Source organism: Clarias gariepinus, chromosome 10 (assembly GCF_024256425.1).
Source record: "Clarias gariepinus isolate MV-2021 ecotype Netherlands chromosome 10, CGAR_prim_01v2, whole genome shotgun sequence".
Classification (NCBI taxonomy): domain Eukaryota; kingdom Metazoa; phylum Chordata; class Actinopteri; order Siluriformes; family Clariidae; genus Clarias; species Clarias gariepinus.
The window spans coordinates 6,646,095-6,926,338 of record NC_071109.1 but is presented as its reverse complement, the minus strand read 5'-3'; the positions used below and the strand labels follow the sequence as shown (position 1 = coordinate 6,926,338).

Here is a 280,244-nt window from a genome sequence, read left to right as displayed (position 1 = left end):
CAGAAAAATATTGCATGTACGTTAAGGATGATGCACACCTTTTAATGATGTATTTCTGCTGCTTTAAAACAAACTGAGGAATATATATTATGACCCTATAAAATTCAGTTTTAACTCTATATACGTTTAACTAATTTATTTAATGAGGAGTATATATTATTATTATTTAAATTATGCATAAACTAACCATAGGTACTATTAAAAATATAGCAGGGGTTCAGATAATGTGAGTTTCCCCCCTTTTATTAGGAGGGGGGAGGGAGGAAAAAGAGTATTTCTTCATGGAGGTATTTACTTATAATAATAATAACACACAATGACAAAATAAATGCTAAAATATGATTCTCTCTTTGTTTTCCGAATATTAGTCAGAGAAATACAGCCATGACAAAAAATTATTTTTTTTTTTACAATTTTGTTACTTCAGTGTTTTTAGATCTTTTTGTCAGATGTTACTATGGTAGAAAGTGGCATAGTGGTTAGCACTGTTGCCTTGCACCTCCGGGTTCCAAGTTTGATTCCCATCTATGTGCATGGAGTTTGCATGTTCTCCCCATGCTTGGTGGGTTTCCTTTGGGTACTCCGGTTTCCTCCCACAGTCCAAAGACTTACAGATTAGACTAACTGGTGTTTCCAAACTTATTTTTCTAGTTTTATTACTCCTGAACTTGATTTTCCAGTTCCTCATTTAAGCCAAGCAGTAAAAAATTTGGGGGTGACTTTAGACAGCATTTTAAACTTTCAGATACACATTGACTCTGTTGTCAGGGCAGGCTTTTTTCATCTTCGCCATCTCGCAAAGGTCAAACCCTTTTTTAAATTGGAGCGATCTGGAGAAAGCTATTCATGCTTTTATTAGTTCGCGGCTAGACTACTGCAACAAACTTTATGTTGGAATCACTCAAGCTCGTCTACATCGTCTGCAGCCTGTGGAAAATGCTGCGGCCCATATGCTGACCAATAACCGTAAATATGATCACATCACACCAATCCTGTATTCCCTCCACTGGCTTCCGGTACAGTTCCGGATTCAGTTTAAACTGTTTGTTTTTAATGCGATTAATGGTCTGGCACCGTCCTACTTGTGTGAGACAGTAAGCTTTTTATAAGAAAGTAGAGCCTTATGTTCTGCTAACCAAAACCTGCTAGTGGTTTCTTGGTTAAGGTGCAAACAATTGGCTGATCGCTCCTTTGCAGTGGCTGGTCCTAAACTGTGGAACACCATTCCCCCTAAGTTACGTTGGGCCTGAACACCTCCCTCTGTAACTGGATCCTGGACTTTCTGACCGGAAGGCCTCAGTCAGTACGGATCGGGAATTGCACCTCCAGTACTACCACACTCAGCACTAGGGCCCCATAGGGCTGTGTGCTCAGTCCTCTGCTGTTCACACTGCTGACTCACGACTGTGTAGCAACACAGTTCGAATCACATCATCAAGTTCGCTGATGACACGACCGTGGTGGGTCTCATTAGCAAGAACAACGAGTCAGCATATAGAGAGGGACTGCAGGCTAACCGACTCGTGTAAAGACAACAACCTGTCTCTGAATGTTGACAAGACAAAGGAGATGGTTGTTGACTTTAGGAGAACATCGGCGTCTCTCTCCACTCTATTGAAGACATCTACACCACACGCTGCATCCGCAAAGCCACCAGCAACTTCTTAATTCTTGCTGCTACGTTAAGGAACGTTTACTGTTTTCCCACTACCTCAACTCATCACCTTAACACCACAGAGTATTATGCTATGTTATGTTATGTCGTGTTTGTCGCACTGTCACTTTGTTGCTATTGTTTGCACATTTGCACGTGCACTTTATGTTGTCTGTAAAAAAAAAAAAACATGGATAGTCATCCTCTCTAAGTTAGCTAGTTAATTTTTGTTAATTTATGTTGTAATTTATGTTGTCAGGTCTTATGATCTGTCTTGTCTCTGCTAGCCAGCTAACTAGGCCTCTTAGTTAGCTAGTTTATTTTTTTCTGTTAATTTATGTTGTAAATTTAAGTTGCATGTACAGTAGCACCTTGGTCCTGAAGGAACGTTGTTTCGTTTCACTGTGTACTAACTGTATATGGTTGAAGTGACAATAAAGCCTACTTGAACTTGAACTTGAACTTACGTAACATTACGGACCCCCCTACGTTTAAAGCAAAACTAAAGACTCACTTATTTAGAATGGCTATTAATATTTTATAATTTTATGTTTTTTTTTTTAAATAATTTTATCATTTTGTTTTATTTATTATTATTATTATCATTATTATTATTTTATTTTCATTTATATTTTTCATAATTATGTTTTATTTTGTTTTTGTATTTTTTATTTCTATTTTTATTGCCACTTTATTGTCATTTTTACTGCTGTGAAGCACTTTGGTTCAACTTAGTTTGCTGTAAAGTGCTATATAAACAAATGTTGATTGATTGGTTGATTGATTGATATGAAACGTAAATATATACTGCGGTTTTGACCAGTGTACATACAAAACCATTCTTTTATTTCTAAAAAAAGAAAAGATAGCAAATATAAATCGCAGCGGTAGATGGCGCGAAAACTCTCGGTGTTAGAAATAGCCAAAGCCGAAGAAGAAGAAGGAGCCTGAAGTTGCAAGGTCAGCTGATCATTTACGTTTCCTGCGAATCAGTCTGCGACGGAGCTGTTAGCAACCGCCGAGTTGTAGTCTTCATTCAGTTCTATTCGCCTCAAGAAAGATTAATAAAACATAACAGGTATTTATAAGTGTGAATTTTTTAATATATTTGTATATTATTTAAGCAGTAGGTCTGTAAGTTATACCAAACCTCACTCCGTTTATCGTTAAGAGTGGGCTTAGATAGCTAGCCTCCTAGCACCGGTCCACTTTCTAGACGTTTCCATGACCGCACGCGAGTGAGGCGTCACAAATTCGTGGACAGACGAGTGAATTACACGGGTGTAAGCTGTCAGAATTTAGTCGTTGTTTAAAAAAAAAAAAAAGCTTTAGTTTTATAATAGAAATGTAACGACGAGAAATGACATGACTGCGGTGTTATCCCAGTGGTTTGTGGGATGAGTCTCAATCCGTGCTCGTGCCCGTGTATAAAGTGCACTACCCAGGCTGCGGAGTGTGTAAGTTCCCGGATGTACACTCAGTATTGAGGGGACAGATGGACATCAGGCTGAGATTCGGATGTCCTCATAACGGCAAATCTGTATACTTTGTCTTCCAGCTGGATGGATGATCTGTAGTCAGAAAGTGAACCTGGTCAAGCTGAAGGGCTTTTAAGCTGTTGTTTATTAATTAATTGAGGTTTCTTCCGCTCTTTTATGCTTTTTTTCTTTCTTTTCTTATTGTCTGTGTGTTTAATTGGTACACCTTCCTTTCTTCTTTCGTCCTCCCTTCCTTTTGTACTTTCTTCCACACTTCCTTGTTTTTTCTTCTTTTTCCTTGTTTGTTTACACCTTCTTTCAATTCTTCCCCTTTTTTTCCTTCCTTCATTCGAATTGAAGTTTTATTTGTTACACACACTGCCATACACATGATGATCTATGCAGCAAAACACGTTTGGCTAAAAATAGAAAAAAAATTTCACAAGTGAAAATATTGCTTTAGGAAATACTCACTCACTCATTGTCTACATCACTTTATCCTGTGTACAGGTTCGTTGGTTGGAAAGTGGACTGGAGCCATCCCAGGAGACTTATGGCTCAATCCATCATAGGGCACACACACTCACCTGCTCATTTGCACATTAAGGGCAATTTGGGAATGCCAATTAGCCTAATCTGCATGTCTTTGGACTGTGGCAAAAAAAAAAACAGTACGGGGAGAACATGCAATTTTCACGTACACAGACCTGAAGCGGCAATCGCACCCTCAACCTGGAGGTGTGAGACGACAGTGCAAACTACTACACCACCTTACTAGAAAATAAAATTGTACTAAAGACTGAATTTGCAGTAAAATAAAAAAGCTATTCTAAAATAAGATGGATTGATACTTTATTGATCCAGAAGGACATATATTTCTTATATGTTAGATTTTGTTAGCAATAAAGACAATAACGCAGAGAGGTTTTAGATGTGGTTTAGGGGCAGTGGTAGCTCTGGCTATGGCAGGGTAGGGTTATAGATTTGAGCACTGAGCTCTACCAGTTGACCATCGTTGGGCCCTTGATCATGGCCCATAACCCTATCTGCTCCATGGCTAACCCTGCGGTCTGACCCCAGTTATGCTGGGATATGCAAAGAAGTGTGCACTAATGTACAGTATGTGACAAATAAATACTTAACTTATGGCACACTGTATATCTAAAGTCAGTGCAATGCGACCTTAATGTGCAATTGTATTAATGACAAAGTAACACCAATGCAAAGAAAAAAATTAAGATATACTTAATTTAAATTACACAGGAACAAAATTTACAAAATGAAGGTGGAAAGTGTAGAAATCTAAAATTATAGAAATGTAAAACAATGGTGTGGGTTTAATAGAATCAGTACGATTTATAAAATGCAGTATGAAATGAACTTTGATGTGTGTCAGTAGCAGCCTAAAGTGCGAGATAGTCTTCACTTTTTCATTTTATTTATATATATTCTTTTTTGCTTTTTTTTTTTGCCTATACTTCCTGTTCTCTTTCTTTCTCCTTTCCTTCAGTTCCTCCATTCTAAAGTGAATTTATTGTTTGTTTCATTAGTACAACTAACACTGCCATCCTTCCTTCCTTTTTTGTTTTCTTGTGTCTTTTGTTTACCCCCTCTCCTTTCATCCTTTCGCTATTTCTCTCATTAGCAAGTAAGCACTTTATTCTGTTTAGGATTTGGCTTCTATCCCAAGGAATACACTCTGGACATGACTCCAGGCTATCACACTGCTCTGTACGCAAACAAACGCACACATTCACACTCGTTCACATCTAGGCCCATTTTACCAAAGACAGTCCACCTACAACATGGCGGGGGTGAATGTCACCATGAATATGTAGAGAATATGTGGAACTTCATGGGCATTGTTTTGTTTTTAATATTCCTTACTTCTGTTTTTTTTCCTCCACAGTGTGTGAGAAATTCCAGACTTTTTTTTCTTCTTCCTGAAACATGGCCGACACAGAGCAGCGAAATCCCCCGCCTCCTCCTCCACCTCAAACTGGGCCTGCGGTAAGTGTCCAGAGCTCAACCCCATTGAGAATTTTTGGGATGTGCTGGAGAAGACTCTAGTATTCAGCTTTGGTTCAATTTCTCTTTGTGCCAGTTGATTTGGAGAACACGGTTATTTTATTTCATTTATTGTGAGTTTAGCATCAAGAGCCATACCTAAATATGCCTAGAGACTGTAATTCCAGAATCTAATAGTCAAATTTTCTGTGTGTCTTGCAGCAATTCCTGTTGAGTAACAAAGTGGAGACGGCCATGTGGCTGTCGCGTCTCTTCACCATCTACTGTTCTATTATGTTCATCCTTCCTCTGCTTGGGTTAGTCATTTAACATTGAATCAGTTCTGTCATTATTTCTTTCCAAAGTGTAGTTTAAGAGTTCAGACATTTATTTTTTTATTTTTATTGAAGTGTCTAGACATATTAAACGCTGAGATAAAAGCATGAAGGTTGATTGCTTATAAAATTCTCTTTTAAAGATTTAATTGAGGCTTATCAGTAGAGAAGAAGAGGGTAGAATGATTGACTGTATCATTTTGGCAGTTTATATATCTGACCCCAAAATTGACTTTGTGCAGTTATTTGTTCATTTAATATGTTTGCATTTAAGTTAGTGGTATGTTGCAGTTCCTCTATAATCCTGCAGTTGAAGCACTCTAAACTATCTAAACAAATTCTGGAAAAAAAATTTATCCCGAATTGAGATATTTAAAAAACCATGATACTAACAATTAAAAAATAAATCAGCAGCTAGGTATTGTGATATTATATTTGCTGTACTCTGGTGATTCTCATCCCTACTAATCAGTGAAAAGCCTTCAGTTTGCAAGGGAACAAAAAGAATGAACTGTCGAGCATTGGAGAAAGATTATATATATGGTGAAATGAATGCAGATTTACCCTGGTTTTTCCAGAGTAAATGGTGCATCAGGAAAAATTAAGGGTGGATGAAATGATGTACCTGTCATGCCAGGCTGCCTACTGTACATGCCTGTGAGGCAGTGTCGTGATCGGAACTTGCTTCTGTTGATCAGGTCTAGGTTCAGGATTCCATCAATGCATTTATTTTCTTCACATTACCAAATGACGATGCCAGGATTCCTCAGGCTCAAATTGTAAAAGAGTGGTTCAGGGAAAATGAGACATGATTTTCACACATGGATTTGCCACCACAAAGTCCAGAACTTAACCCCATTGAGAATCTTTGTGATGTGCTGCAGAATGCTCTAGTATCATCAGTAGAAGATCTTGAAAAGAAATGATGTGACTCTGGATTGAAATAAATGTCGTGACATTGCATAGGCTTATCGAATTAAATTTTATAAATCTTGTGTAATATTCATACATGTAAGCGTTTTTTTAAGCCCTTAATAAAATGTAAAATAGGGCAGATTTGAAGCCGTCTTGTTCTAACTCGTATTCATGGACAACTAGACTCCTGGTATATGGAATGTAAATAAATATTAAGCCTCATTAACATTATGTTAAAAGTCTGTCTAGGGAAAAAATAGGTCAGGGTCAATTTACCAGCAGCTACTGTGGGGTTTCAAGGAGATAAACCTCATGATAAATTCACATGATAAATTCACATGGTAATTTCAAACTATATCTAAAAGGGCAAGAAGAAAAGTAAGAAATCAGAAATCTTCTGAAATCTTCTTATAGAATTGCGCATCATGTTCATATGCTTGTGCAGCTCATGTGCAAAAAGTGACACCCACAAAAGGTTAAGCACAAAAACAACAGTGAACGTAAAGTTTGTAGGTAGATGTGGAGGTTATATTGTATATTAAAATATACAATATTTATAATAATATGGGAGTTTTCTGTCGACTGAGGCACCTGCTTGCAGCCTGCGGCTTTGTGCACACACAGACCTCCGTTTATACTGTACACTGCCATTTCCATTCTTTTTTGTTTTAAATAATGTATTTTTTAATATATAAATGCCAAAAATAAAAAAGGCTGATTTTCAGAAGATATTCTCGGTGCCCCTTCTAGATTCTGAGTGAACTAGCATGAGGATGCTTTAGACAAAAACGCCATTAGATAAAACTTCTATTTAAACCCGTGGATAAGGGTTTCTGCTAAATGCTGTAAATGTAATATATATATATTTTTTTTATTTAAACATGATACCTCTTGGTCCCGTATATTAAATTGTAGTAATACATGCCGAGTATATGATTTAAAGATTGGTTAATTGTCTTGTGTCAAATTTTGTAAATAAATCTATATGTGTTCAGCTTAGAGACTTCTTGTCGTTGTTACTGATATGCACTGATTATTTTTTTTGTTCCCCTGATTTTTAAACCTGAGCTGGTTTATTTGACTAAATGAATGCCTCTTGTCGTCCAGGCCAATGGCAGCAGCTAACTTCTACCAGAGAGCTCTGTTGGCCAACGCTTTGACCAGCGCGCTGCGTCTGCACCAGCGGCTTCCTCACTTCCAGCTGAGCCGAGCCTTTCTTTCACAGGCGTTACAGGAGGACAGCTGTCATTACCTCCTTTACTCGCTCATCCTGGTCAACTCCTACCCCATCACCAGTATCCTCTTTTATTATATACCTGATTTCATGTGCACGCGCACAAATTTTTTTTATACTACTGTAGCACAAAAGTAAAAGTGAAGTCTCTGCTGTTTGACATTTTGATCCTTAACAGCAGTTTGCAGTGAGCATATTCCCTGTGTTCCTCTTCTCACTGCTTCATGCCACTACATACACCAAGAAGGTTCTGGATGTAAGTAAAGCTAGGAATAAAGACTGCTTTTTTAAGCAGAGATTTTATTATTTAAATGCTGCTGCTTGTTTTTCCGTCGAAGACGATGGGACCAGACAGTCTACAGTTCGTGCGGAATTTCCTGAACAAGCTCACAGCCAATCAGCAGAACATTCTTAAGTTCATCGCTTGCAATGAGATCTTCCTGATGCCAGCTACTGTCTTTATGCTTTTCAGGTAGTTTTATTTGATATTTTTTGTAAACATGGCCTTTATGCAGCAGGGACAAGCAGAGGAATTTATTTATAATATTTACGTCAGAAGTCTCAGGGAAATTTGGTATTGAGGAGCCAATGACGTGTCTTACTTCTGTAACATCAGATAATTCTAATGATAATTTTTTTTCCCCCTTTCTTTTTTTTAGTGGTCAGGGCAGCCTGCTGCAGCCTTTCATTTATTACCGTTTCCTGACTTTGCGTTACGCCTCCAGACGAAACCCTTACTGTCGGTGAGCACTCCCTTTTCCTCACTTGTACATGTTTTTATTAATATTTATGTAGCTAAAGGCTCTTGTTAACACACTGATTTGGTCGTCGGTTTTCATCAGGACCCTGTTCACGGAGTTGCGGATCCTCCTAGAGCACTTTGTAATGAAGCCAGCGTGCCCAGCGTTCTTCAGGAGAATGTGCATGAACAGCATCGCCTTCGTTAGCCGCCTGGCCCCTACAGGAGTCTAAATGCACTGTTTATCAACAAGCACTCAGACACACAAACACACACTGATAAACACACTCTTAAACATTTAAGCTCCTACAAGGTGACTAGCTGGGGAGAGTTTCCTCCACTGTAGATTTTTTTTTTGAGTACTTGCACTCGACGTCCTGCTGATCTCATCTTCTGCATGGAAAGCAGTTTGCTATTTTGGAGAAACTCCAGATGTTAAAAGCTCACAGATAAAAGAGCAGCAAACACTATATACCCTCAGTGTGTTGTAAAAACAAAAATCGCTACAGCTCTTTGGTCAGTGCTTTTGAAGGATTATTTATAAAAATGAATTCTAAGTGTGGATGCTTTTTCCAATGGGAGTGGATGAAACAAACATATTTATGCTTAATTTAGAGTAAATAATTGCTAGGTGTAAATTGTTTATTAGCATTTCCCATGCAGGGAAGGGAGATTTCAGTCTGTTGTTACATGTCTTTTTTTGTGGACTTTTGTTCCTTTTTTTATGACTATAGTTGAGATGGATTATCCAGAAATTAAAAATTTTTAAATTTAAAAAGTAGAGTAGGACAGAAAAACTTGATTTCTCATTAATTGTAATGTAATCCCTTATTAAAAAGCTGCCTTGAATGTGAACTGATGAAAGTTAAAGCATTTCCTCTCTTTTAAGGTCAAGTTAAGCAGATCTCATGTTTTTAAAATATTTATTAACTCAATCAAGGAAGTTTGTAACTGAAATTAAGATCAATAAACTTAATTGAATTTTAATTCAATCTTTAAATGCATAGCATTTTTTTACTCACTTGGGAAGGTATCAGCTGTGAATATACAGTACATACCTTTTTTGTAAAATGGTTTGTGTGATTAGTGTTAAATGGGATGTTTAAGGAAAAACTTGAAACTACATTATGGAAGTTGTTAGATAGCACCAAGTCATCACAACAAGCATTTTGTAAACACCAATTAACCCATTTTGCATGTCTTTGGACATAAATGTTTAAAATTAAAAATACCCCCTCCCACCAAGAAAAAAAATCCCATTTTTTGGATTGGGCTTAAACAAGTGCATTTCCCCACTTGTGACCTCATGAGTCCAATAACCAGAATAAAAGTGCAATATGTAACTACTACATGTACTGACTGTCTTTTAGATTCAACATTAAAACAAGAATTGGCTGTTTCAAGTGATGTCAAACTCTTATGTCCAGGTTAAGTTAACTGCAACACCAGCTCCACATTGTATAGAGATGACATCAAAACAGACCAGTTTATATTCACACTCAAGGTCCCATGTCTTCATAACTACTAAGGAGTGTGTGCACACATACACTAGCACATGCAATCTGTTAATATTAATGTAATACTATCAGAGAAAGTGATGGTCATTAAAAAATGCTCTGAGCAGCAAGTGCTGTTTTAGTCCTCTTACACAATTTCAGGAAGTGGCATTAATGTCACCATAATTCAAATTCTAGTATGCAAATCATGACAAATGGTCAATTACCAGTCATAAGCCAATATTATAGAAAAAAAGTGGTTTATTTTAGATGTTAAGGTTGAAGAAAAATCACCATCAAAATTGTAAAGAACCACTTTTCTTGCTTTCATTTTTAAAAAAGGTGTAAAAATGCTTTAAATGATCTACTGTACAAAATCTGGTTGCATAAAGCATAAAAACTGTAGTCCTTCAGGACCACACAAAATATACACGGCATGCCAATTTCACCAAGTCCTCCACGCGCGAAGGTTACGGTGTCCGTTATTGCAGTTACATGTTCATGCAACGTGGGGACTGTATACACAATTCCTGTTAGAGTCTGGAATTTGTAAAAGGGATTAAGGACAAAAAAAAAAAAAAAAAAAAAAAAAGTGTATAAGTCAGGGTCAATTCAAAATCAGCTTCTGTGGGGGTTCAATGAGAGAAACTTCATGGTATCTGAAAAAGGAGGGGAAAAAAATTAACACATTAAAAAGAGACCCAAAACATACAGGTAAAGAAAGTACAAGCCATTTTGCTTACTTTGAGCCCTTGTACTTCTCTTTGACGGACTGCTGTGCGTGCTGAGCAGCACCGAGGTAGGTCTGGTGGAGATCTTGGACACAGGGCATGAGGTCTTCCAAAGTGTAGCCAGTCGTCTCCGCCAGAGATTTAGACTGAAATATTAAAAATACTCAGTTGAGCGCAATACAGTAGTAAGTATTATGCACACAAAATGGCTTCAAGACAAATAGTGACAAACTACATACTACCTCTGTGGAATTAAATAAAACAAGGCAAAGAGTGCCATTATAGGAAAATAATCAACCTGAGTGGTCAGAATAAATTGAGCTCCATGTAAATCTTACCCATGAGGCTCCTGTGATGGTGTAGTTCGCCAAAATAAATGCGGCAGCAGCTATTTGAGATGGAAGGTACTTCAGGAACGGGTCGGCATCCACTAAACTTAGTTCTCCAAGAAACTAAAGGAAAGGGGTTCGTTTCAGAAGGACAGCCGCAAAATTCAACACAACGCCACTCATAATAGATCATTCAAAACACAAAAGGATGACTTCTCACCATGGACAAGCTCTCTACTTTGTTGCAGACTTTCTGCCTGAGGAAGTACTGCGTAAGAAACTGGACGATCGTTGGTGCTGCAAGATCAAAAGACAGGACCTTAAGTACCAGATGCTCCATTCTTAACACTTGCTTCTTTGTGTAGGTGTCGTCAGTGATGTAGACAAATTCTGCCACCTCCGGGGGGTAGATCTCTTCAAACTTCCTGTAAAAGAACAATCAGGGTTAATTTGGGGGGGAAAAAAAAAATGAAAAAAAAAAAAAAAAGCAGCAATGCATGAAGACCAACGCTGATCAGAAGTACACTCACGAAGCCAGGAGCATGGCAGCGGTGCCGACGAGTTGCAGCTTCCCCCTTAGGACAGACATGGAGGACAGGAAGCGGTCAATGTAGTTCACAGCCAGGTACAGCGTCTCGTTCTGGAGCTTGTACTCCTCTCCGACTTCCACCAACCAGTCCACCAGGATTGCACGCATACTGTTTGTGATGTCTGGCTGCTTCTTCATGTAGCCCGCTTTTGGCCTACACTTAACCTGGTTAAGAAAACAGGATTATAAAACCTAAATAAATTGAAAGGGAAAAATAAAACTTGTGACCGAGAACACAACCATGCATATACGCATACACACCTCCATCTGCCTTAAATGGGTGTGGATTTCAGCAGCGTAATCAGTAACTTCATTTACATTCACGGTCCTGTCCTCACCCTCAACTATTGACATGTCCATGGGAGAATCTAAAACAAAAACAGCAGTGTTATACAAACCCACTCAGATCAGTTATTCATTTGTTTCTTAACTAAGGCAATGACGTGACCATTTCACCCACCAAAACTGAGATCCATGGGCAGTTCAATAGTAGCTAGGGGCTGTCTGAGCCGAGTCACCGTCGGGTTTAGCGTTAAGGGGGAACAATCCACGGCGGCTTGCTTGGCTGACGCTTGTTTCTTGGAGCAGGCTCCATCGGGTTCGTCGACGTGAATCTGAAAAGCGGGTTGCTTGGCTGCTGGCCTCTCGACATTACTGCATTTGCTGTAGTCGTCCGCTTTACAGGCTGCTTGTGCTGAGTCCTGGAGGGGTAAATTTACACAGACAAGTTAGATCCTGAAATGGTGGTCAATCAGGTCACACAACACTAGTCTCTTCCTCATATTTGGGATGCATAGGACATATTAAAGACCAACCAAGGGTGCTTTTGAAACTGCATTAGACAGGCTGGTTTAATTAGAATTATTAAATAGGGCTGAAATTAACTTAAAGTTTTGATACTTGGTGTGCAAATTCTCTTGCAAAGTCACAAATCTTAAAAAGTGTTTAATATTTGAGGTGTAGAAACAGACAAAATGAAACATTCCTGTAAGACTTTTTTTTTTTTAAAGTTAATAAATGACCATTACCAATCTGATCAAAGCATGTTTACTGAGATGTAGCCAAAAATCTTTGTTACTTTGTTAAATGTTGCCACTTTTAAATAGTGCTTACTACTTTGTTTACACACAAAATATCCTGGAACATTTTTTGAAAATTTACTTTGTTGTTAAGGTTTGCAAAATCTTAGCAACGGGTTTTTTCTTGGGCAAACTCAGGGAGGATGAGAATAAAATGGCGCTTTGAGAATGGGAGGGAAAGTAAAAAAACCAAAGCAATAAAAAAAGATTTTATGCGAATAAAGTACAAGACTTTAGTGGCAGTAAAATAAATATTTTAAGCGGTTTAATTTGAATTCAAAGGGGTAAAAAATGAGGGTGGGGTAATCAAGCAGGTCAATTAATGCTCATTATTAACCACCTGGGTAACAAAGCAAAAACACCAAGACTCTACATTAAAACCAGACTTTAAACCACCAAAGCCACTATGCATTTAAAACTAAACACGCACACAGATAAAGTTAGAAGCTAACCCCAATAAACCTCCAGGTCCAATCCCAAACTGCTCCCCCCTCAGTAGAGTAGTGCACTACGCGGCGCAGGGTTCACAGCTCTACCCAGGACACTTCACGGACAGCGACGATGGCGTTTGGGACGCAGCCCACAGAGCCACGCTTAATCCCACACTGACCTGCTGTTTGGATCCCCGCAGGCCGGGCTGTCGACGTGCGTTGTTCCCCAGAGCCCCGAGCACGGTCCTAGTGCTGGGTTTGTTCACGGTTATGTTCTCCTGGTTCTCCAGCCTGCTCTTGTGTGCGCCTCGTACCCGCGCAGGAACGTTCTCCTGGTTCTCTCCTCCATCCAGCGCGCCTCCCTGGGCCGACATCTTACAAAATTATTTTAAAAAATAATAAAAAATCACCCCCACCTACAAAGAAGAAATGAGAAATTATTGTTTGAAACCATGTACAGAGTTTTGCTTCGCTTGTTTTTTTTTCTGAAATAAGTCAAACCGCCATACCGGGAGACAAAAACTCAAACAGCAGCGAGAAACAGGAAGGAAAAAAACAAACCGAAAGACGAGTTAAGCTACAAAAAGGGCGCCATCGTCCTCAAAACTATCCATCCATGAACATAAACTACAATAAACGCGTTTTCTCACACGACCTTTAGCGCGTTCACAACCCCGGCTCACAGTATTGTCGCTTTCTCAGTTCAAGTAGCCCGCGACTATTGAAACTATCCAATCAGAATGCAGCACTGCTCCTGACGTCACTGATCTACGGCGACTAAAAGCGTCCAGTATTCTTTCGCTTTGTCGATACACACACAAAAAAACGGTTAGAAGTGAAGTCCGGGTAACGTCATTGGCTCGTTGGAAATTTAAAAAACTGACGTATTGAATGAAGAACAACAGGCGGGACAAATATTAAATCATTAAATCAGTACAGTATATAATGAAGTAGAGTGTTGTGAAAAAGTATTTGCCTCTTTACTGATTATATATATATATATATATATATATATATATATATATATATATATATATATTACATAATTTTGTGTGCATATATATATATATATATGCACACAAAATTATGTACAAACATATAATATATACAATTACAGTATGTGTACAGTATATATACTGATCAACCATAACATAATGACCACCAACCTCATATTCTAAAATTGAGTAGTTGAGTACCATTCTCTTCAGTAATGTATTCTGATACCTTTCAGGCCAGCCTTCATTCCCCATGTGTATCAGTAAGCCATGGCACCCCATAACCCAGTCGCCACTCCACCAGTTTTTTATCCTTGGATCACTTTTGGTAGGTTCTGATTGCTGCAATCAGGGAGCATCCCACAAGACCTGCAGTTTTGGAGCTACCCTGACCCAGTTCTCTAGCCATCACAATATGGCCCTTCTCACAGTAGCTATATTTTCAATATCTTGCTACAATGGCGACTGGAAGTGGGTGTGATATATTAGGCAGCAAGTGAACCTTTTCCTTTAAGTTGATGCGTTGGAAGCAGAAAAAATGGGCAATCACAAGGATTTGAGTGACTTTGACGAGGGACAAATTGCGAGAGCAACTCCAAAACTGCATCTGGTGAACTGGCGTTAATGTCATGGGGAGTGAAGGCTAGCCCGTGTAGTCTGATCCAATAGAAGCGCTAGTGTAGATGAAATTGATGAAAAGGTTAATGCTGGTTGTAATTAAAAGGGAACACACAGTGCATCAGTGTTATGGTGGCAAAAAAGGGCGAGGGGAGGACATACTCAATATCAAGTCATAATGTTATGGCTGAGCAGTGCACACACATATACACACACAAATCGGGCCACACACAACACCAGTTAAACTAATCTGCATGGTTTTGGAATTTGGGAGGAAACTGAATTTGTTGTTATTAATCTTTCAGCTGCTCCTAAGCACACAATCCGCACAATAACTTGGCACTGGTTTTATGCCAGATGCCCTTCAGGAAGGGGCAAATAATTTTTCTTTGGATGGCATTTGAATGCATTTATATACATGGAATGAATTCTAGTACCTGGTTGCATCTGGACTGTATCCTGGGAACACTGAGCATAAGGCAGCCCCCTGTATTCATTCACATAAAAGGGCATTTTATACTCACTACTGTACATACTGTAGTTAAAAACCTGAACATAATATGTGTACATGCATCTTGAACATCCCATTCTGTGAAGGCTTTGAACTAGATTTTGTGAGTTGTAATCCTTTTAGCTGTGAATGCATTAATGATTTCAGGCATACGGTTCTTCCAGTCCAACCTTGGAAATCCATTTCTTCACAGATCTTGCTTTGTGTACAGAGGCAATGTAATGCTGGAACAGGTTTGAGTTTCCAGTGAAAGTAAATTGTAATTGTAAATCTACAGACATCCTATGCAATTCTGTGGTTTGAACATTATGACATAACCACATATGGCCATAATGGTCAGGTGGCCTCAAACCTTTAGCCATATGTTGTAGCTAAATCACCTTCTGGCATGTGGGAAAAAGGCAGAGGAACAGGATCAAACCAGGAACCCTGGAGCTGTAGATTAACAATGCTGTTCGCAGTCTTGCTGTTTAAGCAAGGCTCCAGATCCACATCCACCCTTATTTAGTGGTAAATATGTTACTGAATACAAATGAATGGGTGTATAATAAGCTTTCATTTGTCAACAAAATTTGCAATTTGAAAAGTAATCTGACCTACATTACTTATGTACATATATTGTGTACAACTTCTACAGTACAGTCTAAGCCTGTCCATTATTTATTTATCACACTGGCATTGCACCTGATCCACATCATCTTGCAGGTAGTGAGCTCACAAGATGGTTCCCTGTCAGTATTATGGGGTTCATTGCCTGTGGACATAAACCTTCTGGCCTGGCTCCAGGGGTCAACGTAATACCTGCCTACAAATATAATAAACCACAAACGTAATACAAGTCTGCAGCTTTTAATGTATAATAATAATAATAATAATAATAATAATGATGATATCGACTGCTATTACATTTGAGGGACATTTATTATGTTTCCGGGATTAAAATAAAAGCTGCAGATTTATATTATGTTTGTGGACTGCTTCTATTACATCAGGGGGTGTTGGATTCGTCTCACAGGAGATCCCTCTTTGTTTGACATGAGTCTCGAGATCTGTGCACCAAGTGCACCTGCTGGATGCATTAAGCTCCTAGTAACATAGCCATGAGATTCACAGGAGTGCATTAACTCCTACACCATGACAAGGTCTAAGAAAATCAGAGTATACTTTAAAATACACATTATTACAATTAAAACCAAAAGTACACTTTAGACCACACCTTATTCTTTCTTTTGTATTTCTAAATATATGCTCTGTTCTGGTTGGACATTATGTAGGTAACCCTACAAGACTGAAAAAAGTAAAGGTTTTGTAAAGCATTTTGTTTTTATTATTGTTATTTTTATAATTTTTTAAAATATCATTAGTCCAATGCTATGAGAATCAGTGTCATTTGTCTTTAAAATAGTCATGGACCCTTAAACCGTAACTCATTACTGGGCGGCCTGGTGAGTGGTTAGCACTGTGGCCGTGCACCTCCAGGGTCTGGGTTCGATTCCTGCCTCGTGGTCTGTGTGTGTGAAGCTTGCATGTTCTCCTGTGGTTGGTGGGCTTCCTCCAGGTACTCCCACAGGTTTTCTCCCACAGCCCAAAGTCAAACAGGTTAGGCTAATTGTCGTTCCCGAGCTGGGAACCCAAATCCCTTTGTCAATACAGTATTGGTGCACAAAATAAAAACTAGAAAAAATGAATTTAAACATTTATTTGAATACAAATACTAATACACATTATTATACACAGCACTATTTCATGAAGTATTAATACCTCTCTGTGAGGCCTCTGTGCTTTGGCATGTGAGATAATAGAGATACTAAAAATAAATATCGAAGAAATCGAATCACAGAGCAAACATATTACAAATAAATAATAAAAAAACTTTGTCATTGGTGTTTTTAATTAAGCATCATTGAAAAAGTCCACCAGAGAGTTCAGATCATAGTTGTCTAATATTTCAAGAAGTTGTGAAACCTTTGTCTTGACGTTTTGCCCTTTGAATTTAAACTTGTCGATGAAGAGGTCGGTAATCATGCCTATAAGAGGAATACATAGTTTACACATTTGTACATATTAGATATCAATGTTGTTTGAATAGTGTAATTAATATTTTTTTTAAATAACAAAAAGAACCCAAACACATTGCATATCAAAAAAGCCTGTTTACCGTATAATCTTTCCAGGTGAGCTGGCTGTTTTTTGTATTCCTCTAACAGGCGAGCAGACTCGTCGAGTATACTGCGATACTCTGGAATCAGGAAATCTGCATTTCCTTCATGCACTTGCAGCTCCTACAGGAGACAAAAAACATCCACATGAATAAAAGCCTGTATGTCAGGCATAAACTTCAGTTCAAGATCCTTACAAAATTCAGAGTTTACCTTTAAAGCATCGATAAGCTGAACCTTTTTGGCCAACAAGAGCTGATACTCGAGCTTAGGATGAATCATCTTCAGTGTATGGCTCACAGATTCTTCATTCACTTCTAAAAAAGAACAAAAAGAGAAAAAAATGATAAAAACATGGACATGAAACGGCAATTTAATGAATTTGAATAGATGTAAACTCACCATAAGAAATGTTTAGATTGATTTTGCGCTTGGTGGCCTCTTTAGACAGAACGTCCTTGAGGATGGATATCGTTGAAATGTTATCTGATTTAAAGTTCCCTTCTCCTTTGCTAAAAAACAGGAAAAACAAAACAGAAACAACAGATAATGCAGGCGATAATGCGAGGGCTGTACCGAAAGTAATGCAAAAGTTGGCATAACTTTTTTAATTAACTGACATAGATTGTTTAAATTGAAGATGTTACTCCAACACTTGAAACCTCTTTAAAAAAAAAGGTGGTGTACACTGTTGTATCCACTTTAATTTCAGTGGAGTTTGCAGTTAATGATCTCCCTCTGCGTGTTTGTCTACAAGTGCTTCTTTAAACTTCATCCATCTGTGCACATTGCTTGTCAATGGTGTCATCTCAGTAAACATTGTGTGGCGTAGCAGGAGACCATCAACTGATAGAGTTGGGTTCAATAACAGCTAACTTGTGATGGAGACCATGTTGAGTAGCGCCTTTGTATAGAGGAAAAGTTACTCTACCAACATGTCCAATTTAACGATTTATGTCAGTTTATAAAAAGTTATCCTCTTTTTTGCATTGCTTTCATTACAGCTTTTATATTTTCATTCTATGTCTTATAGACAACTTGCCCATGTGGAAGTCTGCCTCACCAGTAGCTCGCCTCGAGCTGCGTTCCCAGGAAAGTGTTCTGAAAATAAAAGGTGATGCTTTCTCCTGCTGGGGTTTTCTCAGGCACCTCTGGCAGGCAGAACACGACCCACGAGTGGATCTCGGCAAAGCTGAACTGCCCCGATAGCCTCAAGGTGTTCATAGGCCTGAAGACAAAAATCCAAGGAGATGAAGGTTTCCTTGAGTTTCAAAAGAGCAGCCAAAACTGAACCTTGGAACGATCAAAGAAATCGTTCATGGGATGGATTTCTCTGCTACACGGGTCTCACCTGGTGTGATCGATGCTGTGTGTCCTCTGGTGGAGCGAAAGTGGTTTGATCTGGTACTGACGCACCTGGCAGGTTTTAGGCTGCAGCCGTGGGGTTACGTAAGCTTGAAGAGTACCGTACTGACCCTCGATCGACCTCACCTTCAAAAGGGCGCAAAAGATGATGGACTGTGATTGGAGTAATATTGCAGGGTTGTTGGTTATAATAATAATAATTATTGTTGTTATTATTATTATGAATAATTATTATTTTTGGTCTCTGAGCACTACAACATTTATCACAACGGATGGTGCAATACAAAAAAAAGTCAACATCCATCATCGACAATTAACAAGAAAATTTAATATTAAATATAATAAATACTGTGTATTCTTAAATATTTAATATTAATGTTTGAAGTTAGACATCCCACCTGCTTTCAACAGTTATCTGCTGCAGTTTGTACTGCATTACCACCTTACTCTGAGTGTAAAGTCGTATTAATCATATTACGGTCAGCTCGAGTTCATAGAATAACACACAAAAAAATATTGCACACAATAATCAACTGGCTGGAAACATCACTTCTGTTCAGCAGCAAATCACCAGGTGATGTAACCTTTATGTAATCCCGTCATGAACTGATGTAATCCCATGCTTAACGCTGAAACAGTGCATTCTGCTGCTGCGATTCTGGTTCAAATCCCAGCTGTGCCCTGTGGTACCTAGGATACCACTCCTGTCCTTAGTGAGTAGAAAAATAAAGTGACACATCAAATGTCTTTTTTTTTTTTTGCTTCTTTGTTTTTTAAAAATCACACACTGGTGCTGTAGACCTTCTCCGTATACTCGCCTGCAAGCAATTACACAACCTGCGTGCGATCAGTGCGACATTACAAACGGTATGTTAGAGAAGTGTCATGAAACAATGTACCTAACAGTAGTCAAAAAACATATTTATAGCTAATTCTCAGCAGTTTATCAGCGTTAGTTTGGGGAATTACAGTATATAGTATGTAAAGGAGCAACCTTTATGGGTGTGTTTCTTATCTGGTGTGATTCAGCCTGATGAGAAGTAAATTTACAGTTTATTGTCTAATAACTGTATGTCCCAAAGTGTTTTATTCCTCTCTAACTACAGCAGTTTGCAAATACTAACAATATTTCATTTATTAAAGGCTGATACATAATTAACTTTTCAATTCAGACTGAAGAATTAGACAGTTACGCTTCATGCTGTTAATCATCCATGAGACAAGTATTTCCTGTTGTCACGTGCATTATAAATCCCCTCTGACCCGAAGAAAACTAGACCTGAATTTTAGAACACACCAACGTCGGGGACTTAAACAACTTATTTACCATATTTACAATTTAAAACTGTTTCCTTGTATAAATTGATACTATACAAGAAATTACATTATAACAAAACATTCAGACCAATGGGGAACCAAGAAACAAGATTTTCACTCTTTAGTATTAAAAACATATTTAGGCGGCTTTCACACTAGACATGATTGAGTCATACCGTGCTCCCCTATTCCCTCTCTCCCTGTTGACGGGCTTTTATACAAGTAATATTCTTTCATATCAGAGTATACTTGCACGTTTACCCTCTCCGATAGAGTAGTTATGCACCTAATTGGTATGCGACCCAACAATAAACACAAAGAGAAGAGGAGTACAAAGACCTCGATCTTTTTGCTATGCTTAATATTAATAATATTTTAGAGAAAATGTTAAAAGCAACCCTCTCACATGCCTCCCTAATTTAGTGTAGTTCAGAGTATAAGACTAGGATAAGCACACAGAGATTTCAAAAAAGACAGATGTATTGATGATGTCACATTCCAAACAGCGTTCCACTTCCATCTTTAGTTGAGGTTGGCTTTCATACTAGCTTAGAGCCAGGCTCAAGTATGCTTTGCTGTACTAAAGACCACATAATGACGTAGACTCGAGCCTGGTACGCTGATCTGCTCCCAGGTACAACATAGAGCGTTCACATTACACAAACATACCAAACTTTTAGGTCAAGCAAACTGGAATCTGTGTCCAAAATTATAGTAATGATTATATACACTGTAGTACGATCAAAAGTTTGGACACAACTTTGGATTTATTTTCTAAATTCTAGAACAGTACTGGATTTTTTCAAAACTATGAAATAACATGTAAGGCCTTATGTATTTAGGTGACAGTAACAACAGTAACAATCAGTTGTTATTTTAAGACATGAAGGTCAGTTGTTCTGGAACAGTTCTTGCAAAAACATTATTGTCAAATGCATCTGCAAATCCCATCAAGCACCATGATCAAACTGTCTCTCGTGAAGACTTTCCCAGGAAAGCAAGACCAAGATTAGAGCCGTTATGAAGGATTTACAGATCATCAGTAGCAGATACATCTCAACATCAACTGTTCAAAGGAGATTATTGCATATGTTGGACGCCTTCAGTATTATTTTACAGTGAAGAAATAAATAAAAATCAGGAAACACTATAATTGGAAGGTGTGTCCAAACTTTTGACTGGTAGAGTATACACCGAAGCGGGAAACGACCCTGGACCCTAGATGTGCAAGGCTACGATGCTACCCACTAAGCTACCACCTAATTTTATTGTAATGATTAAATTTAATGCTTTACATCAATACTTATCCTTAATTACAAATAAATATATATTTACATTTATATCCTTTTTAGATGTATGAATTATGTTTATATTCTATTATCTTTTTATATTTTATTTATATATACTAATATTTTATTAGATTTACTTTATTTTGTATTAATCTATACATAATCAATGAAATATCTTTATTAGCTAGTAAAATCAAGAATCAAACCTATGAATGATAACTGTTATTAATTACCTTTAATTCCAGCCTGGTGGTGTTAGCCTGGCATCTGTATGTGGCAAGGAGGAAATTCCCATTTGGCTATAAAAAAAAAAGACAAAAGAGCAATCTCTAGCGTAAACCTTGGTTATGATCAAGTTAATATACATGCAATGTCGTGCTTTATGCAGCGAGAATAACTGAAAACATGCTACTGCGTTACCTCTGAATCACATTCGCTGAAACTAACCACTGCTGAGTTCTTATCCACGTCCAGCAGGTCTATAGGAACATCACTCTGTACAACAAAAGATATGATTTATGAGTATTTATGAGCTAATATGAGTGTTTGTCTCCGAGTTTGTTTCAGATTTTTTGACCTAAGCTCCTTGGAGTCTGACCTGTAGCAGCAGGTTATCGATGGCGGTCTGCACCTCTAGCGTCAGGCTGTAACTGGCGTCCTCTTGGCAGAGAGTGAACCTGTCGTTGATGCTAAAAGCCGGCACGGCAGATACAGCGGTGCTGGATTGCGAGCTCTGCTGGTATTTCTCTCGTCCCTGCATCACCTTCACCTGCAGCTGCTCCAGCTCGGCCCTGCACGCGAGAACATACAGTACAGCTGAGCTAAATCACATCCTCGTTACTCTTTCCTGACACATGGGTATCCTCATGGGTAGAAGATACAACTTTAAAGTGTACTTTCAATAGGGTGTGTTATTCCAAAACACTACAAAAAGATGTTGATCAGCTCTGGACTGGTCATGATATAATAAGTTAATTATCAAGCCTTAATTAGAAAGCCCTTTGTATTAAAGTAAGAAGAATAAATAAATTTGCTAAACCATGTTACTTGTATTATTATACAAAACTTAATTTTGCTGTATAGATTTCTTTTCTTATAATCTATAAAATATGTCACTTATAAAAAAAACATATACCATATATAATTCTATTTTTATAATGTTGAATTCATAATTAAAGTCAAAATACATAATTGTATTGCACAGACTTATTCTATAACACTATCAAAACAATAAACGTTTCATGATGTCATGAAAGAAATGACAAACTGTTCACATTGAATAAAGTGAAAGTAATACAACTGCAGATGATTTTTGAGGAAGCCTTAATGAATTTTGCTGTCAAAGACGAGAAACGGCCGCATGGGTCTGATTGCACAACCAGACATTTTTATCAGTCAATCATTTGTTAAAGTGTCAAAAGGATCAAACTACAAAAGCACAATTGAGACTCGAATACTTTTTTTCTCAGTAAAGGAGGTCTGTACATAAGTTTTGGGTCAGATTAGGGTAAAAGAATCGCCCTGTGTGTGTCCCTGCAATAAACTGTGTGTCGATGCAGAAGATGGCGCTGTAGGTCCAGTGAATGTAGCGCTACCTGAGAGCAGCCACTTTGGCCTGGGTCTCCCGGCTCATCTTCACCTCGTCTCCTGGGCCCGCCTCCATCTTCTGAGGCTCTGTAGTGAGACCTGATACCCAACCTACCACATGCCACGCCAGGAATAAGTAGTAAGCTCTTAAGCAGTGTTTTAAGATTATTACTTGTTGGAACAGTGTATAAAATGATCACAAAAAAAAGTCGTTCTGTATTCGAGTACACAACAAAGATCAAGAGGTTGTAGCTCACCTGTGTATGTTGCCGTGACAACTTCATCATATGACTCCTTTCCTACACACCCTCCCTGGATCGATGTGACACTTTCTGTCAACACCTTTTAAACACAGAAACATACAGAATAAATACACCCTGGAGACGCAATGGAACTCAAGGTAAGTTCAGATTTGGACTGGTTTCCACGTACGTTCTCAAAACGCAATGTGGGTTCGTTGGAGTTGTCCAGTCCGTAGATCTCGACTGTCCCATCGTCTCTCCCAACGAGGATGTCTTTTACTCCGTCACCCAAGATGTCGAATGTATCAATGCACAGCACACCTTGAGAAAAGAATAAAACATACAAGAACTCAGACTAATGCATTGAACAGTCCTTCATTTTGCCACTGGGTGGAAATCTTATCTGAAGAAAATTTATTTTTATCACATGAAGGTATGTGTGGCGTTCAAGTCAAACTGGGACTTTGATTGTGCAGAATAACAGAACACAGTACTGACAATAAAAAATCCCTTCATTTCTCTATATAATCCCCTGACACATTAATGCACTTATTCCATGTATCACTATTGCCTCCTGCTTCATGTTTAAAACACTGGCCTACCAGGAACTCCTTTCAAGTCTGGATCTGGCTTAAAGAGAGAGAAGGATTGTAAGGGGGATGTGGCAATAACTGCCAGATGCAGATCCTGTAATGTAAAGTGGTGTTGATTGTGTGTACAGTTCCCACAGACAAATGCGTCTCTTCCGTATGTTAATAAAAAGATATTATCCGTCGATTTTCAAGGATCAGGCGTTCCACTGTCTTTATGTACTGAAGTTAAAATGAAACTGGCAGAAGAGGATGCTAATGATGCTATAACCTGAAGTTTTTCTATAGTTTCAATGTTTCTCATGACCTTCAACAATCTTTTTAATGAAAAAGATTTTTGTGCGCAACAAAGCTCATCAGTTTTTTTTCCTTTTTATAATTTACTGCCACTACCTTCTGTTTGACTTACTACAAAATCACAATCAAAGCATGAGCTTGCTATATTTTCTATGAAAACTTAAATAACATATCATTGATACTAAATATGCATGCCTAAATAACCACAAGCACAACTGCAGGCTGATTTTTCTACCTTGCCAAAACATTAGATGATGGAGCTATATCTTTTTTGCAAAATCAGACAAAATTACACTTACATAACCGAAACTATTTTGACAAAATATTTCAACAGTGGAGCTTTGTACTATAACTCACATACACTGTTCCTCACCTCCTTTTTTCTTCTCATTGTCCACCTCCCATTTAAGGACAGGAGTTGAATGGGTTAACTGCACAAGCCCCAGTTTGCCATCAGCTGTTCCGTAAAGCACTTCCTCCCCATCCTTACCTGGATACCATAAAAAAAAACACTCAAGATCGAATTCCTAAATATTACACCTTTACATTTATATCACTTTCATTAAACTCTCTCACCTCCATCCCTGTTGTGAAGCTCCAAAACAGACGGTGGGCCTGAAATCTCGAAATCATACAGCAGCTCTGAACCCTTACAAAAAGCACAATATGGAGAGAAAGGGATCCACTTTAACATAAATACAGGAAAATAATGAAAGATGACCAGGATGACCAGATAACCAGGAAAAGTTAGTCAAGTTCTTCCACACCAAACTCACTCATCCATGGACCTTGCTTTGTGCACTGGTACGCAGTCATGTTGGAACAGGAAATGGGCCGTCCCCAATCTGTTCCCACAAATGTCTTGGTATGCTGAAGTTTAAGAATTCCTTTTACTGGAAGTAAGGGGCCGAGCTCAACTCCTGAAAACCAACCCCACAACAGTTCCAGCATGACTGCACACCAGTGCACAAAGCAAGGTCCAGTGTCCAGATGTTACTCAAGGTCATATGCATGTGAAGGCAGGTGAGCGAATACTTTTAGCAATATAGTGTATGTGTGTAATATTTATATTACCTGTAATATGCGGAGTACTCTGTCTTGGCATGCTAGAACAGGCACCATACGTCCCACCGTCTCAACCGGCAAACAGACCATGTCGTTGATCTTGTCCCCTGACAGAAAGTAGTCCTGGTCTTTGCAGTCGCAGTAGTGGTTGTAAATGTAGCTGGCACAGACAAAAAGGTCAGCCCCAGAGACACGCCTGCCAACAAGTTTAAAATCTAATTATCTGAATCGAACAATTCAAAAATACATTAAATATACTGTATTTGTAATGGGATTGAAATAATAACACACATGGCGTTGATGCTCTCAGTCAGATTGGCCTCAAAAGCAAGAAACTGTTTGCCCTTTTTGGTGTAACCCCTAACCTCAGAGCCTGAGCACACAAAGATCTTCTCCTGCGGTGTTCCTAATGCACCTCCCAGCTCCAGCTTGGAGATTTTCTGTCCTGGGAGACTTTTAAACACAGGCTGGATGATATCAAAAAAGGAAGGAAACATTTTTTAACAAGTATAAAAACATGCAACTTTGAATATGTTTAGTTTTTCTATAAATTTTTACAGATAAAAGTGATCAATGTTTTTTAAATGCTGAAAATAAAAAGACATTAATCAGGGAAAAAAAAGTCAACAGAACAGAAGTGAGAATAAATCAGCATCCTAAAACAAGCCCCTAACTATCAGGTGTTCACCTTAATGCTACGAGCCAAGTGAATTAATGCATTGTGCATATTTTAAGTGCGAAAAAAATTTGACACTTCCTATCTACCTAATAAATCGAATTTAGCTGTATTGCAGTTACTTTAAATACTCACAGCCACCTCTCCCCTTTTCATCCCGAAACAATTGACCACACCTTCATGATCTGCGACAGCAACCTAAAACGATACACAATAACAATGACAGTGGAGTTTGAGTCCCTGTCTGTCACAGCTTACAGAACCGGCACACTTTCATATTCATAATATACAGTTTGAGACATGTTATAAGAAAGACGAAATGGCCTTTAAGCTTCACAAAACCTTTATTTCAGGATTTTAAATCACCTTTTGTGTTCCTTTTCGGCCCACCACAGGTAAAAGTTTCATAGTTTTCGGAGAAGTCACTCCAACCTTGGAGAGGAAAGGGGAAAAAAATTATTAAGGCAAGATGCTTCATGCATAAGCAATAGTTTTGGGATAAACAATTTAACATTCTTAAACTGTGGTGATAAAATGAACGCAAAAATAAACAGCAGTGTTATTTTTTTTACTTAAAAAGATTCCTTCCGTACTTGGACTAAACTATTTTGTTTAATTGATTCAACAATTTTGCAAATGAATCTTTTCTGTACCGTAAGTGTTCCTCTTAAGAACATCTTTGCAGTGAATTAAGCATTTTACGAGGTGTGTTTAGGTCAAACTGGGAATTGTGATGTGAATTGAATTTCTAATGAGTGAACCCATAACACAGATTAACATTTACAGAAAACTTCAAATTCAATTCAATTTTATTTAATTTGTATAGTGCTTTTAATAATAGTCATTGTAGCAAAGCAGCTTGACAGAATCATAATAAAATTATGAAAATGTGTATGAAGTGCAAACTCCACGCACAGAAAATGCATATGAATTAAAATGATCAGATTGTCCCAGTACGGTACAGGAATGAGACTCTTATCTTAGGTGTTCCCATGAACATTCAGTGAGTGGAACGCCTGATCGTTAAAAAAATCGACTGATAACTTGTCGCCAACTTATGGAAGAGACTCATCTGTCTGTGGGAACTGTGTACACACAATCATTCCCCAACACCACCTCGTACAGGCCTGACCTTGCTCCGAGCCATTTCCACATATTTGTTGCATTAAAGGAGTTCTTGGGAGGCCAGTGTTTCAGACATGAAGCAGGCAGTCTGGTCATTGTTCTGGAATTGGAAGAAAACTTTCTACCTTGATAGTATCCAAGCACTAGTAAAACACTGGGATAAGTGTAGCAGGAGATTATATAGAGAAATAAAGAGAGTCATCTCATAACTGTGTTCTGTTATAATGAACAAGCAAAAGTCCTGGTTTGACTTTGTAATTGTAATATAGCCTTATGTGCATAGGTTCTAATGAAAATATGAATAATCAACGAACACGGCAAAGACATACGTGTTTAAAAAATTAAACTCTTATGCCAAAATAAAAAAAAAATAAATAAATAATAATAATAATCAGACTCCTACCTGTAGGTAATCAACATGTTTTAAGTTAAGCTCCATCTTCTCAGATATGAAGAGATCACAGCACACAGTAGACTTTATTATTTTAACTCCACAACAGTTTGAGGATTTCTCCTGCCTTTAACATTTATAGTATCTTCACTAGAGCCTCACTAGTGAGTGGATTAACAGGATCTCATGGATTAACCCCGCGTCACGACAGTGCTAGTTTAGCTTCGTGTAATTTGCAGTTACAAAGTCACTCTTATTACTTCATTTTATCAACATAACATTCTTACACAGTACACAAAATACACTTTTACATCCCTAAAAATAACTAAACCGAGTCTAAGCTTCATAAACAGACGGGTAACTCTGTCTCTCTGAGCTAGCAAGCGCTTGATTTAACGCTGGTCCGCCATGTTGGATTTTCCCTGCCTCGACACATCCACGGTTTCCGTGGAAACCGGGCTCCATTCCAAATGGCTCACGAACACTACATAAGTGCGTCTAATCTTCTATTAAATAATGGCATTTTAACCTCTACATAGTGCACTATGTATAAAAGACGACACTTTTTGGAATTCGACCAGTAAACTAATATTTGGTTCATGAAAATTAAATTAGATGATTTATGAATGATTATGCAAAAATGAGTTTACTAGCTACTAACATATTTCATTGGCCATGTATAAATTAATACATAATACAGTTAATATTATAAAACATGTGTATATATAATTATAAAAATATAATGGAACATAAGTACCATTTATAAATATATAGATTATATAAATGTAAATATATATTTATTCATAAAAAGGGATAAGTGCTGATGATAATGTTAATCATTTAATTTAATAATTACAGTACAATTAGGTGGTAGTGTGGCTTAGTGGTTAGCATTGTGGCCTCACATAGGAAGGTTTGAGGAGTTTGCATGTTTTCCCCATGACTGTGGGTTTCCTAAGTCTCCTGGGATAGGCTCCAGGCCCCCCGCGATGAGATAGGCGATGAGATAGGCGATGAGATGATAGGACAATAAAATGATAATTCATACATTAGTTTGTGGGGGCAGTGGTTGCTTGGTGGTTAAAATGTTGGACTTTTGATCACCAGGTCCCTGGTTTGATCCCCAACGCTGCCTGGTCCTTCTCCACCATGTGCTCAGATACAATCAGACCTCAAGCTGGCAACCCAAGCTCATAAACGATGCCACAGAAACAATGTATATACTCCAGGGTGGGGAGTATCCAATGTCTGATATGCGCAGTATGGTGGCGTAGTGGTTCACACCTTCAGGGTCAAGAGTTTAATTTCCACCTCTGGAATTTCGTCTGGGTGTGCTGGATTTGCATGTTCTCCCCGTGCATGTTCTCCCCGTGCTTGGTGGGTTTCCTCCAGTCCAGTTTCCTTTAGACTTTAGACTGTGGAAGCACAGTCTAAAGACATGTAGAGATAGAGTAGGCTAATTGGCATTTCCAAATTGTCCATTGCGTGTGTGCGCGTGTGCCCTGCAATGAACTGGCACCCTATACCCAAAGTCTTCTAGGATACGCTTCAGATGTCCCATGACCGTGCACACAGAATTAATTATGTAGTTTATGTTCTCTTAAAAACTGAACTCAAATGTAATTATGAATAAAAATCTGTACTGTTAAAGATGTGTTGAAGATCACACACAAGAGCATCACGAAGATATGTTTACATACTGTACATCAAAAGGAACTACTGTAGTTCACCTTCACAATTTTGAATTTTGAACTAATGATCAAAGCCCCAAAAATGAACTAGTTTATATAATTTGATTTGTTGTGTTTTTTAACGAGCTGCTCTGAGCCATACATAGCCTTTTTTCAGTAGAACCTCCTCAAATCTCTGCATCTATCCCCAGACTACCTGCACTATACATTAATGCATTGTGTCTAGTGTACCATGCTCCATGTGCATCACAGGCACTGTGTTTTGCTTCACCAGAGGACCCTCTGACTAGTTTAACTAAAGAGATTTAGTAACATCTTTCTTCAGAAACAGAAATATACTAAATATAATATTCTAACAGAATATTAGCAGACGTCCCACCTTGCAAAAACTCATCAGTACCAGAATAACCCTGATCTCCTACCATGACATCCATGACAAATGTGGAAAAAAATGATTTGTTTACTGGGAGATACTAGTTGCAATGTCAAGTTGTGCTTAATAATAAAATAAGTAAAGTATCTCTCTTAAGAAAATCCCTCATGATCTTCTGTGTTGGAATTTGTTTTTCTGCTGAAAAGAACTGGAAAATAGTTGAGCAGCTCCCCTGTGATATTTTTTCCGCTCTCTAAAGGAAACCTTGGGTACATGCAGAAAATGTAACATGTGCACAAGAATAATCCAAAGAGAACTCAAGGGATTGGGACTAAACAGCTGTGTACCATTACGAAAACCACTTATCAGTGAGACAAATCAGAAAAGTTTTTAAAAATCAGTTTGCTAGGGATCTTTTGCTATAGTATCGTAGGAAAAAGGTTGTGATGGTTTGATGAGTCCAAATTTGTGATGTGCAGATGGAATGATGCACCCACCATGCCTAGTGCTTGCTGTACAAGCTTGTGGCAGCAGCGTTATGATCTGAGGTTTCTTCTGTTAGTCAGGTCTAGGCTCAGCAATGTCATGTGCCCAAAAAATAAGGTCAGCTGAAGACCTGAATATACTGAATGTGCAAGTTTCTTCCATCGATATATTTTTTCTTCCCTGATGGCATGAGCATTTTCCAATATGATGATGCTGATAAGGATTCAGCAGGCTCAAATTGTGAAAGAGGAGCATGTTCAGGTTTAGGGAGCATGAGACATCATTTCCACACATGGTTTGGCCACCACTGTGTCCAGGCAGTGTATTATATTATATTATATTATATTATATTATATTATATTATATTATATTACAGTAGAGTACATAATTATAAATGATTACATTGGTAATATAGAGTAGTAGCTAGCCAGGTAGTTCTAATAATATTAGTTATTAAATTCTAATCATCGAATGAGACTGTTAAACTCACATTAAAATGTCTTTTATAACCGTTAAACCCACCATGGAAAAAAAAAACATATATTAATTGGTAGTGTGAGGCTGTTAAAAGCAATGTTACAAAATTAAACAAATAATGCACAAAGCTGGTCTATAAAGCCTTCATGTTGTCTTGATGATGCCGAAAACATTTAGCCAGTCCTAACCATCACATGAAAACAGATGGACCTTCTGATTGATGTCCACAGTCTTGTAGCAGAGCAAAAGCCTGGTCAGTAATTCATTTATGCCCCATGCACCTTAAAACCTGATCTCCTTGTATTGATTGTGCATATATTTGTGTGTGTGTGTGTGTGTGTGTGTGTGTGTATGTGTGAGAGAGAGAGAGAGAAAGAGAGAGAGAGAGTGAGAGAGAGTGGTGGTGTGGGTGGGGGTTCATCTGCTGAGAAACCAGAGAGAGTGACTGTTTTCCACAGTGGGAGGAAACAGCAGAGGGAGCTTTTGGAAAAGCAGCCTGAGTCTCATTCTGCGAGCAGCACAGCAGACGCCAGACGTGTCTGTCTGAAGGATACAAAGTCAGGAAAATATTGTCAAGGAAAAAGTCAGACCACATGGACTAACACAGTACCAAATCTAAGGACGGAGAATGTCCCAGATCCAAGGACCTGGAATGTTTCATGCGTAACTACATCTAACAGGAATCCCTTAAGGACAACAGTTGCTGCTTTCAGACGTGTAAAAACTGATGCCTGCCCCGAGACGATTCCTGGTCACCTCCACCTCTATGCCACTTGCGGTGGGATGGGGATGGAATGTTTGCGTGTATCTTGGACTGCTTACTCTTCTTCTGCTGCTGATGGGACTGCTTCTGTGGATGGTTCTGAAGCAGCTGAGGAACTCAGTGGGAAACGTTGCCCTTCAGTCCGCACGCTCTTTCAGGGAGCCGCACTTTGGGAACTGCAGGACCGTCAGGTTCTGAGAATGAAAAGACTATGAAAAGGGGGAATATGGAAATTATTTTTTTTTTTACGTACATTGTTGCAAGAAGACAATGTTCAGAGGAAACCTGTTTCTGAAATCACTGCTCTCGTGGGAATGACGTAGTAGACTGAGATTTCTCTGAACTACAACAAATGAAGACAGGATTCTTAAATATATTTGAGCACTGAAAATCAAATTTGTCTAAAAGATGTCTCTAAACCAGTATGCTTACTATTTTTGTTAATGTATTTGTCTTGTTTTTTTTTATTTTTATTAAGATAAGACATGCCTTTTTCTTTTTACATATTGAATTTATGTGAAACAGATACATTTTTCATTTTGGATTATCCCTTTAACATAGACACATAAAGACTTATAAACACTTCTTAGCATCCTTAGACTAGACTTGTTCTTAAAAATGAATATTATTAATATTTATATGTTTATTCTGTTATTATGTATAAACACTTTATGTGCAGGTTCTCACTTGAATGTCTATAAGCGGTCTAGTGTTAAATACTGTATTTATATGACACTCTGTATGATCAGTATTCTTTCATCCTGCGTCTGCAATAGTCCAGATCTGACAGCCTACAGCAACAACGTCTCTAAACATGATTCATTTTCATGTCTAATTAAGTCAATGGGCCACAACGTCATTCCTGCCAAAGACAGATGTTCCTGAAAGGGGAATCTCTAAACGTCCAATTTTCAGTTATCCGTGCCTCACTGTCTCGACTGTTCACTGTGCAATGATAAACACTTTTTTATTTTTTTGCTGCTTGAAGATCCTCGTATGTTTTTTGAAAGCCTAAGGTGTGCTAAACTGCTTTGACTTTTCTTTCTGCCTCATTATAATTCCACGTCACGTCCCATAAAAGAAAACAAACAACTTCAGTCCACATGCACAAGTCAATAATAATACGTTTCATTCATTATTCATTAGAATGTATTTCCTTAAGGACTTTCTTTCACATTCTGATGAATTATGGAGGTCTGCTTTTTTATATGCCTCTGTGGAAGTCTGCGTCTAGGTATTTTAAGATCTTAGAATAAGATATGGTTTGAATGAAACCAGTGCTCTCAGGAGATCTCCGTGAAACAGACTGCTGAAACACACACACATAATTAATATGATATTATAAAACTACTAAATGTTTAAGTGCTCTTTACTGATAAGGAATAAATAGTGAGCAATTGCATAACATACAGTACAGACGCAGGGATTTAAAAAGATATATATATACTGTCATGTACAGTAATTTATCATAAGCAACATATAATATAGATCCATTCTTTAGGTGATGATGCTGTACTGGATTAAATGAAGACACTCACTCATCGTCTGTACCGCTTTATCCTGTATTTAGGGTGGCGGGGACCGGGAGCCTATCCCAGAAGGCTTAGGACATGAGGCGGGGTACACCCTGGATGGACAGGGTGCCAATCCATCGCAGGGCACACAAACATACACACACTCACACACCCATTCACTCACAACTAGCCCAACCTGCATGTCTTTGAACTGTGGGAGGAAACCGGAGTACCCGGAGGAAACCCACCAAGCACTGGGAGAACATGCAAACTCCATGCACACAGAGACGAGAATCGAGCCTGGCTGGGAATCGAACCCGGACCCTGGAGGTACAAGGCGCCAGTGCTAACCAGTGCTAGCCTCATTATGGCAGTTTTTCTTTTGTTTTTTTTGAAACACAACAATGGTAATTATAAGTGAAAGTATGTATTTCTTCTTGTTTTGAAAGAAATAAACTTAAATGTTGTTTAAAGGGACAGTCTGGGTTTGTACCGCTGAAAGTTGACAAGGCCTTTATTAACCATAACATTTATCATTTTAATTGGCATGAAATAAATCTAATTTCTTTAATCTTGTTTTTTCTTCTTCTTTTTTTTTAGGGTAGAAATTAGCTCCGTTACCATGGCGCCTTGCAACCCCAGGGTCCGGGTTCAATTCCCGCCTCGGGTCTGTGTGTGTGGAGTTTGCATGTTATCTCCATGCTTGGTGGGTTTCCTCCGGGTACTCCGGTTTTCTTCCACAGTCCAAAGATATTCAGTAAGGCTGACTGGCGTTCCTAAATTTGCCAGCAACCCTGTATACAGGATAAAGCTGATGAGTGAGTGAGAATTTAGGTCCACCTCCTGCTAGCTAAGCTCTGTTTCTTTTTTTTCCCTTTTTAGTGTAGCGATTGCAACTGTGCAACTTACTTCTCCAGTTTCTAGGAGCAAAGGTAGAAGCCAGAACATATATCCTACAGATCACTATAGGATTTGTACATACCACTTGATCGCAATTGATTTAATTTTGTTTAGCATGTTGTGTGTGATGCAGATTGTTGCAGATTAGCAAATCAAGGTAACTGTAATACCTGTGTACTGTCAGCAGGGGGCACCAGCAATCTCTGGTCCTTGCTTATCTTTAAAGCAACAAGCTTGTACAATTTCTTGTTTCTTCACTATTTTCCCCAAAGAGCCAGACACTCTTGTATTTTTAATGAAGCCTTGAAGAACTGTTATGGCTCTTATTTTTGGCAAGTTTTTGTCTCTCATTTTCAGTTCAGAAAAATGCGATTCAGACTGTTTTATACATCAATCTTAAGACATGAACCAGTGAGAAACAGGTGCAGATGATGACAGATGATCAGGCGAGGATTAGTATTGGTATTAGGTGTTAAATAAATTATTAATGCTAAAATTGTATCTTTGGGCTCTTTGCTGCCTGTCGCAGTAATGCATAATTAAAGTAAATTAAGTAATTCAATTAAATTCAAATTGACGAAATTGTATTTAATCTGAAGAAATGAGGGTAACTCAAGACTTTTGACCTTACTATACTGTATGTCTGATGAATTGTTGTATTGGAACAGAAAAGATGAAGTCCTTGTTTCTTCTATTTTTGTGCTGCAAATGGGAATTAAAAATGTAAGTGAGAAAATGAAGAAACATCAAAGAACACACACCATAGAACTGATCTGTGGAATCATTCATTGGTCAGTAGAATAGGATTTGATAAAAATCCTATTCTTAAGTTGAGTATCATTAGACAATTTGTATAGAATTAATATTTAGAATTAAGGGAAAAAATACTTTCAGCAGAGAGGCGAACTCTTTTCGGGGAACGTGGAGATGCTTTTAATGTTTCCATTGCCACTGCACGTGTAAAATGAACACGGCAAAGTATTAACCACTTTTATAGAAACTAGATACTTTCTCATGGTATCGAAAATGTTCCCACTGAAAACAATTGTACATATAATTGTAATTTGATAGAGCAGGGCAGCAGTCACGTTATTAACTTCAACATTCTGAAAACTGCAGCCAGAAAAGTGTACATAATATAAGTGGAGCATCTTAGTATTTTGAGCTTTTTGTATAAGACTAGCTAAAAATCATCAAATCATCAAAGTAAATCTCCTCACAATAAGGGATCCAACTTGACTCAGAGCGCTGTTTGAGTAATGCCTGCACTTTTCCTTTTCATTCAGGTCGTTATAATTTCATTTCATTCAGGAATATGATTTGCTCGAGTACAGTTTATTGTATCGCTAATGAGGGATCCTCATGACCTGAAAGAGCAGACTCACGAACAGCTTCTACTCAGGAATAAACACCTCGTTGATGATGATAAGCATAAAAATAATCTACCATGAGTCACACAGTTAAGCTTCCAAGGCTCTCTTCCTTACGCAAAACACTAAATATAGCATGTGCCTATTGTCTCTACGTCAATACTCCCTTTCTCGTCTGTCTGTTCGAATTATCTACAGTGTATATATTTCTTTACATTTTATTCATCACATACAAGATGTGCAATATGAATGGGCAACATTTCAATTTCTGTGCACATTATTCATACTTCTTCTCCATGTACAGAAGACTTCGAGCACAGTATGGTTATGAGAATTTTAGCAACAGTAAAACATGGGGCACCTAATCTTTATAAATCGTGGGATAGCATGTGTGTGTGCAACCTGACAGTCTTGTTGTCATACAACTAATATACAGATGAGCTCAAATGAGCTGAAGGAAGACAAGATGTGACTTTGATAAAAAGTATAAAAGTAATGTGCAAACTGCTTGATGCAGATTGTAAATTATTCAAGGCAACCGATCTTTGTATCCTCACTTAGCCAACTTTCTGAGATGACTCAGTTTCTAAACCTCCTCATTACTCCCTTTATCCACCATATAAATCAAACATTTTTGCAACTTTTTAAATAATGCAAAATAAAAAACATTGTGAGAATCAGGAGTTTTTTTGTGTGCGTGTGTGTGTGTGTGTGTGTGTTAGCAAGTACCGAGTGAATCTGACTTAACACCACACTGTGAACTGATTTAGCCAACAAAGCCAGTAATTTAAACAGTTCAGTTAACAAAGCTTTTAAAACAGTCGAGTGTCCGATAACCAAATAAAACAATAAGCCTCTGGAAATCAAAAGACACCATTCTGTAAATCTGAATAAATGTTCTTGATATGAATATTTGTAACTAAATCAAGTAACACATAATTCAACACTTTTACACAATACCTTTAATATATTTGACTGTATATTAAATAATCTCTTCACTGGACATATGAAATGTATTATTATTATTATTATTATTTTGTATTTTGTAAACAGCACTTTTAAAAAGAATTTTTTTTTATTAAGTCTAAACAAATCTCCTGAGTAAATTCAATCAATACTGCTCCTGATCAATAACTGCAAATAAATTTCAGAATCCATTTACTTGCTAATGCGCTAGAGTATAAATCTTAATAGTGACACAGCAGTTTGTCTAATTTATGTTCATCAGGAACGTTCATGAACCTTTGGTGATTCTTCTTCTCTCCCCCTCTTCTTCTTACGATGAAAAGACACGTTCAGGTCAAACCAGGACTTTTTGATTGTGCAGAATAACAGAACACAGATATAAGAGTAAAACCTCCCTTTATTTTTCTGTACAATCCCATGCTACATGAATGCATCTTTCTCAGAGTTTCTCTAGTGCTTGGATACCATCAGGGTAGAATGTTTTCTCAGTCTGCCGGAGCCATGATCGGAGCCTGATTCACACCTGAAACACTGGCCTCCCAGGAACTCCTTTAATGACCCAAACATGTGGAAATGTCTTGGAGCGAGACCAGGGGGATGTGGCAATAACTCTCAAGAGGTCTTCTTTAAAATACTTGCACCATTCAGATGATTTACTGCGGTTAAGAGGCTCATCACCGTCCTGTGATACTTAAAGTCTTCTATAAATGACACTTGATTTAATGAGTTCCTTGATGAGAAATTCCATCACAAGTCTCAGCTTGACTTGAATTCAACCTTGTATTACTGTACCACCATTCAGCTTATTTGTACCTTCACTTTAATATAAATCATCACAGAGTCAGTCAGTTTCCACATAAAGTGCTATATTGAGATATCATTATCAGGTGATCGTGTTGTACATTGTGTTGCCTTTCAAATAGTTTTCCATACTGCTTTTCCTGCTTAGCATCTCAGGGAAAAAGTTGGGGCAAACCCTGAAACTCTGCATGGTGTGGTGTTCCAGCCCATAGCGGGACATAAGCACACACACACATACACTCACATACTCATACACTATGGGCAACTTATCAGTATTATTTGGACTGTGAGAGGAAAAATCTATTTACATATAAAGTATTTATTTCTAATTGTTAAGTATTTATTTTATTATTGATTATTTTTTTAAATAAATGTCTATAAAAGGCTTATATATAAAGATTTTGATGATGTCAACAATTAACTATTTATTATGTTTAATTTCGTAATTAAAATGTTGCACATAGTCTAGGTACCTCCTGTAAATGTACAGTATTTTTAACAGAAAATGAATGTGAAAATAATAAAAAATAATTAAAATAAGAACTAAGAGATATAGTGCAGATGAAAATAATGTAGACAGCTTCCAGGTTATAGCTGGAATTTAAAGTCACCCTGGAGAATAACAATCAATTGCACTTGTCTTTTTTAGTCTTCACTTTAAAAGCACAATTAGCTGGAATTGCCAGTGTGTGAAAGATGATGTAGCATTGATTGATTGCTAGTTATTTATTATATTTTTATGTTTTTTTTTTTACTGAAACCTGTTTCTGTGTTTTTACGTCAGTAAACAAAAAAGTCCTTCCTTTAAATTATAATATTCATGACACCATTATAACTGAAATACAATTCTTCTTCATTATTGTAATACATGCAGATGATTACTGAAAATGAATGTATGAATAAATGAATATCTCTAGGAACTGAAGTGTAAATAGGATGTACAACAGATAAGGATTACATTTCAAAGTAATTTTGATCACCACCTGACGATGATCAAATAACAGTCTCACTATTCTGTGAGGTGTAAAATCATACCCTCGTTGCATCCTGTGTGTGTGTGTGTGTGTGTGTGTGTCTGTGCATGAGTGTGTAATGTTTATTGGTGAGGCTGGAGCCTCATCGGCCCGCTGCAGATCTGGGTCGAGGTTTGCGCTCAGGTAATCTGATAACAGTCTTCTCACATCACTGTCGTTCCGCCAGTAGTGCTCCAGGTAATTAGGGCTTTGTGTTTTTGCACACTGCTAATCAGAATGATGTGTGATATACCTGATACAGAAAAGCTTCAGAAAGCGGCCTCAACCAGCACTCACTCACACACACCGCTCACCCCACTGCAGGATTCACTCTGCATTACCTTCATCTCTTTAGGGCTCTTTATGAGCATGCACACTAAATTACTGTAGGAAAATCAGAGCTGTTTTATTTGGTCTAATTATATTTTGCTGTATTTGTAGCATATATTTATTATTCATTATTCATACTTTTCTATCTATCTATCTATCTATCTATCTATCTATCTATCTATCTATCTATCTATCTATCTACACCAATAGTATTTATTTCTACCTCTTAACTATTTATTTTATTATTGATTTTTTTAAACAATCTTTTTAAATAAATGTGTAAAAATATATTAAATATTCTTATTTTGATGATGATGATGATGATGACAATAATTACTTTTTTATTTTGTTTACTTTCTTTATTAAAATGTTGTACCAATTTTAGGTACAATAAGTAAATGTATTTTCAACAAAGAAAGAAATCTGTAAAAAATAATAAAAATAAATACAAGAATGTTTTATAAAAAAATTAAATAAAAAAATTAAATAAAATTAAAAGCTTACAACTTGAATTATTTTTTTTAATGTTTTATTTATATGAATTGTAGCAGGATATTAATTAACTATAAAGAAAGTATATTTCTGTCTCTAGGATGAAACATTAACGTCTAACGTCAGCAGGGGGTGTGATTTGGGCTGCAATGAAAACCAATGCAGCGTTTGGAGCTCTGCGTTCGTGCACAGGTGAGAGGGTAGAGCAACAGGTAATTTGCAACAGGTAAGTTTTCTCTTCTTCTGTGGAAGGTTAATAAACACAGGACAGCCTGAAATAATCTAGGGAACAAACAATCAATTTTACATATACCATTTGCATATTCTATTATTAAAACAAGCCATTGATGATGATGATGATGATGATGATGATGATGATGATGATCATGATTAAGACAAGCATTGTTGTTGTTCTTTGTTTGTTTGTTTAGATTTTACACATTGGACATATTTGAATCTTCGCACATGGTAAGAGCAGTCTGTGAGCAACAAGTGCATGGGCTTAAAATATTAATGTTTTTATTTTAAAATAAATGAGGCGAGGGAAAGAGAGATTATAAGTAATGCCTATAGCACTGCCTCAGGTCAGATAAAATATCTTCGCATGTTTAAGAATTTTTCTAATCATAACTTTCTCAAAGAAATAATAATAATAAGAAGAATTTTTCATATTAATTGTGATAAAATTATTACAGCCGAAAATTAACATTTTTATAGTATATATATATATAGTATGATTGACATTACTGATTAGGACTGACTAACTTTGATTAGGACTTTGACAATAATTGACTTTGATTGAGACTAAAGATAAAATAAAACAAACAAAAAAAAATTTTAATTACATTTAATTACATTTAAGTTAAATTAAATACAGATATTACTGTACAGATATTATAAAAAGCCAACATGTTAGACATTAGAACTACAGTATTATCACAAATTCTTTAAGATGTTTGCATGATATCTAACTTTATTTTTGCTACATACAGTAATTCACATATATTTAATAACAATGTACATATATAAAAAAATGCATATTTATATATGCAATAAATATAATTCTGCAATGATCCTAAAATAGTTAAATATAAAATGTGTCCAGGGTACAAAAATAGCACAGTCCTCTTTGAATAATTGGTTTCTTCAAATATTCTGTGGATAATTAATTCTTCTTATAGCTTCTAAAAGAAGCTTTTTTTTTTTTTTTACTTGGAAACTGTTCTGGGAGTCGGTCAGTCGCAGACTTTCATCTACAACCTTTCAAGGTTCCTCCAGAGAGAGAGAACTGAAGAAGCCTAAGAAGATTAAAGAGTGCTTTATCACTTTGCCCTACATCATTAATCATGCACTTACCATTTCAATTATCATGATTTTATGACTAGGTTTAGGTTCTGTCTGGGTTATGAATAATAGCCTTAATGACCTCAAAACATTGCTTTGACTCTGTAGCTTAATTGTAGCATCCGGACAGGATCTGAATAAATAAAGAGTTGAGATGAGACGGGCCACACAATGCCTCGGAGAGTCGGAGATGCTCTGAGGTTCTCGGTTGTGCCGGACAAAAGTAATCGATCTCTAGAAGGTAGAAGGATGGATAACAGCAGACTCTAATCTAATCATTTAATCTACAAAGATTCATGATTAGTGCTTGGCTTGTCACGTCACATGTTTCTTTAATTTTGCTGTTCTGAGTAGTGCTGTGTAACACTGCACCCAGCCATCACTGTAGATCTTAGAGCAATACAAATGTAATATTTCTAATAGAATATCTACTTAAGTAATGATGAATAATGAGTAAAATTGGATCTTATGGGAATCAAAATATAAACAAAATAATATTTTAATTATTATTATAATTATTTTGGCCAAATACCAATATGAAAAAAAGGTAATGGTAATTTTTTTTTCTAATTTATGTTGCTTTATTTTCTTAAAAATGGCAAGGTTTTCTGAACTAAGAGTATTTACAAAATTACATACACAGTTATATATTATATACTGTACATATATTATATACCCTAACTATATAATATAACTTATTCTTTATAATATAACTAACATAGTATGTCAATCCATTCAGTAAACTACATACTGTACATACTGTAGTTAACGTTTATTTTATTTATGACTAAAATACAGCCACAACATTAGCATATATAACTTATATATAACTATATTAATGAATAACAATGTACTACAAACTGTATATAATCAATTAAACTGATGTTACTAAATATACATTTTTATATTTACCTTTGAACTAATTTTACTATAACTATTTAATTAGCTTCTCTGATGATTTACAAATTAAGCCACTTAAAAATTGTATTTATTTCTCACATATGTTTACAGCATATACAATAATAATAATAATAATAATAATAATAATAATAATAACAATTTTTATTATTATTTGGCCTCTTTAGTTAATTACTAGTCACATTAATGTATTAATTGATATACATGCTACCTGGAAATATTACCTTATTTATAGGATAATGCAGTTTATTCATTTTGAATTATGAAGTAAATACTGTAATAACCATTAATAAATCTTAAATGAAAATGCTTTATATACTTTAAAAAAATGTTGCAATTTTAATAAATATATGATTGCACTTTTTTATCTAAACAGATTATAGACTTTAATACTTTGTCCTGGAACAAACCATACTTAGTCTTCTAGGAGGTTATATACTGTATATATAAGCGAAAAGAGATGTGTGTATGCTGTCTTATTTAAATACCTGATTTGAATAAAGTTAAATATTTTCCCAGCAGTGCTACAAAAGATGTATTCAACTTATAGTTTATTTCAAAGTCACAACAAATGGCTGGATGGTCAAATAATATTTGCAAATAGGTATTTATATAAGCATTTTGTTTAATATGACAAATCAAACTTATATTAATGTATTAAAAAAGTGTTTTCAATCTCTCAATCAAAGTTCTCACAAATATTTCTGAATATTTCTAAAAGGCAAACTTAGTCTCATGATAAGGGCTTGTTATTATAACAGTAACAGCTACTTCAAAGAAGAAAAGCATTCTTCAAAGCACTGAATACATTTTTATCAATGTAATGTCACATAGAACAGCAGCTCAAAGAAATTGCCATTACTTTATTTTCAGTATTTCTAGTTCCATAGGCCTTGAAAATCCATATGCCTTGCACAATTTGAAAACAAAAATGAACTTTTTTTATATATTATAATCATAGTGGTTAGCAGTCCTGCCTCGTGCCGCCAGGGGTAAGGGATGGATTCCAGTCTGTGTGTGGAGATATTATGTTCTAGCTGTGCTTGGTGGGTTTCCTCCACGTACCACCAGTTTCCTCCACTAGTCCAAAGACACGCAGATTAGGTTATCTGCTGTTTCCAAATTGCCTGTAGTGTGAGGGTGTACAGGGTGTACCATGCCTCATGCCCCAGGGTGTCCAAGGTGTACCATGCCTCATGCCCAAAGTCCCCTGGTACAGGAGCTTGTCTCTTATTTCATTTATACATAAACAGACAAAAGGTAAGGTAAGCCATCTTTAAACACAAACAAAAAGACAGGAAGTGTACTCTCCTACTCAAATCACATAGCTTAGACAGAACTTTGGCAGACAATCTGCCCTGTTGAGATATATTTTAATTATTTTGTCGTGAGCTAGCATATGAATCTGCTATCGATTAAAGATTTATCTCACTGAAGGCTGATTCTGAAATCATTTACATAGTAATGAGAAAGAAGGACTGGATCACAGGAAGAGTAGCTGACAGTACAAGAGATTTATATGTCTCATATCCTAACACCTGAGCTGACAACATGAAAAAAAAAAGGCATTAAGGTGGCTGGCTAGTCAAACCCCGGCTGTTGTGGAGTTTGAAATGATTTCAAGAGATGAGCAGAGATACAGTAATTTACTGTTCCCTATGTGGAGTAATCAGGCTGTGCTTTGTCCTTCAGGCTTACAGAGGCAGTGTGAGACCTTTTGTGCACTTCAACGCCAAGCAGGATGCTGATATCTTACGAAAAGCCATGAAAGGAATCGGTGAGGAACCTAGGTTTATCCTGACGGTCAAACTGAGCTGGTTCTGTAATCAAGTATTCCATTCACACCAAACCCAAAGGTCGAATTCTCGTTCTCTCAATCCGTCTCTCTGTGTTCCAGAGAGTCCCTTTCTCGTGAAAAGATGTGAAATCCGCAGCTGATTAATTCTAACTCTAGGCTGCATTCAGACAGTAACTAATGATCTCATTGTTTACTTCCCAAAATCAGACATCTGTTAAGGTGTGGTAATTACCAGACTTTGTCACATTCTGTTTGTGTGTGTTTTTGTGTGTTACAATGACTCACACTATTTGCGTGCCAACTTTCTAACAGCACAGCCTGCCATTTAATACTTTAACTCATTCTCTGGTAAATCCAAATAAAAATGTGGAAACCATAAAATGCTTTAGTGCATCACACCATCCTGTGCAATATTTTTTTATTTTATGCACAGCATGTGTATTGATGTTACAGCATATCACATCAGTTTGATATATAAAAAGTTATTAACGAATTACTGTACATGGTTCACAAAACTTTTTTTTTTATCAGTTCTGTATATAGTTAAGTGATATCACACTGGCGTCCTGGAAGTCATCATGGCTGTGATGGTATGGGTCATGCTGTCGTGCTGGTTATCAGCATGACCCATATCATCATGTTGACTTCCAGGACAACAGCATGACCTTGAGTGTGATATTGCTTTTATACTACAGTTCCACAAACAACATTTATTATCAAAGGATTATGATTAGTTTATCACTTTAACCAGTTATTTTGCTCCACCAACACATATATTTTCGTGACTTTTGGCCAAATACCAATATGAAGAAAATGTTAATAGTAAGTTATGTTGCTATATTTTCTGAAAAATGGCAAAGTTTCCATAACTAAGATTATTTAAAGAATCACATGCATAATTATATATAATAAATATATTAATGTACACAAACTAGTTATAATATAACTAACAAAGTATGTCAATCCACACAGTAAACTATATACAAGGTGACACAAAAAACGGGAACTTTTTTACAATCCAATAAAACTAGAAGTGATAAAAGAATTTTTTTTTATTGCCCGTTCCACTGATCCATGATTGCTAAAACGATGGAGTGTTTACTTGCTAAATGTCACTAACCCGCAGTGCTACCACCTGCTAATAGCTACTAATACAAGATAAAAAATAGATCATGTTTATTAGTTATGACTAAAATACGGCCACATTAACATATAGGCCTATTAACTAATAACATGCTACTGCAAACTGTATACTGTATAATCAATTGAACTAATGTTACTAACGGAACTAACTAACCGCGACTGGCGGCCAGAATTGGCAACCGACAGTTAGTGTAATTAAAAGGGGTGAAAGTTGTTTAAAAAAAAAAATAATAATTAATTCTTACTTGTACTATGTAAACAAAAGATTTACGTTATATTTCCACTTATTTTGTGTTAAAATATCAGATCAGTTACCTTTTGGGTTGGAGTTGAATCCCTAACAACGTTAAATGGAAAGCTAGTGCACTATAGGGTGTAGTAGTGCCCTTGATCAGGGATTAGAGAGGGATTTGTGATGCAGCCTGGATTTAGAAGCTATAAAAATAAAAAATATTAAAAGTAAAAAAAAAAGTTAGTAGTTTAAGATGACAACTTTTTCAGATGTGTTTTCTTGGTGTAAGTGCTTCCATGACGTGAAGTGATTCCATCCAGTCCTACTTTCACCCATGTGATGCAGACACATATATAATACATGTCTGAGTGCTGTTACTGTCCATTATCATCACTTATGATTTACCTTTCGTCTATTCAGATTACTCGGTCTGAACTAACTGTTGTATAATTACACGTGATATTAAAGTAATGAAGTGTGATCAAATTGCAAACACTTTTATCACCATTGTTGTGTTAATTAAAAGGATCTAACATCCACTCAGGATGTTTTAACATGTGGTTTGAGAAGGTTTAAACATTCATGTATCTCTGTGTGTGGGGGTTCCTGCGTAGGCACTGACGAAGAAACCATCCTCATGCTTTTACCTGCCCGGAACAATGACCAGAGGCAAGAGATCAAGGCGGCTTATAAGAAAGCACATGGCAAAGTGAGACAAGCTCATGTTCACATTCATTCCTTCATCGTTGATCTAACATGTTTTCTTTCACTCTCCAGATCTCTTAAACTTAATATTCTTAGTTATAAATCTCAGGCACTATATGGCCTCCCACTCTGTCAGAGTTTGATGATCTGTATTGCTGGATAGTATTTGCTAAAGATAGATAGAACTCGTATTGAAGTTGGCAACCTGCAGAATTCACGACTATATAAAAGCATCTGCATGTGCAGAAAAACATGATAAATAGCTTTAGAAATCTTTTTCAGACCCCCTGGCCTGTACGTGTTTGTGAAGTATGACTCTATAGAGAAGCTCTAATAACAGCGCTGTCAAGCTCAAGACCTCAATTACTTTTCAGTCAGTCATTGACTATATACAATTTTTTTTATAGCCCATCTATTTTTCTGCCCCCTTCTCTTTCTAGGATCTGGTGAAAGACCTGAGGTCAGAGCTGGGAGGGAAGTTAGAGGACTTGATCGTGGCTCTCATGTCTCCATCTCGTGTGTACGATGCAGATCAGCTCCATAAGGCTATTAAGGTCTGGTCACAATGCTCTCATCTCTGTTCTGTTTTTGGCTTTTCACTTATTTGAGACGGTAAAATCGTTTCCAGTCATATAAATGAATTGAATAAATGAACTGAATCTTGTGGTGTTAAAAATAAGAAAGAAAGCGCATAGCATCTAAACTAAAGGTTGATTATAGTATATATTAAATATTTTTTCTTAAGAATATTTATATATTATATATCTTCTGACATATACTACAGGGTGCAGGTACTGATGATAAAATCTTGATTGAGATCCTGGCCTCCAGAACACCTGAGCAGATGAAGGAGATCACCAAGATATACAAAAAAGGTAAACCTGAGAAAAAGATTGTGCTGTATACAGTAGACCAATCAGCCACAACACTAGCACTACCGCCAGGTTAATGAAATATGAGGACATCCAATAAATTTCTAGTGATGGTGATCATCATAAAGACCTGTGAGATACATCTACAGTAGATCCATGTACAGCAAGTGAAATTTTCAAGTGGACTCCAAGATCTATCTCTAAAGAAGATTTTCTACAGTATTATTCTATTGTGAGAAACCCACTGTCACGCAATAGGCATAAATATACACCAGATGTCAGTGTGAGTGTCACATAATCCAGAAACTGGAGAAGGAAAACCGCCTGGCTCCAGTAAGGTTTGATTCGTCTTTAATCATTTGTTCTTGTTCTTGTTAGAGTATGGAAGCAAGCTGGAGAAAGACATCATGGGAGATACGTCTGGACATTACCAGAGGTTGTTGGTTATGCTTTTACAGGTACATTGTGTAACTTGACATCTCTTTTCATGTTAAAAGATAAAAAAAATAATAATCAGCAAATTCAAATGCAAATGCAAACTAATGCAAGTCATTTAGTGCCTTTGATCTGCTGTGGTGTCCTTGAGCAAGTTGGTTAACCCCTTACACTCCACTTGTGACTATCACTTACTTCTGAAATTACAGACATTTCATATGTTTTCGAAACAGTTACTGAATATTTTATGGCTATTCTTGCCTAGTATTCTTTAAGTCCCAGACCTAAATAATAAATTAGGAGTTTAACGGCTCCCACATAGACCGAAAAGCATCAATTAAACACAACACCAATGGAATGAAACCAGAAGGTGCCACAAGGGCAAAAGGTCAAGCTACAGTTAGTCCAAGCATAGAGGTTAAGATGATCAAGATGAGTGATGATAAGTTGAAACCATGGAAACAGTGAGAGAGGTGATCATGATCTCACTACTATCTGATTAAAAGCGTGGTGCAAGCGTGAGGATTAAATGCACCTTGGGAGTAAACAGCTGGTAACTCAATCCCAGGAGTTGCCAGGTTGAGTAAAGCTCATCAGCTTTGTCTAATCAGGAACTGTAGGCTGATATCGGTCTTGCCTTGCGAAGCATCTTGACTTTTAATGTTCTTTGGTTCACTTTAGGGGGAAAGGGCGGAGGGAGTGGATGAGAGCCAAGTGGAGAAAGACGCCAAGGTAGACAGATCATGTTTACGTTTTCTATTGCATAAATGAAACAATCACAGAAACGAGGAAAAGATTATATAAGGTCATGTGGATTCTAACGAAGTATTAAAATATATATTACCATTTTTGATATGAACTTCTGTAAAAGATCAGAATATTCAAATAATAATGATGCCGATGGGTTCTTTGCTTCTTGATTACTAGTTTCATAGAGTAGCGGTGTGACGAGGTGCTTTAAGGGGAATTTACAGGGAAATCGATATGCAGGTTCACTTCCAAGGTGTCTCGCTGGTCATGTTTCAGGAATTGTTTACCGCCGGGGCGAAGAAGGTTGGCACAGATGAAGAAAAATTCGTCCACATCCTGGGCAACAGGAGCATCGAGCACCTGAGGCAAGGTAATTTACATAAGTTTAAAATGGTCCTTCTCTACATCTCGAAATGATTAAACTGCCTTCCTTCTGAGGAAAGTATGTCCCAGTTTAATCAGAGGCTACTTAACCCAATCGTATTATATTGTGTTATAGTAGATTAAGTGTCATGAACCATGAATATTATTATCTAATATTGAATTATTGCCTTATAAAAACCTATTGTGAAAGTCTGAGAGTTTCACAAATAAGGAATAAAACAAACAGACGTGCTGGATGCATGTCCAACAACAGTATGATTTCTACAACCAACACATGTATTGTGTAATGCATGTATAAAATGTTTTATTTTCCTCTATATACTCCAGTTTCCTCCCACAGTCCAAAGGCATATAGTGTAGGTTGATTGGAATTTCCAAATTGCCCATGGTGTATAAGTCTGTGTGTGCTTGTGCCCTTGCAATGGGTTGGCACGGGACAAGAAGCATGCACTTGGACCTCATCTTTTTTCGATAATGAACTTGCAAGTTGCCGAATGGTTTTGACTTTTTTGGGGCTTGAGCTCGTTAAAGGTCTTCCTGATCTCCTGTCTTCTTCCAGTGTTGTTCTTCTGCTCTTCTGTTCCACTCATCCTAAACGACTCATTGCAGAATTGCTGTAAACTTGCCAAATTATGTCAAACGTCTCCGTGGCAGATCTGTCCAGTTTCACACAGAATCTCAGGTTCACTGTTTGTTCTAAATTGCTGTCCATGATGAAAAAGCAGAATGGTCAGAATAGCACCAGTTGCACAGCTTTCGGTGTACACAGGATGATGTCTTTTGGCACACTGACTTATGAAGGTTGGTGTTCCTTGTGACTGTTGGTGTGTTACAAAAGTCATCCTGAAATTTTTCGATACCACCTCATATATGGAATAAGCAGTTACTACTGTACGTAACACTGCAGTGAAAGGCAGTGGTTGTGTCATAGGTTACCCTTTACTAGTACTAGATACACTCCATGACCAAAGAAAAGTCTTTAGCATCAATTGGCATGCAACGTTGTCGCCAATTCATGGGTGAAAATGATTCCTCATTCTTGCAGAACCACTCATTTACTATTTACATTTGGGCATTTGGCAGACCCCCTTATCCAGAGCAAATAACATTTTATCTCATTATACATCTGAGCAGTTGAGGGTAAGGGGCCTTGCTCAAGGGCCCAACAGGGGGAATTTGGTGGTCGTAGGGGTTTGAACCTGGGACCTTCCTAACCGTAGCCTACGGTTGATCAACTGCAGCAACCCCAGATCCTAACACTACCTCCAGACGCTTACACAGTGGCCACAATGCATGATGGGTGCATTGTACATTGAAGTACTACAAAGTAATCATATTCTAGTAAACTGTACTGAAACTATTCATGCTTCAAGTGTTCCTTCTTCTTTTCTCCAGTGTTCGCTGTATATAAACAGATAGCCGGCTGTGACATTGAAGAGAGTATTTGTGGGGAGTTTACTGGCAACCTTGAAGCATTGCTCATAGCAGTGGGTAAGAAAAAAGCAAAAGGAACATGTCTGCAATGAAACAATTTTGAAAAGCAGTCTCACTAGAATGCAAATTAATTGGCTAAACCTCTTGTTTCCCAGTGAAATGTGTGAAAAGTGTACCTGGATATTTCGCTCACGCCCTACGTGACTCTATGAGGGTAGGAATTGTTGCCATTTTAGTTTATGTACACTGGAAAAGTGTCTGTGCTTTATTTGCTGGTTTGTCTTCCCCAGCGTGCCGGCACTGATGACGAGACTCTGATCAGGATCATGGTGTCCAGGAGTGAGGAGGACATGTTGGACATCAGAGCTCAATACAAGAAAATGTATGGAGAGTCACTGTACCGTACCATACAGGCAGGTGCAATACATACATGCCTCTTTATATACACACACACACACACACACACACACACACACACACACACACACACACACACACACACACAAAAGCGAAGGTCAGTGTATTAGAGCATGGTGTGAACTGGAAATGCTGAAGTAGGGCCATTGTTGCATTGCTTTTATCTCTCTCGCAGAATAAATCCAACTGTCTTATTACTATATCTTTGTCAGATTTTGTTTTTATGATGATGTTTATTTATTTATTTATTTATTTATTTATTTATTTTCAGGAAGATACTGATGGTGATTACGGAAAGGCCCTGCTCTACCTCTGTGGTGGAGATGATTAATTCTCACTTTTATTTATAAGCATAAGATTAACTCATCTACTAATTATTAATATTCAGCTTTTCTATAATTCCTAATCGTAGGTAAGCTATGACATGTTTTATATTAGGAATATATAAACCTAATTTATTGCAATCAAATTATAAAATATACACTCATCACATCTAAACTCATGTCTTCTTCTTCTTCTTCTTCTTCTAGACTCTATTCATGATTCAGTAATTAAGTGGTTAATGTAATTATTAAAACAGTATAAAGGTACCAGTATCTCCACTACAGCAGTTAAAGGAACAAGTTTATTGATTTTAAAATAAACCCTTTTTTCACTCATTACATTTTCACTTTTATACATTTGATTTCAGATTAAAAAGCATTCCCTATTACATCACAAAGCGTTGTCTTTAGAGTGTTTTTTGTGTCTTTAGTTGCCAAGGTGTTGTGATGTTTACTTTTAACCTTGTACCTTTATTAATGCATAGGATATAATTTGATTTCTAGGGCCTAACGAGCCATGGGGATAAGACTTATTAATAAAAATGAAGCATGGATATGATTAAGTGAGGGGTAAGAACGAGATCATTAAGTTGTGGGAACAAGAAAAAATAAGTTATTACCTGACATACGAAACAAGATAATAATGCAAAAGCAGACAAATTACAGTATTTTGGGAAGATGAACAGAAATTAATAATGCACTGTGCTTGTTGTCGGCATTTGAACTTAAAAAGAGAAAATTAGATAGATAGATAGATAGATAGATAAACTTTTCATATAGAAAATCATTTTTTCTCAATTTTCAGTCATTTTCAGACATGAGAATATATAGATATCAAACTATAAAATATAGTATTGGAAAAAATGAAAGCAAAGATGGGTAACTGAAGCATTTACAGTGCAAGAAGCAGATACAGTATAATATACACTATAGTACTAGAATTGCACTATATGAACAAAATTAATTCTCATTTCAGCAAGTTTCTATTTCTTGGGCATTATCTCATTCCCTCATATTTAAAAATTTTGATCACACATTAGTTATATTAAGTAGTCACCATTGGGGCATTAAGGACATATTTATAATGTTTATGCCTTGCCCCAGTACAGCATATAACCTCTGGACATAACAGACATAATGTTATAGTAATGACATTGCTGTGCCAGTAGGTGGCAGAGTTGTATTGACAGGTCAAACCCAGTTCATCAACTTAATCAAATAAAGCTGGACACTCACCTAACCCCACAATAGTGCAAAGCATCATTGCATTACATCATACATCACGGTTTACACCAGTCAACATTCACAGGACCAGCAACAGACTTTTGCTACAGGACTGGAAGAAGACCATTGACATCTATTAATGACATCACAGTATTTTCTTTATCCTACATTACATAAATTAATCGATCAAAATCTGTAGTTTTATGAAGCTTTGTCTCCACATTTAGTTGCATCGAAGACGAAATACTGGGGTTGTTAAAGGTTGGAGAAGAAAGGACTGTTTACAGCTGCTTTAACCTTCTGAGATCTGGACTCCACTGTTGTGCATTTTTTCTCAGTGTTTCTCTTTATTAGTATCTGATACCCATGAACATATTTAATATCCTTAACCAGATTGGTCACTTCCATTTTGCATAAACTTCAGAAATTGCTTTTTTGGCAAACACATTTTCTATATCATATGTGTAACATAAAAAAATGATAAAATCAGCATCAATAACGTGTTTTGGCCAATTTTGTTTTGTTGACACATATCATATATGGAACATCATCATATATGGAAAACATTTATGATGTTGTGTTCTTTAATTAATGAAAAATGTTTGCCTGGTCAACTTGCAGTAGTATAAGTGGAATAAAACGTCTTCATAAAAAAGAAGTTTAACTTCAGGGTGGTAACAGTTTCTTCACTTGTCACTGGACACACCACATCATCCTGGCACTGATTATATACTGTTTTAAAAAAAAAACAGGAACTAGAAAGTAGATTACAGGCTTTGGTGGATTTCTTGCCTGCCATGCGGAAGGCCCGGGTTCAATTCAAACCCAATGGCCAAACACCAGCCACTGGACGCTGTCCCGGTCCCAAGCCTTAATCACAAATGGGAGAGTTGCATCAGCAAGGGCATCCGGTGTAAAAACCTGTGCCAAGTTTTGTGAGGATCGGATTTTCCACTGTGGTGAACCCTTGATGGGAGCAGCCCAAAGACTAACAACTACTAGAAAGCTGATTCATTCAGACATGCTCTAAATGAGACATTTTTCTTATGGGACATTTTGCTTTGTGTCATTAAATGGAAATATGTGCATGTAAATAAATAATGTCACAAAATATTTGCAGGCAACACAAGTAGAAATGATTTCATTAAACAGAACCAGGAGCCCATTAAGCAAATACTCAGTGGAACGCAACCATAAGAGCAGTCATAAATATTAATCAGAAAGGTGGGGACATTAATGAAATACATTTTTTTTTTCGTTTCGTATGAGCAAGAAAATATACACACACTGCAAAAACCGCAGCTCACTAAATGAGAATACCTTAAATATAAAGTTACTCAGATTTATCTTGTATTTCCTGTGATAAGATTACTGTACAATAAATCCAGAGACAAGATTAGTAATTATATACGGAGACATTTTTATTTATTTTCAGCAAAACAGTTTAATTTTTAGAACAAAATGCTTCAAATAAGCAAAAAATTGTTTGGCAAGGAAACAAGAGTACAGTACAGCAGGTCAAGCCTGGAAGATAAGACAGATAAGGCTGTGATTTATTACTTAGAGTAAATGGCTGCTTTCAAATAAGTAAAATCTTTTTAAACTAAAATAAGTTACGAGATAAAGAACTTCAGGTTGCCAGCACAACAGATAAACTATTAAAACTTCTTATTTTTATTGTAAATATTATAAAAAGAACGCATTATGAGCCAATAAATAATGTCGCACAGCTTTAAAATATAGTCTGAACTGATCAAAATTTCCAGAGGTGTTATTTGTGCAGGTGTGTGTGTACTGTACATGCTGATACGTGTGTGTGTGTGTGTGTGTGTGTGTGTGTGTGTGGTTGCCCAGCCCAAACCCTTTCAGTGCATTCATAGCCCCAAATCCTTTCTCTGCAAAAGCTGGGGTATATTTTGTTAAAAAAAAATGAGTCAATCCATCTGCCAATCAGGAAGCACAGGAGTGAGGTGTGTAATCAGGCCACTTTGGTATCAATGGAAATATTTCAAAAAGGTACCGCCTACCAGGAAGTAACAATTCCTGAGACTCGGATTAGGTTTGTGCTTAAACGTGTGTGTGTGTGTGTGTGTGTATGTGTGTGTGTAGGGGGATTAGGTTTCCTGTACACTAATTACACCAGAAAGTAAGCCTCTAAAACATTTCATAGTTCACTTCTCCGACTTGAAAAAATATTTCAAAACCCTGTATTTTGGACATATACCATAATAAAATAAATACATATAAATAAGATTATTTAACAGTTAGTTTCACTAATCTGATTGGGCGAATTGATTTTAAAGAGTAACCTTTGTGTTACATGCAGTAGTTTGAAATTATACTACTGTAGTATTCCCTGATATAACTTTTGACTTCAAAGTAAAAAATTAAAATAAAAAAGGCAGGCCAAAATACCAGAAGCATATTTAACGGGAATGTACAAATTAATGTAAGTTATCTAAAAAGATATCCGATGTGCAACAAAGTGGTTGTAGTTTCCTCAAGGGCTGTTTCTGATAGCGGAGCAGGAACAGACAAAACATTTGACCATATTGTGTCTGAAATGTCACTGACACATTTAACATCCTTTTACACACACAGATCAGCCATAACATTCAAACCCACAACATTAACCCCAATACTGTGCAGGTTGCTTGTTCAGCTTGTGCCACCAAAACAGCACTGACCCCTCGGGACGTGACCCCACAAGACCTCTAGGGGTGTGCTATGGTATCTGGCACCAGGACATTACCAGCTGAACCTTTACGTGATATAAGTTGCAGAATGAGGCTTCATGGATCAGACTTGCTTGTCCAGTGCTTGTCCCATGGATGCATGATCGGATTGAGAACTGGGGAATTTGGACAATCTTGAACTCTGAGACTTTTAAGACCTTCCAATCATACCCAGCATTAAAGTTTTTTACACAGGCTTTTCCATGGGATCGGACCGGACAGACCATCCTCTGGTCCTCAAGGCCTTAGATGAGCCTTGGGTGGTGATGTTACTGTTAGGGCAGATTGGAGTACATACCCTTGAAACATAACGTGATTTCATGTAGCACCATTTGACCCCCAAGGCACTATGCATCCTTGAAACACTGCTATCTGATTCTCTTTTTCCGTTACAATCTGAAGCTGCTTTTATTAAACAGGGAGTGTCTAAAGGTTTTTGTTAGTGTTCAATAGATAACCTATAAAATGCAACAAAGACGATTTTTCCAAAGGAAGTGGTTGAATCATGTTCATCAGGTTGAATCATGTGATGTAGGGAGCTTTGAGCTGTTTTATATTTTATGACTATGGTGCCCTTGGGAATGTTGTGTGTCATTAAAGAATGAATGATTAAACGTTTGAATAGACTCGTTCTTACGAAAAACTTACACGCATAGAGCTGATTAGAGAAAGGTGGCCAACATCATGTGGATTTAAAATGGTTCAGTTTTGGGACAGTTATATCACACCGGAGTTAATGACGTGAACCTAAAGTACTGTATATATACTGTATAACGGATGGACCAATATTGATGAGACACAGGTTGTTAAGCACCTACAGGAAAAACACCTTATGCTTATGATTTACGCTTCAAAATTAAGTCTGTACATTTGAGTCATGATGCACCAACGCTAAAGCCATTAAGCACAGAACTTCAACATGATAGCCTTAAAAAAAAAGAAAAAAAGGAAACCCTCCACCTCTTTTTAGTTCATCAAACAGAAAGCTGAAATGTTTGCTAGCAAGATAAATATCTTCAACTTTTCTTCACTGTCTCTTTCTGAAACAGATTCATTAGAAACTTCAAATAAATACTTATAAAGACCTAAATCACACCAAAAAAAGGTAAAAAAAATTTTTTCCTACATGCAAAAAAATGGTTATGTTGATTATACAGTGCGTGAAAGCTAATCTTTTATGCTTTTATCCACTAATATTAGGATTTCAAAAACAGCGACGGTCTCTTTGAAAACTATTAAAGTTCTGTTTTGACATCAGCCTTGTATAGTTAACAGATGGCTGTAGTCCACAGTTGAGTCGTGTTCCATTTAACAATCCTCAGTCTCAACCATAGCAAAGATGAAGGTACAGAATGTAGACCAGGAGCTGCTGCAATACTCTTCAGCCAGTTTTTGTCTATTATTAAGGTTTTGGCACGGCTTCTTCTTGTTCTTCCTCGCAGGTTTCGGATCACCCTTTGTCGCAGTTCTCAGAGCAAAGTGTGCAGCCCTCGGTGCTTTTCTGCACATTCTGGCCTTGAGCAGAGATTTAGAGTCGTGGCATAACTTCTTCTGCTTCTTGAGAGAGCGGCCGATCTGTTTCCAAAACGCATCAACACCAGATGTGTACTCGGGACACAACCTGGGTTTAGCAGTGTACTGACATTGGAGACCCTTTCCAGTGCCGTTTTTGCAGGTGATGCTCAAGACAAATCCACCATCGTGCTCAACACTGCTTTCCGTGGCTGCCCACGTGCACTGCATCCCATCTTTGTTTCCGATCCGACCTTTAAATAATGCTTTGTTGTCTTTTGGGAGTTTTGAGGCACTTTTCTTATGTTTATGAGTAGGTATGGTTGGTTTCGGGGGCTGCTTTTGCCTTCCTTTTCCCTTCTTCGCCTGAGCGTTCGCCTGCAGGAAGTGCTGCATAACGCAAATCATCAGGATCAGGGTGATGCCTTTTAGGTGTACCATTATCTGGGAAACAGTAAAAAAAAAAAGAATATATGTATGATTAGTAGGATTAGCAATTTATCTCTTCACCTGGAGAAAACCATTGACTTTGCTTTAACAAATTTAATATTAACTTTTATACAAATGTCAAACCAAGCCTCATACAATGAGCTTCAGTAGATTAACCTGCATTTGACCTGTTACTATAATCATCTTGAGATACAATTCACTTATTTAGAATAAGCTCTCAACGCAAAAAGTACAATTTGCGGTTTATTTTTCTATGTCTGTATACTGTAATGATTTCTGCTTCCTCTTGCCATTTCGTCTTCATGTTTTCTCAAGGACATTTTATTTTCCACTCTCGTTCCTAGCTTGCTCATTAAAGATCTAAATTGACACCCAAGTTATCTCTCAACCTGCTTTGTGGCACTGTCTATTGTTCAAAGAGCTAATATACAGTAAGCAGGAGAAAGGCCAAAAACGAGGCGCCTAAGGCTATGCTCCTATTTAAGGAATTATCTTAACTGCCAATGAATATTTTGCATTCCAACCTATGGAATGCATTTGTAATGCGCTCTTTCATCGCAAAACCTTAAACAACATTCTATTTACTCTTCTTTTATACTGCTTGACTAATCAGATTTCAGCTGAGAGAAGAAGTGAACACAACCAAAATGAAAGTGGTGGGGCGTCAACTTAAAATGAAAAAGAACAGCTCAGAGTTTGAGTCATATTGCCTCCACAACGCTTGCACATTACTGGAATTTGGCTGGGAGTTATTGCCACATCCCTGTACAGTCCTGGGAGTTCAGACATGAAGTAGGCAGTACAATCATGACTCTGATGTCCTAAGATAACTTTCTGCCTTTATGGCATCTAAGCACTAGTGAAACGCTGGAGTAAGTGCATTAGTGTAGCAGGGGATTACGTATATAGAGAAATAAAGTGTTTTGTCATTCTGGCTCAAGCAAATGTCCCGGTTTGACTCGACCGTCCCTCGTAGATCAAACACAATGAACTTCAAATTATGCTAAACAAATCATCAATAATAATAATAATAATAATAATAATAATAATATTAAACACACTCTTTAATAAACGTAATGCTAAAAATTGTACTGCATTCACACATTTTTTAACACTCTACCTGTCACCTTGGGTGTCTTCACCTCCCCACTAAACTTTCAGTTTTTTACCCTCTGTTGCTTTAAGTCATCATCTAATCACATGCTTGGATTTCCCTGGAAAACAGCACGTTTGACCTTCACTGAGTAGCAGTTTTATTTTATGAATAAGACAACATAATTTGTATCATTATACAGATATACTGAAAAGACTTGGAGTTAAAGATTTAGAGTTAAACAGAGAGAGAGAGAGAGAGAGAGAGAGAGAGACTCAGTATGACAGAACAATCAGAAGCTGTTGAAAACACTGGAGAAGGAAAGTAAGAGAGAAGGAGAGACAAAGCAAGGATAAACTACACAAAAATTTAAAAGCTCAACCATTGCTAAAATGTAAAGTGGCCTAGAATACAAAACTGCTGTCTAATAGCTCCCAACCTTCATGGTGTGCTTTTCTGTTATTTTTTTAGTATTATGTTAATTTTTGGGACTGACTGTCTCTATCTGTCTGTCTGTCTGTCTGTCTGGAAAAATAGATGAAAAAATAGGAAAAATATCTGTAAAAAACACAGTATTGGGTTGATTTTATAGCTACTTTTTAGGTAAGTTTATGCAAAATGGACGGAAACATTTCAAGTTGCTAACTTCAGCCGTTTAAGAAAGAGGATTTTATATGTGCCCCAAAAAGGCCCTTTTCAGCGTTATACTGTCTTGAATGAAAATTATTCATATTTCTTTGAGTATTTCTTTATAGTATTAATATAAAATTGGTGTAAGCTTCTACAAACATATTATCTGTTAATAGTGTTGCTTAAATTAAAGCATTATGTGCAAAATTAAGGATCCCCCCCTCAAGTTTGTGTCATTTTATGTGAAATCTAAATTGGGAAGTTTCATCTGAATGACAATTAAGATTGAAAGATTTTAATTAAAAAAAGTTATGCACACTACACCAAGGTGAGACACCAATAAACACCGATACCATGTTTTGGCCGCATTTACCCACTTACTTACTATCTATCTAATCTATTTATGTTAAAGCCACTAAGGAGATATTCACACTTCAGACATAAGCTGCCCAAATGAGATTTTCTTTCTTTCTTTTTTTTTTGCTCATATGCGGAATTGAATGTGTTGTTTTTCCATAAAAGTGTGAACGACACAAATCTGATTTTTTCACTTTACATAAAAACAAATGAATGCAAAGAAAAGATAATTTCATGCTTGGAAAGATTGAGGATAACAGCGAAGGAGAATTTCAATATTGGGATAGTCAGGTAGCAGACATTTAAAGTGATGTTGTTGGACAAGCAAAAGTAGAAACATACATCACGGTCGCTTCATGTTTAAATAGTTTGCAAAAGAAATAACTAAATTTGGCCTCACTACTGTATAAAAATGACAAAAGTTTTAATGAAGCGAAGTAGTGGCTCAATAACATTGGTTTTTCCAGCGACCTTGAATGCACCATGTGATACATGTGAAACCATGTGATACTCTATTTCTTTGTGCATGTGTCTCAGCTTATATTAATATTCATATTAGTTTTAATGATCGGGGATCATTAAAACTAATATGAAAGTACACAACCTGATGAAAAAAAAAAAGGATTTAGTCTAGTAGTTTGATCTAGTGTTCAACATTAATCTCCAAAAATAAATCTGTAAGCTAAGCTAATAAACAGAGTTTGCCCCGTTTGACTCTATACACTTACGATTTAACACAACATAAAAACTTATAGATATTAGTTTTGAAACTCTGAGAAACATACATCCCCTTACAACGTACTAATTATTTTCACGCTAGCTGCGGAACCAAGATGTGGCAGGCTTCATTATAAACGTAGCCTCAGGTTAAGGCTTCATGCCACACATCTGTCACACCTGTCAGTGAAACATACACACTGGAGTAAAGAACAAACATGGCAGCTGCTTATTTAATGTGTTCGTCAAATGAAACAAACTACATCTTAGTTCTTTTCACAAATTCTTTTTTTGTGTTGTGTGTCCTGTGATTCATATTAAAATCCACACCAGAAAATACTGTTATTGTAAAATAATCAACTTTTTTTTAATTATAATGGCATACCTTTTAGATTGTATTGCCTGTAAAACTACAAGCAAAAACCTTGTTCACTGCTTTTAAATAGGAGGTGGAACATTGTGTTGCATTTTAAACAAGAGAAATAAAAAAAATATTTGAGAAAGTGTCATTTTTTTTAATAAGCATAAGTAAAGTGGGGGAAATTACTGTTACATCTTAATATGGACATTAAAAGTTACTTAATTTATTACAGGTTATATGTTTGATTACTAAATGATACATTTAATTGTTACATATTACAATTGTGTTAAAATAATTGAGTTAAAAAAAAAATCAAATCTAAAGCCACATTTCTTCATATTTTTCTTCCAAATGGACAGACTTTCTTGTTTTTTATGTAGTCTTGCAGTTCTTCTTGTTTTTTTTTCTTCTCAGTCTTTTTCAGTCCAGTCCCTGTACCTGAGCAATTTCAAAGGGAATGCTTTTTGTCTATTAGGCTACAGTACACAGTGATCTATAAATTATTCAGGCATAAAAAACATCTAACATACTGTAAGACATGAACCAGTGAGAAACAGGTGCAGTTGATTAGTATCCTGGTAATGCTTTATGCTATAAGTGGTTGTAACAGATGAGAGCGGAAACGTGGCTGCTGCTGCTGCGGTTGTTAGATACACAACACTACCACCACCGCCAGAGGAATTCAATAACGTTGATTATCAGTTATGTACCAGTATACTGATGACTGGATCATCCAAAGCTCTTCTATGCCCATGTGGACAAAAGTCCAGCCCGTCTAGTCTGATCCAACAGAAAAGCCAATGTACAGTAGCACAGATTGCTGAAAGAAGGCAATGCTGGCTAAAGTATTAAAACACTCAATGAATCACAGCCTGCCACATACGGGGCTTAGCAGGCAAAGACTTCCAGGTTCCTGGTCTGGTTTCAAAAATCTCCAGATCTCAATCCCACCAAGCATTCATGGAATGCATTGGAAAAAGAAAAAATGATTCATGAAGGCATCCACCCCGCATCTCACAGTCCCAAAGGATCCACTGCTAACACCCCAGTACCAGACATTACAGCACATCTCCAGAGATCTTCTGGAATCATGCTCTGAAGGGCCAGAGCTGCCCTGGCAGCATAAGGAGATCCTGCGACTCAATTTTTTGTGTAAAAAACAATTATTAAATAGTATTTTTGTCCCAATGAAACATTTGTTCCCATTTACTCACTCAGATCGTCTATACTGCTTTATCCTGTATATTAGTGTGCAAGCTTTCACATTAAGTGTTAGAATAAACAGAAATCAAAAAACTTTTTTTGTGTTTCAATCCCTCTCAAATTCACTCACACACTCAATCTCTCTCTACCGCTTTATCCTGTATAAAGGGTCGCGGAGGGCCTGGAGCCTATCCTTAGTCGGGGTACACCCTAGACAGAGTGCAATCCATTCATTGCAGGGTACACACAAATATGCACATGCTCATTTACACTTACCCGCTTCTTCACCTTATGGGTTTTGAAACTTAAATTGGCCTCAAATCTGCATGTCTCTGGACTGTCGGTGGAAACCGGAGTACCCAGAGAAAACCCACCAAGCACAGGGAGGACATGCGAATTCTAGGCACACAGACCTAAGGCGGGACTCGAACCCGGACCCTGAAGGTACTGTACAAGGTGAAATTGCTAACCACTAAACCTAAGCACTAACCACTTAGCCTATGCTTTAGTGTGCCTTAGCCCTACATCATGAGATACAAACATATAAACATTACACTTTAAAACATTTTTTTTGTTATTTTTTAAATGTTGATTGCTCTATGATGAAAACCTCTGTAAGAGTAGGTAGGTGTGTCCAACATTTTGACTACTACTACACTAACAAAGTACACATTGCTGATTCTATTGTATGTTTGGAAAAAAACAACAACTTACAATTACACTTTGTAACTTCAGTATGTAAAACTCATACACACTTTAATGCATACACAGAACTACAAACAGTAGAAAAATGAAGAGTGTTAAGATAGCTAGATGACACATACAGTAGCTTTTTTCATTAAGACTGTCTTATAAATATACACTTTCCTAATCATATAACTATTATTAACTATTATCTACTGTGAGAAGCGTTACTGTTCTTTAAAAGGCTAAGTAGCTAAGCCGAGCAAAAAGCCAACTTTTTACAAGTATTAAAGGTTCAAAAACATTTTAAGATCGCTTCATTGTTTAGATGGCAAATTATTGGATTAGCCTTTTGTAAAATTGTGATTAAAATGCTAAAAAGTGTCTCTGAATATTAGTGAATAATGTTACCTACTGTGTCTCGCGTGTACAGCTGGAGTTCAGTGTCCTGATACCTGAACTCCTAGAAAGCACTTTTTATAGTGCGTGCACACACACACACACACACACACACACACACACACAGAGTGTGTTGGATAATCTCTTACAGGAATGTAAGTTTCATGGGCAAGGAACTTGATTTGGCTTGTCCTCAGTGCTGGAAAGTGACGCCTGCACACAATCTGGCGTCTCAACGCTTCAATCATTTTTTTATTAATTGCCTTCTTACAAGTTATTACTGTTTGTAATAACAAATCTTAGATTTTTAGAGAAGTGTGTGGAAAAAACTAAACCATTAATACATGGGGTATTTATAATAATTTTGCAGTGTGAGAAATGGGCCACAAGTTGTAATTAAATTGTTCCAATAAAGTCAACATTTTAATTTAAATTCATAACTTAGGATTTGTATGTAAATTAGATCAAATTGAAATTATATTATGTAGCTTGGATTAGTGGACTCGTCTCTCTCTCTCTCTCTCTCTCTCTATATATATATATATATATATATATATATATATATATATATATCATTTATCCTATATACAGGGTAATGGGGGGGGGGGGAGGGGGGGGCATCTGTGACTGTTATTAGGATGCTAGACCATATCCCAGGAAACTAAGGGCACGAGGCAGGGTACACTCTGGATAGGGACACACACCATTACAGGACCCACACGCGCACACATGCTTAAAAACACAAATCCTAATTAGCCTAATCTCCATGTTTTGGACTGTGGGAGGAAACCCACCAAGCACATGCAAGCTCCATGCACACAGACCCAAAGCGGGAATCAAACCCAAACCCTGGAGGTGCAAGGCAACTGTGCTAACCACTAAGCCACTGTTCTGCCCATATCGAGTTAAAATCCACTCTATACATGGATTTAAAAAAAAAAAGCTATCATTTCAGTAGTGTGGTATATCGATTGTGTCACAATCTAATTAAATTAAAAAATGTTTTTGTTTGCATATTTTATATCCACATATTTTATGGTCTGTAGGGAAAATGTTCCAGTGTCGAATCTGATATGATAATAATAATGTTACAACTTGCTAATATTAAGAGAACACACAGTGGCGTCCTAAAAAGTCAAAGACCATGTTGAAAATCTGGACCGATATTAATTTAAATTTTTTGTCATTTAAAATATACAGAGAATTTTAGGGATTTGAAAGATTTCTAAAACAAAAAAAAGTAATTTATCGATATCTTAAAGGTCCCCTTAAAATGTAAGCAACAGTCTGCTATTGGCCATGTTAACTGAAAGCTCTGATTTTCCTCATACCTAATCTCTTTTCCTGAAACATGTGATCAAAAGAACCTCAGAAACTAATGGAATCCAAAATCATGAGATTTCGTGACGTCCATGACGGCTGGCTAAAGTAAATGTACCAAATTCTTAGAAAGTTAGAAATTCATTAATATTTCAAAGATTCACATTTTTTCTTATGTTTGTGTCAGTAATATACATTATTAAAAAATATTTCAATAGTGGTCACCGACTTTTGTACCCACTGTATCTCATAATACTATTATATAACATTATCATATAATGATTTTACATTAAGTATTAAAACTACTGTACGATATAACACAACTCTATTAAGCCACAGGAAAATAGCATAATCATTCTCATTATTTTTCTTGGGTTTATGAATCACCAGTGCCCTCTGCTGTATTTTCCACCAATCATAGACAAATATATAAAAAAAAAGTCAACATTTTAATTCATCATGGTTTTTGACATTCATACACTGTTTGCTTATTCAGTTTACTGTGCGTCTTCCATAACAGGTTAGTAATCTGGTTAATTTGTACAGCAAAAAAAAAAATCTAATTGACAAGTCTATGGATTTGTCTAAGCCTCTGGGGAGGTGTGTACATTTTTAATTTTTTTGGAATTAATGTCTGTGTATGACGATATAGAGGCTCTCCACTACACGTCCATCCGAATCTTTTCCATTCTATTAGCGCTAACAGGACGCTTGGTTATCTTGTGCTTTCCATCCAATCTCTTCTTTCCCAACGAAACCACACCAGGCTAATGTATAAGGAAAGTTCACATCGCTCCAGCTTCATTTATCTGAGGAACAATAAGAAACAAGAAACTAATAATCATGACATGAACATATTAAGTAAAGTTTATTAAAAATAGCACAATATAAAGCAATCTTAATAGCTTACTCTATTTTGTGAACCAGCCAAAGACTTTGGTGCAGAAGTCCCTCATGCCGTGCCAGCAGTACTGCTGTGCCAGGGTCTCGGCTGACCTCGTGGGTGCTGGAGTGGTTGTAGTTGCCTTGAATGCTTGTGTAGCTGCCTTTGGTGCCAAAACTTTCTTGATCGTTGCTGGTGTTTTGGTCCCTTGTTTGGATGCCACAGGTTTCACAGGCTCTGCTTTGACTTGTTCTGCCTTGGGCTTTGCAGTTCCGGCAGCTGAAGGTCTCGTTGGTTGAGGTTTGGCAGTCTTTTGTTTTGCTGGCTTTTGTTTTGCGTTGTTTGGTTTCTTTTCTGGCTTGGCCTGATCAGAACGTGGTGCACTTGTAGGTGGTTTAGGTTTGGCTTGCTCCAGTTTGGGTTCGTCTTGCTCGCCAGCTGTGGTTTGTGGTTTTTGTTCCACAGTGGCCGAGCTACTCGTGGTGAAGACCAATTGGGATTCATCCGATGCTTTCTTACACATGGTAGGCTTGAGGTTCTGTGGGCCCTGACAGGCGTTGGTCAACTTGCGCAGCTCCCACATGATCTGTGTAAAGAAGTGCCGAGGATTGGTGTTGTAGTTGCGACAAATGTCTGGCTTGCCCTCATACTCACACCAGTAGGTCGCTTCCTGGCCCACACAAGAGATTCGCAGCCTGGTCAGATCCCCATGTCCGCTCAAGATCATAGAGCATCGGTCCTTGGTTTTTGTAACAAACTGGATAGGGTCTTCCCAGACGCTTTTACTCCTTCCAGCTCCAGCAGCATCTTCTCCAGCCTGGTTGTGGGCAACTGCTGCCCAAATGCAGCAGGACAAGACGAGTGCACAGCTCAGGATCTTCATGCTGCAAGCTGGAGACGGAGTGAGACAGCAAGATTGCAGCAGGCTATGAGCAGACTGAGAGATCTTGCTCTGGTATTTATGGTCGCCTCTCACAAAGAAGGCTTTTAGGACAGAGAAAATGTGTATGAAGAGGGCAGGTTCAACCCCCTCCCCAGACTATTATGGTCGCCTGGGGACTGTGAATGAGATCCCGCACACATATGAAACCAATTTAAAACGAAGCAAGCACGGACACAAAGCAAAAAAATAGAACAAATGCCCGAATATTGAACTTGGTTTTGTATGTTTTGCAATTGATAAGAATTTTGTGAGTTGTTTTCTAGTTGACTTCCAATAACACACAACTGTTGAAATCCCAACTTCTAATAACTGAATTAGTATCTAAAGGTTCAAAACATGTGCATCCTGCAATGCAGAACATCCATCAGTGGTTTCATTGTGTAGGAAACTTGCAAGATCATTAAAATTCAAGAACAAAATTAGCACTTCAGACATGAGCCAAACACATGGGCACTCATGAAGAGGTGAGGAAGTGAGCCTGAATAGGCTTATATTTGTGTGTGTAGTGGGGATGGATGTACGGTCTTATTTTAATTCATTCAATGCTTTAAAAAAAAGCCACAATCTAGAATATAAATACCATGGGGGCCCTTAACACCTTCCTGTCTTTGGCCCTGAACCATGTCAGGGACCAAAGATCTCTTTTTTTATGTTTCTTTTCTTGCAGTTAGAACATTAATGTTTATGGGTGACTGAGATAAAGCAGATGAAGGATAGAAGATAATGAGGTAAATAATAGATTCATATAAACACCGACTTTATTAATATACGTGTTTTGGGCAGCTGTACCACTTGGCCACATTCGGTATCCATTTTTATTTTCGTTCCACAATTTTCATTTTCAATTGGACCACAATTAGCTTTGATTATTGCACACATCCACCATGGCATGATTTCGACAACCTTGGTTTACAACATAAGCTTTATTTCCATTTGAAGTTGTGGCCATTTTGGCAGAGATCTTGAACTGATGAAGGAAAAGTCAAATGACTTTCAGAGATTGTAAGTCGATTCTGAGTGATTGGAAAGTCTTCTCCAGCACATCCCAGAGACTTTCAATAGGGTTAAGGTGAGGACTCTATAGTGTCCGGTCCATGCATGTAAATTATGCCTGCAGAATAATGAAAAATGCCCATACCACTGGGGAAGACAACCTTATAGATGTGATGACCTGGGGGCTAGGGGTAGTTAAGTGGTCAAGACATTGGACTATGGTTCGGAAGATCCCAGGTTCAAACCTCACAACCACCAAGTTGCCACTGTTGGGCCCTTGAGCAAGGCCCTTAACCCTCAACTGCTCAGATGTATAATGAGATAAAAATGTAAGTTGCTCTGGATAAGAGCGTCTGCCAAATGCCTAAATGTAAATGACCTGGTCATTCGATACATTCAGGTCATCAGCTGACTTTATTGCCACATAATGTTGCTGAGCCTAAACCAGAGCAACCCCGGATCATACCCCGGAGGCTTATACGGTGGAGACTGTGCATGATGGGTGCATCGCTTCATGTGCTTCCCTTCTTACCCTGATTCACCCATTGCTCTGGAGTAGGGTCAATCTGATCTTATCTAACTATATGACCTTTTATAATCGCTCCAAAGTCCAATCTTTTTAAAACTATTTTCTTACACTTCAAGAACACTCCAACAGAAGCATTTGTAATTGAAAACCAGCGACATTTGGCAACCACCTCATCTGATAAACAGCATGTGATGCAGTATGTTCTGGGCTGTGTACTGTAGTTTGTAGTGTGCAGGGACAAACATTAAAACCACAACCAACTTCTGGGAAACTTAAGTGGGCTGTACGAAATCAGGTAAACATTTTATTCAAGGCCTGCATAACACTGTCATATCATAAAGAAGAATTCTCACATCATGAACAGTTATGATCAAAAAATATCTAGCACCTGACATTATTATTATTATAATTATTATTATTATCACATACAGAAATATGAAGGCCTAGCAACAAACGAGCAGTGAAAGAAATTTGCTCCTGGTACCACTTGTTTAAAAAGTACACAGCCTTTTTTTTTTTTCCTTTTACAGTGACGTGTTACATTCACACTTTGATAGTTTACCAATTATGTATCATTTGAAATAGGCAAGGAAAAACTGGGTTTATTATAGTTAAGAGACCTGAGATCTACAAAAATAGGATTTGGCATCAGTTTTGTGTGTGGAGAGTTACAGAACTACATCTAAAAACTCCAGCTCATGAGCTTTTGTTAGTATTATAAGAAGGGCAGTGCTTTAAAAATGTCCATTCATAGAAACTAAATTACATCGAAAACGTCCAGGTTGTTATTTTATCTAAAAAGTCTGACATGGTATTATACATGTAAAAAATGCATCTTGAAGATTTCCAGATGCAGAAGTGACGAGGATGGTGTGTGATTTCAGGGTGACGTTAACTATACCATAAACATCAAGGCAAAAGTTCATCAGCCTCCGCGTGGCTCGAGAGCGATCCCATATTGCATCATCACGACAGTATTAGCACATATACAAGCATGTTTTTATATACATATATATATATTATATAAGGTTGTTGGCTCATAAACGGCATGGTCCCTTTAAACAGCAAATTGTGCTGCAGGTAGTTAATGCCTTAAACACACACACAAAAAAAAAATCCTCCACTCTTGTCCCTCAGACAAGCTGGAGAGGTAGGTTCAGGAAACCAAAAATGAACATAGAATGTCGAAGCATACACACACAAAAAAAAAAAACCTGACTGCACCATGACTGTAAACGAGAATTCATGTATCTACTGTGTATACTGGCTGAATGGTGTATGATTATGTCTCTGGCTCCATGATAGCTGTACCGGTCTGATGTGATGTACGCCAAGCTTAAATATCTATCCAGGTAAAGTTTATAACAATTCCAGTGTGGTTGTTGTGTCAGTGTGTCAGGGCGTCCACTTCTGATCCCATCCCCGCGTTAAACTGGGACTGCTGTTCATCAGGTGAGTCTGAAAAAGGAGAGAGATGATAATATAATACATCATAAGCTTAAAGTACTCACAAGAATGCTTAAGAATGTAAGCAGAGGTGCCAATATGTCTTAAGATAGCTAATTTGTCTTTTAGTTAAATCACAAGGCTCAATTCCCAAGTTCATCTACAACTACAGTATATTTATATACTTCATTTTAATCTTTATTTTAATCTGCGATTCATTTTAATCTACCACCCCTGTTGGCACCCCTGTATAGACAAAGGCAAGATTTAAAAAATGGCCAAAGACTCACAGTGTAGAGTTTAAATCAGATTCCAGCAGCACTACAAACAGAAAGTAAAGGGAGAGAGAGAAAGAGAGATGATGATCACAGATCTTTACGGAAGCGGATTAAAGGTTCAGTTTAAAGACCATTTCTCAGTTTCTGGTACAAATCACTACAGCTTCAAAATTATGGCTTGGCAGGGTCCTGGCATGCTTTTACGGAGCTGTTACGGTGCAACAGAGATATCTACGATATCAAGATATCCAACGGTAACCAACTAAGAACTACAGAGACCTACAATAACGATCGAAGCGCTACAGAGGCCGCAATAAAGTGTAGAAAAAAGTGTAAGAAAAACCTACGATAGCCAAAAAAAAAGCTATAGAGACCTACAATAATCAGGAAATTGCTACAGAGAGGTTTACAATAACTGATAAAGCGCTACATAGTGACCTACGATAACTGACAAAGTCCTACAGAGAGACCTATGATGCAAAATGCAACGGAGAGACCTACAGTACTTAAATTATCAAAGTGCAGAGAGATCAGAAGAAAAAACAGAGATCTACAATAATTGTTGAAGTGCTACGGAAAGATATACAATAACAAAATAATAATAATAGAGAGATGTGAGTGTCTGAGCATAACAAATAGCATTGTCCAGGGTTCCCACGCTTTTCTTTCTTTTTTTTTTTAAAATAGAAAAACACATTAAGGACACCTTACAATTTCTGCAGCCTATTCATCGGTGGTGTAAAGTGGGGGTAAGTATATATGATTCTCGGGGCCCCTGAGTGATGGGGGCCCTTAACAATGCTATAATGCAATTAAAACAGGGTTGGCTTTGTCAAAGTTGGGGGCCCAATATATTAGGTTTTATAGAGGCCTAGAATCAGTATTAATGCCCCTAAAAGAAAAATTGGGAAAGAAAGTTTGATATTAGACATTTGGACTGGACATTGTAGGACACTTTGTGGTTGCCTAGCATAACAGGTGCCGTTCTGGATTGTGGAAACCCTGAATTGTCAGATGCCATTCATGAAAAATGTGTGAGATATGTGAACTTGATACACAAATATAAAAATGTGTTTATCACTTCTAATCCAGTGTCAGTCAGTACCTTTGTTGAGTACTGAGGAAAGAAAAAAAAAAAAAAAAAAGGTTCCTCCTTGGTGTCACCAGTCGCCATGGCGAGGGGGCGCCGAGGCTCGTGGGAATCGAGTCATAGTGTCATAGGCAGGGAGGCTTAAAGAGAACAAGTGAAGAGATGATCAATGCCAGGGCATGTTTTTTTTTTCTTTTTACACAAGACTTAATCAATCCCATTCAGTGTATCAGAGGAGCAGGACGAGAGTGTTCCCATGCCACACAGCAGACCACAGAGTTCACATGTCACAGTGTACATGGACTAACTAGATTTGTGTTTTAATAAGGAATGTGATCGCTTGGCTTTTTTGTTGAACATATTGTTGGTTCTAAAATAGGAAGTTGTGTGTGTAGTGCAGTGTAAAGGTTCTTGTTTGTGGTGCTTTCACACTTTATTCCACAGCCAACCGACAATTTTAAACCTAATCATAATCCCATAAAACAGTAGGAGTCAACATTTATTTGGTTGCTTTATAAGGTGGAAAAAGTTTTCAGGACATGACTAAAAACAACTTTTTCGGCTGCCGACAAAACAAGCATGGTGGTCAAAGTGCTGGTGAAAAAAAAAAAAATCTTTTCTGAGGATGAATGTTATAGGCGTTGGTGGATCAGCTGTATTTTTCTCGTCTGGATACCGAAGTCCAGGGTTTGTTTTCCCGAAAAATGCCCAAAAACCAGCTGATGGAGGCAGGGCATGATTAGCGCTGGTCCCAAGCCTGGCTGGAATGAGAGGGTTGCATCAGGAAGGGCATCTGGTATAAAAACCTGTGCCAAGTTGTATGCAGATTGTACAGTACCCTGTGGCGGCCCCTTGAGGGGGGCAGCCGAAAGAACATCAAGTTAACGACCTTTAAAAATATTTTTGACATTCAACTAACTAACTTACTAAAAATTAAATGCATCTAGGACATTTTATTTAATATCTAGAATAAGTAAAACCCTATGGTTGCTATGGCTACAGTGTGCCGCTTTTTGCCCGCACTGTAAAAACACTGCCAAGTGTGAAAGCACCAGATACAGTTTTGTTTTAGTTTAACACACTGACCTTGCTGACCTGCACCGGAACGAGTGTAAGGTCTCTTTTTTATACCAAACACAGTATTATGTGTGTGTATAGTATGCGCATCCTGTGTGTCATGTGAGCATGGTGTCGCGTCCTGACCTCTGTTACACCACCACGTCTGAGAAAATGAGACGGCTCAAACACAGGCATGCAGTTAGTATATAAAAACAGCCCAGTGCTGGAATAACGCTCGAGTCAGAGTCACATGCAGGAACATTCTGCACACAAAGCAAAATGTTAAAATGGATTTTTAAATCATAAGATCACTCAGATTAGTTTGGGAGCGTGCGGTTATTACTGAGCGCCGACACTGGCTGTACCACCATCATTCTAACTGGAAAGGGCATGTTTGCACCCAGCACCTCCTACACTTGATTAGATTTCCTATAATCCCGTCACCAAACACCCAAAGGTGGGCGATACGACAATGCTGTTATTGTGACTAATAGCGCCACACTTCTTCGTTCATCAAGATCCTCAAGTCATGAAGAACCGATCAGCCAATAGCATCACAGAGTCAAATAATAATAATAATTATTATTATCATTATAATAAGGGTAAAATAAGCTAGGTAAAAGGGTAAAAGTTTTGTTACCAATAACATTTGTGGCCAATTTTGACCCGCACCATTATTATTTGAACAGATGAGATGCATTTATTTTGAAAGTGATTAACGCACTTCTTTGTCCAGTCATCTTTAAAGATTTTGTTTTAAAAGTCTGTTCAAACCATCTACTTTCCGCTTTACACTGCAAAAAATGTCATCTTAGCAAGTGGAATATTTCACTTTTAATCTGGTAAAATTATCTACTTTTATTTAAAATAGAATTACAAACCAAATATAAGATTACTAAGATTATTTCTAGTTACTAAAATTTAAAGCAAAATGTCTTGTTCTATTGGCAGATATGTTTGCTTCTTTCAAGAAATCAATTCCTAAAAAACTAGCAAAATTATCTGCCAAAGGAACAAAGTTTTTTGCTTAAAATTTAGTAACATGTGTCTAAAATAAAGCTTCATAAACTTTTATTTGGTTTGTTTTCAAATTTATCCAAATTCCTTAATATAAAATTAAAGCTAGCCAATTATAAGGTTATTAATCTTATTTTTAGACAAAATGTTATTTTATCATAAATTTCTTATTTGATTGGCGAATAATTTTGCATCTTTCAAGAAACAAATGCTAGAAACTAGCACAATTATGTTAGAAATAGGTGGAATAATCTTTTATAATCATTTCTTAAAATAAAAATTATTAAATAATCTTTTAAAAAGAATATTTTGTTACTTGTAAGCCTAAATCGCAAGAAAATGTAGTTTAATTAGAGTAGATTTAAGATATTTTTCCTTGCTAAGTTATCACTTTTTACAGTACTGTATAGTCTCTAATCTAATGAGCTGCCTACAGAATAAAAAAAAAACAAGTTTAATGTTTAAATGTTTATCAGCTATCAGCCTCTCTTTAGTTAGACATAAAAAATAAATCCTAGACAATGCTAGAAAAATTTTGAAAAAGATTCTTTGAAAAATGATAAAAAAATTATGCAATAATTATGAAATAAATCCAAGTGTGTAAAACTTTTTCACAGCATCGTATAATGTGTCTGTTTATGCTGCCAAGCAAAAAGCAAAGTTGGACACAATGCTTTAATTACAGCATGCACTCGTCTGGACACTGACTCTACAAAATTATGTAATCATGTTCATCTTGCTCGCAATCATTTTTTCACTATCTGAGTCCTAGAATAGGGAAGAAAAACTCATATGTAATAACCAGGTCATTCAGGACGTTAAGGTTGTCAGCTGACTTCATTTTATTGCCACATAACGTTGCTGAGTGGTCCGGAGGCTTGTATAGTGGGCGCTATGCATGATGGAATACGGTCAACAGACCACGTGACCCTTTTTTATTGCTCCAAAGCCCAATCTTTAAGTTTTTTTTTTTTATAATTAGTCTCACTAACACTAATAATACTAATAATGTTTCACAGTTCTTAATAAAATCCCAGAAATTTCAGCAATCGTTATAGCTTTTTACTTGATGCCGGCCAATAATTTGAACCTAAAAAATAGAATTGTTGCCATATTAATCACTGTAGTAATAATTCAGTTAAAGGCTCCAAAGCATTTGCTTATTTAAATACAAATGGAGATGACATTTTTTGTGACATATTTTGACATATTTTTTGTTATTTTTTTCCAGGCAGCGTATATGTTCAGTACTACTCTTAAAAAAAAAAATTTATCATCCAAACAGCAAGGATTGGGCTTCCAATTCTAAAAAAAAAACAAAAAAGAGAAAAGACCAAAAATAAATAAATAAATTTTTTCCACGGAACCATATTCCTCACCATTTTTCTTTAATGAAATGTGGCACTATTATTTTAGCCATAAGTTTTTTTTTTAATTGTTTCTTATCAGCAAAGCACAACTTTACGACACATACTTTAAGTTCTGAAATTTCGCCACAATTTGTTTGCCGTATCGCCCACCATTTCCAAAATCTCGCATGCAAATCATTACTGATCGATTGATTCAGTGCAGGGGGGTTCGGTTCTTTTTACCTTGACATTACAGGGTTTTGGATACCTTGTACATGTTCATTATAATAACCATTATTACCAATTTCCATACTGAAACGAAACATTAAATACAAACACAAAATCAACAACAAGACAAATGATGGCATGCGATTGGGCAGTTAGGCCTCGTAAATGTGCAGGTGAGCATAAAACATCACAAAGTACAAATTGTAAGAGTTTCAATGTATTAATGCAAAAAAAAAAAAAAAAAACATGTACACACTATATGTGATGTGTAATATATTTCATGATTTTAACAGCCCTTAATGGTAAACAGGGAGTTATTTAAAAAGAAGAAAGGAAAAAAATGTAACACACACACACACACACACACACACGACACAAAGACGAGCAAGACCCTTCACCGGAGAAGCATTCCAAGGCTTAAAGCTTAAGAACAGAGAGATTTTTGTACATAAAGATTTCATATTAATGAGGTTCTCAAAGACGAGAGCGGAAGGAAAATTGAAAAAGACAACAACAAACAGCTTACGTTTTCATGGGAATTGTGTCAATGCTAAAAAGATACAAGACAAGCAAAAAACATTAATCTTCCACCATAGAGGTTTATGGACTGTACACTGACATGTCTCCGGTCAAGACACTTGGTGATTCTTGTAATGTTTCAGCACTGTTTCATTACTTGTAAGAGTGTGTGAATGATCGAACAATACAATGAAAACACTGAGTTTCTACAATATCGTTTTTTTTTTTCTTCCCTTAAAGTGCAAAGTGCTGGACAGAGAGAGACAAATAATGAAGGAAGATGGAAATTGCAAGAATCGGTTATCATAATGTGAAGTGCCAAGTTCCTGAGACAGAGGAACTGAGACCGAGGAAAAAATAGGGAGGAAATAGAAGGAAAAGAAGAAGGGAAAGAAAAAGAAAGAGAAAGAGAGAGAGAACAAAAGGAGTGATGAGAAAATATATTTCCTTAAATTACTCACTATGTAAGAAGCTTTCAGAATTCTGACCACTTCCAGCTAAATAAACGATGGTTAGTTTTAAACAGCATCGCCGCTTATGTTTGGGATGTACTCACTCGTCATAGACGTCCTCCGTGTCCATTCTGCGGTAAAACTTGGCTAGCCTCACAGACAGGATGATGCTGGGCAGCAGGAAGAGAGCGGAGCAGCCCAAACCAAACCAGAACGTGTTCTGCAACAGAACGATGATCATGGTTCGCAAGCACTGGACAAAAAGTTGGAACTTTGTGGATTTCACTTTCACAAATCTGTTTGTTTTGCAGGTCTTAAGTTATGTTCTATAACATCATCACCGTCTCATGTTATAACAATGCGCTTGTTCTAAGGAATTGTTTATTTGATAACAACTAAGTCACAGGTAATTAAAAAGTATATGGTGGATGCTTCATGTAATCAAAGCCTAATAACCGTTCAGTAACTATAACTTGATAAAAGTTATGTAGTGCAGTTATGTTGCTCCGTGGTTAAGGCATTGGACTAGTGTTCAGATGGTCTAAGGTTCAAACCCCACTACCATCAAGTTGCCACTGTTGGACCCTTAAGCAAGGCCCTTAACCCTCAACTGCTCAGAAGTAGGAAGAGATAACAAAGTAAGTCCCTCTGGATAAGGGCATCTGCCAACATCTGTAATGTAAATTCCATTTCTGTTTTTGGAGAATAAACAACTTCTACACGGGAACAGTAGGTCTGCTGGGTGGGAAAAGAACACCTCCAAATGTTTTCCTGCATATTGATCAACCCTAGTATACATGTCTCATTTCATAGTAGTGCAGTGGTTAGCACTGTGGCCTTGCACCCTCCAGAGTCGAAGGTTTAATTCCCACCTCAGTCTGCGTGGATGGAGTTTATTAGACTTATTTGACTCGGTGGGCTCAACCATGACTTTCCAATCTTCAACACTCGAGCTTCAGGATCCTGTTCTTGGTTAACAAGAGAGAAACCCAGTGTATTTTTCTGCTATGGTAGCTTATTCGCGTTAAGGTTTGACTAGTTGTACATTCTGAGAAGCCGTTCTGTTCACCATGGTTGCATCGAGTTGTTATTGGTGGTAGTAATTAAGTGCACAGTGAATGTTTTAATTCACTTCTTGTTAGTGCAAATTACTTTGGACTTTGTTTGTCTTTACAGTACATGCTTCATCATTGAGAAGAAAGTGGTTAAGGCATGCTGACCTGCATAAATTTCTTGCATCTTAGGATCCTGCCTCGAGTTTCCTTTAATCTTATACAGTCTAAAAAAAAAACATGCACGCCCTTGTTAATTATCTCAACATGCTATAAATTGGTATTCGGGGGTTTTATGTGAACTGAAACCCTTTACCAAGCTCCTTGACTCCTGACCACATGGCTCCTGCAGCGGTTATGCACAATTACCTACTACCGGACTTCTGGAGTGCAAACAGCTACTGGCTAATTACTCCTGGTAGTCAACTGTTCCAAAAAGAGTGCATGAGTGTACATATTGCTGTATTTGGAATTGTTTTAATCACATGGTGATTGTGCATGCGTGTATGTGGTTATATGGAATTGAACACACAATCAATCATTTTTCTATAATGTGAAGGAAGGGGTCAAATGGTACGCCCCTGCAAAAAGAAATCCCTTCTTTCTCTCTCTCACACACACACCTACACACACACACCAGTGTAGAGCAGCCTGTTTCCCTTGTGCATTTCCTTTTCCTGTTGAGGAGGGGTGGGGTTGGGGGGATTGCTCATGTACATAGCTGGTCGGGTTTTATTCTCACAGACAAAACATAGTTCTCCTCAGCCTCATGCGCGGATGTGAATACCTGTTATTGTGAAAATTTTGGGGGGTAATAAATATTAAACCAATGAAAATGGTGTTTCTTCCGATACAATATTGGTAATATCAAAGGGAACTTTTACTTATTTCATTCAATTTCAGAGCAAATAGGAAAAGCACTCATGTAAATATCAATATCCCTAACTTATTGTAAGTGGTGTGTACAGTATATATAAAATACACACAATAAGGTCAATAAGTATTTGATCACCCTGTGATTTTGCAAGTTCTCTGACTTAGAAATCATGGAGGGGTCTACAATTTTCAGCATGGGTGCATTTCCACTGTGAGAGACAAAATCTAAAAAGAAAAATCGGGAAATCACATTGTATGATTTTTTTTAACAATTTATTTGTGAATTAATGTGTCTAATAAGTATTCGATCACTTGCATATCAGCCAGATTTCTGACCCTCAAAGACCTGTTATTTTGCTTTTAAATAGTCCATACGCTTCTTATGGAGCCACTCCTTGATTTTCCTGGCTGTGTGCTTTGGGTCATTGTCCTGTTGGGAGACCCAGCCACGACCCATCTTTAATGCTCTGACTGAGGGAAGGAGGTTTTTGCCCAATATGTCACAATACATGGCCCCGTTCATCCTCTCCTTAATACAGTGCAGTCGTCCTGTCCCCAGTGCAGAAAAACACCCCCAGAGCATGATGCTTTCAGCCCCATGCTTCACTGTAGGTATGGTATTATTGGGATGATACTCATCGTTCTTCTTTCTACAAACACAGCGAATGGAGTTTAGACCAGAATTCTACTTTAGTCTCCCATGACTTCTCTGCATCATCCAGATGGTTCCTGGCAAACTTCAGATGGGCCTGGACATGGGCTGACTTAAGCAGGGGAACCTTCCGTGCGATGCAGGATTTTAAAACATGACGTCTTAGTGTATTACTGATAGTAGCCTTGGAAACGATGGTCCCAGCTCTCTTCACGGCATTGACCAGCTCCTCCCGTGTAGTTCTGGGCTGATTCTTCACCATTCTTAGCATCATTGATACCCCATGTATCTACTTAGACTTTTAGCTGATTGTGGGGTGCACAGGTGTCTTTATGACGTCTAACGACCTCAAACAGGGGCTATTAATTTAGAATCATGTAGAGTGTAGCTGGACTATTTAAAAGCAAAATAACAGGTCTTTGAGGGTCAGAAATCTGTCTTAATCACAAAAAAATTGTTAAAAAAAACCATACAATGTGATTTCCGGATTTTTCTTTTTAGATTCTGTCTTTCACAGTGGAAATGCACCCATGCTGAAAATTGTTGACGCCTCCATGATCAAATACTTATTGACCTCACTGTAATATATATATATATATATATATATATATATATATATGTATATATATATATATATATATATATATATATACACACACACACACTTTTTTATTATTAAACAATTAAAAAAAAATATTTTTTATTTTATGTAGAAAGTTATTAAAGTCTGCAAAATTGTTTTGTTGAGATCTTTGCACATTAGTGTAAATTTAACGTGACTCTCTCAAGTGATTTTTATACATTATATTAAATTATATTATATTATATAATAAGATCTCTTACCATTGAGTCGAAGAAGAAGCCACAGGCCAGTATCTCTGCAGTGTCAACGATGTTACTAACAGGTTTGCACGCGGCCACTTCCGTCATCAACTACAAGAAATAACGAATATGAAAAAGCAATTCAATTTTCACATTATTGCCAATGCATTAAATATCTATAACTCAAAATAAAACTCTTTTTTAATACTTACTGCTGTCTTGATCCAGTCGATATACTGTTTAAAGTAGCCAATGATGGTCTGCTTGTATTTTTCACTTTCCTGTAAATGACAGGATTATTTCTCTAATTAATAGATCACGACTACTTTCTAAACAACAGTTACGAGGAAAACAACTGGCTGTATTACCTGACTGATAGTAAAGCTTGCATTATGCGTGATGAGATACTGTGCCTCTTCAATGACTTGAAGTATTTTTGTTATTTTGTCCTGAAAAAGTCGTAATGACATCATAAAAATCACAGAGTAATCAAACCTTTAAATGTAAATTAAAATCCCAAAATGAAACTCACTGGTATATCTGAGGCAGTCCTCTCTAGAAACCTGATGCTCTGGTTCATAGTGTTCTTTAAGAAAACATAGAAACTTTGTTATTTTCCGAGCACCGATCATACTGTACATGTGGGACAATATGGACGTACATTAACTTTATTATATGACCAACATAATAATACACTGATGAAAAAAAACATCATGCAGACATGTAATATCATGCAGTATGTATCAAATGTTATTTTTTTTCTCAAATTTATTATATTATTACAATCATTTAGCAATAAAATACGATAAAGCATGGTAAAGTTATAGCTTTACCCCTTGTTCCTTTAAATGCAAAATAAACATTTAATTACAAAAATCATAAAAAAGAACCTATTTAATATTAGACTGAAATTACGTGGACTTTTTATAGAAAAAGATTATGTACTAGAACATTAATGTAAATAAGCATTAATGTAAGCTGCTGCTAAAAATATTAAATCAAGCTAGATTTATGCCTTTATTGTTCAACATGTTTGAAATGATAATATGCATGTTCAAAAACACGACATGCATGACTGGAGCAACATGCATCATAGTAACAGACTGTACAGTATACAGACAATAAACATGCTCTCAAAGTCAAAGAGTTGACAAAGTCTTTAGTAATGAAACAAAGGTGAATTTTAAAGTGAAGCACACCGCCTGGCCGAAAAACCTTCACAAGAGTCAAATTATTGGCCTGGATTAAAAAAATAAATAAAACAACTAAGATGTAAAATGGCTGGAATTGGGTTAGAACTATACAACAGATAGTAAGATATTAAATCCTGGAAGGATAGTGCTAAACCCTCAACTTCAATAAAGAAATGTGGGTGGAAAAACCTTATGAATACAGATCATGTAAATGCTTGGTGAAGTTGCATTGTTAGGAAAATAATAATAATAAATCAATTGTAGAAATCACAGCGATGTTTAATCGTAAGAGCAATATTCCCGGCCGTATTCCAGAATTTCGATAGTGTAAAGGGGTTACGGGAGCAGGAGGATAAAGATACTGTAATCAAAGCTTTAGGCAGTTGAATAATAATAAGTATGTGCAAAGTTTTCTTTTTCTTTTTAGACCAGGCAGTGTATGAACATATAATCAAAAACACACATGCTTACCCTTGCGTTAACATATTTCTTGAAATATTAAATTAAAAGATGAGAAAAAGATAAAGAGGTAAGAAGTTGCAGAACTATGTAATACAGTAATATCTTTTTCATAAAAAAAGAGCAAATAAACTGAAACTTATTGTATGCACACTTGTGAACATTGATAATATGCACTTAAGCTCTATTAGATTATGTGCTGGTGGCAACACATTTACATACTAAATTTTTTTTTTGTTCTTTTCTTTTTTTCTCCTGTCTGTGGTAGGAATATCGTTCGGGTGCTTATGAGCAGGGGTTTAATATCCAGCTCTTCTTTTTTATGCTTGAAAGAATGATAGGTCACTGTGTGGCTTAACGAACAAAAAACATTTCTCTGAAACTGAAACTGAAACTGGACTGAAAATAAGAGCCAAAATTGGACAAAAAATTGGAGCCAAAAAAGTCTTGAAAGTCCAAAAGTATGTGGACACCCGATTATCTTTCCCAAACTGTCTTTGTTTAAACATTTCCTACACTTGAAATTCGAGGCTAAACCAGTTCGAGCTCTGTAAAGACATAGTGTGTTAAGGTTGGAGTGGAAGAACTTGAGTGTCGTGTTCAGATCTCTGATTGAACTCAACTCCACCAAACACCTTTGGAATGAACTGGAACTGGATCCTCCTCGACATCATAACATCAGTGTGTAACCTCGCTAATGCTCTTCCAAGCTGAATGGACACAAATCCCTTACACTCACACTTCACAATCTAGTGTTAAGCCTTCTTGGAAGGGGGAAGCTTAGTAAAACCAGAGAGTGGGAATTAAAACTGGAACGTGATATTGACTGAAGCTGCAACATTTCATGGTTCAGAAGTTTTCAGCATTGCTCTTTTCACCATCTGATACTGAACAGAACTAGACTGAGCGATAAGTACCCCATAATTTATGGAATAGATTTAGATAAGGGAGCACATGCTTACCATGGACTCTTGAAGAGGGATGACCTGACTGTTGAAGATCTTCCGAAGTGTATTAGCTTGATACTTGATAGAAATCTGTACAGGTCCTTTAGTCTGACAAACCAGACCCAAATCATAAGGTTACTAAAAGACACATAAAGCTCATACTTTTATTAAATATATAAGACAAGGATTTTTCAGCACCTCCATTGAGTGTGTACATGTAATGAATGTATCGGCTACATTACAGTTCTGCACGTTAACGCCTGGATGGTGTGTCACAATGCTTGTCTATGTGGATTGTGGGAACACACACACACAACACGCACACACAGCGCCTGTCAAGTGTAAATTACACCGCAGACTTGTCTATTCGCACATCATACCCGTCAGTGTCATGCAGAATAAATGGAAGGCTTGTGCTCACGTCTTCACGGCAAACGTAATACAGATTAAAAATACAAAAGCCTCACCTCAGCTGTGTATACTGACGCAGAACTAAGGTGTGGAACGTAACCTGAGAGCAGAACTAAACTAACAGACAGTTTACTCAAATGACCAGGGTTAGAACTTCTTTGAAAGGAAAATGGAACCCACCAGCTTGTCAGCTTGGGAATCAAGGTCGTTGGCGAATGTCTGCAAGTTGACACGAGTCACTTCTTTACTGAGCTGTAAACAGTCAAGATAAAATAGAAGGAAATCTTAGATGCAATTAAAACCGCATTATATTTGGTACAATCTTATTTTTTTTCCTTTTTACGAGAACATCACATGTATTTCATCCATAGTTTCCAAAAACAGCTAAACTGCATATTTAAGACTTTGTTTGTGCAGAATAACAGAACACGGTTAGGAGAGTAAAACCTCCTTTTATTTCTCTATATAATCCCCTGATACACTAATGCACTTAATCCGGAGTTTCACTAGTACTTGGAAACCATCAAGGTCGAAAGTTTTCTCAGCATTCCAGAGCCATAAGCGAACTGCCTGCTTCACGGCTTAAACACTGGCCTCCCAGGAACTCCAAGAATGGCCCAAACATGTAAAAATAGCATGAAGCGAGTATGGGTTTCATTTGTTTTATAGCGGCTAAGAGTCTCATCACCGTACTGTGCTTGAAGTATTCTGTAAATGTCAATCCGATTCATGCTTTCACTCACAAAATATTTCATCACAAGTCCTGGTTTGACTTGAACACCCTTCGCCAAACTTTTGACTGGTGTATAAACCATTATTTGAATAAAGTGCATCATGTGGGCCCATTCTCATACCAAACCTTTTTACATACAGATGTTTTACAATTACACGTGAAACTCTACAGTACTGTACCTCCTCCATATACGCTGCAAAGTTGATTTCGTCAATGCCAGTCTCTGTGAAGTTGATGAGGTTCTGTCTGCCCTCTGGGTTCAGCAGGACGATCGTATTCAGGTCCACCTTCAGGGCATCAAACTTCGTAGACACATCCTTAGTGTACTAGACAAAGAAAAGGAAAGAAACACAGCAGTGATTTGAGATATGGCACCTGAGTGATAGGAAACAGATGCTGGTGCTCCTGGAACAGGGCTGCTTTGTGTTCTCAGGTCTGCTTTATGGAGGAACCGAGAACAGCACAGTTAGGTTACTGTTTTCCAGACTCTCTACTCCCTCACTCGGCTCATCGGCTAATTTCCGACCTCTCGTTGATGAATGAGGCTTGTTAGAGCCGGGGGAAAGGACAACGAGACTGGGGTGTAAACTCTCTGCTGGTACATGCATCTGAAAATACGGATCAGGACATGATCTGAGCATAAAGGGATATAAAGTTTTCTTGACGCAATAAAGGTGCTGGAGAATTGAGGGTTTACAATGAACATAGCATATTTTTTCGAACTCTGGCAAGCAACATGAGCATGGTTACAAGTAAAGACTCTGAATTACAGGAAATTAATCCAAACAAGGGTTTTTTACATAAATTGTATAAATTATATAATCGTATAAATTAATTATATTGTATTATTATTATTATTTATTCAAAACAACATCTCTTACTTTTTTTTTATCCATTTTTGTTACTTTTAATGTTGTGCAATCTTAACAAAACAAGACGAAGCGCCATCCGAACCCCTTACTATTTAAATGCATATTTCACATATCTGTACTTTACTTAAATAAGTTAATTAAACGGCCCTTCTATGCGATACATAACCGCAGTAGTGTAGTATTGAAAGCAGGCCACCTGCTTACTGTCTACAGTGTATAAATAAAAGAAAGGTTTTGTCAGAACATTGGTCAAAACTCACTCTTTTACGAACTGCACGCTCATGCACCATTGGGGGTCGGCGCAACACACTCGGAGGACAGCGCTATCCGCTCCTTCCGCTTGCGCGAGCTGACAGGCTGTGGAGCCGTGATTAATGTGGGAGGTCATGTGATCTCAATGCCACGGAAGGAAGGTTGGGCCTAATTAGCATACTAAAAGTACAGGCTGCATAAAAACTATTTTTAAATATTATTTTTTTATAGATCGATGTGCCAGGCCAAGACAATAACAGTATCACTCATCATTAATATGAATATTCTTCTTGTTTATTGTGTACTTCTATAGTCTGAATCAATTTTTTACCTTTTAGCCATTTCTTCAAACTCTTTTCCCGTCAATGACAGGCACTTAAACTAGTTATGCATAGATGCGTGATTTGCCTTTCGTCTGTGAAACGTGAAACGCTTAATCATGTAGCAGGTGTTTAAAATTAAAAGCGGAGCTGGATGCAGACAGCGACGAAAACAGCATGTTCACAGTCGGGAAGAGCGCACACAGAGAGAAAGAGAGAGAGAGAGAGAGAGAGAGAGAAAGAGAGAGAGAGGGAGAGAGGCTACTGTGAGCAAATAAATTTGAAGGTTGTAGTTTTACTCAAGGAGAAATATAAGTGGAGGACTTTTACTTGACTTTAGTTTACCTAAAGTAACTCTACTTTTACTCAAGTAATATTTGTGTACTTTGCCCACGATAGACATTTCCCCGTCAACACACTCAGTCCTGGCTGACTTTACAGTATATAGTTGTAAAAGAGCTGAGAGTGCAAAAGAGTTGTCAGAGATTTTTTTGCAACTCCCGCTCCATTCTCACCCTGAAGAAGACAGACTCATTTGGTTTCTCTTCTGGTTCTTCAGAAATCTAAATCTATAACATTGTAGCTTTACAGGAATTTGTATGTAAAGTCGAATGTTAAATCAACTATACAAAATGAAATGTAATTGAAGTGACGTTTGGCACTCATCCACTGCGGTGCCAGAGACTCCCTGCTCTGCAGCAGCTCACACACCTGATCATTAATTATTCAGCTGTTTCCTGAGATGGACCAGGTCCACCATTAAACTGTGCAGGACAGTGTGTTCCCCGTACTGGAGCTGTGAAACCTCACTTTCGTGACATAAAATTGCCCTGAAAACAAGCTGTTTCCATTTAACGCAAGCGGGACATCTCCATGGATGTCTATTCTTTATAAAAGATATTATTATATTTATTAGCCTACATTATTAGAGTGTTAAAAGGACCATATGCACAAGCTGGCATTTAACAGTCTCTCAAGTGATGCCTGCTTTTAAGCAAAGAGCTCATTTGCATCGCTTTGCGCCAAGTACATCCTCATTAACGCCAGAAAACGCTGCAAGCTTGCCAACTGGCTGTGTGGGACTTAAACACATCATCAGAAACTTTAATTATGAACTTTGGGGCTCTGCGAGATTAGTAATTGATTAAAAACAGCCCACGTTTTATGACGGCAAGACAGAACTGGAAGCAAATCTTAATCAGTGATGATGATTTAGGCTTGGCCACTGGTGTGTTTGTCTTTTACATCCCCAAAGTGAGGTGTGAAAACATTCTGAATTAATCACTATACATTAAACATTCACTGTCTATGTTAAGTGTGTGTCCTTAAACAGCTGCTGTATACATCGGATACGCAAGGACAAGCAAAAACTACCTGCACTCTGGCTGTGGGATTTATTTTTAGTAGATTTCAGATAAGCCACAAGGCTTCAGTTCTTCAGTTCAGTGACTGGGGGAGACAGCAACCCTGAACAGAAACTGAAATTTTTAATATAACCAGAGTGTTGATCATTTTGGACTCACCCTGTTACATGCCATAGTTTTTGGAGAGATTCGCACGTCATAAAACGACCTACATGCTTTACATTTCGGCCTTATCCAGAGCGACTTACATTTTTATCTCATTATACATCGGTTTTAGAGTTAAGAACCTTGCTCCACTTGGTGGTCGTGGGATTTAAGACTGGGACCTTCTAAACAGGCAAAACACCTACCACTGAGCGGATGGACTTTATTATTATTTCAAACATTAGGTAATTCTAACTCATAGTAGCTCTCATAAGAGCAAGTGAGTCGACTCACCGAGCTGGTGTTGAGCAGGGCTGAGATGTTGAACAGTCTATCCAGACGCAGGGCAGAATAAATCCCACGGTTCTCCTTACAGGTACTGGGACACACAGAGAAAGAAAAGCAAAATGATTCGAATAGAATATTTAAACAACATCTGCGCATACAAAAATAGAAAACGTCAGAAAACGTCTTTAAACTGATAGAAGTAAATGCAAATGTAAGTAAATTGGTTCTTTGCCGCCCTCTGCTGTACGACAGGAGTGTGTACATGCACAAAGCTTCACTACGTTAACGTCAGAAGTGAATTAGCCCATACCATAATACTTCAGTTCTTTTCAACAGGCAGTAGTCTCTAAATGTTTTTTTTTTTTTTTTTTTTTACAGATATGATACTGTAAGTCAAATAAAATGTTAAAATACGATCAGTTCAATTCAATTCAGGTTTACTTGTACACGGCTTTTAGCTACTGACATTGCTACATAGCAGCTTTACAAAAATCGAAGTTCAGAATATAAATCCATACATCTACGAACCTCTGCTGTCCAACTGGGGACCGTGGACACCAGTGGTGATTACTATTGCATTTATTCCTATTTTACAACCTTGGTAGGACCTTCAGTTATCATTCATACACGCATTCATATTCTACTCTACGGCCAGTTAACCTAATCGGCACGTCTTTTGACTTTAGGAGGAAACCGGAGTACCCGGAGGAAACCCACCAAGCACGGGGAGAACACAAGACACACGGCTCTGTGTGCAAACTCCATGCACGCAGAGCCGAGGCAGAAATGAAACCCTGGAGGTGCAAGGTGACAGTGCTGACTACCGAACCACCATGTTCAGAATATAACTAAAGTATCATTTCTTAGATCTATCAGTTTATCCCCATTGAGCAAGCTGAAGGCAACGTAATGTCCTTTAGATGACATGACAAAGAAATCAACTGGTCTCTGGTGGAAAAGTACAAAACCACACATTTCCAATCGATCCATCCATTCATTCATTATCTATACTGCTTATCCTGCTTATGTATGGGCTTGGATCCTATCCCAGGGCACAAAAGGCGCTATATTCTGGATGGGGTATCCTGGAAGCATACTCGCACAACCAATCCTACGCTATGGGCAACCCACCAAGCATGGGGAGTAAACATGCAAACTCCACACAACACACACACACAGACTGGAAGTCATGACGTGATGTTTGATGAGTGAACCACTAACCCTTTCGATTGATTCGAAAGAAATCAACTTAACACGATTTAAGGTAACAGTGGCTCTTTAGTCAGGAAGGATGTTCAAAGGATTAGAACAGGATTTTTACAAACACTACATTTCTTTTGTTGAAAATGCACGTGACCTGGGATTCACCTGTAAATGTTTTCCACGGTGAGATCCATTTCTGGATCGTTATACAGGTAGCCAGGGATGAAGTGCTTCCATGAAGGGTTCACCAGATTCGGAGCGTCCAACACCTAAACAGCAAACACTTCAACATCAGCACGTTCGACAGGTTAAACACAGTTTCCGATGTCATCGCTGAAAACATTTTTAATATCTGTTGTTGCATTTAATTGGCTGATTATCAGCTTTTTCTCAGTCTAACCCTGATGAAGGTGTGTTAACACACACCACGTTTCTGCAAAAATGCGTAAACAAGCTTAGAAAATAGGCAGTAGATGATATCCTAATATTGCCTCAAGTCTGAAAACTAACATTTTATCTTATGTTACCCCCTCATCATCACTGTCACAACCCCTTTTTTTTAATGGTAAATTCATTAAAAAAGTCATTTGGCGCAAATTATAAATGTCAAGATGTTCAATTTTGGGAAAGTGTCTCTTTTTCAGGAACCACTTTATCATTTAATCTGAATTGCATTGCAATATACAGTGCTGTGAAAAACTATGTGCCCCCTACATGTCCCTTAATTTCTTTGGCAAATTTGTCACACTTAAATTATTGAAATCATTAAACTAATTTAAATATTACACAACGATAACCTGAGTAAATACAAAATTAAGTTTTTAAATAATGAAATGATTTCATTTATTAAAAGGAAAAAAAAAACTGTCAAAACCTTCTTGGCCCTATGTGAAAAAGTAATTGCCCCCTAAACCTAACAACTGCAATCAAGCAGTTTTCACCGAGTCTTTCGGGATTGAACAGCGATTAACCACATTTTTTGGAAAGCCGTTACATTTACATTTAGGCGTTTGGCAGACGCTCTTATCCAGAGCGACTTACATTTTTATCTCATTACACATCTGAGCAGTTGAGGGTTAAGGGCCTTGCTCAAGGGGCCCAACAGTGGCAACTTGGCGGTTGTGGGGTTTGAACCTGGGATCTTCCGAACCCTTGTCCAATGCCTTAACCACTGAGCTACCCCTGGCCTTAGAGAGTTAAATTTCTCGTCTAAAATCAAGTCGACTACAAACCCCTGGACGCCAAATGCAGTAAATTTAAATGACAGGATGATCGATTGCTTAGTATTTTCACCCACAAAATACAAACATTGCTGCAAGTCTTAGAGAAGCAGCATTATAAAGTGTCAGAATGTAGAGGTTTGTGTTTTGTTTGTGTGTGCATGCAGTCTTGCCTTGAACAGCTCTCTGGAGTGTAAAGGTTCACACACCAGCTTCTCAACGTTCCCTCCTACGACAAACGTCGCGGTCACCACTCCCATGAGCACCCAGGAGAACATGAAGCTGAAGCCCACACCACTGAGATAAAAACAGAAAGTGTATGGAAGGATGAGGGGATTTTACGCTGTAGGTAACACCACACTATGGATAAATTTGTTTTGACTATATATATATATATATATACGATCAACGACATTCTCATGGTCCAATTTAAGGTAACACATGAACTCCATCATGGATGACTGCCAGCATTCAAAGCCAATGGGGACAGATGGATTAAACATGTTCCACAATCTTACATCAAAGGGAAACTGTCCCACTCACGCCATCAGCAGGTTCCCCCCAGTGTTGGACACGCAGCCGCGGGTCGTAGGAGAGGCGTGCCGGTCAAATCCCAGAATTCCACACAGAAGACCGAGGAAGTTGAAAGCTAAGATAAGCGCCACCATGCAGCACAGTGTGATACACCCAATCCACCTGCAGACAAGAGTATTGATTATTGGTCATTGCATTTGTTTGTTTGTATTCATAATTAAATATCAAATAAAAAGTTATAAAAAAAAGAAGACTCTCTCACTCATCGTTTATATCGAGTTTAGGGACTGGAACACGGGCGCTGGGTGTGCAAGGCGACAGTGCTAACCACTACACCACCGAGCCACCTCAATCCATTATAATTAAGGTTAAAAGAAGAATTTAAAGGAAGTAGGGTGATAACCATGAGAAATTATGTCAAGTCGCAAATGGTATGGTCTTTTTATAACTTAAAAAAAAAAAAATCAATTTAAATAATTACAGAAGGGAAGCATCTTATGTGATGTTAAAGTTTTGTACTTGCACCTTAAATTGTACTTGTACTATGCACCTTAAATACCTTAAGGTTTTTGGACATTTGTTTTATTTCATTTAATTAAAATTACTTAAAGTTAAGAAATTGTTATAACTTAAATATCTTTTACCTATAAAAGTCCATTTTGTCAATCTCTGGGTAAAGATCCTCGATTTGTGAGTGTGTGTGGCTAATGAAAACGGTGACGTTGTTGACCGTAGTCTGCACCGGAAACATCTTGGAGAATCTGGTGATGTTGTTGCCAATGACGTCCAACAAACTTCGAACTCCTGAAAAAGCAGGTCAGACATGAAGGTAAGTTCCCCAATATTACTTGGTAAAAGAGACCCAAATTATCTGTGATGGCGTGGGGGTGTTTACTTATAAACCTCACCTGCAGCTACGGTACTGGTCTGGTCTGTTACCATGGTCGGGGTGTCATTGAAGGCTACAGACCCCTGGAGGATGAGAAGAACACGCTTCAGAGAAAGAGTCAGTCCTCGACCATAAAAGCCTTAAACTCTGAATAATAAACTCACAATAACGAACTTGAGATATTGAACTCTAAACAATGAACTAAAAAAAATAATTTAGATCGACAAACTTGAAATAGGAAACTTAAATAACTAAAATAAACATTTACTTGGAATAATGAACTTACTATGAACTACACTATAATGAACTACACTACTGTAATTACTAAGTAACTGCATATCACTGCATTGTACATGCACTTTGCACAATGACAATAAAAGTGTAATAAACTCAGAATAGTCAATAATAATTAATAAACTCTAAAAAATTAACTTGGAACAATAAATTAAGAACAATAATATTTAATCAATAAACTCGGAACAATGAAGTTAAACAATAGAGATGGAACAAGGAACATGGAAAAATGAGCTTGGAATTATAATCTATAAAATGAACTCTAAATAATCAATTCGGAATATTGAACTCTTTATTTAAAATTTAGAACAGTTACCTTGGAGTAATAAACTCAAAATAATAAAGTCATAATGAAAAAAAAAACTTGAACAATAATCTTGGAATAATAATCTCTAAATAATAAACTCGTAACAATTAACAATTTGGAATAATTATAAATAAAATAATATATAATATTATATATAGAATAAATAATATTCTCTTAATAATAAACTGGAAATAATGAACTCAGAACCAACTTAAAATTAACTGGGAATAACAATCTTTAAATTATAATCTCAGCAAAGTCAAGAAAATGTCCTCCTGACTCATTAAAGTCAGGAAAATGAGCAGAATAATTATCAATCATCAATCAATTATAACTCTTAATATGAACTCTAAATAATAAACAAATTTACTAAATAAATTAGGATAATGAACTTTTATATATACGATTACAAGTATATGCAATTATATACTTTAAATTATAAACTTAAGGAACTCACTAAACTTCAAACTAATCTCTTTATATGTGGTTTCATTTTACTGTAAAGCTACAATGTTCATGTTATTATGTAAGTTATTTAATTGAGGAAATACTGAAATAAAAAAAAGCTTAAATATTTTTCAAATTATACCTGCTAAAATTGTTTCCCTAGATGACCTTTTTTCTCTATTTTTACTTAATACAGTACTAGTCTACAGTAGTTTCTTTTATTATTTGTTAAAATCAGAAATAAATTCACCCAAATTTGACTTAATAACAAACTAATACGTTTAGTTTAAATAATTTAATTTAAATATCAAACTAATACACAGCTGTAACAGATTAATTTGATCCAGTGCCTATAACTAGGTGTCTATGCATTATGTTGCATTATACGACCTGCCACAGTCAGGGAATGTGAGAAACCAGAGAGAAAAATGCTATTCGAGATTTTGAAAGCTTGTAATTACTGTAATTCCAATTTTTATTTTTAACAACATGAACATAACATCAAAACTCCAATATTATGATTATACTCAGGTACCTTGAAAACTATCTGGCTGAGGTTGGTCTTTAAAACGTCTTTCACTTTGGCCAACTGCCCCCTCACACCAGGGAGCTGAAACACACAGACAGCAGTTTATAAACAATTTAGGTCTTACGTTTGTAGTCAGGTCAAGACAATTCAACCTAAATATCAAGAATAGTTGTCTAACTTTTTGCAATGTCTATAAGTATTACATTTTACATCAACATTGTTTAATATCCTAATAATTGATGATCAGATGCTCTTGCATAGTTAAACTGAGGTTAACCCTAAACTTACCGATGAGTAGTTAGCACTGATCTCCAGTTGGCTGAGCGAGCTGAGGATGTTCACGCAGATGTTAACCATGTGGGACTGCGGGTCAGCACACAGCGGGTCGTCGAGAGCGTTCATGATATCCGCTCGCACCTTCCTTAGGTTAGACTGCAGCTGTGCCGTGCCCTGCTGTAGAACCCCCAACGACTGGTTCACGTTCTCCAGAGCTACTTTAGTATCCTTTATCACTGGCACACACACAGACACACACAAACATTCTCAATGTATGAAAGAAGTCTGATGACCCTATCTCAAAGGATGTGCCTGTCACAGTTATCTTTTGTGTTTCCAAAAGTGACCAAAGACAAAACATGAATGGTTTGTTCACATGACTGATTAAGATAGCATGGAAGAAGAATGTTCTACCTTTAGCCATGTCTTGTGCTTCATCCAGGGCAGGAAGCACTATTTTTCCGAGCCCATCATGTATCTTTCCCCCCAACAACTGACCTACATCTACACACACACACACACACACACACACACAATCAATTCACAAGCAATCAAAGCATGTATTGGACAAGACACTGCCACCCACATTGTATAACTCACTTTCTAGATCAAAGAGAACATGGTCCTTGGTGGTTCCATATTGAGACACGAGGTAATCGATTTGCTGGAAAAGAGATCATATAAACAATTTTACAACCTATAATTATAATAAACACAATTAAACTGGATTTTTAGATGTGCAACATTACTGTAACACAGCTCAATCCATTCATCAGTTAATTATTCACCATTTTCTGGTATGTCTGGTCATTCATCTGTCAAAGCTTTGCCCACCTACTCATCCACCATCCATTCATCCATCTGTCTGTCTATGCATCAGCTATTCCATCCATCCATTTATCCATCCATCAATCATCCGTCCATTTATCTTTGTCTATTCACTTAGTTGTCTGTGTATCAATCCATACATCAACCAATTATTCATCAATTCACCACCCATAAGAATTATTTTTGGGTGTAAACACAACAAAATACAGTACTATTTATCTTAATATAGTACAATAAAATTATAGCTGTACTTTAAACATTACCATGGTGGGGATCAGAGGTGGTACTATGCACCATCAGTGTATACCGTTATATACAATACTTTGGTGAATACCCTGGTACATATTGAGTACCACAGTGGTTACCAAAGCACAGCAGGTATCCAATATGGTATGTTCATACGTACTCTACCATATTATATATGCTACATATCTACATATTACACGCGCTAGCTCTACTGTTGTTTTTTTAACTAGAATGCCATAAAAAAGAATTTGCTGATGAATTTTTTTATGTGCATATTAAATGATTTAGATCATCAAACTAGTTTTTTTTATATAACCCGAGTAAATACAAAACGTAGTTTTTAAATGATGATAACATGTATTAATTGCGATAATTGGCATTAAGTCTTTCACATTGCTGCGGAAGAATTTTGAACCACTCTTCTTTGCAGAATTGTTTTAATTCAGCCACATTGGAGTGTTTTCGAGCATGAACGGCCTGTTTAAGGTCATGCCACAGCGTCTCAACCGGATTTAACTCCAGACCTTTGACTAGGTCACTCTAAAGCCTTAATTAAGTTTTTTTTAAGCCATTTACAGGTGGACTCGCTGGTCTGTTTTGAATCATTGTCCTGCTGCATCAGCCAGGTGCGCTTGAGCTTACGAACATTCTCCTGCAGGATTTTATAGTAGAGCACAGAGTTCATGGTTCCATCAATTATGGCACGTTGTCCAGGTCCTAAAGCTGCCCCAGACTATCACACTACCACCCCCATGTTTACTGTTGGTATGCAATTACATAGAGCCAGACAGGTTTGGACAGCTTTTTTCACTTAAAAAAATGAAATTATTATTTAAAAAGGGTGTTGTGCATTTTGTAATATTAAATTGTGATTATCTGTATCATTTAAGTGTGACAAATATTTAAAAAAATGGTTATGACAATATTTTTAAAATGCCACAATATTTGTACTATGTGCATTGCTTGTGAGCACATCATGTACAATGGCATATAGTACAGCCATGTTATGTCCATTGGTATGTACCATTCAATGTCCAATAATTAGCACCTGTATCTCCCATGGTAGATGAAATATGGTACAGTGTATTAAGTTTTATTAAGTTTGTATTAAGTATTAAGTTTCAACATACACTATGGTATTTAATGTTGCATACATATGATGGTACCATAATGTACAGTATAAGCAATACTATTATTGTACATTAACATGTATAACATACTTTTTGACCATTCTATAGTACATAAAGTACTATGTATAGTACATGTACTACAGTATATCAGCAAATACGTACACGGCACTTTATATCATGGTACAGGTACCACCGGACTACCATGGAACCTATACCATAGTATAAGTTCTTATAAGTAGTTTGTCCAGTCATTTTTCATTCCACCCATCCATTCATCCACTATCCATTCCAACCCACATATCCATCCACCTGTCCAGCCGCTCTTCTATTTCTCCATCTATTTATCTCCTTATCCACTCATTTTATCTGTCCATGCATTTTATAGCCACCAGTTCATCCATCCCAACTCTTTATAGATCCCGTCTATCTTTTTGACCATCCGCTGATTTATGTTACAATCCATCTGCCCACTCATCCATTTACACATCCTTTCATTCCACTGCCTGTTTAACCACTTATCCATTTTTTCACCTTAAGGTCCCATTAATCACCCCTAAATATACTCATACAGTATGTGAATCAATTAATCCATCTTTCAACGCTATGTGATCCAGGACAAAGTCTTTATGTTCTTACCGCTGGTGTGTTATTGGCAAAGGTGTAAAAGTCTCTCAGGTTACTGTTAACAAGCCTCTTCATGGTCTTCAACTGAGAACTCAGGTTCTGATTGGCTGCGTATGCACACAGGACCCCGGCACTGGGAGCAAAGAAGACAGAAAATACTCTCAAAATCATTCTACATCAGTGCTCTAGATAATTCATGATAACACTGACAAAACCAACCAGTAGAGGGCAGCACTCACATAAAAAAACTAACCATCCAAAAAAAAAAAAACACCTAGTTTTCCACATGCATTACATCATTCACACTGAAATGGCAAATAATCATTACAATTCCCACTCAGATTATATATGTACTGTGTATATATATGATTATACTATATAATAAGCCACAGAACCATGGTAAAAAAACAACAACAACATAATTCAAGCTGGGAGAGAATTTTACATTTAGGCAATTTATCAGGTATTATCACTGATTCATTTCAAGCAATTTCGAACATCCCCGCAGGTAGCAGCAGGAGGTGTGGGTATGAAGGACAGCTACGTTTTCATAGCTGTGTAATTGAAAGAAAAAAAAACACTTTGTGAAAACTGTTAATGCAGGGACTGATTCATAAGCCTGACACAGTTTCTCTGCCAGCGCTATAAAAGGCTCCTTTCAAGTGAAATCGTGTAGCAAGAGCAGTGGCTCAAAAAGATTTGTTACTGTAGCAATTCCAAAATAAAAATATTATTAGGTGAAATTTGACTTTAATGTTCTCTTCTTCTCTTTGTGTTTATTGCTGGCTCGTTGCATACTGCCACCTGCTGTATTGTTGAATGTATATACGAAGTGTACCCAAGTACGGACAATTCTACTACTACTACCAATAATAATAATAATAATAATAATAATAAGGCACGGTACGACGCCCAGACATTGTACATGTGTTCAAGGTACTCAAACGTACCAAACTTTTGGATGCTCTGATCTGTACTCAGTGTGAAAGCAGTCTGGGTGTTTTTATTGTTGCATTTGTTAAACTGGATGCAGACAGGCAGCCACAGAAAGGTTAGAAGGTCGAACAATTGCATGTCGTTTCGGTGTAGTATAATTGTGTTTTCACAAAGCAGAGACATTTTCTTGGCAGTAAAGTGTAGCCATGGTGACTCCAAATCTCCCCCACCACATACTGTCATGCATACAGCTTCAATGTTAGAAGCAATTTTAAATTTTCCCTATTTAGTAACTACTGAACTAGCAAGGTGACATCTGTCTCCCCGTCCTCTCTCAGGACATCAACAGCGCTACTAGCTCAGGCGACTTGTACTGAACTCTGAACCACAAAGAGGCTTTGTTATTCTCCCTTCCTCCCCTTAACGTTTGCCCTCCTTCCCTTTTAAGTAAATATGCTGTCTGTTTGGACCAGCTGGGTCAGGAGATCGGAGTTACGCAGGGAACCAAGTGGAATTAAAGATGATGTGAGTCTCTAAGACAATTAGGTAGAGAGGGGGAAAAAAGGTTTACTCGCTTAAAGAAAAAAAAAAAAGTTTACAATTTGAGCAGGGAGAAACTCAAGATTAATTTTTAGCCTGAAGGTATTTTGAAAAAAAAACTACCACCCAGATGTGACGGTTCCAAAATGAATGTGTAAACAAGACACGACACCTTATTAAGACAATGTTGCCAGGGCAGGAAGAGAAATATTTGCTGTCATTTGCTTTTTCTTTTTTTTTTTGGAGTGGGAAGACATACGGAAAGAACTTGTGTGCAGCCTGGAGGGGGACGACATTGCAGTGTGTGTATCCAACCGTTTGAATTTCATGCTAATCGTTTTAGACTTTGCTCTCATATGCTTTTGGGTCATTTCTTGCCAGGAGACTTGATACTTCATTTGTTGTCAATTTTCTAAAATTAACTCATGTTCTCTGTCGACTTTTTAAATAATCTTTATGATTCCAGCACTGGCCAGACAATACAAACTATTCAGGCTAAAACAGCAGCACACACCTTTGCTAGCAATCTGGCCATTCACTTGGGAAATTATGATAAATAATGAATTACTAAAATATACCAAGTCTAAGTATTAAATATGTTGGTAGAACTAGTGGCGGGACAGTGTCTTAGGGGTTGTCTTGCACCTCCAGGGTGCAGGTTCGATTCCCGCCTCAAGGTCCGTGTGCATGGAGTTTTCATGTTCTCCCTGTGGTTTGGTGGGTTTCCTCCAGGTACTCCGGTTTCCTCTCACAGTCCAATGGCATACAGATTAGGCTAAGTGGTGTTCTTAAATTCCCTGAAGTGTGCGAATGCGCGTGTGTGTGCCCTGCGATGTATTGGCACCCCATCCAGGATGTACTCTGTGATCTAGGAAGTCTCCTGGGATAAGCTCCAGGCCCGGGGACCCTGTATACAGGATAAATCGGTAAGTAAGTAGTACTTGTAGGCTGCTAGACTAGCTATCCTTTCGTAAAAGCAATAGTTATCTTCTGATCAGTAACTCAGTGCCTTAACCCTTTGAGCTACCACTGCTCCTGGTAAAATTGTTCCATGTTAGTAATAATCTAAGCTAAAGTCACCTCTCCAAAACTATAAATTTTATAACACGCTAGCTATAAGTAACCTACTGTTACTATTAAAATCAATGCGTATGTCCGTTTGCTCGTATGTCCGGGAGCCGATCAAAAGTCGTTTGCGTCAGTGGGAAGCCACTCACGTTCTTACATATATTTTGTTTTGTGCAAGATTTAGTGAAGACATAGCAACATGGGTCCCAGGAATGTTAGCAAGAAGAAAAGGGAGCCGCTTTCAGTTTGTTTTTTAAAGCAGGTGGTGCCGAGAAGAATCCTATATTAAGGTTAAGTGAAGTTAATGACTATTTCATATTTTACTTTATTTACAAGTCTTTTCTAAATGTTTTTATTGTTATTACATGCAAAAAAAATGTGTGAAATTGGTAAAACTGATAATATTTTTGGGTGGCTGGAACAAATAATCTGCATTTACATTATTTACGGATTAAATTTGTATGCTGAGCTTCCACCATATTTACTTTTGGGTGAAAAGAAAGCCCTGCATACACCATATGTCATGTAAATCAGAACAGAACAAATGTTAAACTTGTTTGGTAAAGACTGGAGGGAACATTTAGGAGGGAATCGCAAGCTTGATTAATTAAATCGCACTAGTTTCAGTGTTTCATCATTTACACTTGCACGCCTCGGCTTTGTTTCTTGCCAGGATGCGACAGATGTTTCCGAAATAAAGCTATGAATGTTTCGACTTAATTAAGCTGCGTAATTTGTGTTGGTCTGCTGCACGGGAAAATGTGGCGTGCTGTTGCTGGGCATGAGGCTCGTGTTTCCGCTGCACAATGCCCTGCTGTATTCCCGCCGTGCTCCCGGTGCTCTCCTGGCTGCCTCACAGGGGGGCTGTTCGAGCTCTGGGTGGGGGTGAGAACCCCATTAAATGCCTTTCTTAACAGGGGCCGACCCACAGGGTCTGGTTTCACCCAACAACATCTCTGTTCCAGATCCACTCGCTGGCTTCTCTCTGGCCTGGGATGCGGAGATGAAATACGATCGGTGTGCTGAGGAAAAACAGGTAGGAGACTGATCCGGACAAAGGAAGTCACTGTGAGGAGATGTGGAGATGCACTAAAGGTGAAGAGTGACAGAATTATCAGGAGGCACAATCTTTTAGAAAAGCACCAAGGATCTGGTCTGAGCTCTTAGTAATTAGCAAGAGATGTCAAATTAGCCGAGGTCATTTATTTGGCCTTTACTGCAATGCAGTATTGTAGATCGGTCATTTTTTAACAATACACAGTAAGCAATAGTTTTAACCCCCCCCGCTTACTCATGCAGGGTCCTAATGGCATGTGTATGTGTGCACTGGGATGGGACGAATACAATTAAATTATAAACCTACAGCTTCAGCAGATATCAAAAACATCAATAAGCTCCTGTTTGTAATATTGTTCCTTTAAATGTTCTTCTTAATTTAAGGAGATACAACAACCTCTAGGCGGCACAGTGGCTTTGCATGTGGATGGAGTTTGCATGTTTTTCCTGTACTTGAAGGGTTTCCTCAGGGTACTCTGGTTTCCTCCCAGAGTTAACTGCCATTCCCAAATTGCCCATCGTGTGTGAAAGACAATCGGACATCAAGATGGCACCCTGACCCCTTACGTAACTGCCACACCATAGATATTTCCAGAGGGGGTGTATCCATTGCCTGATGTGCCAGAAGGCACGTGCACAGTCCAAAATACCAAAAAGTTTTAAGCTTTTAAAGCAATGTATTTTGTGTCTGAAATACACTAGCATTACCCCAGCACCCTTGCCCTTGTGTGAGGAGAGAAAGTAGGCCATGGCAGGCTGGGAACTCGAGTGAGAGACAATTGTTTCCTTTTGAGTACACCACATTCTGAGTGTACAATTATTTTCTTCCTTCTTCCAGTGTAATTTCTGTAATGCATTTTTTTTTACTTCGATAACTTCTCCCAGAGTAATAATACTGTACATGGCATATCATTGGCCAATGCTAGGATGTATGGATGTATAATGGATGTTTAATTTTACCGCCCTGAAAAATGCAGTTTCCAAAATATCAGATCACAAAGACGACTGAAATGCGACACCATGCAGAGTGTTGCTCACGGACTTCAGTTCTTATATCTGATGCCATGTCAGATTAAAAAAAGGAGCTAAAAATAAAAGCAGCCTTGCCTGAAGGCCCTGTGTGACATCTGATCACTTTATAGCGTCCCTGCTCTGGTGTGTGGCAGCATCCTTGAGAAATATTACTTCTATCTTGCAAGCAGGATGACAGTAACGAGCAGTCATGCCTGCTGCGTGCTAATTGGGTCACATCTTGATTTACTCAGCTGTATAACTGGTTCCTGATTTTTTTCTTTCCTTAAAAGAGCGGCACCAGCACCGACACTGCTGCCAATAGGATATAAAAATGAGGGCACGGCCGAGAAGAGGACATTCCACGTTACACAATAGACAGACGCTAAGAATGATGAGCATTGTTCAAAAAACTCTTTAAAAAAAAAATGTGCAGGGCAAGGGTGTCCCGAGTTTAAAAACACTGCTTTAAAGGACCTCTTTAGTCACTCGCATGTCAGCGAGTGATCTTATTCCTGGAGCTTCTTGAAGCCAAGAGGTCATCCATGACTGTCTTAATGGACTGTGCTCACAACAATGATCTTTTGTGTTTCAAAGTCATCTTGCTCGAGCATTTTCAGTCTAGCTCCCAAAAGACCAGCAGGTACTTGACATTCTTTCACTGTTGTCAAGTCTTTTTCTTTTTTTCCACTCTCGGTAATTTGGTTCACTCTGGGTTGCCGCTCTGTCCCAGTCACTGTAATAGCTTCATTAGAACCAGCATGCCGTGGTGCCTCCTGGCCCTGGGGATTTAATATGTGTGTGAGCTGACCGAGCTGTTCATCTCCAGGCAGCCGAGCCTTGCCTATGGAATCTCTAATAAAGAAGCGACCATAAACCACCTCGAGTTCGGTTTTGTTCTGTTGCCCTTATGGACTCTGTGTGTCCGGCTTTTTCATATTTTGAAAGGTAGGATCAGTAGTAATGCTTCTCCCAAAAAAGTTCAACTGCCTAAAAAAAAAAAAGTTCAAATGCTATCAGGATAGCATGGAAGTGTGCTTGTTGCTACGACAATTAACTTATGGCCGTGATAAATAAAAATGTGTCCGTTTAAAGATGGTAGTTAATATTGGAATTGAATGCCAATCCTCTTTAATATTGTTAATCTTTCAGAATTCATAGCAGTCACAAAGATAACGCATTTTAGGTCATTTAATTTCAAATAATGAAAGGTAATTACTGTACAGTATATTAAGAGCCAGCGTTCTCATCTGATAGAGTTGCTATAACTGTAAAGGCATTGCATTTAGTTTGTTAAAGGTCCCATATTTTCACTCTATTTTAGGGTCTATGTACAGTAAATGTGCTACTGCTGAGCCACACCCTTGCATAGAACAGCACTGCTGAGCAACAACCTCTTTTAGAAGAAGCGCTCCTCTTATATGAGGTCACATTAGGGGGGAAACCAAATTGGTCTATTTATTTAAATCAGATATGAAAATGGAAAAAAAAAAAAAAAAGAACAGAAAGTTTTTCTTGTCATATATTTTGTTTGTAACAGCCCACCTGAATGGCCTTTAAGGTAAGCGACATGTCATTCACACTTCAAAGGTCGTAAGCTTTTAGTAAGTTTTTCCAAGACCACCAACACAAGCAAATGCATAAGGTTTTTTTTTGGTTTTTGCTCTAAACTGACATGATGCGTCTACAGTATATACTATAAATCTGCATACACAGATCTACTCATGTAAAAAAAAAAAAGAAGGGAGATTTGTCGTTATTTAAACCTATACTATTTAAAATAACCCTTGATCTAACATAACATTTTTTTTTGTATTTTGAAATGCACTGGCAGAAAGTTTGATCTTTAAGCTTTAAATGCTGTATTTATTTGTTAAGTGATGCAATGCACATGACCAGATCATTAAGTGATCATCATCTTCATATTGTGTGACAAAGGAGCACAATGTAATGGTCACTGTACTGGTACTACTGTACATATACAGTATAAAGGTCATAAAACTGCAAAAAGCACATGGTTTGTGCTACTATTTTAGGGGGAATGTGGGAGGGTAAGTACGTAGGACGTAGTTTAGTGACTACTTTTAGTTATGTAGCTTTATTTAGTGGAAAAGTTGGGCTTAGGTGGGTGGATAGGTGTACAAAGCTGAGGCTAGGTGGGTAGGCGAATGGGTGTTTAGGTAACTGATCTCAATAGGAAAATTGCTTTGTTATAGCATCACGGTACAGAAACTGATTAAAGCAAAGTAAAAATAGTCCTGAAAGACACTACATGGTGAAAAGTAGGTTAAGCATCACACAAGGATGTGCTTCTTTTCTTCCCAAACACTTGTCAAAGTGAAAGTGCACACTTTGTTTAGAATGTCTGTATGCTGTAGCAATACAAATTTCTTTCACTGGAACTAAAAGTGAGCTCAATAAAAAGAAGGTTGGCTGGAAATAACCCAAGTGTCTTGTACAGAGCCCTGGACACCTTTGGAACAAATTTGACTGCCGACCGTGCACCAGAACTTCTCACTTGACATCGGTACCTGACCCCAAGAACGCTACTGTAGCTCAATGAACTCGCATCCCCATATAAAGTCTACTGGAATGCCTTCCCAGAAGAGTGCAGGTTAATTATACTGTAAGAATAGAAAAAGGGACCAAATCTGTGTTCAAGTGCATGGTCACGGATTTGGTCACTTTGGTGATGATTAGGTGTCCACATAGTTTTGGCCAAAGATGTACTATTGAGGACGTGACACGCTTAACTTATTGCTCTTAATGATGTAAGCGTTATTAGGAGTTTAGAGTACAGTTTGGGAGATAACCACATGTACTGTATCCACCCACACACACTTAGCACTTACGTGATGACGAAGGTGGTGGTGAGCAGGAGCGTGGTGAGCAGGCCTCTCTGACAGTCCGCGTTCTTCCTTTGTCTCTGGTGCATCTCCCCTCCGCAGTTATCGCAGCAGCGGCACATGCAGAAGAGCAATCCGACCAGCGGCACCAGCACGATGAAGAGAATCCCGATGACCGCGCACACCACAAAGCCCAGCTCATAGTAAATCACCTGCGCAACGTAACGTTTAAACTTTACCTTCCGGACATTGAGTTCGGTGCTTATGACAGTGTGTAGAATATAAACAGAAGACTGTAAGTAATCAGGAAATGTACAGTATAAAACTCTAAAGACATTCGGGACCTTTAAGAGTTGACATATGCAAAGATGGCTATGGTGACTAATTGAAAAACGTGTTCGTACAGCCATTGATCTATCACGGCAAAGATCACAGAAAGCCGATTTGTCATGCATAAGTTTGTTGTTTAATCACTTTGCCTCAGTTTTACCTTGATTCTCAGTCACAGCAGCCATCACTACAGCTGTTAAAAACTAAAAGTCCCCATTGTTAGAGCTTACACTACAAACTAATGAAGGGAACAGGACGGGAGAGTTACTCATAAATCAGGAAATGTAACACACACCAACAAGACATCTGATATCATAATGGATGTCTGTTTTAAGGCTCTGATTGTTTATTGAATTACAAAAGATCAGACTCATCTTCAGCCATCTTTAATCGTAATTTGAAAACTAGACTCGATTTAAAACACTCCCTTATTTCGAAAACTGAATAAAATATATCAGAAACGCGAAATCCCTCACCGTGTTAAATTAATTAATCAAAAGTAAATGATGAGAGCTGTCTGCTTAGCAATGCACAGTCAATGAGCTGCTGGAAGCTCTCCAGGCTCCAGATTCCAGGACTCTCAGTCTCACTGTCTGCCTGGCTTACATCTAGTTTCATATTCCCGTAAAAACGTTTGCTGCTCTCAGGCCAAGGTGAGGTTGGGAACCTGAGCATGTCTGAACAGATTTATAGCAAATGGACATTTTAAGGCCTGGCGCGGAGACAGACATACGTCACTTTAATGTAGCATGAACAAGAGCGCGTGCCTTTAATAAAAAATGTAGTCAATCCATCAAGCTTTCTGAGGACAGGGTACAGACTCAGGACATGGAGCACAAGCGATGGATTTTCAGTTCTCAAAAGAAATGACCGGGGTTGGGTCCAACGCTCTGAGGTTAACTAGCTGGGGCTTCAGAGAGACAGAGTGAGTGAAGGAACTCAATGCAATGCTATTACCTTCTGAAATTTCCTGTAACTGAATAGGTCAGGTGTTTTTTTTTTAAGGTTGGGCTATTATTAGGGCTTAGCAAAAAACACCAAACCTTTTTTTTTTTTTTTACACAAAAGGTATGCGTCTATTGCTAAAGGAACTGCCGAATTTTAGCAAATATTGGTGAACAGCAAGTTCCGTACACATGAACATTCAAGTTATGAACTTTTGCACATGTTCAATCACAAAAGTTAGATCACATGTCCTACAGACATCGTCACGTGCATGCAGCGTGTATCCGAGGATGTCCGGACGCAAGTATAAAAGCAGCGCAGATGAAGCTGGGACGGTTAAACGCCATGCCATTATGATGGAGACAAAAGTGAAAATAATTAAGAGAATATGGCAGACATCGCACATTTTTAACATGAATCGTTCAACCGTTGGCATGATTCTAAAGAATGAGGACAAGATCATGGAACATGTTAATTTTATGCTGTGTATAGCCAATAATGTTAGTATTCTAGCGTCTAGGCAATGTTTGTTGGACTTATGAACAAACCGGACTTATGAACAAGCTCTCGGAACGGAACTCGTTCATATGAAGGGAACTTGCTGTATTATACTCTTTTTTTGGGGGGGGATTTTTCCCTTTTAATCTATGGGTTGGCTCTTCAGATTATTTGATCCACAAGGTCTGGTACAGGTTTTATGTTGAATGCCATTCCTGGCACCTCCCATTTTCTAACTGGGCCAGGGACTGGCACTCAATGCAGTGGCTGGGATTTTTAAGGCATAGGGTTAGGGGTCTTTGCCAAAGTCTCAACAGTGGCAACCTGGTGGTGGCAGGATTTAAACCCTGTCCCTCCAAATTAGCAACCCAGAGCTTCAACTGTTGGGCACCCACTGCCTCTAATCTATAACATTAACGGCATTATATATATATCATTATCACCTTCCATACATGCAAGAGCTTCTTTTGGAAATTTCTAATAGCCAATAATTTATAGGCGTAAAACATGCCAATTAGATTATAACAGTGTGTGTGTGTGCGGTTTAAAATAAAGTATAAACTGGTTATGAAAACAGGAAAGGGATTCAAAGAAATGTACTTTTAGACACAGTAAGAAGTATAGAAGCTATGACCATGTTAAGGCCATGTGAAAGATAACAGCTGCAGTATTCTTAAGTAATTGGTAATAGACATGTAAGGGGTGCTGCTGAGCTGGCAATGGAGTAAGGAACCTCTCGTGCATTAGGTTACAGATCCGACAGGTCTCAACAAAAATGTCATACTTCTACGTGATTAGTCGTCGGCCATCATATAATTATGCTTGCTTGTGCGTAGTTAATTTATTCATTCATCATTAAGTGATATATTTTAGTCCAGGTCTCTGTGCTTTAAGTAGGTAATATGTTTATATGTCAGCAATTAGAACCAATTGAATTCATTAGAAAATGATGCATGCTGGTGGGTACAAAAAAAAAAAATCATAACTAAAGCAGTGGGTGAGATTAGTCACACTTCTGTAGGAGCAGAAAGGACACTCAGTGTTTCTGGGTAAGGAAGTAGGCGCTGCCAGAAAATCTGCAAGTGCAGTAGGTTTGCACACGATGATATTATGAAGGAGTGGGAAGGCACGGTCAGAGTATCTGCAGGGAAGAGAAGACATGTTTCTTTGGTAGTACAGTAGGAGGACTTGGTAAGAGTTTCTGCAAAAGCAGGCATCTGTAATCAGGGGATGTGTGGCACAGGTAAAGTTTCTTTGGGTCATACTGACATTGAAGGATTTTCAGTCAAAGTTCAGACTGCCAGGCACAATAAATATTCCCTTGAACGCAAACTTCTTGGAAACATTGTTGGCCAAGGGTGAAGAGTCCTGACCTGAACCTCACTGACGAGCTTTGGAATGAACTGGAATGCCAACTGCATTCGGTCTCCTTACATCAGGCAAAGTCATGTCATTAAATAGGCACACTCCCACACATCTACCATCCAACATCCAATGGAGAGCCCTTTCACCTTCTACTTCCATGGCCTTTCCTGATTTGATTTCTTTCTACACTGTAAAACAATGCTGAAGGCGTCCAAAGTATCCACTAATCTCTTCGAACAGTTGATATTTAGATGTTTCTGCTACTGATGATCTGTAAATCCTCCATAACGTCTCTAATCTGAGGTCCTGTTTGTTAATTGGTGATTTCTGAGGCTGGTGACTCTAAATGAACTTCTCCTCTGCAGCGGAGGTAAGTTTTTGTCTTGCTTTCCTGGGAAGATCTTCATATGAGCTAGTTTCATCATATTGCTTGATGGGTTTTGCAAATGCACTTGACTTGTGTCTCCACATGTTATTACATAGATCTGAAATCTTCAGCATTGTTATATAATGTAGAAAGTAAATGACTAAACATTAAAAAGACTAGATCTGAAATTAAATGTTTCAAAACTACATATGGACAGGTAAAATTTGGCCTTATAGTGTATGAAAGTGTGACCAGGCGTGGACGGAGTAAGAATGGTTGAGGACGGGCATGACCAGAACTTCTACAGGACATAAACTGTTAAGGTTGGAGAGTGCAGACACGATCAGTAGATCCGTCCGGTAGTGGATCCAAACATTTTATGCAACTCTAATATCTAGACATCACAACATTTGTGACACAACAAAGACATTTACAGTATATACTGTAATAACTAAACCTAAAAGAAGAAAAAGCCTTAATGGGAAAAATCAGTGAGCTACAGGAAGATGTACGGTTGAAGTGTAGATTAAGGAAGGAAAGTGCTATTTTAATATTAATGTCCAGGGTAATAAAGGACAACTGAAGGATGATAAGGGTGCTGGCTCAGTGCACACTTTACCTGCAGTGTCAGAACAATGTTCTCTGGCTGGGGATAGCCAGATGATGAGAGGCATGCAGAAAAAGCAAAAAAAGACACAAAAAGGATACAGGGGAAAAAAGAGCACAAAAGATGGTCAGAAAAAGCAACAGGTAGATAAAAGGCAAACAAAGCACTTAAGAACTAGGAACAAGGTGTAATACTGTGCTGGATTAAGTCCCAATAATTAGTATCTGATTAATTAGAATTACGGTTCAAGAGAATCAAAAATATCTGGAACTCCCCATTCTTAAGTGTGTTGAGGCAATGGGCAAAATGAGTGAACATGGTTACAGAGGAATCATTGCACCTCTTACAGCTTGTTGAGACGAAATGGGACAAAATGGAAGCGTACAGACAGGATACGCCACTTACAGTATATCAAGTGATCTCTGCTATACCCTCTACGTTCTTAAATCTCAACTTGAAAAGGGGGACTGTGGGTAATGTTTAATGAAGCTACGTGTATTAGCAATAAAACAAGTAATAGGTCCTTCTTGTGGTCATTGCCAAAAAACAAGTACTGTACCTCTTGCAGCAGAGTCTGTGTTACGGGGTAAAAGATTTTCTCTCCGGATGTCACTATCAATTAACACCCTAATGAAAAACTGACATGTCTCCTGAGCTCAACTACTGCACTTGTACAGCACACACACACAGACACACAGCTTCACGCACACACTTACCTTCTGGTACTCGGACTTGATGGCTCCGAACTTGTCCTTTGCCACTTGGATGACGAGATCTGCAGTGACAGAGGAGAACAGTTTTTGTTTTTATGCACGGAGGATTCTCATAGTGTGAGTGCTGACCAGATGGTTTGTGACCGTTTCAACACACTGAAGAACCCTTGGGAAGCTTCAGGCTACACTTGAGCTTGGAAAATGGAGGCTTAGAGTTTTGCAAGAGTTTTGTCTGAGAGTACGGAGTAGGTCAACGCCAGGTGTTGGGTGTAAAGACAACAGATCCTTTTTAACTGTAAGTACTGGCATTGGCACCCTACACGGTTTTTACTTTCACAAAGATGGAAGGAGGCCATTAGATATGAAAGGTGGTTATTTATTGTAAGTAAATGCAGTGTTTTTCACATGTCTAAACCTTACTTGTGGTGGTAGCCAACGGAGCGGGCCGGCAAAGTGATCTACTACATACAACAAACAATTAATATATATGACCTTAAACACAATATTTTGATTTATTTGACATTTCTATTAATTTCACATATCAAAAATCCAACTAACTAACCCTCTTCTTTTATTCTATAAGAATAAAAAGTTTAACACTCAAAGGTGAGCATTTGTTAGAGCATTTAGCCGGTAAAAACCAGAGCATTTTTAAATTTTTATTAGTACACCATTCTTATTCTTTTATGGCAACTGGCATCCGCTGCATGTACCGCCCCTTGGCACGCCACACTCGAGGACGCAGAATAAACAGGTACAGGTGCAGTTCTGCGAGAGGAAACTGTCTGCTACTAGTTAATCTTGTTCCCTGCTTTTACTGGACAGATTTTTTGAAAGGGTGGGCCGTCAATATACTTGGGCATATGAGAACTTCCAGCAGGCATGGATGTGATTGAGCATAGTTTTAAAGGTACTGGCACAAACATTCTGTGAAAGTGGATGGGATTAGCAAAACTTTCTCTGGGAGCCAAAAAGTTTGGTCAAACCATCAGAGGAAACAGGCAGGACTGGTTAGACTTTCGACAGGACCTTGAGCGTATGGCAAATTGGTCAAATTATTGGGTAGGGATAGATTTGATGAGTTATGTTAAATGTTATCTGGGTAGGAACTTAAGCATATGGGAGTGTATGAATTTGAATGAATGTGGATGGGATTGGTCAACCTTTATGCAGCTGAAAGTTGAATTGGGCACACGTCCTGCGAGAGTGGACAGGGTTGCTCTAACCCCCTTGAAGGAAAAGGTTGGCACAGGAGTGGATGGGATTGGTCAGAGATTTTTTAAGAGTTCCTGCCAAAACTTGTGCGTCTGGAAAACTGACACAGAGGTGGCTGGGCTAATTTTCTGTGGGAGCAGATACGATTGTTTAAATTATTGGAGGGAAGCGATCTGATTGGTAAAACTTTTTCTAGGAGTGGATTTGATCGGCCAAACTTTGGTGCAAGTGGATGGGATTAATCAAACGTTGTGTGTTTCTATTTAGACTTTATAGAAAAGCCATAAGGCACTCAAAAGATATTTAGGCATTTTGCACTGATCACTTAATTTTATGCCATACATGCAAATAAGAGATGCTGAATACTCTGTGTCAGCAAAATTCTCATCTGCTGCTATAATGATGCCTGTTCAATAGAGCATGCTTGTGCTAATTCTAAGCTTATCTGAATGACAGAAATATAAGGCATGGCCAGCTTAAAGGCAACAAATGTGTTGACAGATGCTGATTAAAGGGTTGTTCCAGGTCACCATACAAATTTATTTTTCCCCTGCACTCACTTCCATCTTAAAGCAGTTCCCGCAATCGGCACTTTTAAATCAGTGTGCGAACCACATTTCCAAGACTTCACCATGTGCAACTTGTACTACACTCATTTGTCAACAAAAGCAATAGATAGCCAGAGGTGTCCGGGTGGAAGACACTGATATTCAACTGCCTCGACTTGGTGCAATGCAGGACTTTCCAGTCTAAAAGCACACTGTCGTGCTGCAGGAGGAAAAAAATGCTAATGCGCAACGCTGCTAACAAGTGCGATTCCGACAGCCACATGGTTTTGTACTCCTACTCTTATATTCTCTTTCAGGTTTGTTCGGTTCTTTTCTCAACCTATGGGAAAACGAGGAGGAGGAGGAGGAGGAGGAGGTGGGGGAGTTTCTTAAGGCTTTGCTTGAATCCAATTAGGCATTTTATTTATCATCATAAAAATCTCTTGCTCCTTTAAGACAGAATCTATAAAAACAGACGTTGTAAAAATATTTAAAATATAATATCCACTGTAATGACTAATGACTCACTTAACTGCATGTGAAATTAAAGATGCTGCTGCACTGCCAACCTTCTTTAGTCTTTCCCAGGTGATATGAACTAAACACAAGGAAGTAACGAAACCCTGGGAACAACTGATTGCACCTACTTTACATCATTCTGAGTGAAGGACAGATGCTCTCACGCGGACGGATTGCTGAGATGCGTTCCTGATCAGTAGAGCAAACACACGACTTATTTCACCCCTCATTATCAAAAGTAATTGGACAAACCAACACAATCTTTTATATTTGTGTACATGTTCAGTTCATGTTTTTTTGTGCAGAAAATGTGCATATCTCCATATCTGACAGTGACTTGACAGGCGTGTATATGTGTGTGAGGGAATACAACAGATCTGCTAGTTGTGCCACTAAGCCCCAAGGATTGATACCAAACTTAAAGTAGCAGCATAACGCCATCTGCTCCTTTTTCATCCTTTTCTGATCAAAGAATTTCAGAACAGCGAGACGACTTTTCAATTAATCCTGAGCGGCTGCGTCGGGTTTCGAATTCTCCGCTATGTTTTAATGCTGCATCCTTGTCTATATTTCAGTCGCATTCCTTCATGCCCGCACTCATCCGTCCTTTCATCCTCCTTTTAATCCCATCATCCCAGCAGGATGTCATCGCCCACTAACGCTGCTGCGATCAGAATGCAGAGAGAGACCAAAAAATGAGGGCAAGGGACGGAAAAATGGGGAGCATGATTTGTTAAATCTTAAATCTGGCTTTTTATTGCATTAAAACTATATAATAACTTAATCACTAACAAATTAATAATTAGAAGAAGTGTAAAGATAAACCATAAACCCCTCATTATATGCGCCAATCCCAGTAAATAGGGAGGCGTGGCCTATGTGCATCAGTCTCGGTAAAGTAGGAGATGTGGCCTATATGTGTCATTCTTGGTAAAGAAGGTGGTGTGATACTCTATGTTAGGCCCGCTAAAATAAGAGGCGTGTCCTCGGTGTCTGTCTATTCTTGGGAAGAAGGTGTGGCCTCTGTGTCAGTCCCTGTTAAGAGGGAGGTGTGGCCTCTTGAGGAGGTGTGGCCTCTACTGTATGTCTGTCTGTATCTCTTAACCTCTCCAAATCACCATCAAAGCTTTACATCCGTCACAATATAATAATAAGGATATTACCAGTTATGGAGTTACACCATATAAACCCCTTCTTGCTCTTCTACAGGCCTATGTTCCCTCATTTAAATTTCTCATGAATTACCCATATGTCCCCAGTGCTCCACGTGTTTGCTCACACAAAGTTCCAGAGGGTGCCAAGTCCCCAGAACCACATGTACCTTTGCTATAATCTTGTAAACACCCAGTGGACACGGGCCTACAGTATATGTTTCCATCTCATATTCCTTAATCCAGTGTTCTCCTACTTTACAAATACACATGGTTATGATGTCTCTTTAAGTTATAGTTCACGTATCATATCTTGGAATTTATTTCGAGACAAAATGTAGCTTTATTGTCATTAAGTTAAAAAACAAGCTCTCAAAAGAAAAGAAATATCCCTGAAAGGAGATGGACAGAGGGATCGCATACTGTAGGCTGCTGAAGAACGTGAATACGAGATGAAATAGAGGGAAAGATGGGTCAAACTGTGAAGGTCAATTTTCGAATATTAAGATACAAGAATAACAAGCACTGAAGATGGTTAACATAGCTGAATAAATAGTGTAGGAGGAGGCGCGGCTTTATATCCTGAAGTTCAGCACAGACAGAAGAACGTGAATATACTCTTTCCATTGCTACGATATGGGCAACGTTCCAGTACTGGAGGATCCACTTAATCTTTATTATGTTAGAAAGAGACACGGTTAGAACCTCATTCATTCGGATTTCTAATTACACAAGATCTAAGTGGTTTTCCAGCATCAGCAAAACGGCTAAAGTGATGTGGATTATTTTTCTATACCAGCAGCCCTGACATTGCTTCCAGCTGTAACTCAAATCTCAGGTCTGTTCGAATACCTTCCTGTTTCCATAGTAACAGCTCCTTCACAGGACCTTGGATGTCAGATATTTCACATAATCCAATACAAATTTATGTTGTATAATTCAACAACAACAAAAACATGCTAATTATTGGAGAAGTTGTCTTTTAGGAGATAACTTTTCTTTTTTTTTAAAGGAGTCTCCAGTGTGAGCATTTCGTAACAGTCAGGTGAAGGTAAACTGGTAACTGATCTTTCAGGATACAGGACTTTCAACTTTGCAGGTTCTTAGTACAGTAGGTAGACTGTCAATTTGATTAGATATTTTATTTGACTCAATAGACCATTTTTTACTGACTGATTTGTTTGAAGCAAATATATTTCTTACAGGTTTTGTACAAGTATTAAAACTAACTAATCTAATAAGTAATCTTTTTATCTGCCAATCCCCTGCTCCCACACTCCAGTACAGTAGGTGGGAGTATCGCATCAATGCCATTAACTTATTTTCAGCCCATTTAACATTTCTGCATTAATTTAAAGTGCAAATTAATTCTGAATCAAAAATGACGATTTAATTAAGTAAACTGACAAACAAGCGATCAATTAAATCTCACAGTTCTAATCCCTTGTGATAACAGAAACCTATTTCACAAGAAAACAATAAATGTACTCATAATATGAAATATCTAAAATTTGACAATAATTTAAATTAGGATTTTATGGGTTATAATACCTTATAGATTTTATTACAATGTTATTACAATTATTATTATTATTTCATATGAATCAAGTCACAATAAATCTGTAACACACAGATACAGAATGCAAGTGTGGAGACTCTGTGTGTTGTTGATTAGGAAAAAAATCCAACATTTGTTTCCAATAAGGTCAGAGGGAAAAAAGTAACAAAATATAATTATAAGACAGGAAAATGGATGACGGTTCAAAACAGGAAGCACAAGATACTGTATGCATAGCTATGAAGAAAAAAAAAAACATGGCTTGGTCACAAAAGCATGTGCAGTAAACAGACAGACTATCTAAGGAGTTCATCCAAAACAGATGGATACAATCAGGAAAACAGTCCAACAATGACAGGACAGGACTAGAACATCAACAAAAACACTGGGAATAAAACTAATTAATCTTAGCAGCAAAGGGGTGTCGTGACACAAGAACTCCTGACTGTTCCAAACGTTCCGTAAGAGACAGCTTAGGAGAAATCCACTGAATTTAACCATAAAATAATGTACAAATATACACCTTAACCAAGACTGGGATTAGTAAAGCTACACCTTAAAGGTACCGAACCAGGAGAATGTGTTTCCTCAAGATAAGCAGGTTCAAGAGTAGGAGTTTTTTGTTGTTAAAGTTAACTTTACAGTATAAAGACCAAAAAGCAAGAGATATAGGGTTCAATAAGAAACAGAAAATACTGCAGAGATTTTTTTTTTGTCAATAAGATGAGCAGAGCAGAGCAACATCTGAGCAGACGTGAACAAATAACAGGATTACTCCCGCGCAGCTGTGTGCATCTGTGTAGGAGATCTGTTTCTATAGCCGAGTTTGGCACTGGCTCTTGTGTACAGTATATTTATAAATTTCCTGCTCACAGGGCCAAGCCTCAGGGATATACATAGTACTGGATAAGCGATGAAGCTGCCAGATTTCATGATCCATATTTACACCAAAGCGCCTTACAGTACAGTTGAGACTCTAATCCGTGCATACACAAAGCCGACACTGCTTAAATTGCAGTACTAACCTCATGAAAGACAACGATTTTGTCAGAAAATACTTTCAATTGTTCAGGTACTTTTTGGGGAAATCCATCCATCCATCCATTAGCTACTGTATGCACCACTTATCTTGTGTGAGACCATGGGGGTCCTGGAGCTGAACGCAGGGACTTTTGGAGTACAGTACAACCTGGAAGGGGTGCCAACCCATCATAAGCACCAATACTCATACCCCAATTATACTCCAAGGGCAATTTGGATACAACAATGATGGTACAGTACACTATTGGGGGGAGGTGTGGGGAGAACATGCAAATATTTTTATTTTAAAGTAAAATTTAAAGGTTTAAAAAGTCTATATTTAGTAATTGCCCATTCCCACCCACTAGTTTGAGCACCCAATATCTACAGCTACTTTTTTCCACCCCTATTTCCTGTTAACCTCGTGTTGCATGGTCTTCTTTTGCATACTGAAACTGGCTGACTGGCTGTAAGACAAGGGGCGTTCAGGTCAAACTGGGACTTTTGATTATAACAGTAAAAACTCCCTTCGCTTCTTTATATAATCCCCTGATACACTAATGTACTCATCCCAGTGTTTCATTAGTGCTTGAAATACCATCAGTGTAGAAAGATTTCTCATCTTCAGCCATGATCAAACTGGATCATCCCAGGAACCCCTTTAATGGCCCAAACATCTGCAAATGCATAAAATCAGGATTATATGGGGAATTTCCGCAAATCACTCACCGCTAAGTTCCTGTAATGTGCAAGTTGTGCAGTGAATAGTATGTGGTTGTGCAATGTCCTGCAAACACAGAATGCCTTTGGTGACCAGGCCTTTTTCTCATGAGGTCGTTCCACTTGCTGAATGTTAATGAGAATGACCGTAGTTTGCTCTAAGCCACCTTGGCTGGTATGGCCGTATGCAGCCTTCTTCCGGAATGTAGAGTCACATCATTGTATTGTGCTTGAAGTCTTCTGAAACCTCGAACCTCAAATCAATTTCATGCCTTCATTTACAGGTCCCAGTTTCACTTGAACGCCGCTCATATTTATGATGCAATAATACCTGTAGCATTTATCCAGTAAATAACAGTAACATTTTCTGACGCATTATGTTCGAAGAATGTGGTAAAAATGCTTGTTCATATTATTATTCGCCGTCACGACTCTCTCATCTACTGTAAAGCTTTATCTAGAAAGTTCTCATGTTTCGTACGAACAGAATTCCCGTTGTGTGTGCAGATTAGTGTTCGTGACTCATTAGCTCAGGGAGTTAAGTCTCAGCTCTAGTGGCTAGACTGAACATGCTCAAACATCAGAACATGAACAATAACAACCTGCTCAAGCGTACATGAGGCAAACCCGGCTCGCCTGTAACCATGGAACCGGTTACCAAGGTGAGGAGCATGCTCTCGGTTTTTTCTCACAAAGAAAGGAGGGAAAGAAAAGCTCAATCTTCTCTTTTACGTGAGAACTGCTAATAAAAAACGCTTTAAATGCTTGAATGAGTTTAACTCAGTGTTAGAGTCTGTCCATTCAGGAAACATGAGATTTGCTCGCACTGATTATTCTTTAGGTAAGTGTTTATATGTAGGTAATGTGTTGTAGAACAGCATTAGGTTTTTTCATTTTCCCAAAAGTTCTCAAAATCTAAGCACTATTAGAGACTCACTGTTGATCTCTTTATTGTATGTACGGTTTAGTATTGTTTGAAACAAACCATGGCGTTTTTCCTTTGATGCGATTTTTAACCAGCTGTGAACACAGCAACCATGCACACTTTGAACCTAAAGGACTGGGAAGTTCCAGCATGTCTGAGCAAGGTGTGTAGATGTGACCTCAAGTGCGGTTCTATTGAAGTGAGAAATTAAATGATTTAATTAGTACATTTTTTGAAGGTATATTTCATTTTGTGGGCTAAACAGACAACACAAGGCACAGACTGAGTCAAATGACAAAGTTTTAATTGTAACCTGCAGTTCTTGATATTTGGCTGATAAAGAAAAGGAGAACATGTACATGTCCTTTAATAAATGTTTTATTTACACCTTTAAATTATGTGCAGTTTGGAACTAAATTAAAAACTAAAACAAACTAAAGCAAATATAGCAAAAATTTCAATTTTGACCTTGTTTTAGACTAATACTGTAGGTATAAACAGGTATTAATGTCCTCCAACCACTTTAATATCCTGACTAAGGAAAAAAGCAACAGATATTTTTCTTTTTTTGAAGCAACAATAACTTATTTCTTCTTCCTTTTTTTAATTTACAGACTCCAGTATAGGCCTCTTCCAAACGGCAGAGATGTCACTTCATGGATAAAAGTATTATCACAAATTGGCCCTTATCACAGTAATTATAGTTATACAGTATTAGGCAGCAAGTGAACCTTTTGTCCCGGATGTTCCTTGGATGTTCCCGATCTGCAGTGATCATGGCCTACCAAAACTGGACCAAGGAAGGAAAACCAATGAACCGCTGACAAGCTCATGGACGGCTACGGCTTAATCATGCATCGAGGGGTGTGTGTGTGGGGGGGTCGGGGGCTTGCCCATGTAGAATGATCTAATAGAAGAGCCACTGTATAAAATGACTGAAAAGATTAATGCTAGTTCGCAAAGGAAAGCGTCAGAACACACAACAAGGGGTGGGCTACTCAAGATTAAACGGATAATCATAATGTTGTGGCTGATAAATGTGTAAATGAAACAGTCATCTAGTGGATATTTTTAAGCCTACCTGAACCGAGTGGTAGAAATGGCCCAATCAAGTTAAGTTAAACACATTTTTTATTATGATATACCAACTTAAAAAAACCTAAAAGTTGAGCAGCACGTTGAAGGGGTAAACAATAGTAAGACGAGTTCCCTGGAACGACTACAGCATATTGACAGAAGGATCTGCATCTACTGTACAGCTTTGGAAGCAGTAGAGTGTTTAATAGCATCTCATTGTGTCCTTTATATATTTCTAAAAATAAGTGTTTCATACTGTAAATGTTTTTTGGATGGTTACAGGTAATTTGTTTAACTAAAAGACCTCTACATGGAACCTTTAATGATTACCTGGAGTGGAAACCTGAAAAGACCTCAAGGGTTGAAAAATCAACCTTTCCATTTTATGAATGTTGTCTGTCTTGCTTTTGTTACTGGGCAGTTGTTGCAGCTCCGGCATCACTGTCAGCCCTGTGCTTGAGCTGGATTCTGCCTCTGAAAAAAGTATCATCTCAATGAATAAGCAATGCTTCTGCGGCAGACCAGGTTGAAGGAGCCGCTTTATCGTGGCTGTGTTCGGAATGTAAATGAAAGGAGGAAATGTGACTCAACCACTAATCTAAACTTCACAGGCATTTCAACCAAACAACATCAGCGGTCCCGAGAGGATGGTAATTATTCTAACAAGCACACACACACACACACACACACACACACCACTGTCCTTTGACTGATTAATGCAGATTTTTCAGCTTATGTGAGTGAATCCATTGATTTTTTTTTTTTTGCATACCACCTCTACAGGTCTCCCTTAGGAAATCATCTGCATAATTTTCTGTTTCTGCATTATTTTTTAATAAATATCAGCACAGGAATGTGAGTGACTGGACGGAAAGCACAAAGCACAACAAAAACACATGCACGCATGCATGAATAGTCACTGCAGGAAATACTGTGCAAGAAAAAAAACATTCTACAGTTTGCCTTAGTCCATGGATACTGAGTGATCCGTCCATGATTATATAACCCCAGCACTCGCTTTGATTGAAATGTGATTGCAGTGCCTTTGGACTGCATCTGATCAGATTTTTATCGCGTAGATGAGTAACTAATACTTTTAGGTAAATTGTTTTTATTCAATTATAAAAATAAAACAACAGCAAAATGGTACATAAAACTTTGTCTGTTTTATGCTTTATATCAGGAGTCACCACTTTGGCACATTTTGGCTCACCACTTTCCTAATATGGTCAATGCTTCCTGTCCTTGTTTACATACTGTACTGTATAGAGCTAATTACGGTCAGCTTTTCCTTATTTACCATATTTCTTTTTACTAGTTGTATGTTTGCCAATATTTATGTTCTCTGTTTTAAATTTAATTACGCTGCGTAAAGAAAACATTCAAGGACAATGCACTTTGCATTTTAACATGAGCTCTCGTATTTTAAGTCAAAAGTATCATTGCTATGCTTGATGATGATGTTACTAACAATGTGCAATAAAATCAATTTTGCAATGTAATTTTTTTGGTTGGTTCGATTCATTAAATCACAGATACAGAATAGATTTTTGTTCATTTATATTTAAATTTAAAAAAATTATATATATATATAAAAATTTATAATAAATATTAATAATAATATATAATTTTTAAAAATATATAGATTTTTCTCTCTAATTTACTCGTAGTCAATTCCCACCCATAATTAGGCCACTCCCCCATAAAGGCTACAACTACTGTACCACACAGGGAGGGCCCTATCCCATTCCCCCTCCAAGCCACGTGATGGCAGCCAATGGTGTAACGCATTTGAAGGACAGCGCTTTCCGCTTGCAGACAGCCGTGATTGACTAAGAGCCGCGATTGATGCGAGAGCGCTAGAATGATTCCCATCTGTGAGAGCTCCCTCGAGGTCCCAGTCCGCGAGAGGCTACAGCATCACCCAGGATTCGATCTCACAACACAGTGAAACGTCCCAGTGTGGCTAACCTAAATATAATTTGAAACACCTCTCAGGCAACCAAAATAGAGGACAAGAACAAAGTTGCTTGTTATTCTTCATACCGTTCTTGGGTTGTAAAAAGGTCAACCTTTTACAGCAGCAAATCATTTTCACAGCATTGCCAGCACTGCCAACATTCCATTGTTGCTTAAAAAGAAAGAAAAATGACAATGTGTCTGTTTTTGGGCAAAGTACATGAGGTACGTTGCCATTTACCAGAGTCTGGATATTCAAGTCACACACAAGCTCTCAATTTACCGGCTCCAACTCTACAGGGGGAAGAAAAAAAACTTATCATCGGCAGAGTTAAACCAATCTTAAGTTCATCTCCATTACTTCTAACAAAATCAACCTTCAAGCCAAATCAGATGTGTTCTAGCTGATTCTACTTAGCATTCAAATAGAAAGACTCATCTCGGTACACAAGGTGCTTTGACTTGTGCTTTTTGTTTGAGTGAAAAATAAACTATAAAACCCCCCTAAACCAAGGTTTTTTTTTAAAAATACAAGTCAAATCAGGACATGTGGTGAAATTTCTTATGAATCAAGGTGTAAAACTGACTGACATTTTCAGAAGACTTTAAGCACAGAACTGTGATGAGGCTTAAAACATCTGAATGGTGCAAACATTTTAAAGAAAACTGTACATCAACGAATTAAGATTTCCAGCACAGGTGGCTTACACCCCACTGCAGTCGTTCCCATGAAAATTCAGCAAGTGGAACGCCTGATCCATGAAAATCAACAGACAACTTGTCACCAACTTTAGTATAAGGTGTATCTGTCTGTGTGAAATGTACACACAATTATTCACCAACACCACATACACATTACAGGAACTCGGCTAGGAGTTATCGTCACATCCCCTGTACAGTCCTGACCTCGCTCAAAGCCATTTCCACATATTTGGGCTATTATAGGAGTTCCTGAGAGGCAAGAATTTTAGAAAACCTTCTACCTTAATTGTTTTCAAGCATTAGTGAAATGTAGCAGGATAGAGAGACAAAGCAAGTTTTTACTCTCAAAAATGTCCGTTATTCTGCACAATCAAAAGTTCTGGTTTGACTTTAACACCACGTGTAATTTAAACAGTATACGCATTTTTTTTGCTATTGAAAGTTTAGGCGGAATACTTTAATAACAAAAGGCCACCACACGTGCATGACAAGGCTAACTTCCTTTTTTTTTTTTTTAAATAAATACACTCATACACACTTTTTATTGCTAAACATATACATTTCAGCCTTTTATGGCTTAAACTCTTTAGTCTATTATGTAGACTTTACAGACTTTTAAGCTTAAACTAACTTGCACTGGATCAGTTAGTTATCATGGTTAGGAGTTTCACAAATTAGACCTAAACAATAACTAGATAAGAGTTATTTTCTTTCAGAAATACATAAATACATCTTTTCAATCGCCCCTTGAATGGACCATAAGCAAATTCGTTCATTTATTCATCATGAAGAGAAATTTTACCTCAGAAAAACACATCTGTGAATTAGCTTAGCTTGTTAGTGATGTGCTAAACACCTTAAGTTTTATTTTAGCACATTATTCAATATAAATAGTTGAGAATGTTAAGAGTGGCATAAAAATAAATGAAAAAAAAAAAAAAGATAATTACCTCACAATAACTTACAGTAGCTTACTTCTATGTACCATAGCTAGCCACTAGATTGCTAGCTGGCTACTTTTCACCTGTGTTACTTCAGCACCCACATCCATATTCACACACATTAAAATTAATTTTATGCTTTTTTTTCAACTTTTAATATCCTAAATATTATTTAAGTAACTGCAGCACACTCGCTACATTACACAGCTAGAAATGGCCTTATACCATATGTTACACAGCATGTTGCTAGTTCTCTGTTGAGTTTCTCCTAAATGAGACAAAAAACAAGATAAATAATGCAAAGCCTGACAGAGCGCAACGAACGATGCCCTACATACACACTGAATTCAAATCAAACATCTGCTTTATTTTTATTTTTAGGGCCACATTCCAGGTTAATGAAGCAGGCAGTGCTCGGTTTCTGATGGGATCATTTCGTGAATCCACAGTTTCTTTAGCACGAAGGAGAATCAGAAGGGTTCAGTATGAGGTGTGAAAAGAAAGCAGGTGTTAGAAATGAGGACAAGATTGATACTGATATTCTTGAGTATTGTATTATTCAGGATACTTTCAGGAAGTTGGATATTGAGGCTCTAATTTACTCAATGTGTGTGTGTGTGTGTGTGTGTGTTTGTGTGTGTGTGCTGGAGGGTAAAGAGAGACAAACGTGAGGAGGCCAAGTGATTCATTTTAATAACAGGAAAAACTCAAAATTCTCTCTTTGTGCCTGTCGCACTCGCTGTTCACACTCCTGTCTCTCTAGCTCTGTTTGTGTATTTGTTTTCCTTTGTCCACCGGTTTGTCACTGTCTTTCTCTTGGACCCTGTCTTCATCTTTTTTTGTCTTTCCATTTCTTTCTGCCTGTCCTGTTCTCTCTTGGTCCATCACGCTCCCTGTCTCTATTTGTCAGTGTCACTCCCGATCATTTTCTTTCCCTCTCTTTCAATAACTGTCATTCCATTTTTGTCCTGGACTGTCTATGTCTACCTTTCTTTTTCCATCTCCAGTCTCTTTTAATCTTTGTCTCGGTTTCGTTTCCCTTGCTCCCCATCTCTCTCTATCCCTCACTTTCGCCAATCTTTCCTGGTCTCTAGATGTCTTCATCTGCCGGACGCTACGTATCTTCTTTGTCTCCATCTTTCTTTCTCTTTACCTTTTTTTTTTACATTGGGTATAACTTCTTCATACCATCCTTCAGTATGATTGCCATCACTCTCCTATTCCAGCTTTCACATTTCTATTGTTTTCCTGTACTGGAGTATACTTGAATATACTTTATACTCTCCAATACAGCAGGTGGCAGTATAAATTAAAATTTTATTTGTCACATATACTGTACAGTCATACACAGTACGATATGCAGTGAAATGCTTAGACAACTGCCCGTGACCTTAAAATAAAAGACTATGAACTTAGTATGCACTTAGCAAGTTGGTGATTCACCAATAAAAAGACTATGAAGATCACACAGACCTCATCCTCTAATGCAGGGGTGTCCAAATCCAGTCCTGGAGGGCCAGTGTCCAACACAGATTGTAATTCACCAACACCTAAACACACCTACTAAACCTAGTAATTAACAGATTAGTTAAATCAGTTGTGTTTGAGAGAAAGAATCACCAAACTGTGTTGGACACTGGCCTTCCAGGACTGGATTGAATCTGCATTAGAGGATGAGGTCTTTGTGGTCTTCATAGCCTTGTTGCCATTGCTGACTGCGTAGAGCGCAAAGCTGAACGGAAATGAGATGGTCTGGTCTATAGAGGACTTCCGTCATGGTGACCAGATGTTTCAGCCCTTATCGTCATGTTAATGTAATATTTTTTAAATAAATGAAATATACAATCACAATGAATGGAGGTAAAAACTGTCTGTGGCACAGAGCAGATACGACTGCTGCTGGTTAAAGTGCTCAGGGAGCAGATTTTGCACAAATTTCACTTTTTAATATCTTTTTTACTTTTTATTTTTAATTTATATATTTTTACGTGATTAAAAAATATATATAATATATTTATTTTTAATATCATCCCCTCTGGCCCCTTTACCGGCTCGCAAAGAATTGTGGGATAGATTGGGCTGGGAAGGATCCACTGTTGCACGTTTCCTTTTCAGGAACATAAAGGCCGCATTTGTTGGCCGCATTTGAAAGAGTCTTCGAAATGGAGTACTCGCATCTGGGCCCAAGTTCCTACGGTTAAAGCTATTCTATTGTCTTTATTAAACCCCATCTCTCTCTCTTTGTCTTTTTGAACTACATCAGGGATCATAAACATCCCCTCACTGTCACCTGGTCACCTACAGTACAGTACGCAATCCTGAGAGAGAGAGAGAGATGAGGAAAGTCCAAGACTGTACTGTAACTCCACATCATCATTATCATCAGGCTTAAACATGGCTTTCTGAGTAAACACTTCACAATGGAGCTGTTTTATGTGCTGCACTTACAATACAGGGAAATCCTGGGGAAAAAAAAGACGTAATGACCACAAATGGTAAAAAAAGGAGATTTTTTTTTCTATGTGTATACTTTATTGTTGCTCCATCTGGCATTGCATTTAATGTTTGTTTTTTCCCCCTTTTCTCAGCCTGATTGAAACCAGCTGATAACCTGGCAGCCTAGTTTCACACTACAGATAAAAAGTGCAAGTCTGTCACGTTTAGAGCCATGCAATAAATAATGTTTAAAAAAACATGACTTATGTGTCGGATTAATGATGAATACAGGTCATTCGCTATTTAAAGTCTTGAGTCAGTACAAAAATGCTTTATAGTTCCCTTAAGGAACAGAAAAACATTATAAGACAAAGGACTGTTTGAAAACGAACATTAAATACAGTACACACTATTTTTTGCCCAGATATTGCGTTTATATTTAGCAGGACCGAATGGATCACATGGAAGATGACTTGAAGGCTTGTAAATGTGTAAATAAACAATGATTTTGTTTCATTCATTTGATTTATTATTTAATAAATTAGTTTGTTAAAACATGCCGTCCTCTGGAGATATTCTGTGACCAGGTTAAAGCCTGTGTATGGTTGTACCATAGGGAAACAAAATTAATAATTTTCAAAGGGACGTTGCTCTGACGTTGGAGATACCCATGAGCCTCCTAACAAGGCTTTTGGATGCTGCAAACCGACCAGATGGGAATGAAAGTGTCATAATCCGACGTTAAAAATAATTGCAATCTGCCCGTCTATTTGGAGAAGAATGGAATCCCAAGTGATCTGTAAAGAAGAGAGCTGCCCCCGCTGATTAAACATGCTTTTACTGTATCAGTACAAGTTTATTTATACGCTCACAAAACATGACAAGTCCAGCCCCTTCGGTAAAGAGAGCCAATTAGCTAGTTGGATGAAAATAGCTAGCCAATAAGATTCTTTGTCTATTATTTATGCAGAATGTTCTTTTTTATTTGAAACGACTGAACATGACCAAGATAGGGGGTTCAAAGAGTTTGAGGGTGTTCAAAGACTTTGAGGATCAATGTCAATCACAGTGAAGGAGGCGTGGCCTCTGTCTGTCGTTGTGAAGGAGGCGTGGCCTCTGTGTCTGTCTGTCGTAGTGAAGGAGATGTGATCTCTGACAGTTGTAGTAAAGTAGATAAAAAAAATTTATGAAAAAAAGGGAAAATTTTTCCATAATTAGCCCTGTCCTCATTTATTATGCTAAGGTTTAGATGATATAGGCATGGCCCTAGTGTTAGTTTAAGTATGTCAGCCGTAGTGAAGTGGGCGTGGCCTCTGAGACGCACCGGGCTGTAGTGAAGTGGGCGTGGCCTCTGAGACACAACGGGCTGTAGTAAAGTGGGTGTGGACTCTGGGGCAGGCAGCCGGCCGTAATAAAGTGGGCATAGCCTCTGTGTCCGTCAGCCGTAGTGAAGTGGGTGTGGCCATTGACCGTCAACTGTAGTGAAGTGGGCATAGCCTCTGAGATACAATAAGCCGTAGTGAAGTGGGCGTGGCTTCTGAGACACAATACGCCGTAGTGAAGTGGGCGTGGCCTCTGAGACAGTCAGCCCTAGTGAAGTAGGCGTGGCCTCTGAGACAGTCAGCCCTAGTGAAGTAGGCGTGGCCTCTGAGACAGTCAGCCCTAGTGAAGTAGGCGTGGCCTCTGAGACAGTCAGCCCTAGTGAAGTAGGCGTGGCCTCTGAGACAGTCAGCCCTAGTGAAGTAGGCGTGGCCTCTGAGACACATTTAGCCGTAGTGAAGTGGGTGTGGCTTCTGAGACCGTCAGCCTTGGTTAAGTAGACGTGGCCTTTGGGGCAAGTCAGCCATAGTGAAGTAGGCGTGGCCTCTAAGACAGTCAACCGTAGTGATGTAGGTGGGGCCTATGTGACAGTTTAGGTGAAGGTGTGGCCTTTGTCATGAATGAGGTGTGGCCTCCATGTCTGTTAATCTCAGTGAAGTAGGCACAGCTTTCTTCTTAAAAATTCAGTCTGAGATCTGTTTACACAAATTTGTACCTTGAAATGTATTCATATCAAATATATAAATTCTACACTACATTTCTATAATATTTCTACATTATATGTCTTATGCGGAGCACTACATCTCAGTAGGAGACGCACATACACCCATATACATAAGCCCACACACCCCTGACTTGCATACAGTCTTATTCATCAGTTTGGTTGAAGCAGTAGCCCTCTTGGGCTTCGGTTCTAATTCCAGCTGACCGTGTCAGTGTTGATTTGCTCACAGCGGCCGACGCAGTGCGTGCCTTCAGCACAGAGTGACACAGCGAGTGGGAGAGACACACTGCACAAAGTCTCTATTCATCAGCTCAGATCCTACAACATTTTAAATTTCTCTCCCTCCCTCTCTTAGATCTATACGTGCAGAGTACGATCCTCTTTCCATTGCACAATAACTACAACATGTTCTACCATTACTTATTACTGAAATAAAGATTGTAAGGGTGAGTATAACAAAACAGAGGGTTTAGTGTTCAGGTGATAAAATGACGTGTAGTGGACTGGGAAATCCCTGTTCTTCCCGTGTTCACATAGGTTTACTCTGGGATCTCTAATTTCCACCCACGTCAGAAAACCTGACCAGTATGAGGACTGGCTAGTGTAAATACCTACCCGAGTGTGCGACGGACACGCGTCCCATGCGGGATGTTTTCCCACCTTGCGCTCAGTGTTCCCAAACACTTGCTTAAAGAATCACTGAACCACTACTTAACATGATCTTTTATAACTCCTGATAACGAAAGAACATCGGTGAAACCCGACACACAGCGAGCGTTTGCACTCAAACGCACCCGGTACCTGCTTAATGTCGAATCTTCAGACTTTCTCCTTTTCCAAGTCCTCTCTCAACCTGTGACATTACTGAATTACGCATAGCTGCATCGCTCTTATAGCTGCGCTCTTATCTTAAGCTCACTTTGCGGCCCCGCTTCGGGATAAAACCCCCATTAGACGGATTTAAGGGAAAAAGTTGCCGGTTTGAGAGACGTTCTTGTTAAAGAGAAGGAGGTGCGTCTCGTGTCCCCATCTGGAGAGCTTATCTCTAACAAAAAATAAATAAATAAAAGGTTCAGTTGCGTAACGGGAGGCTGTACGTCGGACCGCTGGCAGGTCTTCTGTCGTCTGTGTACCCCCTCGTTCTCAGGCCTTTGTTTTGATCCTGGGTGAAATCCAACCCACGTAGTATGAGGGACAGGAAGAGAAGTGTGTGAGTGTGTGAAGGACAAATTAACTACCTCCTCTGAAAATCACTGTCAAACTAAACAAAGTACCTGAAGTTTTTTTTCCCTTCCTGAAGCGAGGGGGCGAGCGAGGGGAAAGAAGTTTCTTTTCGTGAAAAGAGAGCTTTGATAAGATTAATGCAATAAAATCTATTTTTCGAAGGAACTTATTCTGATGCAAAAATTTAAGGTTTGGATTTAGTGTCATTTAAAGGGGACCTACAATACAGATTTCACTTTGTCAGTTTATATATTTGGATGGGTCTCTGATGTGTGTGTGTACAAACCAAAAACTTGAAGGAAAAACACATTCCTGGTTTAGATTAGATTGTCCCCCTAATGTGACCTCATATAAGAATAGCCCCTCCCCCAACTTGTTGCTGTTCTCTGCAGGAGTGGGGTTCAATTACACAGACACTTAAATGGTGTTCTCTATTCAGGTGTTAAAGAAACAGTATAATTAAATTATAACGAACGTTCGGTGGATGCTTACGTACAAAATCAGTCGAGCAAGCCCCGTTTCCTGTAAACTAGCATGGGGGATTTGTTTGATGTATTATACTGTATGATAACCTTCAAGCTCTATCTATAAATGTATTAAAGTCACGCTTTACTACTCAGAAACTCATAACAGTAACTTCTTTTCCGCATGATTTGGATATCAAAGCCATTTTATCGCGGACACAGATGACGCATGCAAAGCTGATGCAAAGCCACTTGTGCTGTATGTAGAGCATGTAGAGCAGGGTTTCGCAAAAGAACGAAGAACCTCTTTAACCCGTTTCGCCCTTAAAGTGGCCTGGAAGTGGTGACAAATATGGGTAGAAGCCATCACAAAACTCACAGTTCGGGTGGGGTCTTACATGGGGTAGTTTTAGGTCACAGATTGAATCATTTGTTCGATCAAGAATAAAAAAAAAGGTCATGTAACTTAAAGCAAGGAACTTTTGCTGGTGGTCTTTAATGTAAACAAATGTTCAAGATATAAAAATATTCATAATTTAGATTTATAGTAAATATTCAATAAATCAACGGTTAAACTGACATGAACTGAAATGACATGAGGCATGATTCTTATTAATATTCTTATTTTTGTTAATTAAACTACATTTGGACACTAGTGAATGAAATATTATTATTATTATTATTATTAATAATAATAATAAAATAATGATAGTTTTAGCTTGGTAAAAACAAGAGGCTAATTTTAATGAAAAAGTACTGTATGTGCATTAGAGATTAAACATAATTCCGGTATGTGTCACGATTCTATTGTGTGAAGATTCATGTAGCTCTATAACCAACTCTAAACTTGTTTTTGTCTACATTTTTAACTTGTATACTGTATGTTTGCATTCGAGGTGGTAAAACATCACTGTTCCCCTGTAACCCTGCAGGTGGTGCACTCTAAACCTTCACACATCGGCAGTCAGCGCCGATCCTGTGTGGTACAGTAGGTTGCTTAGAAGTCACAATTACGCCAGACAAAACACCAAAGTTACAGTGTTAACTAGGGAAGAATGTAGCCGTTTTGTTTAATTAAATTTCTACATAAATTTTAGGTTTAAATTCTTGTATTCATTTTTAGTTATGTTGTATTGTTTAAATGCTGCCCTTAGTTTTTGTGTGGGAATAGCTAACATTATGTATAAGGAATGGGCTAGCTGAGTTACGACTCAATATAGTAATCTGTAGAATTTTCAGAAAATTGGAAAAATATTTAAATATTCTATTGGGATATTCATAAAATAGTGAGAGAGAGAGAGAGAGAGAGAGAGAGAGAGAGAGAAAATTGAATACAAATTGAATCGGCACCTAGTTATCGTGATAATATGGTATCAGGTGGTCCCGGGTGATTTACAAACCTCCATGTTTCCATGTAACCGTGTCTGGGTGTGTATATATCATACATATATAAATATAAAAATGGGGAAATAATGTAATTGTACCATAGAAGAAAAAAAAAGGTATTATGTAGATTATATTAATATAATATTAAAAATGTTCTCATAATATATATATTATATATATATACACACACACACACACACACGTGTGTATGTTTATATATTGTGTTATACTGTACATGTTTATTATGTCGGCATTATTGTGTACAAACAGCTGTTATGTTTTACTGAGTGTGCTGGAGGATATGAGATTTTCTGTTCACTTTTCTGGTACTGTAAGTGTAGTTCTTCTCTCATACTTGCTTCCTTCTATTTTTATGCAAAACCCAGAAGCTTACATTAGATTTTTTGTTCCAACTGTCTGGGCCTTTTTTTTTTTTTTTTTTTACAGGCATGCAAATATTCCTATGTAATGTCATTTATAACTAGGTATTTTGCAAATGGTGAATATTTTGTCCATAATGATCAACGTACATAACAAAATCTCTACTAAAGATGATGCCAAAGACATTTACTGCACATATACTGCATGTCGAACTGCGCAAAAGTGTGCAAAACAGTAACTATAACAAACATCAGTATATGGTGTGATGATCCAATGGAGACCCTTTAGTTAATTTGTGCGGTTCTATAAATAATTTTATAAGTGATCATCCTGCAGAACCACCCACTGTTCTTCTGAGGAATTTAAATGTCGCACCTGCTTCTTTCTCATGCAAAAAAAAACAAAAACGGCAGTTTCGCCATTTTGGTTGTTTTTGGTCTGAAAAATAGTCATGTCCTGCTTCTTTTTATTGGCATACAGCTATTTTTCCTTTAACATATAATGTGTTGGAATACTGATGTTGGAAAATCAGGGAAGTTTTTTGTATTCAATAAAGTCATCCTAAAATAAATGAAAAAAGAAAAATTCAAAACAAAATTTGCACTACAAAACACACGGCACCTAAGAGTTTTGCACAGGCATACAGCGTGCACACACACACACACACACACACACACACCTTATATGAGCTATAAGTTCTAGTCAAACTTGAACGAATTTAAAAGTAAAAGATTTTGTGGCAGTATGCTGTACCGGGAAGAGGGAAGACCAGCTGCCTGCCAAAACCCACATACAAAACCAGCATAGGAACACATCTGATAATGTTATCTTAACCACACTTTGTCCAGTAGTAACTGCTTTAAAGTCGTTCCGAGTTGCCTCTGAACCGACCATGTCGTGCTTTGATCCTCCATTACTGTTCATCTGATACCAATTGTTTTCAAAATAATGTCACTCTTCCAGAAAAGATCTTATAAAAGCGATGCAGGTTGCGGTAGTAGTAACAGCAAAAACTTAAAACTACTTCTATTCCTGGACCCAGTATTAATGATATAATGATAATACAATGATATGACAGGTTTTTTTTTTTTTTTTTTTTTTTTATCAGAGTGGGCGAGCTTTCAGCACTGCATTAGAGGATTTTGATGGTGTGATCTGGCAACCCAACTGAGTTTAACTGCTGCTACATTAAACATATCTATAAACAGACAGTATAGTATGTTCTTTAATAAAGAAAACAGTTTCACAATGGCGTTGATTGTTTTCCTATAAGAGCACACACACACACACACACACTAATGACCACGCTTAACTAACACACTTTAGTCTTCTAAAACCCATCTCTCAATGTTAAACTGTATACTCCGGTTTGTTTTACCGGAACCACGGATGTATGTGGATGTATTTATATCATACAAGAATATGAACAGGAGCAGGCTCATGAAACAATGCAGGATGGAGGAGGGAGGAATCTGTTCCGCACAAGACTGCAGGGACTTGCTCAGCTTGGCATCACGCTGAGTCAAAAGATGATGCCGCAGGAGATCCAGAAGCACGTGTTCGCACCACAGGGCATTACAGATGTGATGCAGACGAGAAGACTTCCTCGAGCATCTCCAGCCGAGCCGATATACTGTAGAAGAGCTCAAAAAGGTTCCAAGAGCCACCAGACTGCACGAGAGAGTATGCCTGTTCTCCGTATCCTGATTTTTAAAACATATCTTAGAAAGCTATCCATCACGTCTAAAAGTGGTGTTTTTTTTTTATAAAACAAAAATACAAACAAATATAGAGGAATTGTCAAAAGCGGAGCTACAGTATAATGTGTTTAAAAACAACTTATTTTAGCTAACTTAATTTCTTACAGAAGTAATTTTATTGTGTTTATAGTTTGCTCTACACAAAGAAATTGGGAACAGAACTGGATCCAGGGTTCTGCTGCACGTCTCAGTACACGTACAGCCCCAGTAAAAAGTTCGGACACAACTTTGGATTTATTTCCTACCTTCTAGAAGAATACTGGAGATTTCTAAACTATGAAATAACACATAAGTAACAAGAACAACAACACTCTATTGTTATTATGAAGCAATTAATCTTAGATGTTCTGCAATAGTTCTTGTAAGAACAGTATCGTGTCAAGGGCATTCGCTAAACCCATCATCAAGCACCATGATGAAACTGGCTCTCATGAAGACCTTCCCAGGAAAGCAAGACCAAAACGTACAGTGTAGAAAGAAATACAAATCAGGAAAAACCATGGGATTGGAAGGTGTGTACAAACGTTTGACTGTTAATGTAAGTAATTACTGTAATATAATCACCTGTAAAAACAGAAACAACTTCCTTGTGTAAGTGAGAAAACCCCCACTGCATTTGAATTCCGTTTGAACTTTGATTAGTTGTGTACAGTAACACTACAGGTGCTCGGCCCAGAAGCCGTCTCTCCAACCATACAGTAGATTGTCTTCCTCTTGATTTGTAATCATGTGGTTGCAGTTTGACAGTCGCTCGCGCCTGATCTCACTGTAAAGAAATGAATTGGCTCACACTTAGAACGGGTCACCTCCCTAAATCGGCCGTAGCTGCTCATATCTCACCGTGTGTCCATCCAGTTATGTCTGCAATAGGGTTGGTGTCTACAGGACAGCATGTTTGGGCTGATGCAATATCAGACGGACCGATTGTCCCAGGGTGTCTCTGTCGCTGAGTGCAACTTGTTTACCGCTGCTATATTTTACCCCGTACGCTTTTATACACTCGCGCATGTCGGTTTCAGTTTCTGTCACGGTGCACAAACAACCGCTGTGGATAACGGCACCAGTTACAGTTACAGGCACCAGTTACGGTTACCGGCCTAATCATAAATTTTGGTTTCAGTCTGTCTCTACTCACAGACGCTGAATACGAACGAGTGGGTACGCTCCCCCCTCTTCCCCGAGAGTGTGTGTGGTCTCCCCTCTGTCTAGGTTCCCGGCTGCAACTAAACTCATGATTTCTGAATGATAGTGGCGTGAATAAATACAATACTGCTGCACCACTTACAGTAGATTCCACTGTATACAGTATTTTCATGACTCAGCCGATGGCAGCACGACATTAAAAGATGAGTGATACAGGAGATACACTTACCGTACGTGAAAAGCTGCTGTGTCCAATCTCTGATCGTAATTCTGAACCATGTTAGAAACATAACGGAACACAGGTTTGGTCGGATGTAAAGCACCAGTCACTATCCGATACGATATTATCGCCTTAAACTGTGTGTCATGATTTTATACATATTCCAAATAGATACAAGATACGTCTTACAGCTAAAAAAAAAAAAAAAAAAAAAACATTTCACAGCTGAAAGTTTTTTTTTTATATATATTTTTTATATTTTTGCATTTGTAAAATTTCTCTCTTATCTCATACTTTACATTCCTGTTTGAAAACTATTTTTAATTATCAGGTCATCAGTGGTCATATAAGCATTTTACTTCATATTAAACTGTCTACACCTGTTTATGTGACAAATAAAATTTAATTTAAATTTACTTTTTTTTTTATTTTAAGACCTTAAACTTTTAAAAACCAAAAAAAAATTGTCATAACTTTATACCTTAGCCAAACTCAACAGCTTCATAACTAAATTATATATAAATAATTAAATGTATTATCATTACGTTCCTCGCTTAAAACCCAGGCACAACATTTAAACAATGCAAACTAACTTCAAATACAAGAGTTTAACTTTTACCTTTAAAAAAAATTAAATTAAACACAAAGCTACACATCTCCGTCATCCGGCATAATTATTATTTCTAAACAAACTTAGCAAATAATTCACTCCTACTGTACCACACGGGATGAAAATGTGTACATAACCCAAAAGACAGGTGGTAGGTCGCACATTGTACTGTATATCTTACAGAACATATAGTCTGTACACACAGTGTGACCGAAAGTTACTAGTGCAATGAAAATCTAGCAACACTGCAAGACATATAAGGAGTATATAATTAAGCATAGGAATTATTAATTGTGCAAAAACCTACTGTAAGTGGCTGTGCAAAGAGCAGCATGAAAGTGACACACATGTTAGTCTGTGTGTAAATTAGAAAGAATTGCAATTATATATATAAAAAAAAAAAAGACATTTTACCGCCTTAAATGTTTCCGACGCACGGGTTTGTAGACAAATTAGCGCACATGGTGTTTTAAGACTGGTGTAAGCGTGTGTAACGAGTGGGTTTTGAGATTAGAAACAGTTTGAAGAAAAAGTCTGTCTGAAGGCTTTTGCAGCTTTGCATGCAACTTTTAAAAACGCAACCCAATAAAAAGCAATTTGCATTTTTGCTGCAGCACTCGGAAGCTTGTGCACTGGGAACAGATCCGGTTGTATCTAAGGCTGATCAAGCTGAAAAAACACCCGATTTCAATCACTGGTGCATCGACATCGTTTATCTCTATTATAAATACAATCATTTTAAAATCGGTTTTTGGAGTCAGTGCAGAGATATGTGAATTGGCACATAAAAAAAAAAAATAATCGCAATAACTACTAAATACATTTTTCCCCCCATCTCTACAATGCAGCAATTTTATTGTTTTAAAGTTGTATTTGCAATGCTGTGCTGGGGTCATAGTTGCGACGTCCTGATGGTGCAGGACGTCGCAACTACATAATCATCCGACGTTTTAGTTCCTACTGACAATTAACTGGCTAAACATGCAGACAGACAGGAGCATGGGTATTTTTTCCATCCCTGTGGATCCCAGTGTCAGTTGTCTTTTATTGACGCTATTTTTAGAAGTTCACCTGTAAAGCATATCAGATTTGGTTGAATTAAAAAAAAAAAAAAAAAAAAAAAAAAAACACCCTCGAGGAATACATTAGACATGAGCACTTTACTGAGAGTAGGAGGAGAGAGAAAGAAAGTGGAGTTAGAGAAGAGAGAGAGGAAAGCGATGTGTAACTAGAGCATGGTGTTGGCGGTTCTCTGGAGACGGCGGCGGCCGGCGAGGGTCGGAGTGCCCACAGACATACCACACAGGCTGCCATCTGTGACAAGTCCTCAGTGCCCCTTGGTAAAGCCGCCCAGCTGGCGCTCCTCGCTCGGTTTGAGACGCAGCCAATACGAGTCTCTCACATTAGCGATCTGGCAGGATTTCAGACTCGGCTTTTCTGCGACTGTGGGGTGCATTGTGAACTCTGTAACCTCGACTCTGTAAGTATGCACTGCAGGCATGAGCTGCCTAAAGTCCCATCCTATGAATCGGTTATTCATTTTTGAAGCACGCTATTTGGTAACTATTTTGCGTTATTTAGTCGCTGGAATAATACGAACAGGTGGGATACAAATCTGGACCTGCTGATGCAACTTGGAAATTTTATTCAATTCAATTTTATTTTATTTGTATAGCGCTTTTAACAATTGACATTGTCGCAAAGCAGCTTTACACAATCAAAAGTATTATTGAAGTTCGTATGAATGTGTAAGAATCAAAATGATCAGATTTCCCCTGATGAGCCGAGGACGATGGCGACTTCCTGAGAAGGCAGTACGAAGAACCCTTGAGAGGAACCAGACTCTACAGGGAACCCATCCTCATTCGGGTGATACGGATAGCAGGTTTAAGGAAACAAACATACTGTATGAGGGGCGTTCAAGTCAAATCGGAACTAAATGTTGCATGAATGATGGTGTTAAATCGAAGACAGAAGACTTCAAGGGGAGCATGGGGACGAGACTCTTACAACATCTGAATTGTGCGAACGTTCAAGAGAAATCTGTACGTCTGTGAAAGACAATCGCAGCCAAGATGGCCCACTGCGGTCGTTCCCGTGAACATTCAGCGGGTGGATTCGGATCCGTCTGTGAGAACTGTACACACGATCATTAACCGAAACCATTTACACATTACAGGAACAACAAAACAGCACATCATCAGTCGATATATAATTTAGTAGAAGTGTTGTTTAGTACTAGTCTGTGTGTACCGTTCTCTCGGAATACGATTTCATAAGTGATAACTCGGTGAATATCTCACAGCTCCGATGCTCGGGTGAATCTAGGCCAGCCGGAGGAATCCAAACACTCGTGATAATTTGGTTTTTGAACATTTGTCTCTTTGTCCTTATTTGGGTATAAACAGGCTTCCTAAAAAAAGTCTACAGGACGAGGTCAAAAAAAAAAAAAGAGAAGAAAACAAACATACAGCAGTAACATTCTGCTTAGAAGAAGAAAAAGAAATAGTAGCCAGGTTTGTAGGAAATCAGTGAAACCCGTGTTTGTACATGTTATAAACATCAAAATTCATATACTGTATATTTAGTCTAAGCATCTGTGCTTATGCGAGTAATTAAATGTGTGTGTGTGTGTGTGTGTGGGCTGAGAATAAGGTTCATCAGCATATGGCCTTCAGCTTAACAGATTAGCTCATTAGCAGGTGAGACACACCGGGACACGCATCTAATACCACGCGTTCTACAGCAACCAGCCAGATTCACAACCACGCTACACCTCAGCGTTTACAGCGTTTCCTTTAGACTCTGAGTCAAGGTCATTTCCAGAGTGCGAGGTCGGAAATATGGAGATTTCCCATCATCAAGCTGGCTAAAATAATGCATTAAAAAGTTTTCATACATGTGATTTAAATTGTGGTGCAGTTATATGATAAAAAGCTTTTTTTCCCCCTTCTTCTCTAATCAGTGTTTTGGTTTATTGGTGCTACAGATGTCTTTTTGTCCCCATTACCCTTGCCATCTACCCATGAGACACAATTTTGCCTTCATGCATTTCGAAAACTCTGCTGGGAGTCCTGCGTCTCTGAGGTCTATTACGATGTTTCCTTCCTTCATGATGAGCTCTCATAGACTCGTTTCACTTGACCCCACCACCAAAAATAAAAAAACTTTAAACAGAAACAGCCTAAAGTACTTCCTGTTTAGAATTTTTATAACAACAAATATTATATATATACTTCTTACTATAGACCACAACAGACAGAAGGTCCCTGGCTTAGAATTTTCTTTGCATTAGCGTGAAAGCAACTGTACCTTAAGCAATATACAGTAGTGCGATACAACACGGGGTCATGAGGGGAAAGCCCCAGACTCTACAGTGTACTGTGTGAGCAGCGTAAATAATGTGATATTGTACACTTTATGATATAATGGCCCTTGTGTTCCTTGTAGGTGCCTTACACTGTAGTCTGTTGGAGGAGTAGCTCGAACCTATGACCAATAAATTCACACCGAAGTGCATTCCTATAAATTGAAGCTGCATTGCTGAAACCCATAACCTTTTTGCAAATCCCCAAACACACACACAAACACATTCACACTACATAGGATTACTATATTACAAACCGTTAGGAATGGTAATCACCAGAAATACCCCCCCTCCCTCCACTGTTGGTACCCAGGGGCCAATTCAATTCGTATTGCAATTCTCTATGCATCACGATTCTATAACTTTCCCCATTCAATATTAATATTTTAGTTTTTTGTTACAATTCCAAACAAACTTGGTAAATAATTTGTTTCTACCACACAGGATACCGTGCCATATGAATAGTTTAGAGCACACAACATGCAGGATTATAGAGAAACAACAACACTTCAAATGTAGAAATGTATTTTTAATATCGCTTCAGGAGTCAGAGTGGCGATGCATAATTCGGCACACAAAAGAATCAAGATACATCACCAATTTAAACTTTCCCTCATCTCTACAAACCATATAATGAAACCTGAATCTGTGTATGGTCATGGAGGACTCTCGGGAAGCTTTAACACTTATACACCTTAACAGACAATTTGGAAATGGCAATCGATCTACAGTACAATCTATGTCTTTGGATTGTGGGAGGAAACTGGACTCCCTGGAGGAATCCCATGAAACACAGAGAGAAGATAAAAATTCCATGCATTAAAAACCCAGCTGTAGAAATGCGTGGCGACAATGGAAGAGCTTAACTACTACACTATGCCAGGTTTGTTGGGAACTAACATACTGGAATGACTTATTGTCATGTTCTAAGTACGGACTAATGTATTAAAGTGTACCTTCCATTCATCTCTATCTGTCATTCAATTAAACCAATTCTGATTACCAGTGTATTTATTCCCATTTTACGACCATCGTGGGACCTCTGGGCAACATTCGCATGCACACACTACGGGCAATTTGGGGAAGCCAGTTAGCTTAACCTGCATGTTTATGGAAAATGGAAGGAAACTGGAGTACCAGGAGCCAAGCACAGGGAAAACATGCAAACTCCACACACACATATACAGCTTTCATGGCGTTTATCGGACCTGGACCCTGAAAGTACAAAGCGACAGTACTGTAGGTTTATATCCTCTCACTCATTTTTTATACCTGCATGCAGGGTCGCAGGAGACGTATGGCACGAGGAGGGGTACACCCTGAACGGGGTGCCAATCCATCACAGAGCACATATACTCTCACACACCACATACACACACACACACACTAGGGTAATCTGGGAACGCCAATTTAAATAGTGCACATGTCTTTGGACTGTGAGACGAAACCCGATCACCTGGAGGAAACCCACCATGCACACCAAGCAAACCCCATGCATTACGCATTCATTAGTGATTTAATGTATATAGATGATGATGCAGATGCTGATGCAGATGCAACACCTGAGAGATAGAGAAGATAAAGAGGGTTTAATCAGTGCTACACTTTGGACACTGTGATGGATTAACTCTGAGATTCTGTGATCTGTGCGGGTCAGTCAGGTGGACAGGTGAGCTCACCTGGACAAGGCGCAGCAGCAGCAGCAGGGTTCAGGGCTCACGAGCTTACCTTGAGGGAAGGGGTTCGGCTGGACCACGTGCAGGAAGGCTCGCATCATGTTGAACAGCAGGCCGATCGGCCCGGGCTCGTAATACGCCACGGTTTCATAAACTCCTCCCGGTACCGATCCGAAATCTAACGGTGCGGCGGCGGCGGCGGCTGCAGGAGCGGGCGCAGGAGGAGCAGGAGCGAGGGCAGGGGCAGCACCGAAAGCCGGGCTGCAGCACCCGAGCAGGAGCAGCGTCAGGACCGGGGTGCACATCATCACAGCGCGGACAAGACAGGTGCGCAATCACCAGATGCGGGAGGTTGATTAATTAATTAATTAATTAATTAAACGCGAGCGCGTTCGGATTGAGGCGCGAGACCGCACGCGACGAAAAGAAAAACAAGCACGCGCGCGTCACGTTGTGGTTTCCGTACGGAGGCTCATGATGCGCGCGGTGTCCGCCCTGAGCGGCTTCCTCCACAGCACAGGTGTCTCTCTCTCTCTCTCTCTCTCTCTGTCTCTCTCTCCTCCTCCTCCTCTTTATCCTCCTTCACCGGAGAGATTTTTCCCCATTGCGCAAACACAGCGTGAAGTGCGCCCTCTGGCGGACATGAGATGCCCCGGTACACAAGATCTTGCATAAATACTGTATACAGTATATTTATTCATTCATTGTCCATATCACTTTAAACCCAGGAGGACCTGAAGCCCATCTTTGGCAGCTCTGAGCACGAGGCGGGGTACACCCCGGACAGGGTGCCAATACATCACAGGACACACACACATACATACACACACACACTACGGGTAATTTGGGAACGCCAATTGGCCTAATGTGCATGTCTTTGGACTGTGGGAGGAAACCGGAGCACCCGGAGGAAACCCACCAAGATCCAAAATGCAGACAATCGAATACTGACCGTGGAGGTGCGCGGCAACAGTGCTAACCACTCCGTCACCATGTCACCCATAGACACACAACCAGTCTGGAGGTCACAGACGAATTCACTCGTGTTCTGGGGGCTAAAGGTGCAGTCAGTGAATTTGTTTTCAGGTTAGCTAAAGCTAGATAGTTTCAAATGTAGAAAAATACACTTTTTTTTGGTTTTATCTCTAAAACTAGATCTATCTATCTATCTATCTATCTATCTATCAATTGATACAGTATATTTGCAAAAGGAGAACTGACTCCTTATTGAAGAATATGTATTTGTATATGTAATAAGAATATGTAATATAATGCTTTTAGTCCATATAGTGTATATGGTGAAAGCTGCATCAGATACATGTTTAAAACATCTTCTTCCTGCAAGAACTATTAGAGAAAGGCTGACCTCTGTGTCTGCAAATAACAACTAACTGTTGTTGTTTTTGTTGTCACGTAATTACCTAATTCCATATGTTATTTTATAGTTTTGAAATCCCCAGTATTGTTGTAGAATGTTGAAAATAAATCACTAAACAAAAACAAAGAAATTTGCAAGTCATCCCAAACATTTGAACGCTAGTGTATAAAGAGAGAGAGAGAGAGAGAGAGAAAGAGAGAGAGAGAGAGAGAGAACATGTTACCAATGAGAAAACATTGTTTTTTTCTTTATATAGCTTTCCAGAGCTCAAGGACAGCCTGGGACAGATTGTTAACAATACTATGCTTTTATAAATTTGTGGTAAGAGTTTGGTGAAGGCCCTTTTCTATTCCAACATGACTGTGCCACAGTGCACAAAGGAAGGTCTATAAAGACATGGTTTTGATGAGTTCAGTGTAGAAGAACTTGACTGGACCGAACATAGAGCCCTGAGCTCAACCCTATCAAGCAGCTTTTGGATGAACTGGAACAGAGATGTGAGCCAGGCCTTCTCGTCCAACATCAGTGTCTCACCTCATAAATGCACTACAGAATGGATGGGCATGGATTTCCACAGAAACACTCGAATCTGGTGGGCGGACTTCCAAGAAGAGTGGCACCTGTTACAGTATATTTGCAAAAGGAGGACCGACTTCTTATTGAAGAATATGTATTTGGATATAATGCTTTTAGTCCATATAGAGTATATACATTATAGTGAAAGCTTCATCAGATAGAACATGTTTAAAACATCTCTAATAGTTATATTATTGGAATGTCATAAGATTTAAACATGCTCCAATTTCCCACATACTGTACAGTCAAGAAGGCATAAAAACCTGTGCCAGGTTTGATGGTCCGCCCACAATGAGAGCAGCTAAAATACGAAGAACTGTATATGAATAGTAAATAATACTGAATGGCATTGGTTTTAGGCACATGTTTGCCATGAAGAAAGCCATTTATGCTTGATGAAGGTTAATGAAGGAAACTCTGGACAACAAAAGTGTCTTTATTGATTCTACAGTATCTGCATTAGAAATAAAATTCTGCCAAACATTTCTGGTTAGAAGAATAATGAAATCTTTCATTCCTGACTGAAGATAAAGAATTTTTTCGCAGCTTATCCTCCAGCTTCAGGCTGAAAGACGTTGTTGTACAACAGCAGCACACATCTTCATGGATGCGTGAGCTGAAAAGGTCAAGGACTCGGGCTGTGGTGAAAGCTCTAAAACATGAGCACTGTGTGAAATGGCATCACGGAGAAAAAGAGTAAAAGAGACAGGGAGAGACACGGAGGGAGGTGAAACAGAGAGACGGCGGAGCGGTTCTCGGTAAGGCGATTAAGCCTCTAAAACCCCAGCAAAGCGCAGGGATGGCTGGAGCTGGATTAAACACACAACCAGTCTGGAGGTCACAGGCGCTCAGCGACGCATTCAGTCACATGTTCCGGCGGTTAAAGGTGCAGTCAGCGATTTTGTCTTTCGGGTTAGCTTAAGCTAGATAGTTTCTGATGTAAAAATATAAAACCCTTGTTGGGTTTTAACCCTAAACCAGAATAAACATACTGTAAGTGACCGAACTCAAGATTCCAAACCTTTGTGAATTTATTTTAAAATGCTGGCACCTTGCAGTAAACATGCCTAGCAAAAGAGGATTGTAATTGTGTACAGGGTCGTAGTGGGTCTGGAGCCAATCCCAAGAAACTCAGGGCACTAGGCGGAGTACACCCTGGACAGGGTGCCAATCCATCGCTGGGCACACACTCACAATGGACAATTTGGGAACACCAGTTAACCTAATCTGCAGATCTTGGACTATGAGCGGAAACCGGAGAACCCAAAGGAAACCCACCAAGAACATGCAAACTCCACGCACACAGACCCGAGGTGGGAATCTAACCCTCGACTCTGGAGGAGCAAGGACACACCATGCCACTATGTCTCTTATGCAAAAGTTTTTTTTTAACTCAGTTTTAGACATTCAGATGTGTGTGCGTGTGTAAAAACAAAAACCATGAGAAATCAACATTTCCAACTTTTTGTTTTTCCCTCCTTATAATATGTAATTATTTAATGATTTGCACCTTTTAAATGTTTTACTGTGGCTCACAAGAGTCTCATCAGCGTACTGTCCTTGATTTCTTTTGAAAACGTCACCTGGTTTTACATCTTTGGTCGAGAAATTCCATCACAAGACGAAACTGATACTTTGATAGTCTGACTTGTAGATAGTTTGACTTACATTTGCATTTGGTAGACGCTCTTATTCAGAGCAACTTACAAAAAGTGCTTTGAAGTTTCCCCTTACGAAAGTTTCCACTGGACTTGAACTTCCGTTGTATTTTAGGTGTTATAAAATATATAAAATATATATAAAAAATATATATTTTGTATCATCAGGAAATATGCTTAAAATAAATATTTTCAAATACTCATCTTCCTTGTTTTTATTAGGAAATGCGTGAAACAAACTCAAGCTAAATTCGAAAGTCGAGAGCTAAATAAAGTAGTTAAAGTCACTAGTACTAATGACAAAGATTGCAACACTCATCGCTCTCCAGAACTGAGTTTTTTTTTTACAAGACATGTTGCCAAATATTACAAAATATGTTCAAGATAAAACCAATGATTGCAGCTTTAACGCCAACGTATGGAAGAACAATGAGGATAAAAAGCTGGATGAAGAGTCTGCACTGTTCTCACACACACACACACACACACAAAAAAATCAGTTAATTAAGAAACACCAAAACGTCATGACATTACAAAGTGACTTTATTAATTATTCCAAAATCATACATACACACACACACACACACACACACACACACACACACAATTACTGAGTCACGTCCCTGCACTGCTGGTGTAACGGTGAGCTAAAAAAGAAACATTATTTCAGTGTGAAAGAGCACATATTCAGCCTGGACCTGAACCCAACACCTATGACAACTCTAATAAAGTCACCTTTAATACCCTTAGGAATGTTTTTTTTTTCCCGAGCCAGACTTACAGAGCGTTCTTTTACTTTATAGAAAAGCTAAAAACGAACCCAAATAAAACCCTTTAAGGTTTACTCCCTGAAATGAAATGCATTAAACGTGCAAAAACTGCCAGAATAAATAACTAGCACTAAATGTGTATTATATCGTTCCTTCAACAGAGTCTCATTTTTATTAGCGAATGGAATGAATAGCTGAACCGAACTGGAGTAAAACAGAAAGAACAGGACAGAATGGACAGAGCAGAAAGCGAAGAATGAGGCAGTGTTCCTCCCAGAGTGAGCTGAGCGAATGTCATGCACAATTTAAAGCGAACAAGAATCCGTCTTAGCCGCTAGGGTAAATCAGTGTGACGTGATGGGAAAGTCTTCATGTTGAAATATTTGTGGTGTGTCTGATGATCGATCGAGTGATCTGAGCGGGCTACGTCACTAAAGCACTGCTGCATCACTCTCTTTAAGTAGAGATAAATTCCTATATAATATCAGCAGGAAGACTAACGGCATTGTAGACTATGGGGATGGGAATAACGAGGGATCGTCTGATACAATATTATCACGATACCTAGGAGGTGATGCGATTTATATTGCGATTCTGTAAGTATCATGATTTTAAAATTATATATATATATATTTTATTAACACAAATAATACACTTCCACCAAACTGGGTGCTGTGCTTTCCCGCCAAGTGTGTGAATACTTTAGAGTATGCCCCCTGTAGGATTTTAGAGGAACTGCAACATTTTGCTGATATACAGAAATGTAAAAAAGATTTTATAAACAGGAATTGCAACACAAAAGAATCATCTCTTGTGATCCCTTATCTCTACTGGGTAATTTATCCTGATGAAAAAAGTTTAAACTATAAAAATAGCTAACCCTGCTGAAGATCATTATTATAATAAGATTATTATTTTTAAAGATCGACAGGCAAATCATTCAGGGTGGATTTTTTTTCTTTATGGCAAGCATACATCAGCATTGTGGCAGATTTTTAGAAAACCAAACCGTAAACAATTTGGCAAATTAAAAGTAAAAAAAATAAATACACTACATTGATTTGGAATGTTAGACGATGATAGTTAGAGAACGCTCACTATGAGCTTCAAGCCTCTTTTCTTCTTGGACAAACCGCGTACCAGCCGCGTGACCGGCGTGAATTAAGTTAGGCACTACTGTATCTACGACATCTGTTAATGATCTGGACTAAACCTGGCTTATTGTGTTATACCGAGATGAAGGTTTATTAGTTACTAAGTTGATATATTTATTAAACAAGCAACACGACGTCTTTATTGGTTCAAGTTGAAAATGCTTTTTTAGTCACATAAAAAAATATATATTTAAATGTTATTTTAAGTATTTTCTTGCTGTTATGGTTACAAATGTGTTTCCCAGAATTCTTAAACCTGCCAGATCAGACAGCAATTTAAAATATCAGGTTTATGTTTCCATTCTAATATGATACCGTTTCCATAGTAACAGCTAACTTAAAGGGATTTCTTTTAATGGATGCTCCATTTAATCTAAATCTCCATCCATCTAGCCATTACTTATACCGATTATGCGTTGTAGGATCACAAGGGTGGGGGCTGGAGCTTATCCCAGGGATATCCTCTGGGCACAAGGCGGGGGGCACCCTGGAAGAGGTGCCACTGCATCACACCGCACAAGTGCATATACTTATTAATCATACACCACGGAAAATTTGGAAACACAAATCAGCCTTTTGGAATGTGGGAGGAAACCGGAGGTTCCGGAGGAAACCCACTGTGCACATGGAGTGGAGGTGAGAAGTGCGAATCCTGGAGGTGCGAGGCGACAGTGCTAACTACTAAGTACAGTCGGCGCCAAAATATACAGTACTGAAACTCGCGCATCTCAGATGCATTTGCGTTTGTCGACGGAGCAAAGCTCCAGATGGATGTGTTCCCATCAGTGAAAAGGAAGTGGAAATTAGGAAGTGATCATGAATATGGACCGGGTTTCAAAAAGGTGGCAGAACAATTGTCCCAATGCCCTGATCTTACACCACCTGATGCCTACTTGTGCGGAATGTTAAAGGAGAGTGTGTTCAGCTGTGAGGATCCACCAAGAACTGTTCCCGCAGAAATCCAGGTTGAGAGTCGGGTTGCGTGAATGATACCTCTACAGTGAGGTGGTACACACACACTTCGGACACTTACATCATGCATCACGCTAACAGTGTACGTGTTGGTTTCTTTTAGGAGGAATATACTCACAGGACACAACAAGGTCATATTGTTCATCTTTTCATTTCAGTCCTGTATATTCTGGCACATACTGTATTATAATCGTGGTGAAGTTTTCTGTAAGACTGTGTTGATTTAGCATTTTTTGGAAGGAGTTTTCCAGTGTCAGAGCTTTATAAGAGTCAGCATTAAAGCTGTATTTTTAGTAAAAAGAAGAGGAGGAAGGAAAAAAAAGAGAAGTCAAGTAATAGGCTCTAGGCGCTTCAACGTAAGGGATAATACAAACTCATTTCATGGCTCATCTTCCACATGAAATTTAACTATAAATGGATAAAAACTAAATCTCAGTGTGTCATTTTTAAAAAATAAATAAAAATGGATCTGTTGGCACATCGCTGTGGCATAAAGGGAGTAAACATTTCGAAAGTTGATGCTATACTGTAGGAAACGTATTAAAATATGAAATACTGTATTGTACAGCAATTTAAATCACTTTCAGCTTGGACCCCTGTGACCCCGGGGTGGCCTGTTTATTAGGTATAAAGCGCTGATATGTTATATTTCGTCACTTTTTGCTATAGCTAATCATAACATTTAATAACCTCAATCTACTGATTTCTCACATTGTTCAGGACAGCGCAGATCCACTGCACTGAAATTCTGTCTCTCTCTCTCTTTCTACTCCAGTATAAAACCTGGAGGAGACACCGGACCCTCCCTTCAGGACCCTCGGTCACATGACTCAGCCAGGCTCCCACAGACAGCGGATTCTCCATCACTGGAACGTTCGTTGCTGGGTGATTCTCGCTGCCCGTGTATCTCGCGACCCCCCTTCTCTACCCCGGGGACGAGCGTCGCGTCCGGGTCTCGTCTCCACGCTGAACCGGAGACGGCTAAAGTATGCGGTTTCCACACAGAGTGAAGCGATCGATCTCCAGCAGGTCTTTCTTCAGCGTACTGTGTTCGAGCTCAGTGTCGTGAGGAGTCTCGCTGCTCTTCTCCTCCTCCTCTGCTTTAGAGGGACTCTCTGGAGCAGGCTCGCTGGTTTCCATGGCGACAGGAGCCGGAGGGAGGAGGTCCGGGGTGCGTGGGGCAGGTTGCTTGGAGATGGAGGTGACGGAGGGGGGCGGATGCTGGGCTTTCGGCTTCTTATCTGAAGAATATATTATATTTATTTATTTATTTATTTATATAAAGAGTGAATTAGAAATATACTGGTTGTGTTTTAATAAACAGTAATCAGGGAATGAAATGAAACTAAGATGGGTGTTGTGTTGTGTTACCTGACGGAGGCGGAGATTTGGCATGGCTGGGGGTTCTGGGGGTCTTTTTCGGAGCCGGGGTGTTGGGTTTATCGAACAGCTTCCCCTCCATGTTGGCCTCTTTGACATAGTGACAGGATTTTCCCAGCAGAATGATACTGTTCAGCACTTTCAGCGTGATCATTCTGAACAAAAATGTAAATTTTAGTTCTAATTTAATTTGTCACATACACAGTCATACAAAGTACGATATGTGGTGAAATGCTTAAACGACCGCCCGTGACCTTAAAAATAAAAGATTAATAGCAAATTAAAAAAAAAGGGAAATAAAATAGAAAATGAATTTAGCTAAGATAAGCATATATGCTATGGAGAAGAAATGATGTCTGTACAATATCGAAAAATTTAGAAGTGGAAATTTAATTAGAAATGTCCAAATATGCATGAAAGTGTCTTATTGAAAGTGACTAATGTGCAACGAGCAAAGAAATTAAATGGAAATTTGTAAACGTGCATGAATTTGCAGTGTCCATGGATGTCCAGGATGAGTGCAAAGAGACAAATGTTCATAAGTGTGAATGTGCAAAACGGTTTAGTCCGGTGTGGAGTGGTACAGGACTAATGTGAACATAATCACTATATAATCTAAGGAGAGACGATTACCCGAGGTAGAACAGCAGCAGGCTGACAGATGCGAGAGCTCCTTGGATCTTCACAGAACTCATTACGACTCGGATGAGCTGAGAGAACAAAAGAGAGAGAGAGAGAGAGAACCACAGTGGTTCCTCAACATTGATAAAATATTATTTATTTAATGTCATTCTAAATGTTTTTTTATTTTTATAACTACTGTTTTAAAAAAAAAAAAGACACACAAGTGACGGTTCAGTATCACTCTGACAGGAGAGAGCGAGGGAGAGAGAGAGCGAGGGAGAGAGAGAGCGAGAGAAAGCGAGAGAGAGGGAAAGGGAGGGAGGAAGAGAGAGGGAGGGAGAGAGAGGGAGAGGGAAAGAGAGAGCGAGGGAGAGAGAGGGAGAGGGAAAGAGAGAGCGAGAGAGAGAGAGAGAGAGAAAGCGAGAGAGAGGGAGAGGGAGGGAGGAAGAGAGAGGGAGGGAGAGAGAGGGAGAGGGAAAGAGAGAGCGAGAGAGAGAGAAAGCGAGAAAGCGAGAGAGAGCGAGGGGGAGGGAGGAAGAGAGAGGGAGGGAGAGAGAGAGAGAGGGAAAGAGAGAGCGAGAGAGAGCGAGAGCGAGAGAGAGAACGCCGCTCTCTCTTCATCTCTAAACGTAAGCTGCAGCTTTTTACCAGAACAGCCAGAGGCAGAGGGATGAAGCCCATTCTCCTGGCCACTGAGTCGCTGTAGTCTGTGTACGCCTGCGCAAAAAACAAACCAGGAGCGTGTGTAACAACATTTACCCGCGCGATTAACATTAAAATTATTTGCCGTCGGTGCTCATAAAGAAACACTTACATACTGCTGCCGGCTGCTGACGAGCTCAAGGGCCAAGCTGGCTTTGTATTCTCTGTACACCTACACACACATAGACATACCAGAAAGAAAAAAAACAAAACAAAACAAAAAAACAGCTCAATGAATGCATGACGCACCAATCTGCCCAGTGTTTTTGTGTTTTTTGCTGAAAGTTTCTGAAACTGCCTCATATTACTGTAAGTCTTTCATGTACACCTTGTGTAAAGATTTGAACATATGCACTTATTACATCTGCGGTGATGTCATTGAATTTGGTGATGAACGCGTGCTTTACGACGTCCACGGTCATCTCGGAGGCCACCACCATGAGGACGTCTGGAAGCAGCACCCACAGGTGATCTAAAACGGAAACGACATCGCTGTCAACGTGAGTGAGTGGCCCCAAAATCCAAAGCCATGAAGATAAATTTTTTAAAAGGGAGCTGATAATTGTAATCCGAATCAGTCAGAGCACATTCAGTGTAAACGCGTGAAAGACGAGACAAACCCCTCCTGAAACTGACGTTGCTACTGTGACTACGCTTAGTTTCTTAAGGATGAGCTTAGCGCGAGAACAGCAAACAGAGTACATGCAAGCTGTTTATTCCGTAAAGAATGTAACAGTGGTGGCTCGAATCCTAAATCCCTTCTCTAACCCCTGAACAGGGGCACTACTTGGGGTGTGGAACGAGGAACTCTTCAGGTGAAACTCGAAAAATTGTGCAAAAGTTCATTTATTTCAGTTATGCAACTTAAAAGGTGAAACTAATATACGATAAACTCATTACAGTACATGCAAAGCAAGATAGTTCAAGCCGTGATTTGTCATAATTGGAATGATTATGGCTTACAGCTCATGAAAACCCCAAATCTCAGAAAATTAGAATATTACATGCAATCAATAAAACAAGGATTGTAAATAGAACAATATCGGACCTCTGAAAAGTATAAGTATGTACATGTACTCATTGGTTTGGGCCCTTTTTTGCGGTAATTACTGCCTTAATGCGGCATGGCATGGAAGCTATCAGCCTGTAGCACTGCTGAGGTGTTATGGAAGACTAGGATGCTTCAATAGCGGCCTTTAGCTCTTCTGCATTGTTCGGTTTCATTTCTCTCATCTTTCTCTTGGCAATGCCCCATAGATTCTCTATAGGGTTCAGGTCAGGGGAGTTTGCTGGCCAATCAAGCACAGTAATCCCATGATCATTGAACCAGGTTTTGGTGTTTTTGGCAGTGTGGGCAGGTGCCAAGTCCTGCTGGAAAATTAAGTCTTCTTCTTCTTCTTTGTTTTTCGGCTGTTCCCTTTCAGGGGTCGCCACAGCGAATCATTTGCCTCCATCTAACCCTATCCTCTGCATCCTCTTCTCCCACACCAACTAACTTCATGTTCTCTCTCACTGCATCCATAAATCTCCTCTTTGGTCTTCCTCTAGACCTCCTGCCTGGCAGTTCCAACCTCAGCATCCTTCTACCGATATATTCACCATCTCTCCTCTGAACATGCCCAAACCACCTCAATCTGGCCTCTCTGACTTTATCTCCAAAACATCTAACGTGGGTTGTCCCTCTGATAAACTCATTCTTGATTATATCCATCCCTGTCACTCCCAAAAAGAACCTCAACATCTTCAGCTCTGCTACCTCCAACTCTGCCTCCTGTCTTTTTTTCAGCGCCACTGTCTCTAAGCCGTAGAGCATTGCTGGTCTCACCACTGTCCTGTACACCTTTCCTTTCATTCTCGCTGCTGGAAAATTAAGTCAGCGTCCCCATAAATCTCGTCGGCGGAGGAAGCATGAAGTGCTCCAAAATCTCCTGGTAGACGGCTGCGTTGACTCTGGACTTAATGAAGCACAGGGGACCAACAACAGCAGATGACATGGCTCCCCAAATTAACACAGACCGTGGAAACTTCACACTGGACCTCAAGCACCTTGCAGTGTGTGCCTTTCCATTCTTCCTCCAGACTCTGGGTCCTTTGTTTCCAAATGAGATAAGGTAAGACGCTTCTGGCATTGTTTGTTGTTCAGGAGCGGCTTGACAAGAGGAATACGACATTTGAAGCCCATGTCCAGGATCTGTCTGTGTGTGGTGGCTCTTGATGCACTGACTCCAGCCTCAGTTCACTCCTGAAGGATGTCAGTGATGGTTTTCTGCACAACTGTCAGGTCAGCAGTCTTTCCCATGATTGTGCTTCCTACTGAACCAGACTGAGAGACCATTTCAAGGCTCAGGAACCCTTTGCAGGTGTTATTGCTTAATTAGCTGATTAGAGTGGGACACATTGATCCTAGAATATTGAACCTTTTCACAATATTTTAATGTGGATTTGGGGTTTTCATGAGCTGTAAGCCACAATCATCTCAATTATGACCAATCACAGCTTAAACTATCTTGCTTTGCATGTAATGAGTCTATCTCATATATTAGTTTCACTTTTTAAGTTGCATTACTGAAACTTTAATTATTTTGTTACACTGTATGGAACATCAGCAACATGACTTAACCATTACCCAATAAGCCATAACATTAAACCAACTGCGTTACTGTGATCTGAAATACAGTTCGTCAGTGCTGTGGTCTTGTTAATTAGAGCACATTAATATTACAACTCCCTCTGCGTTTACAGGATACGACAATGTCGCGTCCTATTCTTCCATAAACGTCACCAAATCTTGACCAATCTGGTATAAACATTCATAGTTTGGCTTTTATATCTCCAACACATGCATACACACTGCACATTTGCACATTGTGGTAAAGAAAGTGTGACTTGAATGCGAACAAAGACAAATAAATACAGCGTTCTCCAGTCACACGCTCTAGGTTAAGCATTCTGTGGTGTGAGAGAGGTCGAGTTCAGACCTGAGTTCCAGGAGAACTGCTCCATGTTCCTCAGACACACAATCAGCAGCAGGATGCAGTTAGTGAAGCGTTCCTTAATGTCTGCAGGACAGAGCAGCAACAAGCTATCATCATCATCTTCATCACCTTCCTCCTCCTTCTCCAATACTAGGGCTGTCAACCTTTACATGAATGTGCAGTAGTAGAACCCGAATAGCTCGTTTATTGAATTAACACAAATTTGTTAGTACTGTAGCATGCATGTTAAAGAGTGTTCCGAGCTTTCTCCATTTGTAGATAATGGCTCTCACCGGGGTTCAAACACTTCCCATTTATAAATGAAATCATCACTTAAAAACTGCATTTTGTGTTTACTCTGGTTATCTTTTTGTAAGATTAAAATCAGTTTGAGGATCTCAATTATTTAGACATTAAACACATTACGGAGGGATTGAGAGATTGAGCTTCGACTCACCGCTGTTAGACATCTGAAAAAGGTTGTTTTTCTCAAACTTTTTAAAGACGCTTCCTTTGATCTCAACAAACTGTGACAAATGAGAGAACAGAGAAAATAAACACACACACACACACACAACGTCACTGTAACACACATCCATCCAATAGGTTCTTATAATAATAAGTTCTTATACTGATAACACTTGGACAGTCCATCTATAAACCTGACTGCGATAACATGAAGGACACATCTATAGATCTACCATTTTACCACAGTAATGTTGAATTCTGATTGGTCAAAAATTGTTGATTGATTTTCTTTACCAGCAGCTCAGACAGTTGATTGACATTAATTAACCAATAAGACCCAAGCTGGAGTGTTGTACTGATCATCAGCACTGACAGCATGACCTTGAGTGTGATATTGATTTTATATAACAGCTCTACACTACAGGTAGTCCCTGACCTACGAACTTGCTCCATTTACGGAGCACGTTCATAAATCGGGTTTGTTTTTAAGTCTGACAAAGTGAGTTTTGTACACTTTTGACACGAATAGACAATGTAAGGCACTCCACTTGGCCAAATCTGAGCGATGCATTAGAGCTGTAACCGGGCCTGACAGAATTCAGCCCGAGCCCGACATTTTGATTGACAGCCTTTTAAAAGCCAGAACACGTTTACAGCCAAACATTATTTATTATTCAATACCCATTTGCCGTCGTACTTTAATAGAATGTCGCACTTTTTGCATTTTACATAACCCACCGGCGCATTATTCTCATTATGTACATGGTCAAAACTTTCCCACACCGCAGACTTTAAAACGTAATCGCCAGTGGCAAGCCTCTGTTTCACCTCCTCAGCATCCATTTTCGCATTTCTCTCGCGCTAATCAAAACGCATCACATGACCGCTCATTTACCGCGCAAGCCCGAGCCTGGCCCGAGCCCAAGTAAAATTATATTAATTAAGCCCGAACACGATCGAACGCGTCGGATCCTGTCAGGTCCCGTCGTGTTCGGGCAAAGATCTTCAGCGCTACAATGCATCTGTCCCTTTACCCCACACTGCCATCATGTGGCCAAAAACCATAACCGCATATGAGTCTTTTTAAACATGCCTCACACAAGTGAAAGTGTTGTTTTCCGGTTCCGCATTATACAAGACTGCGCCATTAAATCGCGAGGGGAATTCTAGACGCCATTTTGTCTCATAGCTGTTTTCCACTGTATTGGACTGTAGACTTGTTAAGGATTTTTTCTGAAATTACAGTAGGATTATTCACCATCAGGACAGACATGTTCGTAGAAGCGCGGTCAGTTGGTATTTGCAGAAATACGTAACTCGAATGTTTGTAAGTCGGAGATGTACTGTATTTATTATCAGTGGATTATGGTTTGTTTAATTCAACCAGTTATGTTATAATGGAAAAACTGAGTCACATGACAGGTTATTAAATTGTTACTGGATATTTTAATGACTGCAAATTCTCAAATGGGAAAATTGTTACACTAAAAATGCATCATGTGCGCTTGTGTATGTGTTTGGGCACTTAAGTGTCTGTGTGTGTGTGTGTATGTGTGTGTGCTTACGTTGTTGGACATCATGATGGTGAGCAGAGACTTGTTGTGCGAGTTGAAAGCCACGTTTAACGTAGAGGCCTGGACCATGATGAGGATGGCATGCAGAACTGAGACACTCTCACGCTCAGGAAAACAACTTCCAGTGTAACTTTAGTAACACAGCACACACGTATTGTCTCAAAAGCCCTTACAGAGCATGTGTTATCTGTACTCATGACAAACCCTGGTGCATGTGAGAAGGATACAGACGTAGAAGACGGCCATGATGAAATGTGGAATGACTCCTATGTGAGATCTCTTCCTGGATTTCGGCTCGGTGGCGGTCCAGTACAGAGCGTCCAGGATGTCCTGGCCAAAGGACGAGAAGAGACGGTCTGCCACCTGAGGAGATAAAAGAATACACAATACGGTCTTGTATCCAGGAGGAGAGGATACTTTTTTACTTTCAGCTCAGCTTAGTGAAATTTATTTCACAGTGTTTGAGGCAAAAACGTTTTACACAATAAAATAAGGATCACATCCTGAATGTTTCAGTCACACAGCTGCTATCTTACCCACACACCATATTATTACACCTTACAGTTTAGATTTTGTTTTACACATTATTTTCCTGTGTAATTTATATACGTAACCGTTCCAGGAGCACGTCCGTAAGTCCGATTTGTTCTTAAGTCTGAGCGAGTTTTATACGCCTTTGACACAAATGTACAATGTAAAAGCAAACCTCTCCCCCTTCACCACACCGCCATCATGTGGCCACAAACTATAATCGCGCCTAAGGAATTAAAACCCACGGTGAAATGTAACTGTGTTGTCTCTGCGCCTTTAAACCGCGAAGGGAATCCCGGACACAATTTTGTCTCAAAGCTGTCTTCCACTGTATTGGACTGTGAACTCTTTCATTGAGGATTTTTCAGAAATTAGGATTATTCAACATCAGCACAGCTTCTATGAGTCTATTAGATTTTTGTACAATACACGCAAGCTACTTCCGCGATTAACCCGTACTATCTACTAGTGATGGGAAGTTTCAATTATTTTACTGACTCGGTTCTTTGAATCTCGTTCATCTAAATGAACTAATCTTTTTTTGGGTCATTTAGTTCATTTAGTTTTTTTAAACAGAAATAAAATAAAATGTTACATTTTTAATAAACAGACCCCCAGCACGTCTTCATACACAAATTTTGACTATAGTTCCAGTAAATAAAATATTACAATGCAGCTAAGGACATATTATAATAAACAGAATGAGCAGCTCACCTCTCATATCTTCTGGTCCGAGTCGTTCGTTCGCTCATGAACGACCCATCACTACTATCTACTGCAATATTTTCATTGCATGGAAATCTTTTTATTTTAGGTCAAGGGCAGTCGTTTAAGCATTTAATTTGTGCATGTGATAAATAAAATTTGAATTTAAAGTCTATCAAAGCTTATCTTTCACTCTGCTCTATAAAAGTCCAGATTAAGTCCTAATCATACACTGATAGTGGAAATGATGTTCTTTACCCATATTTCGTGGATGTAGTTACTTTACACATCTCAAATACTGTGAATTTGGACATTAAGCAGCGGAAATAATGGAGAAAAATTGTTGAACTCAACAGCCAAATAAACAAAAACCTTTTCTTTTAATGTTCCTTCAGAAGCTCCGCCCCTCAAATTCCTGGACGAGAACTGCTGCTTTGTCATCAATTATAGTATAAATCTCACCCCATGCTGTTGATTGGCTGGAACGGTTTTGTGTGATGCTGTCTGCGCCACATTATTTCTGCTCCCTTTTGATCTTTATCAAGGGTGCCAATAATTCTGAATCTGACTTTACATTTGGTATTTTGCCTCACTAAACGATCACACCTGGACGTCACACCAACCTCCAGCATGTTGTAGATGATGTAGAGTTTGATGACGGACTGTCCTCGGATCAGGTGGTACATCATGGCGTAATCTACATAGTGCATCATGGAGCAGCACAGAACCATAATCAGCCCCTTGAGCAGGTCACACACCTGGGCTGGCTGCAGGAACCGAGCACTGCTGAAAACGCACACACACACAAACACATACTTATATGTACTGTATAACCATGTTATACATCACCGTGTGTGTGTGTGTGTGTGTGTGTGTGTGTGATTGTATAGAATTGACGCATGGAATGCAGCACAGAACACTACTTTCATGCAGATGACATTACAGACACATCTGGAGTGACAAGACAAGCAGCACACAGAGCAGAAAAGGGCTTGAAGAGGCTTCACATCGGTAGGCTCACTCTGCTCGCTGATCAAACATCAGACAGGAAACAGAGGAGCAGAAGTTTTTGCTTTGCTGCTATTTTGGGAGATGAGATTACACGGCTGAGGAGTCAGATGAGAAGTGTGGAAAAGTCTCTCACACACTGCAAAACAAAACAAGGCAAAAAAAAAAAAAAGCTGCAATGCTGATCACTTGGACCAGCAAAATAAATCAACTAATCATTCAATTAATAAAATATACAGCAATCCCCGACTTATGAACGTTCAAGTTACGAATTTCCGCAGATTCGAACGGACTGCGGTTCTACAAACATTCGAAGATGCAAACAAATCACAGAAGTAACTCACGTGACGCTGCAGTGCACCAGATACAAATATTTACAATCATACAGTATACAGTATTCTTAGTGTGTAAGTGAATGTTCAAAAGGCCTAAAGTCCAGTATATTGTATGTATGTGCGTGTTGGTTTGCAGGAGAAATAAGTCGGCCTCACCAGTTTCAAGGAATCAATCCAGGAGCACGATGATAGAAAATGTCTGTGCTGTGAATCTGTCCTGATGGTGAATAATCCTAATTTCGGAAAATCCTTAACAAAACAGAGTTCACAGTCCAATGCAGTGGAAAACACACGATGTGAGGCAACAGGCTTAAATATGACATGTAAGATTCATTCTCTGTTTTGCTTTTACATTGTAGATTCATGTCAAAGGCGTACAAGACTCACTTTGTCGGATATAAGAACTAATTTGACTTACGAACATGCTCGTAAGTCGGGGACTACCTGTACCTGGTTTAAAATGACTCCAGAATATACACCCAGCCTGTCCTCATCCTCATCGAGGTATGCCTAGTTGTGTTTTCCGAGATGCTTCTTTGCTAACCATGGTTGTAAAAAAAAAAAAAAAAAGTGCTCATTCGAGTTCTAGCAGATTAGACCAGTCTGGTTGTTCCTTCTGGTTCATCAACAAGGTGCTCCAGCCTGAAGATTCTCCGTACACATCATGTATTTTTATTCCCACACTGTTCTGTGTAAATGTTTTCACGATCAAGATTTCTTCTGACTGAAATCATTTAAATTTTTCTATACTGTACAATAATCTCCTTTGAACAGTTGATGTTCAGATGTATCTGCTGCTTAAGATCTGTAAATCCTTCATAAAGACTCTAATCTGAGATGCCAATTAACCTAATCTGCATTTCTTTACCCATCAAGCACTGGAAGGACAAGCAAACTCCATGTACACAGACCCGAGGTGGAAATCGAACCTTCAACCCTGCATGTGCGAGACCACGATGTTATTTCATAGGTTTAAAATCTCCAGTATTGCTTTAGAATGTAGAAGATTTATAAAACTAACTTTAGACCAGTACTATATACTGTATCTAACAAATTATATAATATATATGTACTTAATTAATATTGTTACTTATAAAAATGTTAAGCATACTTTCCTTGTACACCCTATGTAGGGCACTACATATATATTGGATTTATTATACTGTACAGTAGCTAAACTTTTTAAGCATTGTGTAATTTTACTGACACTTAACAAGCACTTCTTTTTTTATTAAATAAAATCTGTAAAACCACTTGGTTGCTTGGTTTAGGCAGAAATGTGTGCGTCTGGTGTTAGGCTCGACACCAGAATAAACACAAGGATTCATTTTTATTTTTTAACAAAAAAAACCCTAAAAGGCTTAAAAGGTGTGTCACATGCAGAGCAGCGCACATTTGTCTCTACGATCTGTTCTGTGGTGTTGTGAAAAAAAAAAAAAAGCAAAGCAGCATGAGGTTTTTCGAGCTCTTGTTTACAGCGTGATGTCGATCGCAGCTTTCGGATCATTTCGACTTGTGATTAGGAGAACGGTGAAGACGTTTTTACAAGTCGGAGTTTAGACGCTGAGTGATAGAATGAGATCTTGTGTGCAGTTTTTAGAAAGTAAAAGCATGGCACGGTCAATAAATGAATAAATGAATGGATGGATGAATGAATGGATTTACAGTTTAACACCACAGCCTACCTGCTCCGTCTGCAATACGGGCACACGTGTGCCCTGGGAAAGAATACGACAGGAAGGAGGGGGGACAAAAAAAGACGAGGAGACAAAGTCGAATAACTGCAGTTGGTTAAAGAGTGCAGGCGTACGCAAGAGGAAACTTGAGAAAGAACTGAAGTCTGTGTGTGTTTGTGTGTGTGTGTGTTTGTGTGTATGTGTGTACCCAAGGCCACAACAGGGGATGGTCAGCAGTCTCAGGAAGGCGAGCAGGGTTCGGAGGGGCAGTAACGTGAAGACGTAGAGGAATGCGTCAAGACACAGGAAGCAGCCGAACATCATGAGCTGTGTGTGGGAGAAGAACAGAAATCTCACCGTTAGCAAAAAGCAAAACTTTCTTACGGCGGACAGTAGCTGTCTTATGCCAAACGTCTCCTTTTTAGGTGTTCTATCATTTTGTCCGCGTCAGACTCTGCTACCTTCGCTCACCAAACAAAGATACTGTGTTGAAGTGATCGGAATATAATAAATCTAAAAAGTGTCACAACAGGAAATGTTACCTCTGATGAAACTGTACAGTTAAACCTCGTTTCAGAAACGTGCTTGCAATCCAAAACACTCGTATATAAAAGCGAATTTCCCTCGTAGGAAATAATGGAAAGTCAAATGAATTGTTCCACAACCCAAAAATATTAATATAAAAAAAATGTATACAAATTATAACGTAAAAATAAAACAAATTAACCTGCACTTTACCTTTGAAAAGAACCGTAGTTGGTGTGAGATTAAAGAGGAAGAGGAGGAGGGTTATTGTGTAGGACGACTTTCTCACATACACTAACTGAATCCTAACTGGAATCTGGATAAACTGGATTTTTTTTTTACTTTTGTGTAACCTCTCTAATAACACTTGCCTTTGCCTCCTTTTAAGGATTTGGCGGAAAAGTGACGTTGCATCGTCATTAAACGGGATCATCTCCCGCACTGCTGCAGACTTTTTAACCTTTTACTTTACGAAGGCTGTTGTTGCAGTACAGTTACTACAGAACAGTCACTACACTTAGACACACACAGACCAAAAAAAAATGCTTTACGCATACACACACACACACACACACACGGTCACAACGTTATAGTAAACGGTACAAACGCGCGCACGGATGTTGACTTTACGAGTGACGCACACGCATGCTGCAAGGCTTTTTTAAAAAGAAAAAAAAAAAGGAAGAAACCCTTAAACCCTTAAGCAAGCAAGGATCTGTGTATTTGGGTTTTTTGACACATCAGGTAGAACCAAAGTCAAAGAAACGTGGTAACTATAAATTTTAGCTACTGATAAGAAAGTTCTACAGGGTAGGAAAAAAATTATAGAGAAACAGAGAGAGAGAGAGAGAGAGAGAGAGAGAGAGAGAGCGATAACCCTAATAATAATAATCATGATAATAATAATAATAATAATAATAATAATGCCTTTAGTTAGTGTATAGTTTTTTCTGATGAAATGATACACTCTTTACACTCTTCATCAACGCTTTCACTAACTAACTTGCCCATCTTTATTACATTAAACTATCCACCATGTGCTTAAGTCGACCCCAGTACACTCCTGTGTACAATAGGGCTTTCACCAGCTAATCATTCTTTATCATTTCCATCTCTTCACCTCTCACACACGTTACACACTACCCCATTCACTCGGGCGACAACGCGGGCCCTTTGTTTAGCATTTCTGTTCGTGTGAGTGGGTCAGGGAAAGCAACGAGCCTCGGAATAGATTTATATGTATTTTTAAATACAACTCTGAAAAAGGGGTTTAAAAACGTCGGAACAGGTTTGAGCAAAACGCGGATCAGCTCTTCCATCTAGTGGTGATAAATACTGATTGCTTTAACATCACAGCGCTAGAGTTTGTTTTTTAATTACCTGACCTCTTAGAGAGTCTGAGACCACACTTTTTTATTTAAAATAAATATAATCAAATATTGTTTTATTTTACAATATTAGAAAAAATATCATTTGTTGTATTTTTTTCTATAAACCCTAAAACTATTTTTGCTTAAGTCCTTTTTGCATGTATCCTCGTCTACCAGTTTTGTTGCACACCTAAGTTATACACATTCATTCTTATTAAAGTGATTTATTTATTTATTTATTTATTTATTTATATTTTTTTTTACATTTTTTAAAACGGTTTAAAATGTTTTCTTATTGACCTCTGGTTGTATGAACCATCCTTCATATATGTGTTACTATAGAAACGACAATGTGTCCAAATAAACACTGTGATATGAACCTGTGCCATGAACTACATCCAGAAGTTCCATTAAAGCTGCCTTTAAAAAACACTTATCAACACTTTCTGACAAATTAAAATTCTAGAATTCTTCGGCGTTATTTTATGTATATACATAAACAGAAAGTAAATTGATACTCTAAAGGAAATCATTATTTGTAAACTGTACTCTTGATTACACTTGGCAACATACAAATGCACACAGACACTCGCAGAAATTTGGCATTGGTTTGTATCGTAATTTTTTTTTGGGGGGGTTAAAGATCAAAGAGGGGATCAAAGAGGGGGAAAAGATCAAAGAGGGGTAAAAAAAAAAGAAGAAAAAACAAGCATTATTTTTTTTGTGGCCTTAGTGCCAATTATTCTGGCTTTGCAAATACAATAAATAACAGTCTTCTGAAGCACATCATGGAAATGATGTCATCGGGTTCTGGATAAAAATTAGGTAAGTTATAGTCAAGGATGAAGCTGAATATGGATTTTCCTTAGCATGTAAAGGATTTGTGAGACCTGTGTCACCGTGGAGTTTGTCATATGGCCTTGGTAAGGCTTGATTTTGTTCACACTGGTCTCTGCTGGTAGGCTGGATGGCATGTTCGTGATCATACCGTAGATTGCACCTTCTGGCAATATCAACATGTGAAATAAGCATTAATTATTGACCCTTGATAAGGGTTTTGATTAGACACTGAACGTTGTCTCCTGTTACCTGAAAACTGTGGATGTTTTTAACCTTAGTTCCTTCCTGAATTGCATAATCCTGCCAGCACGACCAACACGACAGGCTTGTGCAAACTTACTTCACGTCATTACAACACCGATTACACGTCACACACCGTCCCCGTTGTGTGTCTACGACCTGTGCTTTCCTGAGCGACAGAATCAGTCATGGGCAGAACTATCATAAAACTAAAGAGTACACAAAGTGTACTTTGTTACAGTGAGTGGAGATGTGTGTGTGTGTGAGAGTGAGAGAGAGAGAGAGAGCAAGCGAGAGACATTTGCCTGTGTGTGTGTATAAGCAGGACAGTGTGTATGCACAAGGCACACCTTCTCGAGCTCTTTAGGGATCCTCATGCATGTGTAGATTCTCTCTCTGCGCTCCGTGTACTTGGCCTCGTTATGCTCCAGGAAGTAGCCTCTGGTCAACTCGGCACACATGAACCTCAGGAGGGACGGCTCGTTCATGACGTCCTCCTCGTCTAAGCAGAAAAAAAATGAACAATACTCAGTACACCCCGAGAAAAACCTCAAGTAGGTCAGGCTGAAGGTCAAGTGAAAAAAAGACCAATTGGTCAACTAATTAGTAAGGACTGACACAGCATAACTTTCAAGCAGTTTTTAGTTTTTAGACATTGGACTGCTCAAAGGTGGAACGTTAACGCCAGAATGGGCGCGGTCTATGAAATAGAAATGGAGGGAAAATAAATAAATAAATAAATAAACTCCATTATGAATGGTGATACTTTTGTGCAGAGATTCCTGTATCGCCACACTGACTCCAAAATTAATTTTTTAAAAACTATTTTCACATCTACAGTATGATAGGGTTGAAGCGGTCGATCAGCCAGTGACCAGAATTCTGTACCGAGTGCAGAAACTGCAGCAGAAACGAATTTTATGACGTTACAGTGTTAAAAAATGCGCGAGTTAAAAGCCTCCAATCCTCCCTTTTTTCCAAACTCTGAGAGCAAATTAGTCTTAAACCCACTCATTACACACACTTACACCAGTCTCAAAAATACTGCGAGCACTAATAAGTCAGTCGCTGTCAAATTGAATTCTGAGACTTTGGAGGCGCACTATTTACACACTTTTATTCCATGTGGTAGGTCGCAAGTTTATTTAGAAATAATAATTACGGCGAAGGACTGAGATATGTGTGGCTCAGTTAAATGTTTAACTCTTGAATTTGTTATTTTAAGTTAGTTTGTATTGTTTAAATGCTGTGCTTGGTTTTTAAATAAGAAAACTAATGTTATAAGGAACGAACTACATTTAAGCATTCATTAAACTTTTTTTTAAAGGTTTAAAATTGTAACCAAAAAAAAAAAAAAATCACAAATGTACACCTTAAGAACTGAAATTTTGCAAGACATTTGCCTCAGGATACGAAGCATTTTCAATATACGAGCAACCGAACCAAACGACACAAGTTTACATATTTTTTGTGTTTTTTGTTGCAAGATTTAGTAAAGACATAGCACCATGAGTCCCAAGAATGTTATCAAAGACGGCAGCAAGAAGGAAATGGAGCCACGTTTCACTTTTAAAGCAGCCTGCGCCAAAAGGAAACGTAAAGTAAGGTTAAAAGAGGTTTAATGTGCATTTATTTCATATTTTACTTCATTTTAATGTCTTTTCCAAATATTTTGATTGTTTTTCATATGCAAAAGTATAATTATAGTGTTGGAAATGGATAATATTGGTAATATTTCTGGGTGGCTGAGACCAACAAACATTGTCTAGGATACTAGCACAATTGGCTTTATGCATTATAAAACTAACATGTTCCATTATCCTGTCCTTGTTTTTTAGAACGATTCATGGTAAAAAAAATTAGCAATAAGCAACCGCATGTTCGTATGTTGAGGTACCGCTGTATTTATAAAATCTCAATCGGCAGGTGACTAGTGATTCCCGTCCCTAATATAAAATTACTGACAGGAGCTGCATCCAATCACAAAGAACATATCATTAGTTTCTCAAAAGACTTTTCTCAGCTTGATAATATACAGTTGAATACTATACTAATAATATAGACTTTTCTGTTTTAGATCAATAAATACAGTATTAACTAGGGATGCACCGAAATTTCGGCCGCCGAAAATTTTCGGCCGAAATAGCATTATCGGTTTCGGCCGAAACGTAAGAAAGCGCCGAAAATAAAAGCCGAAATTGTCGCCACGCCTCTCCCATCCTCCCGTCTCGTTCGCGCTGTCATTACGCATCAAACACGGAGTATGTCGGCGGTTTGGAAGCACTTGGAAGCAAGTTTTGTTATTGTTAAACAGCCTTATTACTGTTATTTATTATCAATAAAAGTTTGATTGCTTAATTAATTTGTAGTTTTTTTAATACAAACAAAAAGAAAATATTTTAAACATGTTTTTTAATGAAGCCATTTTCGGTTTCGGTATCGGTTTTCGGCCAAGTGCATCCAAAAATTTCGGTTTCGTTTTCGGCCCAGAATTTTCATTTCGGTGCATCCCTAGTATTAACATATTTTTTTCATTTGTTAAATGTCAGAACTGAGCAAAGGAGAATTATGTATTTTTAGAGTCAGAAGTTTACATACATTAAATTTGTTTCTTTAAACAAAAAGAAAGCTCCAGATAATTCTATTATGAAATTAAGAAGCTTCTGATACGTTAATTGATTCTATTCGAGTTAATTGGTGGCACACCTGTGCATACTGTACATATAAAGGCACACCGAAAACACAGAGCCTCTTTCTTTGACAATCATGGGAAAATCAAGAAAAATTAAACCAAGACATCATGAAAAGATCTGTGGACCGCTATAAGTATGGCTCATCCTTAGGTGCAATTTCCAGAGGCCTGAAGGTCCCACGTTCATCCCCTCAGGCAATAATACGCAAGTATAAAAAACATGGGAATGTACAACCATCACACCGCTCAGGAAGGAGACGGATTCTGAGTACCAGAGAGGAACGTTTTTTGTTAAGAAATGTGCGAATCAACCCCAGGACAACAGCAAATGACCTTGTGAAGACGCTGGCTGAAACTGGTAAGATAGTGTCATTATCCACAGTAAAACGAGTCCTGTACCACCATGAGCTGAAAGGTAACTCTGGCAGGAGAAAGCCATTATTTCAAGGTCTGCAGAACTGTTAAAAGCCCCGATCGCAATCTCACGGAAAATTTGTGGTCGGCACTGAAAAGCCGAGTGCGAGCAAGAAGGCCTACAAACCTGACCCAGTTACACCAGTTCTGTCGAGAGGAGTGGGCCTAAATTCCAGCAAACTATTGTAGAAAGCTTGCGGGAGGACATCTGGGACATCTGGCCCAAGTGGAGAAGTACGGAAGTGTATGTAAGTTTTTTTGTGATAAATTAACATATGCAAAAAATGTTAATATTTATTGATTTAAAACAGAAAAAGTTTACTCTGATAAAATGTTAGACAGTAAAGAAGAGGAAAAAAAAAAACACCAAAACATTTTTTTCTTAAGTGTATGTACATTTCTGGTTTCTTCACCTTATTTGTACTAATAAAACATAAAAATCCTGACTATTGCACCTTTAATGAAAAAACTAAACAAAACACTGCTGTTAGTTCTTATGACCGTTAGTGACATTTGGTTTAAATTGACCTTTTCCTGAGGTAACATAAGGCCTAACAGTAATATAAATCACTTAAATGTTAATGAGATAATTAAAAATAAACCACATTTAAAGCACAGCTCGAGCTGTCTCCATGGCACTTAGGGTGCGCGAGCTGTCAGATGCTGAAGCTCACCTGAGCGCTCGCGCCGCTGCTCTTTTCCACACGGTGCATCATAACAGCCCAGAGTTTCGGCCTCAGGAACACCTTTATCAGTCCCCATTACCAGCTTTCTCCTGGACCGTGCACCCCGGTCCGATCTATCCCTCTCCGCTGGACCTTTTCTCTCTCTACGCGGAGAGTCCGCCATTTTTCATTGTACGAGCTTTTATTCAACATACCTGCATTCCGACCACTTCCGGCTCGTTTTGCCGTTCACGCAAATTTTGTCCAATCAGATCTTGTAAGGCGTTTTGAGTCTGACCAATCATACGTCAGGAGGCGGGATATGTCAGAAAACGGGTGGCTGTTTCGTTGCTACGTCATCACGTAACAATATGGAGATAAACAACTCAAATTAACCCCTTTGAAACCAAAGACAGTTGTAAGGAATAAAACAGGAAAAACAAGCAACTTAATATTTAAAATTTAGTGTGTGTAAAAGTAAGTGACCCAATATGTCTACTATGACTGCTGTAATAACTTGTTCTGTATAAAAACCAACCAATTATTTTATTATTATTATTATTATTATTATTATTATTAATAATAATAATAATAATAATAATAATAACAATAATTACTGTACTGAGGTATACAGCCATATCAAACCTCCAAGACACACACACACAGAAAATACCATTTCAAGTTTATCATTTCATATTTACATGTTACACAAAATGTATAATTTATATAATAACTAAAAAACTATTTATTTATTTTTATTCCATTTTATTATTCCAAATCAACAAATAAGTATAATAAAAATATTAAAATACACTGCCTGGCCAAAAAAATAAATAAATTAAAAAAATCGCCATTTCAGATTTAAAAAGTCCTATTTCAAATTATTGGGCTGTGTCAAGCAAAGACAACAACTAGGGAGATGTGCAGTGACTGGAACTAGCTTCAACACATTATCACAACCTTGAAGGACAGTGCAGAACCATCAACTTTGTTAAAGTGAAATCATGAATGAAGATCACTAAAACACTTAAATCAACAGTAAAAACAAAGCGATATTTAATAGTGAAAGCATTTACACACACGCACACACAGATACATTGTGATGAAAACTAAACAGCTGTGTGTCGGTCATGTGGTCTGATGAGTCCAGATTGTACCTATTCCAAAATGTTTAGTGATGCACCCATCATGCATAATGACAACTGTACAAGCCTCTGGAGGAAGTGTTATGATCTGGGTCCTGAATCACCAGGTTATGACATCTATGGAGGTTTTCTTCCCTGATGGCACGACTATATTCCAGGACTCGGATTTTGAGAGTGCTTCTGAGAGCATGAGGAATCACATTAACTGGCCATCACATTGTGTTTTGTAATCAAAGCCAATGGTGTCTAAATGAAGCGTTGGAGTGTGCGACTTTTATTTTTATTTTTTGGATAAGCAGTGTATATTAACCTTGACATACAATAAAAAAAAACCAACCACCAGATGGTGCAAGAGGATCACATGTGGCAGCCAAGTGTATGACTCTACTTACTTCTAATTGAATTTATTACTGCACATTTTAGTGTGTTTAGATCAAGCACACATCAGCATATTAACAAGATTTTATGAGATTAAAATGATTTATAAAAACACTGTTTTATTTGTACAGGTGACAGGTGACAGGCGGATAGAAAAAAAGGTACTATAACCAAAGCAAACAAATCCTACGGAAACTCATGGAAGTAATAGTTTTATAAGCAATATATGCATTTCTTGGTAAAGCTTGCTTGCATTTTAAGCAAATATAGGAAAAGAATATTCAATAAGCACATAATTGTGCATGATTGTTACCTAAGACGGCAATTGACTTTGGCCTTATGCCAATTTTGAATGTCACTGTTGTTTCTTATTATACAATTCTGTATAACTGTTGGTAAAGGAACTTATTTTTCCATGTACTTTTTTCTAAAAAACCTTCACAACAAGCCCTAAATTTAGAATAAAACCCAAACCCAGATGCTAAGTGCTGTACACGTGGATGTCTTTTAAAAGACACAGAAGAACCCAAATGAATCCCACTCTGATAAAGAAAAAAAATATGCACAGCATCTGCAGACTGACAGCAACCTGCGAGGGAACAATCTGTGAGGCAGCAACACTATTCCCTCTACACCTTTACTTTTACACATACAAAAAAGAAGATAAGAGCATCCTGTAGGCCTAAGCACATTTTATTGGCACACAAAAATCGCAAAGCATACATACAAGACTTTGGATATGACACGAAAACACCTCTGCTAAATATTATACAAACAGTGCAGAGTTCTAATAATACAAGATCGGAGTAGAAGAACTCCGTCGTGTTGAAACTGGAAATACATTGGGATCTTTGGGAGGGAAAAAAAGCAGTTGTGAAAACTATTAAAGCACAAATGAACAAAACAAAAAAAGAGATGGTTTGATTGGGCGGATACCAATCGTCATCATCATCATCATCATCATCTTGAACACTAACACAAAGATACACTCGCTGGACAATTTAACAGAAATAAAGGAAAAAAACCTCAGCTGCAAAGTCCTGCAGATGGAAATGCCTTGTTATGGACAGCTAGAGTAACTCAAGTAATCACTCTTTACAACCGTGTTGAGCAGAAAAAGCATCTCATGAAAGACCAATCTATGACTACAGGTTCAACAATCCTGGACAGGTGAAGTTTGTTCAAACTACCAGGAGATGTTCTGAGATGCTTTTCTGCTTAACACGTTTATAAAGAGTGATTACTTGAGTTACTACAGCCCTCCAGTTGAACTGAAGTCCTTACATTCTGGCTGTTGGATCATTAACGAATGAACAGGTATAAAGATGTTGCTAGGTTTTAAAATAGCCAGCGAGTGTATATCCGTGTCCTGTCCATGTGTTGGCTAATCTTTAATTAGCTATTTGCATTCTTACTTTTCTCATTCGAGTGTGCATTAGTGAGAAAAACAACAGTGTTGACTGAGGATCAATCAAAAGAGCTGCCATCATGGATGAGGATCGGTGGTCTTCTTGATCGGCTGCACCGGAACAGACTGCGTCCGTATGTACAGAGGAACGACCCTGTAAGGTGTTTATAAAGCGATAAACCGAAAACAACATGGCCTCGAATCGAGGAATGAAAAAAAAAACCAAAACAAAAATAAACAGATTTACAGATTTTAAAAGATCATGCAGTAACAAGTTACAGTCCAGTCTGGTAAGAGGCTCGTTAAAGGGATACAAAGGGAAATACGCTTGTCGTATGTGCCTTCAATTCGGTCAGAGATTGTACAAGGAGATCACAGAATATTCACAAATCCTTAAAAATAACACATTTAGACCCAGAAAACAAAATAGCTTTTTGGGTAAAATTACAGGTGTAAATATTACATCCAGAGAAACTTGTCCTTCTCTCTGCAATGTCTGTCTTTATCAGAAGCAGATGATAAATGTGATATGTCCTAACCTCATTCTAGCATGGAAAAGGATGTAATTTAAGACTTATTAGTTTGTTGTGTTGAAAATAATGATCAAAATAAAAATAAAAATAATAATAAAAAAAAATGATACAGATGCAAATGTGCATCAGATCTCAGTGGCTTTCCGATGATGGACGAGTAATCTCTTCACCTATTGGACAGGAGTCACCATGGACATGTATTGCTACCTTAGCGACCATGTGCAGTTTATCAGCTGAACATCTCAGGCATCAGTCTTCTCTTCTCTTGTGTGGAAAATGTGCATTTCTGTCATTCGCCTTCTCAGTGCTGTGCAACGCTGAACGCATCGGAGTCTGTTGTGAAAAATGGACGCCTTGGACGCCAGGAGATAGGAATCTTAAAAGTAAGGTCAGAGACAAAAAGAGGATGAGTGCGAGAGAAAGATGGAACCGTGTCTTGGTTACTGTGAGGCTTGCGAGGCCGTGCTCTCGGTTTTGCTGTCCTGGCCCGGAGGCGGCGCCTTAGCCCAGGGTCTGCTGTTGTTGAGCCCTGGCGAGCTGGTGAAGTCGTCGTCGTCGTCGAGGCCGTTGGTGGCGTCATACTGCGTGTTCTCCAGCCGTGTGATCAGCCGCTCGTCCTCGTCACCAAACTCGCCACCCATCAGAGTGGGCTCACCCACTACCATCACGTCCTGCCGATCGAACCAAGACAGGGTTAATGTTAAAACCTTACACTTAACGGTTAACAGTTGCATTAATGTAATTCGGCTCTTGAAAGTTGAATCACATCATTGAATCACAACAGTTGACTCCTTTGACTCCAGAACGACCCACTGCCATTTTTCTCTCGAAACTAGACAGTTTGTGAAATTTTGACAAGTGCCTGTTTAGTTGCCTTTGTCCAATTTCTTACAAATGATACAAAATATGATCTGATCATAAGTATATAGTAATATATTGTATAATATAATATATAAGTATATATTGTGCTTGTTTTAATACATTGTTGTTTCTATAGTAAGAAATCATTCACTGGAACTCCAAAGTCTAATAATTAATTGATCAAAAATCACATTGGAATTTTTAAAAAGGAAAACACGATCGTTGATGTGGTGAAGTTTTTGGTAAGGAGATGTTTACTTAAAATTCATGGACGGAGTCTCCAATGTCATAATTTTTTAATCTGACAGTTTTTTTGTCAGGCTTGTGTTTAAAGGACATTAAATGTAGCCAGAAATGGATATACAAAAACTGACTGACAGAATGACATGACTGAGAGTTAAGAGACTGACCTCGCTTCAAGCCATTTTCACATGTTAAGGCCATTAAGGGAGTTCCTTGGTGGCCAGCGTTTCAGACTTTAAGCAGGCAGTCTGAGAAACTTTCTACCTTGATGGTATCCAAACACTAGTGAAACGCCATGGTAAGTACATGAGTGTAGCAGGGAATTATAAAGGTAGCTTCACTTCATGCCAGGCTGCATCACTGATTATTTTCCTGTGTTAGCAGCTTCTGAAGTGTTTTGCCTCCTTCCATACAGTACATCACTTTGCTTATGAAGTGTCAGCACCCGCTTATCTCTTAATCTGGTAAATACAACTGCTCAGTTGGGTGGGGGGTGAGGCAGGGGTATGCTGATGCTATCAATTATGCAGAAAACATTCATTTCCAAAAACACTGTGAAATAATTTTTAATCAAATCACGTTACAGACGTCTCATCTCCCTCTTGCTCTCCTTCACACTCTCTCTCCGTGTCTCCCGGCGGTCTACGAGGCCTCACACGCGGGCCGCTGAGCTCCCGCGCCTCCTCTTCAATCCGTAATTACACTCATTCATTAAGGTGGGCTTTTGGACTAAATCACAATATCCACATGCTGATTTGTCAATTTACATAGCTAATTAACTCATTAGCAGAGATGTTAGTGATGGGGGGAAAAATCGACCGCTGCTTGCCAACGAGCCTTGAATTTGCCATCTGTTTTTGAACGGCAACTGTCGCCCTCCACTCAGGGTATGAAACCAGGGGCCAATAACTAACACACACACACGCACGCGCACACACACACACACACAAATAGTGCTGCAGCTCACAGGTTCCAGCTGGTGTTCTGACTGGATGCTCTAATTGCTACTGAATAAGAAGCGTGTTCTGCGTACTCATCTCATTAGCTTTAGCCGGTGGATAGACCTGCATTAAAAAAGTTCTTTAAAGTATACTGACTCAGGATCAGCTCTTCTGTCCTGAGACTTGAACAAAAAGCAAGAATGCAAATTAATTATAAATGGAAGAAAGATGCGACAGAGCATGCTGCTGTAGAAAAATAATCAACAATGGAAAATGGTTTTCCGATGAATATGCCGAAGATACCTCCCAGAAATATTTCTCATCCGATAAAGTCGCTTCAAATTTGCATTAAACAACAACAACAACAACAATAATAATAATAAAGTAATAATAAGAATAAGAATTGCAAGCAACGATGATCTGGCCCAAGGACCGTACCTTCACCGCACAGGTGCACCAGAAAGACAGTGGGGACATGCTTTTACCTTATGGAACATACTAATATTATTCTTACATAATTTTAGAATACTGGAAATTTTATGTTAAGACCTCCAAAAACCTCTGGATGCTGGACAAAAAGCATCACACTACAATGTCACTCAATGTGACTCACTCAGGAAGTTATTACCCACTTTTCAGCATTAATTGAAGGCACCGTCACGACCGAACTGTTTGTTATATCAACAATCGCTTTGCAATTTTCCATCCTCAATGTCTTGAGATCAAAGTGGCCTGGTTTGGTGGTAATTGTATGAATCCCCTGAGAGGAGTATATGAAAATCCATTGGGTGCATTTTAAAAATGACCCAAAATAACTGCCTTCCTGTTGAGTGGAGCTCATGATAAGCACAAGGAATGTTGTGCAGTTTAACAAGATCTAAACGTGTTTCGCATGTATACAGTATGTGCAAGTGTGTACTGTATAAGCTATGAGCCAAAATCTCCTGTGATGGCCATGGTTCATACCCGGGGCCCAGCCGCTCAGGAGTCCTAATGGCACCACATTCCATCCTGTGACCTGATTTACCTGACTTTTCTTTATTAATGAACCCTGATTTGTCAAACGAGTCCATGAAGAACTATTTTTTTTCCTAGAGCTAACATCAGACTGTATCTTTACCTTTAAAACATTAGCACCATGTTGTTTTATTGCATTCTGGGACCATTTAGTTAAAAGAATATCTAAGCCGTCACCACTTACTGTGAGTCATTAATGAAATACATTTAATAAACTCAAGTTGTAGGCGGAGAAAAAACAGAGAGCAAGCTTAATTTACAGCTTTTCCGTATAGAAAATTCGATTACAGGAGTTTGTGTTTCCCCCCGCTGTTGTTTGAATAAAGAGAAAATACCAGTGAGATTTGAAATATAGCAGTAAATAAGTTGGAGTAATAAAACTGTTTAATTATCTCTACTATCACTAAGAGATCTGCCAGACTTATTTAACACCAGAGTACCATTCATTCAATCATCTTATATACAGCTTATCCTGTGTACTGGGTCGCGGGAGCCTATCCCAGGAGACTTAACGCACGAGACCTGGACAGACTGCAATCCATCACAGGGTATACACACACACACATACACACACACACACACACACACACACTACAGGCAGTTTGGGAACACTAATTAACTTGATCTATACTGTGAGTGGAAACCAGAGTCCTGAAGGAAAGACACCAAGCATGTGGAGATCATGCAAAATTACACGCCCACAGATCTGAGGTAGGAATCGAACCCACAGTGCCACATTGCTAATCACTATGCAACTGTGTAGCTGTCTGTATTCATATATCACTCAAAAATAGGAAAAAGAAAAACAAAAACAATCCTTTCTGTATATGTGCCGGGGATTTTGAATCTCCTGGAAGCCCCGCCCCTTCACATTTCTCAAAAGACTCATTTAGCATCCTTGAGTCCTGTGAAGGGAAACTTTACGTAACGGGTAACAAACTATATGGTGGCTCAAACTCTGGCTCCATAGACAATTTCTTTTTTCATTTTGAATTAGAAATTACAGCAGCGGCGGTACAAATAGGTATAAATGCTGAAAACAGGAAAACTGAAAGTGTCCTAATGTATCAAAACTGATGTTGTACATGCAAAGATGATCCTTTACTAGATCGCTCTGGGCCGATTCTTATAGACTACTGACTTCAAAAATAGTGATAAAATTTTGGGATAAAAAAATTCGTTTGGCTAAATTGGCACTTGCGGATGAAAAAATGTACCCAAAAAGATTAAGCGTTAAAATGACGTGTTAAATGTAAAACAAATAACTTTAATAATGAAACAAATTTGAAGGGGAATAAAGAAACTTAGACAATAGACAGCTAATCTGTAAAGGGATTATACTGGAAATTTGCAGTTGTGTATTATTATTATTACATTTAAGACAAACGGGGAGTAAGGTGTAAAACTGATTGACATTCACAGAAGACTTTAAGCACGGTACGGTGATGAGACTGTAAAACATTTGAATGCTGCAAACGTTTTAAAGAAGGCCGTACATCCTGGCCGAGGTGGATCGGAGCTCACTGGAGTCATTCTCATGAACATTCAGCGAGTGGAATGCCTGATCCTTGACAATCGATGGATAACTTGTCACTAACTTGATGAAGACTTGATAAGTTACACATAATCATTCACCAACACACACCACTTGCATGTTACAGGAACTCGGCTGGGAGTTATCGTCACATCCCCAGTACAGTCCTGACCTCGCTCCAAGCCAGTTCCACATGTTTGGGTTATTTAAAGGAGTTCCTGAGAGGCCTTGGGTTTCAGACATGGAACAGGAAGTTCGATACCGAGTTCAGCGTACTGAGGAAAATTTCTATATTGATGGTATCTAAGCAGTATTAAAACTGTAGGATAAGTGCATTAGTGTAGCAGGAAATTATATAGAGAAATAAAGCAAGTTTGTGTTTTGCACAATCAAAAATCCCAGGTTGACTTGAACCCTTCAGATATGCTTTAAACGCATTCAACTATATGGTAACCATATCGATATCCATTGTTAAACTCGCCCCTGTTCTCCATAAACCTGAAACAGTTGAAATGATCGTTTTTTTCAGTTCTGGATGATTAAATGTATTATTGCAAAAATAAATAACTAAATAAAATTGGAGAAAAAAGTGCAGAAAATCAATATTGTAGAAGCCTATCTATGATGATTAAAAAAAAAAGGAAGAAAATTTAGAAATTTATACTTTAGATTTAAAATGGCCCAATTGTATAACATTTTTACAACTGTGTCTGGCTTTAAAATATTAATCATAATTAAATATACGTTGACAATTTCCCCTTAGAGCAAAGCCTAATCTTTTCCTTTAAGCCTGGATATTTGCATAATCATGTTTCATCTGTCTTAAAACAACAAATTAGGATAGACAGGTGACTGTCAGGGTGATAAAAGACAGTGCATTTATAATCGTTCTACAAACCACACTGCTGTAATGTGCTTTTAGCAGTAGGGGGCACTGTTGTAGCAGCGTCTGATACACGGCCGCCTCGAACCGCTCCACTGACGATCACATGACCACCTCATTGTGATAGGGCTCACGTCGGAGAGTGCTCATTGCTGTACAACTGCACAGACAAAACCGAACGGCCGCGCTACATATGTAAGCAGCATGTTCTTCTCCACAGAGCGTGGCTCGGCTCCACAGGCTCCGTGTTCTGCTTTAAGACGGAGGGGGCCAAGCGTTCAGTGACACACACACACACACACACACACTCAGATATATATGTACGATAACGAGAGCTGGCACCGAGTCAGTGGCTCACACTAACACTTTTCTCACAGTGTGTGTGTGTGTGTGTGTGTGATGTATGTGTGTGCATGTTCCTTTCAGAGCAAGTACGAATTCTCGCAATTAAAGTCATTCCTAGTGAGAGGGGGACCAAAGCTCAAAGGGTAAAAAACAGTCAGGCGTTGGTGTAAATTAACGTCAGATGTTTCATATGCTTCATGTTTCGTTATTATTGCTAGCCAACAGATTAGCTAGTGCTTTTACATGGAGTTGCTAGCTGCTATATCCTAATAAACTGTAATTCAGTGTCACTGGTGCGTGTTCACTAAAAAAAAAAAAAAAAACTTCTGTTTGAATTTTTATCTGGATTAGAAGTTTTTGAAAATGTATGTTTTTTTGCTGCGTATGTTATTCCCAGCGTACGGGTGTATCTATCCTATGCATAACAGCCAGGGGTTCTCCTCTTTGTGATTTTAAAATTGTTTCCAGATGTAGAATTATCTTTATTTTTATACAAAAAATGTTGCCGATTTGTAGTATAACCATGTACAGCATTAACATTTAGCAGGAGCTTAATTTTTCAGTCTTATAATATAATAGAAATAAAATATAATTTATAGAAATAAAATAGATAAAAATAAAAAAGTCTAATCAGTTTTTATCACTGCACATGCAATACTCCTGGCAGACAGCAGGGGGCGAACACTTTAGCTAACACTAGCAGATACTCTATTCTATTCTATTCTATTCTATTCTAGCTACTAGTTAATCGTATGTCTTAGAATCATGTTTTAGCCATTATAAACAGACAATCTTTCACCAGCTTCTACTTTTTTTTACACAATTCAGAAAAGATTTACCTTGCAGTTAATAAAATAAACAATGCTGCTTGTCATGTTAGCAAGATTCCACAGATCCCGCCAAAAATTCCCGTGTTGGAAAACTTAAGGTTCGCTGTTGCGAATCGCTTGTTCGATTTTTGGAAGGCTTCTTCCAAAAACCAACCAAACAAACAAACAAAAAATAAAATCCTTAAAATATATATTTCCTACATCATATTGCTATAAAGGTGTCTCTAAATTAGCTATTACTATGGCAATGCTAAGGTATTGAAGTATGTTTCAATTCCAGCCATTTATCAGAGCCAATTAATCAATATCTCCTGACCAATCAGATTTGAGAATTCAGTAGTGCTGTAGAGTAGTATAACACAGGATATTATGGGGCCATGCCTCAGGCACACATACTGTACAGTACATGTTATGTACCACATGTAGTGTGTGCACACATATACACACACATGCATGCACACATACAAGGAAGGATGCAATAAAAATTAAAAATGAATGTGATGCACATGCACACACACACAAAAAAAAACATACTAAAAATGAAGTCACAAGATAAAAATTCCTCACAAACTATTCAGTTAGTACTGTACACACCAACTCACACACATAGTATCAACCTGATAAGACCTTCGACCCGTTCGAAAGAAAATTTTCATCTTTTAGTATCCAAAATAACAACGTAAGTACTGTACACTAAACACAAATCAGTTCATTATGAGGTTTGTTATACACACAATGTTTACCTAGGACAATTCAATGATTTTAATTTCTAATGTTTATATAATAATTCTAATTATAATATTTATGTATTAATATTTAAACATTATTTTACACCATATAATAAAATTTATTCCTAAAAATGAATATAAACTGCAAAATGCTGCGTAATAAATATCAATTGTATATATATATATATATACAATTATTAAATTTTTTAAAAATATTATTATATTATTAAATATATATATTATCATTACACTATCCTCTACATAGAATCCTACATTTTATCCTGAAAAACGTCCACAAATCACTCGCTACAAAAAATATCTTTAAAATACAATTTTTTTTTGCCTGAGTTTACTAGTAACCTTGAGCACAGTGTGCAAAAACGTGAAGAGCTCGAATGCGCTCCAAATCCACACTAATCCCCCAGTCAGCATTCGCAGTTCCTATTGTGTGCCGTGACTCTGGGGAACAGCTACGTACTACAAATCCCATCAGCCATTTGCAAATAAATGCAGCCCTGCTTCCCGCTATTGCTCCCTCGGTAAAGCTGTAACACTTGTGGGTTGAAGTGTGCGTTTGACCCGGGGGCTGAGCGAGATTCACCAGAGACGAGAGGCCTGGGGATAAAAAGCCACTTGAGGATAAACGCCTCGGGGTTAACCGTTAACACTCGTGCTCTGTTCGCTACTCACATTTATAGGAAAATATAGCACTTGCAATATAATATCATAGTTTTATAAAATAACTAATAGCTTTGCTTTAATTATTAGTGCAAAGATTTCATACCCTAAGGCCAAAAATAAAATGCATACCTATAAGACATGCAGTGTGATAGATTTCAAAGTAAAAAAAAAACAAAAAAAAACACCATCACCACAACAGCAACAACAACAAAAAATGCCAATCACGTTATGATATAATTTTAAAAGAAAGAAAAAATTGTATCAGTTTGATTTTTTCTTTTCAAAAGTGGTATACTTTTACTGTAGCCAATTCCCTTAATATTTACTTTTTTTGTTTATATTTTGTAATTTAAATTCGTACCTCTACAGCGCTTTTAACGATACACATTTTCACGAAAAAACTGCATTTTTTGTTTTATGTTTGACATCAAAATTGTAATTTTTTTTGCTCAATTGTATAACTGAGCTACATTTTACTGTCTCCCTTCACAAAATCATGAGGGGTGTGCAAACTTTTGCACATACTGTAACTGAATATACATTTATGTTCTAGGTTAAATCAGCCAAATTGTTTATCACTTTGCAGAAATAGAGAACATTTCTATTTTTTTAATCAGGTTTATCCTTTTCCCAGTTGACCCATGCATAATATGAAGTTATAAAAGCAAAATTATTGCATTTAATTTAAAGGTATAAACAGTATAATGAATATTAATATCTGTTTTAAACTCGAAAATGTTCTTTTGAAGTGAGAAATGATCTTTTTCCTTAAAAGGTTTAAGAATATCATAAAACTTTTCTTTTTTTGCTTAGTCTCATTAACAAGTGTTTTTTCTTATGGACACACAGCTGTTTAGTCCCAATCCTTTGAGTTCATGTCACATTGTGTGTGTGGAAATGCTCTTACTTCCACTGTTAAACATAGCCCTGATTTTTTATGGCATTTTTTTATCATACAACTTTACCAAGCGTTTAAGTGATCTCCATTCATGTTTTTTTTTTTTTCCTGACCACATACTGTATCTTCCACAAAGTTGATGGTCCAGCATTATCCTTACAGGTTTTAATAATGTATCGGACGATTTTTAACTCAATTCTATTCATTTAAAATCTCCTTAATTGTTTTTGGTGTTGATGAAGACCATTAATAATTTGACTTTCCTAAAGTTTTGACATTTTTTATTTTTGGCCCGGCAGTGTATTTATCTACTGTATTACATACAGACGATTATACGTATTACCATAATGCACTACTACCATATGTTCTATCAAGACGTGATATGGAAGGATGACTCCCTGTGAACTCGGCTCACATTACAGTTGTGCTCTGTTTGGCTTCCGCTTACCACTAAAGCTCCATAAAACAATACGAAGAAGTTGTGTCAAGACGCTACAAATGCAAGCTGGACTTGTATAATTAATGCCGTAAAAGCTTTTACAGTACCACAGAACTACTAAACCAACGAAGTGCTGAAGCCTAAGAGAGAGGACGTGGATGAGACAATATAAAGAATATAATAGATGATTTTCTGGCTATTACTGAAAACCGCAGGCTTTATTGAACTGTTTCTCTGTTGTTGCCTTTATATCTCATATATAAGATTTAAAATCTGTTAAAAAATTGTGAGACAAATAATTGACTTTTACAATTTACTACAATTTACAGCAATTTACCACCTGTTTTACGTTAGCTCTTGATTTACAGTAAACTGTTTTACCAGAGTAGTGCTGGCACACTTTAAAGCAGCGGTATGCAACTTTTTAAACCTTTTTACTTTTTCTGAATGCATTTAAAAATGCTAAAATGCCTGTACTAAATCTGTTTCCTAATCGTATTTCCTTAGGTGTTTTCTTGTTTTTGGCCCATATCTGTTCTCCTGATCTCTTGATCGTGTTGATCCTCACCTCAACGCACGATCCAGAACACCTGTTTTTTAAATCGTATTTTTAAACAACACAATGTACTGTACGCAAATATTCAAACCGGGACTTTTGATTGTGCATCCTTGCTTCACTGGCCTCATGCATAAAAATTGTTTGTTCAAGACTTGTGATAAAATTTCAGCAAGAAAACCCGTCGCGAAAGAGGGTGTGTGGGAGAGGAGCGTTCCAAGTTCCTGTAATATGCAAGTGGTGCTTGTGAATAATTGTTCATGATGACCACTTGCATACTACAGGAACTTGAACTTGTTTGCGACAGGTTTTCTTGTTGAAATTTTATCACAAGTCCCGGGTTGACTTGAACAAACAATTTTCATTAAAAGAGAGAACACGCCCGTAATCAATGAAAGCTTATACAGTATCTGTATGCTGTTAAAGAATTGTAAAGTGTGTTTAGAAGATTTTCTGAGCTATTAGCTCAAATAAGACAAATAAATAAATAAACACATAGTGTCACTCTTTCTCTGACACCACCACCACCGATTTTACATCTGTTTAAGTCAGAGTTCATTCTCAGAGTAACACCCAGACCGTCCCACATACACACAGTACATATCGCTGTGTGTGGTGTGTGCGTAGGTGTATACAGTATATATGTTACGTAGGTGACTCTAATATGTTTATAATGTTTTTTTTTTTTTTTGCAGGTGCTCATGTTGTGATCTGCTCATATTTTTATGCATGCATTCATAGTTTCATGTGTGTGTGTGTGTGTGTGTGTGTATGTGTGTGGGTGTGTAAACGGAGGAACTCGGATGCTTACAGGTACCTGGCTGCTCAGGTTGAAACTGTTGGCCGGACTGCGTTTCTTGCTGCCTGTGCTGTTGCCAAGGCTGCTGTTAGACGTGCTGCTGGCCGAGTTCTTCCTCTTCCTTCTCTTTGTTGTGGTCTGTCGAGTAGGCTCTGAGCACACGCACACACACACACACACACACACACACACACACATACACACACTTAGAAACAAGCTTACTTTGTAAAAAGATAAAATGTACATACACAAGCAGAAACCAGGGAGTAATGCGAGACATCTCCTACACACGTCCTATTAAGAGAAAACCTGTTTTAATCTACAGCAATATAGATGTTTATCATATGCACATGGAATTAACATAAATACTGTTCACTGTGCTGAAAAAAAGCACTATTTATTTTAGATTAACTAATATTTCATATGTTGTTGTTGTTAATGAAACCCTATGCTTTTTAGAATATTTAAGAAGCGTTCAAGTCAAACGGGGACTTTTGATTGTACAGAATAACAGAACACAGTTAGGAGAGTAAAAACTCCCTTTATTTCTTCTATATAATCCCCTGCTACACAAATGCATTTATTCCAGTGTTTCACTAGTGCTTGGATACCATCAAGGTAGAATGTTTTCTCAGTACCCCGGAGCTATGATCGGACTATCTGCTTCTAGCCTGGAATGCTGGCCTCCCAAGAACTCCTTTAATTTTCCAAAACGTGGAAATGGCTTGAAATGGCTTCGAGGTCAGAACTGTATGGTGGATGTGGCAATAGCTCCCATCATTAAAGTTTCTGTAACATGCAAATGATGAGTTTCCACAGACAGATGCGTCTCTTCTGCATGTCAGGCACAAGTTATCTAATATTCGAGGATACTCTTTACTCCTTGAATGTTCACTGGAACGACTGCAATGGGCTCCGAGCCACCTCGGCCTGACGTACAGCCTTCTTTAAAACGTTCCCCTTACCGTACTGACCTTGAAGTCTTCTGTAAATGCCAATCAGTTTTATGCCTTCATTTAGGAGAAATTTCATCACAAGTCCCAGGTTGACGTAAATGCCCTGCATACTGTATAAATAACACCTAGAGTATGTTCATGTTAATAATGCCTTAAATACTTTAAATATTAAAGTATTGATTTTAAATATTTAGTAATCAGTGTGTTTATCTCAACTTGTAAATACAGAAATGAAAATTTTTATATAGTACATGCATACACATTCATCTGTAAACAAGGTATTCAGTGCTTATATATGATACAGTATATGATGCTATCATAAAAACAAACATTTTCTGGTCCATTTTTTTTTTACCTAACATAATATTAGTACCACTTTTAGCTGATACCAGAACCGGATCCAAAAGTAAATAAAGTATATTCAGGGAATAACAGTGTATAAAGGGTGCTGGCACACTTTAAAGCAGCGGTATGCAACTTTTTAAACCTTTTTACTTTTTGTGAATGCAATTAAAAATGCCCCTGTTGTTAAAACTAAATATTTCTCAAAAATTGCCTTTTTCAAAAAAACAGAATTGTTGCTTTTGGAGATAAATGTGTCTTCTGTCCCATTGCATTTCATTGTGATATTGTGATTTACATTTTTTTTACATGTTCAAAATCATATGAGTATTAAAATGATAGAAACGGTGTGTATAATAACAAGCAAAAAAATTGAAACGGAATTTAATTCTGAAAAATATCAAATCATTTCAAATCTTATAAAATTATTTTAATTCAAATTATCCAGTGATTCAGTTCCAATCATTATACTGTACTTATAAAATGTAATTTTCAAGTAAATGTATACTTAGTTTTTCATGTTATAGTAATTGATCTACACTAGTTTTTTTTTTTTTTTACTTAATATTTAATTGACTTGTGAAGGGAAATCTTTTTTTAAGCATTCAGTTTAAAGTCATTTTTCCAACATTTTTCACATCATTCTTGCAGAACCCCAAATGCCACGTTCTTGGTTAGAAGCCATCGTGAGAAGAGCGTTAGAAGGCGGAACAAGTACCTTTCTTGTGATTTGTGGGGAAGATTTCCGTTTTGAAGTTTTGTGGATGTCCGGCTGAAAACCACAAAGTCAAAAAATAAAATGAGTTTAACGTGATTATGCAAACAGAGACGTAAATGAGAAAAAAGCATAATTCTAATAAAAAACCATAAAATTGTGTACATAATAGGATGATTGAAATTATGTAAGAGTAAAAAAAACTATGATAAAAAAAACTTTTTAAAAGATCATAAGTCATATTATGGAAGTCATAAATCTATTATTCAGAAAGCCTGTGTGAATTTTTGAAGGGCTTCATATGAATTATTAGCAAATACATTGCCTTGCATAAGTATTCACACCCCATTCTCACAGCCTGTGAAATATAATATTTATTTAAGGGCAAATATGTTATGGTTAAACTAACTATTCACTTTCTGTGCTGATGCTTGGTAGGACCATCTCTGTTTACAATTAGGATATGTCTGCAATTAGGATATGTCTGGATATGTCTGTTTTACACATCTGGATCCTGATGTTTTAATTTTCTTTAAATGCCTTGCTATAGACTCTCGATCGTATTCTTAACACATTCTCGTGTTGACTCAGGCCTCCTCTGGTGATGTGTGCTAGTGTGCTTACAGACTCTAAACTGTTTTAGTGGGTAAAAACTATGTTCCTTACGGGTTATTTTGTAAAGGTTTATGACATGAAAACACCATTTGACTAAAATCATAAACCAACAAACAAATCGTTTCAGTTCATGGCTGTGATGTAAATACACAGAGTGAATACTTATGCATGCTACTGAGGAACCCAATGCTACTATTCCAGTTGGCATTCTGACAATTTAAAATAAAAACAACGCTCCACCTGAGGAAATGTTCATCGTTCACTTTAGTTTTATGGGTAAAGACAATAAGGAAAGATAACAATGTTATCATATCCACAACTAAAATAGTCAAAAACCTGCCATACAGACGAAATCCAGACAATTCTGGCTCCTGGTGTGTTTACCAGTGAGGGTGTGTGTGTGTGAATGACGCACAGAAACAGCGCAAAAAAGGACTTATCAGTGTTTAAACGTGGACGTCCTTCCTTCCTGCCCTCGACTCGGACCGTGTTTCAGCAGAATTGGAGGAAAAGAGTGAGCCGCAGCTCGGACGGAAACGGCCGTTACAGAGGATTCACGGCACGGGACAGGAGTTTGACGGGGGCCAGGCGCGATTCAGAAGCGGAAGTGGAGGAAAATCCCACAAATTAATACCAGGTTCACTGACAGCTTTACAAATGCTAATTTGGCAACGTCTGCCACAGTGACATGGGGTTTAACTTTTAAAACAATAATCAAAATGGACCACCAGACAAAACAACCTGGGGTCATGAACATGTGCAGGAATTCTAATGAGGAAGAGTGAGTTTGTCCTTAATTTACAGCTACTTTAGAAATCAAAATCTTGAAGATCACACATTTTTTTTAAATTTATTTTCTAAATTTATTTTGAAAAGAAGCAGAGAAAAAAGGGATTTATTTGTGATCTGCATCATTTCTTCTGAGAACGCTATTTGATCTTTACTAAAGTTTTATTTCATGTCAGCAAAAGCGTTTATGCTAATCAGTATGATTAGCTGAAAAAGTGAAAAGGAAGTAAAAATGTTTTCCACAAACTGAATAAATATGAGTAAAGCTCTGGCCTCACGGACTCGCGTGTTTGTCAGTCGGTTAAATCAGGATGTGTTCAAGCAAGCCATATTCAAGTTTCGCATTCGTTCCGCACTGCTTGTAATGAACTTCGCATCGCTGAGCACTGCACTGAGACACGTCCCCTATAAATTCCCACTATGCATCCACACTAAGCCCCGCTCCTCCCTAACACGCTTTAAAGATCTATAACCAGCATCTATCCTCACTCGAAGTGTTCATGTCCTAATGCAGAAGTGTTTCCTGAACTGGAAAGCAAGAAAAAAAAAGGGGTCTAGCTGGGACTGGTTTCGGAAATTACTTAGTTATGTATATATTCTGTTAGCATAACGCATACAAATGATGTATACAATGGCTCAGCGTGTGTGTGTGTGTGTGTGTGTGTGTGTATGTGTATACCTGGAGGTGCCACCATACGCTGCCATTTCTGAAAGAGGCACGTCTTCAGACAATCTCTGGGACTGAGACTGTACGTCTTGTGTCTGGACATGAGCTCCTGCATGGGCTCTAGGATCACACACAGCTACACACACGCACACACACACACACACACACACACATAGACACACAGCCACAGAAAGTAAGACAATACACAACACATGTATTTATATTTATATATCTATATACTGTAAATCCACATATGTAACATATATATGTATACACACACACACACTATATATGTACTGTGGATAATGCCATTATATGTTAATAAGAATAAATTAATAATAAGATTTTGAATGAAAAACAAAACATAAAGAAAGAATAGTCTTTGACCACTAATTGAAATATTCATAATTTTCCTTTTTTTTTGTAGCAGGTAGATAAAGCAATTTCACACGCACACACAGTATCCGTTTGATTTCCATGGTGCTGCAGTCGGACACGGCCTCATCCACTCACACTTCCACCGTTTCTGGTGAACAATCCCTGGCTCGGGGCCGAGGCAGCGCGGCTATTTCCAGCATGAATGTGAGGAAACCCGCGGCCTTCCTCGGCCACAGCGTCTCATCCGTCCTAGCTCAGGAAACAGAGCTCGAGTGGAGCTGCTGATAACCTCAAACGTGCGCACTACACTGAGGAGCCCCATTTACAGGGTATTTTTACCCCATTTTGAAGGTGGGAAACCATAAGAGAAATGACCATGAGTAGCAAAAAATGAGGCTCAATAACGTTATCAGGAATCAGACCAAGGTTCGACATCCCACTGAATGCTCCTGTGTGCAATATACAATTATTATATTTCATGCAGGGAAAGGAGGTGGAGGCCTGGGTACCTGGCAGTTTTAGAGATAAAGATATGGAATTGGTTTCTTACAGTCTTGGTTAAGGAGACATGGACTTAATTATGTATTTATGAAGGTGTGGCCTTGGTGGCCATCAGTCTTAGTTGAGGAGGCGTGGCCTCTGTACCTGTCAGTCCCAGTGCCTTTAGTGTCTGTCAGTGCCACCACAGGAGGTCAGACGTCTGAGCCTATCATTCCCTGTAAGGTACGCATTGCCTTAATTATCATATTTTAATATAAACGAAGGAGATGTGGCTTTGGGACCCGTCAGTCTTAGTAAAGTAGAAATGGTTTCTATGCCTCTATCAGTCCTAATGAAGAAGGTGTGGTTTCTGTCCCCATCAGTCCTTGTTACACAGATGTGGTGTCTTCATAGTGAATGAGCCATAGTCTCTGTGCCTGTCAGTCTCGGTTAAGGAGCCATAGTCTCTGTGTGTGTCAGTCATAAAGGTGATGTGGCTTAAGGACCAGCCAATCCTAGTTCTGTGCTTATCAGTCCTGAGGTGTGGCCTCTGTGCCTGTCAGTCTCAGTTAAATGGGTGTGGCCTCTGTGCCTGTCATTCTCAGTTAAATGGGTGTGGCCTCTGTGCCTGTCAGTCTCAGTTAAATGGGTGTGGCCTCTGTGCCTGTCAGTCTCAGTTAAATGGGTGTGGCCTCTGTGCCTGTCAGTCTCAGTTAAATGGGTGTGGCCTCTGTGCCTGTCAGTCTCAGTTAAATGGGTGTGGCCTCTGTGCCTGTCAGTCTCAGTTAAATGGGTGTGGCCTCTGTGCCTGTCAGTCTTAGTTAAATGGGTGTGGCCTTTGTGCCTATCAGTCTCAGTTAAATGGGTGTGGCCTCTGTGCCTGTCAGTCTCAGTTAATTGGGTGTGGCCTTTGTGCCTGTCAGTCTCAGTTAAATGGGTGTGGCCTCTGTGCCTGTCAGTCTTAGTTAAATGGGTGTGGCCTCTGTGCCTGTCAGTCTCAGTTAATTGGGTGTGGGCTTTGTGCCTGTCAGTCTCAGTTAAATGGGTGTGGCCTCTGTGCCTGTCAGTCTCAGTTAATTGGGTGTGGGCTTTGTGCCTGTCAGTCTCAGTTAAATGGGTGTGGCCTTTGTGCCTCTTAGTCTCAGTTAATTGGGTGTGGCCCCTGTGCCTGTCAGTCTCAGTTAAATGGGTGTGGCCTTTGTGCCTATCAGTCTCAGTTAAATGGGTGTGGCCTCTGTGCCTATCAGTCTCAGTTAAATGGGTGTGGCCTCTGTGCCTGTCAGGCTTCGTTAGGTTGGTGTGGCCTCTGTGCCTGTCAGTCTCAGTTAAATGGGTGTGGCCTTTGTGCCTGTCAGTCTCAGTTAAATGGGTGTGGCCTTTGTGCCTGTCAGTCTTATTTAAATGGGTGTGGCCTTTGTGCCTATCAGTCTCAGTTAAATGGGTGTGGCCTTTGTGCCTGTCAGTCTCAGTTAAATGGGTGTGGCCTCTGTGCCTGTCAGTCTTAATTAAATGGGTGTGGCCTTTGTGCCTATCAGTCTCAGTTAAATGGGTGTGGCCTCTGTGCCTATCAGTCTCAGTTAAATGGGTGTGGCCTCTGTGCCTGTCAGTCTCAGTTAAATGGGTGTGGCCTCTGTGCCTATCAGTCTCAGTTAAATGGGTGTGGCCTTTGTGCCTGTCAGTCTCAGTTAAATGGGTGTGGCCTTTGTGTCTGTCAGTCTCAGTTAAATGGTTGTGGCCTTTGTGCCTATCAGTCTCAGTTAATTGGGTGTGGCCTTTGTGCCTGTCAGTCTCAGTTAAATGGGTGTGGCCTCTGTGCCTGTCAGTCTCAGTTAAATGGGTGTGGCCTCTGTGCCTATCAATCTCAGTTAAATGGGTGTGGCCTCTGTGCCTGTCAGTCTCAGTTAAATGGGTGTGGCCTTTGTGCCTATCAGTCTCAGTTAAATGGGTGTGGCCTCTGTGCCTATCAGTCGCAGTTAAATGGGTGTGGCCTCTGTGCCTGTCAGGCTTCGTTAGGTTGGTGTGGTCTCTGTGCCTGTCAGTCTCAGTTAAATGGGTGTGGCCTTTGTGCCTGTCAGTCTCAGTTAAATGGGTGTGGCCTTTGTGCCTGTCAGTCTCAGTTAAATAGGTGTGGCCTCTGTGCTTATCAGTCTCAGTTAAATGGGTGTGGCCTCTGTGCCTATCAGTCTCAGCTAAGCAGCTATGGCCATTGAGGTTGTCAGTCTCACTTACGTAGGTGTGGCCTGTCTGCCTGTCAATCTTAGGCCAGTGGGCATGGCATCTGTGTCTGTCAGTTTTAGTTAAGTACTGTAGGTGTCTGTTGATATTAAGTATGTGGGTGTGGCCTCTATACATGCAAGTCTTAGTAAAGTAGGTGTGGTCTCTGTGTGGGTATTAGGTAAGTACCAGTCAGTCTTACTTATATAGGTGTGGTCTCTGTGTCTGTTGGCATTAAGTAAGTGGGTGTGGTCTCTATATCAGTCAGTTTTAGTAAAGTAGGTGTGGTCTCTGTGTCTGTCGGTACTGGGTAAGTGGGTGTGGCCTCTGTACTTGTCAGTCTTAGTTAAGTAGGTGTGGTCTCTGTACCTGTCAGTCTTAGGTAAGTGGGTGTAGTCTCAGTGTCTGTCAGTATTAATTAAGCAGATATGCCCTTTCTGCCTCCCTGTCTTTAGTCTTTATCTAAGTACAGTAGGTGTAACCTCTGTCCTGGTCAGTCCGAGCTAAGGAGCAAGCAATGGGTCTATATGTCTTAGTATAGTTATGACTCAAAAAGATGCATGGCTTAAGTGACATAAAGTTCTAGTAAAGTAGGTGTGGCCACTGTGCCTGTCAGTCCATGTAATGAATCCAAGATTCAACACTTTTCAAAGGCAATAAAAAATCACTGTAACATATACAAGTGTGTGAGTCTCCATTATTGCACAGACGGTATAAATGAGCACTGTGCTGTTTCTTCTCCTCAATCCTGCCGTGAAGCTGCATAGATAAAGACATGTAAAGCCAAATATGGGATTGTTTGCAAAAACATCTGGCATGCTAAACATCTGCAGCAGAGGCACTGGATCAGGAGCTCTGAGATGTACAGTATGGAGCCAAACCATATTCTAATTTAATTCCAAATTCAGCTTACTTTGCGACGTTTTCTTTTGCACCGTGCTTTATAACAACATGTCTGTGTGCTTAACATGCAGCAGAATAAGGCTGGCTCCAGGTTGAGTATAAAAAAACACACACACAAAAAAAAAAAAAAAACTAAACTGCCCTTTTAAAATTTCTCCTTATTTCTTTTACCTCTAAAAGAAACAAAACGGTGTCTGCGTGAGCGTGAGCGGGGCGTCGAGACCCAGAATGCTTTGCTTCAGCACAGAACGCTCATTAATGTTATGCTAATTTTCCCCATCCAATTAATTTTCTCTCCTCATCTAGTTTCCCTGTTTTGCAAATCAGAGCTGTCACTCATGCTGAACTTGAACGAATAAACAAAGAGACTGTAGAATAAACGCTATGGCATGGGTGCAGGTCGGTGTATGGACTCACACACACACACACAAACGCACGCACACACACACACACACACACGCACACATGTCATGCACAAATAAAAGAGGGATGCTTTTCAAATATGTTTATTTGTCATCTTTATGTGTGTGTGTGTGTGTGTGTGTATGAGACTTACCCTGAGGTAGTTGAGCGTGAAGTTAGTCAGACCCATTCGGGTAATGTTTTTGGAAAGCTGCTCCAGAACCTGAGGATCTTGAGCCTGTAGGGGCAGAAGGGCAGCCGTCATTACAACCTTACTTCAATAATTCATTAAAATTAATCTCTCTTTACCACGTCTGTATAATATGTGCATTTTATGGTACGTGCAAACGCCATAAACAGAATGTGTTCTCTCAAATTTTCTCCTCAATTGGTCCCAAACACCTGTTCCACGCTGTCATACTGCAGATACCAACTGGTTATAATGAAGCCTGGGGATAATGTGCTGCCTCGGAGACGCGTTAATCCAGTCATCGTCATATTTCCAAACTGCTGCATCATACTGTATAGGAACAATCTTGAAAAAGGGCTATTTGCCCTCTTCCACATACACTAGCTTAGAGATGCTTGTGATTGGTTGGTGTTGCTGCGATTAACAGGGGACCAAAAGTACACCTCCCAAACAGACTGTCAAAGGGATCCAAACATCCGACATCACAAAAACAGTATGAACACAAGACAAATATTAATTAACAAGTTTTTTTGGAAGTGAGAAATAACAAAGGAAAAATACTTACCATGAATAAACTCGTAAATGTATGTAATCAAAATAAAATGTCCGTAGGAGCAAACAAAGTCAATAATCAAAATTTACTATATTTACTTATATATAAAAAACATATCATATACATTTATCGAGGAAATCTATTTTCAAAAACATATCTATCCTGGTTATGATGAATCAGGAGTCTATCTTCGGTTGGGAACACTAGACATAAGCTGTCCTTAGGCACCATGTGTATACATACATGTTAATATACTTCTTCATACCCAGAGGAAACTTTAGCATAACCAATCAACCTGGAGAACCCACATACCTTGGCGCTACAGTACATTAAAGCATAACTTCTGATTTCTTGCTGATTTCTTCTGAGCAGCTTTAAACATGAAAAAACACCCGTGATAGTATTTGGGCGATGGACCATTTCTTATTAGCAATGAGTTTGGTATGATTGGTATGAAAAAGGCTGGTGACCTCCGTGTCACGAAAACCATCCAAACGACCACCATGACATGTGGTGAGGAACAGATGATCAACAGACAATGGGAAACACCTGAGCTGTTTACAGATTGCAACGTCGACCAACATGTTTACAGAGTGTAATAAAGTATTCTGTGAGTGTATACTTAGCTCAGTGTTGTACCGAGTTTCGATTTCCTCCTTCTCATTACTTTCTTTATGGACTGAATCGTTTAAAATGGGAGAGACGGATTTACTATCAGGTTTTACAAAATAACTGTGACTTGCCGTCTCTTTAGCGTTTGCATTACAGCTACGAAACAAGTCAGAAAATCCCATTTTTCCACCATTTGAGTGTCTCATTTTTACATTGGGTTGAAGAGTGAAATTACATGAAAGCAAACAGACAGTAGCAAATCGACTTTATTTTTTAATTTCTTGTCTCCTATTTGGATTTCAAGAGCAACAGAAACCAAGTTGACGGGTGGTGCCGGAAGGCCGGAACGGGACTCAGGCCAATGCTTCAATTACACTGAATATGTATTTGATTCAGGGTTTGGGGCGCTGTATGTGGAGTGCACTCAAACTGCTAATAAATATTGATAGAGATGGCTGAAAATTTAAATTTGGCCACAGCCCAGGGGATTACCTCAAGGAAAAAAAAAAAAAAAAAAAACCCGCACCTCAGCTGCGTTCACACTATGGCTTGCAATCCATGTGACTTAAGAAGAACCCGCAGAGATAAAGCGGGAATGGAACGAGTTCAGAGACAGCATGACGGCAGGAAAGAGCCGTGTGAGTGCGAGCCTGTGTGTGTTTGTGAGACAGAGTGCCAGAGCTGGGCTGGACGGGATTTACATTTTTTGAAGCAACACTGAAATAAGATTTTAAGATGAGGTTTAAAGTAAAGAATAGAGGAGACAATGAGACTGTAGGTCTTAACCAGCATAGGCTAAATGAGATATGATGACATCACATGCACGAACACAAAGAAATAATTTTAAAAAGGGATTTTTGTTTTATAAATACCAAATTCTAAAAACATTATAAAGAAAACTGTCATGCGACTAGGTTTTTGCATTTAACATTTGGTTTGTAGGACTGTCGAAGCTACTAAACCATTAGTATTTTGAAAAAACATATTTATTTTAAATTCAGCTTTTAAAACATAGTCATAATTGTTTGTCTTCAAATCGTATAATTTATGATGGCTTGCTGTAATTCTTATGTGTTCTAGTTGATATCACTTATAAATGTAATTTTCACACAGGGATTTAATAAAAATTATGTCATTTTAGAATGATAATTGAAAAAAGCAATCCAAAACAAATACACTAAGTTAATAGAAACAAGAATAAATATTAAATTAGAACAAACTGACACAAGCTTTCGTTGACCGTTCAGCCGTAATTTTGCGGTATTAACTCTCTGCAAGCTTTGCCTTTTATGGAGTTTTGTGGGTTTTGCTACATAAAAAAACTAAACAAAACAAAAAACAGCTGCATTCTAAATGTTTATCAATATAGACCTGTACCATGTAAATACAGTGGAACCTTGGATTACAAGCATAATTCGTTCCGGGAGCTGGCTCATATTTCAAAACACTTGTAAACCAAATCTAATTTTCCCAGAAGAAATAATGGAAACTCAAATTATTTGTTCCACAGCCCCAAAAAAATGAATACATAAAAACAAATGACACAAAATATAAAGTAAAAATAAAACAGATTAACCTGCACTTTACCTTTTAAAAAAAGTAACAATAAATCCTGACAGATAAGTTTTTCCGTTTGTGCGTGCAGACGCTGTGTATGTGTGTGTGAGTGTGTGAAGCTAAAGTAAGGAGCCCCTCCCCCTCTCCCCCTTCTCATCTTACACAGTTACCCTTTAACCTTTTTTCACACACGTGCACACAACGGAAACACTCGATTGAGCGACACACTGACAATCACTGCTGTAAAGTAAAAATAAAAGAAATTAACCTGCACTTTACCTTTGTAAAGAATCGCGACAGAGCAGTGTTTCTGTGTAGAGCAGAGAGAAAGAGTGTGTGTGTGTGTGTGTGTGAAGGCGAAAGTAGGAGGGGTCTGTGTCTGTGTGCGTCACGGTGTCCAATGATGTGCGCGCACACAGACACATAAAGATTTTTGCTTTACAGGTGCGCTGTACACACACTCATACAGACACAAAATAAAATATGTTTTACAAACACACGATTATACCAGTAAGAGACGCACACTAAGACCCAGCAGGGGAGATGATTACCCATAATTCCGCAGCGCAAAAGAGAGAAATTGTGAGAAATACTGCCTAATTGTGATCACGTGACGCTCGGCATCAAAACAAGAAGCACATGCGTATTACATGACACTCGGTACTTATAAACCAAGACTTGTTCGTTTACAAGTCAAAATTTATTTAAAATCTTTGTTCGTCTTGCGGAACACTCGCAAACCACGTTACTCGCAATTCGAGGTTTCACTGTAGGTTAAAAAATTTGCATAAACAAACTTTAAATCTTGCAGTAAATTGTATCTCAGTTTGGTCTACAAAAACTTATTTTTGAATAACTTAAATTAGCATAAATTTCTCATTGTGTGAAACTTCTTGTGTTTTCTTCTTTTTTTGATAAATGAAGCAAAAGTGTGACCTAAATGGTCCCTATAAATGCATTTCCGCAGGAACCCTAACGCTGGATGAGCATCGTAATTTGGTTGTAATGATGCTGTGATGACTTTTACCGTCAGGACAATGCTGTTTCAGAATTACTTTGATAAAAGGATGTTAAGATAAAGTTGAATGACTGACCTGAACACGCCGTTGCAAATACAACCTTAAAATAATGATTCTGTAACCTTTATTTGAAGCATTTATGTCTATTAACATCCATTAGCACAACGTCCGAGCACATCCACGGTCCCTTAATTGTATAACGGAGTTTAAAATTTCAAAATCTCTGTTAAATTCTCTCAAACAGAGATTTAGTTTCATTAGAGGTACAGCTTAGTTGACAGATTACAGTTTGTGGAGCTCGTTGTTCTTTACATGCATTTGTGAGCTACAGCAACACCTTTTCTTGTGGTCTGGTGGTAAACACACAATACTTCTGCCAACAGTGCCCCGAGTATGAATCCTGCTCAGGCCAAAATTTTGGTTTTGAAATCATATTTGCATAATTGGTTTAGGGGCATTCATTTAACGTTAACCCATCATTATGTAGTCAATACTTTTCCAACATCACTTCATCAAAGTAATTCTAACTTTCAAAAATAAACTATTGCCAACATTGTCTGAACATCTATAACAGGAATAGCTTAATGGCGGATCAAGTAAAGGTTCAATTCAGACCTTAATACTTTTCTGATAAATTATAATAATTAGTAGAGTGGCGCTTGACATGGCAAAACTCGGGTCTCTGGGCCTTTTACAATAACAGTCTGCATGGCTTGACAGCTTCACAATGATCCTAAGAGACTGATTGGTTGCCTGAGTAAAATGTGCCCACCTCTTACTGTACTGTATGTCTCTTTGACAAAAGGATCCACAGTTAGGTTCAGTTTCAAAATTACTATAAAAGTTACCGTAGCAGGGAATGCAACTGTGAGCACTTCCTGTTTCAATGGGAAGTAGCTTTACCATGGGCACCTCTTGTGGTACACCTCTCTTGCGGGGTATCACCTCACAGCTTGCATGCGTCTTCAAATGTGGCAAATTTTATATTTCTACAAAATTCTTGCTCTGCACCAGAATTTGTTAAAGTTGGTCTCAAAGTCTATGGGATTTTTTGGGCGGTAAAAAAATCTTTAACTGGTCTACAAACCAGTGCAGGACTGGTTATGCACCAAAGGTTGTACAGAAGAGGAATAAAATAAATATAATAAAAAGTAATAAAACCTGCAAGATAACACAAGTGATGCTTTGCTTCGCAAGCACCACTAATTAATAATCTAGCGCTTAATCCCTTAAGGTAAGCGTGGCTATATGTGTCACTCAACAAAGCAAATCAGTGTGTAGACGGAAAGTGTTTGAAGGAACAGAAACCAAAGCTATATACAGCATGGCTAACTCCAAGAAAAATGTAAGTAGGCTTTGAAAAGTGAAACTTCAAAGATGAATGGACAGATGACAAACCTAAAATGCCTGCTGGTATATCAGGTAACCCTGCTTTGCCAAAATGGTCTGATGAAAACACCAACAGATGTTGACCTGAATGTTTATCAATATAGACCTGTACCATGTAAATACAGTGTAACCTTGGATTACGAACATAATTCGTTCCGGAAGCTGGCTCGTATTTCAAAACACTTGTGATATGTATGTGTGTTTTTATGGATCAGTTTAAAAAAATCTATTTAACCGTGCAGATTTGATGTTAATCCAGTTGGCATGAACTCCTAAACTTTGGCTTGTGGACACTTTTCATACACGGAGCTTGTTTCTAACCCTAACACACTTTCCTCCCTTACTCGATCGAGCGCCACAGCCGCAGCGGACTGGACCATACCTTGTAAAATGTTTATTTTTGAGAATAAACGTGGAAGACGTTGAATAGCCCGAAGTGACTTTTCACTCCTTCTTTTAATCCCAAGTTTTAAACAAGTTTAGTTTCACTTTTACTGTCGGTGCCACTCGTCCCTGTGTGCATTAGTGAATGTGTGTGGATATGTGTGTGTGGGTGTGTGTGTGTGTGAGAGCTGATCAAATACACTGCAGTAATGTTAAAACCACCCTTCTCCTGCAGGGAACCCCTCCTCTTCTCTCCCCTAGCTCTCGCTCTCTCTCCCTGTCTTCCTAAGATCTCTCTCTCTCTTTCTTCCAGTATGGCTGATATACCCACAGGGCCCAATTTAAGACTATGTGAATTTCACATGAACACAGCGGGGATGGAGCGTGTGCAAACTTTCTAATGTTGCATAGCCTGAAATGTACCAAGAGGAAAGTAAAAAAAATAAAAAATAAAAAACACCTGTAAAAATCTGCTACACCAGCCAAAATAGCAATGAGAGACTGAAAGCTATCACTCGTCTGAATGGCGAGTCTGTGGGAGCGAGTTGAATGCTGTAGTTTGCTTCATTTCCTTCATGTTAGGCGAGTTCGTTACACTGTGGAATTAACCAGATTACTCATTTGACCTTGTTATTATTCCACTGTGCTTTGCTTTAGACAAGGCTTTCTTTCATCTAAGACTGTCTTTGATGTTTCTAATGAAATTGTTTTTTTTTTTTTTTTTATTTAATCTCCCACAAGGAAAAAACTTTTTCACACTTCTGTGAAAAATTGGAGATGTGATTCAGGCGAGCTGGAGGCACACTGAGAAAGCAAGTGTGTGTTACATCTGACTATAGTGTCCTGTATGTTGTGTGAGTCCGATTTAGGTCCAGTGGTCATCCAAAATGAATAATGATCTCGTTAATGATCTCGAGTTTTTAAATGATATTGTGATATTTTCAGCAATTTGGAATGTACAGTTACTGTATGTACAATATAAGAAAAGACTATTAAGACTGGAGCTGTCCAATTTAATAGATTTTGCAATTTATTAAATAAAATGTTGATTGATTTGGTTAATTAAATCGATAAAGCAGTTTTTTTTTAAACTATTTAGGTAAACTTTTAAAAGTTTAATTAAAGCTTGCAACTATTTAAATTTAATTCAAGTTTGCCATATCAACACCTACTGGAATGGAGTGGGGCGCAAAAGCCAGGAAAAAAGAATATCGCTTTAAGCAATCAACAACACAAGTTATACAGTGTTTCAATGCAGTTTACATACTTTTAGGAGTTTTTCATACTTTAAAACTTAAAATTATAGCTCTATTAGGCAAATCAGGCAGGAAATGATAATGGTAGTGAATCTTAGTACGGATGTTGTTATATATGTCCATCATGTCTATTGATATGTAAAAAAAAAAAAACGTATTTCCAAGCATACCTTCAAAATTAGTAAATAAAGAACATTAGAGAAGAATAGAGAATATTTGCATGCCTGTAAAGAAAGCAACATATTATATGGCAAACCAGTTTTTAGATGGAAACCATTTTTTTTTTTTAAATGTAGGCTCTTGAGTTTTGCATGAAAATGGAAAGAAGCGAATGTGACGAAAAAGTTGCCAGAAGAACTCTTCAGCACACTCAGTAAAACCTAACAGCTGTTTTACTTATAGGTCTGTGCCACAGCCTTTGGGAGAAACAAAAAAATGTTATAAGCAAAGACGTTTTTAAAAACATTTCTACATGAACGAAACAAAGAGCACTAAAGAGTAATAAAATGAACACAGTCAGTATGTGGCGTGAAATAAATCTTTGCTTAAAAATAATTAGTAGCGTTAGATAAAGATTTGTGCGGTTTATAATTAACAGCTGGATGTTTTAATGAGCGTGCTGGAGAATATGCCAGTGTTCTTCTGGTAACTTTGTCACACTTTCTATGTTCATGCAGTACCAAGGGGCCTACGTGGCGGGTTTTTTTTCTCTGTCATGTATGCAAACGTTTCTTTCTTTACAGGCATGCAAACATTCTCATGTAATGTTATTTATTCATAATTTACATAATAATTCAGAAATGATAAACATATATAACAAAATTTGGTGCCTAGGTTTTTTAAACAATATATTATTTACTATTCCCTTTTTGTTTATTATTATTATTATTATTATGATGTAAGGGAATTCTATTTTTAAATCATTGCCTTTTTCACTGGGCAGTACACAAACATAGTGTAAAGTGCATTTATGTGCATATATTCTAAATGTACTTTTGAAAAAATGTAACACTTTAACACACACAGTATATCAGAATAGACCATCCATGTAGAAATCCTATTTTCTCGTCAGTGATGATGTGGCACTCACGTGCATGGCGAGGACGCTGCGTGGGATGAGCTCGCGGTACTGCCTGATGGTGAAGTGCCACGTCTTGATCCGCATCAGATCGTCGAAGGCGAACTCTAGGATCAGACGTCCCTCTGTGCACACCTACACAACCGAGAGGGAGAGACATGTTAGAGAGCGTGGTCGGTGTGGAGCTCAGTCCAACATTTAATGATCTTCATTTCATGCTGCGAAGCTTTTGGAAAAACCCAGATTTATTTAGGGTTGAATATTTCAATGACAAATGCAAAATTTTTAAAACAAATACGCTTTTAAGAGTCTATATCCATAAATATACAGTATCCATAAAAACGAGGACTGGACAAAGGGTGCAATTATTTTTAAGAAAAATTATGGCGAAGAAAAACACAAAATTAATTCCAAAAAGGTTTAATAAAATTCAAAAATCAAACCAGTTTCTGTTCATTTTCAAAAACAGCTGTCCACCAGGTTGGAGTGTGAACATACAGTAAGCCATGCCTCCTCTTTATTTTTATTTGTGGCCGCAAGTGTAAAAAGTAACATATGTACTCTCGATGCAGTGCTTGAGAACATGCTTTACTATAAAATAACTTCTCAATTACCATTAAAGCACAGTGCTTAAACTTGTGTGTCTTCAACTGTTGGAAGTAGAGGCAACGTGGAAATGCCAAAAACATGTAGTTGCTTGAATGACCACTAGGAGGTGTCCTTACAGGTGAGTCGATCCCCACAGACCCCCATGTTAAACATGTTTTTCCGTTTCCATAGCTAGGTTTCTCGTTTATGACGACTGTACAGAGGTAATTTTTTTTTATGTAACTTGTCAGTTAAGATAACATTACACCATAAAATGATGCATAATTAGGGGTGTGGCTGATTTGAGTGACAGCTGCATTGAAGGAGTCAAACAGTGTAAGGATGTGTGGGGTATGGATGAAGGAGTGTTAATCAAATGCAAAGCAATGTTAGCACATAAATTAGCGTTATTCTACTTAGCATTTGAGGTAGGCTAAAGCTAAGCTAGCTAGCATGTGATAACTGAAGTAAGTAGGCATGCTTAAACCAACAGCCAGGCTCTGTTTGTTCTGCCTATTTGCCAATGTATGGATTAACGGGGGTTTAAGCAGAGTCAGCTCCAGTCAAGATGTTGATTACCAGAGCTCCCATAGCTTAATATGGATCTGGTGGACAGCGATCAAAGTCTGACACCATACCAAACAGCAAAATGAATTATTGTGGTGCATTGTGGGATTTTATAAGTTCAATGGACATCTGCTATGATTCTGTAATAAAATCTGAATTTTTTTTTTTATTAGGATATGTATAAAATCATGATGCTAAAAATTGAATCGGTACCTTGGTATTGTGATAATATCGTATCGGGCGATCCTTGGCGGATCCCATAACTAACTGCTTACTTTTCTAAAAATGTCCAAAATGGCTAAAATGACACAATAGTGCACTATAAAGTGAATAAGGCAGAATGTCAGACCTACAGCTTCTGTATCGCTTCCTTCCGTGGTTATTCTCTAGCTTTTAGTGGTGCATCATACGGATGTTAACCTGTATCATCAGTCTGTCACTGCAGGATGTCATAAACACACTGGATATTCTGAACCGTGCTTTAGGCTTGGAATTAAAGTGAGCAGGGTGCGAATTTGGGAATAGCAGATCGCACAGCTGCGCTCTAGATCGAAAATGTAATGGAACCATCAATGAACAGGAACTTATTAAATATTAATTAACTTCAGAAACCGTGTTGATAGAGCAGTAAAAATGTCAGCGACCGTTTAAAAAAGAAAAAAAAAAAGTTGTTTATCGATCAGCCCTAAAATGAATCTGTCAGTGTGACAGAACATCCTGTCTGTCAGTTTAGACTTAGTTGTGTTAGAAATGAAGCCTGGCGCCTCCAACCCCGAGACTAAACACCACCCAAGCACCAAAACAACAACAACAGCAAAAAAAAAAAAAAAAAAAAAAAAAACAACAGTCCGAGGCCTGAGCTCAGAAAAATACAGCCAATTAAGAGAAAAATAAAAGGAAGAAAAACATCGCTGAATTCGACGCCGGGCTTCTCTGAGCGCCGATGTTCCGTTGCTCCGGCAACTAGAAGGAGGAGAGGAAGAAGGAGGGGGGCAACAGCTGATTAGTTGGCATGGCAACAGCAAAGATGTAATCCCAGCAGAGCGGCTCTAATCAATGCCCCCGGCACACACGAGCTCAGGAGGATCGGCAAAGAAAAAAAAAAAAAACACAGCACTGTCACGTGACATATTCTACATTTCTCTCTATCTCTCACTCTTTCTCTCTCTCACTCTATCTCTCCTTGCTCATCTTTCTCTTTACTTTCTCTGGCCAGTTCTTTTGCCCCACAGACAAAGCAAGGCAAAAAAAAGAAAATCTACCTTTCGCTTTCCATCCCATCTATTTCTCTTGGGTGCAAAAGCAAAGCTGACTTACTTTTTCTCTTTATCTTTTCATTCTTTTTATTCTTCTCTCCTTTTTTCCAGCTTTTTATGCCCTCATTTCTCCTGTCAGGTATTTTGCACTGTTTCCGTTCATATTTCGTTCTCTCTTCCAAAAAGAAAAAAAAAAGAAAAAAACGACACACCACTTTCACCATCTCCCTTCCCTGACACTCGTTCGCTCTATCCCTCTCTTGTTGTTCATAGCCTTGCTAACTCTTTGCGCTTTTCATTTGGGCTCCAGGAAGTCAGAACAGTGACAAATGTGTAAAAAAAAAAAAAAACAACAACAAAAGGTTTCATAGGTTCTGTGTAAGGTTCCTTCCCTCCACAAACCCTCTTTTTCCATTTTCCTTCTACAGAAATCCGGCATAAAATGCAAAGCAATGCTGTTCATACACTCTCATTTTCTCTCTCTCTTTCACTCCCATCTCTCACCTTCCTCCCCCGTCTCCCGCGCTCTCTTACTTTCTCTTGCCACTTATTTTTGCTCCATACCAAACCACAAAAAAGGAAAGAAAAAGCAAAGCAAAGCTAAAAAAAAAAAAAAAAAACCCTCCTCTTTCTTTCCCGCCTTCAAATGCAAATTCATCTAAGCTTTATTGGCATGATACAGGAGGAAAAAAAATCGATATTGTCAACGCTTGCCTGGTTTATGTGGAATTGAGTTAGCGCTAATTTAGAAATACATAAATCAAAATGGGACCGTGGAAAAAAAATCTGAAGGTTTGAAGTGTAAGTGTTGTTTTTGGTGGGGGGAAAAACAAACCCTGAGATTATTTGGAACCCACATGCTTGTTTTAGCTCTCAGTGCAGAACCCATTTAGAAAGGAGTAGGAATGTTAAAAGAATAGGGAATGCAGTTCTCTATGAAATGATGGAAAAGATCCTATTTTGGCTTGTTGGTCTGTAATAAATCATTTTATGGGTTACATATGATGAAGGAATTTAACTCTTTCTGTGGAAAATCATATAGGAAGAAACACAAAGTTACACATCTACTGTATATGAATTAAAGTAAGAGAAAGATTTTGTCTGGCACACATTGGAGGACCTGAAACCAGTATCAGAAAAAATTCTGTCTGTCTGTATGTCTGTATGTCTGTCCAGCCAAATTTGTCACAGCATCATACAAAACTGGCTGGACATAATATATTGAAACTTTGCCAATCCTTCGATATTTACCTAAAGTTGATATGCAGATGACAAAGAAACAACCGTAACGCACCTACTGCACAAATGCAAAAAAAAAAGCAGGCACATGGAACGCCCCTAAGAATCCCCGAACTGAGAGCACACTGTTGCGATAAAATCTAAAGGTTGAGTACAAGTGATGTTATGAACAGTTATGTGCGGGATGTAATAATCTACTTTAAACAGGGAGTGTATTTGACTGATGATGAACGAAGTACAACATGATAGATCGCTTTAATTTGGTTTGGTTTTGGTTCTCCATTCACTATTTCAGAAGTAAGCTTACAAATGATAAAGATTTAGTGCTCGGTTTTTAAATACACCTAGCCCTTAAATGTTAGTGGGATTGCATTTTTTTTTGTTTTTTGTTTTGCTTTTCTCGGTACGGGGGAGTCGGTTTTAATTTTTGTCACCCACGAGCATCAGATAAAGATTCAGAAAACTGGCATCACAAAATCTAAATAAAGGAAACGATTTCAAAATGTAACCTGTGTGAAGCGCTATAAAGGGGTTAATGAGTCAGGATTAGTGCACAAAGCTTAAAACGGTTTGTTTGAACTCTTGTGAATTTTGCATGAGATCAGGTTACGTGAGTGTGTGTGCGTGTGCGTGTGTGTGTGTGTGTGTGTGTGCTAATAAGCCGATGCGCTCGCTGCGTTAAGTGCAGGATCTGGCCTCGGTGGGGTCAGTCTGCATTTAATAGATAGAATCTTTGGGAACAGCAGGATCACGGAGAGATAAAGATGTTCAGTTAACACAGAGATTACCAGCAGCTAGAAGGTCAAAGGGCAGTAAATCTGTGTAGTGAACTGCAGGACGGTTGACTCTGAGTCCGGTTACACCACCAAAGAGTGTCCTTACTTCATTAGCTGTACAAAAGTCATATATACTGTGTATTATATAGTAATTACACGTGAAGTGAAATATTTTTGTATTGAAATCTTATAAAATTTAATTTTGAGTTTGAGTAAGAATAAATACTGTTTTTTTCTTATTTTAGAAGCTTAAACGTTAATTATTTAAAAGCTGCTGAACTTAAATTAAATGCTTACAATAATAATCATTTTAAATATCTAATAATTAGCATAATAATTTTTGGACACTTAGTTAACTACAGGACTTTATCATTGCACACGTTAGGTTATTAGGTTATATAATTATTATTTATTATCAGCATAAGGTAAATGCCACAGAGTTTTAAATGAAATGCATATAGTTTACACTATAGAATTTATTGCTGTCCAAGGTTTTATTGCTTAATCTTCATGTGCTCCTAGTATAATTGTCTATAGCTTTCAATCTGTAGTCCGAGTCTCTGTGTAACAGCGAGGATCAATACATCAGGTTTAATTAACTAATACAGTAAGTTATATCCCAATTTGAATTATACATGCCTGTCTATAATCGGACAGTAGTATGTATTTTAGGTTGTAGTGTGTGTGTGTGTGTGTGTGTGTGTGTATGTGTGTGGGTGGTCATATACTCCCTCCACCCCTCCTGTTACTGATAGGCTGTTACTGTCTCTCTTCTAGCCTCTGATCAGCTTAAATTAAGCAAGTAATCTTTTTGAGAAAGCAAACAAAAATTTTAGAAAAAAAAAGTTTACTCTTAACTTTTTTGCAATTAAAAATACCAGCATACAACGCCAGCTCCACCAGAGACAAGCGTCTTAACTTTTGGGGATACGGAAAAAAAGAACTGGACTGTTGCACCCCAGAATATTGGGTATTTATTTTCCAGAATACTGAATTTTTATTATTTTTTATTTTCATGAACTGTAATCAATAATCATTAAAATTCAAACAAAGAAAAGGCTTTAAATGTAATAAATCTAGAATAAGCAACACTTTTTGAATTCAGTTTCGAAGAAAAAAAACCTTCCATGAAATTGTCATATCATAATCTTGCTAAATTGTTAATGCGAATAAATAAACTACTTAATTATATTAAATATGGAATAAGTACATGACAAGTTGGGATGATACAGGAAAATAATGAATGCATCTCGAGGTGGATTGTTTCCCAATAACAGCACATCCCAAGGTGTTTTATTCTTCCTACACTAGATCTATTGATTTATAAATAATTTATAAATTGCTTTATTAATGATTGACACATTGTGTTTTTGAGCATCCGGAAAATCAAACCAGAAATACACGGAGAGAAAAACAGCAGAGCAGCAGGGCTTTAATAAGAAAACTAATCAAAGGGGCGCATGAAAACTGGTGAGTACAATCGTGGTACAGTAGGAAGACAAGACGGGGTGGAGACAGGACATGAATCAAGACGAGACACACACATTGTATATAGAGACATAAAACATGTAAGCGACACTGTCCATGCTGGAATCCGGACAGCATGCTGGGAGGGGGGATCTGTGACAGGTTCTTAACCAGTGATAGTTATATATAATCACGTGGAATGGCCAAAAGTAATTTTTTTTTGGTAACCACTTACATTTAGTAACCATAAACAATGACTGTTCCATCATCAGCCTCTTTTTCTCTCTCTCTCTCCCTCTCTTGAAGTTAATATGACCAAAATGCACAAGCAAAACCTCATCTGCCCTTAAACCTTTTTCAGTACCGAAAAGCTCACTGATTGTTACAAAGTGCTGACGCGGGAGACTTATTTCCTTTTAATCGTCTCCTTACAAATTTCTTTAAATGTACTGATTTATTATTTATTATCATCCTTAGATTATAAATCTCATAATCTATAGTTGCTTGGTTGCTAAATGCAGCTGCCTGCATTCAAAATCGAAAAAAAAAAAAAAAACATGATAACGATGTCATCCTAAACAACCCTTTGTCTTTCTGCATCGCCTCTGAACCGCCCGTGTTGCTCTGTTCCTGGCTAACACACGGTTCCAACACAAGGCTGAATCACCTCTCTAAGGGGTCAGTGATTCTATATCGGTGGCGTCTCAATCGGTTAAGGCTGTAGGTTACTGAGTTTCTGATTGGAAGTTCAGGGGTCGTGACCCAGCGCTGCCACTGCTGAGACCTTGATCAAGGCCCTTAACCCTGTCTGCTGTATCCTGGCTGACCCTGCGCTCTGTGCTGGAAGGTACATGTGACGAATAATTTAATTGTGTCTCTAATCCCTCATTTAGAACAGGGGATTGTACACCCTACGTAGTGCACTAGCTTTCCCTTTAACACTATTCAGGATTCTATCCCTGAATCAAAAAGTTAAACTAGGTGAGAAATTTAAAAGATTTACAAAACCTCCATGTTTTATTCTCCTAACCTTTTGACGAAGAATTTAAAACAACTTTCACCTCTCTTAATAACACTGTCGGTCGCCAGCTCTACCAGTCGTGGTTAGTTATTTCCACTAGGCATGGAAGAACAAGAGTAGAAAAAAATTTATTCAAATTGACATTCCAAATTTAGTTATTATGTTTTTTTTTTCAGCTATAAATCTGAACATAAGTCATAAACAGTGTTGGGTGTAAGGTGTTACAAAGTAGAGTATTTGGATTGCTTTTTTGATGTAACGAGCAATCTAACGTAGTCATCCCCAATCCGTTATTGTGTGTGTGTGGGTGTGTGTGTGTGAAAGTCTTCCTACAAGTCCCGCCCCCTATAACCCGCCCCCCTCTGTTATACCCCTATCTCACCTATGCGGTTTGACTATGTGAGGAGATGGAAACCTAATCACAGTGAACCGTACTTATTGCCACCACGCGAAACCGTGTAGGTGAGATAGGGGTATTAGTGGAAAACAGATTGTGGGCCAAACTTCACTGAGTGATGATGGTAGAATAATTATGAAGGTCTTGACTAAAGAACATGCATGAGGAATCACAATCACAAAGGAGTTTTCATTTTCTGCAATTGAAAAGTACTCAAACTAGTTACTTTTTTTTTGTTGTTGTTGAATTTTTTTCAATTTTCTCCCTGATTTAGTCGTGGCCAATTCCTTCCCGTCACTAGGGGGCTCCCACATTAAGGCTACTACTACCACTTGGTCAGGAGGGCGAAGACTATCACGTGTTTCCTCCGAACCGCGTGACGTCAGCCGACCGCATCTTTTCGAACTGCTTGCTCACGCACCATTAGGGGCGGAGTAACACACTCGGAGGAAAGCGCTAGCCGCTCCTTCCGTGTGCGCCAGCTCACAGACGCCCCTGATTGGCTGTAGAGCCGTGATTAATGTGGGAGCGCGAGTACATCTCATCCCTCCCCCCTGAGAGAGCTCGGCCAATCAGCTCTCTCTGTGCCTCCGGCTGTGAGAGGAAAACAGCATCACCCGGATGATATCGCAAGCACTTTACCACTGCGCCACTCAGAGGCTCGAACTAGTTACTTTTATCAGAAAGCAACGCTGTAATGTTTAAAAACTTTTTTGTTACTTTTTAATGACGGTAATTTTGTAATGTAATTAGTTACTTTAAAAAGTAACGTCCCCCAACACTGGTCATAAATAAATCTTAAATTAACAAATAAAAAAGTCATCATTTTTTTTGTTACTAAACCATACAGTTTATACGTACGTATATTTAATAAAATGTATTTATCTCCGTAAATATTGTATATATACTAATTATAAGAATCATAATTACAGTTTTATATAGTTTTACATGTTGAGGGTTTTACAGATTAAAGAAATCATCACTGTTCAATGCCGTGAAATATATATTTCCTGTGTATATTTAAACTTTGGCACTTCTATCAGAGTATGTAGATTCTTACGCTAGCAAATTTTTTTGAATGCACTTTCTAAATAAACACTTGACTCCCCTCCGATGTTGATCAAATAGCAGAGATGGCTGTTTTTTTCACTTCTTTTTGCTTCTGCATGATTCCAATATTTCAAGTGTGTAATATTCAGCCCATCTATGCATTCAGAATTTATGACGAGACCTTTTTTCATATTTGCTCTTGAAATATTGAAGCGCTCTCGCTGCAAACATGGCTTTTGCCAAAGGAAGCGAGGCGAGAGGTCGGAAAAAAAAGAAAGATGCGGGTTTTGGATGAATGAAAGTACCGAGGAGAAGGAGTGACGTGAAGGGTTTCTAAGTACATATGAGCCGTTTCGCTGTGGGATTCCTAATGACGCTTGATGATAAACAAATATAGAATAATGAAAGTGATTAAGACGGGGACCGGGTGTGTGTGCAACGCGTTCATGAGCCTGTTTGATGTATTAGTTTGTTTACTGTCTCGTACATGTGTGTACAAACTCACACACACACACACACACGCACACACACACACACACACACACACACACGTGTGTCATACTGTCCTCATTACAGTTTTTTACTGAACTTATTCTTGTAGTTTAACTGTAATAGTAACTGTAACATATCCTGTAAAACAACGATAATATGAACAACTTAACCTTAAACTCATTCACAATTTCAAAAAAATCCTATTTAAAAGATGCATGCACACACACACACGCACACACACACACAGTTTGCTACATAAACACCAGCCAAATGCAAAAGGTTAAAGTAACAAAGTACAAATACTTTCTTACTGTACAGTGTTTTTCATGAATTTGTACTTGATCATTTTCTGTATGTGTTTTTTTTTTTTTTTTTTTGCTTCTACTCATTACATTTCTGATGAGAAACCTGTACTTTTACTCACTGTATTTTAAACAGAGCCTTTTTTTTTTTTTACTTTTTAGATGACTACGACAGCGGGCTTAGACCCGGCCCTGTTAAAGTACTAAAGTAGTTTACTCCACTGACTATTAGAAGCTGAAACATTTAGGTTTTAACAACGGCCCCCTTGAAATAAAACTACAAGCACGTCAGAGCAGCTCCTTGCATCATTGTAAGGTGTCTCAAATTCAAATTCAAATTTTATTTGTCACATACACAAACATACACAGTACGAAATGTAGTGAAATGCTTATACGACTGCCATTGACCCTAGAAGAGAATTAAAGTTTACAAATAAGAAATAAATATGAATAAAAGAGATACGATAGAAATTAAATAAAAAAATTAAATTAAACTAGGAAAAATAGAACTAAAAATAAAAATAGAAATATGATGTGCAAAAATAGAAATCTACTGTACAAATTGAAATATACTGTGCTGTGTGTGCAAATATGCATAGAAGAAAGTGACTTTGTGCAGAGGTTATTAAAGAGTCTTTGTGCACTGGTCCAGGATGTAAACGTAAAACTGTAAAATGTAGTGTAGTTGTGAAGGAAGGTGTGCAAAGTTATTATGGCTCTTCTTTAGCCATAAAACTCACCAGTGCTGAAGGTTATACAACATTCTAGTTGTAAGCTGCTTTGTCTAGAAATGTATGCAGTATTTAGTCCAGCCATGTTTAAACCAAGCAGTGAAATAATTAATACCACTTGTGTTTAAATTTTTTTAATAAATTGGCCTAAAACATTTTATTTCTTGTAACGCCTACAAGGTTTCACAAACCTGTAAAGCATCTGAGTCGATTAATTTTAAATTCACATTTTATTATTAATGTTTACTTTCGTTCTGGTAAAAAATGAAAATTTTAGACTTTCTACAAATCTCTACAAGACTCGCACATTCATGTTACTGTATCAACTACGAATGTGTTTAAAATACTTTAAAATGCGGTTTAGCACTAAATTAGTATATCCAAAAAATATATATATTTTTTGCTGAGTGCTTGTACTTTTGTAAAGTAAATTTTAGAGCATGTACCATTTTTAGGCAAGTATTTGTACTTTTACTTGAGAACTGGGTTTGTGTACAGCACCGTGCAAAAGTCCGAGGTACGTGCGAATACCTGCTGTAGAGTAATGATATCCTTAAAAATGTTTCTACATAAAAATACTATAAAAGCAGTAAACAGTAATGAAACAAATGAAACAAATGAAACAAAGTCCATAATTTGTGTGATGATTGTTTGTAGTCTCAGGTAGAATTTGTTCAGTTTTATAATGAAAATTAGCTGCTTTGTTTATATATTATTAGTTTATATATTATTTATATAATAGGCTTTTTTGTTTCTGGCCTGCAAATATTTCCTTGTAAGATTACATTTTTTGCTGGAATACGGTACTAATATTTGAAAATCAGATTTTTTTTTTTTTTTGTACCGAGTTAATAATGAAGTCATAAAGTAAACATATACAACAGAATTTGTACAACTGATGTTTGATTTGGACATACAGTATTATTTCCTGATGATGTGGTCCCTATGTGGTTAGAGAAAGAAATTATACCTATTTAGAAATGTTATTAAAACCAAATATTTGCTTTAGCTTGCTAATGTATGAAATCTGTCTTTGTGGCGGGAAAACTGTAGTCAACTTCGATTGCCATGTTACATTTATCAGGGGATTGGAAGACTTTGGCTACTTTCACATTACCAGCCTGAAATGTGATTTTTCCATTAATTACGGCAAATCGTCCAGGTCCTGAAACTGCAAAGACCCAAACCATCAGACTACCATCACCATGTTTGGTTGTTGGTCTGATGTTTTTTTTATGAAACGTTATGTTACAGTAGTTTTATGCCCGATGTTATAGGACGCACACAATCCAAAAAGTTAAACTTTTGTCTCATCAGTCCAAGAAATATTTGCCCTAAATTCTTGGGAATACTCAAGATATTTTTTTGGCAAAGTTGAGAAGAGCCTTTGTGTTCCTTTTGGTCAGTAGTGGTTTTTATCTTGGAACTCTCCCATGGATGCCATTTTTGCCCAGTCTCCTTATTATTGTTGAATCACGAACACTGACTTTAACTGGGGCAAGCGAGGCCTGCAGTTCTCTAGATGTTGTTCTGGGTTCTTTTATGAGCTCCTAGATGAATTGTCCTTGTGCTCTTGGAGTAATTTTGGTAGGCCGGCCTCTCCTGGGAAGGTTCACCACTATTACGTGTTTTTGCCTTTTGCAGATAATGGTTCACTGAAAACTCTTTTTGTGGCTTGGTAAGCCTTCTCAGACTTACTGTATAAATGTCACAATTACTTTGTTTCTCATCTGTTCTTGAATATTTTAGCGTGCTTCACTTTGATTCGACAGGTCTGGCAGTAATCAGACCTGGGAGTGGCAAGTGAAATTTTACTGAACAGTTTGTTCATAATTTAGTAAGAGAAGCAATCATTTTTTCATATAGGGCCAGGTAGGTTTGGACAGCTTTTTCTCCCTTAATAAATGAAATTTAAAAATTATTTAAAACTGCATTTTGTATTTACTCAGCGTATCTTTGTATAATATCACAATTTGTTTAATGATCTTAATCATTTACACGTAAAAAACCTTGAAAAAAAAAAGACTTCAGGGGCAAAACCTTTTTCACGGAACTGTATTGGATTATTTTTAAGAGCTATTTAAATGCACTGATCTAAGTCACTTTCGTACACAGTCCTATACGGATATACAGTATATCTGATACGTGGTCATGTGATTTGAATGAGAACAGACGACGACTTTTTGCCTCTGTGTATACAAAGGCTGTGCCAGAAATAACGTCTAAAACAGCTAAAGCTTATGTTCGCTAAAACCGCATCCACTGTTCGAGCGGTCAATAAAAATTAGTGTTTTAACCGCCATTTAAGGGGACAGACACGTCCACGTGAGAATCAGATAAAACTCATGTCCTAACCGATGTCACATTAGAGCTGCTGCAAGAGCAATGTGTGACCACAAAGCATCAGTTCTAACCTACTGTATGAGATGATAGCCAATCAGAGTTCAGTGCCACCCCAAAGTCCCACCCCCATCCCCCTTTCATTCATAAATCCCGTCAGTCACCTTCAGCAACCTTAACCCTTTTTTCTGGATATTTTCTGGTCCAGCTGGATCTAATTAAGATTATAATGTGTAATTCAACACTGGGAATTTTTATGTGCACAACCATAACCTCACACATATAGACACACAGAGTCCCTGGTTACCTTGGTGAACATGGGCTTGCCGTGCTGCGTGACCATGGTGCACTGGTCGCAGTCGACGGTGATGCAGGAGTTGTGAAACGACTCTTTGGAGTGTTTGAGGATGTAGTAGAGGTCTGTCACTCCTCCCTCAAACACCGTGCTGAAGTAGCGAGGGATCAGGGTCCGGCCGATCGCTGACAAACACACACACAATGGACACATTGAGATTGCAATACAACTTAATATCAATCATGTATTAGAGAAATGTCTTTAAATATCTTGATACAATTTTTTCTTTTATATATATATATATATATATATATATATAAAAGACATACTTTTCATTTATAAGATGACAGGGTGGGGACAGTGCTTTTACTTGGTGCTTTAATTTACCTCTTCAAAAAAGATTTCGGAGACTGTATGGCAAAGCGACTACGAAAAAAAAAAAAACGGAAAAAAGCAAAAGAAGGCAAAATTCGGCTAATATGCTTCGTAACAGCCTGCTGAGACTGTGGCGTAGATCATAAACGACCCAAAACCAGTGATCGTAATACCAGCCAGTGCGTTCAGCATGACCGTGGAAGTGAGATGGAATAAAAAGGGAGCTGACTTGGTCAGTTTGTGTTTTTCCTGCACAGGAGAGAGTTTCAGCACAGACCGAGTTTGTAAGAGGAGATTTTAAGCGCAGCCGGCAGGGAGGATCTAATACCTGATTAAATGAGCTTTTCATACACCGCTGGACACTCCACTTCGGCAACTACCACCACACTGCGCATACCTTCTCTCTCACACCATGCTCTGGTTTTCTTCCATTCCATCCGATCACGTTCCAGTCCATTCCATCCCAATCACTTCGAGATCGATTCTATAATCCAATCTAATAACCGTCTAATTCTTTCTACTTTATTCTAATCACCTCATATTGTTTTTCTATTCTACTCTATTTTATTCTCATAACTGCATATTTCATTCTATCACATTCCATTCCAGTTCATTATACTCTATTCTGTTCTCTTACTCATTCTCTGTATCCTGTTTAGGGTCGCGGGAGACCTGGAGCCTACAGTATCCCAGAGGGCTCGGGGCACTAGGCGGGGTATACCCTTGATGTGGTGCCAATCAATCGCAGGTCACAAGCACGCACATAGTTGGAAACCATGAGTAATTAGGAAACGGCAATTACCGTAACCTGCATGTCCTTGGACTGTTGGAGGAAACCAGGGCACCCGGAGGAAACCCAACAAGCATAGGGAGAAGGTGCAACCTGCACACACAATTTCAAGTTTATCATATCCATGTCTATTCTACTTTGTTTTCTTCTATTCTCTTTTATCCTTTTCTATTCCATTTTGTCATATTCTATTTCATTAAATCCACTGTATTTTATCACCACCAATTCCATTTCATTCCATTATATCATCCTATTTTATAACCTGCTGTGCTTTTTACTCTATTCTATTTAGTTCTTTCCTACTGTTCCTTTATATTTTTTGTGTGTGATTTATTTTCTGCATTCTTGAATTAACTACTGTATACTGGATTTTTTTTAAACCCTAACCCTAACCCTTTTAACTATGAAAAAACTTATATGGAATTAGGTAATTATGTAACAACAACACTAAAAGTCAGTTATTATCTTAAGACATGGGGGTCAGCTGTTAGAACAGTTCTTGCAAGAACAGTATTGTGTCAAGTGCATTTGCAAAACCCATCAAGCACTATGATGACACTGTCTCTCGTGAAGACCTTCACAGGAAAGCAAGACCAAAGCGTTACCTCTGCTTTAGAGGAGAAGATCATTTAGAGTCACCAGGCTTAGAAATCACCAATTAACAAACAGCACCTCAGATTAGAGCCGTTATGAAGGATTTACAGATCATAACCACCAGATACATCTCAATATGAACTGTTCAAAAGAGATTATTGCATCATTTGGACACCCTCGGTATTGTTTTACAGTGTGGACATAAATACAAATCAGGGACGACCATGGAATTGGATGGTGTGTCCAAACTTAGTTGGCCAGTTTATTAGCTGCGACCGTACTGTATATATTATATCTCTTTATACACTGTGTGTGTATAGCCATAACACATTCACATTGGTTATCAATTAAATACCAGTAACCTGGTGACATGATCATGGGCATCGAGGGCTCACCCACGCCTGGGAGACTAAAGGCCAGCCTGTCTGGTCTGATTCCACAGAAAAGGCGATGCAACACAAATCACAAAAGAAAGGCACCACAGCCCACCATGCACGGGGCGCAGCAGGCAGGGAGGGAGCACAAGTCTGCCGACCTGTCCTTTAAATTCCCCAGATCCCAATCCGATTGAGCACCCATGAGATGCACCAGACAAAAACAAACACGATCCATGGAGGCCCCACCCCGCAGCCCACAGCACCCAAATGCCAATGGCCTGTTACCAGACACCACAGCACACCCCAGAGGCCCAGTGGAGCCTCGTAATTAGTTCACCAGGACACACACGGTGTCATTTGGATACATTCGTTGTCGTTGATATCCACAGCCACTTGGTGATTCTACAGCGTAAGTATATCACATCCAGACATCATTACAGCTTTGTTTTGTCTGCTGAGCGAGCAGGACTCATTACTGTGCTGCAAACACATTTCCATGCAGCCATATCGTGCACCTATATGAACAACTGTTTCACTGGAAACCATTCTGGCACCAATAAAAAATAAATAAATAAATAAATAAACTACACTACACTGCGTCAACTTATCATTTTAATTTTGACGCCGGACGGACTGGCAGTCTGATCCAGCTCTGCGTCTGAGTTCAAGCAGAAATAATCCATCTCGCAGTCAAACTCCCCTCTGAGAGAAATTACGAGTGTGCCGTCAGCCCTGAGGGAGCACACAGAGGGGGGAGAGAATGAGAGAAAAGGGGGAGAGGGAGAGAGAGAGAGAAAGAAAGAGTGAGAGAGAGAGAACTTCATTTAGAGAGTCTCCCTGAAGACAGGCGCCGCTGCTTAGAGCCACGCAGCCGAACGGAGAAAATCAAACGGCTGCAAACGGCCTGTTCCTTAAATTGGCTAAAGTGCGGCATGACTAAATGAACGCGCAAATACTTTAGGAAAGGCAAGAGGCTAAAAACAGAGGGACTGATGGAGGGAGGGAGTGAGGGAGGAAGGGAGGGAGGAGGAGGAGGAGGAGGAGGCAGGGCGCATAAGCGAAGGTCTCCCCAGTGGTTAGGACACGACAGGAGCTGACTGCTAATGAGAAAGGAGGAGGGGGGTGGGGGGTTGGGGTATGAGTGAAAATAAATATGAAATGGTTATGAACGAGAAAATGGCAATGGCGAGATGAAGAATAAGAAACGACGAGTGTGTGTGTGTGCGCGTGAGAGAGAGAGAGAAAAGGGTGATGAAAAGAGTTTTTTTTTTTTTTTTTAAAGAAAGGATCCCTTGATGACCTGTTTGGCTTCTCCAGCTCTTTTTTGCCTGGCGACCTTTTTCTTACCCGCACACACTAGTGAGGACGGACGCACGTGTCAGTCAATCGCTGCCGACACACCACTGCCATCTTTCTGAAATAATAAACACTGAATTGCGTGCAGCTCGTACGTTTTAAGGAATCTGAATTAAAAATTTCAATCGAAAAGCCTGCAATCATTCAGGACACACTATCCAAAAAACTAAAATAACACAAATGAACACAGTTCAGAGTGGAGAAACACGCGTCCTTCTAGTGAGCAAGTGAAAATTGCTCCAGTACATTTTGTAATTACAGTGAAGCTACATGAGAATGCAACTCGATGGAAACAAGCAAAATGGTCACTTGTAATTTGTCATTAATGCAGCACAATCACACAAGACACGTGATCGTTATATTTAAGCTCGCGTTTGGGGGGGGAAAGCATTAGATATCCAGAATGCAGTTGACCTGATCATTTACCAAATAGGTACAACAGAAATCCCACCTTTAATCAACCCAATTTGTGACAACATGCAGTAAATAAAGAACAGAAAAAATCACTAATGCACATGAACCACTAACTCGCTAATTAATTACTAACATGTAAATCATTAATACAGCATAATCTCTAATACACCTGAAACGACATCGCCTGAATCAGTAACAACTGAATTACTAACACCTGAATCACTAACGCACCAATCATTACAGACCTGAATCCCCTTTACACCTGGATCACTTACACACCTGAATCACTAAATCATTATACACCTGAATCCCCTTTACACCTGGATCACTTACACACCTGAATCACTAAATCATTATACACCTGAATCCCTTACACACCTTAATCACCTTTACACCTGAATTACGTACACACCTGAATCACAAACAGATCAATAATTACACACCTGAATCATTCAGTTGTCATTGCCATTTCTTTATAAGTGTACAGATGGAATGCTCTTAACTATTTACACATTTTCATCCCAAAGTGAATTATTTGGTATGTTTGTTTAAAGATAAAAAGTATGGCAGAGATACATGCTGCTCAGTGAAAATTTAGCTTTTTTTTTTTTTTTTTTTGCTGTTGTTGTTGAACTGTTAGCGGTAATCTTGGCCATAAAGCTTTCTATGTGCATGGAGTGTGCATGGAGTTTGCCTAATGCTTAGTGGATTTCCTTCGGGGTACTCTGGTTTCCTCCCACAGTCCAAAGACATGCAGGTTAGGCTAATTGGTGTCCCCAAAATGCCTGTAGTGTGTAAATGACATTTGGGCATCGAGCTGGCAACCTGATTCCTTAAGTAACTGCCACAGGGACAATGGATATATCACCAGGGTGGGGACTATCAACTGTCCGATGTGCAAATGGACAGACTAAAATAACAAAAAGGGCTTGTCACTTACAAACCTGAATCAATGACACAACTGAATTAATTACACAACTGAATCATTCACACATCTGATTCACTTATGCACCTGAATTACTTACACCTGAATCACTAACACACCTGAATCACTAACAAACAAATTGCTAATGCCTTAATCACTAATACAGCTGAATCGCTTATACACTCGAATCACTTACACCTGAATCAGTTACAAACCTGAATCACTTATGCACCTAAATCACTAAGAAGCAAATTCCTAATGCCTAAATCAGTTACACATCTGAATCACTAGCACCTTAATCAAATACATAAATGAATCAATACCACATCTCAGTCACTAACACCTGTATCACTTACACTCCTGAATCACCAACAATCAAATTCCTACTATCTGAGTCACTAACACACCTGAATCACTTTTAGACCTGAATCATAAAGATGTCTAAATCCTTACCAAACCTGAATCATACCTGAATCGCTAATGCATCAGACTAAAGATGATATATTGAAAGATAGAAATGACTCGGAAATGAAAAGGCTGCTAGTTTGTCCATCTGCTCTCCACCCAGGGATCTGTCAGTACTCAGCACTTTTACAATCCACCAAATCCTGTCATGATCAGACAACATCACAATCATGTCCGAGAGCCTCTTTATTCAGTGTGTACATCTCTCTCTCTCTCTCTCTCTCTCTCTCTCTCAGTCGTATCTGAGGGCCTGCGCACTGATTGGCCCATCACACGGCGCCGCACTCCAGAGATGGCATTATGCACCCACTTGTTTCAGCTAACACGCTGCACAACATATGCTTCTCAAGTAATGTGTACCCAAACACGCAATTTACAAATAATTAACGCGGTCTTAATTAGGCACATTAATTCACGGAGCGCGTGGGCCTCAGGAAGGATGCCAACACTCACAGGCAAAAAGATGAGAGTGAGGAATTCAGCTCGGAGTGATGAGGGTGAGTGTGGAGGAGAGAGAGAGAGAGAGGGAGAGACAGAGGGGACAGCAGACTGTCTGGGACAGAGGAAAAAAAGGGAAAAGACAGAAAGACAGATGGACGAGAAAGTAGTAAAAAACAAATTTAGAGGGAATAGAGGGAAAAAAATCTGAAAGACTGACAGACGATATGAGACATTGGAAGACATTTTTGAACATTTTGGAGTGTAAAATAAAATAGAGAGAAAGAAGAAAAAGGACAAAAAATAAAGACAGGCAAAAAGAAAAAATGAAAGACGTACAAAAAGAGAGAGAATAGGAAAGACAGATAAAGAGAGGAAAACATCGAGAGAGAAAGAGAAGGGAACAAAAAATGATAGAAAGACAGCTGAAAGACAGTATGGCACACATAAAGAAAGAAAAACACGGACACAGGATGGGCAGGAGACAGAAATAGAAAGAAAGACAATGGGAGTGAGACATGTGGAGAGAGAAAATAAGAGGAAAAAACTGAAAAAGATGTTGACGTTTAAAAATAGAGAGCGAGACAGACAGAAGGAAGACAGAGACAAGAAGGAGCGATAGAAAAAGGGAGAAAGTGAAAGAGAGAGGAGAGAGTGAGAGAGAGACAGACAGCGGGAAAGAAGCCGAGAGGTGAAACAGTGAGATAATGAGAGGACGGAGAGAGACAAAAATACAAAAATATATAAAAAGATAAAGTGTGGAGGGAGTGAAGAGAGAGAGAGAGAGAGAGAGAGAGACAGAGAATGACCAGGGTTAAGGCAAAACAAAACAAAAATATGACAAAGAGCAAGAAAGTTGAAAGACACAGATAAAAAGACAAAAAGACTAAGATAGAAAGACAGCTAGGAAGACATGACAGAAGGACAGACAGGTAGAAACAGAATGAAGAGATCAGTAGAGACAAAAGACAAAACTAATGGTAATGAGTGTACAAATAAACACTGAAGCAACACACGCACACACACACACACACATGCACAGATGAGGAGGGGGAGGAGGAAGAGGAGGAAGAGGAGGAGGAGGAGGGCAGCGTATGCTGGAGAAAGCTGGCCGCACTTTGGTGTGATTATGCAGCTGATGCAGTGTTCTTTCTGCAGTGCAATGCATGCTGGGAAGAGAGAGAGAGAGCAGACTGGAGCAGGGTGTGAAATGGAGGCGCTTCTGCACCCAGGCTCCCGTTTACCTCATAAACTCCGCGTTGTTTATACCAGTGATGAAAGAACCGTGAAATCCTTCAGATCACGGGGCAAGAACATTTTGGCGTGTTTTACTTTATTTGATTTAACATTCGATATTTTTGTGTGTATATATATATATATATATTTGTATGCAGTGCATCTCAAAAAAATAATATTGTATAATAAGAATAAGTTTCATATATTTTAGAGTTATTAAATGTAAAATAAAATATTTTATGATTTCAGCTTAACAATTTTTAAAACCATTTTCCTCAAATTATTTTTTAGAATATTTCCTAAAATTAATTCAAAAATGATATTAATTTATGCACACAGTTCAGTGGCATTGCTGAGGTGTAATTGAAGACCAGGTTGCTTTGATAACAGCCTTTAGCTCATCTGTATATTTGGGTCTGTGTTTTTTCTCTTCCTCTTGACAATACCTCATATACTCTGGGGTTCAGATCACGTGAATTGGCTGGCCAGTCAAGCACAGTAATGTTACAGTCAGCAAACCAGTTAGTGGTAGTCTTGGCCAAAAAGCTTTTTGGTAGCATGGTGGCTTTGTGGTTAGCACTGTCACTTTGAACCTCCAGGGTCCGGGTTCGTTTACGCCTCTGGGTCTATGTGCATGGAGTGTGCATGGAGTTTGCCTAATGCTTAGTGGGTTTCCTTCGGGGTACTCTGGTTTCCTCCCACAGTCCAAAGACATGCAGGTTAGGCTAATTGGTGTTTCCAAAATGCCTGTACTGTGTGAATGACATTTGGGTATCGAGCTGGCAACCTGACGCAGGGACAATGGATATATCACCAGGGTGGGGAGTATCAACCTCCAGATGTGCAAATGGACAGACAGGAAGAAAAAATATTGTTTGTTAGCAGACTGAAGCATGAAGTGCTTTAAAATATCTTTGTACTGTAGATGGCTACGTTGACTTTGGACTTGATAAAACACAGTGGACCAACACCATAAGATGACATGGCACCCCACACCACACTGGATTTCAAGCAGCGTATATTCTGTGCCTCTCCAAATTTCCTCCAGACTCTGGGACTTTGATTACTAAATGAAACGCAAAATTTACTTTCATCTGAATAGAGGACTTTGGACCACGTAGCAACGGTGCAGTTTTCTCCTTAGCCCAGCTAAGACACTTCTGGCATTGTCTCTGGTTCAGGAGTTTCTTAAAACTAGGAGTGCAACAGTTGCAGCCAATGTCCTGAAGATGCCTGTGTGTGGTGCTCTTTATACACTAACACCAGCCTCATTCCACTCCTTGTGAAGATCACCCAAGATCTTGAACTGGCTTTGCCTGACAATCTTCCTAAGCCTGCGGTCATCCTTGTTGCCTGTGCACCTTTTCATACCACACTATTCCCTTCCAGTCCACTTTCCATGAATATGCTCTGATACAGCTCTCGGCAAACAGCCAGCCCTTTCAACAATGACCTTCTGTGACTTTTTCCTCCTTAAGAGGATGGTGGCGATGATCATCTTCTGGACAACTGTCAGAGTCAGCAGTTTTCCCATGTGTGTACTGAACTAGAATGAATAGTAATTTACTCAAACTCAAAATGAAATATTCTAATATTTTGAGATACTGTATTTCTGATTTTCATAAGCCGTAATCATTAAAATGACAATAAAAATGACTTGAAGTATTTCACTTTATGGTAATGCAAGTTTCACTTTTTTAAACTAAATGACAATTTTTTTTAAGATGCTATGTATGGCTATAAAAAACATGTGACACCGGTTTACTACAGGAAGGGGGTGGTGCTTAGAGAATATGAAGCATTCTTAATTTGCACAATCACATTGTCTGCATTTCATAATGAATTTAACACTGCAGTCACTTCTGTTTTTCTTTTCTTTTGTGGAGCCACCACGGCTTTTGATTCAACATTAAAAGCATTTTGTAGTCTTCAAAACAACTTTTTTTTCACTTTTACTTTTTTTCCCCATATAGACATTCATAGTTTCTGCTTTGAGCAAAGCACAAAACAGATGAGAAAAAAAAGAGAGAAACAAAGAAAAGCTCGCGCACTGCCCGTCCTCATCAGTAATTAACTCTCTGGGGACTAAAACACACACATACACACACTCTCTCTCTCACACTCACACACACACACACACACACAAAAAAAAAAAAAGCAGATCAGTGTTACTAGACGCTGCTTGTCCTCCAGCAGGACTGTGGTCAGGAGTAAACACTGAATTTTAAACAGACACCGATGATTATCTATCAGTTCAAACAGGGCACAGCGCTTCTACCAGCAGAGACGAAATCCTGCAAAATCCTGTGCTTCCTTGTGCTCTCGTGTGGGATTTCACCAAAGTTAAAACCCAAAAGAATCCCTAAATCAAGAACATGTCAGGACAGCTATTTCTAGTTTTTAATGCTAGCCTAGATTTAAGAATTTTATAAAAAGTAAAAAAAAAAGGGAACCTGTTATGAATTTGCCATTATATAACTTTACATTAGGCACATTTGGTTGGGATCAACAATAATTACTATAAATTTTATTAAAAAATAACATTTTTACACAATAATAATGTGTATGAACAATGTTTATTTCTTTTTCATTCTTGTAGCGTTCGAGTTTTATTGTGTTAATAATAATAGTTAACACTATTGTGACCTCACAAAAGAAGATACCCCATACCTGGTTTGTTTCTCATCTCTACTGTTCTCTGGAGCGATGTGGCTCAGCAGTAGCTCATTAACAAGGGGCGATTTAAAAATTATCCGCATCCTGACTAAAGAATTTATTTAAATTAACCTTTAGAAAAGACAAATGCATCATTTTTTATAGACAAATACAAAATTTTCTTGCTTTAATACACTTTGTCCATTTTCAGCTCTTCATTAATTGTCTTACTGTAAAGAGCGCTGTTGATTATTGAACCTTTTTCCTGATAATGTTCCAATACTGGCCCTTGAGAATCTCAGAAAACTGTAAGCATGATGAATTTTCCAGCTAATGGTCAACTTTTGAACTTTTTCTCGGTCGATTGAGGATGTTTCCGTTCCATACTCTGCCATTTACTCTCGTCACTCATAGTGATGAATCCGTGTCTCATCACTAGTAATGATTCTTTTTGAGAAACTTTCACCTTGCTTAGAGTATCGCTTCAATCGATCTGTTTGCAGATCTCCACACGCTTCTGTTTATACCCGTCTGTGAGTTGTTTCTGTACCAGGTACAGCCTCAGACCACAAAAAGCTAATCACTTTATGCTGCTTTTCTTTTTTATGGATTGCATTTTTGTTCACACCACAGTTACAAATGAACTGATGTAAAATGTTCACACCTGCACAGGAATGACTGGGGAGACAGCAGTTACGGAATTGCTGGTAAGACATTGGGGCCAACAGAAGTTTTAATACTGTATAACCAGAGTCCAGATCATTTTTGACTCACACTTGTACAAACAGTAGACAATTAAGAGGAAGTTAAAAAAAGGGAGTTATTATCTAAGGGGTTATTTACGCTTTGGGGAGTTTTGAGACTTTTGTTACCGTGTAAAATACATAGTAAAATATGAGACCTTTACTACTCCTTCTCCTATTAATACTATATTACTACTACTTTTGCTTATTATATATATATATATATATATATATATATATATAGATAGATAGATAGATAGATAGATACTTATACTATACACATATATATATACATATATAGATACTTATACTATATATATATATATATATATATATATATATATATATTATAAATTAATCTTTTTATTTACATGTTTGCATTTGAGGTTATCAATGTTTTCATTGTTCTACAGTATAATCCTATAGGTGGTGCACTCTAAACTACTGCCACACTGGCAGGAAACAAAGCATCCTGTGTGGTAAAGTTAATTATTTGCTTAAAATTAGCTTGTCTACAATTGTAAAAAATCCTTTACGCACACACTTGGTCACAATGTTACAATAAACGCATACACACACGCACAGATGTTGAATATACGAGTGACAGACTGCAAGCATGGGAGACGATTACCCACAATCCCACAGCGCGCGCGAGAGAAGAAGAATTGGCTCAGTTGTGATCACATGACGCTTGGCAAACAAAGCGCATGCATACTACTCGTATGTCAAGACCTCGCTTGTTTATCAAGTTACATTTTTGCTTGTCTTGTAAACACTGGCAGACCGAGTTACTCGCAATGCAAGTCTCCACTTTATGTGTGTGTATGTATATATATATATATATATATATATATATATATATACTGTAATGAGATATTTATAAAATTATGATACTGACAGAAATGTGCATTATTTAATTATAACAAACAAAGCACTAAATGATTTCACAGTGTATTGCAATATAAATATGGGTTTGGTTTCTACTTAGTACATACATTTATGTATTAAAATATTTGTGATGTTATTGGCAGATTGGCTGCTGATTTAGAGGACCGGTGTTGTATGATCATTATTTACATGAAGATTAGTTGTTGTGTTTCTCACTGACATCGCAGCAGACATAGCTTACGTGGTTACTATGATGTTTCATTACACAAATGTTGGATTCGACTTCATTATGAATTAAATTTAAATATATTGAAGATAGGTTTTTAAGTATAAAGATTATTATACAAGTCATTAAGAGTTTAGAAGTGATATTCAGAATTGTGAATTCTTGTGCATTCTGCTTTGTAAACTGCTTTTTCTGTTAGCATCGCTGGTCAGAAAAGAGTTAAATATGCATCTGAAAACACACACACACAGAGCTTTTTCCATTTGTGTTGGTGGAGGCCTGGCCAACCTTGACCTGCTTGCCTCACCAATAACAAACAACTTTTAGTCTCCTCCTTTAGCTTTAGCAGAGACGCACAGAGGAAAAAAACCCAGATGGTACAAATGGAACAGAATAAAAAATAAAAAAGAGAAAAATAAAAATGCTTTGGTGAGTTATAGAAAGACACACACTGATGAAAATAAAATGAGCCAGACTCATTTTAAGAGGGCCATCTTCAAAAAATGCCAGCATCAACTGCAAAAAACCAAACCACCTTTAATATATATATACAGTATATACATTTATTCATACTATGCATTTTGTGTACTCCAGCACTGAAAGTACCATCGTGCACTGTACCAAAGACAGACACATTAAAGCCTCGCCCTGCACAATTATAGCGTCTGTGTGTAATGGTCAGAGACTGTGGAATATACGGCGTTCTGTTTAATATGGAAGTTATATCGAATATTGCTTTGAACTCATTTCTCATCTCCTTGGTTTTTACACCTCCTTCATAGCCTCATTTAATTTCTAAACAAAATAGTAAAGACTGGCTCTAGCAAGTTTAAAACTAATAATTGCTAATAAAAAGTAGTGTGCTAATAAATATTATTGTTCTTGACAACAATAATGATTCTGACAAATTGATTATCGATGGACGGACGGGTGATGCATGGTTAGATACTGTATATGGATGATAACAGATAGATAGTGGATGGCTGGCTGGCTAGTTGATTGGTGCATGAAAGGATGGATGAATGAATGGATAGACAGACAGGTAATTAATTAATGGCTAGATTAATGCACAATGACGAACAAATAGTGGCTGGACGTTACATGAACAATGACAGAATATGAATGAATGAATGAATGAATGAATGAACGGATTGGTGAAGGGATGGATGAAAGGTTGGGTCGATTGACAGACTATGAATGCTTGATGTATGAATAGATAGATGAATTAATAAAAGAAGAGATAAATGGATGGTCAGACTTCCGGATTGACAGACCTATGGATACATAATAAATGATGGCCTTTAATTACGTGATAATAGAGGGATGGTAATGGGGAGGGTAATCTTTGATAGTGATAGATATAATAGATAAATGGATGGATGAATGGATGCATCGAATGATAAACAAAATAAATGAATGGATGGAAGAAGGGATGGATGGATGGATGGAATATCAATGCTAGATTGGTGTACTTTGATGGACTATGAGTGGCTAGCTGAAAAAAAAAAATGAATGGAGGTAGAAATTATGGTATGGATGGACAGTAGATGCATAATGACAACAGATTAAAAGGTGGACACTGGATGGTGGGTGGATGAGGACCAGATGGATGGTCTGGCAAACAGTAGATGGCTGGATGGTTGGATAGATAGAAGAAAGAGGAATGATAAACATAAATGAATAGATGCAAAGATGGATGGATTAATAGATAGACGGACAGAGTGGACAGACTATGGTTTCTTAATGGGTAAATGTTGATTGATGGAAAAAGGATGGCTGGATGGATAGATTAAAAAAAGTATAGATTGTTGGATAGATGGATGGATAGTTGGATAGATGTGCAATGATAAAACACAAATTAATATATTTATGTTTCATTATTGTACTGGTGCATAGATAGAAGCGTGGATGGATGGATGGATGGATGGATGGATGAATGGATGGACCAAATGAATAAATTCTGGTATTCAGATGGATGAATGAATGGATGGATGGATGGAAGATGCTGGGTGAATGATAAATAGATAGATGGATGGACAGACTACAAATGCTTGATGAATGAATGTTAATAAACCATCTGTGGCTGGCTAGCTGGACATATGAATAAAGAAATGGAAGGAGAGATGGGTAGATGGAGAATAATGACATAGATGGATGGATGATGATCAGATAGATGAATACTGGCAGTAGATAGATGGATAAATGAATCGATTAATTGATAAACAACGACGAATGATAAAAGGATTGCCGAATGGTGATTTCTTTTAATATAACACAGAATAATGTTGGGATAAAACTTTTATTGCAGATAGAGCTGCCATGTTCTGATACTTCATACTGTAGTTAAACCTGAAGCTGAGGTGATGGAATTCTGAGGTGATGAGGTATATGAGTTTTTAAAAAACAGGATACAACAACTGCTCTTTAACGTGCATTAAGTTTTAAGTCAAAAGATTTTGTTCTTTTCCTCAGTACAAGGAAATGTGTTAAAACTCTTGTTTATGCTAATCACACATACAGAGAGAAAGAGACAGAGAGAGAAGGGGGAAGAGATTGTACTAAAAACACTGAAGTGCTGCTTTAATTGTTGATGATTTTGCTTTACACACCACACTGAGGTAATTTGTAACAGTAACTAGCATGATAGTGCTGACTCATATTTAGCATCTTTATTGTTACTACTAGCAGCTCAATGTCATATGTTGCTAACTCACTCTGAATTAGCTAATACACAACAAAGGACTGTTTATAGCCTTGTATATCACATCTGTCTTTTTTTTTTTTTTTTTTTTTTTACAGAAATAGACAATCTCTGTTATTTTCTTACAAACCATGGTTAGTAAATTAATTTAGAAAATAGATTTCTGGGAAATATTTTAGAAGTTGTGAGGTAAAACATGCTCTAACATACGCTATATCTTTTCAAGCATCAACATAAATATCTCTCTCTCTCTCTCTCTCTCTCTCTCTCTCAAACACACACACACACACACACACACACTAAATTTCACACACAAACAAATGCTAGATTGTGGAATTCAGAACCCAGTATATGAAATATTCATCAGTCATAAAACTTTAATTCAATCTCTCTCTCCTTTCTTTCTCTTACTCACTCCCTCACCCTCTCCACTCCTCCCCACCTCTCTCTCTCTCTCTCTCTCTCACTGTATGTGTGTCTTTCGCAAACTTTTTGTCAAAGCACACAACTCTGTGAAGTCAAACTACTCGGTGAGAAGCGAAAATAATTGATAGGAGAGACGGGATGAAATGGTGGCGCGTGCAAGGGTGCTGTATGAACATTCTGCATACGGAATTCATATCTGACAGTAAACATATGGATAATAGAACAAAAGTAAAAATAATAATACAACAACAACCAATGACATTATAGCCAATAAAGTGAAAAAGGATTCACTGCAAAATCTCAAGTTTTTATTCTTAGTGTTGCTGGTGTTGTTGAGGGAAAGGTTTGCTGAGTGTGTGTGTGTGTGTGTGTGTTTAAGAATTCTGAGGCGATGATAAATGTCCATCACTCTATTTCACTGTTGCTTTATTTAATTAATACATAGTGGTAACAGTACTTATACTAAATGTTATTTTTGCATCCAACATGAATATAGAGAGAAAGAAAGATCCTGAGAGAAAGATGCAGAGAGGAAGATACGGAGAGAGATATACAGTTTGGGAGATACTGAGAGCTATATAGATTGAGAGATAATGATGGAGTTAAAGATAGAGAAATATAGAGAGGGATAATGGCAGAAGTACTAAGCGAGATACTGAAAGAGAGATACAGATTGAGGGCTAATGAGAGATACTGAGATAGACACAGAGAGAGATACTGAGAAAGATACTGAGAAAGACTTAAAGAGAAGTATTGAGAGAGATACTGAGAGAGACAGAGAGATACTGAGAGGTACTGAGAGAGAGACACACAGAGAGAGGTATTAGAACAGTAGATACTGAGAGAGACAGAAATATACTAAGAGAGACATAGAGAAACACAGAGAGATAGACACATCGAGAGATATTAACAGATACTGAGAGAGAGAAAGAGAGAGAGAGAGAGACCAAGAGAGAGAGTTACTGAGAAAAAGTTAATGAGAGAAATACAGATTGATAGATTGAGAGAGAGAGATACTCAGAGAGATACAGATAACAAGATATTGATGGAGACAAAGAGATACTCAGAGAGATACCAAGAGAGTTACAGTCAGAGAAATAAGAGAGATACAGATTGAGATAAAATGAAAAAGATACTAATTGCGAAATACATAGAAAGATATTGAGAGAGACACTAAGAGAGATTAACAGATTGAAAAATAATCAGCAAGAGTGAGAGATTGTAAAAGAGAGATAAAGGTAATGAGATAATTTGAGGAAGAGACACTGAGAGATATACACAGAGAAAGAGACATATACAGAGTTTCCGGGTGAAAGAGAAACTCTGAAAGAAATAAAGAGAAACAAAAAAAGGTTGAGCATGAAGTGGTTAGTGTGATAGATTATTCTCTCTCTCCCTCTCTCTCGCTCTCTCCAATGTTAATCCCTAAAGACAAGCCAAAAAAAGAGAGAGACCGAGCTGAGCCTCACTGACACGCAGCCACCTCTCACACACCTCGCTTCACACCACCGCCTCACACACACACACTCACTCACACTCTCTGTCTTCCTGTGTATGTGTGTGTGTGTGTGTGTGTGAGAGAGAGAGAGAGAGATGCTGTGTATTCACTAATAGGTTATGTGATTTGCTTTGTGAGTTTTTTTCAGACTGTTTGACTGTGAAAGCCACGTTGCGTGCGTGTGTGTGTCTGTCTGTCTTTCCCATGGGTCTACCGCCCCTTCACCCCATCCATAATTCAGCAGACAGTCGCTCTCTCCCCTCTCTCCCCTGATACCCGTGGGGTGAAGCGCACACTCAAGAGTGCGCAAAAATACCATCAGTGTGTCCACTTCAGGACAAAGGTCTGTCCGTTGTCTCCATTTCATCAGCTAGCAAACTCTTGTGCATTTCACTCCGCTGATATCAAAAGGATGCACAATTCCAAAATTTAAACCTGAACACCATTTTTGTCTTCTTTACTTCATTCGAAGTAGCATGCAAGTGACCAGTGGGGAGGTTTCACAATATTAAAAAAAGACATTTTCTACAAACTAACAGATCATGAGCTTCTGTTACTGTAAATGTCCTGTCAGTGATGGCTTAAGGAATGGATGTTGGCGTTTAACTTGCTAGCTTCAGTATTTGAAAATCTGACGATTTCTTGGGATTTTTGGTGGGAAAAACAAAAACATCCACTAAGTGAAGGTCAGGGGAGAACCGCTAGACAGAATTGAGCAGACAGTAAAACAAATAACACATCTGTGGTGAGCAGAAAAGCATCTTAAAATGCACAACACCACAAATCCAAGGCAGACTGCCTGTCTGCAACAGGAGATGCACAGATCGTGTTTCTTTAAAGAAAAAAAAAAAGTACTGGGCGTTCAATTCAAACTGGGACTGGTGATAAAATTTCTGGTGAGTGAAGGCGTAAGAGCGATTGACATTTACAGAAGACTTCAAGCACAGTACCGGGAGAAGTCCGTTCATCCGTCAATGACTATCCCAGGCGATGTGGCTCGAAACAAACTGTTCCCATGAACATTTAGCGAGTGAAACGCCCGATTCTTGAAAAGTGATAGATAACTTGTCACCAGAAAAAACACACCTCTCTGTAGAAACTGTCAGCTGGGAGCCACATCCCCAGTACAGTCTTGACCTCGCTCTAAGCCATTTCCACAAGTTCTGCCATTAAAGGAGTTCCTGGGAGGCCAGGGTTTCAGACATGAAGCAGGCAGTCTGATCATGGCTCCCGGGCACTGAAGAAACTTTGTACCTTGATGCCATTAAAGCACTAGTGAAACACTGGGATAAGTTTTTACTCTTGTAATTGTGTTCTGTTATTCTGCACAAACAAAAGTCCTGGTTTGACTTAAACACCCCACATATAATATAACTGAACCAAAATTAAGCAAATAAAATAAAATCAGTTTGTTGCTTTTGTGCAGTGATTAGCTCTTTAAACGCACACACACTTTTCTACACACACTCACGTTCCTTCGTGAGATACAATCAGATCATGTCTGGACATTACCTTTTTGTGTGTGTGTGTGTGTGTGTGTGTGTGTGTGAGAGTGTCGGTTAGAGCTTAAAAATCCCCCGCTGTCATGCTAGTGTACGCTCACTAAAATCAGCCGCGCCTCACTGCGGGACGCTCCCTGATGTTTATTGATAGGGCCTCGTTCAAGTCAAGTCTCACACACTCAGGTAATTCCTCTCTTTGTGCTGCGATCAATTCAGTCCCTGCTCGGCGCACCTCCTTTATTCCTCCTGAGTGAATTAGGAGAGACGAGAGAAGGGTTCCCGCTGGGTCAGTTTAGATAACCTCTCACTCACAAACACGTGCACATACACACACACACACATACACACACACACACACACACACACACACACACACACACACACACACACACACACACACACACACAGAACCAATGCTAGGGGACAGCACCTCACCACAAAGAAAAGGACAGAGAGACAGATGGAAAAAACACACATAGACAAAAAGGGATCATTACAGATAAAAAGCCTTTCAAATATTGGAGGAAAGATAGACTAAAGCTAGTAAAGAACTGATTATTAGAGGGCAAGAAAATAATGGAGAGTCTGAGAATAAGAGAGAGAGAGAGAGAGAGAGAGAGAGAGAGAGAGAGAGTGAGAGAAAGGGGGTTAGAAATGGAGCGAGAAATTAAGAGGTTGAGGGACTTTAAGAAAGAGAGAAGAATGAGAGGCTGCTTGACCAAAGAAGAGAAAAGAAAAGAACCGGTAGAGCGAGTGGACCAGAGAAACAAAAAAGGGATGGAGAGAAGGAAAGCAACAGAGAAAGAAAGAGAACATTTGGAGAGCATGATGGACAGAGATATGAAACAAGTCTTAAGGAAAGGCAGAGAGGAATAAAAAGGAACATTAGAGATCAAAAGGAACATTAGAGAACAAGAGAGAGAGAGATTGAGAGAAAGAGAGAGAGAGAGAGAAAGAGAGAAAAAACAGGGGCTAAACAGAAGGGAATGGAACAGAATGAGAATGAGAAAAGAAAAAAAAGAAAAAGAGAGAGAGAGGGAATAGTGTGACGGATCATTAGAAAGGAAAGTGATAGAAAAATAGACGAAAATAATGAATGAGAGACAGACATATCTTAACTATCAAAAATTCTAAATAAGCATCACTTCAATTGAAACATTTAAGAAATTGTCTGAAAATATGAATCATCTCCTTGAAAGAAGAAAAAGAAGAGAAATGATTATAACAGGAGCCAACATTTTCAGTCTCGAGTTATTTATTGCTCTATTGTCGGGTGATTGCGAGTCCGAATTGCAACGATGACTCAGGGGTCAAGAGAACAAATTTAGCTGTCCTGTCTGAAATAAAAGGGTTCCATTACGTTATGTCCTGTCTGTCACAGAGGCACTAGCCAATCCCTGGCATCCGTGAACTCATGTATGTGGAAGAGTGCAGACAGTGCTGATTGATAGCTGATGTGTGTTGGGTAGTGGGTGAGAACTGGCATTGAAAACAAAAAAACTGTAAATATAGGTTAGTAAATGGCAGATGACAGAGAACGAAAGACCAAAGCAGGCAGAGCAAAATAATTAAAAAAATGTTAAAATAAAAGAATAACAGCAAATAAATCGAGAGAATAAACATATAAAAAGAGTGAGATATTGAACAAAGAAGTAGGGATAGGAGAAATAAGATGGAAAAACATAAGACAGAGACAGAGAGAGAGAGGAAAGGATTATTAAAGGGTGAGAAATAGAGAGAATGATAAGGGAGAGAGGGATGAGGAGGCAGAGAGAGAGAAGGATCATTAGAGGCAGAGGGGAAATGATCATTAGAGGGCAAAAGAAAGCCACCGAGAATAAAAGAATAAAAGATACTGAGGGACAGGAAAAGGAGGAAAGACAGGTAAAGAGGATAAAGGGGACAAGAAGGAAAAACATACTGTATGAAGAGAATAAGAGAAGATGAAGGAAAGACAAGCGGACAGAATACACAGGGATAAGAAGAAACAAATGAACAACAGCCTGGAGAAATAAAAAGAGGTGGGGGAAAGACGAGTGTAAAGTAAAGATGGATCGAGGGGAATCACAGAATCAGGGAGAAAAGACAACATAAGAGGACAGAGACACAGAGGAAAGACAGAGACACAGACAATAAAGAAGGGTGGAGGGAAAACAGAGCCACATAAAGACAAAGGATAGACACTGAGTCAGGGAGGAGAGACGGATAAGGGGGACAATAATTCAGAGAGGAGAGACAGATGAGGAGGACACTGAGTCAGGAAGGAGGGACAGTTGAGGAGGACACTGGGTCAGGGATGACAAACAGATGGAGAAGACACTGGGTCTGGAAAAAATACAGATAAGTAGGATACTGGAACAGGCAGAAAAGACAGATGAGAAGGGCATTGGGTCGGGGAGGACAAACAGATCAAGAAGACACTGGGTAAGAAACAGATAATTAGGACACTGAAATGGGAAGAAAAGACAGATGAGGAGGACACTGGATCAGGGAGGAGAGAAAGATGACAAAGACACTGGGTCAAGGTGGAGAAAGATGATTAACACACTGGGTCAAGAATAAGAGAAATGAAGAGGACACTGGGACAGGGAGGAGAGACAGATGAAGAAGACAATGGGTCAGGGAGAAAAGACATATTAAGAAGACATTGGGTCATGGAGGAAAGATAAAGGAGACACTGGGTGAGGAAGAAAAGGCAGATTAAGAAGACACTGGGTCAGGGGGAGAGAAAGATAGAGAGGACACTGGGTCAAGGAGGACAAACATGGAGAAGACACTGGGTCAGGGAGCAGAGACAGAGGAAGAGGACTCAACAGCAAGAGACAGCTACATAAAGATTTGATGAAGGCAAAGTGCACACACACAAACACACACACACACAAACAAATATATAAGGCACTGCATGTTTATCTACAAAGGAGATAAACATGTTTTCTATATGTGCATTTTGTTCAGTTTATAGCTGAAAGGGGGCGTGTCCATCATTAATTATGTATATGATGGGCAGGTCCCTACTTCATTATGCATGAGATGGGCGTTTCCTAAATCCATTTTTAATAAGATGCATGGAGGCTGTTGACTTTCTCGAAGCTTCTCAGCACACTGACCTTCATAAGCTGTGACCCCATATATACGACACACACACACACACACTTACACACACAATTATAACTTAATTATATAAATTACAGGGCCCTTGGTATTTAAATATATTTAAATATTAAATATTTGAAAATAAATATATTTAAATAATGAAGTTCATTTACAACTTACAATAATGAGTCCAGCTCTCTCTCTGACACACACACACACACACACACACACGCACACACACACAAATATGCACCCTTTTTGTTTGAGACAGAGGGTTTTATGAGATGAGAGAAGGCGAGATTAGGAAGAGAGAGAGAAAGAGAGAAAGAGAGAGAGAGAAAAGAGCGAATATGAGAAAAGCAGGAAACACAGAAACAGGTCCATTTTATCATCCCTTCCCACAGCTGTTCTTTCTTCCTGTTGCCTTCCCCCTAAACACACACACAGGGACGCACACACACACTCACTCACACACACAGAGCGTTGCTGTATTGAGACTGGTCCTGTCACTCATGTGAGAGTGGTGTGTATTTAACAGAGCTGAGCTACAGCTGAGACGAAACTCCTCACCCCGTCAATCATCTCTCCCTCTCACTCTCGGGTCACTGTCAAACTGTCAATACACACACATCCAAACCTAAACTTTTGCTACGTAAACAGAAAGTGAACATTCGAAACACTGAAACAGTATGTGTGATAATAAATTAAAAAAAAAAATCAGTCAGCGTTGTAAAACTCTCCTGCCATAAACATGCAATAATGTTCGATAACTGTGTTACTGAGCAACACACTGTTCATAAACGTGCTACAACTTAATCTTAATGAGCAATTGTCAAAGATCTGGTTAACTGGAACGTACAATGATATAAATTCACAACATAGGCGGGAGAGTGGCGTAGTGGTTAGCGCTGTCACCTTGTACCTCCAAAATCCGGGTTCGATTCCTGCCATGTGCTCTGGCTAAATGTGTATGATGAGTGTGTGCATGCCCGGTGATGGACTGACATTCCTGTACCTTGAATTTCCGTACAGTACATGTTTGTAAAGGTAGTATCACATGGGCACAAACGGCATCCAGCTGTTTTATCACCATGGTAACGACGAGTGGTAACAGAGATGCCCTGTAACCTGACACTGGGTATTGTTTTATATCGATCCCAATCTGATATTCTGTAAGCGATGTAAACGATTAGAAGACGAGCGACAATATTAGTCCCTGGTACTCAGTATGAGGTATGGATCAGTTCATCCTTCTGATCGTAGTATTTCACATTTCCTGTAGAGTCCTCCGTTGTTAGTCTTTTATCAGCGGGAGGTTTAACGCAGGACTGTTGCAGCGGCGTTACATCATGCGAGCAAACTTCCATCCCATCATCCCCCAAACAAGGTGAAGATACGATTTAAACCCCCTCCAACAATAATGAGCTCATATCAAGGGCAAACACACTGCACGGGAAAACACTTCTTTCTCAAGACTCAGCACGTTGGACTGTAACACTGACTCTGACTTACTGCGATATAAGACCATACGTCTGTCTTATATAGGGATTAATTTAAATTGCACATAATTATGGGCGATTTATTGTGTCCTGTACCTAACGCGTTGAGCTGAGAGTGTGAAGAGGGAGAAAATGACCGGTGGTGGAGAGAGAGAAAAAAAGGGAAAGAAACTACGGCTAGCTTAGGAAGGCAGAAAATTGTGAGGGGGAGGGGTGACTCAGAGCAGAGAGCGGGAGACATAATAAAGAAGGGGTGGAGAGAGAGAGAGAGAGAGAGAGAGAGAGAATGGATTTTAGCATTTTACCTTTTGTTTTGCATGCCAATTAAAATGCTATTTTAAAAGTTAACAAAATTTTAAACAAGATGTGTGTGTTATCTAGCATGGGTTGAAAACAGTTTAATTAATTAATAATGAAAAATAAACAATATTTTTAATAATAGCCAAATATTTCATTTATTTACATCAGGGGGATTAAAAAGCGCTGTCCACAATGGGGCCCAAAGTGTCACACTGTACACTGGTACCCAGACATACGAATTTAATCCATTCTGGAGGCGAATTCTTAAGGCGAAAATTCGTATTGCAAAACACATTTCTGCAAAGGAAATAATGTAAATGCAGGTGATTCGTTCCAGCCACCCAAAAATATTACCAATATTACCAACACTATAATCATATTTTTGCATATGAAACAATGAAAAATATTTAGAAAATACATGTAAGTGAAGGAAAATAAATAAATAAACATTAAACATCACTTAACCTTAATTTATAATTCCTCTTGGCACCGACTGCTTTAACAACGTAACTGAAAGCGGCTCCTTTTTCTTCTTGCCTTGTTTACTTTCTTGGGATGTCTTCACTAAATCTTGCACAAAATGCAAAAAGTGTGCACAAAATGCACATTTTAACTCGCTTTATATGGCTTTCTACTGATGCAAACAAGTTTTGAACGGCTCCTGGATGTAGGCGCAACTAAGCTGATTCTGTGTTCGGTTTAGCTCAGTTAGTTCGCTAGCATGCCGAAAATGCTACGCGCGCCAAGGACAATTGCTTGCAAAATTTCAGTTCTTAGGGCCAAAATTCATAAGGTACGCCTAGGTACCACTGTATCAGATTTCCAAGTTAAACTGTAACATTTAGCCATTTGATGCACAGTGATGTTAAATACTCTCACCCATGTCTGTTTTTTTTTTTATTATTATTTCCGACTCTCGACGTGAGCTGCATCTCAAATCAAAAACCCAAATCTCGCAGTACATTTAAAAGTGTTTACTAATCTAGAAAACCCATTAAGCTGGCACTCAAGCAGGCATTTGGTAGATTTAAAGGATAAATCAACGGTTTAAAAAATTCAAACAATAACCAGACTTTACTGGAAAAAAAAATGTCGGTCAGCTAATCACGTCCAATGCATTCTACTCATGCCCAAACATAAACCTGTTGTTTTAATCCAAAAGACTGTTGCGTGCAGTTCTGCATTTTTTTCATGTGTATTACCATGAAAATCATATATATTCGGACAGAAACAATAAACATTGCCATCTGTCCACCATTTGCAACTGCACCCAAGTGCTTTCGGGATTGGGACACATTTTTAACCAATCGCAACGCAAGTGACTCACACATATTTGCACATTTTTCCTCTGTGTGGAACAAGAAGAAGTATGTGGAAAAAAAAACAAATGCATGAGTTTTGTGAATGGTGAAAGGAGGATCAACAATGTTAGTTAATTATGACACTGTTGTAGTTGATATTCCTAGAAACGATTTAATAAAATAAGTACATAAAGCAATGTATAGACATCTTAAGCCATCTTGAGTGGTACCAAGTATGACGTGCTGTTCTTTAATATATAAATAACTGCTAATGTTATTTTCTGTGTATGATCGCACATCCCTAGGTGCTTTATTGTTTAAAATGTTCCTTATCAGAAAATGTCCTGATTATTCTGATCATCGACTACTGATTCTTCTAAGAGAAAGACATCAGTTGAAATGTTAGCTAAAAACACAAGCCACTGTCTACACACACAGAAAGAGAAGAGTTAAAATGAGAGAGAGAGAGAGAGAGAGAGAGAGAGCATGCCAGGAAAGATGAGTCATAGCTCAACTGAGATGTGGACCTGCTCTCGGGCCGAGCCTCTTTTCCCATCATGCACCACATCCATATATCACAAACCTGCAGCGGATGAGAGAAATTCATCTCCATCTACCCGGTTCCTATATCTAGGGCCCTATAGAACTAGTGTCATTTTCCCCCCTAAAATTAAATAATTTTTCAAAATGTTTTGGATCAAAGGTGTAATAAATAATAATAATAATAATAATAATAATAATAAAAAAGCATGACATATAAATACAATAATTAACAAATTAATAAAGCTGAAAATAACTGCTGAATTTCTTTAGTTTATTTTTTAGTTTTCAGTTTAGTATTTAAAAGCCTACTGTTCAGAAAAAAAGCAACTGTGAGTGTGTTTTTATGAACATCACCATGCTTGGGCTTCATGACGCAGTTGTTAGTCGTTGATGGGTTTCATTCCCTTTAACACACCATAGGCTTTTTAGCGTCTTGAAATGGAAAAAACCCACTGCATGCATGTGTGTGTGTGTGTGGATGGTCGGACTAGACAGTATACAGCTCTAATCGATTGAAGATCATTTCTGATATATATATATATATATATATATATATATATATATATATATATATATATATATACAGTATATGTATACACACTTCAGGAAAAAAAAAGTAGTATGTTGTACAATATATTAATATAGTATTAATAATATGATTATATATATATATATATATAGTCCCGATCAAAAGTTTAAGACCACTTGAAAAATGGCAAAAAATTTTATTTTGCATGGTTGGATCTTAACAAGGTTCCAAATAGAGCTTCAACATGCAACAAGAAGAAATGGGAGTGAGACAAAACATTTTTTGAGCATGCAATTAATTGAAATCTGTGCAAAGATGTGGATTCATTGTCATTTTTGTCAGGTAGTCACATGTTCTGATGGCAAAGGCAAAAAACTCTCCCTTTTTAAACGTGGTCGGGTTGTTGCAGGGTCTCTCACAGCGCACCATTGCTGCTGAGGTGGGACGCAAGACAGTCATTTGGAATTTCTTAAATGATCCTAAGGGTTATGGAACAAAAAAGTCAAGTGGAATACCCCAAAAAATTTCACCAGCACTGAGCCGGAGGATCCAATCGGCTGTCTGTCAAGACACTGGACAACCCTCGACCCAAATTGGTGCTGACTGCAGCCCCATAACCATCAGACGGCATCTGAGACTGAGGGGCTTCAAAAACATAAAAAGACCTCGTCTCATTGCACACAACAGAACTGCTTGTTTGGACTTTGCAAGAGAGCACCAAACATGGGACATTCAAAGGTGGAAGAAAGTTTTATTCCCTGATGAGAAAAAATTTAACCTTGATGGTCCTGATGGTTTCCAACTTTACTGGCATGACAAGCAGATACCACCTGAGATGTTTTCTACGCGCCACAGTGGAGGGGGCCATAATAGTATGTGGTGCTTTTTCTTTCATTAAAACAATGAAGCTTCAGAAAGTCCAGGGGCGTCAAACGGCCGCTGGCTATGTCCAGATGTTGCAGAGAGCATTCCTCATGACCCTGATGAGGGCCCTCGTCTGTGTGGTAACGACTGGGTTTTTCAACAGGACAACGCTACAGTACACAATGCCCGCAGGACAGGGGACTTCTTCCAGGCGAATAACATCACTCTTTTGGTCCATCCTGCATGTTCCCCTGATCTAAATCCAATTGAGAACCTTTGGGGATGGATGGCAAGGGAAGTTTACAAAAATGGACAACAGTTCCAGACAGTAGATGCCCTTCGTGTGGCCGTCTTCACCACTTGGAGAAATGTTCCCACTCACCTCATGGAAACATTGCATCAAGCAGGCCACAACAAATTTTTAAAATGATCAACAATAACGGTGGAGCTACTCAGTACTGAGTTCATGTTTGGAAGTTTGATTTCTGTTTTGAGGGGTTTATGGGGTTTTTTCAAGGTGTGGTTCTAAACTTTTGATCAGCTGTAAGACAGCCTGTTTTAGTTTAATCGTTGTTTTCATTAAATTGCATGCTCAGAAAAAGTTTTGTCTCACTTCCATTTCTTCTTGTTGCATGTTGAAGCTCTACTTGGAACCTTGTTAAGATCCAACCATGCAAAATATGATTTTTTGCCATTTTTTAAGTTGTCTTAAACTTTTGATCTAGACTGTATATATGCACACACACACATAAGGATTGGCATATATTATATTTTATTATTCATATTTTGTCGTATCAGTGCTTTCCGTTCAGATGTGCACGTTACATCAGTTCATTTGTAACTTTGGTGCGGGCAAAAATGGATGCCCCACTTGTGATTTGCACAAAAGAGGAGCAGAGTGCAGTGATTTTATTTATTTTTTTGTGGTCAACTCACGGAAAAGCATAATCCAGTGTTTGGATATCTGTTTGGATACTCCAAGGAAGGTGAAAGTTTAATAAAGAGAATCATTACTGGTGACGAGACACGGGTTTATCACCACTAGCCTGAGAGTAAACGTCTCTCGAGTATGGAACGGAAACATCCTCAATCAACCGAGAAAAAGTTCAAAAGTCAACCATCAGCTGGAAAATTCATCAATGCTTAGGGTTTCTGGGATTATTAAAGGGCCAGTATTGTAACATCATCAGGAAAAAAAAAATCAACAGTGCTCGTTACAGTGAGACGCTTATTGAAGAACTGAAGATTAAACCTTCGGATTAAAAGCAGAGGACAGCTATCCAAGGGCGGTGTGACCCTGGTAAAACTTTATTTTGTGGTGTTAAACCATCCTCCCTATAGTCCTAATCTCGCTCCATCAAACTTTGACCTGTTTGGTCCCCTGAAGGCAGCCCTGTGTAAACGAAGATTCACTTATGATGATAAATTTGTGATGATAAAATAAGTGGTGTCCGTAACTTTTTTGAATTCAAATTTTTCAATGATCTTAATTGAAATTTAGATAAAACTTGGCTAATTTAGATTTCACATGAGAAGACATAAACCTGAAAAAGTATATTAATCTAAAATGCAAAATTATTAAGATATTGCAACATGAATTTGACATGGTAACGGACACTACAGATTTTTCGCTTTTTAAACTTTTACCAAAAAACTATTTAAGCAACTTTTTTATTTAAGTCATATGCTTTTAGAAGCTTACACAAATTTTAGTATCAATACTTATCAAGAAATATGAATAATTTTGATAAATAAATCATTTTGAATAACGAGTGTGACTGTGATTGACAGGGGAACGAGAATAACATATAAGTATGGCCCCGTAAACCCCTCAAAACAGAAAGAACACAATGCCATACTCTACAGTACAGTAGATGGCTGTGGCGTTGTCAAGATTGAAAATTTTTACATTTTACTGATATGTTTCCTATTGTGGAAATCACAGGGTTTTTAAAGCCCATACAGTATACTGTATATAAAACAGGCTGTACAGGATTGCCATTACCTGACTGATCATAAAATTCAGTTTTTTAAAGCGAAACTGAAAAAACAATTTCTTAACTGCACCTTGTGTTTGCGTAATGAAAAGACGTATTGCTGAATAAATCGGCAGCACGGAGACTGGGGGAAGGGAGGGAGGCTGCAAACGAATCAAGGTTTGAGTCCCTCTCTCCTTCCAACATGCAAGCCGTTCTGCACGAATAAGCAAAGACCCAGGACTCAGCGAGGACAGACAACACTGCTGCTCAAATCATCAGAGAGAGAGAGAGAGAGAGAGAGAGAGAGAGAGAGAAAACAGAAAATAAGCCCTGCATTTGGAATGAACCTGAGGATAAAACTGCGAAAGATCCACTGAGGTGCCACAGAGCTTTGGGACAAACAATGCATTTATTCATAGTTTACTCATCCGGCTTATCAACACTAAAGCCTGACATCTGGAACTGGAGCTATTCATAGCCTTAGGAATTTACAGTGTAGTCCAAAAGTCCAAGTCCATGACCAAGAACCAGTTTCGGTCCAATAGTTAAGAATAAATATATATATATTTTTTTACTTTATATGAGCAACACAACACATGGGGTTGTTTGGTTACTGGACAATACTTAACAATCATTCATAAATGTTATTTGTGTATTAAGTAAATACTTTTATTTTAAGGTTTTGTTCTTGTTTTTTTTTTTGGATCATCCACTTCGAATGTGTTGTTGCTATGGAAACATGTGACACAAACCTGTGGCTTGTCTCACAGTCAAGGCTGCTGTTATAGACAACGACCAACACTTTCGGACACTTTCAGCATTTATTTATTTGGCAATTGGTGCTAAATTGGCTTTTTTGTGGGATTGGGCTGGACGGGCTGGCCATTGGCCCCCACGAGCGTGGGTGAACCTAGGATGCCCATGATCTGGTCACCATCTTACTGGTAGATCCGGCGATCAATTATGCTCAGTTCACTTGTTTATCATTTATGTATTTGCAAATATTTGCTTTAGATTAACCAACATACAGACATGTTTACTGTATATTCACTTGTATCCACAGAACACTGACTTAGTTTGCCCTTTGAGGAGGGTAATATGCATCACTTATCACTGTTAGAAAACCTAATCTTGTGGCTAACAAAAGACAAAAAAGGAGGCGTCCTAGTTTCATGGGTTTTTTTGGCGCTACTTTGTCAAATTTGACGAGGTACAATATGATGTAATTCCACCCTGCAAATTACAGGCATGGTAGTATAGTGGTGCATGTGTGTGTGTGTGTGTGCCCTGCGATGGACTGGCACCCTGTCCAGGGTGTACCCCGCCTTGTGCCCTAAGCTTCCTGGGATAGACTCAAGGTCCCGCGACCCTGAATACTGGATAAAGCGGTATGGACGATGAGTGAGTGAAATTAGCACTTACAGGACAAGCTGAATGCAGCACACACTCCTAACATAGTGTTTATTATCACCTCTTAATGATCAAAATAGATTATTATTTAATGTCATGCATTATCCTTCTAATTGAGTTTAACAAGTAATGGAATACTATTTGGACATGCCAAAATCTGTACCACTTGGATACATTTTTATTGTTTATTTATGTGGCTTAGTTGTTCACTACCCAGGGTCCGGGTTCGATTTCCAACTCAGGGTCTGTGTGCATGTTCTCCTCGTGCTTGATGGGTTTCCTCCGGGTAGTCCGGTTTCCTCCCACAGTCCAAAGACATGCGGATTAGATTAAATGGCGTTCCCAAATTGCCGTAGTGCGTCCCACTATGGTCGTAAAATGGGAATAAATACAATGGTATGGCCTCCACAGTCCCTAGTTGGACTACAGGGGTTCCTAGATGGATGGACTTATATAAATTATAAAATCTATAACATAAAAATATAAATAATGCTCTTTCTGTAAGAGAATAGTGACCACTTACCAAAATAAAAATCAATATGTCAAGAACATCTTTAATTGTAACACGACTAATGCATTTTACATTTTGTACAATATTATTATTATATTAGATGCATTTCATCTTCCCTTACAGTTTGCACCAGACAGTATTTAATCATGTGTACACAGCCACCGTGATGCTGTATGTACCACACCATGGTCCTGAGTACTGATAGCCTTGACACTTGGTCTTACTTCATATGAATGGGATGTCCATTAAATTCTCTTGCATCCTTCAGACCAAGGACGTGCACAGCAGGTGATTAGTGTTCTATAATATGAACTGATCTCTTACTGTATCTCTTTGGTCCATCCTCGAGGCAGAAGGAGAGAGTCAGCGTGGCATCCTCCTCAAAGAACTCGGTAGCGAACGCGTCCCACCACAGATTGTCGCTCTCCTGAGGGGGAAACGAAGTTAATTAACGAGAGCTAATTACCCCGCCATGACCTACTCTTCACCAACAAACGGTTACCCAAAAGAAAGCAAATGGAAGAAAAAAGAGCAGTCAGGCCTCAGTCAAGAGGATTTAAAATGCTTTGATAAAGCTATTTCGAATGACCCAATTAGACACAGTTGTGGATGAAGAGACAGACCCACATCAGTGACATATAAGATAAATCTGTCAAATAAAATAAAAAACCCACTTAACAGCTTAAATTGGACCAAATGAAAACTATTTAGGTTTGTTCAAAATGAGGCATAAAAATTAACGAATGAATATAAAGAAGGAAAAAAAGCAATAATCCAAAAAGTGCATGCTTAATTCAATTCCTGTAGCATCATAACTACAAAAACTTTTGGAAATAGTTTGTTCTGTTGCAGTCTCACACCACTGCCTGTGTGCATAAATACATTCATGGACATAGTTTATATACCGATCAGCCATAAGGTGACCACCATTAGGTGAATTGAATAATATTGATTTAATAATTATATTAGTAACCTGGTTACAGGTTTATGGCCACCCAAGGCTCAATTATGCCTTTGGATACCAAAGGCTCGCGCATCCGGTTTGATTTAACAGAAAAGCAAGTTCAGCAGAAATCGTTAAAACAAGTCAATGCTGTCTCCGACAGAAAGGCACCAGAACATTGGATGCATTACAGCCTCCCACCTACGAGGTCCAGCAGGCAAGGTTGTTGGTCTGGCCTCCAAATACCCCGGTTCTCAATCTGATCAGGCGTCCATGGAATGCACGGGACAAACAAATAAATTCAATATACCAAATTCAAATAACTAGCAAAAGATCTCACATACACCAGTAAGGCCTGTCTGGAATCGGGATCTGCTGATACATTTAGTGCAACAGATTGGCTTTTATTTGACTGACGTTCCCTCACTCTAGCTGTAATCATCTGCCCCATTTTAACATCGGTTCCATGACCTGTTCTGACTGACAGGAATCTGATTTCTGCTGAACTGTTTTGAGGACTCTTGTAAGATTACAAGTTTTGGCAGATGTCAATTATTAGCACGGCTGCCTTTGTGTATCATCATGTCCTGATGAAGCTGACCTCTAGAACTCCAAGATCACTCTGACCCCGAGCTTCAGGAAACAAGAAGCATAGCCCATCTGCTGCTGGTTAAATGGGGAATCAATTATTGAGAACGTAACTGAAGAGCAACAAGACCAGAAGGACATGAGTGAGAAAAGGAAAACGTATGGAAAGCATGGTGGAACAAGAAAAAGTATGGGAGAACATGACAGAAGAAAAAGAAACCCTCAAGAACATGACTAAGCAATAAAGAATAACAAACACAATAATGGCTTAACTGGAATATAGCTGAAAAACATAAACTAAGTTTAAAAGTCTGGAATAGCATGAGTGAAAAAAAGAGTGAACATGACTGAAGAAGAACAAAAGTTTAGTGATTACAACCACACAAGAACAGGGTCAAAAAGTAAAATGTCACACAACTAAAGGAAAAGTTTTTTTTTTTATATAGAAACATAAAAAAGGTCTGAAGAACACTGCTAAGCGTGACCAAGGTCTTAAAGTCCTGGCAGAAAGAGAAGAAAAAAGGGGGTTTGTGACAGACAAGGATTTGGTCTGGAGAACAAACCCCGGAGAGCAGGTGGAGAAGAAGAACAGAGCTTAGAGGTTGTCGTTCCTGGCTGAACAATAACTAGAGAATGTAGCAGACAAAGAACATGGACATAAAAACGACTTGAAAAAAATAAGAACTTGATGGCAACAAAAAGAATGAGACCTGAAGGACATGACCATGCAAGATTGACAGGATTAGACAATTTAATGGAAGATGATCAAGGGATAGAGAACATGGCTAAGCAGGAATGATCTCTGGAGAATGTGAATGAAAAAGAAGAAGGACTTGATGGATGGAGAAAAAGGCCTGACCATGAATAAAGACTGGAAAACACAATAAAAGAAGATCAAGGCCTGGAGAACAGGACTGAGAACAGGACAGAAGAAGCTATGAAGGTATGGAAAAACAACAGAGATAATATAAAGGCGAAAGTACAGTAGGACAAGGCCTAGAGATAAGAGAATAAGCAAAACAACAAGTGGAGAACAATAAGAAGACCTGAAAATGATGGATTAAAAAAATTCAAGGACATGATTAAACTCCAGCAAGGTCCAGAAAACAAAGCTTAATTAGAATGAGGTCTTCAACATGACTGAGAAAAACAACAAGGATGACAAAAACAAGGCCATCAGAAAACTGGTGGAAAATAACAGGTCTGGAAAACATGGCTGAATGAGAGCATGATCTTAAGTAAAAGGTCTGGAGAACACAGCTAAGCAAAGGTGACCAAAGAAACAGAAGGAACAAGGAATGATGTAAAAAGAACCAGGTTTAAAACGTGAATGAATGACACAAATCTCAGACGTACAATTAGAATGTAGAATGTTGTCGAGAAAGAACACGTTGAGGAATGAAGGTCACTCTTTGCACACTGCCTACACATCTACAAGTATACACTCACATACACACAAATAGGTCACACGCATGCACATCTGGCGAATCCTAAATCTGAAGATAAACAGCTGTCTGTGTCTGCAAATCTGCCAATTACTTTATTCTGTGCATGTACTAATGTGTGCGGGTGTGTGTGAGTGTGTAACAGAGAGAGTGAAGATTGTGTGAGAGTGTTCTGTACTGATGTATGCAGGATTTGGACGAGAAATAGGCAATATGGCAAAAATATAATGGATTATTCATTCATATATATATATATATATATATATGTTTGTATGTGAGGTGGAGAAACGTTGCAATTCCTCTATAATCCTACAGGTGGCATGCTCTAAACCATTCACACATCAGATAAACTGTGTGGTAGGAGCAAATTATTTGCTAAGTTAAAATCTAAAGACAACTGCAATATATATAAAATCGTGATACTAACATTATCGCAATACAAATCGTCGCAGAGGTATCGCAATAATATCGCATCAGCTGGTCCCTGGTGATCACCATGCCTACTATTTATTATACTGTTTTATATTTAAGAAATTTTAAAACTTTATTTTTAAGAGAATTTAACAAATAAGTATTAAATGCAAAAAAATTAAAACAAAAAAAATTAAAACTACCTTTAATTATCAAACCATCTGCTTCTATTTATTATTGTTTCATTATTCATTCATTATAAAAATAAATTAAAACATTCACAATATCTTTAAAAAAATGTAGTATAGTTTATTGCAGTATCATCTTTCTACATCACATTGTCCAGCCCAAATTTGGACCAAATCTCACGTCTAATCTCATAACAAATTCTCCCTTTCTCTCTCTCTCTCTGTCTTTCTCTCTCTGTCTCTCAACCTTCTTTTCTCGGTCTATCAAACTCTGGCACGGATTCAAGCTTGACATCGACTCTCACTCTCTCTGTCTCTTTCTTGGATGATTTCTGGGAGTCCGTCGTCTTCCAAATACTAAAAACAAACATCTCACAGCCTGTCACACAGACCATTGTCTTCCCAAGACTCCTCATATGTCAAACTGTTTGAAGAACCGCTTTTGAATCTGCATCTCGATCCCACAGGATTGCTCTGAGTCTGCATGCTCAGCTCATTCCTCTGCAAACTTGCTCTGATCCGGCTCGACTTCCAGTCTGCCCCATTAGCTGAGGTTAATACATTTATAATACAGTTATACTTTGATTATTAATGATGATGCTGTTCTGTGTTTGGCATGGAGTTTTGAGTGCGTATGCTATAGTGGGAAACCTGATCAGGCGAACACGAGTTGCAATTTTCATGACTTTTCATGTCTCAACATGGATTAATCATTACTTACTTGTGACCTGAATTGACCTGTAATTTTTAATTTGCCCCTTTGAGGAAGCCCTATAACAAACTGCCCATCAGATAGAGATTTAATTAGAGCAAAGACTCTTTTTTTTAACTAAACAGGGTGGCCTAAAGGTGTCTGAATTCCAGTGCAGACATGCAAATGCTTGCGTACCAAAGAATGAGTTCTATTACTTTTATTTGTAAGCTTTGAAAGCCATATTGAGCCTAAATTAAAAAGATATAGGAACAAATAGTATTTATACATATATCAATGTATAAATACTCTTTCAATATATATATATATATATATATATAAAGAAAAATGCATGTAGACGGAGGCTTCAGGGCCACGCCAGAGGTGCTAGACTTTCTGCTCATGCACCATTTTGACAGACAGGGTTGTTAAAAAAAAATCCATCATAATCTATTATTACCCGTCATTTTAATTTTAATTTTTAAAAGATAACATATTTAAAAGCATGTAATTTTCATTTATTTTAATCATTCATGCACAGAATAAGGTTAAAGATAATGCACTTACTGTATAAGGACATGAAGTGAAAAAATGAACAGAGACACTAACTGCGGTTAATTTTTCCTTGTCAACACCACACGAAGCAGATGAATGATTTTTTTCCCCCCGCAGTGACAGCGGAGGCCACCAAACCACTATGGCCATTGTGAACAAAGCCATTCCACAAAATTAGACAATTACAATTAAACTATGAGCAAACAATTTGCGAGAAATTAATTGATCTCCTGTAGACTTTCCAAAATGTTCTGGTTCGCCAGTCAAGACGAATTAAAAACTGCCCATGTGCCATTGGAAATAGTTTTTGGTCCAAACAAACCGTATATTTCTATGTATTTGCTTCTGTTTTTACACATAATAGGACTCTAAAAAAAATCATGTTTAATCTGACAGAAATTACAGCATTGCTAACTGTTATTTGCAACTTTTTCCATACAGGATCATGCAAGTGTGTTGCCTTTGGCCCTGTATTTCATTATTAATATAAAAATTCTTGTTCCAATCTGGCAAATTATTTCACTTATTTCACTTAGCCACTAGGGGGCTCCCACATTAAGGCTACTACTACCACTCAGGCAAGAGGGCCGAAGACTATCACGTGTTTCCTCCGAACCATGTGACGCCAGCCCGACCGCATCTTTTTTAAACTGCTCGATCACGCACTGTAGGGCCGGCGTAACACACTCGGAGGACAGTGCTATCCGCTTCTTCCGCTTCACAAGCTCAAAGACGCCCCTGATTGGCTGTAGACGCATGATTAATGTGGGAGCACTAAGTACCTCTCATCCCTCCCCTCTGAGAGAGCTCGGCCAATTAGCTCTCTCTAAACCTTCGGCTGCGAGATGTTACAGCATCATCTGGGAATTGAACTTACGATCTCCGATAAAACCACACATGTCTAACATTTTTTTTTTATTAAAACTGTAGTGGCAAATATTTTTGAAATTGAATTCTTTAGACAGATTAAAAACTCTTGAAGCAGACAAAAGTTTCAGCTTGTAGATTACTGTAGCAGTCATTGTCATTAGGTTTTACTCTTTGCCTCAGAGATTTTGTCCGGTTTAATTTTGTTTTAAAGGCTAAACCCACCCACCTGCCATATTCTGGAGACTGGAATGACCAGCGCCATTTCAGCCAAAGTTGTAAAACCAGTGAAAGAAGTTCAGAGAAGTGAACAAGAGAAGTGAACAAGATTTCTCAAACAATATGAACAAAGCCTAGACAAGACTAGACAATAGATTAATATATACAAGTACACTCGCCACCAAATGGACAGAGGAGTGCTAAAAGTTATGTTAATCACCTTCTGTGTTCTGATCTGTCAAAATGACGGACAGATTTGATTTGCCACGCTGTCTATAATTTACTTTCCTGAACTAAAGTCCATAAATTTTTGAAGGTCTTTCAACCCCTAGCATGAGTACGCCCCCATAACACCCCCCCCACCACCCACCCAGCAGTGTGGTTCTTAGAAATGAGTGCCCCCACCCAAGAATTTTCAATTAAAGGAAACCACAAAATGCATTATAAAGCTATCATTTAATTGACTAGATAATGTCTCCCTCTGCATGCTTTGTCTTTCAGTGCTGGATTTTCTTTCTTTAAACTTCTTTATTCATCTGTGCACCTACTCTTCTTAGTGTCTTAAGAATTTACTTTTTTTTTTCTTTTTTTTTTTTGCATTTTGTGCAAGATGTAGTAAAGACATTGCACCATGGGTTGCAAGAATGTTAGGAAGGACGGTAGGAAGAAGAAAAGAAAAACACTTTCAGTTTTAAAGCAGCCGGTGCCCAGAGGAATCATAAATTAAGGTTAAGTGAGATTATTATCTATTTATTTAATATTTTACTTCATTTACGTCTCTTTTTTATTATTATTTTGATTGTTTTTATATGCAAAAATATAATTATAGTGTTGGAAACTGGTAATATTGGTAATATATTGGGTGCATTATTTGTATCTGCTTTTACATTATTTCCTTTGGGAAAATGCCTTTCACAATGTGAATTTATGCCTTAAATACTCGCCTCTGGAATGTATTAAATTTGTATGCCGCTGTAAGTTTGTATAGAGGAAGCGTTCTCTACTTTTAAAAATATATATTATTATTAACTGACATTGAATGACCTATGTCAATTAAAAAATAAAGTTATGCCTACATTTGCATTACTTCCAGTACAGCCCTCATATTCAAATTTTATGATGTCCGAAATGTCATGTGATGATTAATATTAAACAAAAACTTCAACCCGTCACATTCATCCCTGTCATATTCTTCCTATTGCAACAGGGTTAATCATTGTGACAAGGTTGAATGTTCATCACATCTTAATAGATGACCAAAAAGTCACCCCTCTCAGAGAATCACCCACCTGCAATTATAATCTCATCGTCCTACCAAAAATCATTACTGAGAGATTTTTCTAAGAATTATCATTTAACAATAAGGACCAAATTCTCACTTTGATTATCATTAACATTCACATCGTTATCCGTCTCATCACCTGACTAAAAAGTCGCAGAGTTTAAAGACAAACCTCATCGCAGTCTCTTAAATGAACAGACCTCCTTTCTCGAGGGAGAAAAAAATTACTGTTAAATTCCCTCAGTTCTGTTTTGTTAACTACATATCTTTTCATTAATATCTTTTATGAGGTGATTTAAAACATTAAATTCTTTGTCCACTGCCATCTCTACAGAGCATGTCCTCTGTTTTGATGATGATGATATTGCGCCGGACGTTTATCTCATTACAAACCATTAATTCCATTTCAGTATGGTGTGTAATTATCTAAAACCTGATGGAATCATGAGAAGCTAGCCACGTTCTACTCATCTTTCAGCACACTTTCAGTTTCTATCACTCTCTTACCTCTGAAGGCAAGGTCAGAATATAGACTGAACAAAAAACACTTCCATGTTGTTTCGATAAAATATGTTTATGTGAGATAAACTGAGGTGTGGAAGCATACAACAGGCAGAAAAACTCAAACTAAAAAAATGACTGTTTGTCCTATATTGCTGTACAACAGCATCTGAGAAGTTTTTCCAAGACTGTCAAATAAATACGATTCTACCGAGTGACTGAAAACAATTCAAATTGTATGCAAATTGAATTTGTAGTTACCTCAGAGGAAACACTATAATAAGTGAAAATTGCAGTACAATTGTAACTCTGCATACGAACATCTGGCCGAATTAATTTTGACCTTAAAAAATAAAATTTAACATTAAATTTGCCTCGCGATACGAAACAATTTCGGCATGCGAGCAAACAAAGCAAGATGAACCGAACGTCGGCTAAGTTCGCGTACGTCCGAGAGCCGTTTCAAACTTGTTTGCGTCAATTGAAAGTCAACATAACGGGTTTTAGTGAAGACATAGCACCATGGGTCCCAAGAATGTTAGCAAGGACGGCAGCAAGAAGAAAATGGAGACACTTTTAGTTTTTAAAGCAGTTTTTTTTTTTTCTAAAACAAAGGTTAAGTGAAGTTTAATGTCTATTTATTTTATATTTTACTTTATTTTCATGTATTTTCTAAATGTTTTCTGACTGTTTTTGTATGCAAATGTATAACCATAGTGTTGAAAATTGGTAGTATTGGTAATATTTTTGGGTGGCTGGAACAGATTATCTGCATTTACATTATTTCCTATGACAAAATGCGTTTTGAAATATGAAAGAACTTGTCTTAAGAACTTGCCTCTTGAACGGCCTGAATTTGTATGTCGAGGAAAAGCTGTATTTAGATATTTAGACTCTACGTATTGTTGACATCCTTGAAACAAATCTCACACTTATTCTTTTAGCTCTTAAAAAAACATCTTGAGGCTTAAAGGGTAGCACGGTGGCTTAGCAGTTCCCAGTGTCACCTTGAGTCTCAAGGGTTTGAGTGTTATAATATCGACGTACTGTATGTGCATGGAGTTTGCATGTTCTCACCAGTGCAAACACATGCATTGTTTGCCATTTCCAAATTGCCTGTAGTATAAGAGTGGGTTTTTGCCATTTCCAAATTGCCTGTAGTTTGCCAGAAATCAGGGCCCTCAGCAATGTAACTACTTCGCATACAAAAGTGAGCACTGGCATAAAGTCATAGGTCACTCAGGCCAAACGTTGCTTAGCGATGTCAACTTGGATGGACAGATGGAAGGTTACATGACCAAACTCCTGAGCCAAAACCTCTCAACCAGTTCTTTGTATACTCAAACCAGTGATAAAGGAAATCCCTTGTCTGTCTATATATCTAACAGTGGTGTGTGGATTGCGGTGCTTTGCTGCAGCCTTACAGCTCGATATCGCTTTGGAGCTCCATTGACGTGAGCTCTTGAGCTGCACCACTTCAGCACGGCACTGGTGTCAGCAGGTAGAGAGAATACACTCCGAAAGCTCATTGATTCCCTCAGAACAGACATGTTTTCAATACTGGGGTCATACACACACCAATATACGCCAATACACACACACACACACACACACACACACACACACCAATGTCGGTCAGCTAGTGATCAGATCTAGAAAACATTTACTGAGGTAAAAAGCTGAGTAGCACCAAACACTAAACAATATAAAAATCATATGCAAAAACAAAATGCACAAAAAAATTAAATGCGTAGAAATGTATGCGACTATGAAAATCAAGCTGCAGAGATTGAGATAACAAGGTAAAAATACCACAAACATTAATTACATTCCTCCATCTTGGCACTAATTACTCTGTTATACCTTAATTGCTACAGGATTTTAATGGCCTCCGAAGGCACGGCCGGTCTCCGGCTGAAACTGGAAATTAAAGGATTCCATTTATCTGAGAGATAATCGACACTGTCACAATCAATGGCCAATCCGATCAGGCATTTGCACCAATTAACACTATTTAATGGCTCGCAGCCCCTGGGAACAATATCAATACAGCTCCAAATGGGCGAACGACGGAAGTGCCGTGGCTAAAACACACTGCAAAAAGGATTTTTGACTTCATAGTAATTATAACACACACAAATATATGATGTAACCCTTGGAAGTCTCAGCTTATTATTTAGGTATTCATCGTAAAGCATACTATTCGGGAGCAGACTAAAAACAAATTGAAATGGTGTGTAGTTAAAGAGTGTATGTTACCGTTTTAAATAGTATCAATTAAGGAAAACATTAAAAGCAACAAAAGTGCCATCATACTGAACATTAGGGGAAAAATTAGGCGTGATTAATGTTTTCAGATATCTGGAACTACTATATCTGTTTTTTATTCCTAGTCAAATTTCTCATGACTAACATCAGACTATATAGCCAAAAATGTAAAAATGTTATCATTACTCAAGAATGATTTCATTTTAAACATATACTACACAAATCAGGCGTTAATAACATTAACACCATCACTAGGTGAACTGAACAACATTGACCCAAAGATCACCCATGCCCCTGTGGACCAAAGGCCAGGCCTCCGATCCGATCCCACAAAAAACTGAACACAGGACAAATCGCAAAACAATGTAAATGCTGGCCACGTTAGGAAGGCACGGGAACACCCGGTGCACCAGAACTCACACCACACACGGCTCAGCAGCCAATCAGCCCAAGAAGCCAATATGACAAAGGATCCACTGCCAACATCACAGTGCCAGGCACATCAGCATACTCCCAAAGGGCCTGAGGAGCCACACCCCATGGTGCCAGAGCTGGGAACCTAAATCCCTAGGCAGGTTTTTAAGGTTACTGCTGACCAGTCTATATGCTTAAAGTCACCAGATTTTTTTTTTTGCCAAATGAAAAATATATTCAACTAATATTTTATTGATTTATATTTTCTAAAGAGTCAAAAAAGGAATAAAATAATATGGCGCAAATGTTTATGCTATGGATCGTCGTGGAAACAAGTTAGTTCCTGTTCTTAGAAATTATAGCAGCTATAAACAGCCACTCCTTCAGGACTCTCTGTGTTTCCTTACACTTTACGTTAAAAAGCCATAAATTATGTGCTTGTCATGTTCCTGGGAAATCGGAAAGCTCTCTCTCCTCTCGTGTTACACCTTTATGTGGGACTGTGTGAAATATCTGCACTGGAAATGCATTAAAACCTCGTGTCCATTTGAATTTCTTCTCTTTTTCAATTATGCATTTAATGTTATTAACCAAATTAAAACAATTCATAAACCAGTCGTGCTCATTTGCGCGAATCTTCTTAACTCTCCTTAATGACGTCTATAAAAATAACTTCAAATCAATTATTTTTTAGTCGGCTCTTTATCTTTATTACTCTGTGAGCTGAATTGTGATGATCCGTACTAACACGAGCAGGAAAACGTCGTCAAGATTGTGTCATTTAGCCTGGTGTGAATACAAGCACATGATCTACTTTTGGATCTTATGGTCAAAGAGCTTTAAAGCAGTAGGAACGATCTTCTCAGCAGCCCCATGGGCTCGCGTGCAATCTTACAACAAATAAAAGTGGTTGCTCTACTGCCATAAAAATACCATCCTTTGACGAATTTCTAATTTATTTATATATCGCACGTTTATGTTGCATCACAAGTATACCACTTACCATAACCTACGACTCGAGGCGAGTTGTTATTTAACAACACGCCTTAGTAGGGAGTCAGAGAGGTTAGAGTGTTCAGAACTCTGAGATCTGAAAGCATGGCATTTGACATTTGTATTCAGCCCTAAGGAACCAGTCAATAACCAAAACTAAATAAATTTGCTGGTCTTAATATTTTGTTCAGACAAGGAACCTATAGAACCTATTTTTACAATGATATAAATAAAAAATTATTCTCTAAGCGTTCTTCAGACGGTTAAACCTTTTAGCTTTCTTAAACACCCTTTTACTTATCGCCTATAACACTTAATCATGCATACAGGATGCCAGGGGTCTGTAGCCTATCCCAGGAGACTTGGGGAACGAGGTGGGTACACCGTTGATAAGGTGCTAATCCATTGCAGGGCACACACATACACAAACACTCATTACGGGCAACTAATTTGGGAACACCAATTAGCCTAATCTGCTGGGTACTCCGGTTTCCTCCAACCGTTGAAGGAAACCGGAGTACCCAGGGGAAACGCACCATGCATACGGAAAACATGCAAACTCCATGCTCCTTGCAAATAACTTCCTGCCAGCAAACTGTAAACAAAATTGATGGTCTTTGACATATGGGAGAAACAATCTTAAAAGTAAGCCCTCTTTCTTAAAGTTTTAAACGTCTTTGACATGTGACACCCTTATCCAGAGCGATTTCCATTTTATCTCATTATACATCTGAGCGGTTGAGGGTTGAGGGTCTTGCTCAAGGGCCCAATACACCAATTTGTTGGTGCTTGGGTTTAAACTTGGATCTTCCAATCAGTAGACCAATGCCTTAACCAAGGAGCTACCTGACCACGTCTTAAATGCAAAATGAACTACAGCTGTGCAAGTTAATCAATCTTTAACCGATTCAATTAACTAAATCAATAGTTCAGTTTTTTATTCAGAATCTATTCTCACTTTGGAAGTATGTGGATAAACTTTTAAATATTACATTCTCTAAAATTTCACCCAGAGATTGCAAGTTTGAATGTTGCTGTAGCCTCCCGCAGCTGAGCTTTCTTGGGGGGAGGGAAGGGAAGGGCGTCAATCTAGCATTTTTACATTAATCATCATGAAACTGGCAAATCTTGGTTGTGTGAGTTCATGCAAGCAGAAGAAGCGGATAGGGCTATCTACGATGCCTGAGAAAGCAGTTTTGAATTGTGCCTGTAGCCTTGAGTGGAAGCTGGTTATGACTAATATAAATTATAAGGGAAGAAAATAATAATAATAAAAAAAAGGTCTTTATTCTTCATCAAGTCACTTCTTCATCTACTTTTAGGTTTACAGGTGATTGGGACAACACCCCCAACTACTGAACTAAATTGTGATGCAAGAGGTTGGCAAGCAAAAAAAAAAAAAAAAGATTTTATATGAGACAATTTAATGTTATATTATATTAGATACCTTAATTATTTTTTAAACCCGCAAGAAACATGACTGTTTGAGACAAATCAGACAATAAACATAAGTGCTTTTGAATAGAAAATAACATTACCCAAAGAATAAATCGAATTGAATTGAATTGACAGTTTACCTTAGATTCACAATATTGAACTCAAAAGAAACCCTTTTCTTACTTATTCACTCACGCATCGTCTATACCACTTAATCCTGTATACAGGGTTTGCTGGGGGCCTGGAGCCTATCCCAGGAGACTGGGGCGGGTACACACTGGACAGGGTGCCAATCCATCGCAGGTCACACACACTCATTCACACACTATGGACAATTTGGGGAATGCCAGTGAGACTAATCTGCATGTCTCTGGACTGTTGGAGGAAACTGGAGTACCCGAAGGAAACTCACCAAGCGCCGGGAGAACACGCAAACTTTATGCACACAGAGACGGGAATCAAACCAGCACCCTGGCAGTGCTAACAACTAAGCCATCCTTTTCTTAAATTTTCATTAAAAAACTTATTAAATAAATAGCTTATAATAAATAAAAACAACCCCCTCTCTGAGAATTCTCCTTCAGATTTAGTTAGCACGGTTACATGATACAATTTACTTGTTCTGACTGAGCACTCAAATATATTTCACCAATTAACCAAACCAACTATTTTTTATTAAGTTAAATATATATATATATATATATATGTGTGTGTGTGTGTGTTTTTCTCTATATACAGAATCAGCCAAAAACAATGTATACACTTTTCTGAAAAAAAAAAACTTAAAGAAATATTTAAATACTAAATTTATTGTTATATCTAAATTTATATATATGAGAATAGTATTACTATTATATTAACATAATATACATCATACTTTTTTTCTTTACCGGTGTGTATAAATTTTTTTGTATTTTATATATATATATATATTTATATATATATGTGAATTGTATTCACTAATTAAATTTCATTTTAGTTGGGGGATGTAATATGGAGACATATGGCAGCCAGTGTTTGCGGGTCAAGCCATTGTCATGGACATTAAGACGTCGCGTGCATACGAACCTGCTAAAGCATGCAAATGTGCTGTAGCATTTCAAGTAATCGATATTAAGACGCGGCTTATATATATCTTTTTTTTCCTCTCAGAATACAAGAAGAGCTTTCAGGCTGTGAGGGCTTCATCGGCACAAAGTTTAACACGGTCTCTTCATACTAGAGTTTACAGAACTGATTAGTGTTGCACAATTAATCAAATACAATTCGAAATTGACCTGTGCAGTTATTTATTATCAAAAGTATACAATTTTATATATACATGGTCAAGAATTTGTGTAGAGTTTTATGTAGAGTTCAATTATTTAAGTAATTGTTTACTTAAAAACTATTTCAAGGTGATAAATAATTATTGCCAAACATCTGCCAGGAAAGGGCTCATGTAACGCAACATCTAACTACATACATCGATATAAACACTGTTATCACATCCTGTATCTCGCTTCACAATATATCGATAGACCTTAAATAGTTCTAGCTTGAACTTTACTTGTGATTGAGATGCATGCCAAAAGAAAACATTTCACTTCTAGTAGAAGTAGCAAATGATGTAATTTCGCCATTTCCCGAATGGTCACACATTCAAGAAGGCATGTTAGACAGATAAAAAAAATTCTCAACAGAGATACCCGGTGCTACTGTACGTAGTGTGCAGAACAATTCCATTACGAACGTACAAAGTGTTTGTTTTATGACTGTACTGTGATAAACACTGCTGTCTGTTGCCTTCATGTCCTGACTGACTGGTGAAAAAAAGCTACAGTGGTTATGGCTCCGGAAACACAGATCAGAGCTGATAAAGATGACATATTCAACAGCGTGAGTGCTCACGGGCGATAGATCACACGTCTTCGGGTGCCACGGGAGATGAGTGGATCAGGCCTTCTCTCCTGATTGCTGCTGTCTGATAGTGGGCTTTGATGTACAGCACGCTGATCACTCCTTCAGGACCCCAGGTGAACTAACACGGGCGTCTGCGCCGCTCGCCTGAAGATAAAGCCGTATTGATTGGGACGTCTAAAGGGATTCATCAGCGCGCCAATGGCGCCTCTCGACCCAGTCACCGCCCTGCCGGGGCCAAGCAGCCCAGATTTATGGGAAATCCGCCGGCTTAGAGATACAACGGCGCCCAGGATCCTCAGTAAATAACAACAGAACCTGCTTTTTTTATAGCGCAAAAAAAAAAAAAACAGACACACTTCTCGCACTCTCAGGTGCACGTACTGTAACGACACGTGGAATAAACAATCATTTAGTCCTTAAATATGAGTGCTTTTTTTTTTCCTCATAAGAAGGATGTAATTAGTAGATCTATTTAGTGAGATTCCCTCTGAAGACACAGAGCAGTTGTATGGAGCTGTAAACAACGCTGCTCTAAAGGACGCCTGAAATCTTTTTAAAGTCTCTGTAGACCTCAGAGCCTGAAACTGAAGATGGCAGCAGAACCGGGGAGAGTTGTATAATTCTAATGAGCGAGAAATTTAATGGGATTTCACATCGTTAGACATGTTGTAAGCTCCAAGCGCCAACCTTCGTGCGTCGTCTTCTAGCTTGTCATACAACTTGGCTTGAGAGACGATCGTGAGGCTGGATCACACCTTGCTGAATAAAAGCGTTTAAATCTGTAAATCCATCCCTATCATTTCTGATCACTTTGTTCGGTTTTGAAAGTGTGTTTTTTCTATTTAAAATAATGACCAAAGAAATCCAAAAAAACATTTTTTTAAACCACTGTGTAATCACTTACCATAGCACCTCATTTGGGAAAAAAAATAGTCTTTCTACACATTCACATTAAGGATGTGTTAGAGAAAAGTCTGAGAAAGGAAGACTCGCTTGTCCAAGTGTTTGCTTCTCTCAATGTTCGGGACGACCCTCCAAACGTCTGCTGTCAGCGTTTTTTCCCTTTAAAATCACCTCTTTGCTGTCATCGCTAAAAAAACGAACCACATTGTTTCAGACTTCTGACACTGCAGCTGTCCAGGAAATGTCAACCTACAGAACAGTTTGATCGCTGCACTGTTTGTGTAACATGATATCTCAACCAGAAATGTCAGGCTTTATACCCATGTATAAGACGACCTGCTGTTTCCCATCTGTAAGTGTATACACACTGTACATCTTCTGGAATTCTACTTATAGTTGAATGTGAAACATCTGATGTATTGGATACAATATAAAAAGGGAGCTGTATACAGTATACAAGATCTAAAACCTGACGCACATTTTTAAAAGATTTACACCCCAGCCACGACAAAGTTAAACCAGAAGGTGTTTTTAGACGTTTTTCAGCAAAAGGGAAACGATAGAGGGACAGCGATGACCTTCTGGCTCTGGTGTCGCACCAAGGATGCTGCACACGCAAGTTGTTGTCATTTAGCAAGCCAAGAAACTAGACAGTGACACACTGACTTCCATAAGTAGCGGTACAGTACATCTAAAGTCTTTTCTAGTATTTTTTTTACTAGTTATTTTTATAACCCAACAATTTGGCAATGATAAGTGGTTAGCACTGTGGCCTTGTAGATCCAGTGCCAAGGGTTTCGATTCCCGCCTCGGGTCTGTCTGTCTGTGTGCGGGTGGATTTCCTCTGGGTACTTTGGTTTCCTTTCACAGACGTGTAAATTAGGCTAAATGGTGTTCCAAACTTTCCCGTAGTGTGTGTGTGTGTGTGTGTGTGCCCTGAGATGGATTAGCACCCTGTCCACGGGTACCCCGTCTTCTGCCCTAAATCTACTGGGATAATCTCCAGGCCCTATGCGACCCTGTATAGAATAAATATGTAGGAGATTGAAGATGAAGGTGAAGAATAAGATCAAAATAATGAATTAATGACATAAACAGCCTTCGTTTCCTTATCAACCTCTTTTATTCCCTCCGCTCTAAAAGTTGTGACAGAAAATGCAGCTTGTCATGGTACCGAGAGACCTTGGTCCTCTGTCAGAGGGAAAACTACTGTTTGTTACAAATTACTGAGACTTCATTCATGTTATATGTCATATATTTATTTTTTTACTGGACAGAAAGTCTTATTTCCCAGTTTGCTTGTGCTTGAAGTACATGAAAAAGACTTATTTTTCTCTTTAGACCTTGCTTTTGTGACCTGGGTAATGAAATTTTCAAAATTACCCATTTTTCCAGATCATTTTAAATAAAGTCAGTGCTAAGTAACTGAACCTATAAATTTTTTAAAGTTACTATACTAATATTGAATGAATAAGAGACGGAAATCACTGGTCACCTCCGATACGATATAACGATCACGATGCCTAGGTGCCGATTCGATTAAAATTGCGATTCCATTAGTATCTCGATTTTATAAATAAAATCTAATCTAATATCTCATCTAATATCAGCAGACACTTGGTCTGCACATACAAGCTTGGCACAGGTTTTAAGCCGGATGCCCTTCCTGACGCAACCCTCCCATTTTTCCCGTGCTTGAGACTGGCACTGTATCCAGTGGTTGGGGTTCGGGCACTGGCTGGGAATAGAACCTGGGCCTTTCGCATGGCAGACAAAACACCGACCACTGAGCCACCAGTGCCCCAAGCAAAAATCTATTGTTTAATTAAACGTATCCCCTTCCTTATAACATAAATTTTCTTACTTACACAGCATTTAAACAATACAAAATAACTTAAAATACAAGAGTTTAAAAAAAGCTACATTTATACTTCCAAACAAACTTAGCAAATAATAATTCACTCCTACTACACGGGATGAAAACGTGTAAATAGTTCAGAGTGCGCCGCCTGTAGAATTATAAAGAAACAGCGACATTTTACTGCCTTTAATACCTTCAAAGTCTTAAAACTCAATTTGACCGTGAGTGCACAGGTGCATGCATCTTTTAGCACGGGTGTTCTAATGCAAAAATTTTTGGCTCATTTTCACCCGTTTTGAGACTAGTGTAAGTATGTGTAATGAGTGGGTTGGAGATGCATACAGAGTTGGAGAAAGAGGCAGATCAGAGGCTGTTAACATGCACGATTTTTGATTATCTAACGGCATGAAAATGCGTTTCTGCTGCTCAATTTGGAAACTTATGCGCTCACTACAGAATTGTTTACATTTGAGGGTGATCAGCCGATCACTGGTCACAGCCGATCAAACTGAAAACCAGCCAGTTCTGATCGCTGGCTAATCAAACAGACCCTCTCTATCATAAATGTGAAAATAGTTTTTAAAACAATCTATTTTAGAATCAGTGAGGTGATACGTGAATCAGCACACAACAGAATCGCGTTTCATAACTGAATCAATGCCCCCCCCCCCATCTCGCATATACAGTTCTAGCTGCTTAGGCGAACACATGAATCTGTATTTATCAGTCATGGCATCAAGAAGCTGCAAGCATCCTCCAGACACATTTTGCTTTATACAGTATTTGGCCAATTTATCAAGACGACAACAAAAATGTACTCTGTGACAGCCTCTGCTAAAATCTATGAAACCTACAAAACATACTGGACATACTGGACCAAGAAGCATACAATGAAAATATGATGCGAGGCGTTCATATGAACGATCAGTCAATCGTTTATATTACACACATAGTCACATTGTTCAATTCAGATTTTTTTGGTTGATCAGATTTGTACATCATGACGGTTCACATTCATAACTGCAAGTTAATTTAATTGACTTTTTTTTCTTTTTTTGTTCGTGCCATCTGGGTTAAAAAAAATTGCATAAATTCCAATCTGACTGTTCTCAGTCAAGTCACATGACAGTACCGCACACACATATATACAATACATCTGATCTCAGACTACAAAAGTGACATAGATTTGATCTGAAAAAAATCTGATTTGTGTGTTCAGACAGGATTAGAAATCATACCTGTGTCGGTTAATGTTAACATAGCCTATATTTTTTGCCTGAACCATCAAAGTGATTTACATTACAGTCACAAATCCCAAAATAAATAAAAACTTCCTTAATTCTTAAGATTTTTTTTTATAGCTTTTGTATAAATAAATGTAAATATTGATTCCATTGTTGTTTTATTCAGTCCTTATGTTAATACAAATGTGCAAATTTGCCTGTTTTTACAAGGAAAATAGTTTTCTTTTTAAATTTTATTATCCAAGTCGCGAAAACTTAAAATAATGGCGATACTTTAACAACATGAGCAATTAAGAAATAACACATACTATCCAGGAACAAAATGTGCGCTACATAGTGTTATATGTTCTTTTGTGTTAAATAATGACACATTCGTGCAGATTGGTTTGTTAGCGTTAGATTTAGCAGTTTTTCCTGTAAGAAACAATAATTTGTTCAAATGAGAATATTAACTCATTGCTTTTATTTACTGTATATTAGAGCCAGTAAAACACACCTTCTTCTTGAAACAATCAACGTTTTCAAACAGTAAACGTCAGATTCAGTGTGTGTTTGTGCTCTTTGTGTCATTTATTTCCCCTGCAGTGTAAACACATCCTTTGTTAACGCCAAGTCTCTTTCATTCAGCATCCTCTTCTGGATGTCGAGCCGGACTTTGTGTCTCCTTTGTAATCAGGATCTGAGCTGGCGTTATCAGTGTCCGTCCAGTAAACAGGGATTAACCGAGGGTAAGCTTCAGTAATGAGAATTATGTAGATGTGTAATCGTTTCATGCTTCATACATAAAACTACTCACTACACTTAACGTCCACACAAAAACAAATTGCACGCTAAAATGTCCGCTGCTAGATGAACTCTTACTGCCTGTATGGACTTACAAAATGTAGTAACCTGTATTTTTAAATGTTTGACTGGGAAAAAAATCTAAGAAAGTGCTTCCTTAGTGTAAAACTCAGAAACTTGGGACGGTTTTTTTTTTTTTTTAACCCTGATGTCAAGTGAACGTGGCTGCTCACAGCATTAACAGCACACAAAGTGGCAAACAGGGCCATTATTTAGAATGCTGTACTATAGATTAGGGACGGGAATCATCAAGAACCACACAATATGATATTATAATATTATAATCATGGTTTTATAAATATAATATAATATAATATTTACATTTTTATTTACCATTTGTTACACTTCTAAACAAACTTATAAATAATTGCCTCATACAGTACCACTGTGTGCACAGTTTTGCTCGCACCACCTACAGGATTATAGAGGAATGGCAACATTTCACTCACTTTCATTAATTTTCAATAATTTTTCCGTATACAATGTCACGGGGGGGCCAGGGTCCTGTCCCGGAAGACTGCAGGTTACACCCTGGACAAAGTACCAAAGCATCGCAGGGCACACACACTCACTCACCCACTCACTCACAAACTTCAGGCAACATGGGGATGCCAATTAGCCTAATCTGCAGGTCTTTTACCTGGGGGAAACCCCACCAAGCACGGGAAGAACATGCAAACTCTATGCACACAGACCCTGAGGTGGGAATTGAGCCCGGACCCTGGAGGTACAAGGCGACAGTGCTAACCATTAAGCCACCGTGCCGCCCAGCATGCGTAATTTAAAAATAGCTTTTTTCCCCCATCTCTACTATATATAGTAGCATTCGATTAAGATCAATTAACAGACATATTCGCTTATTACATCTATAACACTAACTATAGAGTTTTGAGAAGGGCATTAAACCTTACTTATGGTTTGACCCAAATGGACATGATGCAAATTTTCTATTATACAGTTACATTTTCAACCTTATAACACCAAGCTACAGTGGGATTTATTTATGGTCAGCATATCCGGTATCAGGTATCACCCAAATGAGGATGGGTTTCCTTTTGACTCAGGTTCCTTTAAAGGTTTCTACCTCATGTCATCTCAGGGAGTTTTTCCTTTGCACTAATGCATCCGGCTTGCTCATTAGGGAGAAACTGATATAAAAAAAATAAAAAATGTATACACTTTTCAATTTATAACCAACAATTATTATTTCTGTGCTGCTGCTTTCGAAAATTACCATTGTAAAAAGTGCTCTACAAATGAATCTGAACTGATCTTATTCTGGTTCATTGCTAGCTTGTTGCGAATAAAAGGTCAGACATGCATAAAGAGTGTCCATAATAATAATAATCATGATGATAAAATTCTGAGCTACAGCTTTCTACTTCGGAGGTAAATGGAATTCAGGTTTACATGCATGCTGCAAGTGTTAATTCATAAAACATTTACAGTATGTTCTTAAATACTTGCATGCACCTCCAGTAAGGCAATGTGACAGCATATGCAATGATTAGCATTAATTAACCCCGCTGTGATTAATGTGTATCGTTAGATGCTGGCTACCTGATCCAATTGACCTAAAATTTTCAAATTTGTAACCCAAATATGTACAGTAGTTACATAAGCAAATCTAAACACCTTAATTGGAATATATACAAATATGGATATGATTATGACGTGGACAGTTTAAAAGGTGCAGGTTCAGATTTAATTCAGTTGAGAAAAAAGGTGTCCCTCAGGGCTGGGATCTTGGGCGATGCAACAAGAAAATTTACATGAGCTAGAGGTTTATTATTCAGACTAATCAGGGGTCAAGATATGAAACTGTTGAACAACAAATACCAGCATCATTACCACAAATGTGCAGCGTTGCATGATATATTTAAATCATCCTTAGTAACTTCCTAGTCAGGGTCACTATAGTTTAAATTAGACTAGGATTTATTTTTTTTTTTTTTGGCAAATTCAACTAACGAATTTGTTAGAGTTTAAACAACTGTCGGAGCCAAACACAAAGCTGACCTGAGTTTAAGGTTGTTACATAAACAACCAATCATTAAATTGTATCTTTAAGCACTTAGCAGCCTGTTACAGTAAAACATTTGCTTCATATTAAAGTAATTTAATTTAATATAAAGAAATGAATGTGGTTTCAAGACTTTTGCACAGTAATGTACATACAGTAGATGATCGAGCATGATGTATTTGAAGTCTTAAAGGCAATTCTCCATAAGTCAAAATGGATCAAAATTAAATCATTTAAAGCTTATAAAGATTATTAACCGTGTCTATGATCTGAGACATTTTTTTCTTTTTTTCAAAGTTGTCAATTGTTGGATGTACTGTACATTACTGCGCTACTATAAGGCAGATAATGCACAAATGCAATAAAGTAAAAAGAAAATTTCAACACATTTTAAAAATGATAAGTAGTTTATTGTAATCGCATATTTTGATCATCAGCCAACATTTCACTATCATGGCAGACCTAGTAAGGATTGAACTAGACACCAGAGAGAACTTTTTTATATTTTTTATTTCACCAGTTATTAAAAAAAGTTTTCTATTCATTACAAATTTTTCTAGCCATTACTACCCATCAAGAATGATCTGCAGGAATCCATGAAATCAGAGCTGCCCAAACAAACAGCGTAAACAGTGCTGTATGAAACATGTAAATGTCTCACTATCGCGCTGTTAGCATCCCGCTGAATAACACATTAATTGCTTCCTTTCACAAAACGCTAATTGCCGAGATCAAAATCACTATTTCAGTTAATTTGCAATTTATTATGCGAGTATATGATGAGTTTAAATATTAGCTATTTAAATAACAGTAATTAATACGATTAGATTAAAAACAACATTATTTATTCAACGTCAATCAAAATATTTGACAAGCTTTATTGTTGTCCTTTTCAAATACAACCAATATAACACTTTTGCTGCAGCCTTATAAAAAAAAAACAAAAAAAAAACTTTCAATCGAAAACGTGATTGGGACGAACATGAAAAGACGATGGAAAACAGGACGTTGGTAAAAATGGGCGATCCCCTCTTTATCTGTTATCAGACCGACACTGTAGCCTGGAAGGAACTGCGGGAAAGTCGCAGGAAAAAGGTGGGACTATTGTCCGAGCATCCTGCCAGCTTCTCCGCCACCTTATTGTTTTAAAAAAGGAGATTTTTTCCCCTACTACTGTTGTGCTTGTGCTGTAATCTATCACATAGCAGGCAATGCCCTCATAACCCCCTCTTTGTGTAATAATTAAACGATCTATGGACAAGACAGAGCTATTGTATCGTGTTCCACGGTAATGCTTTATAACACGTCATCCCTCTATGTAGCAATAACATGACAATTCTGCTTGTCACGACAGGTAATAAGAACGTCACTGCTCAGCCTTATTAATCATAGTCCTGTCTTATCGACTTGTTCCTGACTTTTGTGTTGAAATAAAGTGTGTCAGGTAGCAGGTAAGCGCTGATACCATTGCACTACATTATGAGCTTGTGTTTAATACCGACTCAAATGGTAGCGCAAATCGTTTTAGCAAAACGCGTAAGTTGTTGTCCCTAAAACTTCTGGAAACTTTTTACTTATTTTATTTGAAGCTGTGTATATGAGTGCATACCAATCAAAGTACACACCGAGCTTGTGTCTAAGTACGCAAGGTACACCAAGCTTTCGAATTTCCCTTTTAAGAATTAAAAATATAACAACAACAAGAACAATAATAATAATAATAATAATAACAATAATAAAAATCATATTATTATTTATTATTGTGTAAATTGTAAATTAATATGAGATATATACTGCATATATATATATATATATATATATATTATTGTGTACTTTTATTATTATATACATAATTTTTCATATATATTTTGTGTATGCAATCTTATACAAATAAAGTTAAATTGTTATAAATAAATTTGTATTATAATTACTGTTAACTACTATTAAATAAAATAACTGTAATAATAAACGAAAAACTATTATATTAAAACATAATAATAATAATAATAACACATTCCAAAAGTATTTATATATGTATAAATATTAATTGTACTATATTTATATCAAATAATTAGATATGAATGTATAATTTACAAAACAAAAAACAACCATGTGAAAACAACTATGCTTTTATTTCATAATAATAATAATAATAATAATAATAATAATAATAATGTTCATATATTAATGTTAACCAGGGTGAATAATAATAATAATAATAATAATGTAACGGTTGTTGTTGTTGCTGGTGTGTTTGTTGCAGTAGTTTGTAGTGGAATGCTTTTTCCTTATAATTGAGAAAGTGTATGTTTGGTCCTTTATCACTAATGAAATAACTTTCATTGATTTAAAAAAAAACTAAGCTCCACTGCAGCTCGTTTAGTCAAATTTAAGGGACACATTGTGTAGGAGATGGTGAGGTCCAGTGCAAAATAATCCAGCCTTTTACCTGCCATCTGAAAAATCAATTAAAGCTCAGGTGTTACAAATGATCCTGATCTGTGTAACGACTTGCCATTCAGGCAGCCGCAGCTATAATGGCACTATAGAGAAGTTGCATTGTTTGGTTTATCTCCAAGAGACTCTGGTAGAGAGTTCCTCCCCAACAAAATGCATTATCGATCAACTTGAGATTGGGATAGATCATCAGCGTGAGCCTTCGCTGCTCTTTTACATAAATGTGTGCCATTTCACAGCCATTAGATGGAGATTCATAAAACAGTGCGTATGCTTATTTTTGTCTTTCTAAACTCTTAAGGACCGACGCTTGGTGTTACTTTCTCTCTCGTTTTCTCCGTCTGAGAATATTCACGAGCACTATGCTGATGAGCCGCGTGGCTCCTCCTCGTCATGTAAAGCACCTGGCTCATTTGCATACACACGGAACCGTCAGCCTGCTACAGAGCTACAGAAACTATCCACGAGACAGCTTCAGACTGTCAGGACACGCTGCCAGTTTACATGTCACACGCAGTTATAAAGATAAGCAGCAAAAGGTCAGCGTTTCATTTCAAAAGCAGCTTTGGATTTCTGGAGCGACTCTCGGCGCAGGAACGTGCCGAGCCGTCAGCTTGGGTGGTTTGCATAGCCTCTGTATGAACCGGAACTTTCCATATGCAAAGCAGACTAACTGTTACACTTGCATGGGTTTGCATTGTTGAAGGATTTGTCGCACACACAGAGTAAGAAAGCAGGAAGTAACACTGAGGTTACTCTGAGTAGATGATGGCTGAGATCGTATGTCCTAAATTACAAGCCAGATTACACTATCAAGATATTTCCTGTCTATTTTTAATATATAGTTTGGAAAAATTGATTCTAATTATACATAGTTTAACCGTCAGCCAAGAGACGGTAGGAAAAATCTGCATCTTGAAACTTTTTTTAAATTATCGATACCTTACATAACCCAGGTAACGATACGTCATCTCATTTACAAATGAATGATGAGTAAAATAGCAGGAAAAGCCTTCAGTTATAAATCCAAAGTTTATAAAGTAGAATTATTTTAACAAATGCATTTAAAAAAAACTAGGCTGAACCTACTGTAGGTGGCGTAACGACAAAGAGACACAGCCCGAGATGGCTCCACCTTATCTGTTACGTCGATCAGCTACATGGTGCCTTTTATATACAACGTTCCTTAGATACAGTAAATAGGAGTCCTACTTGAAGTCCGATTCTTCGAATCTCTAATTGCTCACGAGGTAACGTTTTCTCTGAGGATTTAATTTTAATTTTATTTTTTTATTTTTTTGTAGAAGGGTTATCTAGTGTCAAAAAGTTTTTCCAACATTGTCTTTCTGCAGTTCTACTGTGTTTTTATTCAATTTTAAAGAGAAAAAGAAGGTTCGTTCATGTGAGAATGCCTGTTTATAAGTGCTGTAACATGAGGACTTGATTTCCAGATATTCCACAACATTGAGTGTAACTGTAAATGAATAATAAATATGATTTTTTAAAAATAAATAAATTATTTTTTAAAATAAATGAAATCAATGATGTATGGTGATTCTTTTTTTATGTCAATTCGTATATATATATATATATATATATATATATATATATATATTGATACACAATACAGACCGAATCAGCAACAAAGTATCGTGCTAATATCATATTGGGTGGTCCCTGGTTATTCCCTTCCATAGTTATGAAAGTAAAAACACCCTGTATTTCTCTATATAATCCCCTGCTACACTAATGTACTCACTAGTACTTGGATACCTTCAAGCCGGAGCCATGATCGGACTGCCTGCTTCACATTTAAAACCCTGGCCTCCCAGGAACTCCTTTAATGGCCCAAACATGTAAAATGGTTTGGAGCGAGGTCAGGACTATATAGCGTGCGGCAATAACTCCCAGTCGAGCTCCTGTAATGTGCAAAAAGTCTGGATAAATGATTTTGTGTACACTTCCCACAGTCAGATGCGCCAGGATAAGGCGTTCCGGACGGTCATTTAAAACGTTTGCAACATTTAGATGTTTTACTGCAGCTAATAGTCTCATCACCGTACCGTGCTTGAAGCCCAGCACTGCCTAGTTACTACTGTTCGAGCCCTTGAGCAAGGCTCCACTTCTAGAGAACTGTAACCTGGCTGACACTGCACTCTAACCCCAGCTTCCTAACTTGAATATGCAAAAAAATCATTTCACTGTGCTGTAAATGTAATTAAATAAATTTTATAATAATTAAATTATTATTATTATTAATTATTCTGTGAAAGTCAAAACCTTCAGTCATGAGAAATTTTATCAGAAGTCCCGGTTTGACTTGAACGCCCATTGAATTTTAATTTTATTGCTTGCTTAATGCAAATTTATTAGCTATTATTTATTTAGATTTTAATGGATTTCTTTGTTTAGTCCTTTTTTTAGCTTTACATTTGCAACATCATAATTAAATTTGGCTGTAATTAAGACAAAAAAGCTGTCCTAATGAGGTTTTAACAAATTTCGATCCTGTACCTGACAGCAGTTTTTAGCAAAAAATAAACGAACAAATAAATTTATTTAAAAAAGTAAATGGCCAATTTTTTTTCCAGCTCAAAACTAGATGGAAGTTTTTTTTTCCAGAGATAGTTATGCGTGTGTAACACCTTAGCAAGATCATCCATACAAGAAGATGTAATCTAAAGGATAGCAGGTACGATAAGAACACAAGCTGGAGGAGATTAGAATGACAAACTGCACATTCGTTTACGCTAGCCTGCTTGGCTAAGTGCCGCCTGGAAGTGGAAGTGCACAAGGGCTTAAGCCACAGCTCCTGCATTATGCATGATGTTGTGGCATTGCATCTCGGCAACGCAGCCCACGTCTCCTTAAAGTTACACGCGCCTGCGTCTCTGTCGAGCAGCCGAGCCGCGGCTATCGCACAGCATCCACGCGCATCTGTTTAGCTGCTCAAAAAATGCAAAAAAATAAATAAATAAAAAATAAAACATATATATGGGTATGTAGGGCTTAACATATGAAGAGTTTTATCAGAGATGTGTTTTAACGGTACATGACGTTCACTTTCTCGAGTAACTAAAAACATGAAAGACCAGGGACAAGCAAGAGGTACAGTTTTGTATCAGTTTTTTTTTTTAACTGTAGTCAATCATAAATCCATCACTTGGTACATAACTAATCAAGCCCATAAAGCGCCATCCTTTTACAAGAAAATTAAGTCAAATCTTTATTTAACAATTTATCAGATGATCTTATTTAGTTATGACATCATTAAAAACCGATCCATCAATTCCTTTCTCATGAAGCAACCGACTCACAAGGAGAAATCATTTCAAATACCTGATCATATTTTTTTTTATTTCATTTAATATTATTATATTTAAAAAAAAAATAATAAAAATCTATTACTCAAACATGAACCTTCCTAACTTTCCCATCCAGTCAATTCATGTGTAAATCTAGGGATAAAAGGAAAAAAAAGACACTCTCTAGAAGTAAGATACAGATTATAAAACAAGTATGTGACCTTCAGATTGTGCAAAGTTAAAGTAATAACGTGTGTCGATGTGTGTTTGTGTTTGACAGAAGGAGAGTGTGTGTTTGAGAGAGAGAGAGAGGGAGAGAAAGAGAGAAAGAAGGAGGAGGAGGTAGAGCTCTTGTTCTTCTCAGTTTCATAAATGAAAGATTTATTTAGTAACACGGGAAAAAAAGGTCACTGTTTGAATGCAAAGCAGAGACGCGTGTTAGCCAACAAGGGTTTTTCCGCTGTTCTGTTCCTGTTAAACAAGCGCACGGACATCTTCAGCAAGCAAGCAAGCGGTGTAGCTGATTGTCTTTGCCACGCTGCCTTGTAGCTACGTTAGCTAGCCTTGTTACGTTATACAGTGCTATACATGCAACAATACTGCTAACGTTAAAGGTAACCTATTATGCAAAATTACATTTTTAGGCATTCAGTCTGTAATTACAAATAATGTGAGAAAAAAAAATCTAATTTTTGCTTTTTTTTTTTTTTTACTTTTTTTTTTTTATATGTACCTGAACAAACCAATTAGATTCCCCCCAGAGTGACCTCATATAAGAAGATTCTCCTCCTCTGGCTCTGCAGTTTCTCTTACAGGACGGAGCTTGAATTTAGCTCATTTACAACGATTTTTAAAAAAATATATTTTCCAGTTTAAAAAATAGTAAAAAAAAAAATTTTTAACACTCTGAGATCTTTTATCCCATGTGGTGCTCTTCTTTCTATTTAGTCACTGATGTGCTTTGATCTCTCTTGATCAAAAAAACATATTTGAAATTGCCAAGTTTTCTGTCTTTCTTTATACAGTCCCAGAAAAAACAGTCATTTTTACTGATTATAGCGTAATCAGCTGTTTGTTCTTTTTTGAAGTGAGCCATTTTGACTGCTTCACCTCAAGTTACCTGTGCATTGTGTGCATCACAAAAAAAAAATCGTTCTTAAATATAGCAACCAGCAGCAGACAGGGTTAGAGGTTAGAATCTTGCCTCCGGTCTATGAGCAGGTATGTTCTCCCTGTGCTTGATAGATTTCCTCTGGGTATTCTGGGTTTCCTCCCACAGTCCAAAGACATGCTATGCAGGCTATACAGAGTGTAAGTGTAAGTGTGTGTGTATGAACACCTGTAGGTTGCCAGAGGTTGGGGTCGTCAGTGATGTAATTTCCAGTATACCATTGACCACTGACTTGAAGTCATAGATCAATGTGACAACCATTGCTTAGTAGGATAGGGAATCACCAAGGATCGCTCGATGCAATATCGTTAGGATACCTAGGTGCCGATTTAAGTATTACAATTTTATAACTATCTAGATTTAATGTTAAATTGTTTTTGGTTACAATTCTAAATAAACATGCTAAATACTTGCTGCCAGTGTGTGAATAGTTTAGAGTGCACCACCTGTAGAATTATAGCGTAACTGCAACATTGTACTACCTCAAGTGCAAACTATTTAAATAAAAAGATATTTTATAAAAACTATTTTGCACCTAGTGCTGCGTTTCATGAATTCCCACACAAAATAATCATGGCACGTAAATGAATCTATTTTCCCCCAATTCCATTGCTAAGCGATGTCAGTTTATAGGATGGATATAGCGCAACCATGTGAAATAGACTATACATGTGTGAATTACATGGACCTAAACGAGTCAAAAGTAATTTGTGGTTGTGAGTCATTGCTTGGCCCAGCTTGGACCCCCGGTGGTTCACGGCATAATTACAGGATGTCCAAAGATTATTTCTAAAAAAAACATTTTGTATACATATACACATATTATTATTATTATTATTATTAAGGTTTTTCTTAAATAATACTTTAAATAAAATTTCTATTTGTTTTTTAACGTTTCTCGCGGTAAAGAAGCGCTCTCTCTGTAACTTTCCTAGCTGAGCGTAATCATTTCATAGTACCTTTTATCTAGGTTTACTTAGAGTTTCATGTTTAACACATTGTTCAATGTGCATCATGTGATGTTTTAATGTCAGCGTGGAATTAAAAAAGTCACTGTTAATGTTGAAGCAATGTGAAGAGCCGTGAGTATACTGAACTGAACGTGTGCTACGTTTGATTACATCTTGTTGTCCACAGTAATTTCTGAATGTAGAACAATAAATAATTGACTTTAGGTTACTTTAGGTTTTGTATAGTATAGTATTTGACTATATATCGTACAATATATTATATAATTATGTATATGTATTATTATATACATATCACGCAGGAGTCTACAGGGATCGTTCAAGATTCCACGGATAAATTTAAAGGGCTGGCTTAGACTCAAGAACATCTGGTCTTCTCTCTAGAAGCGCCCTGTCGCCTTCTGCCTAATCGCCTGGCGCCTTATCCGGGTTCGATTCCTGCCTCGGGGTCTGTGTGTGCATGGAGTTTGCATGTGCTCCCTGTGCTTGGTGGGTTTCTTCCCGTTACTCCAGTTTCCTCACTAAGTTCAGAGACATGTGTAAATGCACATTTAAATGCTGACCCACTACAGTCGCAAAGTGAAAATTAATACAGCAGTAATCACCATGGCCTCTCCTGTCTTTAGTTGAACTACAGAGGTTCTTAGATGGATGGATGTTGATAAGTAATAAGAGAATATGGACCGTGTGCATATGTAGTGTAACTTCAGTTCTATATGCATAGTCCAAAGACACAGGATTGTAAGTGATCAGTACATCAGTGTGTGAATCAGGAATCGAGAAAGACATGCACCAAAACTGTTTTTTGTTCTGGACAAACTTCATTTGAATATCTGTACAGCGGAGTCACTGACAATCTTTAAGCAACGTATTTTCTATCTAATCTTTTTTTTAATCTTTTTTTAAATTATGTTATGCATATAATACAGAAAATGTGCATGTGCATGTGCAAAAAGCTGCTTCTGAAGTTTATGCAACATGGAAGTGACCAATCTGGCTTCCCTAAAAATTTCAAGTTCAGCTGTTTTAGAGATATGATTTTTCAGTGCTATACTGTCCCGCTTCAAACAATAATAACTTAAAATGCAATTTATTCAAAGACTATTTCTTCATGAGTATTGATACTAAAATTGGTGTTAGCTTCTAGATGAATATGACCCATGAAAAAATGTTGCTTAAATTGGTTTTTGGTAAAAGCTTAAAAAGCAAAATATAAAAAATAGAAATCTGCAATGTCTGTAACCATGTCAAATATCTTTTTTGCATTTTTGCATTTCAGAATCATGCATATCTTTTTCAGGTTTATGTCCTTTCATGTGAAATATAAATTGACCAAGTTTCGTCTGAATGACAGTTAAGATCTTTAAAAGATTTGCATTCAAAAAAGTTACGGACACTATATAAAATTGATTGTATTTAGCGAGTGTGTCGCTTCTTATATGATATAAATATAAATGTTTATGCATATTTACAAAACAACAAAGCAAGGATCAGGAGATAAGAAGCATTAAGTATTATATAAAGTAGTATGGTGTTATATGGTCCTATCTGAAAATTCACCAAAATGTAATGCCTAAATGTAAATGTGTGTGTGTGTGTGTGTGTGTGTGTGTGTGTGTGTGTGTGTGTGTGTGTGTAAATCGTTATTAAAGTGTGCATCGTTGCTCAGAGTAACACTAGGAGTGGGTATTACCTGGCAATCAGGTTACCCCAAGAGTCAGTCCAAAATAGGGGAATAAACATCAACTTGACCAAGTGTGTGTGTGTGTGTCTGTGTGTGCGCGCGCGCAGTGTAGTGTTGGAGTTTTCCATTTATAACGCATGCAAAAGTAAACCAGGAAGAAATAAACATCTGAGCAACTGAAAGTGCACGAGAGAAACCGCAAGGAGGAAAAAAACAAAACACGCAAATTCACGCACAAACACACACGCGCCGGTGTTACCGGGCGCCCGCACACGCGCGCGCGCGCTCGGGCAACTTTCAAGACGCCCAAAAATAAATAATAATGACAATAATAACAAATAACACACACACACACACACTGCGAGAGGAGCTCTCACCTCAGTCCGGGCCTGCAGCCGCTTGTTCAGCTCGTAGATCCGGTACTCGGGCTGCACCGCGTACGGCGCGTGCCTCCGGTAGAAGGGCCCGAACGGAGAGGCGTAGAACGGGTCGTGCGCGGGATTGGACATGCCTGGTGCCTGGAGCCTTAAAGCCTTAACGCTGCTGAAGCTGAAGCTGTTTGTTGTTCACATACACACACACAAACAAACAAACAAACAAACACAAACATACACACACACACGCGCAGCCACGATTTCAGCATCCGCGCAGCAGCGCACGTGGAAATGCACTCCGACACGCCGCGCGCGTTCTCTCTCTCTCTCTCTTTCTCGCTCGCGCTCTCCCGGCGCTTCTACACTTCACTGACAACCGCCCCCCACCCCAACCCCCTCCCCGCCTCCGCGAGTGCGCGCGCGCGCGCTTACCGAACGCACGCGGAGAAAGAAGGAGGAGGAGGAGGAGGAGGCGCGCCGGTCATTGGCCCGCTGCTGGAGCGGAGTGAGAGAGAGAGAGAGAGAGAGGGAGAGAGTCTGTGCACCTCCGACTTCATCTACACCGGGGCTGTGTGTGTGTGTGTGTCAGGGCTTTAACTCGCTCCCGGAGTATGAACAAGACAGAAAGTTATTACTGCCGAGCAAAGAATCAGCATCAGCATGTCGTTCTTGTGGTTATAAAAAAAAACAATACTAGATGCTTGTTTTGTAACAAACTAAACTTACTGTATTCAGATTCTTTTTTTCTCTCATAGGAACAAAATGTTTCTCACAGTGACAAAATGTTTGTGTATGTTCTCTCATAATTAGCGACACCCACAACAAAACAACAACTATTAACATCAAGATGCCTTTATGGTAATAACTACATTACCTTTAGTAGTAACAAAATGTTCTCTAGTGAGAACAAAATGGTTATCTTGTAACACATGAACAATAACAAGATGCCTTTTGTGTAATAACTACATTACTTTTTTTAGTAACGAGATGTTTATCATGTCTAAGCAAGATGGTGTTGTCATGTTTTCACAAGATAACAATATGTTTTCTATTAATATGATGTTGTGTTTTAATACTAATAAGTAATACCGAAATGTTTATCTTGTAATAACAAAATGAATTTTTAAAATTTTTAAATAACAAGATGATTAACATGTAAACAAAATACTGTTTTTATGTTTTCACAAAATATCATGTTGTGTTCTACTACTAATAATAGTGTAATAACAAAACAGTTATATTGTAAGAACAAAATGTTTTTTTTTGTAATCGCAAGTTGTTTTTTTTGTAATAACAAGAGGCTGTCTTGTAATAATGAGATGGTTTCACGAAATAACAAAATGTTTTCTAGTGATAGCAAGATACTGTTTTCATGTTCTCTCAAAATAACAAAATGTTATCCTGTGTTCTACGAATAATGTAATAAGAGGATTCCTTGTAATAACAAAATGGTTATCTTGTAATAACACAATGTATTTAAGATGCATTTCTTGTAATAACTACATTATTTTTGTAATAACAAGATGTTTTCTTGTATAAATAAAGTTTTTCTTATAAAAACAAGATCTTGTCTTGTAATAATGAAATGCTTTCACAAAATAATAATAATAAATGTTTTCTAGTAATACCATATTGTGTTCTATTAATAACATGTGCTTTCCTTGTAATAACAAGATGGCTATCCTGTAAGAACAAAATGTATATCTGTAATAACAAGATGTTTTTAGTAATAACAAGATGCTTTTTATGTAATAAAAAGACCTTGCCTTGTAATAATGAAATGAATGACATGAAATGTTTTCTATAAATGACAAGATGTATTTTTGTAATAACTTGATGTTTTCTTGTAATAACAAAATGTTTTTTTTATTAATTACTTGACATCTTTCTCTTAGAACAAGATGTTTTTTTTTTTCAAAAAAAGATTTTGTAAAATTCTAACCAGGTGTTTTATTGCAATAACAAGATGTCTAGAATTACAAATATGTTTTCTTGCAGTACGAAACAAGCTTTACTTGCAAAGACAAGATGCTTTTCATGTAACATGAAAAGATGCTTTCTATTAATAAAACAATATTTTCAATTAAGACGCTTTTTTGTAATAACATGATTTTTTGCAATAACGAGATGTTTTTCTCATAATATCAAAATTCCTTTCTAATAATAACAAGATGTTTTCAAGTAATAACAAAATACAAGATGTTTTCCGGTAATAACAAAATGTTTTTTATTTTTTTAGAACAGAATGTAAAAAAATTGTTATAATCGACAGAAACCACTTTACACTAGCCAGGCTCATGGTGGATCCAGAGCATATCTCTTAAAAACACTGGGAATTTTCTTCTGGATGGGATGCTGGCCATAGCACTAACACCACCAGACGTTCACAAGCTCAGGTTCAGCAGGAAACCTGGAGAAGGCAACCAACTGGGACATGGAAAGAAGTGAATCTCTTACCATGCAATCTAAAAAAACAATCTGAGCTGTTAGTAGAGGAGATCACAACCAGAGGGGGTCAAATCAGGGTTACATCACAGGGTCAACGGGTTTGATCTTTGTGACAGACTGAGGAGGTCAAGACGCTTGTGGTAGAACGGATGCTTTTTCCGATTTAACAGGAAACAATTAAATCTTAGGTATTTTTTAAATATGTTCTCTGATGTCATCTCATGATCGAACTGTATCAGATGCACATCCTGCCAGATGGAGAAACCATGCAGACCTGGCTTGGAAATAATTGAAAAAAGGCAAAGTGTCTACAATTTGTGCCGAACATATTCCACATCCCCAGAACATACACTCTATACAAAGTCTTGGGTTTGGTACTGATGCGTCACTCCAGGCTGTGAGTCTATTAGGAATGTCAGGTCAGAGCTGAATGAGTTAACACTTATCTCTTCACCATCCATGACAAATGGATGGATTTAACCAGTCTTCATCCCATTCATACAAGTTCAGCATTTTTAATTAATGCGATAAGACATCTATTTTGGTTTTAACCTCCTCAGATTAACTGAAAGTTGGACTTCCAAATGCCCCAGGCCAAGAGATACTTAATTATAAAAGTTAAAGAAAAAATCTATTAATAAACCCGTAATTAAAAACTACATTATTTAATATCTCGAAACCTTTCCAATCTGCATTTCTTAAAAGGGTTGGCTTGTTTGCCGAAAGCAAGTTTTTTTTTTTTTTTTTTTTTGGGTGGGTGTGTTTTTTTTTTTCTTCCACACAGTTTCCTCTGCAGGGGAAAAAAAACATCTTGACTTTCCTCTGGCTAAGATTGAGCTCTGCTGCAGAGGAGAAGGAGAGAGAGAGGGAGAAAAAGAGAGAGAGAGAGAGAGAGAGAGAGAGACTGGCTTGGGTCTGGCTTTTAATTGGGATTGTGTGTGTGTGTGTGTGTGTGTGTGTGTGTGTGTGTGTGTGTGTGTGGAGGGGGAGATAGGCACGCCGAGGTGCGAGAGGGGAAAATCGAAATGGGTCAGGACACACATAGACACTTCTCTGCCAGGCTCCCCGCTGTTACTATGGTAACCCACCGTGGTGCGCTGTGCACGCCGGCGCCTCGGCAGGTTTGAACCCAAACACACACACACACACGCTTGACTTTGCACAGACATTTACATATACTGGCAGGAATCTTGGCTCATTCTGACTGATTGGAAATTGGTACATCCTGTTCTAGAAATTTCCTCTGATTGAGTTCACCTTATTTTATTTTATTTTTTTTTACTAGTGTATTAGGTATATTTCATCAGACAGACAGTCCAGACTTTATATTTATTACTGTCTTAAACTTTTAGGACACACCACAAGGTCCATACGTACATTGCAGATCCTTATTATAACAAAAACTGTATAATAACCCAGACTAAACAAAGTTAACCTATAAGCACGTAAAAGCACAATTTTTTTCTTTCTTTATTTCAGAGTGTTTTCCCAACAGCAGAAAAAAAAAGAAGATAATTATAATTTTAAAAATAAAAATAATAAAAAGAACTGGCGTGAAGAAAGATAACTCGGAATGCCAGTGTTGGAGAACGAAAACAATGTCCCAGTCACAATGAAGACAAAAAAAAAAAAAAAAGTCTAATTTTGTCTGCAAGTAAATTACTGCCGGGAAGGTTCACTGATGAAGGGTTTGTAAATTCCAGTAATGATAAGAACAGGATGGAAAAGCCATGAAAATCATGACAAATTGGAGACAATTTTCCTTTTTTTTCCTACCATCTGTAGAGTAAACGGCGTGTTGGTGCGGTGGGTAGATCCACCACCTCCAAGACCCCTGTTTCTATTCTGAGCTCGGTTTATTGTCTGTGTGGAGTGTCACATGTTCGCATGTTCTCCCTTTATCTTTTAGGTTTCCTTTGGGTTCTCTGGATTGCTCCCGCTTCCCCAAAACCTACCAGTGAACCAGTGACCGGCAACGCTAAATTGCACCTACATGTGGATTCCCGTCTCCTGACCATTGTTCCCCACTATCACCAGACCGGGGTAAATTCCTTACTGCAGGGTAATAAATGCATGGAGAAAGGAAACAGAAATAAAATTAGTTGCATGTGACCATTTCAGTGTAATAAAAACTACCGTCCATTTGATGGGAAAGTATTTTATACTGATGTTTGGGATGAAAGATGAAAAGTAACAAAAACAGCACATTGTTGTCTCCTTTGATGTAAAAAAAAAAAAATGTTTGGATAGTTTGTTGGTTGGTTGGTTGGTTGGTTGTGATGGTTATGTGTATCAGACTGTCTGTCTGGCCAATCAGCCTAGAACATGCTCCCTGCACATCCCAAGTACAATTAAAGGTGTCCTATTTTGCGAAATCCACTTTGCACAATATTCAGTTGGGTCTCTAGGGTGTGTGTACAAACACACGAAAAAAAGTAAGATAAAGATTAGACAGTAAGATTTCTGTTTGTCCTTTTTCTACAAGCCAGTTAGATCATCCCCCCCACCCCCCAGCCCCAATGTGACTTCATTAAAGAGCCCCTCCCCCACCTTGTTGCTCAGCTTTACTGTTCTTTAGAGGGGCGTGGCTGTAAAATAAAGGGAGTTTGAGATACAGCATATAAAAGAATATGGAAGGAATTTTAATGCATTTTTTAGAGTATCTGTAAGGATGTTCATAGGATGTGGATTATCTCTTTCTAATCTTAATTTTATGTCATTATTTTTTTCATAAAAATTGGTTCAATTAAATAAAATAATGTTTTTTTTAATAGTTTTAAATGAATTATTATGAATAATAATAATAATAATAATAATAATAATAATAATAATAAAAATGTTTTTGAAAAAGCTTTTTTTAGCATCACTCTTAAATTGGTGAAAGTTGTGTTTATTCCTGTTTAAAATGTCTTGTTTTTTAATGTATGGTACAAAAACGCTGAATAGGATGCAGAACTAAAAAACAGAAAAAAAAAGTATGAAATGAAAAAATATTAAAAACTATTTAAAAAAATAGTGCATTAAATAGGATTTTACTCCTTATTCTCCAATGAAACGTATATTTTTCTCGATGTTGTTGTTGTTAAAATAGATTTTATACATTTGCGAGTAGGTGATGTGACTGAATTCTGGCAAACAGCCTGAAAATTATATATTGCTTAAAGCACCTCAACTTTAAGAAACGGTAAACATATTTCACTATTAGAGCATGGGAAATCCTATTTTTTCTACAAAGTCAGTTTAACAAACCCACAACAAAAACAGCACAGAAATAAACATAAACTGTATTCGGTATATAGGGAGAAATGTTACCATAGGACCTTTTTATTTTCCCTACCTTATACTGTATATGTTTTCTTTGAAAATAACTAAACTAAACTAAGCTCATCTTTATATTAATAAGAAAATTATACTGTACATACTTATAAAAACACGACAGAAGCTTTGCAAACAAAAAACACTTACACTGCAAATAGAATACATATTAACATTTTGACAGCAAAATCTCCATGGCAGTTAAAATTTTTTTTTTTTTAAAGCACGAACTATTACACACTTTAAGAAAATATTCTTATGTGCGTCGTGCAATAATGTGCAAAAATGCCAAAATAGTTTGAATCCATGGTCCCATATGGTTATAGTAAAGTTAAGAAATCGTGATTGGAGAACTGGGTATAACTGGGATCTGGGTATAGCAACCTCTTGTACACAGAGTGTCTTGTACAGAAAGTGATTTTGCATCTCCTGAGTGCTGTAGCAATATCTCTTTGCTTAATTTACTTCAATAAATATGACTTTTCGTAAGTATTTAAATGTATCATGGCTCCCAAATGCAGCAAAACTAATGCTAGTGATATAATGCCAGACACCAGCGTCCACTCAGGGCATCCAGCAGGCACAAATTAAACTTGTAGTGTGGGTTGGGGACAACCAGAGTCTGCCAGACTCCAGCGTCACACAGCGGGTGTCTGTTTAACACCGTCAGCTCTACAGTTAAACAAGAAAATATAGGATTTTTTTTGCCTTCAGACGATAGATTGCCAAGTCCAAAAAATGGCTTTTATCTCGTTTTGCTGTCAAACTGTTCATATAATAAAGGACAAAGTACAAAACTGTTTGTTCCCCCCCCCTTTTTTTTGCTATCTGATGCACTTTATTTTTAATCAGCCTGATATCAATCCACACAACATTCACATCTCTAGGTGAATTACAGTGCCTGATTGGATAATTAATGCAGTGATTAACATGAGAACTGTCCGGAAAAAGTCCAGCCATTGTTAATATAACGAGAACGGTTTGTGCTTCAGTGATGTAACCTGGCAGCCAAGGAAAGTGGACTGAAATGCGCATGCATGAACAATGACAGCTTCATTGTACTAGTCAGTGGGGCACTGGATGCTTTTGAGTGAGCATGTGTACTGTGTGGCCGTTGCTTTCAAAATGACATTTTATACTTTCCAGACAGAGCTTGTATGCTTCAGCTGGCAACAATTATTATAACTCAGAATGTTGTAGTGTTATGATCTGGGGTCGCTTCAGTTTGTCAGGTCTAGACTCAGAAGTCAGTTGACGACCTGAATGATGATACTAAACGACCCCTCCAATTGTTTTTTTCTTCCCTGATGGCACAGGCATATTCCAGGACACAAATTATGAAAGAGTGGTCCTGGAATCATGACACCACAGAGTCCTGACCTTTAACCCTATCGAAAGTCTTTGGAGAAAACTTTATGGAGTGTTTTGACTAGCTTGTCATCAATGCAAGATCTCAGCCAAAAATTATTATCCTCTAGGTGGAAATAAAATAAAAATTGAGACATTGCATTTAAATCCGATTTGTTTCACAAATCTGATCTTTAACACTGACTGTCCACACTGTTATGTGAAAGTTAACAGATAAAATTTGTCTCTTTTCAGACTGGCAGCTCAAATCTGACATATCTGCATTGGTTGCTGTGGGAACAACTCCTGAGACTAGCATGCAGCACGATAATCCTTATATATCGCCCTGTTTCTGTACATTCCCTCTACCTTCGCCTGTACTAATGCATCCCCTTGAAAGTGCTCTCAGACATTTTACTTCGTCCTTTGTCCAGGGACTATTGTTCTCCATTTCCACACTGCGGTTAAGCCAGCCGATCTTTCTGAAAACACAGCCTCGGCTTTTACATACTTTGCAGTAACAGCGCCCAAAGCGTACAAAAAGACACTCCTAAAGCATTGGACCTTCTAAAGACCTTCTAAAGCATAGCAGCTTTACTTTGTTCAAAATTATACGTTTTTATTTCCATCTTCCATCATCTACCCACTGGTTTTCAATGGGTTTGAAATTCGATTCAGTGGGGTGGGACGTCCAGATTGAGACACATCTTTAATCCAATTTGGTGATCAGAATTTAACCCACCTCTGAATGTGGTTTAGACCGGATTTGCAAAAATCTGATTTAATGTGTTGTTGTTTTTTTCTGTTCAGACTACATACAAGCAATCTGATTCCAAACTGATTCCAATCTGAATATGCCACAAATCAGATTTGGACTGTGAGTTGTTGATTGGAAGTTTGAATAATTTTAGTGATTCAGTTCTTTGAATCTCGTTCATCAAAAGAAATGAAACGTTTTTAGAGTCATTTAGTTAATTTCGTTCTTTTGATCAGAAATAAAATAAAATGTTACATTTTCAATAAACAAACAAGCAATACGTCTACAAACACAAATTCTGGCTATAGAGACATATTATGATAAACAGAATGAGTAGCTCACCTCTCATATCTTCTGGTCAGAATCGTTTGTTCTTTTATGCTATTAGTCTCTATGGGAGTCACGTGACCAAAAGAATAAAGAGGTAACGAATCAATTCTGTTGCCTGTACATAAGCTACGGATGTTTTGTGATGCTTTGCGCATGCTCGCCCAGTAGAAAATGAATGAATCACTTTCTGAGATACTCGTTCATCTGAGTCACGTTGAAAAAAAAGAACGAATCATTCATGAACGACCCACTAGTGTGAGTCTAAACAATGCCTAAAGGTAGAAAGGTAATGGATGGTACCACAGCAATGATGGAAAAATACACTTTATTACCTTTATATACCTTCACATAGTGCAACTGTGAAAGCATTCAGAGTTTCTGAGGATGTATCACATATTACTAACTAATTTTGATTTCCTCAGACAGTAAATGTGATCAAGTTGTTGGACAGATATGTACTGTAATGAAATGGACATCAAATTAATTAAATCAGTTTTACATCAGATACTAGCTGTCAATATTTTATTTATTTAACACCTTTTTCCTCCCTATGTACTTTTGAGTCCAAGAAAATCCAAGAACTTGTGATTAAGATACATGTAACATCTTCAGGAACAAAAAGGTGTATTGTAGAAAATATCAAAATGTCACCATCTGAAGGGTTTTCTCATGTCTCTACACACATATTCACAATGCTGACACATCCTAATAAACCTGACCAAAGTAGACTCCATTTTCCTCGACTCACTTGTCAAAAGCTTCAAAAGCCGAGCTTCTAGTTTAACAACCGAAGGTTAAAATCTTCTGCCAAAGGTTGTAACATTGACTCTCGGCCCGTAGTCGGATTCGACCTTCTGGTCACCGGTGCAGGACCTCTGATTAAGACCTTCACATGCTGTCGTTTCCACTCAGGGCGTCCAGCAGGCACAAATTAAACTCTGCCGTGTGGGTTGGGGTGACACCGTGACAACCCGGAGTCTGCCAGACACCAGAGTCGCACAGCGGGTGTCCATTTAACACCGCCAGCTCTGCGGTTAAAAAGGCGGCCAGCCTGAATCATCACAAAAAAAATAAAAAAATAAAAGTAAAAAAATCCCAAATCACTGGGCATGGGGTTCAGTTTTGTTGTGAATTGAGAGACGTGTGTTTTCTGTGTCGGTGTGGGCAAGACAGCACACATGCACAGCATTGCAGAAACGCTGGAGATGGGATCGAGAATGATGATGCGGGGGTCTAATACACGCACATCCACACATGCGCACGCATGGTCACACAGAGAAAATGCAAACACACACACACACACACACACACACACTAATGTTTTTTGAATATGGATGAAATACGCCTGTGCGCGCGGACGCGAGCGGCTCGTTTTGCCGGGGAATCTCATTAGCATCGTAATAGCTTGCAGCCTCATTTGCATATTTGCCAAGAGTGATTTTTTTTTCGAATGGAAGAGAGAGAGAGAGAGAAAGGGGGAGAGGGAGAGCGAGGAAAAGCAGAAAAACTTTGAAGCACCATATTTTATTTCATTATTTAAGTTAAACAAACTCTAATTGAAAGGTGCCTTTCAATTATGGCTTCCTCCTCACATTAGGTGAGACTCGTTGCGCATGCGCGAACAAACAGCGTTTACTTTTTGATTAAATAAATGGGAAAAAAAGAAGAAGAAAAAAATCCAGACATTTTCCTTTTTATTATCCGGCCAGTTTAGAAAGGACTAAATGACATGAGGAACACACACACACACACACACACACACACAGTAAAACAGGACGTGCTGGAGTGATGAAAGAATTGGAGAGAACAAGATCAATTTTTTTCCCCCAAAAAAGAAAAAAAAATCCTGAACAGCTCATTTGATTTGCATTTATTTGATAAGTTCAGAGCTGACGTTCAGATTCAGGCTCGTGTTTGTGCATAATGGTAACGCTCTCGTGCAAATCATTCACACACACTGCTGTGTGTCTGCTGTCATAACGCTGGTCACCAATCACCAGTCACGTGCTGGAGTCTCTCTGTGTTCCACACACACACACACACACACACACACACACACACCATCATAACCATACACATGCTCTGTGACACTTCTGTAAAAAAGCGGGATGCTATAATGGTGTATAAGTCAGGAGCGGTTAGAGTCAGGGGGCGGGGCTAAGTCTCATAGCTTAATTACATCGCTTGATTTACAGTATATATTAAATCTAAACAAATTAAAATCACTCATTAATTTTCTTTACTCATATAATACTATGATCACTCGTTTCTTTTTTTGTGTTTCTTGTGTCTTATCTTTCATTCTTCATTATTGAAACATTTTCTTTCTTTCTTTCTTTCTTTCTTTCTTTCTTTCTTTCTTTCTTTCTTTCTTTCTTTCTTTCTTTCTTTCTTTCTTTCTTTCTTTCTTTCTTTCTTTCTTTCTTTCTTTCTTTCTTTCTTTCTTTCTTTCTTTCTTTCTTTCTTTCTTTCTTTCTTTCTTTCTTTCTTTCTTTCTTTCTTTCTTTCTTTCTTTCTTTCTTTCTTTCTTTCTTTCTTTCTTTCTTTCTTTCTTTCTTTCTTTCTTTCTTTCTTTCTTTCTTTCTTTCTTTCTTTCTTTCTTTCTTTCTTTCTTTCTTTCTTTCTTTCTTTCTTTCTTTCTTTCTTTCTTTCTTTCTTTCTTTCTTTCTTTCTTTCTTTCTTTCTTTCTTTCTTTCGTGATCAGAGTAATGTATTTGGAATAAAATGGATGTGCCCCCATACTTTTTCTTTCTTTCTTAGTTTTTTTTCTTTCTATTTTTTTATTAATTAAAAATGTGTTTAAATATAATTAGAAATAGCCTGTTCTTTATTATTATTATTATTATTATTATTATTATTATTTAATTTCTTTCTTTTTTCTTTCCTTTTTGTCATAATAAATTGTTTGGGTAGGATTAAAAATAGCCTCAATCATCTTTCTTCCTTCCTTTCTTTCTTTCTCTTTCTTTTTTCCTTTCTTTCTATTTTCCTTTCTTTCTTTCTTTCTTTCTTTATCAGAGTAATGTATTTGGATAAAAATGAAATTACCCTATACTCTTTTTTTTCTCACTGAGTTTTTCCTTTTTCTGTCTTTTTTGTTTCTTCTTAATAATAATATTGTGTTTTGATAGGATTAATCATTTCTTTCTTTCTTTCTTTTCCTTCAGAATCAGAATAATGTGTTCTATCTATCTATCTATCTATCTATCTATCTATCTATCTATCTATCTATGATTTATTCTTCCTTCCTTCTTTCTCATTTGCTTTTGATTTCTCTCTCCATCTCGCGGCCTTGCCCATCTCCCTCTCAGTACCCATGATGCTTTGAGCACAGGCAGCACAGAGCTCTGAGCAGTGACCACCTTCTTAAGCGTGTTAATGTGACACTGTGCTTATCACACTCTCTCTCCTCTCTCTCTCTCTCTTACACACAAACACACACACACTTACAGAAACATGATGTAGAACAACAGAAAAGTGTGTATGTTTAACACTTGCACACACTCCTGCTTCAGCACAAACACATACAGCTTTACTGTGGTAGAGAGATGGAGAAGGAGAGACACGCATACAGTGCAAACATCCATGAAACCAGTAAAACACACACACACACACACACACACACACACCCACCCACCCCCACCTCTCTTCTCTGGAAGCTCCCATCCCCCTGCAGGTCAGTTAATAAGAGAGTAGGCTCGCCTGAAGCTCACAGAAGCACACATACACACACACACACACACACACACACATAGAGAGAGAGAGAGAGAGACCTATAAAAATACACACACATATGCAGGCATGCACATACAGACAGTGTCCAGGAACACACACAGTCACACACACACACAGTCACACACACACAAACATGCATTAAGGTTTCTGTGGTTGACAACAGCTCCAGAAGAATGAAGACACCTTGTGTTTGTGTGTGTGTGCGTGCGTGTGTGTGTGTGTGCGTGTGTGTGTGTGTGTGTTTGGGTGTGCGCAGTCTCTGGGGAGCAAAGCTGATGCAGAGCGCTGGTGGAGTGAGGGAGTGGAATTTTACCCACACTCCTACTCAGCGGGAGATCGGACACACACACACACACACACACACACACACACCTATCTCACTCTTTCTTTCTTTCTTCCTCATCTCACTTCCTGTCTTTTAGTCTCACATACACCTACACACTGTGCATAATGTTGTACAGACAGATGCCCGTGACTGACGGTGCTGACTGAACACACACTGATTAACACTGTATAAGTTGTGTGTTGTGGTCTGGGACTTTCTCTCACCCTGAGTTTTTAATTTCTGAGTATTTGAAAGTAGGATCCAAACACATCACCTCCTTTAGTTACTGATTTTTGTTCCCTCCATTGAGCCTGATGGAGAAATGATCAGGGATTTATTCACGCAAATCGCTGATCAGCTGTAACAATAAAACCACCTGGCTAATGTCATACACTGTACAGTACGTCCAGCCTTACGTGCCACGCTGATCAAGTCCTGATCTTCATTTTCAAATCCATTTCAGCGTTTGGCGGATGACATCATCCAGGGTAAATTACATTTTTATCTCATTACATACAGCTGGGCCTTAAGGGCCTTGCTCAAGGGCCCAACTTGGTGGTGGCAGGGTTTGAACCTGGGATTTTCGACAGATACTCCAATGCCTTAACCACTGAGCTATTCCGGCTCTGACCTCCAGGGATCGTCCTTTTTTCCTTTTGAAGCATTTCAACACCTTGAACTTGTTGCCATGTTCCTCACACCGTTCCTGCGTGTCAGGGAGCATTATACTGCCAGTTGCCATCAGAGATGTAACTGTTTCCCTTTAATGAAGGCGTGTACTCATGGGGTTTTCACATTAGGCACGATTGATTCGTATCGTAATCTGGACCAATTGCACCCCCTCCCCTCTCCCACACTGGCCAGCATTCACCTTGTTTTCAGCTACACAAGCGTGTTTATACCCTCCGAAACAGCAGGTGGCAGTATGCACCTACAGCCACCATAAACACAAGAGAAGGAGAGAACAATACTTGATATTCTTGATATTCGGATAAATGTTCAACAGTACTGTATCATCCATGGCTGTGTGGGTCAGAGGATGAGATTGGCGTGTGGAGGAGGCCGATGAAGCTGATGATGTCGTGTCTAAACAGAAACATTCTCAGGTACGATTGGCTTCCGTATTTGACTGGATCCTTGCCCGAGTATGCTGTACCGTTCCCGAGACCACCTCTTCAAGCATACTTGGACACAGTTCTGGACCTTGGGATGATCAAGACTTTGTCCTCAAGTGTCCTCAAAAATGATCCCGGGGCCCTGATGTGGAAGCGCCCTAAAGAGTCCTGTAAGTTTTGAGGTGGGACCTCCCTGGATCTGGCTTGTTTTTCCAGCATATCCCACAGACACTCGACTGGATTGAGATGTGCAGAGTTCCAAACCTCAAACTCACTGTCATGTTCCTCATGTCATTCTTTTCTCTTTGTTTGTGTCATGGAGCATTACACTGCTAAAAGACACCACTTCCACCAGGGAACACTGGTGAATGGGTGTACTTGATGTGCAGCAATGTTTAGGTAGCAGAACCTAAGGTTTCTCAGCAGAACATTGCCCACAAAGGATTACCTGCCCTTCTTGACTTGCTTCATATAGCTAGTTTATTTAGTAGATTCTGGTGCCATGTCTTCTCCAGGTAAGATGTAAAAGAAAATATTCTACCAGATTTTTACCAGACCAGGCCACATTTTCCATGATGTTCATGTTCCCATTGTAGGAGCTTCTGGTGGTAAACATGGGTGCTCTGACTGGATCAAAGCTATGTCAACTGGACATCTATGACATAAATCTGCCGTTTCACCACATGATGGAGATCTGGTGACTATGGAGGCCATTTGAGTACAGTGACCTTACTGTCGTGTTCAAGAAGCCAGTTTAAGGTGATTTTAGCTAAGTCACATGGCATGTTCCCCTGTGATCATTAAGGGGTGGACATGGTCAGCTATAATACTCAGGTACATGTACGTACTGTGGCATTTAAACCATGCTCAACTGGTACTAAGGGGTGCAAAGTGTTGGAAGAAAATCTTCCCTACACCATTACACCATTACACCCCCATCAGCACCAGCCTGAACCCGGTGATACAAGACATCTCCTTGAGTTCATGTTTTTTTTACGCCAAATCCTAACCTGATGTTGCAGCAGAAATCAAGACTCACCAGACTTCCAATCTTCTACTGCCTGATTTTGGTGAAGTGTAGTGTGTTCAGAGATGCTCTTCGGTTGAAACAAGATATTATTAGAGGTACTGTTGCCTTTCTATCAGCTTGAACCAGTCTGTCCATTCTCCTCTGACCTTTCGAATCAACTAGGTGTTCTTGCCCAGAAAACTGCCCTCACTGGATATTTTTTTTTCCCAAGAACATTCTCTGTAAACCCTAGAGATGCTCGTGCATGAAAATCCCAGTACATCAGCAATTTCAGAAATACTCGTCTGGCAGCCGTTTGGCAGCAACAACCATGTCGTGTTTAAAGTCAATCAAATCACAATTTTTTTCCCCAATTCTGAAGCTCGGTTTAAACTCCAGAAGATCGTCTCAACCATGTCTAAATACGTCCAGTGGACCAGACCTGATCAGCGGATTAGACATTTACGCCAAAAACTGGTTAAACAGGTATTTCTAATGAGGTGGCTGATGAGTTTATTTACACACGCACGCTGTTTTCATCCATTCGTGTACACACACAGCAGTCTCAATGAGAGTATTATTCATGGAGATTGTGAAGTCATGTTTTAACAGTGCAGGCGAAGTGTGTGTGTGTGTGAGAGAAAGAGAGAGAAAAAGAGAAAGAAAGCTGTTTGTCCTAAAATTTAATAATAATAATGATGATGATGATGATGATGGTATTAATATTAGCCAGACGTTTGTCCTCTGTGTTGTCGGTGCAGGTCAGACGGCTGAATCTCCAGAGTGCGCATGTTCCAGACTCCTGGAGCAGAAAGACCATGGGGTTGTTGCGTTTCCCCCTCTGGAGCTTCACAGAAGCATCAGTTGATGATCTCTGTGTTGAACCTGTGTGGACTGAGACACACACACACACACACACACACACACACACACCATCACCCGCCGTGACTTCTGCCTTGCTTTACAATAAAACATTTAAATGAAAAAATACCTGGAGGAAGTGCTGTAAGTTTTGTGACAGTAATCCCTCTGACTCAGACACAGACTCACAGAGTCACAGAGTCTACCTCTCCATCTTTCCTCCTCTTCACCTCTCCACCTCCTTTCCTTTTTCTGCTCCTGTCTTCATTTCTGTTCTTTTTTTCCACTCTCCTCCCTCTTCTTGGGATTTGAGACTTCTAAAAATTCCTATGGGATTTTCTGTGCAGACACGGAAACTCTGAGCCCCCCCCCCTCTCTCTCTCTCTCCCTCTCGCTCTCTTTCTCTCTCCCTCTCTTCTCCTGTCTCTCTTTTAACACCATTCTTTCTCTCTTCCATTTCTCTTTTCTTTCGTCTTAATTAATCTTCCTCTCCTCCGTCTCTTTCCTTTTATAGTCTCCTTCTTTCTCACCTACTTCTCCATCTCCTTTTTAATTTCCTTCCTCTCCTCCGTCTCTTTCCTTCATAGTCTTTCTTTCTCAGCTTCCTTTCCGTCTCCCTTCTTAGTCGCTTTCTTTTCAGTCCCTTCATAATTGCTCATTTCTTTTCTTTCTCTTTCTCTTACTTAATCCCTCTTTCTCTCCTCCACCTGTCTCTCCTTTCTTCATCTCTTTACGCTCTTCTCCATCTCTCACTTAATCTTTCTTTCGCTCCTCTATCTCTCTTCCATTTAACCTCTCTCCGTTCCCTTCTTTCCCTCATTTCTCTTCTTTCTTCATGCTATCTCTCTATTCCTTTCTCTCTCTCTCTTTTCGTTTAATTGCTATTCTCTTCCTCTCTTTCCCATTTCCTAATTTCTCTCCTTCTCTGAAGCTTTTTTTTTTTCTCTCTCTCTCTCTCTCTCTCTCTCTCTCTTCTTCATCTTCGCTTTCATTTTTTTTCTATCTATCCTCCTCACTGTCTCTTTAATCCCGCCCTCTTTTACGCTCCCTCACTCTGTTTCTCTGTCTTCATCACACACACACACACACACACACACACACACACACACACACACACACAGACAGACATATCTCCAGCCCTTTCAGTCCTCGGTCATTATTTTGTTCTCATCTTAATCTGCAGTGACGGAGGAAGTGCGATGTGTGTGCTGGAGAAACAACTCAAAGGGGTTCGGTGCATTGAAAAGGCCTTGTATGACTCACACATGTCTATGTACACACATACACACACACACACACACACACTCACTGGATGATGGGTTTGTAGCTTCGGGATTTTTTAGTACTGATCTGAGATCAGTGTATCCATGCAGTCATGTGACAGTGAACATTAGATTCATGCACTGACGTTACTGTAATGTTCACAGACCTGCGTGACATCATTAATGAGTCACATGGCCCTGAATGCATCATCAAATTAAAGCTTGTACTTAAAAAAAAAAACGACTAATAAAAAACACTCCTCAGCTTGGAATTCCTGGCTGAAAAGACACTAAGTGACTCGGGTCTTCAACCTAGAGTTTAGCGCATGACGTCACTCCAAAGTCGACAAAGTCCCTTTATTTCACTCCTGTTCCGAGCGTGATGTTTCAGTGTCTACTGTAGGCAAATGAGCTACAGCTAAGCCACGCCCAAGCTGGGGGAGGGGTTTTCTTTTATATGAGATCACAACTAGACTCTGTTACATTTACTTGAGTAACCTTTTTAAAAAAATTACTTCTATAAGTAGTTCCATACTTTTTACTTTTACTTTAATAGATTTGAGAAGAAGAAACGCTACTCTTACTCCACTACACTCAACTCGTTACTTTTCTAACCATTTATTTAGAAACTTTAGATAGTCTTTGTTTTCGCCAGAGGAATGCAGCCGGTGGATCTACCACGTGACTGTGTTTCACCAATCAGACGTAGCCACAATAATCACATGACTCCGTTTGACCAATCAGCCGCAAAACCAATAACCGAATACATTTGTTCCGCTAAACACAGTTTATGGTAAAGTGAGACCTTTGGTACATGTTCTGCTGAGCCATTTGGAGGGCAACTGGATATACAGGACAGTATGTCTCACACTAGAAATAGTTTACACTGCTCAAACACACATATGTTACCTACAGTAAGTATTAGTTTTAAAAGCTTTATGTTTTGAAAAAAAAGTGAGAAATAAGGTAGGAAATTTGTTTCTTGTTTCTAATTTACTATTTTGTAGGTATTTAGTTTTATGCATTTATTTTATTACGTTTATTTCATTTATTTTATTATTTGGAAATGTCAAAATATGTACATTATTTTACCATTTTTTCTGGCTGCTTACATAATTTCTAATAAATAAATAAATAAATAAATAAATAAATAAATACATTAAAAAGACATTATGATGAAACAGTTACTCACCAAATACTTTTTAACT

The 280,244-nt window shown here is 38.2% G+C and overlaps 9 protein-coding genes across 22 annotated transcripts; 2 read left to right on the top strand and 7 right to left on the bottom strand.

The window, feature by feature from the left end:
• Nucleotides 1-2,596: 2,596 nt before the first annotated feature.
• On the top strand, nt 2,597-9,354 carry tmem33 (transmembrane protein 33). The gene is made up of 8 exons (XM_053505179.1): nt 2,597-2,732; nt 5,042-5,142; nt 5,362-5,456; nt 7,497-7,684; nt 7,812-7,879; nt 7,962-8,095; nt 8,283-8,366; nt 8,466-9,354. The coding sequence occupies exons 2-8, from the start codon at nt 5,083-5,085 to the stop codon at nt 8,593-8,595; spliced, it is 759 nt and encodes a 252-aa protein (XP_053361154.1). The 5' UTR covers nt 2,597-2,732; nt 5,042-5,082; the 3' UTR covers nt 8,596-9,354.
• Nucleotides 9,355-10,109: 755 nt separating this feature from the next.
• On the bottom strand, nt 10,110-13,719 carry ccna2 (cyclin A2). Its single transcript, XM_053505996.1, has 9 exons — nt 13,527-13,719; nt 13,197-13,433; nt 11,968-12,208; nt 11,769-11,875; nt 11,449-11,672; nt 11,139-11,343; nt 10,928-11,041; nt 10,602-10,735; nt 10,110-10,517 (listed from the first exon to the last, which is right to left on the bottom strand). Exons 2-9 carry the CDS (start codon nt 13,389-13,391, stop codon nt 10,466-10,468), a joined length of 1,272 nt encoding a protein of 423 aa, XP_053361971.1. The 5' UTR covers nt 13,392-13,433; nt 13,527-13,719; the 3' UTR covers nt 10,110-10,465.
• Nucleotides 13,720-16,825: 3,106 nt separating this feature from the next.
• Nucleotides 16,826-27,660, bottom strand: bbs7 (Bardet-Biedl syndrome 7). The gene is made up of 19 exons (XM_053505113.1): nt 27,257-27,660; nt 26,095-26,160; nt 25,864-25,926; nt 25,344-25,519; nt 25,062-25,248; nt 24,564-24,636; nt 24,361-24,477; nt 23,291-23,421; nt 23,116-23,200; nt 22,867-22,969; nt 21,870-22,062; nt 21,692-21,766; nt 21,505-21,570; nt 18,652-18,791; nt 18,364-18,528; nt 17,703-17,812; nt 17,514-17,617; nt 17,300-17,423; nt 16,826-17,168 (listed from the first exon to the last, which is right to left on the bottom strand). The coding sequence occupies exons 1-19, from the start codon at nt 27,290-27,292 to the stop codon at nt 17,035-17,037; spliced, it is 2,148 nt and encodes a 715-aa protein (XP_053361088.1). The 5' UTR covers nt 27,293-27,660; the 3' UTR covers nt 16,826-17,034.
• Nucleotides 27,661-38,619: 10,959 nt separating this feature from the next.
• Nucleotides 38,620-49,484, top strand: anxa5a (annexin A5a). The gene is made up of 13 exons (XM_053506275.1): nt 38,620-38,646; nt 38,852-38,888; nt 42,375-42,459; nt 44,470-44,564; nt 45,001-45,114; nt 45,345-45,435; nt 45,811-45,890; nt 46,549-46,599; nt 46,894-46,987; nt 48,397-48,492; nt 48,591-48,649; nt 48,726-48,852; nt 49,128-49,484. Exons 2-13 carry the CDS (start codon nt 38,886-38,888, stop codon nt 49,181-49,183), a joined length of 951 nt encoding a protein of 316 aa, XP_053362250.1. The 5' UTR covers nt 38,620-38,646; nt 38,852-38,885; the 3' UTR covers nt 49,184-49,484.
• Nucleotides 49,485-54,368: 4,884 nt separating this feature from the next.
• On the bottom strand, nt 54,369-60,579 carry fgfbp1a (fibroblast growth factor binding protein 1a). The gene is made up of 2 exons (XM_053506532.1): nt 60,557-60,579; nt 54,369-55,090 (listed from the first exon to the last, which is right to left on the bottom strand). The coding sequence occupies exon 2, from the start codon at nt 55,085-55,087 to the stop codon at nt 54,443-54,445; it is 645 nt and encodes a 214-aa protein (XP_053362507.1). The 5' UTR covers nt 55,088-55,090; nt 60,557-60,579; the 3' UTR covers nt 54,369-54,442.
• A 1,729-nt stretch (nt 60,580-62,308) lies between these two features.
• On the bottom strand, nt 62,309-63,966 carry fgfbp2a (fibroblast growth factor binding protein 2a). Its single transcript, XM_053506398.1, has 2 exons — nt 62,771-63,966; nt 62,309-62,669 (listed from the first exon to the last, which is right to left on the bottom strand). Exon 1 carries the CDS (start codon nt 63,624-63,626, stop codon nt 62,772-62,774), a length of 855 nt encoding a protein of 284 aa, XP_053362373.1. The 5' UTR covers nt 63,627-63,966; the 3' UTR covers nt 62,309-62,669; nt 62,771.
• A 1,519-nt stretch (nt 63,967-65,485) lies between these two features.
• On the bottom strand, nt 65,486-133,418 carry prom1a (prominin 1a). 11 transcript variants are annotated; one of them, XM_053505799.1, is made up of 29 exons: nt 132,939-133,418; nt 103,844-103,902; nt 103,140-103,166; nt 99,022-99,227; nt 91,571-91,691; nt 89,331-89,394; nt 89,145-89,234; nt 88,743-88,966; nt 88,461-88,535; nt 86,897-86,960; nt 86,633-86,792; nt 85,998-86,150; nt 85,628-85,751; nt 84,400-84,503; nt 83,038-83,122; nt 79,971-80,117; nt 79,239-79,310; nt 78,663-78,755; nt 77,713-77,730; nt 76,581-76,634; nt 76,417-76,497; nt 76,261-76,329; nt 76,070-76,159; nt 72,751-72,866; nt 72,202-72,225; nt 71,691-71,759; nt 68,038-68,162; nt 66,945-66,975; nt 65,486-66,666 (listed from the first exon to the last, which is right to left on the bottom strand). In XM_053505799.1, the coding sequence occupies exons 1-27, from the start codon at nt 133,192-133,194 to the stop codon at nt 68,093-68,095; spliced, it is 2,715 nt and encodes a 904-aa protein (XP_053361774.1). In that variant the 5' UTR covers nt 133,195-133,418; the 3' UTR covers nt 65,486-66,666; nt 66,945-66,975; nt 68,038-68,092. The 11 variants fall into 11 exon arrangements, with proteins under 11 accessions (XP_053361774.1, XP_053361777.1, XP_053361775.1 ...); XM_053505802.1 differs by lacking the exon at nt 71,691-71,759; XM_053505800.1 differs by lacking the exon at nt 77,713-77,730.
• Nucleotides 133,419-138,373: 4,955 nt separating this feature from the next.
• On the bottom strand, nt 138,374-158,316 carry tapt1a (transmembrane anterior posterior transformation 1a). 3 transcript variants are annotated; one of them, XM_053506405.1, is made up of 15 exons: nt 158,128-158,316; nt 154,698-154,849; nt 151,581-151,699; nt 151,382-151,414; nt 148,977-149,139; nt 147,345-147,480; nt 147,109-147,206; nt 145,533-145,602; nt 145,079-145,159; nt 142,463-142,572; nt 142,213-142,272; nt 142,047-142,115; nt 141,408-141,484; nt 140,766-140,929; nt 138,374-140,635 (listed from the first exon to the last, which is right to left on the bottom strand). In XM_053506405.1, the coding sequence occupies exons 1-15, from the start codon at nt 158,300-158,302 to the stop codon at nt 140,376-140,378; spliced, it is 1,767 nt and encodes a 588-aa protein (XP_053362380.1). In that variant the 5' UTR covers nt 158,303-158,316; the 3' UTR covers nt 138,374-140,375. The 3 variants fall into 3 exon arrangements, with proteins under 3 accessions (XP_053362380.1, XP_053362381.1, XP_053362382.1); XM_053506406.1 differs by lacking the exon at nt 151,382-151,414; XM_053506407.1 differs by lacking the exon at nt 151,382-151,414 and having other exon boundaries at nt 148,977-149,136.
• A 3,263-nt stretch (nt 158,317-161,579) lies between these two features.
• Nucleotides 161,580-262,879, bottom strand: ldb2a (LIM domain binding 2a). 2 transcript variants are annotated; one of them, XM_053506431.1, is made up of 9 exons: nt 262,536-262,879; nt 231,320-231,422; nt 201,370-201,542; nt 188,849-188,971; nt 180,953-181,036; nt 176,434-176,557; nt 174,354-174,407; nt 172,350-172,489; nt 161,580-162,253 (listed from the first exon to the last, which is right to left on the bottom strand). In XM_053506431.1, the coding sequence occupies exons 1-9, from the start codon at nt 262,665-262,667 to the stop codon at nt 162,023-162,025; spliced, it is 1,164 nt and encodes a 387-aa protein (XP_053362406.1). In that variant the 5' UTR covers nt 262,668-262,879; the 3' UTR covers nt 161,580-162,022. The 2 variants fall into 2 exon arrangements, with proteins under 2 accessions (XP_053362406.1, XP_053362407.1); XM_053506432.1 differs by having other exon boundaries at nt 172,356-172,489.
• Nucleotides 262,880-280,244: the final 17,365 nt, after the last annotated feature.

Bases quoted from the DNA above. Each gene is read 5' to 3' on its own strand.
- tmem33 (XM_053505179.1), top strand. From the start codon at position 5,083: ATGGCCGACACAGAGCAGCGAAATCCCCCGCCTCCTCCTCCACCTCAA. The intron at 7,880-7,961 runs GTAAGTAAAGCT...TTTCCGTCGAAG, and splicing joins ACACCAAGAAGGTTCTGGAT to ACGATGGGACCAGACAGTCT. The intron at 8,096-8,282 runs GTAGTTTTATTT...TCTTTTTTTTAG, and splicing joins ACTGTCTTTATGCTTTTCAG to TGGTCAGGGCAGCCTGCTGC.
- ccna2 (XM_053505996.1), bottom strand. From the start codon at position 13,391: ATGTCGGCCCAGGGAGGCGCGCTGGATGGAGGAGAGAACCAGGAGAAC. The intron at 12,209-13,196 runs GTCAGTGTGGGA...TTACCCCTCCAG, and splicing joins TGCGGGGATCCAAACAGCAG to GACTCAGCACAAGCAGCCTG. The intron at 10,518-10,601 runs GTAAGCAAAATG...CTCCTTTTTCAG, and splicing joins GAGAAGTACAAGGGCTCAAA to ATACCATGAAGTTTCTCTCA.
- bbs7 (XM_053505113.1), bottom strand. From the start codon at position 27,292: ATGGAGCTTAACTTAAAACATGTTGATTACCTACAG. The intron at 22,970-23,115 runs GTGAGCTACAAC...GGCATGTGGTAG, and splicing joins TGTCACGGCAACATACACAG to GTTGGGTATCAGGTCTCACT. The intron at 21,767-21,869 runs GTCAGACTCCAA...TTTGTTGTACAG, and splicing joins TCGATAACCTGCTGCTACAG to AGTGATGTTCCTATAGACCT.
- anxa5a (XM_053506275.1), top strand. The intron at 45,436-45,810 runs GTAAACCTGAGA...TGTTCTTGTTAG, and splicing joins CACCAAGATATACAAAAAAG to AGTATGGAAGCAAGCTGGAG. The intron at 46,988-48,396 runs GTAATTTACATA...TCTTTTCTCCAG, and splicing joins CATCGAGCACCTGAGGCAAG to TGTTCGCTGTATATAAACAG.
- fgfbp1a (XM_053506532.1), bottom strand. From the start codon at position 55,087: ATGGTACACCTAAAAGGCATCACCCTGATCCTGATGATTTGCGTTATG.
- fgfbp2a (XM_053506398.1), bottom strand. From the start codon at position 63,626: ATGAAGATCCTGAGCTGTGCACTCGTCTTGTCCTGCTGCATTTGGGCA.
- prom1a (XM_053505799.1), bottom strand. From the start codon at position 133,194: ATGATGTGCACCCCGGTCCTGACGCTGCTCCTGCTCGGGTGCTGCAGC. The intron at 91,692-99,021 runs GTAAGTGCTAAG...CTTTGCTCCCAG, and splicing joins ACCACCACCTTCGTCATCAC to TGCCGGGGTCCTGTGTGCAT. The intron at 88,967-89,144 runs GTAGAACATTCT...TGTGTGTGCCAG, and splicing joins AGCACAAGACATGGCTAAAG to TGATAAAGGATACTAAAGTA.
- tapt1a (XM_053506405.1), bottom strand. From the start codon at position 158,302: ATGGCGGACTCTCCGCGTAGAGAGAGAAAAGGTCCAGCGGAGAGGGAT. The intron at 149,140-151,381 runs GTAGGCTGTGGT...GTGCGTTTTCAG, and splicing joins CCGTATTGCAGACGGAGCAG to CAGTGCTCGGTTCCTGCAGC. The intron at 141,485-142,046 runs GTAAAAAGCTGC...TTGTTCTCTCAG, and splicing joins CTCTGCCTCTGGCTGTTCTG to CTCATCCGAGTCGTAATGAG.
- ldb2a (XM_053506431.1), bottom strand. From the start codon at position 262,667: ATGTCCAATCCCGCGCACGACCCGTTCTACGCCTCTCCGTTCGGGCCC. The intron at 231,423-262,535 runs GTGAGAGCTCCT...TTTCCCCCTCAG, and splicing joins GGCTGCAGGCCCGGACTGAG to GAGAGCGACAATCTGTGGTG. The intron at 162,254-172,349 runs GTAAGCATCCGA...TTCGATCGGCAG, and splicing joins ACCTGAGCAGCCAGGTACCT to GACGTGATGGTAGTGGGTGA.